General features: G+C 39.8%; 2 protein-coding genes and 1 pseudogene across 6 annotated transcripts; 1 reads left to right on the top strand and 2 right to left on the bottom strand.

Annotated features, from left to right (window-relative positions):
- Positions 1-19506: 19506 nt before the first annotated feature.
- On the bottom strand, positions 19507-21170 carry LOC119514071 (annotated as a pseudogene).
- A 40143-nt stretch (positions 21171-61313) lies between these two features.
- Positions 61314-200382, top strand: ELAVL4 (ELAV like RNA binding protein 4). 5 transcript variants are annotated; one of them, XM_037827263.1, is made up of 7 exons: positions 61314-61363; positions 152456-152696; positions 177399-177502; positions 192228-192381; positions 194035-194260; positions 195896-195934; positions 198989-200382. In XM_037827263.1, exons 1-7 carry the CDS (start codon positions 61346-61348, stop codon positions 199314-199316), a joined length of 1110 nt encoding a protein of 369 aa, XP_037683191.1. In that variant the 5' UTR covers positions 61314-61345; the 3' UTR covers positions 199317-200382. The 5 variants fall into 5 exon arrangements, with proteins under 5 accessions (XP_037683191.1, XP_037683193.1, XP_037683192.1 ...); XM_037827265.1 differs by lacking the exon at positions 61314-61363 and adding an exon at positions 115682-115763; XM_037827264.1 differs by lacking the exon at positions 61314-61363 and adding an exon at positions 118753-118805.
- On the bottom strand, positions 154016-155191 carry LOC119527353 (renin receptor-like). Its single transcript, XM_037827267.1, has one exon. The coding sequence runs from the start codon at positions 155090-155092 to the stop codon at positions 154040-154042; it is 1053 nt and encodes a 350-aa protein (XP_037683195.1). The 5' UTR covers positions 155093-155191; the 3' UTR covers positions 154016-154039.
- Positions 200383-202187: the final 1805 nt, after the last annotated feature.

Below are 202187 nucleotides of genomic sequence, written 5' to 3'. Positions count from 1 at the left end.
ACAGTACCAGCCCCCAATTCTAGAAGAGGTTTCTCTTTTTCTTGGTATAGCTAAAATGCCCTTTTCCACCCTCCGGTGGTGAACCGTCATTATCCTCTAAGACCAAGCTCGAACTTTTCCTTTTCTGACCAGCTCTGTTTTCCCACAGTCCCCTGTGCATCCCTCTGTCCCAGAGCTTACAATGCTTCATGCATTATGCTCTCTTCCTCACAAAGTAGGTCCTCAGTAAATGTTTGCTTTATGAAAAATGACTCCTTAAATTCACTGCGGCACACTCCTACCGGTTTTATTGAACACCTAACTTTGCTACAAGAACCTTGCTAGGTAGGCCCCTTCTCAAGGAGCTCACAATGGAAAAGAGATAATGGCTCTGATGGAGGTTAACTACTTTCCAAAGTGTTACGGGATCATAGAGATGGAACTCGAAACTGAAGAAGGTCAGGGAAAGGAGAGGAGTTGTCAGTGAAGACTTCACAGAGAAGTGAATAGTCGGGTTGAGTCTTAAAGAATGAATTGGTGTCAGCCAGGCAAAGGGGAAAGGATGTGCCAGGCAAAGGGAGCGACATGACCCAAGACGCAGGAGGCGTGCAAGTGTGTGGATCATCCGCAGCGAAACTGCAAAAAGTTCAATGTGGTTATAGCACAGAATGCTGGGTAAAGTGTTGTCTATAAAGAATTTGCCTTATAGTTAAGGAGTGTCTTCATTTGGGTTCCTCCAAGAAAAGAGCCTGAGTCAAGGACTGGGGTTCTGGTAATTTATTTTAAAGGTAACCCCAGGAAACAAAAGTGAAGTGGGGAGAGTGTAACAGGGAAAGGCTAAAAGCCAAGAAAAATCTGTGTTTTTAAGCTTATTAAGTAACTTTTCTTAATTTCACGGGAGACCCTTTGACAAACCATGTAGAACGTGCCTCAGCATTGTCCCATTGAAGATCAAGGAGGCTGAGGCATTCATCTCTCAACTGTCCATCCCCCATCTTGAATTCTCTCACATTTCCTGGTTATGCTTGCCCAGCGTTAAGCAGGGTTCTAGGGCTTGGGAGAAAATCCTGAAGCAGGAAAGCAGAGAGGGACCAGAAAGTTCTTGAGGTGGGATGCTGACAACATGCATGGGGGAACAGTCCATACACCTGCCATGAAATCAGGGGAATAGAGTGGACAAACGAACATCATCTATAGGGAATTACACTAAAATATCCATAATAAATATTCCCCACATTTGAACAGTTCAAAATTCATAAGCCATGCCTTGCAAACTTCAAGATGAAAATATACAAGCTGTCACAAATCAATATGGATACCTTCTAATGATGGGGTAAAGACTATGGGCACTGTCAGAATTTCAGTGTGGGAGGGGTCACTAAGGGATGAGGAGAACAAGAGAGTTTCATTAGTAGAGGGAAATAGAAAAAAAAGGTGTTTGAAGATCTGAGATCCATTCAGACTCTGACACTTAGCTTTATAATCTTGGGCGAATCGCTTAAACTCATTCTTTTTCCAACAAACTGAGACAGAGTCCCTGCTGTATCAAAGAGTTGCTGTAGATCACAGATGGGGCTATGGATGAAAATGCATTTGACAAGTATAAATCCAGTAAATAAAAGAACCTAGTCAAAGTTACAATAATACACTTTAATGAACATCCCCATCCCTCTTCTGAGCAAATGTCTGTGCAGCTGCAGAGGATAAAGTGGAGAATATTATACTGTCCATGGTTTCAAGGAGCTCACAGCCCAGAAGGGAAAGAAAATTTAATCAGTAATTACAATCAAGCATGATCAATGTTCTGATAGACGAAAGCATATGCAGGAGGCTGTGGGAGCCCAGAGGAAGGGCATACAAGCCAGTCTGAGGCAGAGGAGACACGGGAACGTTCAGAGAAAGTTTCTGAAAGAAAGAGTGTCTGATCTGACTCTCCAAGGGAAAGTAGAAGAAGCTGAGCAAAGAAAAATGTGGTACACGGACGAAAGGTGGTTGAGGCAATGGGGACAGCTTGCACAAGGATTGTGTATCTAAAGTGAAGAGCAATGCAGGGGTGGGTGTACCAATAGGTAGGGACAGATCCTGGAGGACCTCATATATGCAAGACTTGATCATAGAGATGATAGAAAACCCACTGAACAATTTGAAACATGTCAGTTACCAGGTCAGCTTCTCTGGTTGCTATGCAGAGAGTAGATTGGATCCAAGATAATCAGGAGTCTGTGTCAGTAATTAATCTAGGCAAGTGTATATAGCTATAGTAGGTTATAATCAAATGGTAATTTGAAATCTCAACAAACACACTTATATAGAACTGAACTATTCAATACTGCACTGTTCAATTTAAATTTTAAATAAAATTTTAAAATAAATTATTTAGTCATACCACATTTCAAGTGCTCAATCACCACATGTAGTTAACGGTTACCATATTAGCATGATACACAGCATTTCTGTCACTGCAAAAAGTTCTGTTGTTCAGTGTTGGTAGATGAATACCAGCTGAGCAGAGGAGACTGAATGCTTGGGAAACAGCTCACTGGCAGAACCAGATTGAGTTCTCCTATGTGTCAACTCCTCCTCAGGAAGCAGGGCAGGAGGGAGGGTGGGCTTCCTCACTCCTGCTGGAGTCCTCAGAGACTTCCCTTTTGTTGTGTGAAATAGCATAGCACAAAAAATGGGATAGAAATGCCCCCCACATGGACTCCTGGGAGTCGGTTTCCCCATGTTACCACTTACTCAGTGTCCCTGGGAGATCTTCCTTCTCCAGAGACCTCTTGTAGTATCAGTCTCCACAGACATTCACACACCCCTCACGTGCCATAGAGCCAGGGTTTCTTCCTTTGAACAAAATACACCCTGTAGTGCGGGGACTGAGCTTGTGCCTCGACTTACCAGGCCTGGGCCAGGGGACTTGATATCACCCCCTGGGGAGGGTAGTAGGTACGGGCGTGAGTGCCCTCTGCAGCCCCCCCGAGCCTGAGGAGCGAGGTCAAGGCAGCTCCCTTTTCCTCACCCAAAATGCCACTGGCAGGGGAGGCTTGCCGGAGGAAACCGCCTTTCTCCCAACTGCCCTTTCCCCACTTCCTTATCTTACCCACTCGCTCCCTGGTGCCAAGGCCACTCCTGCCACCGCCAGTGCGCATGCACCGTGGCCAGAACAACCCCCCGCCCGCTGCAACGGCTCCTGAATCCTCTCAGAACCAATCCTAGCCCCTCTCCCTTCAATATTGCCATTTTAGGCTACTTCACCTCCTTTCCAGCCCTGCCCCTCTTACCAGCCTATATAACCTGTAATCACCCCTGAATAAATCTCTTTGGCGCATACCCCTACTGGATGAAGAGTGTTTTTGTCCTTATCGCCGCCCTCCTTGCACGCCTCTCGCCGAGGACTCTGGCCAACGTCCTCCGCCTCGCCCTCGCCTCCGGGAAAGAGCCCCCGCCGCCGGTACCCTTTAAGCAGCCCCGAGAGCTGAGGGCTCGGCTACCGGCCGCCACTCCCCCTAGAAGCAGTAACCCCGACCCGCAACTGGTGCCCCGTGTGAGGAACGTCTCCACACGACAGTTTGGCAGGTCACCCGCTCGCCCGGACGCCCCTCCAGCTTCCCATTTCCTCGCCTGCAAGGTAAAGGGCCGCCTCTCCCTCGCCGCTTCCGGAGCCGTGTGAGGTTCCTTGCTCCGAAGCCGCTCCTCCCTTCCCCCACGCTCTCTTCATCCAGTAGGAACTCCTCCCTTCCCCCACGCTCTCTTCGTCCTCTTGTATGCGCACTTCTATGACCCCCGTTCCTCCTAACACTCTCCCTCTTCCCCTCCATTACTTTGCTGTAGTTCTTTGTATCTTTCTTTCCTCATTTGGCACCGTGTGCCTCTTTGCAACTGCCCCCCCTGACTGCTCTCGTTGCCAAAGGGCACTGCTTTCTGTTCTCGCCGTCTCCTTCGGCCTTGCAGCCACAGTTTATCTCATTCTCTCTGCTCGATAAACAACTCCTCCTTCTCCTCCCTGCCAGCCGGCCGGCCCGGCCCGGGAACAACTCCCCCTCCTCTCCCCTCAGCTATGGGTAATCGTATATCTACATGTCAGGCACCTCAAGTTCGTGCTCTAGCGGGTCTCCTAGACACGCATAGCTGTAAAGTGTCTGTCCGGCAGCTGCAAATATACTGGGATCTCCTGCTGCCCTTTAACCCATGGCTCACCACTTGCCATCTTTGGGACCCTGTTACTTATGATCGCCTTATTGATCGAGTCACTAATGCCATGGAACATGAGAGCAAGCGTTTCCCTCCCGGCTTGCTCCCCACCTTGATAACCATCCGCTCCTGCCTTCAAGGCTCCCTCCCCCCTGATAGAGGCCCCGTTAAATCCAAAGAGGCCCTATCAACCCAGCCAACAGATTCAGATAGCGATACTAATTCAAATCATGACTCGGACACGGAGTCCTTAGTCGAGCAGATTAACAACGCGCTCGAGGTGACTCCCAAAAAGCAAAATAACACTGCGCCACGCCAAGATGGCGAACTTCCTCCTTCTTCTTCCATCGAGGGGAGGAAATGCTCTGGTGATGACATCAGCCCTAAGTTGGGCCGGAAACCGCATGCGCTTTACCCCGCCCTTTCACAGGGCGGAGTTAGTCCACCATCTTGTGCCTTGAACCCCACCCTTTCACAGGGCGGGGCTGATCCACCATCTTGTATCTTAGCCACGCCTACCGCGCCGCCATCTTGCGACGCTTGGGGCCTCCCACTCCCACCTCTCCCTCCGGCGAGATCCCCTTCGGAGCCGCTACCGGCAGCTGCCGCCGCTCCTTCCACCCTGCCGACTAACAACCCCTGGCTGCCTTCTGCACCTCAAGGCAATCCTTGGGGCAACGCTCCCCCTACCCCCACTCCCGCGCCAAGTCCTCTGCAAGCGTGTCCTCCTTTCTCTCGTGCTTTTCGCTGTTTTCCTCTTAACCTTGCCCCCACCCCACAGAGGCCGCATGACTGGTATCCCATTGACTTAGATACTATCAAGCAGCTTCGCAAGGCCGTCAAGGAGGACGGGTTAGGTAGCCCATATGCTTCCCAAATACTACAGGATCTCGCCATGAACTATTGCATCCCCCAAGACTGGGCCTCGCTTGCCCGTTCAATTTTTAACCCCGGTCAGTTTGTTGACTGGCGTGCTCACTTCCAGGCAGAAGCAGCTAAGCAAAGTGAGCAAGATGCAGCCATTGGAGTCTATCATCCCCCCGAAGCCTATATGGGCACTGGAGCGTTTCTAAATGCGTCTGCTTATATTAATGTCCCTGCCACCTTCTGGACTATCCTCAGAGGCATCGCCTTACGCGCGTTTGCCAATTACTCTGCCTGTCGGCCTAATAAATTCACCAAGCTCTTCCAGGAACCGAGTAAGCCTTTCGCCACCTTTGTCTCCAGAGTCGAAGAAACCTGCGCTCAAAAGGTAAGTGATCCCCAGGCCCAATATTACATGTGCCCATCCTCAAATCCTGGAAAATCGTACTGTAATTCCCCCAACGAGTACTACTGTGCATACTGGGGGTGTGAAACATTAGCCACTAATTGGAAGCCTCCTGTTCCTGATCATTACCTTACCCTAAAGTGGGCCCCTACAGGGTGCAAACTCCCTACAGTTAACTGGCTCGGCCAAGAAAGTAAAGAATCCTGCACACATCTTAATCTTACAGTGCAGCTCCCCACTGATCCCTCCTGGTTACTCGGTCAAACTTGAGGCTTCAGAATCTATGAGAAAGGAGCCGACCGAGGATCACTTATTCTCATAAAAAAGGAGGCTGTAAACCAACCAGGCCAAAATACTGCTTTAAAAACACCCTCTGACATTGGTCCCAATAAAGTCATTAACCCCCTTTTTCCACAGCTCTCCAGCCGCACCTTAGTTCCAACTAAACGTACTTCAACTACATCTCAAACTCCACCACCCCAGCCTCCTCTGCCCCCTTCTCGTTATTCCTCTCCCCTCCTCAGCCTCATCCAAGCCGCCTTTGCCTCAGTGAACTCCTCCAACCCCAATTTTACCTCCTCCTGCTGGCTCTGCCTCTCCACCTCTTCCTCACTGTACGAGCCCGTTGCCTCCAACCTCTCCTTTTCAGAAAGCACAGAAGACAGCCCCTTGGAATGCAATTGGAATACCTCTGCCGTCCCCCTAACCTTTCATTCAGTCTCCTATACAGGAAAGTGCGTCCGCCCTCGCTCCAGTAACTCTCCCGACCTCACTGTCTGTGCCAGCTACTCATCTCCCAGCAGCTCGGCAAAGTTTCTCATTCCTCATAACTCCTCCCAATGGCTCTGCTCCTCTACAGGACTTACCCCCTGTCTCAGCACGAATATCATCAGCGAATATAAAGAAACTTGCCTCCTAATTGTCCTTATCCCTAGGGTCTTATATCATAGCGAAGAAGACTTCTTCCTCCGTCTGGAAAGAACTGCAGCTCCTACCCCACTGCAAAAGCGAGAGCCCATCACCGTCCTTACAATTGCCTCCCTCCTAGGTCTTGCCGGCGCTGGCACCGGAATCGCTGCACTAGCCAGTCAAGGCTCCGCCCTAACTCACCTCAGGGCGGCTGTTGACGAGGACATTCGTCACCTACAAAACGCTATTTACCATCTAAAAAATTCTGTCAATTCCCTCTCTGAAGTCGTGCTCCAAAACCGCCGAGGTCTGGACCTTCTCCTCCTCAAAGAAGGAGGCCTCTGCGCCGCCCTAGGAGAAGAGTGCTGTGTATATGCCAATTCCACAGGTCTCGTCGAGGACAGCCTGAAAAGGGTCCGAGAAGGACTGGAAAAGCGTAAAAGAGATCGTGAAGCCACCAATTATTGGTCCAGTTTTTTCACTCCCATCCTCCCATACATCCTTCCTTTTCTTGGCCCCCTATTAATAATTATTCTAGCTCTCATCTTAGGACCCTGCATCATCCGCAAAATTGTCCAGCTTGTAAGAAAACAAACAGATGCCATTTTTTCCTCGTTCGTGCAAATCCAGTATCAGCGACTCGCCACCTCTGACGCCCCCCACTCCAAGATGACAGCCAACCCTCCGCGACCTCAACGCCACCGGTCAACCCGCCGACCGCGAGGCCCTTCTCAATCACCTGAACATCGCTCTCACCTCGAGTTCCAGCTTCTCTGAACCCCTGAACTTTAAACCCCTGAACTTTAAACCCCTGAACTTTAAACCCCTGAACTTTAAACCCCTCACCTTCGCCCAGCCCGCTGCAGCGAAGCCCTTGTCGAGCGCCCAGGCACCACACCAACACTGAGCTCCAGCCTCGCTGAGCCACCGTCAACCCCTTTTTCCCTTCCCTGACCTCCCCCTTCCCTCACCCTTAGCGGGCCTCTCCGGTAAAGCCTCTTCCTCTAATTAGAAAAGAAAGGGGAATTGCGGGGACTGAGCTTGTGCCTCGACTTACCAGGCCTGGGCCAGGGGACTTGATATCACCCCCTGGGGAGGGTAGTAGGTACGGGCGTGAGTGCCCTCTGCAGCCCCCCCGAGCCTGAGGAGCGAGGTCAAGGCAGCTCCCTTTTCCTCACCCAAAATGCCACTGGCAGGGGAGGCTTGCCGGAGGAAACCGCCTTTCTCCCAACTGCCCTTTCCCCACTTCCTTATCTTACCCACTCGCTCCCTGGTGCCAAGGCCACTCCTGCCACCGCCAGTGCGCATGCACCGTGGCCAGAACAACCCCCGCCCGCTGCAACGGCTCCTGAATCCTCTCAGAACCAATCCTAGCCCCTCTCCCTTCAATATTGCCATTTTAGGCTACTTCACCTCCTTTCCAGCCCTGCCCCTCTTACCAGCCTATATAACCTGTAATCACCCCTGAATAAATCTCTTTGGCGCATACCCCTACTGGATGAAGAGTGTTTTTGTCCTTATCGCCGCCCTCCTTGCACGCCTCTCGCCGAGGACTCTGGCCAACGTCCTCCGCCTCGCCCTCGCCTCCGGGAAAGAGCCCCCGCCGCCGGTACCCTTTAAGCAGCCCCGAGAGCTGAGGGCTCGGCTACCGGCCGCCACTCCCCCTAGAAGCAGTAACCCCGACCCGCACTGTAGGATCCAACTACTTTATCCATAAACATTTATTGAAGTTATGCCCCCCATGTAATTGGTACTAAGCTATATACGTGGAATGAGAGAAGTATTCAAGTTATAAGCACATTTTTTACATAGGCAATCTCATTTAGTTCTCAAAACAACCTTGTAAAATTGATACTAATATCATCTTCTTGTACAGAAGATGAAATTGAGGCCCACAGAGGTTAAGTAACTTACACCAAGTCACAAAGTATGAATGTAACAGAGCCAGGAAAGACTGTAATGGTGCTAAGAAATTAAGAAATTCACATGTTATCTTATGTAATTTTCACATCAATTCTATTTGTTACCCTGTGTTCTACTAGGCTGAATTATGTACCTCAGCAAACACATATTCTTAATCTTAATTCACGTCTCTGTGGGTATAAACTCATTGTAAATAGGATTTCATGAAGATGTTATTTTTAGTTAAGTTATGGCAAATTGAACCAGGGTGGGGCTTAATCCAGGTTACTGCAGGCCTTATAAAAAGAACCCAAAAGTCATAGAAACCGGAAAGGAAAGGACATCACCATTTGAAGGGAGGCAGAGATACAATCTAAGGAACCCCAAGGATTCCAGGAAGCTAGCACCAGAACGCTACTGACCCCAGGAAGAACAAGCCCTCTAGCCTCTGAAACCGTGGGAGAATAAACTCGCATTTTTAAAGCCAACCCATTGTGTGGTATTTGTCATAGATGTATTGCAAACTAAGATATCCTGAGGAGAGACTAAACCTGCTTATAATTGTGCCTAAGAGTCTCCCCCTGAGTACCGATTTGTTGCTCAGATGTGGCTGTCTCTCCAGCTAAGCCACCTCGGCAGGTGATCTCGCTGCCCTCCCCCCTATATGGGACCTGACTCCCAGGCGTGTAAATCTCCCTGGCAATGCAGATATGACTCCTGGGGATGAATCTGGACCCAACATCGTGGGATTAAGAACACCTTGATAAAAAAGGGATGTGAAATGAAACCAAATGAAGTTTCAGTGGCTGAGAGATTTCAAATGGAGTTGAGAGGTCACTCTGGTGGGTATTCTTACGCACTATATAGATAACCCTTTTTAGGTTTTAATGTACTGGAATAGCTAGAAGTAAATACCTACTGGAATAGCTAGAAGTAAATACCTGAAACTATCAAACTGCAACCTAGTTGCCTTGACTCTTGAAGACGATTGTATAACAATGTAGCTTACAAGCAGTGACAGTGTGATTGTGAAAACCTTGTGGATCACACTCCCTTTATCAAGTGTATGGATGGATGAGTAGAAAAAAGGGGACAAAAATGAAATGAAAAATAGGGTGGGATAGGGGGATGGGATATTTTTGATGTTCTTTTTTGCTTTCATTTTTTATTCTTATTCTTTCTGGTGTAAGGAAAATGTTCAAAATCAGATTGGGGTGATGAATGCATAACTAAATGATGGCACTAGGAACAGTTGATTGTACACCATGGATGATTGTATGGTATGTGAATATATCTCAATAAAGCTGAATTTAATTAAAACAAAACAAAACAAAACCATTTAAAAAAAAAAAGATATCCTGGTTTACAGATGAGTAAAAATGATGGACCAATAGTCGCAAGGCTAATACGAAGCAGAGCCAAGATTCTAACATCAGTGGGATTAAAACATACTTCTTTCAATTCAAGTTCCATAGTTTTCCCATTACACGTTAAGACTGTCTCCGAATTTAATTGCAGAGTCCTTGATCAAAATACCATGCCTTTGAAATTTACAAACTAATTGGGAAGAAAAGATTAATACATAAATTCAGTTTATAATTAATTTCCAAATAATGTGGTAAAAGTAGTAATACACACATGCTCAGAAAACTGCAGGAGTACTAAGAGGGATGCCTTTGGCAAGTGTTCTAGTTTGCTAATGCTGCCAGAATGCAAAACACCAGAGATGGATTGGCTTTTATAAAAGGGGGTTTATTTGGTTATACAGCTACAGTCTTAAGGCCATAAAGTGTCCAAGGTAACACATCAGCAATCGGGTACCTTCACTGGAGGATGGCCAATGGCGTCCAGAAAACCTCTGTTAGCTGGGAAGGCATGCAGCTGGCGTCTGCTCCAAAGTTCTGGTTCCAAAATGGCTTTCTCCCAGGATGTTCCACTCTAGGCTGCAGTTCCTGAAAAACGTCACTGTTAGTTGCACTTGGGGTACTTGTCCTCTCTTAGCTTCTCCAGAGCAAGAATCTGCTTTCAACAACCATCTTCAAAATGTCTCTTATCTGCTGCTTCTGTGCTTTCTTCAAAGTGTCCCTCTTGGCTGTGGCTCCTCTTCAAAATGTCACTCTCAGCCGCACTGAGTTCCTTCTGTTTGTCAGCACATTTATATGGCTCCAGTAATTTAATTCAGACCCACCCTGAATGGGCGGGCCAACACCTCCACGGAAATTATCCAATCAGAGTCATCACCCAGAGTTGGGTGGGGCACATCTCCATAGAAACACTCAAAGAATTACAATCTAATTAACACTGATAGGTCTGCCCCCACAAGATTACATCAAAGATAATGGCATTTGGGGGACATAATACATTCAAAGTGGCACAGCAAGTATCAGGAAAATATTTCTGGAGGAAGTGACCCTTAGCTGAGTATTAAAGATGAAGTGGGTCAGCCAGATAAATGAGTGGGATTGAGAAAGAGGAGACCCAGTACTTTTTAACCCAATTTGTATTCCTATTTTGCTTATGTTATTTTGGCCATCTCAAAATGTTATCAGACTATTTTTATGACTTCTAAGATTTTTTGTTTTTTGTTTTTTTTAAAAAAAGGCCTCCCTATTCCAAGGCTATAAAAGAATTATTTGAGTATTTCTTCTTAAAATCACAGGGTATCATATTTTACATTTAAATTTTTAATTCTTAAGGAATTTATACTGGTGTAAGGTGGGAGATATGGATCCAACTTTATTTTTTCCATATGGTTATCCTATTGTCCAAGTAGCTATTATTGAGTAATCAATCCACTTTTATTCCATTGATTTGAGGTGCCACCTTTAAAATGTACTAAATTCTGGTATGGTTTGTGTTGATTTCTGCCTGCACTTTCTATTCTATTCTATTAATATATTTATAAATTAATGTACTAGTATCAATCTATCTTAATTATTAAAGTGTTATAATGTGATATAATATTTGGTAGGACCAGTTCCACTTATTATTCTACACTTTCATAACTTTCGTGGTTATTCTTGTTTACTTTTCCAATATAAAATTTAAATTAGATTGTCCAGTTCCAAAAAAAATCCTGCCATTATTTTTATTAGAAACATGATAAATACATAAACTTGGGGAGAAGTTACATATCATATTTATCATATTGCATCCTCCTATTGAAGGACATGGTAGATTTTGCCCTTGTTTAAGTTATCTATTATGTCCTTCAGAAATATTTAACAAATAGAAAACAATAAGAATGTAATTGATTTAAACCTAATCATATTGATAACTACATTAAACGTAAATGGGATAAATAAGTCCTGTCCAATGGAAATATAATGTGAGCTACAAATGCAAGCCACATGTGTAATTTTAAATTTTCTGGTAGCCAAATTTTTCTTTAATTCAGTTTTATTAAAATATATTCACATACCATACAATCATCCATGGTATACAATCAACTTTTCACAGTATGATCATATAGCTATGCATTCATCACCACAATCTATTTCTGAACATTTTCCTTACATCAGAAAGAATCAGAATAAGAATAAAAAATAAAAGTAAAAAAAAGAACACCCAAACCATCCCCCCCATCCCACCCTATTTGTCATTTAGTTTTTGTCCCCACTTTTCTACCCATCCATCCACACTAGACAAAGGGAGTGTGATCCACAAGGTCTTCACTATCACACTGTCACCCCTTGTAATCTACATTATTATACAATCATCTTCAGGAGTCCAGACTACTGGGTTGGAGTTTGGTAGTTTCAGATATTTACTTCTAGCTATTCCAATACATTAAAACCTAAGACATGTTATCTATATAGTGCATAAGAATGTCCACCAGAGTGACCTCTCGACTCCACTTGAAATCTCTCAGTGCCACTGAAAGTATTTTGTCTCATTTTGCATCCCCCTTTTGGTCAAGAAGATATTCTCAATCCCATGATGCCAGGTCCAGACTCATCCCCAAGAGTCATATCCTGCGTTACCAGGGAGATTTATGCCCCTGGGAGTTGTGTCCCACATAGCAGGGAGGGCAGTGAGTTCACCTGCTGAGGTGGCTCAGTTAGAGAGAGGAGAGGACCACATCTGAGCAACAAAGAGGTATTCAGGGGGAGACTCTTAGGCACAATTATATGCAAGTTTAGCCTCTTCTTTGCAGTAATGAGCCCCACAAGGGCAAGCCCCATGATAGAGGGCATGGCACATCAAACCGCCAGTCCCAATGTTTGTGACATCAACATCTGGTAGCCAAATTTTACAAAATGAAATGAAATAAGTGAAATTGATTTAATAATATGTTTTATCTAACACAATTTATCTGAAATGCTATCATTTAAGGTGTAATCAACATGAAAATTATTAATGAGATGTTTTATATTCTTTTTCATGCTAAGTCTTTAAAGTCTAACATGTATTTTACACTTACAGCACATTTCAGTTTAAACTAGCCACATTTCAAGTGCTCAGTAGACACATGACTAATGACCACCATACTGGACAGCATAAGTCTGTACAATCTAATTAAAAGGCAGAGACAAATAGATCAGAATTTAAAAAAAAAAAAACAAAAAAGCAAGGCCCAACTCTATGCAATGTACAGGAAATCCACTATAAATATAAAGACAGGGATGGTTATAAGTAAAAGGATGGAAAAAGAGGTTTAACATGGAAATACTAATACATAGAAGGTCAGGGTGGCTAAAATCAATATCAAAATAAACTCCAGAAAAACAAATACTGTCAACATTAAAGAGTGACATTAAATAATGATAGAAGTCTCTTAGTTACAAAGGCATAATAATCCTAAACATGCATGCACCAAGTAACAGCTTTAAAAATACAAAGTGCACACCTTATAGAATTGAAAAAAGGAATAAGAAAATTCACAATTACAGTTGGAAATTTCAATACTCTTGTTTTAGTAATTGAAAAACCAAGTAAACAGAAAATAAGTAAGGATGTGGAAGATTTAAATAACACTATTCACCAATTTTACATAGTAATATTTACAGAACACTTCACTCAACAAGCGAAAACTGCACATCCTTTTTAAGCACATGTGGAACATTCACCAAGATAGACCATATTTGGGGCCAGAAACCAAACCTTAATAAACATAAAAGCATTAGAAGTATGTTCTCTGACTGAAATGGACTTTAAACCAGAAATAAATAAAAGAAAGATACTTGGAAAATCTCCAAATATTTCAAAATTAAATAATACACTTCTAAATAACATATGAGTCAAAAATTAATTAGAAAGGAAACTAGAAAATATTTTAAATTGAATAACAATGAAAACACAAATAACACAATTTATAAGATGTAACTAAAGCAAGGCTTAAAGGGAAATTTATACGCTTAAATTAGAAAAGAAGATATGAAATCAATAATCTAAGCTTCCACCTTAAGAAACTAGAAAAAGAAGAGCAAACTAAACCCAACATAAACAGAAGGAATAAAAAAATTAAGAACAGAAATCAATGATGTGGAAAAACAAAGAGAGAATATTATAGTTTCCTAGGCCACTTAAGCAAATACTGTGAAATGGTTTGGCTTAAACAATGAGACTTTATGAGCTTACAGTTTTGAGGCTAAAAGAAAGTCCAAATCAAGGCATCATCAAGGTGATGCTTTCTCCTCAAGACTGTGGCATTCTGGGGTTGGCTGCCAGCAATCCTTGGCTCCTCTGTCACATGGCTAGACACATGGCAGCGTCTTCTGGTCTCTTTCTTCTCTTCCAGGTTTAGTTTCTTTCTTCCTGTAGCTTTCTCTCTGTCTGAATTTCATTCCATTTATAAGGACTCCAGTAATAGGATGAAGACCCATCCTGATTGAGGTGGGTCACACTTCAACTGAAGTAGCCTCATCAAAAGTTCCTACTGACAAGGGGTTCACACCCACAGGAATGGGTTAAATTTAAGAACATGTTTTTCTAGGGTACATACAGCTTCAAGTCACCGCAGAGAGAGTATTAATGAAATCAAAAGGTTAATTTATCCAAAATGATCAAGAAAAAGGAAATCAGAAGCAAATTACCAATTTCAAGAATGAAGGTGAGGATATCACCACAGATCCTACAGACAATTAGAGAATAGTAAGGAACTATTATGAAAAACCTTCCAAAAATAAATTAAACAATTTAGATGTAAAGGGGAAATTCCTTGAAAAACCACACACTAGTGAATCTTGCTTAAGGAAATTTGAATAACCTGGAAAGCCCTACATCTTTTAAAGAAATCAGAATTTTAATCGTAAACCTGACATAAAAAAACTCTAGACCCAGATGGTTCCAGTGGTGTATACTACCAAACATTTAAGGTAGAAATAATGTAGATTCTAAACAAATCCTTTCAAAATATGGAAAGGAAGAAAATATTTCCTGACTTACTTTAAGAAACCAACATTATGATGACACAAAACAAAGACATTACAAGAAAACTAAAGAATAATATCCCTTATAAACATGGACTTAAAATTTTTTGACAAAATATCAACAAATCAAATTAAGCAATATAAAAGGAAAATACATCATACCCAAGAATGATTTATCCCAGGAATGAAAGTTGATTCAACATTTGAAAAACAATAAATGGAATTCACCATATCAGCAAACTAACAAAAAGAAAAGAAAGAAAAACCATACGGTCATCTCAATATATGCATAAAAATCATTTTACTAAATTCAACATTCACTCATGATAAAAACTCTCAGAAAACTAGGAAATGAAGGTAATTTCCTCAACTTAATGAAGGACACCTATTCTAAAACCCTACAAGTAACATTATACTTAATAGTAAAAGACTGAATACTTGCCCTCTAAGATGAGGAACAAGGAAAGGCTGTCCACTTTCATGAATTTTATTTAATATTATATCAGAGGCTGTAGCCAGTGGAATAAAGTAATGAAAAAATAAAAAAAATATATTCATGTAAATTTAAAAGAAAGAAATTATACTGCCTTTATTTATAGAAAACATGATTGACTACACAGAAAATCCTAAGAAATAACCAAAAGTCTACTAGAACTAATTAGTAAGTTTAGAAAGGTTAAAAAGTACAAAGTCCATATATACAAATTAATTGCATTCTTATATACTAGCAACAAAAAATTGGAAATTGTAATTAAGGAAACAATGCCACTATAATAGCATAAAAACAAAAATATGAATAAGTTTAACAAAATATGTGCAAGACCTTTACACTAAAAACTATAAACCGTTTCTGAGAGAAATTAAAGTCAACCTGAATAAATGAGGATATATAACATGTTCATGGATTGGAAAACAATATGGTTGAGATGTCAATTCTCCCCAAATTTGCCTATAGCTGCACTGTCCAATTTCATAGCCACTAGCTATTTAAAATTAAATTAATTAAAATTAAATAAAATTGAAAATTCTGTTCCTTGATCACACTAGTGAAATTCCAAGTTCTCAATACCACAGGTAGCAGGTGTCTACTCTATTGGATAATGTAGATATAGAATAATTACCTTGTTGCAGAAAGTTTTATTAGAACACACTGATCTATAAATTCAATGCAAACCCAATAAAAATCCAAGGCTTTATTTTTAATTATAAATGACAAACTGATTCTAAAATTTATATGGAAATGCAAAGGAACTGGAAGGGCTAAAATAGTTTGATGAGCGTTCTAGTTTGCTAATGCTGCCAGAATACAAAACACCAGAGACGGATTGGATTTTATAAAAGGGGGTTTATTTGGTTACACAGTTACAGTCTTAAAGCCATAAAGTGTCCTTCAACAATCAGGTACCTTCACTAGAGAAAGGCCAATGGTGTCCGGAAAACCTCTGTTAGCTGGGAAGGCATGTGGTTGGCATCTGCTTGCTCCTAGGTTGTGTTTCAAAATGGCTTTCTCCCAGGATGTTCCTCTCTAGGCTGCAGTTCCTCAAAAATGTCACTCTTAGTTGCTCTTGGGGTGTTTGTCCTCTCTTAGCTTCTCCAGAGCGAGAGTCTGCTTTCAACAGCCATCTTCAAACTGTCTCTCATCTGCAGCTACTCTCTTAGCCTCTGTGCATTCTTCAAAGTGTCCCTTTTGGCTGTAGCAAGCTTGCTCCTTCTGTCTGAGCTTATATAGTGCTACAGTAAACTAATTCAGACCCATCCTGAATGGGTGGGGTCACACCTCCTTGGAAACTATCCAATAAGAGTCATCACCCACAGTTGGGTGGGTCACATCTCCATGGAAACACTCAAAGAATTACAATCTAATCAACACCGATATGTCTGTCCACACAAGATTACATCAAAGATAATGGCATTTTCAGGGACATAATACATTCAAACCTGCACAACGAAGAAGAACAAACTTGGAGGATTTTCATTAGCTGACTTCAGGAATTACTATAATGCTAAAGTAATCAAGGCAGCATGGTACTGGCATAAGGATAGATATATAAATCAAAAGAACAGAATATCATCCAGAAGGAGACCCATACACATTTGGTCAATTGAGTTTCGACAAAAATGCTAAGGTAATTCAATAGGAAAGGGATAGTCTTTTCAATAAATAATATTAGAACAATTGGTCACCCATAAACAAAATAATGAGCTTGGACCAATACTTCACACCATATACAAATATTAACTCAAAATGGATTATAGACATAAATATAAGAACTAAAACTATAAAACTTCTAGGAAAATAACATCAACAAAATCTTAGGACCCTGATTAGGAAAAAATTTCTTAAGATACAAAAAGCATGAATCATAAAAAAAATTGATAAATCATTCATCACCAAAATAAAAACTTCTACTCTTTAAAAGCCATTGTTAAGACAAGCTATAGACTGGGAAAAAAACATTTCTAAAACACATATCTATTTTAAGACTAGCACTCAGAATATATAAAGAATTCTTACGTCTCAATATTGATAAGAAAAATGACCCAATTAAAAATGGGCAAATAGTTGAACAGACACTTCACCAAAGGAGATAGCAAATGGTCACTACATACATGAAAATGTGGTCAACATCAGTCAAGGAAGCACAAGTTAAAACCACAGTGAGCTACCAATACACACACACACACTACAAATGGATAAAATTTAAAAGACCAAAAATACCAAATGTTAGTGAAGATGCAGAACAACTGGAACTCTCATACATTGCTGATGGAAATGCAAAATTGCAGTTATTTTGGAAAACAGTTCTGCAGTTTCTTATAAAGTTTACCATATATTTATAATATGACCACTCCTATTTATCTAAGAAATGAAAACATATGTCCACACATAATAGTAAAAAACCTGGAAAACCCATATATAAAGAAATCATGGAATGTTTGTACAAAGGAATGCTCCTCCAAAATAAAAAAGGATTGAACTACTGATGTATACAACATAGATAAATCTCAAAAACTTTTTTTTTCAAGGAGAACACCAAACATACTTTATTAGCACAGAAAAGCAGCCATAACAAGGCACAGCAAGCAGAAACATACATTAGCAGTCAAAGGGTTAGTGTTGCATACAAATATGGCTTTTCTTTTTTGAAGCTGTTGTTAAGAGCCATAAAAGAAATAAAATAACATTCCATAGCAGCAGGTAAGGAAACTAAGGAGCACTCACCAGTGATGGAGAGCACATTAACAAAAAGACACAAGAATTGAGTTGACTACTTTAGTGCAAAATGTCTAGGTCAGAACTGTAAATTCAGTTCAATATTTAGAAGCAAACACTAGAATTCGGTATTTCTTCCAAAAAGAGCTTGCTCAAGTAGAATTGCATACTATTATAAGTGACAAAAAGGTGCTAAGTAAAGTTATTTACAGATACAATGGTTGTACAGTACCTTTAAATCTGTAGTTTTATTTCAGATTTTCCATTAAAATAACTGCACTGGAATTCTACAAATTATACTTCAGCATTTCAGCTCCTGGAGTTTACAACAGTGATAAATACCACCATCCAAATTATTAATTACACTTTAACAATCTTGACATCAGCAACCACTGTAATTGTTATTATCTGACTCATTTGGACATCATCTATCCTCATTTTCTTTGTGGTTCACAAACTCATCATGGGCATAGGAAAAGATCCAACTTTAATCAATCAACTACTAGACTTCACATGTCAAGTCAAGAAAAAAAAGTCACATGCAGGACTTTCTTGCAGAAGCTATTCCAAATGCCTGTTTTAAGTTAAAAGCATTCATTAAAGAAAATAGTACTTAGGGCCTTTAAATACATTTCTACTAATAGCTTTATAAGTCTGAAATGTTAAGAGAACCTGGTTTACTTAACAGTACGTTTTGCAGAAGAGAAAAGGACATTGGCTATAAACTATATCAACATTTATGTGAACTGCACTATGTCTTTGTGGCCAGAAAATTGCATTTCTTCTAAAAGGAAGTCAGTCTTTATTTTTTGGACTTCCAAAGCTGAGTTATAGTAACTACAAATCTCACTAGGGAAGATTATAGAAAAATTCTTAGAAAAAATAATTTCAAACATTAGTCACACTATTGCAATATTCATCCAATATTAATAATTTGTTCTTCAGTAAGAAATAGAATTCTTCATGGCAAATGCCCCAGAATTGCTTCATTCAGTTACCTTAGCCTTTAAAAACCAAACTTTTAGCTAAATTGGCAAAATGTTTTTGTAGGCCTTACTGAACACCTGTAGCTCTATCCTCTGTTGTTTCAATAGACACCAGGTTTATTTGAGTAAGTTAACGGCAGATCCCACCTGACAGATACTAATACTAAGCTTTATATACTGTACTGAAAAAACCTAACACTGATATGTGTGCTTGCTTACATATCAATACTGTCTTACACACATAAAGCTGATCTAGTTTACACACTTTGGGGACAGGAGAGTTTACTTTGCTTTTCTTAGAAATAGAATTGTACCTGGAAGGAAACAAAGGCTTACTTGATTGTGGAGGAGAAAAGAAATTTATTTTGTTCTTGCAAGAGCGGGCCCAGGACCAAAAGAAACTGGAATGGTCAGTGTGGCAAACAAAGGAAAAGCAGCACAATTTATTTTCTAAGCCTAACCCACAGTTCCCTGCCCTGCTTCCCGTTGGCTGGGTACTCCAGAGGTTACAGTTTGTCCGAGAGAACTGACTAACCTGCCTTTGATTACACCTTATTTTCCTCTGCATTTCAGTGACCTTGGTTGTTAATTGTTTTTACCTAGGTAAGGAGCTGACATTAACTTTAGGTTTACGTTAGAGGCCCTTTCTTTCCCTCTAATCGCAGAGTCAGTTTGTGCTAGTTGTGTTTAGTTTCTATTTCCCCTATTCCACATCACCTTTATGTGAAAGCTAAACTTAACCCTTTTCTTACATTTGACTGGTTCTCTTTCTACCCAGCAAACCCTAACTTTTTGTTTATAGCGATACTCTTTTAAAAAATGCTGTAATAACATTGATGGTAAAGGGAGCCCATCAATTCCATCATATATAGTGCATCTGCAGATTACTGCATGGCAGATATATTGCAGACTAAAAGGAAAAGTCCTATTTAGTGATATAGTAAAAAATGGTTCAAAAAACATGCAAGAAGTGGGATCTATGTAATGTTCCAAAAGTCCTGTTACAGTGGAGGAGTGAAATACACATGGGTCATTGGCATCAAAACTAAAGTTTTGATTCCATGATTCAATTCATCACACAGAGGGGGATCTGTTGTAGTGACGGAAGCTCACAGAGAAGTAGTCCTCTTGCGCAGAGTTCCTGAGCAAAGACATACTTTCAGGTTTCTCTTCAAGAAGGGCTTCTGCTTCATAATGGTACATCACTCCCCAGTAACAGGAAATACCTGTAATCTGAAGTAAATCAGACACGAGGCAGTGTATGTAATTGATCTGTGTATGGACTTTCCAAGCTCCCTGTGTGCTAACCTGGGCATGGCTATCTCCAGATACATGGCATTGCTTCTGCAAACATAGGGTGGTTGTGTCCTCTTCTGCAGAATTGTCCCCACTTATTTCAGTCATTCCAGGAGCTAACTTTGGTCCAAGTTTATTTAATGGATTAACCTGTGCAGTAGCTTCAAATGTATGTATTTGTGCATTGGGAGGGGGATCAACCCCTTCTTCAATACTAAGCTGTCTTGTCTCTCTAAGTCTATGTTCTTGATCTCCTGTAGAAACCAAAGATGGATCAAATGTACGAAAAAAATGTTGAATGTGGGCTCACAGGAGCTTTAAGCTGTTTAATCAAATGCCATTTGGGGGCTAAATTCAAACCAGCAGGAAAAGGCCATTTATCAAGCAATAATTCAGAAAGATGTATTTTTCTTTTATTAGAAAAGAGGGGCTTTGACTGCTTGTTGTAAGTTCTCATGGGAAAACACAACCCAACAGTATCCTGCAACTTTTATCTCTGAGAGTAACTTCCTACGGTTCTGCTAGAAACTCTATCCATGTCGTGTACAGAGCTTACACTGTATATCACCTTTCTCTCCTTTGAAGTCCTCTTGGAGTTCTACCAAATTTTTATCAGTATCCAATGAACTTTGTGTCTTTATAGAACAGGAATGTTTTTTCTTCCCACCCCAGGGAGCATGTCGAGAGTAGGAGTCTCTTCCTGCAAGTCTTGATCCTGGGGTGACACACGAATCATCCTTTTCAAGGCTTCTTTTGACAATCTGAGGGATTTCTGTGGCACAGTTTTGGTTTTCCCTTGAAGAATTCTTTGAAGGGCTTAATCCCAGTCGGGAGGACTTGAGTCTTCTATACAAATGTTCTTCTAGATAAGGAAAAACTACATGAACAGTAAACAGATCATAGTTTCCAGGGCCTGGAATACCTCACTACTCCTTGACAGACCATCATCTGTTGGAGTTCATGTCCACATTTTCACTATGGCTTCATCCCTCATAACTGAAGAGATTCTGACACCTGTATTTGAAGTTATTTCACATATTCCCCACTTTATCCATTGATTTTAATAGTGGTCATGGCACGTGGCGTGGCCTCATCCAGGGCACCTGTGGCCAGGCAGGACCGGCCCCAGACAGCACAGTCACGGAGAGAGTGAATTCGCCCGCCTGCCTGCCAGCCCCATCCAGTCCCCTCTGACCACCCAAGTGACAGCGGCACCTTTTTCTCCTGATGGAGCCCAGGGACCCCAGCTCTCTGTCTGATGCCCCTACCAGGCCCCCACCCCCTTCCCCAGATACCTCCCTCTCTTCACCCCTCCCCCAATCCCACCCCCTCAAAAACATTTTGCTAAGTAAAAAGAATCCAGGCACAAAGATTACATGCTGTATGCTTCCATTTATATGACACCCTAGAAAAGGAAAAACTACACAAACAGTAAACAGATCAGCAGTTTCCAGGGCCTGGAGGTGGAGATACCTAGGATTGATTGCAAAGGGTATGAGAAATATTTTCCAGCAGACAGAAATATTCTACATCTTCATTATGGTGGCTATGGTGGTGACTGTGGTGAGAGAAATACTCTACATCTTATTACATTACTGTATACACTTGTCAAAATACATGGAACTGTACACTTTTAAAGTGTGAATTTTATTGTATGTAAATTGCTCCTGAATTTAAATTTTAAAAAAGAAGAAACATAACACTTGACTACATCCCTCAACTATAGAGCCATTGCCATTTTATGTGATATAATCCATCTAAAAACTTCTCTGTAGTAAGACATGAATTTCCCTTTTGTTTAAGTCCAACACGGTAGCTCCAACCTTAATGTATATGACACTGCTTGGGAACTGGAGGGGAAAATGCTGAGGTCTCTGTTAGAGTGCAGTTTGGGCTTGGAATAGACATGAGATGTAAAACCAGTGCAGGAGACACTATGGAAAGTAGCAGAGGACTTCTAGGCAAGGTGGTGAAGTAGGGAGCTCCAGGACTGAGTCCTTCCACTAAAATAGCTATTAAACAGGCAGGAACTGTTTGAAACAACTATTTTGAAACCTCAGAGGACATACAAACACTGTACAGCATCCTGGGAACAGTGGGAGGAAGAGGCAGATAAATTACAGAAAAGAATTATAAATTGCTCTCTCTGTGTGATGACTAGCAGTGCCATCCTCCACCCTCAAGGCTAGCTCACTGGTGATGCAAAGGAACTTAAAAATCCTCTTCCCAGAGGCCAGGGGTAGGCACAGCCCATAGCTGATCACGACTTTTGATTAGTAAATTCAGATCACTGGGTCCTGGCCTTAGGACAGTTATTGTTTCTACTTGCCCAGGACAAAGGCAGTAACAGCCATTGTTTCAAATCTCCCAAACAGGGGCCGAGGCTGCAGAGAATTAAAGATGCGGTACTTTCTCAAAACAAAACCAAAAGTTGGTTCTATGAAAAGATCAATAAAATTGAGAAACTTTAAGCTAGACTGACAAAGAAAAAAGAGAGAGGAAACAAACAATGAAAATCAAAAATGAAAAAAGGGACATTACTACAGACCTGTTGAAATAAAAAGGACTCATCGAAGATATATGAACAACTGTATGCCAATAAATTATGTAACCTAGATTAAATGGTCAAATTCTTATAAATACCAAAATTACCTATGTTGGCTCAAGAAGAAATAGAAGATCTCAACAAACCAAATACTAGGAAAGAGATTGAATCAGTAATCAAAACAAAACAAATCAAAACAAAGAAAAGCCCAGGACCCCATGGCTTTACAGGGGAATTCTACCAAACATTCCAAGAATACTTAACTCTAACTCTGCTGTAACTCTGCTAAAAGTTGAAGAGCAGGGAACACTCCCTAACACATTCTACAAGCCAACATCACCCTCATACTAAAGTCAGATAAAGATACTACAAGAAAAGAAAAGTGCAGACCAGTATCGCTTATAAATACAGATTCAAAAATCCTCAACAAAATACTAGCAAACTGAATCCAACAGCATACTAAAAGAATTATACACCATGGTTAAGTGGGATTTATCCCTGATATGCACAGTTGGTTCAACATAAGAAAATTAACTATTGTAATACAACACATTGACAGAATGAAGGAAAGAAAGAAGGTGATCACCTCAATTGATGCAGAAAAGGCATTTGACAAAATACAGCACCTTTCTTGATGAAGAGACTTAGAACACTAAGAATAGAAGGAAATTTCCTCAACATAATAAAGGGCACCATGAAAAGTCCACAACAAACATCCTACTTCATGGTGAAAGACTGAAAGCTTTCCCTCTAACACCAGGAACAAGAAAAGAATCCCCACTGTCACTACTGTTATTCAACATTGTACTGGAAGTTCTTACCAGAGCAATTAGACAGTTTCCTTTCCAAATTGGAAAGTAAGAAGTACAACTTACCCTATTTTCAGATGATATGAACCTATATACAGAACCTCCTGAAATATCCACAACAAAGCTCCTAGAGCTAATGAATGAATTCAGCAAAGGGGCAGGTTACAAGATCAACACCCAAAGATCAATACTGTTTCTATACGCAAGCAATTAACAATTAGAAGCAGAAATCAAGAAAAAAATTCCATTCACATTAGCATCTAAAATAATCAAATATCCAGGAATAAATCGAGCCAATGTAAAGGATTTGTACACAGAAAAATACAAAGCATTGCTAAAAGAAATCAAAGAACACCTAAACAAAAGAAAAGCCATTCCATGTTCATAGATTGGAAGACTAAATATTATTAAGATGTCAATACTATCCAAAGTAATTTATAGATGCGATGCAATCCCAATAAAGAATCTAACAACCTTCTTTGCAGAAATGGAAAAGTCAATAATCAAATTTATATGGATGAACAAGTGGTCCCAGATAGCCAAAGCCACTTTGTCAGCTAGACTGACAAAGAAAAAAAGAGAGGAAACAAATAATGAAAATCAAAAATGAAAAAAGGGACATTACTACAGACCTGTTGAAATAAAAAGGACTCAAAGAGGATACTATGAAAAACTGTATGCCAGTTAGAGAACTCACACTTCCCAATCTTAAAACTTATTGTAAAGCCACAGAATCAAAACATCATAGTACTGGCACAAGGACAGACATATAGACTAATGGAATCGAATTGAGAGCTCAGAAACCCAACACTCACGTTTATGGCAACAGATTTTTGGCAAGGTGGCAAAGAACATACAATTGAGAAAAGTGTCTTCAACAAATGGTGCTGGGAAAACTGGATCTCCATTCACAAAAAAAAAAAAAAAAAAAAAAAAGGAGGACCCCTACCTAACACTATATACAAAAAGCAGCTCAAAATGGATCAAAGACTTCAATATAAGAGCTGGAACTATCAAACTCCTAGAAGAAAACATAGGGAGGCATCTTCAGTATCTTATGTTAAGAAATGGTATCTTAGACTTTACACCCAAGCACAAGCAACAAAAGAAAAAATAGATAAATAGGACTTCATCAAAATAAAAAACATTTGCATTTCAAATGACTTTATCATGAAAGTAAAACAACAACCTATACAATGGGAGAAAATATTTGGAAACCACATATTTGATAAAGAATTAATATCCAGAATATATATAAAGAAATCCTTCAACATAACAGCAAAAAGGTAAACAACCCAATTTAATAATGGGCAAAATGCTTGAACAGGCATCTCTCCAAAGAAGATATGCAAATGAACATAAAGCACATGAAAATCTACTCAGCATCACTAGCCGTATAGGAAATGCATATCAAAACCACGAGATACCATTCCATATGCATTAGAGTGGTTGCTATTTTAAAAAAGGGGGCAGGCAGAAATAACAAGTGTTGGAGAGGATGCTGAGAAATAAGAATACTTATTCATTGCTGGTGGCAATGTAAAATGGTGCAGCCATTGTGGAAAACAGTTTAGTTGTTCCTCAGAAAGCTAAATATAGCTCTACCATATGATCCATCAATCCCAGTACTAGGTACATACCCAAAAGAACTGAAAGCACAGACTTGAACAGATATTTGCATACCAATGTTCATAGCAGCATTATTCACAATTACCAAAAGATGGAAGCAATCAAGTGTCCATTAAGCAATGAAAGAATAAATAAAAGGTGGTATATACATATAACACAATATTATTCAGCTGTAAAAAGGAATGCAGACCTGATATATGTGACAACGTGGATGAACCTTGAAGACATCATGTTAAGTGAAATAAGCCAGACACAAAAGGACAAATATTGAATGATCTCACTGATTTTAGACAATTACAATAAACAAATTCATAGAGTCAGACTCTAGAATATATGTTACTAGGAGAAAGGCTAGGGATAGAGAACGGGAAATTAAGGTTTATCATGTACAGAGTTCCTGTTTGGAATGATGAAACTGTTTTGGTAATGGATGGTGGTGATGGTAGCACAACATTGTGAATGCAGTTAACAGCAATGAACTATATATCTGAATATGATTAAAAGGTGAAATGTTAGAATGTATATATGGAGCAGAATAAATTTTTTTTAAAAATCCAAGGAACTAGATAGAGTACACGAAGAGTGAACCCTAAGTAAATCATGGAATTTAATTAAGAGTACAGTTGTAAAAATGTGCTACCATCATTTGTAACAAATGATCCACACAAATGGTGGTGGTGGTGAGGTGGGGTGTGGAAATCCTGTATTTTATGCATGATTGTTCTGTAAACCCATAATTTCTCTAATTAAAAAAAAAAAGTTAAATAAACCATTTTTTAAAAAAATGAAAGTAACAGTTTAGGGAACTATCCAGAACTGAGCCTGGAAACTCTAAAACCAAGTTGTCAGTACAAAAATTAGGTAAATAAAAGTGGAAAATTCAGCTACAAAACAGATATAGCTGAGGTTGATAGCCCTTTTTTATTTATTTATTTTTTTAACATTTTATTTTGGAATAAATTCAAAGTTATAGGAACAGTTGCAAAAACCATACAAACCCCATATACAGAACTCCAGCACTCCCTGACCCCCCCGATACCCCCGATACACAAACTTTAACATGTTGTCCCACTACTATTTCTTTCCCTCACTCCCTCCCTCCCTCCCTACCTATCATCCATCATCTATTGCTCTGTCTTCTGAACATATGAGAGCAAGCTGCACACCTCCTTGAACAAACACTGTAATTCTCATATACAATTCCCATGAACAAGAACATTCTTTTATGCAATCCCATTAAGTGCAGCTAAGAAGTACAAGAGATTCAACAATGATACAAAGCTTACATTCTATATTTCCTTTTCCCTATGTCTCAACTATGTCCCTTTGAGCCTCCTGTCCTCCATCATCCGATCCTATCTAGGGTCATCTTTGGCATTCAATTGTTGTCTATTTAGACTGTTGTTTTTTTTTTTCTCAACTGTGGAAACATATATACAGCCTAAATCTTCCCATTCCACCCCCTCCTGAACATTCCATTAGTGGGATTAATCACATTTAGAATGTTGTAATGCTATCACCTTCCCACCCTCCATTGCTAGAAATTTCCCTTCACCTCAAACAGCAACCTTACACTCATTTCTTAACTCCCCATTGCCCCTTCCCCCATTTCTCTGTGATACCAGCTTAATTTCTATAGGACACATAGACTATGTTCCTATACTCCTCTATTCCCCCACCTTTATATAGTTCTTGTCAAAAATTACATATTTTACATTGAGTTCAAAACCACTGATTTGTCCTTAGAGTTTGTGTATTTTATATCATGTAGGAAGTAAATAGTGGAGTTACAATTCAAAAAATTATTGACTTCTATTTGTATTCCATTGTGGTTGGAGTATGTGCTTTGAATATATTCAATTTTCTTTTTTCTTCTTAAATTTATTGAGGCTTGTTTTATGTCCCAGCCTATGGTCCCTTCTGGGGAAAGATCTGTGATCCCTAGAGAAAAATGAGTGTCCTGGTGATTTGGGGTGTAAGGTTCTATATATGTCTGTTAAAATTCTCTATATGTCTTTCTACTTTCTTTGTTTCTCTGTCAGTAGGGCCCTCTTTAGTATCTGGAGTAGGGCAGGTCTTTTATTGGCAAACTCTCTCAGCATTTGTTTGTCTGTGAAAAATTTAAGCTCTCCCTCAAATTTGAAGGAGAGTCTTGCTGGATAAAGTATTCTTGGCTGGAAATTTTTCTCTCTCAGAATTTTAAATATGTCATGCCACTGCCTTCTCGTCTCCATAGTGGCCACTGAGTAGTCACTACTTAGTCTTATGCTGTTTCCTTTGTATGTGGTGAATTGCTTTTCTCTTGCTGCTTTCAGAACTTGCTCCTTCTCTTCAGTATTTGAGAGTCTGATCAGAATATGTCTCGGAGTGGGTTTATTTGGATTTATTCTATTTGGAGTTCGCTGGGCATTTATGCTTTGTGTATTTATATTGTGTAGAAGGTTTGGGAAGTTTTCCCCAACAATTTCTTTGAATACTCTTTCTAGACCTTTACCCTTCTCTTCCCCTTCTGGGACACCAATGAGTCTTCAGTTTAGATGTTTTATTTTATCTATCATATCCCTGAGATCCATTTTGATTTTTTCGAATTTTTTCTCCATTCTTTCTTTCGTTGTTTCATTTTCTGTTCTGTGGACTTCTAGGACTTTAAATCTTTGTTCAGCGTCCTCTAGTCTTGTATTGTGAATATCCCGAGTCTTTTTAATTTGGCCAACAGTTTGTTTTATTTCCATAAGATCTTCTATTTTTTTATTTACTCTTGCAATGTCTTCGTTATGCTCTTCTAGGGTCTTCTTTATGTTGCTTATATCCTGGGCCATGGTCTTCTTGATGTCCTTTAAATCCTTTGCCACATTTTCATTCCTCGATTGTAGTTCTTTGATTAATTGAGCCAAGTACTGGGTGTCTTCTGATATTTTGATATGGATGTTTGGACTTGGGTTCTCCATATAGTCTGGTTTTATCATATGCATTGAGATTTTCTGTTGGTTTTGGCCTCTTGGCATTTGCTTTGCTTGATAGGGTTCTTTCGAGTTGTTAAAAAAAAAAAAAGCCAATCTAATTTTTCAGAAACACAGGTTGGTGGCGTACACTTTCTCTAGCTAATCAGCAGGTGGTGTCTGTGAGTCACCTATACCTCTCAAGTCAGCTCTCCCCAACCTTGTCCCTGCGGTGTGTGGGGAAATGATTCTTGTGGGGGTTCAGTTGGTGAACTCAGTTTGGGTGTGTTTCTAGAGCCGTCTGCCCTGAATGTGGGGCATGTGTCCGGGTAGCCAGGGAGGCAGGGCAGTTTTAATATTCAATCCCCCCAGGTGTTCCTGGAGATTCAAGGCCATCACAGGAGTCTAAGCCTTCATTTCGGATCCGTCCCAGACCCTCTCCCTCGCTGACCCACAAACCACCAGACTTGGCGCAGCGTCCCTGGGTTTTCCAAGCGGGCTCTCTTTCTCAGCTGTGATCTTCCAGGACCTCTGCCAAGGGAGGGCTATGCTACATCACAACTGTGCACTGTCCCTCAAGGGAAGCCCCTGGCCACCCTGCTGTGCTGGGGTGCTCTCAGCCCCACGCAAAAATGATTCAACGGGGCGTCTCCACAACCCCCTCTCTTCGCACAGTTCCTCCTTCCCAGCTCCGGGACAACTGGCGGGGCTCTGGGCTGTGGGCTCGGCTCCGGGCAGGAGTTTATCCAGCCCTCCGGGGATCCAGCTACAGCCGCGGGGCTTCTCCTTCCCTCCGGCTCTGCCCTGCACTCCCCTGGTCCTGAGGGTGTCTGCCGCGAGCTATCCTCCACGGCCGACACCGAGAGGCCGGCTCAGCTCGCTTCTGTCGTGTTTCGCTGCGCGGTTTCCACCATAGGCAACTGCGGCAGCTCCTGGGTTTTTCCCCTTTTTTTTTTTTTTTTTTTTTTTAAAGAACCAGTCTGTCTCCAGCCGCCAGCCCCCAGCTTCCCGACACCACAGCACGGCTGCGGGTCTTCCAGCCGCTTACTTACTCATTCCGGAACGGAGACTCTTGGTTACACAAAGTATACGGCCTGTGTGGTGCTAGGAGGCCTCATCCAACTGGCGCATCGCTGAAACTGGTACTCTGGGTCACCTTCTGGTTTTTTTTTCTAGTATTTTTCACAGAGATTTTTTTTTGTCCTGTCTCACCTAGCCGCTATCTTAGGTTCTGTGATAGCCTTATAAGGCAATGGAAAAAACTTGAAGCAGGTGGAGGGAATCGTCACATGGGGAAATACTGCACTAAAGAGCAGGTAGCTTTACTCTTTTTACCCCCAGTCCCTATGAGTGTCTGCAGGAGGATCCTGGCAATGTTTAAAGGCATAGGAAATGATCAATCTTCACATAGAGAGAACATCCAGGAGGTGCAAGTCAAATATTAAAAATAAAGATTCAAAGAAGAGCTTGGGTAAACATGACTAAGTTGATGAGGAGGGTCCCCTTTCTAATATGAACACATAGAAATACTGGAAAAAAATGTTAAAATTTCTAAAACCTGATGGCTGGGTTATTTCCTGCAATCAGCTACCACATTGCTTTGGGCCCTAAAAATACAAACTAAAACCAGTAAACTCGGGGAAGGGATAGGTTTAGGACCTGGTCTCCTCCCTCCCCTGAAAGTAATAAGACCCACAAAGCATTAAATCAACATGAAATGAAGACTCTCAACTCACTGTAACAAATATTTATTGTCCTTCTACCCTGTGCCAAGCAAGGTGCTATCACGTCAAAAGTACCAAAGCCAACAGTTCCAAAACAGATTTTAAAAAGGAGAGAGAGACAATTAAACTGTATTTAAAAAAAGTAAATGAACAATTGGGGGAGGAGGGGAATGGGATGTTTGGGGTGTTCTTTTTTTATTTTAATTTTTATTTTATCTTTTGGAGTAATGAAAGTGTTCAAAGTTTGTGTGATGAAAGCACAGCTATATGATGATACTGTGAACAACTGATTGTACGCTTTGAATGATGGTATGTTATGTGATTATATCTCAATAAAATTGCATTTTAAAAAAAAGGAAAGAGAGGAATTAAAGGTGCAAAGACATTTGTCCCTGCAGTTTCCTCTGACCAGGATGTCCTTCTTTTAGTTATCTGTCTGATTCACTCTCTCACATTATCAGGTTCATTTCAAACATTATATTACCTGAGAAGTCTTTCCTGTGAATGCTATTTAAAATATAATCCCTAGATATTTCAGAGTTTTTATTGATGTTATGAAAGGTGCTTGCTTTGTAACATTGTTTCTGCTTGCTTTGTTAACGTAAAAAATATTGTTGATTTTTGTAAGTTGATATTATAATTAGAAAGTCCAGTGAGTTCTTATATTATGTGAAATAGTTTGATTCCTTCAGCTTTTTTTTTAACCTACAAGAAAAACCAATGACAAAATGGCAGTTGTCTCTTCCCTTCCTATTCTTTGATTTATTTCTTTTCCAGCATTATTGCTTTGACCAGGGCCCTTAGTATTGTGTTAAAAAGTAGTTCATATAGGAAGTGAGATATGGTAGGTTAGTATAGGCTGGAGTGAAATAGTGACACATCCCAGAGTAATTTGGGCAGATAATAAAAAATATATTTACAGCCTCCCCCTCCCCAGCCCCGAGGATCTGGGGGAAGGTGCGGATGTGTTGGACATCCTCACCTGGACTGGTGTTGATGTTGTCATAAACATTGGGACTGGCAGTTTGATGTGCTGAGCCCTCGATCATGGGACTTGCCCTTATGAAGCTCCTTACTGCAAAGGAGAGTCTAAACTTGCATACAATTGTGCCTAAGTGTCTCCCCATGAGTACCTCTTTGTTGCTCAGATGTGGCCCTCTCTCTCTCTAACTGAGCTATCTCGACAGGTGAACTCACTGCCCTCCCCCCTACATGGGACCCGACTCCCAGGGTTGTAAATCTCCCTGGCAATGCAGAATATGACTCCCGGGGATGAATGTGGACCCAGCATTGTGGGACTGAGAGTATCTTTCTGACCAAAAGGGGGATGCAAAATGAGACGAAATAGTTTCAGTGGCTGAGAGATTTCAAATGGAGCTGCGAGGTCACTCTGGTGGACATTCTTATGCACTATATAGGTAACACCTCTCAGGTTTTAATGTATTGGAATAGCTAGAAGTAAATACCTGAAACTACCAAACTCCAACCCAGCAGTCTGGACTCCTGAAGACAATTATATAATAATGTAGATTACAAGGGGTGACAGTGTGATTGTGAAGACCTTGTGGATCACACCCCCTTTATCTAGTATATAAATGAGTAGAAAAATGGGGATAAAAACTAAAGGACAAATGGGGTGGGATGGGGGCATGATTTGGGTGTTCTTTTTTCACTTTTATTTTTTATTCTTGTTCTGGTTCTTTCTGATGTAAGGAAAATGTTCAGAGATAGATTGTGGTGATGAACACATAACTATGTTATCATACTGTGGACAGTTGATTGTATACCATGGATGATTGTATGGTGTGTGAATGTATTTCAATAAAACTGAATTTAATTAAAAAAAAAAAAAACTAGTTCATAGCTGGGATTCTTGCCTTTTCCTGATCTTAAGGAACTGTAAATAAAGTTTCTCCATTAAATATAGCTTTTGATATGTAGTCTATATCAAATTGAGGAAGTTTTCTTTTTTTCCTCATTTTCAAAGAGTTTTAAAAATTACAAAAAGTATTAAATTTTAATCAAAAGCTTTGTTTGCATCTACTAAGATAATATGTGGTTTTTCTCCTTTAGTGTGATAAGTCACAGTGACAGATTTTCTGATGTTAAACATCTTTGCATTTTGATTACAATGTACTTTTTAATGTTTCTTGGATTTAGTTAGGTAACATATTAAAATTTTTATATCTATGTTAGAAAATAAAATAAGCTATCTGAGCCTAGAACATTTTGAGGGAATATTTTTTATTTCATTGCAAATTCATTAATGGTTATTATTTTGTATTTTTCTAAAGCCAACTTTGTATTTTTTTCAAAAATATATCAGTTACATTTAGATTTTAAGTTTTTCATAGTATTGTTATTTTTTTTAAATCTCTCATGTGTCTGTATATATTTCCTCTTTTTCATTACAAATTTTGTTTATTTGAATTTTCTCTTTCTTAATTGATTTTATCAGAGCTATATCTATCTCAATGACTGTTTTAGTTTCCTAGGCTGCTTAAAGCAGATACCATGAAATGGTTTGGCTTGAACAATGAGAATGTATTCGCTTACAGTTGTGAGACTGAGAAAATGTCCAAATCAAGGCATCATCAAGGTGATGCTCTCTTCCCGAAGACAAGCTGCCCTTGGCTCCTCTGTCACATGGCAACATACATGGTGGTGTCTGCTAGTCTCTCCCTTCTCCTCCAGGTTTCATTGCTTTCAGCATCTTGTTTCCATGGCTTGTTCATTCTCCCTCTCTCTCTTTCCTCTTTCTCTCCCTCTCTCTCTCTCTTTCTCTCTACCCTCCCCCCCTCCCCGCCAGGAAGAGGATTAAGTCCCAACTGAAGTAGTCTCAGAAGTACCTTCTTACAATGGGTCAACACACAGGAATGGATTAACTTTAAGAACATGCCTTTCTGGGGCTTCAAACCATTACAATTATCTTTTCAACATTTAAGTTTTGTGAATTCTTTCTCTCTTTGACTCAATTACTTAGGGTTAAATTCAGTTACAATTTACAGGGAAAAAAGATGCCGGTGACTTAAACGAGATAGAAATATTTTTCTCTCTTAAATTGAGGAAGTCTGGAAATGGATCAGTGCTGTTATGGTGCTCTAAGTGTTGAGATCAAGCTATGTGTATCTAGTTGCTCCACCTTATATGGCTTCCACCTTTATGTTCACCTCATAGTCCAAGATGATTACTGTAGTTCCAGCCATTAAAACCTTATTTCAGCCAGTCAGGAGAAATGCCTTTTAAGAACACATTCCACAAATTGTGCATACAATTCTACTTATATCCCATTGAGTAGAATTTGCCCACAGAAGCACTTGTAACTGAAAACAAGATGAGAAATACATCTTTATTATGGGCAGCCATGTCCATAGATCAAGACCGGCTACATATTTGCAGGGTCCAGTGCAAAATGAAAACACAGGACCTCTTGTTCAAAATTTATTAAGAATTTCAAGATGGCCACAGTATCTCATGAAACCAAACTCAGGATACTCTGAACGCTGCATCCTGTGAGACGGCACAAGTCATCTGTCAATGAAGCTGGCCCTGGCCAGATAAAAATATGACAAATTTTGAAGGGCTGCTAGAAGTCTATGCCTCATTATTTAATAATTTCTGCCTTTATAATCTTTTTCTTTCTTTTTTCTTAGACTATTCCCAGTTCATTTTCTTATTTTCTGAAAAATGTTTTGTGTTTCTTTCCATGTGCTTATGAAGTATGTATTTTTCCATTTTATAAATGAAAACATGGAGCACGGAGAGGTTGAATATAAAACTCAAATAGCAAGTAATTGGCAGATATGGGATACTGTTACTGTTGATGAAAGAATGTTAAAATACTACTAACTGTAGTATATAGTTTGCAATAGGTATATATTTTTCCTATATGCTTCTCTATTATTAACTTCTAGTTATAGTGTGTTACATTTGTTCTAGTTCATGAGAGAGATCTCTAATATTTGTACAGTTAATCACAGACATTGTCAACCACAAGATTCACTGTTATATACATTCCCATCCATGCCAGTTTGTATATATTATGTCCCCCAGAAAAAAGCCATATTCTTTAATGCATTCTTGTGGGGGCAGACATATTAGCGTGGAATGGGTTGGAACCTATTGGCTCGGTGTCCATGGAAATGTGACCACCCAACTGTAGGTGATAATTCTGATTGGATAATTTCCATGGAGGCGTGGCCCCGCCCATTCAGTGTGGGCCTTGGTTAGTCTACTGGAGCACTATATAAGCTCAGACAGAAGGAGCTCGAGCAAGCTGGAGCTGAGACAGACATTTTGAAAATGACCGTTGGAAGCTGAGGTAGACATTTTGGAGAATGCCACTTTGAAACACAACCTGGAAGCAAGCAGACACCAGCTACATGCCTTCTCAGCTAACAGAGGTTTTCCAGATGCTAATGGTCTTTCTCCAGTGAACGTAACTTTTTTTGATGGACACTTTATGGCCTTAAGACTATAACTGTGTAACCAAAGAAATCCCCTTTTATAAAAGCCAATTCATTTCTGGTGTTTTGCATTCTGGCAGCGTTAGCAAACTAGAACACTATGTTTTAACCTCCAACTTTCCTTCTGGTGACATACATGACTCTGAGCTTACCCTTTCCATCATCTTCACACACTATTTAGCACTGTTAGTTATTCTCACAACATGCTACCATCACCTCTGTCCATTTCCAAATGTTTAAGTTCACCCTAGCTGGACATTCTGCTCATAATAAGGAATCGCTCCCCATTCTTTAGCCTCATTCTATATCCTGGTAACTTATATTTCATGTCTATGAATTTACATATTACAAATAGTTCGTATCAGTGAGACTCTGCAATAGTTGTCTTTATGTTTCTGTCTTATTTCACTCAATAGAGTGCCCTCAAGATTTCTTCATCAACCCATTTTTTTAAGACACTTTTATTCACCCACCACACATTCCATCCTGAGTAAACAATCACTGGTTCTCTGTATAGTCACGTATTTATGTATTCAGCACCATTGCCACTATCTGTATAAGGACATCTCCATTTCTTCCACAAAGAAGGAGGAAGAGTCAAAGAAGGCAGAGAGACAAAGGAAAAAGAAAAGAGAAAGAAAGTGAGAAGAAAGAAAGAAAGAAAGGAAAAACCATGACAGCTAGACAGCAACCAAAGGAAAGATAGCATTAACCTAAAGTAGAATAAAGAGTCAGACAACATCAACAATGCCAGGAGTCCCATACCCTTCCCTATCCACCCCCACCCCCCACCCTGCCATATGCATTTAGCTTTGGTGTATTGCCTTTGTTATATTACAATAAACATAATACAATATTTCTGTTAGTTACAGTCTCTAGTTTGCATTGACTGTATTTCCCCCCCAATCCCACCCTATTTTTAACACCTTGCAATGTTGACATTCATTTGTTCTACCTCATGTAAAAACATATTTGTACCTTTTGTTACAATTATTGATCACCTGAGGTTTCCCTGAGTTATATAGTCCCCGTCTTTATCTTTCATCGTTTGTTCCGGTGTCGCATGTGGTCCTAACCTTCCTCTTTCAGCCATACTCACAGTCATCTTTGTTCAGTGTACTTACATTGCTGTGATACCATCACCCAAAATTGTTTGCCAAACCTCTCACTCCTGTCTTTTCCTTTCTGTCTGCAGTGCTTCCTTTAGTGTTTCCTGTAGAGAGCAGGTAGCTTGTTCTCAAACTCTGTCATTGTCTGTCTGTCAGAAAATATTTTAAGCTCTCCTTCATACTTGAAGAACAGTTTTGCCAGATATAGGATTCTTGGCTGGTGGTTTTTCTCTTTCAGTACCTTAAATATATCACCCCACTTCCTTCTTGCCTTCATGGTTTTTATGAGAAATCTGCACGTAGTCTTATCAAGCTTCCTTTGTATGTGATGGATTGCTTTTCTCTTGCTGCTTTCAGGATTCTCTCTTTATCTTTGACTTTTGATAATCTGATTATTAAGTGTCTTGGAATAGGCTTATTCAGATCTATTCTGTTTGGGGTATGCTGCGCTTCTTGGATCCGTAATTTTATGTCTTTCATAAGAGATGGGAAATTTTCATTGATTATTTCCTCTATTATTCCTTCTTCCCCTTTTCCCTTCTCTTTTTCTTCTGGGACACCAACGAGACATACATTCCTGCTTTTTGTTTTGTCCTTAAGTTCCCACAGACATTGCTCATATTTTTCCATTCTTTTCTCTATCTGTTCTTTTGTGTATAGGCTTTCAGGTGCCTTGTTCTCCAGTTCCTGAGTGTTTTCTTCTGCCTCTTGAGATCTGCTGTTGTATTTTTCCATTGTGTCTTTCATCTCTTGTGTTGTGCCTTCCATTTCTGTAGATTCTGCCAGTTGGTTTTTCAAACTTTCAATTTCTACCTTATGTATGCCCAGTGTTTTCATTGTATGGTTCATCTCTTTTGCCATTTCTTCCCTAAACTTTTTGAATTGATTTAGCATTAGTTGTTTCAATTCCTGTATCTCAGTTGAAGTGTTAGTTTGTTCCTTTGACTGGGTCATAACTTAATTTTTCTTAGTGTAGGCTGTAGTTTTCTATTGTCTAGGCATGGTTTCCTTGGTTACCCCGATCAGGTTTTCCCAGACCAAAATGGGTTTCAGTCCCAGAAGGAAGAAATATTCAGTATCCGGTTTCCCTCAGGGTGTGTCTTAGAAATTGGTATACTCTGTGAGGCCTCAGGTCACTGTGCTTTACTGCCCGGCAGGTGGTGCCTGTCAGCCTGTAATTCCAGACTGGTGTAAGGAGGTGTGGCCCATGGCTGTTTCCCCATGGGCTCTGGGGTCTGGTTCTGAATAGAGGGCGGGTAGTAGAGTTGGGCCCCACCTCTTTCCTCTTAGGGAAGATAGACCCCCTAGGGAGAGGTCATTAGCATTTCAGTGGTTTCTCTCTGCCTGTGCTATGTCTACCCCTGTCTGGGTGAGAGCACTGGGAACTGAAAATGGCTGAGGCTTTCTTCACTGAGCCAAAACAAGGACAGAAAGCCCCTTTCAGGGCCGGTCCATGGCCACCCTCCAGCTCTCCAAGGTCAGTCATCACCCAAAGCCTCTGTCCACTTGTTGGGGATTTGTAGCTTGCACGGCTCAGTCCATGTTTGTTAATTAAAACCACAGTTGGAGCTCAGCTGAGCTGTATTCACTTGCTCAGAAAGAGCTGCTCTCTAGCACCACAAGGCTTGCAGCTCGGGCAGTGGGGGGAGGGGGCTCCTGGCTTGGATCCACAGTTTTTGCTTAAAGATTTTATGCTGTGATCTTGGGCATTCCTTCCAATTCAGGCTGGTTTATGATGAGTGGACAGTCACGTTTATTGTCCTGCAGTTATTCCAGATTATTTACTAGTTGTTCCTGGTTGTTTATTAGTTGTTCCAGGGGGACTAACTAGCTTCCACTCCTCTCTATGCCACCATCTTAGAAGGTGTCCAGGGCAAATTTTATTTCTTAGGCCTATGATATCCTAGAGAGTTGCCATAAAATGAAGGTATTAAGAGAAGGTGTAAGAATTTGTCAATTTTTAGGCCCAGAATATGATAATGCTTTGGATTGGGGTAATAGCATGGGAAGATTGGAAAGATTTAGAGTTTTGCATATTGGAAAGTTGTATTTTTTAATGTTTTAATAAAAGTTTCACATGTGAGTTTATAAGTTTTACATAAAGTAAGGAGGGAGTTCTGACTAGGACAGAGCACATGAAGAGGCCTTTAAGGATGGCCAGAAAGTTCTATTTATTGCTCTGGTTGCTATACATTTTTGCATATGATTTTCTGTATTTGTGTATATTTTACAATAAAAATTTTTAAAGAAACATGTTCTTTCAGCTTGGGAGCACACTCCCATCCATAACTCTTTTTCTTCATGTTAATATTCCAGGTTTAAGACTGCCTATAGTTTACTATAATTGCTATCACTTAATGGATATTTAGTATGTGTCAAGCACCTTAAACACATTCTCTTATTTGATTCTCACAACAGGACCATGATACAGATTTTATCCCCCATTTTACTGACCAGGAAACAGATCATAAGAAGAAACATAAAGAAAGGTTAAATAAATTACCTGATGTAACACAGCTTGTGAGTGGTGGAGTTAGGATTTGAAACCAGGCTTGATACCAAAGACCGTGTTCTTCATTAATCCATTACATTACCTCCCAGTCTCTTCTATATCTAAGTCTCAGATCATAACAATAACGTTAAGGCAGACTGATTTAATGGGCAGAGAAATGTATCAATGATGGTGGGGGTGGGAAGGCATCTGGATCAGACCTGGTCTTGGTTTGAGGTAATTTAGCCTAGTGGAAAAAATATTGTAGCAATTTAAAGTGAAAATTATGTCCTCTTACTAGCTTCTACCTCTAAATCAAGTCTTGCCATCAAAAAGTATATTATTGGCACTGACACTACTCTTTGTGGGTAGCAGAGACAGAGAGACATTGACAGCTAGTTTTGTGGATTTGAAATGCAAAACCATGCTCAGGAGAGCACCAATGGCTTCTTAGTACAATAAATCAGTGGTTACTGTCCTTAGAGATGCATAATTGTATTATATATATATGTTTATACACACACACACACATATATGATATATAAATGCACGCTAATGGAAGGGAAAGACTTTCCTTGGTAAATCTTGATTGTCTTCAAGAAATATCAATGCCCCCTTGGTGAGAAGTGCTTACCTTTTAAGTGAACTAATGAGGAAATCAACAGCCATATCTTTATTTTAGAACTGGGCAATGGCTTAACCAAGAGGGAGCTGATGGACAACTGGGGCAGATTGTCCTCCATCAGAGGAGAGGAGTAGAGTTCCCAAAAGAGGGAATAGGGGATTTGGAAGGGGATAGTGTTAAACAGGAAAAGTCAGGGAAATTGAGAAGGGAAAGAGGTCATGAGGATGGAAATTCTCACAGAGTCTACTCTCCTTTTAAAACCCCAAGTCTGAAAATTGTCCCTTTTTCTATAAAAGAAATGCTAAAGATCAATGGGTTCCGGTCTGTCTTTCTCTCATACTGTCCAGCTCTTGCTAAGGGCTACCTCCATAAAGAATTTTGTACACTTCTCTTGCACTCCTTTATTTGGGTGAGATTAGCAGGACAAAATAGCCCAGGGAAGGATCAGACCTCACTGACTCACTAGCATCCAGGAACTCCAGTAGAGACGGTATTAGAGAGTACATTATATTTATACATAAATTTATGTTTTAAAAATTGAGTTCTTACATTATGTTTTGTTTATGCATTAATTTTACCCATTAATGTTATTTCATTAGAATTTTCTCATGTTATAAAATATTCTTTAAAAATTTTATTCTTGTTGCTGCAAAACATCCATCTTGGGACGCTCCATAGCTAATTTAGCCATTCCCTTCTTCCTGGATATTAAGTCAAGTCCTACTTTTTTTCTTGTTATAAATAATGCTAAAATGAACATCCTTGTGACTTTGTCTTTGATCATCACCTCTCATCATTTCTTTGGTTTGGATATTTGGACATGCATTCACTTGATCAAAGGGGATGAACTTTTCAAGGCTCTCAAAACATACTGACAAATTATTCCCCCAAAAGGCAGCATCCCTTTATGCTCCCACTGGCAGAGTATGTGAGTACCTGTCACATGATATCCTTGCTAACATTCTGTCTAAGATAATTAGGGGGAAAATGTTTTACCCAATTAGCCAGGTCACATGAACTGATAGCTTAACCATCTGCTGAGAGGAAATTTGAGAAGTTTGGACTAAATGTGGAAAAGCTGATTGCACTTGTCACAGATGGAGCACCTGGAGCAAAAGAGAAAAAGGCTGTGCACCCCAAGGCTTCACACTTCTTTCAGAAAGCATGTGGCATCAACTAGATATGCTGGGTTCTTTATGATGTGATGGAGAACCCAATCAAGAACTCCCATTTTCTTCAAGCTCATGTCCCTAACTGACACTTGTTTATGGGATTCTTGGAAGAAGACAATGTAGAGTATGGAAACTTGGTTTACTTTAATGCATATGATGACTTGATTGTTTAAAGTTACTGAAGAACTAAAATAAAACTTTTGGAGTTAAGGGGCTCTGAGCTACCCATTTTGCTAGATCCCTCAGGGTCATTAAGATTAGACTTTCTTACTGATGTTACAAAATAGCTGAACACACTGAACTTGAAACTGTAGGGAAAAAAACAAGGCTGTTGCTGACTTGTTCAAAGAACTGAAGACATTTAAATTGAATAAAAGGCCATAGAATCTCATTTCAAGTGCTCAAAAGAGTAACAAATTTTAGAGTTATAAAGTCACATGGTAGAAATGATGTTCTAGTTTGCTAATGCTGCCGGAATACAAAACATCGGAGATGGATTGGCTTTTATAAAAGGGGGTTTATTTGGTTACATAGTTACAGTCTTAAGGCCATAAAGTGTCCAAGGTAACACATCAGCAATTGGATACCTTCACTGGAGGATGGCCAATGGTGTCTGGAAAACCTATGTTAGCTGGAAAGGCACGTGGCTGGCATCTGCTTCAAGTTCTGGTTTCAGAATGGCTTTCTCCCAGGATGTTCCTCTGTAGGCTGCAGTTCCTCAAAAATGTCACTCTTAGTTGCTCTTGGGGTGTTTTTCCCCTCACAGCTTCTCCGGAGCAAAAGTCTGCTTTCAACAGCCGTCTTCAAACTGTCCCTCATCTGCAGCTCCTCTCTCAGTTCCTGTACATTCTTCACAGTGTCCCTCTTGGCTGTAGCAGTGTGCTCCTTCTGTCTGATCTTATATAGTGCTCCAGTAATTTAATTCAGATCCACCCTGAATGGGCGGGCCCACACCTCCATGGAAATTATCCAATCAGTCATCACCCACATTTGGGTGGGGCGCATCTCCATGGAAACTCTCAAAGAATTACAATCTAATTAACACTGATACATCTGCCCACACAAAATCACATCAAAGATAATGATGTTTGGGGGACATAATACATTCAAACCAGCACAAATGGAGTGACAGTTTCAGAAGAGTTTCACAGATTGTGATGCTGATGAATCTAAATTTCCAGAATTGCTGTTGGAGTGCAAATCTTAGGATATGTCCAGATTAATAAGCAACTTCCCTATTAGTTTTAAGAGGAATTGACTGATATGAAGGTTAACTATGTCCACTAAAATCACGACTATCCCTAAAATACAAAATTACATACTTGTGTATAAGTATGTAAATCCCAGAACTATCTGGAAATTTCCAGCTATGAAACATGAGTCTATTTTTTTTCATAAAATATAAAAAAAAGAAAGCTGAATATCACCATCAGTTTTATAAACCTGAAATTAGAGATATTCTCTGATTTAATATATGCAACCATTTTTGAGAATAGTTGAAGTCTGATAAAAAAATCATATCCTCACTGAATTGGCCAAAATAGATCAATGACTAATACTATCACTAAAACTATGTACTTTTGTTCTGATTAATAAATGTGATTAATTTTTTCCAAAACATTTTTACTACATTTTAAATACTCGTATTTTTGTACAGCCTTGTGCTAAGTTGAATTATGTAAACCAAGAAACACATATTCTTAATCTTAAAGCACATTCCTGTGGGAATCCTGTGGGTTCCTGTGGATGAATGAGACCTTTGGAAGATATTGTTAGTTAAGTGTGGCCAATTGAATCAGGATGGCTATTAATCCACATTACTGGAGGCCTTATAGAGAGAACCCAGAAGTCACAAAAGTGAGAAAGGAAGGTACATCACCATGTTACAGGGGACAGAGATACAAGCCAAGGGACCCCAAGGATTCCCAGCAACCGGCACCAGAATGCTACAGACTCCAGAAGAAACAAGTCTTGCCAATATCTTGATTTTGAACTTCTTCTAGCTTCAAAACTGTGAGCCAATAAGTTCCTGTTGTTAAGCCAAAACCAGATTGTAGTGTTTGTGATAGCAGCTCTAGCAAACTGAGATAAGCCTAAAGATTTCACTTTCCATCATTGCATAGTAGAGTGTGATAGGTAAAGGTAATATTCTATTCTATTGGCTTTAGAGTCCAATAAGTCTAGATAAAGATACTGGCTCCATCACCCCATAAGCTCCAAGACTTTGGCCATAACACTTAAATATTTTAAGCTTAGTTTCCTCAGCCATATCTCACAGGGCTCAAGGGGATAATATAAGAAAAGTGCTTGCAAATAGAAAGCACACAATAAATGCCAGCTATTGTTATTTCAACAAAAAGTTATATGGCCCATATGCATATATAATTGTGATCACTGACCTATTCAAATGACTCTGATCTACTCCAACCCTCCTCTTAGTACCTATTCTCCCAAAGGTAAAGCAACTAGCCCAAGATCACACAACCAGATGTGAAAACATTGGTCCTAGAACGCAGGTCTCCTGACATGAGATTCATTGTTCTTTCGACTACGTAACATGGCTTTAAACCTGATTGTCTCCAATTGATTTATCTCACTCATTGAGATTCTCAGTGTACATTATGAAATATGGAGCTTTTAAAATCATCTAGAATTGCCAGCTAGTTCAGAATATAAGGCACCAAGTTCAATAAACTTGCAAGGAGTACACTCACTCAATTCACGGAGCATTTATTGAATGCCTACTTTGTGACAAAATTTATGCTAGTCACTGGGGAAACAGAGATAAACGAAACAAAATCTTTTCTTTTAGGAGCTAACACACTCTACGGAGAGAGATAGAAAAGTGCACAATTACTACAGCACATGTATCTTGGATCCTACCTCTCCTTACCACTTCTGAGTCTACTATTCTTCTGCCTGGCTGACTGAGAGAGCCATCCTAACTGACCCCTCTGCTTCCATTCTTGCCCATCCATAGTAAATTCTTACGTCTTAAGCAGCCATGATGATCTTTTAAAAATGTAAATCAGCTCATGACATGCCACTCCTTCAAATGTTTTACTACACCTAGAATTAAATGCAAATTTCTCTCCTTGGCCTTAACATGCGACATAATGTGGTTAGCGCTGCCTTTTGGGCCTCACTTCCTACTGTATCGCTCCTCACTCGCCATGCTCCAGCCACGGAGACCTCCTCGCTGTTCCTCAAACACCTCAAGCCTGTTTCCCCTTCACAGCCTTTGTTGATCCCTCTGCTTGGAATGCCCTACCTTCATATCCTCACATCACTTATTCTCTCACTTCATTCAGGTCTCTTTTCAAATGTCATCTCCTCAGAGAAACCTTCTCTGCCCACTCAATCAAAATAGCTCCCACCTTCAGTCAATTACTATCACATTGCTCCGCTTTATTTTCTTCACTTTCTAAAATCATAAATTTTATTTAATTAATTGTCTGCTAATTTTTTACTCTCTTCACCGTTGTGAACTCCATGGGAGCAAGAACTTTATATTTTGTACCCTGCTATATCCTCAGCAGCTAGAAGAGCTTCTGATACATAGTGGGTACTTAAATAAATATTTTTGTATGAATGATTGTATAAATCAATAAACAAATGCTTATGAGAGCTCTTTGTATTCATAGTGGGTTTGGGGAGTACAAAGAAGGAGCACCTAATCCAAACCTGCAGTTGAAGTGCGATGTGTTTAAAAGAGATTTCCTAGAGAAAGGTAATGTGTGAGCTGAGTTTTGAAGGACATATAGGGGAAGAATTGAAGAACCCTTAGTCAAGGAAACAGTAAAAGCTGTGAGGAGCAGAAGTTTAGAGAGAATACAGCTTGAATCCTCAGGAAACTGCAGATGATCTGGGATGTCTCAACAAAAGGGCAACTAGAGAAAACAGCTTCTCTGTTGTCATCAGAGTCGAGTGAAGTCACTGAAGTCCTGCAAATGATTTGAGCCCCAAAGTTGCCAACAACATCCTCTTTCTAAATGCCACCAGAGGTGTTTGATCTTTTTTTCCTTCCAGTAGAATTTCCAGTGTTACCAAAAGTTAAAAACATTTACTGGGGGAGTCCTCTTCTTTAAAATTCCCTGTATATTCCTTACTCACCCCCTCCCACTCCCATCCAATAACTAAGATCTGTCAGAGACACAGGCAGCTACCCTTCAAAACACCCAACAAAATACATAATTATAGATTAGAGACAGAGTCTGCATAATAAATTCATCTCACAGTAGCTATATTTAATAATATCCAATAATTGCTATTGTTGCTGTATGTGTCTTCGGGGATGTTTTAAGTTTTGGTTCCCCACCACTCCCCCACCTCACACTGTATAATAAACTTATTTCAAAAGATGCTATTTCATATATGTACAGTTTTAATGCTCCTACAATTGCCAATTTAAGAGCCACATGTCCTCCATATTTGGAGAGAAAAAGAGTATGTGTTACTTTGCGGCAGGTGAAATGGTCCAAACAGAAAACCACATCCATGCCCCAAGGAGTCTGTAATCCAAAAGCAAGAGTGAGATGCTATGGAACACAACAGAACAATAGCCACACAATACAGGCAGATGGAGTGGCATATGGACACCACAACTGGAATGCTTTGTAAACAATCCCCAAACCATCGCTGGTCTTTGAACACTTCCTTAGTTCAAAGTACAGAACACTATCTATTACCAGCAAACACTGAAAAGCCAAATGAGATGCTTAAAGTAGCCTTGAGTAAAGGTCATATTCCTAAAGTATGTAGGCCAAAAAATAATAATAAAGCTTTTTTATAAGAAGTAAATTACTATCTATGCACATTACCATCTACCCTCAACTCCATACCCTTGTTGTCAGAGGCAAATATAATTCATTGACTTTTTCTAAGATGCTACTAACCAATGCTTAAATGAAGATCTTAGACTAATGTCTCTTAAGGGAAAATTGTGGGAAAGGGCTTAGGTATTATGTATTTGACTTATGTTCATAAGCCATTAAGACCTGGTACTGTTATTGCTGACTTTATTACTAATATTTGGGAATGGCAAATACAGAGCAACTGGGATGTGGTGGAAAGAACATTGGAACTAGAGTCAGATCAGCCATTAATTCCCAGCGAGTCACTTCCACTTCTCCTAATTGTAAAATGAGCCTAATTAATTGTAACTATTACACTAGACTATATTTTAAATTAAATAAGATAGTATATTTGCCAGTGTGAAACTGTTATGTTCCCCAGGAAAGACTGTTTTTTAATGCAGTTGTGTGGGGGCAGACTTATTATTGGTGAGATCTTTTGATTAGGTTGTTTCCATGGAGATATGACCCACCCAACTGTGGGTGAGAACTTTTGATTAGATTATTTCCATGGAAGTGTGGCCCCGTCCATTCAAGGTGGGTCTTGATTAGTTTACTGGAATACTTAAGAGAGCTCAGAGGCTGACACAGGCCAGACACTTGGAGATGTAGATAGAAAGACATTTGGAGATGCTAAGCTAAGAGATGAAGCCCAGACTTTGCCCTGGAGAAGCTAAGAGAGGACCCCCAGACACTTCGAGAGAAATGTCCTGGGAGATCAAGCAAGCATGCACGGGAGCTGAGAGAGAGAAGCTAAGAGACAGAAGACCAGATACATTTTGGAGAAAGCCATTTTGAAACCAGAAACTGAGAACAAAGGATGAGCAGATGCCAGCCACATGCCTTCCCAGCTGACAGAGGTGCTCCAGATGCCATCAGTCTTTCTTCAGTGAAGGTATCCTCTTGTTGATGCCTTAGTTTAGACACTTTTATGGCCTTAGAACTGTAAATTTGTAACCTAATAAATCCCCTTTATAAAAGCCAATCCATTTCTGGTATTTTGCATAAAGGCAGTTTTAGCAAACTGGAACAGTGTATGTTAAGGCATTTCCTACACTGGAAGTTAGAGCTTATTATGTAGCATTTATCATTTCTGTATTATTCTAAGTTCCTGTGGAAGTTCTTCAAATGACTCTACAAGCACTTTTATTTCGGGGGGCTTATAAAACTGATTTTACTTTTTAGAACAGTTTTAGACTTACAGAAATACTGAGAAGATAGTATAGAAAGTAACTATATACCCCAAACCCAGTGTCCCCTACCATTAACATCTTATATTAGTATGGCACATTTTTACAATTAATGAACTGATATTGAGATATTATTATTATTAACTAAAGCCCATAGTTTATTCAGATTTCCTATGTTTTCATCCATTTTCTGTTCCAGGATCCCATCCAGGATACCACATTAGATTTACATGACATTTCACTTTAGGCTCCTCTTGGCAGTGATGGTTTCTTGGACTTTTCTTGTTTGAGACTTTTCTTGTCTTGTTTGTTTGTGATGACCTTACAGTTTTGAGAAGTACTGCTCAATTATTTTGCAGGATGCCTCTCTTTTGGAATTTTCTGATTTTTCCCCTCATGATTTGACTGGAGGTATGGGTTTTTAGGAAAAAGATCATAGAGGTAAAGTGCCATTTTCATCACATCATATCATATCAAGATATATATACTATCAGTATGATTTATAACTGTTGATATTGACCTTGATCAACTGGCTGAGATAGTGTCTGTCAGATTTCTCCATTGTAAAGTTATTCTTGTGCTCTCCACCCCCACACTGTATTCTTTGGAAGGAAGTCTCTAAACAGCCCATACTTAAGGAGTGGAGAGTAATGCTCCCCCTCATGAGCTTTGTTTTTATCAAATAAAAGTTGTATTTCCATGGGGCAGAGTTTGGCCTCTTGCAATAATGCATGGTGGAGCTAAAAGATATTTCCAAAGAGCTGGTATGAACACAGTTATTTTTAGAAGAAAAACTACAGTAACAATAGTTTTCTATCCCATGCCTTGAAAATCATGGCTCCCATTTTTCCTTCAAGATAATTTTTACCCCAAAAAAACCAAACCAAACCAAACCTGATTACCTTGTTTGTTTTGCCATTTTAATGCTTGAGGAAGTGGGTCATCTCTGTGTAGTCCTGTTCTTTCCTTTCTTCTTCTACTTTCTTGTTTTAATTTCATTGGCTGCTATAAGAAAATACCATGAAATGAGTTGGCTTAAACAATGGGAATTTATTAACTCATGGTCTTGAGGCTAAGAAAGGTCCAAATCAAGGCATCATCAAGGGCAATACTTTCTTCCTGAAGACTGGTGCTCTGAGGCTGGCTGCTGGTGATCCTTGGTCCCAGGCTCTCTGAGCATGGTGGCCTCTCCTGACCTCTCCCTTCTCTTCCAGGTTTTGTTATCCTTCAACTCTTGCTTCCAGTAGCTTTCTCTCTAGCTGTCTGAATTTCATTCTGCTTATAAAGAACTCCAGTAATAGGATTAAGACCCAACCAAACCTGACGGGGTTGGGCCACACCTTAACTGAAGTACCTTCATCAAAAGTTCCTTCTTACAACGGGTTCACATCCACAGGAATGGACTAAGTTGTTTTTCTGGGGTTTCCAAATCACGATATTTCTTATCATAGAATCCTCTTTTAAAAAGAGAGCTCATGCATTCATTTCTTCTTCTAGATTTTTCCATGATGCTTCTTCAAGTATGTTGCTTGTATACTTTTCTGAGATAAGAAATTAGAATCTAAAGCTTCTCTCTGAAAGAATATTACCTTTGAATTTCGGGGAAGCATCAAAATCAAAGTGAAATCTACAACAAATTCTTTACAACAACTTAATAATAGTAGCCTACAACAAATTCAGGTGATAATAAAGATGCTGTAATGAGTAGAAACAAAGAAAACATGAGCAAATCATGAATAAAAATTACTTGGATTGCAATAGCATTTCCCTAAACCTCAGCAATTTGGGGCAGCCAAATCATCTAAATCTTTGAACCACCAAACTTCTGATTCAGCCTTTCCTAAGCAAACTTCAATTCCCAGAGTACTTGTCTCTGTGGCGGAAGAAAAACATGTAAACATTCAAATGCACGCGGTAAAACTGAAACAGAAACTTACATGGATTAAAACAAGTCATTAATATTTTGTTTTAAAAGAAAGCTGCATGAAGGTAGGTAATAATTTCCTAAGATAGTTATGTGAACACACATTTCCTGCCATCTTCTCTATCAAAAAGAAATGTATATCCAAGAAAGAAGTATAGCACTCTGCTATCATACTATTAAGAGAATTTCTTTTTTAATGAAAAAGTGGCAAAGACTAAAAGCTTCCTTAGTAACAAGCAATACAGTGTAAAGGAATGAATACTAGGCTGGGAACTGGAAAGATCTGGATTCAAATTCTAACCTTACCACAAACTAACTATATGACCTTAGGTAAAGTTATTTACCCTCCCTGAGTCTCAGTTTCTCATCTGGAAAATGGACACACTAGTGCCTACCTTGTGAGTCATTATGTCAATTAAAGACAATGTAGGTTAAATGCATAGCAAAGAGCCTAATTAATGCATAGCAGTCTATGAATTTTAAAAAGAGAGAAAAGATACTAGCCCTGTCCTCACAGAGTTTATAATCATTTGGGGGGAAATACAGATTATTATAAGAATAGCTGAAATAGTATGATTACCAACATAATAAATTCTGCAAAGTGACTTAGAAAAAATTAGGTTTCCCCTGAGAAAGTGATAATTAAGCTGAAATCTGAAAGAAAAAATTAACTAAACAAAGCCATGAGGAAGAGCATTTCAGATAAAGAAAACAGCTTGTGCAAAGTTCCTATTGTGGAGGAGATGATGGCACTTTCAAGGAACTTTCTGAGAGTGTAGACAGAGAGAGGCAGTGAGGTGACAGAGGCGAGCAGCAGCCAGAGCATGCAGGGCCTTGTGGGCGGTCTTAAGAAGCAGAGCAATGAGTTGATCAAACTTTTTAAAAGTATCACCCAGGCTGCTGTGGGAATAGATGTAAGGACAGGAGGAGATGCAGGAAGGCCTGAGGAAGATTTGGCAGCAGGCTAAGCAGAAAATGAGGGAGGTACCAGAAGAGTAGATGCAGGCACAGAAAGATTAGTAAGCGATAGAGCCATAAATGGCAAATTTTGTGTTTTCTAACCCTTATATGTTGCAACAATATACTAAATACCTGCAATGCATAAACACAGAAAGCAGGATGTTTGTATTATAACCTGCTGAGTAAAAGAATTTCCCCACGGTCCAGCACTTTGGTTTCTTCCCAGCAGCACAACTGCATAGAGAAACCGGAGTGCACGGTACAGCAGCATTCACAGGAAACTGAGGGTCTGTTCTAGTTTGCTAATGCTGCTAGAATGCAAAACACCAGAGATGGACTGACTTTTATAAAAGGGGGTTTATTTGGTTACACAGTTACAGTCTTAAGGCCATAAAGCGTCCAAGGTAACACATCAGCAATCGGGTACCTTCACTGGAGGATGGCCAATGGTGTCCGGAAAACCTCCGTTAGCTGGGAAGGCATGTGGCTGGCGTCTGCTCCAAAGTTCTGGTTTCAAAATGGCTTTCTCCCAGGACGTTCCTCTCTAGGCTGCAGTTCCTCAAAAATGTCACTCTTAGTTGCTCTTGGGGCGTTTTTCCCCTCACAGTTTCTCCGGAGCAAAAGTCTGCTTTCAACAGCTGTCTTCAAACTGTCCCATCATCTGCAGCTCCTCTGTCAGCTTATTTATATGGCTCCACTGATCAAGGCCCACCCAATGGGCAGGCCAACACTCCATGGAAATTATCCAATCAGAGTCATCACCCACAGCTGGGTGGGGCGCAGTCCAAAGAAACACTCAAAGTAATCTAATCAACACTGATAACGTCTGCCCACACAAGATTACATCAAAGATAATGGCATTTGGGGGACACAATATATTCAAACTGGCACAGGGTCTAAATACAGGAGAGAGGAAAAGGCAGATTGGTGGAAAGTGCACTAGATGGGGAAACTGGATACTTAAGTTCTAGTCCCGACTTTGCCCTGCGGACAAGACCCTTCTCATCTTCAGACCACCCCCATCTGTGAAATGACGAAGTGGAACTACCTGATCTCTAGGGTCCCTTTCAGCTTAAACGTTTCTCTAACTCCCTGTGGAAAACACTTCTATGCCCTATAAAGGCAATATTGTAACAGTAATTTAGAGTGCAGGCACTGAAACCATAGTAAGAGCAAACACATATAAAGTGCTTACCATGCACTGGACATTGTTCTTATTACTATATATAAACTTCCTGAATCTTCCCAACAAATATTTTAGATAGGAATTATTATTGTAAATATTAGCATGGAGGCATGCTGATGTTAAGTTGGCATGGGGACGTTAAGTAACTTGCGTGGAGATTTTAAGTAACTTGCTCAAGATCTCATAACGATTAAGAAGCAGAGACAAGATTTGACTGTAGCAGGGTAGCTCTGAAGTACATGCCCTCTCATGGTGGCTGGGTTCAAATACTGGCTCTGCTATTTTCTGGTAGTGAGACCTTCTCTGTACCTCAGTTTTCTTACCTATAAAAGAGGAATAATAATAGTTCTTACATAAAGGTGTTTTTGTAAGGATTAACTGAGGCTATACATACAAAGTGATTAGAACAATTATCTGGCATTTAGTAAATGTTAGCTATTATTCTTACTTGGTGGCTCAGGGAAGACTGGACACACATTTTCTGAGAAACCCTGAATAGCAAGTATGACTCACTTTTACTCCAAGATTTCATGGTGTTTCCAAGGCAAAGAGGCAAAGTTTAAAAAGGATGAGATCCTGCAGAGGAGAGCTATTGCCTGTGGAAATAATTTCTCCCCATATATTTATTTTTAATTTATGACCTAACTTAACACATGATAACAGTAAAAGTATGGTCATGGTGAATGAAATAATCTAGGTACAAAATAAAGTATAGCTCCTATATACTTTGTCCAATATGATTCAAATTAAGTTTGGGATGCCTTAATGTTATCAAACAGAAGCTGTGAATCAATTTATTGGGTCACAACTAGCATTTAAAAGAAATGAAAAAACACGGTAGTGTAGGTTAGATAGAAAACATCAGAATGCATTGCATCTAGTACGGGTAAGTATTGTTTCCTGAAATTTTTGTTTCAATTACATGTATGAGAGAGAGAGAGAGAGGATGTAAATTATATTTTTTACCTTGGGCCACAGTTAAAAAAATTTTGAATAACACTAACTTAGACTATGTATTCATTCAACAAACATTCACTATGTCTAATTTGTGCTAAGTACTCTGATAAGAGCTGGGTTCACAAGAAAAAATTAATGGAGTTCCAGTTCAAGAAGTTCAAAGTAAAATGGGGAAAACAAATACTAAAAAAAGGCAAACTGAACCTTACAGAGCCTAGACCTCCTTTTCTGGGAAAGGAGTGGTGTTTAGAAGGGAGGGGATGTTGGAATTACTGAGGTGTCATGGGCACTACATGGCTGGGAAAGGGGTATCTATTCTGTCACAGTCAATGGTAGCTTGGTAAGTTTTCTTTGTTTTTTAGATTTACTTAATGTAAAAAGTTGTAAGGTTTATATGGCAAAGGAGAAGATAAACCATGAGGCACAAATCACAATTTATATAGCTGATTTAATGTATTTTCTTGCTTTCTGACAGGCATTTTCCTTTCCTCTGGAACACTAGGAGGGAACATAGGGTGACAAGGGAGAACACTAGATCTCTGTCTACTCCTTCTCTAGATCCACCATTATGGGTTAAAAACAGAAGCTGTTGAATTGTGGGGACTAGATTTAGTTAATACTCCACTGTAATTAATGCAGGAGCCCCACAGATTGTTAATGAGGCTGTTTGAATTAGCACCTGCTCCTGGAAGGGTTGGGTGTGAGCTGGTTGACAGCCAGGTCCCTTGAGTCAAGTGGGAGGGAAATAGGAGTGGAGGGAGGGGGTCCATGTACTGTCTTGTAGGAGTTCTCTGAGAGTACCTAAATCAGTATTTCATTTTCTGTGTATTTTCTTACATTAACTATGTGCAAGAGGCTGGGCTAGATGTTACAGGAGACATAAAGGTGAGAACACAGCCCTTGTCCACAGGGAACTCACAAAGAAAGACGAGATGTTTACATGGGAGAACAACAGTCCAAAGCATATGTGGGGCAACACATTTAAGCGTGAGGACTCTGACCTTGGAGTGAATCATGGTCCTGCCATTTTCTAGCTGTGTGACTCTGGACAAAGTCACCTAACCTTTCAGAGGCTCAGTTTCCTTCTCTGCAAAATCAGGACGATTGGATAGTCATGAGAAGTGTCTATGGATAGCTTTGAGCAAAGCAGCCAGCAAAACACCAGATGCATGGTCAAAGCACAGTAATTGAGTTAACTCTAAAATGAAAGTGCCTCCAAAGAAACACCAATGAAATATCTGGAGCTTCCAAGGCGAAAGTTGTCATATAAGGACAAACATTTTGGATGTGGCATCTGAGATGAGCCTGAAATAATTTGTCTGATTTTAAAAGGAGGAAGCATACCAGGGAGGAATGGCATAAGCAAAAGCATGGAGACAGGAAAAACTGTGACACCCTGACTAGGAGACATGTTCTTTGCTGGGAAATGTAGTTGCAAAGATGAATGTTAACCTCCCATCTCAAAAAGCTAATAGTCTTAGTGGTACCAGCTATCATAGAGGGCTGTACAGAGGCTGGGGGAGGCCCTCTTGGACCAGCCTGGGCAAGGGCTGAATAGGTGGGAATGTCAGAAGATCAAGAGCAAGGAGCAAAATTCTAGTGTGGCAGGGAAAGTGCAGGACCACATGACCCATATTCAGGAGAAATGTCCATCAGAATATCATGCAAGGAACACAAAGGAGGACTTGGGAGTTGGAAACCATCGTGAGAATGAAAGCTGGTTTGGTGGCAATAACAGAGTTAAAAAGGTGGCCAGAGAGAAGGCAGGAATCAGAGAGAAAACTGACAGAATTCTAGAACTTACAGGTGGAACCATTTAGTTCCACGATAGAGGCTTAGGTCAGCTGTGAATCTGGGTCACTGAAATGAAGGGAAAGGAGACATTGGAGATGAGGAGTTCAAGGATTAGTTGGAGCAAGATGCTGAAAGCAAGGAAACCTTGAAGAAAAGGGAGAGACCAGCAGATGCTACCATGTGCCTTGCCACATGGCAGAGGAGCCAGGATAGCCAGCAGCTAGTCTTCAGGAAGAAATTATTACTTTGATGATGCCTTGATTTACACATTTTCCTGGACTCTAACAGTAAACTAATAAATTCCCATTGTTTAAAGTTAACCCATTTCATGGTATCTGCTTTGAACAGCCTAGGAAACTAAAACAGTTGGGTTAAGTGATTTAAAAGATTACTGTTAATGAGACGAAATAGTTTCAGTGGCTGAGAGATTTCAAATGGAGTCGAGAGGTCACTCTGGTGGACATTCTTATGCACTATATAGATAACACCTCTTAGGTTTTAATGTATTGGAATAGCTAGAAGTAAATACCTGAAACTACCAAACTCCAATCCAGCAGTCTGGACTCCTGAAGACAATTATATAATAATGTAGATTACAAGGGGTGACTGTGATTGTGAAGACCTTGTGGATCACACCCCCTTTATCTAGTGTATGGGAGAGTAGAAAAATGGGGATAAAAACTAAAGGACAAATGGGGTGGGATGGGGGCATGATTTGGGTGTTCTTTTTTCACTTTTATTTTTTATTCTTGTTCTGGTTCTTTCTGATGTAAGGAAAATGTTCAGAGATAGATTGTGGTGATGAACACATAACTATGTTATCATACTGTGGACAGTGGATTGTATACCATGGATGATTGTATGGTGTGTGAATGTATTTCAATAAAACTGAATTTAATAAAAAAAACAAAAACAAAAAAAACTAAAAAAAAAAAAAAAAGATTACTGTTGCCTGTTGATGACTGAGAAGGCAGAGACAGAAAGAAGGCCATGTGGTTGAGAAGGTCGATGAGCCAGGTATAACAAGAGCCAGGTATAACAATCACCCAGGAAGATGGGAGTATGTCCGTGAGGACAGTAAACAATTGGGGGGTTAATATGTGCTAGCTCACTATTGAGCACCTGCTTTGTGCCAGGCACTTTAGATTCATTACACTATTTCTAATTGTGTTGGTTAGGACATTGATCAGGTTGCTGTGATAGGAAGGCCCAAAATAACAGTGGTCTAAATAAGATAGAAGTTGATTCCTCTGTCATGTAAAAGTCTGAGTATGCAGTCCATGGCTGCTATGGCAACACACATTATCATCAAGGTTTCAGGGTCTTTCTGTTTTGTTGTTTTGCCTACTTGTATCTTATTGTCCAACACCCACAATGATATCTGCATTCCTGTCAGCAGGAAGAAGAAAGGGGAGTGGATAGCACAAATCAGAAGATGCACACATTTTCTTCTGCTCACCTCCCATTGGCTAGAACTTGGCCATATAGAGATGCAAGTGAAACAGGGAGATGTAATTTTTATTCTGGTGGCCTTACACTCGTCTAAAATTTAAGGGTTCTATTACTAAATGAAGAAGAGGAGATTATGATCTAGAAGACAAGTAACAATCTCTGCTGTTCTAACATAACAATAATAGGTAACACTGACTGAGCCCTTACTCTATTCCAATCACCATATATTAACTCAGTTAATCCTTATGATAATCCATGAGGTAGGTTTTATTGGCTCTGTTTTCTAAAAGAAAAACAAGTTTCATCCAAGTTAAAAAAAAATACACGTTGGCTATTTTAGTAAGGGCAGGGCTGAGATTTGCAACCTTATCTGCCTGACTTCAAAACTGTCATATTTAGTTTGTTTGTTTGTTGCCCAGTTATACCACACTGCCTCTTCCTTGGGATGAGAACAAGGGCTGCAGACACGGGAGTTGGCAGGTGGCTGGAGGAAGAAATTAGCAATAAGCAGAGGGAGAGAATGCTGAGCTAGCATATGTAATGAATGATTCACATCTTCTATTGCGGACAGCCTAGTGTCCTGTGACTGCTTGTATTTTAGCAAACACTCAAGCATGTATTAAATTATACCAAGCTTTAGGGATACATTTGCTTAGTTTTGGCTTATTACCCCATGACCCCACTTAACAGACAGACAGATGATTTTTCCTTCGTTGTTTTACTCCATTTATGAATATACAAAATTTTTTTTTCCAAGTATACAATTATCCAAAAAAAATAGCTTTTGGGTGTATGGATGAAAACAACTGCATAATACCTCAAGGTTTAGGAACTTTTTTCTTAAACATCTCAGCTGATGTTTAGATGCACAAAGATAGGCAAAGTTGGGAGGTAATATTGTCTCCACTTTGCAGTTAAGGAAACTGAAGCTCAAATGATTAAGTTGTAAGCTAGCTGGGTGGCTCTTTGGACTCCGAGAACATTATGATTTCTGTTATGTCCCAGTGCTACATAACAAACCACCTCAAAACAGTCGCTTAAAACACAATCGTTTCAATATATCTCAAGAATACTTTGGGACAGGAATTCAATTAGGGCTCAGTTTAGATGATTATTTTGCTCCTTATGCCATTAACTGAGGTCACTTAATGGTATTCCAGCTGGTGAACGGGCAGGTCTCTTCCAAGAGAGCTTCACACAGATATCTGATGCTCTGACCAGAATGACTGGAAGGCTGGGCTCAGCCAGGACTGCTGATGGAAGTGCCTACACGTGACCTCTCCGGCGTGGTGGTCTCAGGGTAATCTGATATCTTACATGATTGCTGTCTTCCCCCAGAGGCAGCATCTCAGAGAAACTGGGAGGAAGCTGCTGGCCTATTCTGACCTAGCCTCAAAAGTCACAAAGCGTCATTTCTTCTGCATTCTGCTGGTGATAAATGAGTCAACCAAGATGAGGGAGTAGCAAGGTCACATTGCAAGGAAGCAGCTGGGTTGGGAAATATTGTTGTAGCCACATTTTGAAAATACAATCTGCCACACACTGAAATAAATGACCTTTAAAGAACGCTGCTTGGCTTAATGTATATGAGTAATCCATAGAATGAATGGCCATGAATAAAATGGCTTCCATTTACTTATTCATTCAATTTAATCCTTACAACAACCCTTTAGGATAGGTTTCATTCATACTCCCATTTTACAGATAAGGGAACTAACTAGGTAATTTACCCCAGATACCTGAGCTGGTTAATTGTGGAGCTGGGATTTGAACCTAAGCCTATCTGACTTACAAGCTAGTGCCCTTTCTTGGCATGCCACTGCCTCTCATGAAGTCTGATGTTCAGGGACATCGCAAGAGAAAAGAAAGATTTCCCTTGCCCATCACAAGGACTCAGTAAATATTTGTTGAATCGAACTGAATTGAATCTTACTCATTGAGGAGAATCTTAGGAACAAAATCGGAAAGATTTAAATAAAAGTAAAGTTAGCTTTGAAAGAAATACATTAACCTACTAATGAAAGAAACTCTGTGAAGATCATTTCCTCGTTTGCTGGTATCCATACAACAAATATTTACTTCTAAAACTATTTATTCCCTGTTCCATTCTAAAAGGATTCAAGCCTTAGGTATTAGATTGCGAATGCCAATAACATTAAATAATACACAGAGATTTTAGTTATTGTGTCAACACTTTGCAGAATTGCCCAGTAAATGGTAGCCATTGCCTTTGGTTAAGAGTGATGGGTAAAGAGCCCGGAGAGTTGAGTTCTAATCCTGGCTCTACTTCTCAACAACTGTGTGAACTTGGTCAGATTACTGAGTTTCTCTGGACCTTACTTTTCTGGCCAGTAAAATAAAGAGGCTGATATCAATGATCTCTAAGGTCTTTTCCAGCACTAAAACTTACGTGACAACTGAGTTCTCTTTTTCTTATAATTTAGTGCATATCATTATTAGCAAATAATTATCTACTCTATTAAGTGCAAACTGTAACTGTTAAGGAGCAACCAAGAATAGTTAAAATTGTTAAACCATAGGCTCTAATCAAATGTTTTTGAACATATGTTCATGGGCTTATTGGAGAACAACTCTTATTCATTGTTCCCATTAAAATCTCATGTGATGAAACATTAAAGAATGTATAAATTCTGTTGTATACATAATAATCAATAAAATTACAGCATAGTCTCATTCTGACAATAATAGAATATACATTTACTTCACCGCTACATAGAATAGGTCTTTTAAAAAAAAAAAGACACCCTATCAAACTTTGATGTTCATTGTCTCACCTTCTAACTTCTGTTTGTTCATCAAAACTCAATTCTGGAATCATTTTTTTTCCCCAGGAATATTCCAGAATCATCCCCTCCCTGCCCTCCCACTACTTTGGATGTCCCTAACCTGTGCTCACACAGTCCCTGATGCTTCCCTCTATCTTAATACTTCTTATCCTGTGTTACAATGTATCATAACTGTCATTTTCTCGTCTGTTGTGCACCTCAGGCTGTGATCTTTTCGCAGAAGACAACGGTATTGCCAGTTGTTAGTAGAAAGCCTCAACCCAGTAGGTGCTCAATGAATAACTGCTGAGTGATTAGAGGTAGGGAGATTCCATCATTCCCTTTAGGAGTTGTTGATGATGAAGACAACAGATGCATGTTCTATCTTACATCAAATTCCCAAATCCCTCAAATAACCAAAACTTCACATGTGCCTATGCTTCACATGTATATAGTTATAGCCTTTGTTGAAAGTGCCTAATGCAGAAAGGAAAGGAGAAAGAGAAACATTGGGTATTTAAGTGTTACTTTACATACTTTTTTCCATTTACATTTAAAATTGTCTTCATAAAAATCTGAGGTAAGTAACATTATGGTCTCTAACATTCAGAAACTGAGGCTAGGGAGCTTAAGGAACTTGCCAAAGATCACTTGGCTCCTGAGTGGCAGAGGTGGGATTCAAGCAGCTGTTGTCTGTCTTTATCCAGTATCACAATGCTTACCCAGGAGGAACAGTGAGAGTGGGTGGGGTCTCCTTTCACAATTTGAAACCCTTTAATGTCTTATAAATCGACCTATCTCCCAAGTCTTTGCTTATAAAACTGAATTTTAGCCCTTTACATGAAGGTCCAGCAACAAGTACTCACCCACCATAACTAATACCTCTGTTCGTCCATTCATTATTTGAGTTTTGTAGGTTGCACGGAAGCTATTGTTAAGTTTTTCTCATTAAGAGAGAAATAGGGCGGGACAGGGGAGGAGTGTGAGAAATCAAATCCTCAGGCTAGACCAACCAGATAAACAAAGAAACACAGGTGCCCTTATAATTAAGGTGAGCGATGAGTAGGTAGTGCCTTTGTGTGGAGATTCGAGACTTTTAAAGAAAAATAACATTGCCCTTAACACAGGAATTGCCTTTCTAAGGAAGAAAGTAAGTTGCCATGCTCTTATAAATTGTTTTGTTGCATGAAGTTGACTATCCTGGAGCCACAATATAACTAACAACTTTTAAATATTTGACCATGAGTTATAGCATGAAATTGTAAAATTAGCACAGATTGTATTTATGGTTTGTGTTGAGAATTAATATAAATTAATATAATACTTCAGAGAACTTAATTTCAAAACACTTGTTTTAAGAAAGGTTAATACATCTGATAAAATTAATACTTTAACTATATATATATGTGTAAGTCATATATATGTGTGTGCTTTAGCCTAAGAGAGTTCTTCAACTGATGAGAAATAGTTGTGTTTTTTTTACCCTGTAGCATGGTTCTTAATCCTATCATGATTTGGTCTTTTTGATGAGATTTTTCATGTGATATTACCTTAACATATTTGATTTCTAGACCTTTATTAGATAACATTTGAAATACAATAATATAGACACAAATTATAAAATTGGAGATGTGTTATTTTTCATCTCTGTGTGGAAATTTTCAATTGTTTTCAAAATACCTTCTAAATTGAAAGAAAAAATTGCATCACTGAACACAATAAACTTAATATACAGCAAAGTCAACTCCTAAATATGCCAAATTCTTTACTTTGAAGAATTCATGGCTGAACTGATTTTGGAAAAGTTAAGACTGAAAGAAGTAGTATTCTTTGTATGCCTTCTATCTGGATTTAACTTCTGTTTTAATAATAGGAGCACATATAAATACATGAGTTTCTTTTAAATGGAGACAGCTTCTGCTGAATTCCAACAGGTCTTACCTTTATATAACCATTTGGTATTAATAACAATGTGTTTAGATATCAATAAAAGGGACATGTATTAAAATATTTACATTACAGTGTGACAAAGAACTTTGAATTAGTAAAATGTGTAATCATTTTTAAAAAATCTAAGTATACCAGGCACTGTCCTTATAGCTTTCTGTGTGTCAATTCATTTAATCCTCAGAAAAAAACTCAGAAAAAAACCCATGAAGTCAGTTCTAATATTATCCCATCTTACAGATGAGATAACTGAGGCACTAAGAGGTTAAGTAATTTACGGAAGATCAGACAGCTAGTACAGCAGGGATCAAACCAAGAAAGGCAGGCTATAGAGCCCATGTTGTCACCCACCATACTAAATAGCCAAATTAGATTTCCTGAAGAAGTTATTTGAGCAATAAGATGGTTGTATAGAGCAGAATTTGCTATAAGATTATGTATAAATCATTGGAAACAATAACATATATCAAGTTTATACATTTATTTGCTTCCTTGCATTTACTCTTCACAACTGTTCTATGATATGAGTCTTTTTCTACCTGTGTAAATGAAGGCAAGTTATTTAACTTCTTTGTATAAGCCTTCATTTCCTCATCAGCTGATGTGGGGATGAGATTGTATATACAATGCTTAGCACAGTGCTTCTCAATAAATGTTAGCTATTATAATCATTATTGTTTTTAGGCTTAGAAAGACCAAGAAACTTGTTCAGGATGACATACCTGAAAGAGCAGAGCTAAGATTTGAACCTAAGTCTGATTAATACTCTAACCACAGTGGTGAAGACTATGTTCTTCACCACTGTGTACAGGAAACTACACTGAATTCTTGCCTGCTGCCCCCTGGCACAGTGTTTTGCTCATTGTAGGTACCTTGATAACAATCAGATTTGGTAATAAATTGAAACAAATTTTATTTTGTTTTAATTCCAAAATAATAAATATTTACTGATGAAAAAACTAAAAATACAGATAAGCAAAAAGAGGGAGAGATTAAAATCACTCATAATCCCACTATCCAAAATAACCAGTTACCCTTTACCAAAACAGGCTCATTCTGAACATACAAATTTGTGACCTGCTTTGCTCACTTTGAAATATATTGTGAACATGTTTCCAAGTTGATAAATATTCATCAACTGTATCATTCTTAATGTCTGAAGAATATTCCACTCTATGGATGATCACTCTCCTTTGTTGACCACTAAAGACTATTTCCAATTTTTCCCTATTTCACACAATGCTACAGTAAACAATCATAGAGCCAAATCTTTGAACATGTTAATGATTATTTCCTTAAGAGAAATATATGAAAGTGGAACTGCTCTGTCAAAGGATCTGAGTTAGCAGAATTTTGAATTGATATATCCCCATCTGCTTAGGAACAAAACTCTTTTGTATTACATAGTCAAAGGAAACTGTGGGAAAACAGCCCTTATAGCCATCAGGGATTGTTTGATTTTTCAGGCCATGCTAAGAATGGAATCATCTGGCACTTGGATTAACTGAGATAATCCATGGAAAGTGCATAGCGCTTGGGACTTAAGTGCTCAATAACTAATAGCTATTATTATAAGGAAACCAAAATCAAATTTGTTGCATTTGTCATTTGAACTGCTTTTACTCCTTAGGCCTCCTTTTCAGTTTATTTGGGTCTACTTGGAGGTCTGAATTGATTACATTCTTAAAACAGGGAGAGCCTGAGAATGCTGAGAATTGTGAAGGGAAGCAGTAGGCTAGGGGTCAGAAAGATTTTTACAATTTTTCCCACTGATTCCCTTGTGACCTTGGTCAGGATTTCTCTGGAGCTCAGAGCCTTCACCTACAGAGAGGGATTGGATAAGATGATCTTTTTAAAATGTTCATCACCTTCCCCAGCACTTGGACTGATAACCTATTTTTCCAACATCTAGTGTGGTTTAGGAGGCTACAGAATAACTAAAGTTCTCTCCCAAGTCATGCAGGCCAACAAACATTTTTGCCTGAAATCACAGCGCACAAATGTCTCCGTCATTTATTTGGGGCTTACCGCTGTCAATCATTAGCTCTATTTCTCACTTCCCTTTGGATATACCTTAAACGCTAGACAAACTGGCCAAATATGGCTTGTAAAATCTACTTAGGCTTCTACATTCTCTGCCGCAGACAAAGCCACTTCCCTAAATGCCCCTTGCCCCAAAGGGTAAGGTTTATTCTAAGGGCCTCAAATCGGGCACGTTTGCAGACACCCAAGGCTTTAGTACAAAGTTTTGCCAGTAACGGTGGTCCAAATGATGCTGGTGAACTTGAACCGTGAAGAAGCTACTTCATTTAAATTTTAAGCAGTATATGGCTAGCGGTATTGGAGCAAAGGATAGATATGTATTCATTCAACTATCTTTTTGTGCACCCACTCGAAGCCAAGCTGGGAGGTAGGCGCCAAGGCCACCACAGGAATTTGACTTGCGAAGTCCGGCCTCCGCACCCATGCCTGGCGCGCCCTCCCCGCCTGCGCTACGCGCCCCCTAGAGGCCGCGGCGGCGAAGGTGGCGGAGCAGCCGCGCGGCGCTGGGCGGGCGAGGGAGCGAGCGAGCCAGCCAGAGAGCGAACGCGCTGCGACTTCGTGGGCGTCCTCCCGGCCGCCGCGCCCCGCCCGGTCTCCACCACCTCGGGCTGGACGGCGCAGCCGAGAAGATGCGCCTCAAGAACCAGGTAGCCGCGCCTCGATCCGGCCCAGCGCCCCGGATGCCCCGCCCACCCGCTGTTAGTTACGCGGGGGCTGGCCGGGCCACGTGGCCTTACCGGGCTTCTCCCGGCGCCCAGCCGGTCTCGGCCGCCGCGACTCCTAGGGAGGGGGAGGGGACTCTTGCTGCCGAGAATCGCCCCCGCCAGCCCCTAGCCCTAGGCTTCTGGTGACCCCCTCCACCGCTCATCTAGCCGCTCTGGCCGGGCGGAGTTCCTAGTCACTCCTCCGTCAGTCTTCAGAGACTTCTCGGGCCCCGGGGGAGACAACTGAAACTTGGGTCCGCTCGGCTCCCCTTGCCCCGCGATAGACGACCCCGCAGGACCAAGAAGCCGCCGCCCCCCGCCACTCCCCTCTTCTTTGCGGAGCCATCCTCCGGGTGGCTTTGCCGAATGAACTGGTGGCGCCAAAAAGTCCGGGCGGCTTCGGGCGAGCAGGACCCCAGGGTGCTGGGCCGGGAAAACGCAGATCCTTGGGGATGGTGCCTCTGTCTGTGTGTCTCTTCTTAATTAATCGAAAAGCAGCACCCTTCGCCGCCGTGCCCGGTTAATAGCCTGCTGTGGACCTGGGATTTAGGATATTTCTAGATTAGGTTGAGAGGGAGCTTCTGTTGCACTAAACCGTGTTCTTGTTTAGCACAGGAAAAAGAAGTCTCACGTGTTGGGTAGGATATACTTATGTGTTGTAATTGTTGTCTTTTTTGGGGTTGGGGATTGTCCTACGTTTAGGATTTAGTAAACACGCGTCCTGAGGTCTTGAACCTGCCAGAGACAATTTGTTTCTACAGGGAGAGAACCTTCCCACCCCCAACATATGTTAAGGGATTTAGGGAGAACGCAGGGAAGCGGAAGGGAAGGACTTCTAGAAAACAACTACAGGTTTGGGGGAAAATGAGTCATATTGATTCCCAAGCTGTTAGCCGGTGCCGCTCAAGGGTGATAATTCTCATAAAATCTTCCCTCTGGTGAATTAAATGCCCGCTTCCACAACACAATTTGGCTTAAGCTATATGGGTTCCTAATGCCTACCCGTGCCCCTTACCTAGCTGCCTTATTTTAGTAGAATCTTTTGAAGAGGTTGCCTCACATTACCTTCCTGCATTTGTGTGCCTGGTTTTATCTATTTTATAATACTTGCAAATTGACACTGAACAAGCTTTAACCTCAGTTGTTTCAGAATTAGTTTGATGTTTTAAGTGAGATGTGAATGAAGGAAGTAGTCTGTGTGAAGTGTTTTGTAAATGTGAGTGGGTTGAGTTTTAAACACTGAATAAAATTAATGTAATGAGGAATCAAAAGGTTCAATCCAGATGTTTGCCACTGTGTCCCCCTAATAATGTGACAGTGCAGCACCGTGCCTCTCTTTGTGGTTCTGAGGCCTTGGATAGCAGGGACTTTTGCCCTGTAGTTGACCAAGAGCAAAAGGTGATTGGATTCCTTCCATTTTTTAAAGCGCTGACAAATCCTTGGGGCTGATGGAGCTGTAACCTACCCACCAATAGAGAGGACTTTATCCCCTCCCTAACTATCCAGAAATATATGAGGGGTTTACATGCATGTTTTCAGTTGAAGACCTTGTAAGTAATCCTCTTTAGTTATCATTAGTACTAGCCTCTGAAACCTTGCTTGCTTCTTAAGATAAGGTACGTGGTATGGATTGTAATAGAGATGGGGTTGTGAGTTAGAGCTACTGGCTTCACTAATTCCATTACTTAGTGTGTTTTGGGTTAACAGATAACTCCTTGGTTTTGTCTAGAGGCAATATAGTTTAGCATGAAGGCTTATAATTCAGATATTCTTGATTGAGGTCTGACCCACCACTCTGTAGTTGTGTGACCTGGCATAATTTAATGTCTTGGTCCTCCTCTTGCTCCCCCCTCCCCCATAGAACAGTGGGGATAATACCAACTTTACAGAGTTGACATTGGAATTAAATGGAATGCCATGTATGAACAGCCCCTGGCATGTGGGCACTTAGTAAATACTACTGTTAACCATCCATAAACAGTAGCTATTACCATCACTGCTGCAACACCTGCTTAGTTGGAGAGAGAGACTGACTGAAAGGAGCACAAGGGAACTCTCTAGGTTGATTAAATATTCTCTACCTTGACTGGAGTGCTAGCTGCAAGGGTGTATTTATTTGTCAAACTGTGGAACTGAACCCTGAAGATCTATGCATTTAATTGTATGTGCATTATGTCTCAATAAGGTTAATTTTTAAAATTAACCTCCAAATGTGCTGCGTTTTGGGAGGTGGGAGCTGAGATACCAGCCCAATTCTGCTTAATCTGGTGATTCACTTCAGAAAGCCCTCTGCATAAGGGCATATCTTCTTCATAAATTCATGTTGAGTCATAGGAAAGGTAGGGAGAAGGTGCTGTGATTTTTCAGGTTGTTTTCGGTAGAGATGGTCCATAGAGAAGCAGGATCATTTGGCTTGTACCTAGATTATATTTAATTTGGAACTTGCATATGGCATTAGTTTTTATTAGGAGATTTTAAAACCATATTAAAATGTTTTATATGATTCAGTAGAGCTCATTTGCATAATATATCCAACCAGTTAGCACAATTCTGGAAAGTCATGGTGAATTTGCATCCCCATCTTTGCTTTCAATAAATTCTTTACGTGGTTGAACATGGTTGATAGCTAAGTGAGAGAAAATATCTAAAGTGGTTTTAGCCCAGTACTGGGCACATGGTAAATGGTGATATATGCTAGCTATTTCTAAAATTGTTGTATTCATATTCATCTTTTTTGGAGGTCATAAATCAAGCCTATACAGATTTTGCTATTGATTCACCATAATGATGCTATGAAATGTTTTGTTTTTTATTTTTTTGTGTGTGAAACATTTTTGAAGTAAAGACAAGCAATAATTATTAATAAAATGCTGTAAAATAATCTCACTTATCCAGAGAAATTACAGACTTTTCTCCGTAAACTCTTGAGAATATAGGCAAAACCTACGATGGAAGCAAATGTTTCTGAGAAGCTAAATGTACGCCACAATGAATATGTTAACTTGTTTATTTGCAGGCATCTCTTCAGACTCTCCCTCAAGCCTTTTGATTCTTACTTGGACATAGATCTAACAATCTTAGTTCTCTAATTTCTTAGCCTGCAGCACATTGGAAAACTTGCTAAATAGAAGGAGACACAGTAAAAGCTTTAAGAAATATTAGCTAGAAGTAGGAGGCAAATAAATTATTAAAATAAAACAGGAGAAATAAGTCTTAATCTTAGGTAGATGTGATTGTTGAATTAGAGAACTGAATAATAACTAATGGTTTTCTTGGAAATTTTAATTTTATTTCTTTAAAGGATTACATTTTGGCCAGTATACTTTATTTAAAAAGGAGAATAATGTGTAGTAATGTATTTTAGGAAGATTTTCATCCAATATGATTAGACATAAACTTTGGTCTGTTAGGGGACAAGGTTCAGTTATCTGGAAATTTTACTTGATGTAGATGGACTCTGATATACAGCATAAACAAGGCAATCCATTTCCATTGATACTTGTATTTATGATTGGGAAATGGAGTTTATAAATGCTTTCATCTTTTGATGCAATATCATGACAAGACATCGTACAAGGTATCTATTGAAAAACTTTATTGGTTCTTTGAAAATAGTTCACTTTGTAGTATATGAAATGGGTCAGAGATTGTAATTCTTATTTTGGCACAGTTCAACTTGGATCTAAATGAAGTGCTTCCCTGTTGCAGTGCAAAACCCAAACACATTCATCAGGTACCAACACACACACATACACGCATACACACAATCTTTTACATGTGAAGCTAATTATAAATGAAGTCAAGTTATGATCATTGTCCAGGCTGAGTTTAATTTGTGACTTGGTCCACTGAAAATCATGCTCTTCATTGATCAAAAAAGGCAACTGTGCAGTGGCTTTCTAATAGGCCTGGCTCCATAGAGCGTTGGGTGATGGAGGTGGAAGTTTTGGCCTTCTGGAAAGAAAGCATTTGCCCTTTGATGTATTCATACCTAGTTATGTCATTTGAGTTCTTTGACCTTTCAGGTATCTCTGCAACAAAATAATTATTCTACTCCCTTGGTGCATATTTTCTGCATATTCAAGCCATGAATTTATGGATTCAAATTTCCTGCACAAGCAACCTTGCCTTTGTTCAGTCAAACCAGGCTGCTTGGAAGTACCAAAACTGCCCACTTCATGGTTTATTTTCATCAATTTGGAATTCATGTCTGCTCCACATGTTAATGCATTGGGATATGATATGTTATCTAAAGAAAAGGAAAAAAAAAAATCTCTAAACTTATGTTTTGCAAAAATGGCTCCCAAATGTATTATGTGTGTTACTACCAGTTTGTGCACAGTCTCTGAACAGCTGGCTAAGTGGCTAGTGTTGACTTTACATCTGCTACAGAGTTCGTAGTTGCTTTAGGAATTTTTTCACTTTATTAGTATACTGACAGAGTTTACAGTTATACACAGTATGTTAATTACAAACACTTATTACCTATAGTACCAGCTTGATGCTTGATCTTGTGTTTCCAATAATAGAAATGTTGAAGCTTTTAAATTTAATTGTAATGGGAATTAATCATCACATATATGAGTTTTCACCTATGAGCAAAAATTTTGGAACAAATTATAGTTGGAATGAGGATATTAGATTTTAAATGCATTGCCAAAATATCTTTCCTTTTTGGACTTTTAAAGTTTCCACTAACAAAAAGCTGTTAATGTGAATGAGTATCCTGAAACCACTTTTTGTGACTAATTGGATGATAGATTGATTGATCAATTCATTCATTCAATGAATATTTATTTATTTATTTATTTAGTGCCCGGTATGGGCCAGGCCCAGTTGTAGCTGCTTAGGTTGTATCAGTGAACAAAACTCAAAATCCCTGATATTGTGTCACTTTAGCAAAGAGAATAGACAATAAAAAATAAATAATTACATTATATAGCATGTTAGAAGTTGTAAGCACTGTGGGAAAAAAAATAGAGTTAGATAAGAGAGATCAAGAGCTTGGGTAGAGGTTTATAATCTTGAATAGGCTTCATTGAGAGGTGACATTTGACCAAAACTTGATGGAGGTGAGGAAGTTAGCCATGTAGCTACCTGGGGAATAAGTAGAGGGAACAGCCAGAGCAAAGGCCCTAAAGCAGGAGTGTATTGAAGGGTACAAGGAACAGCAAGGAGGTCAGTGTGGCTAGAGAGGAGTGAACAAGGAGGAAAAAGATTATAAATAAGATTATAAGGTTTGTATCTGAAATAAATATTGCCGTGGTTCATCACCCACCAATAAGAAGATGCTTAGCTTGTATGCTAAGTACATAGTGCTAGGCAAATTTTGTTGACTGTGTCTTCAGGAAATGATTTGGTGCTTGTAAGAAGTGGTCCTGAACCACAAAGAAAATTGGACTAGATTTCTCAAGCTGTTGCTAATTCTGCTGCTGACAAAAGTTAGAAGTGGAGTTGGGAAAGGGAGAGCAGCAAACTCACATGGTAGATGCTGATGTGTAACTATCCTGTCTGACCACTTCACACCCAACTTGCTGTGGGAATTAATTATTCCACTTAACACCCAAACCATTTGGAACCAAAAAATTCCTTTTCAGTTTTGATTTTTGTCCTAATTATTTGAACTTTTAACCAGAAAGAAAACATTCCAATGTAGGGAACACTCTTGATTTGAAAGTTTGAGCTCTGTCAATCCTATGAGACCTATCCGATAGATTGGCATTATTCTTTCTTATAGGGTAGATCTCATGATTATTATATTTGTGGAATTTTTTTACAGTTTACGAAGTATTTATATATATATTATCTCATGTGACCCTTACAAGCAAATCTATTTGGGAGGTGAACAGTTATTATCACATTTTGGGCTGGTTATCTTCCATTTGGCCTCTAGATCTACTCTCTACACTTTCTTCCATCCTTTCTGTGGCCTGAGAGGTTGACCTTCACATGCATCAGTGGGCTTCCTTACCCTCTGGGTTCTGGAGGGAATCTGCCAATGGGAAGTACTGGCATGACATCCCAGGGCAGAAGGAAAGTGAATTCAGGGTATTTATTCTCCCAGCTCCCTCCCTCCCTACTAGTCATCGGTGGCAATGTAGACCACAACCCATGTCTGTCAGCCCTCTTCTGTAGCTACAGCATGCTCTCTTTCTGTTTCTGTTTCTGTTTCTCTTTCTTTCTCTCTCTCTCTCTCTCTCTCTCTCTCTCTCTCTCTCTCTTTCTCTCTCTCAGTTCTCTTAAGGTTTAAGGATGGTAATGGGTCTCCACTGTTGCTAGCTCCAGAGTATTTCATCATCCCTTGATGACTTCCATTCATTAAACCTTCCTCAAATTCCCTTTTTGAGTGTGCCTTCTGTTTCCCTTTGAGACCCTCACCAAGATACAGTTTTAAAGGTTACAACCTAGAGAAAAATAGTTGAGTGGCTTGCCCAGTGATAGACAGCTGGTGAGTGACAGAGGACTTGAACTCTGGTTTTGTGACTCAGAGGCATAATAAGTTTTGAATATATCACAAATGAACCTATCCCAACTGTTGAAAAATCTTTCTTCTTTGGTCTCCAATTAAAGATATATTATGTGGCATATTGTTTATTGATATTCCCTTAAATACGGAAGGCCCTTTGTAAAAAATAGGTATCTTTAAGATGAAATACCACCCCTCTGTTGGGGTTGAATCAGGTTCCCCACAAAAGGCATGCTCAAATCCTAACCCTGTTCCTGTGGGTGTAAACCTATTTTGTCAATAGGATCACTGAATATTTTAAATAGTTAAGGTGAGGCCAAACTGAATGAGGGTAGACCTTAATCCATTATGACTGGAGTCCTTTTAAGGAGATGGCTGAATGGGAAGAGTAGAAACCAGAGGAGGAGACAGAAAGAAACAGATTGCCATGTGACAGAGGCCATGACTGAGCTACAACCAGAACGCTACAGACTTCTGAGAAAACATAGACTGCTGATACCTTGGTGTTGGACTTCTACCCTCCAAAACTATGAGACAATTATTGTTTAAGCCAACCATTCTGTATATGTCAAACTAAGATATCTTCCCTCCCCCAAAAAACACCAAATATGTTAACTCTTTGCTGGAGAGTTCTGGAGACAAAATCAAGAAGCAGTTAGACTTGTTGATTATTCATAATGATGAACAGTAGGGACAGTGTGAATAGTCAATAACTTGTAATTTCCCTGTTTCATATCTTTGCTGGTCTACCATAAAACCCTCTTTACTCTTTGCCTTACTTTCCAGTCTCTTGCCCTCGAATTGGTCACCAACACCAAATATTGTCTCTTAAAACATAGACCTGCTATTTTCCTGTGCCCTGCATCTACAGAGCAAAGTCCAAGCTTATTAGTTTGCTGTTTTCCATCTATCCTGTCTCATATCTAGCCTCATGGCCCTCCATTTTCTCCTAATCAAATCCTACTGCACTTGCAACAATATTAATTTTTTTGCCACTCACCAAACCTGCTTTGCATTTGCTTTCAGGGTTTTGAATCATGTCTGCCACGAAAGACATGTTCAAATGCTGTTCTGTCTATAGTATCACCTTCTTTGCCCCCAGCCCCATCATCTGTCCACAGAACTACGTATCTACCAGTGTTCTGTTGAATGCATCATGTGAAGGCTTTTTGGACCCCAAAGGCGGAACTGACAGACTTAGAAACCTGACTGCTTGGGGATAGAAACTAGGTCTCATTTGCTGTTTGTATTCCTTGAGTCCTGGGGCTTAGTCTAGGGCCTTGCACTTCGTGTACAATCAACAAATACTTGCAGAGCAAATGACTCAGTGTGAGAGTCCTTCAACCAACACATTTATAAGAAAAGTTTAGTAATTGATTTTACTAATTTGAATTAAAATGTCAGAAAGTGAGATGGAGATGGGGGCAAAGAGAAGTTGCAAAACAAAAATTCTGAGTCATCTTCAGCTGGACAGTTCCCAAATAGGGAGTTGATGCCATGGAGTCATGTTTTTGCTGCTGGTGGACTGGGTAGAACTCTTTACAACTTCCTAGTGATCTCTTATCCAATATATGGACACCCATGGTTGACTTGCGTTAGCTTGCTCTGCTGCTATTATAGATGAGATTTTCTTTTTTCTTCCCAAAGATTATTTGGTCATCTTTTCCCCCAGTCTCTGATATTAAAGGTCTTTTGGTGTTCACAGTTTGAGTTTCTGAACCAAGGGTCACCTGGGAAGCAGCAGTTTAAAGGATCTTCCTCAGGGCATTGGAACTAGTGTTCCTGGAAGTACCTGGTGCATGACTGTAGTAATAGAAGGAAGACCCCAAGTTTGTATTACAAGTATGAGTTCTGTACTACAAACTCTTACTGTCCCCTCAGACTGAGGGGAAAATGATACCAACAGTAATGCTATACTGTAGTTTGAAGACATATTACTCTGTTTGGGGACATATAGCAGAAGAACAAAGCTCGAGAGTCTTTTGTATACATGGGAAGATCTCATTGTTTAATGAGATAGCATTTCTCTTACCTTCAAGGGCATGATTTATTCTTTTGGGTGTCAAGAAGTAGGCAAGGCTAGAATTTTTTATAATAAAATAATTTCAAAAGACAAGTGGTAGCAAGACAAATTTACCAAATTAAAATAAGCTTGAATTCTCTTTTTTGACTTTTGATATGGAAGAATCACAGCCTATAAAGGAAAGTGATCATAGTAAACTGACAGTTAGTGACCTATCCACTAGTCCCAAAGTGGTATTATTTAGAAGTCCCAGGGGACCATCGTCTGTTTTTATAGATAAGCTCTGTTCAATGAGAGACAAATTCATAAATCAGAGAACAAACTCAATAAATTTGCCAAGCCAAACTTATAGACCAGTACTGCAAAGACCATCATAATGACAGTTATGAGACAGATTGACATTCAGCAGAGATGAAGACAGGATAGCACATTTAGGAAGAAAAACAAAAAATGCTGAAAATTAAGGTGGGAAATGTTTGTAAGTAATAGCATTATTACCTTATGTTTGTAGAGCACCCTTTCACTTTTCTCTTACTCTTTCCTACATAGAAGGATGGTATAAAAGGAGCATGAAAATCAAAGAATAAAAAGTAAAAATGGAATTCTGCATTAATGATAAGAATTCTGAGATAATTATTTATCATATGCCGCACTGGACAGTTTTCTGTTTCCTGCGTTCTTTTTCCTGGTTAATGGCACCACCACTTACACAGTGGCCCTAGTCAAGAACCTTGGGGAATTATCCTAGATCCATTCCTCTGCCTTACTGTCTGCATTCATTTACAGCCTGTGGGTCTTTGGTATTCAACCTGATTCCTTTAGTTAACCGATATTTATTGAGTGTCAGTATGTGCTTCATTCAGACATGTATAACAATATAGACAAGAATTGCTCTCCTCGTAGAACTTACATATTCTTAAATACCATATTTCTCTGATTCTAAGATAAGGTTTCTAAAATGAAAACATATTTTACAGTTAACATAAAAAAGTAACTAAAATTTAGTAGTGAGTTGTGATGTGGTTGTCATTGCCTGTACATGTGTGAACTTAGAAAAGCTCATAGGAACTATCTGTTCAGCTCACTGTCACGTCAGTTGAGTTATTTGCATTTGGAAGCCTCATATGCAATTGAATTTTAACTTAAATTTGGATCCCTGGTTGTTATTTCAAATGTATTTAAAAATAGTACCTGTGATGCAATATTGAAGTGAAAAGTTATTGTGAATCCTTAGGTTTGCCTGTCACATGCCATGCAATGTAATTAAAAACAATAAATTTGCAAATCTCATATTGTATATAGATCCTAGAATTTTCAGAGTTTAGAGAGATTAGTATGACCTTTTCAGGTGTCATCAAGGTCTGTCACTTAGGAATCTGACACCTCTATGTCAAAAGCTCAACTTGAAATAGAAGCTGTTTGACTTTTTTATGATACATAATTATGACAGGAGTGCCCATATTCCTTTTAGACCAATATGCCCCATACAAGAATCATGAGTGGTGTCATTCTTTGCAATGGAGTACTGGTGGCAGAGTTACAACTGGGGTGGGTGGACCCATGACCAAAAGCCAGAGTAGTGACTAAAGACCTTGTGAAGCAGGGTATCTTGCTGTAACTGTGTAGAGAAAGGCCCGGGAAGGCTATAGCTGAGAATATGCTAGACTGGGTCCTCATGCCACCAGCATGATTCCATTTGCAGACTTCTCCCACTGTCATTTTCCAGGTCTCAAACAGGTCTCAGAACTCAGTGACACCATAAGCTCATATTTCCACACCCTTGGGACCTAGAATTCTGGGCACCTCCTCCTTTCTAAGCCCCATACTTCATTTCTTCTGGAAGTCTGGCTAGGCATAGCTGTCTGCTCAATTCCTGTGAGCAGATACCCTGGGTGCCTTCTAGCACTCAGGGGTGATTTACACTCCTCATTCAAGGTAATTTTTCTTCTATTTCTCTTGTTGAGAGGAAAAAAAAGAAACAAATTCAAATTACAGTGTCTTGGTGTCTGCTTTTGGGAGGATCCAGCAGAGCATCTCCATACATAAAAAAGTAAATGAAAACTTTGAATAACCAAATGCAGAAGAAACCTCTCTATTCCTTGATATCTCTTGAGATTTTAATGTCAGTCCTAAAGTGTAGAAGAGGCTAAGTTCACCAGCATGGGTTATGAAAAGCAGGGTCCCTGTGATGCTGAACTGTCAATGACCAAAAGTAATGGGGAAGATCTTTGCATAATAGAGTCTGTTTATTTCATAGAATTGTATACAGCTTTAGTTTTCAAAGTTTGACTCTTAACTGACTCTGAAAAGTGGCTGTTTTCTTTGGTATTGTTTTTTTAAATCTGAATATCTTTAGGTAGAGTATGTACTCTGTAGCTAGGCTACTGAGACCATGGGCTTCCCTACTCCCTCTTATCTTACTTGTTTACACATTTAGGTTCTCTTCTCAGCCTCTGTAGTTGTTTGAGTTTGCAATTTCCAACAAAGACTCAAACTTTGAAGAAAAATATTATATGTAAGTTTATGGCTTTATGAAAGTAATATCAAATACTTTAGTAGCACTGTTTTGTCTGTATTGGGTGTTTTATTTGTATTAAGTGTTTTGTATGTATTAACTAATGGAATCCTCACAACAACTCTATTAGGTAGTATGGTTGCCAGGCAAGTGCCCCATTAAGATCTCCCTTCAAGAGAGAACTTGTGTTTATCTGCAGGAAGTGCAGTTAAATGACAACCTGCAGCTGCAGTGCCTTTAGGCCATGCTTTTCCTGGTAAGCCCCAGCTAATGACGGAGCATGATAGGGGTGGTAGGACCCTGCCCAATCGGGGAACTCCTCTAATGGGAAATCTTTGCTCCAGAGCTTCCCATTGGGTTGGTTGAGACTTTGTCTGATCTACATCATGGTCTGAGGTTCTTTCTCTCCAATTCTTCCTTTCCCTCCATCTTATTTTCATAATAAACCAATAAATCTCTTGCACTCTTTATCATGACGTCTGCTTCTGGGAGGATCCAACTGATACAGGTAGGTAGTGTTCTTATCTTCATTTTACAGATGAGGAAACTGAGGCACAGAGAAGTGGTGCAAAGGCTCACAGCTGACTGAGTTTCAACTGTCTTGATGTTCTTAACCATTGTGGTATGTTGTCTCCTCATTCTAGAATTCTTGTTCATCAATTTAAATACCCTTTGTGCTCCCAGTCTTTGACCTCAAAGAGCCCATAACGTAGTGGAGAAAATGAGGAAAATAAGCAGACAGTTTCAATCTTTGCTTTAGGGTCCATGATGAGATGTGCTCAGGGTGCTCTAAGAGTTCAGAAGAGAGGAACTGAATCTGTGTCATTTCTCCTTCCACCCCCTGCCCCCCAGCTTGGAACACCTTTCCTCCTCTTCTCTCCCTGCCCCATGACATCTTGCACATTCAGGATGAGTGAGTCTAGCTGAGCTCAGAACTGTCTAGCTGACCCACAGGCTCATGAGATAATAATCACTCACTGTGAGAAAGAAACCAGTCTACCTGGAGCCTTACTATGTGCCTGGCACTGTGGTAATATGCACTTTACAGGGATTGTTTCATTCATTCTTGCAATAACTTTATGCAGTAAATATTATCCTCATTTTATAGATTAAAGTGATGTACAGAGGTTAAGTTAACTTGCCTAATGTTTTACAGCTAGCAAATAATGGGGCCAAACTTCAACTCAGGCATTTCAAATCCAGAGTGGCACAATCTAAGGCAGAGGACCTTTTACTTAATTGAAACTTTAAGGAACTTTTTCCAGGATTCTCTAGGAGAAATAATCTATCCCTAACCTTTCCCTGCACTTCTGATTGTTTCCACTGAAAGGGCCATTTCTATGAAAAATAATGGCAATAACAACAGTGACTTCATTTGTTGAAACACTCTGTATACAGTATCTCAGTTGATGCTTACAACCTATGTTTGTACTATCACCTTTGTTTAACAGAAGAGACAAAAGGCTTGGAGAGACTATACCATTTCCCTAAGTCACACAGCCTGTGAGCAGCCCAGTTGGGCTCTAAATACTGATCTGATAACTCCAGAGCCTATGTCCATGCTGCCCAGCTGCTCCCCTAAACCAACTCCAAACCTATGGAATAGCTAGAAGTAAATACCTGAAACTATCAAACTGCAACCCAGTAGCCTTGACTCTTGAAGACAATTGTATAACAATGTAGCTGTAGCTTACAAAGGGTGGCAGTGTGATTTTGAAAGCCTTGTGAATCACACTCCCTTTATCCAGTGTATGGATGGATGAGTAGAAAAATGGGGACAAAAACTAAATGAAAAATAGGGTGGGGGGGATGATTTGGGTGTTTTTTTTTACTTTTATTTTTTATTCTTATTTTTACTTTTTCTGTTATAAGGAAAATGTTCAAAAAATAGATTGGGGTGGTGAATGCACAACTATATGATGTCACTGTTAACGATTGTACACCACATATAATTGTATGATATATGACTATATCTCAATAAAACTGAATTTAAAAAAAACAAACAAACCAAGAGCCCTCCAAGATGTGAGTAGACAAGAGACTGTGAAGAGAATGTGCAGAAGGGGAATGATAGGAGTGAGGTGAATTTTACCTTTCTCTTGGGAGTATCTCACTTTATTTTTCGCTCTCATCAAGGATGTTTTTCCGCCCCTACACAATTTTGGTCCAAACATGGACAAATGTTTTTTACCTTGTTTTCCAATGATCACATATGTTAAACAGATATTTTTATCCATCTTCCATCCATCCGTTTATTTGGTCAACCAACAATATGTATGGAGTACCCTCAGTGTGTTGGGCTCAGTGCTAGGAACCATTCATACAGTGGTGAACAGGAAGCACAGTTTCTGACCTCAAGGAGCTTTCATTCCAGCAGGGGAATTGGATTCTAAACAAATACAACTTGAATGCCCTCTACGCACCTCACCTACGTGAGGTCACTTTAAATGTTTGTCACTGGTTCTAGGAGATCTGTATTATCCCATGTCCTAAATGACATACCATCAATACTGCCCCTTTCCTAAGTCTCTCTAGGTTGTCCTCAAGGTACATTTTTTGCTTACAAATGAAATAATCATATTATTAGCTCATGCTTCGTAGTTGAGTAAATCCTCTATAAATAGTGAATATTATCACTGTTATTAATATAATCATATAATATGTCCTGCTACTTACACTTTTGCTTTTCCTCTCCTCTGTGTCTCCCTCACCATTTCTTGGCCATTGTCTAGTGTTGTTCTACTTGTTGCTTTAAAGTTACCTGTCCCTTTCCACTGTGCTACTGACACTGTTGGAAGCACTGACATGATCTTACTGAGCTGCTATGACTGCTGGTTTATCAGCTTTCTCTGTTGCCACTGTCTCTGGATCTCTGTTCCTTTATCAGCATCTGCCCTGATCTACTTCCATACCCTGCCTCTTGGAGCATCTGCTCTTTCTCCTTCTGCTGCTTGGAATGTATTGCCATCTTTCCTACCTCCTGATCTTAGGTGTTGCCCTCTCCCAAATCATTAGTATTTTCTTTTTCTTATGCACGCCTGCTTTCTTTGGGATCCCATAGTGCTGTGGCTTGAGTTCTGATGACAGTTATTTCATTCTTTATTGCCCAGCCTGCCTTTTCTCCGTATGCATGATACACCTAAAGCACTATTAAATGTGGCTTTCAGTTAGAACTTCTCGCTTTACTTGGAACCCACACAAGATCACATCCCACATTCAGGCCCTCTGTACCAGCCTCTTTACTCATTTATGGTGCTTCTTTTCTCAGGGCTCCTGTTTTCTCTCTTTGTGATATGCAAGTTAAATTTAATCTAAGGGATGAAGGAAAAATAGGAATTAGCTAGAGGAAGAAGTGAAGAAGTGTTGAGTGGGGTACATAGAGTAGATGAGAGATCCAGAGAAGGACTAGCCTATGCAAAGCCACACAGGTGAGGAGCAGCATTGGGGGTGATAGAGAAAGGTGTGCTGAAAAATTGCAGGCATTTCAGTATGGCCAGTTCATGGCAGTGTGCAAGGGCTTAGATTGCAAGAGGTAACGCTGGGAAGTTAGGTTGTGCCAGATCCAAAGAGGATATTGAGAACAGAAAGGATATTGAGAACAGAAAGAAAATAACCTGGAAATGAAACTGGTTGAGTTTTCCCAAGTGCATGTGTTTTATTCTTAGCTAAATTTTCCCTGGCCCCTAAGGGCTGGAACACCAGCTGCAGACATTCTGTGTACATTACAGGTGGCTTGCGTTTCTTCTTGGTCTTTTTCTCCACCTTTTTTCCTACCTCATAGAAGTGGTCTAGGTTTATTGTCTGTGCCTGGGTTTGTTGATTGGCATGACCTTGTCATTCCTTCAAGCTTTCAAGCTCCAGTGATCAGCCCTGCCAACCTCTGGATATGTTGGGATTCTCAGATGAGTCTTTTTTGTCCATATCCAAGGAGTTGGCCTTGTCCAAACACACCAGATTTGAACAGTCACCACATGGATATCTTAAAGAAACAATCACCATGACAACCGTAAAACAAGGATCACACACCTACAGCAGTGGAAGGCTGTGCTCCCGCAGGAAATTTCCCATCCTCTGCATCCTTCATGGTCTCTCCCATGTGAAGCCTTGCAGACAGATCCAGCCCATGTTTCTCTCACTCTCCTTTGAACTCTGGAAGCCAACTGTTTATTCCATTCATTTGACAATAGTAATTCCCTCTTAAATTACCTCTCTTATTATATCATTTAGCTTTTTGTGTATATTTCAGTCTTACATCCCCAACCAGGTTGTGAGTTCCTTGAGAGTAGAGAACATGGATTTAGTTGCTTTGGAGCCCCCCTAAGGGTCAGGAGACACAGGAGACATTTGGTATATATTTACTAAGTATATATATTTGATGATTGAACCCCAGGAACACCTTTGAACTCCAGGAACTCCTTGGAGAACCTGGAGGTAGTTCAGAGGAGTAGCTGGGCAGCATGGGCATAGGCTCTGGAGTTACCAGATCAGAACTTAAAGCCCAACTGAGCTGCTCACAGGCTGTGTGACTTAGGGAAATGGCTTAGTCTCTCTGAGCCTTTTGTATCCTCTGTTGAACAAAGGTGATAGTACAAATACAGGTTGTAAGAATCAACTGAGATAATGTATGCAGAGTGTTTCAACAAATGAAGTCACTGTTGTTATTGCCATTATTTTTCATAGAAATGGCCCTTTGAATGGAAACAATCAGAAGTGCAGGGAGTGGTCAGGGACAGATTATTTCTTGTACAGAATCCTGGAAAAAGTTCCTTAAAGTTTCAATTAAGTAAAAGATCCTCTTTCTTAGATTGTGCCGCTCTGGAATTAGACTGTCTGATTTGAAGTTTGGTCCATATATTTGCTAGCTGTAATACATTAGGCAAGTTAACTTAACCTCTGTATGTCACTTTAGTAATCTATAAAATGAGGATAATATTTACTGCATAAAGTTATTGCAAGAATGAATGAAACAATCCCTGTGAAGTGCATATTACCACAGTGCCAGGTACATAGTAAGGCTCCAGGTAGACTGGTTTCTTTCTCACAGTGAGTGTTTATTATCTCATGAGCCTGTGGGTCAGCTAGACAGTTCTGGGCTCAGCTAGACTCACTCATGCTTTTGCAGTCAACTTTAGGGCACGTAGACAGCTCTGCAGATACTGCTCTCACATATTTGGGGGTCAGTGGGCTATATAATGCTTCAGGACAGCCTTGGTTGGGCTAACTGTGCTATTCTCCATGTAGACTCTCAAGCTCTACAGGATAACGGGGCTCATTCACATGACAACTAAGCAGGAGTCCAAGAAAGAAAGTAAAAGCAAATAAGGCATCTTGAGGTCCAGGCTAAGAACTGACACAGTGAGATTTCTACAGCATCCTTTTGGCCAAAGCAAATCACAAGGCCAGCCCAGATACAAGGACTCGGGAAATATATTCCATCTCTTAATGGGAAGATCTGCAAAGTCACAATGCAAAGGGTATGAAAACCACCCTTTACATTCCTTCTAGAAGTAATAGAAACAAATATTTATATCATGCTTTACAGATTACAAAAACCTTTTGCTTGTAACCACTGAATCTTATGAGTCTGTGAGATAAGTATTTTTGAGCCTTTCTTATGTGTTAAATACTATCTTAGACACATGCTTGTATTTTGAAACTTTTTCTTAACCATTCTGGCACCCATTGATTGCTCAAATTTGGGCCATAAGGTTTCCTCTTCAGGCCACTGCCCTCCTTCCTCTTCAAGGGCCCTACCATTCACTTCCATGGTTGCATGTTCCACTTGTATGCTGGAACACTGATGCTCCAGCCTAAACCTTCTCCCTAAGCTTTATTCTATATCTGACTGCCTGTTGGCCAGCTCCTCATAGTTGTCACATGGTCACCTCAAACTCAGCATGCCCACGTATGTAACCAGATGTGTTATTATTTTTAAATATAACTAGGCTGATAATTCCCAGGGTAAAAATTCTATGAAAATACAAAATATATTCAGCAATTGTTTGGCCTTTCTAAGACCTTTATGTAGTATTCCACCTTTGACCCCTTACAGTTTGAGAGATGCTGCAAATGGCTTTCTGCAATTAACATTCTTAGGAAAATATACTCTGGACAAAAGCATTTCCTATGTGGACTTAATCTTAAATTGGTAGGTAGGGGTCCTGGATGTAGATTGGGTAGCCAAGAAGCTTAGGCAATTTCAGTTTTTATTTAGGGTTTTAGTGGTGCTACTAAATATAGCATGCCCCATTTTTCCTTTTCCCTCAGACTGTCTCATTGATGTAACATGAAACCAAATAGAACAGTGCCGAACAGCTTGAAAGAGTGAATATCATGTGTTGAAAAGGAATATCACAGTATCACTTGATAAAAATAGCTTGTACCCACAACAAGCGGAGATTGGTGCGCTCTGGAAGAGTACATGTTATTTTTAAAGGTTTTATTCACTTTTTTCCCCCCAAGAAATTGATATGTGTTTGCAAAAGCCCCAGCAAATAAGAGGTTGAGGGAAAAAACAAGCTTTAAGCTTGGTGGCCTATTAATTAGCTCTGAAAAGGAAGCAGTAGAAATGTGGTTCAAGTGGTCCTTTACTTTTCCATGTTATAGACCAAATATTTAAGTATTCCTGAGGATTGAAGTAGAGTTCTAACAAAGTCAAGATTAAGAAGCCTGAATGGGAGCAAGTAAGGAAGAAACCATATCATTTATTCATTCAGGCATTAACCAAGGAAACATTTTATCTTGGGTATCTGGAGAATGCAAAGGTAAAATCAGACATAGATTCTCAAGGAGTTCTTTACCATGTAGGGAAGACATATTACCATTTTGAAACGGTTACCTATAGTAAGAAAGGTGTGTATAAAGTGATACGGCATTTTTATGCTCTGTCATTTATTTATTCTGACAAAAAGTGATTGTGCACCTACTGCATCCATTGTGGTAAGTACTGGAGACACAACTCACATGGTGTAGGGCACACCAGTAACAAGTAAGTAAACCGTTAGATAAAATAATGCAGTTTCAGATGATCATTAAGTGCTATGAAGAAAATAAAGTATGTTAATGGGCGTAGACCTGGGAAGTTTGTTTTAGGTTTATGTAGAGATGGAGGTGGGGAAATTAAGATTTTCCTGAAAAAAGGGACTAGACATAAGAGAACAAGGAGTGTTGGGGGAGCAAGAGTGATCTAGTTTGACTGGTTTGGGAGTGGGTAAAATGTGGTAACAAGGCTCAGGAGAGTTGGTGAACTTCCTCTTCTGGTATTTGAAAGGCTCTCAAGAAGGAGAAGGCAAAGCCAAGTTTGGACCAAGCTGTAGGTTTTAGAGGTGAAAGTCAATGCTGTCTAAGAGTAGAGTGTGGAAGGGCTTTTGGCACTGTTTTGAAATACCACAATTAACTAACTGCCCATGAACTCTGTAGGAGTGCAGGAATGATGTCTTTCTCAACTTCATATCCCTGTTGTCTATCTTGGTGTCTGGCAAATAGTAGGCAATCAAGAGTTGATTTTTGAGTTGCATTCCTGAACATCATATATATGTGGTTGTTTGAAGTCCATGGATCTTCTTGCAAGAATTCATTGAGATGGTTGTGGAATTAAATGGAACTCTATAGATGATAACTTTTTCCAAAAAGGATGGCCTATGTTGTTTTGACATCCTTCGATGAAATTAATTAATAGTGACCCCTTTTTCATTTCATGGGTATTGTTTCTTACTAGGAACACAGAGTGGTTTTGTTGTCCATAAGAGTTGTACCTGATTTAAACAGGGTATGGTAATTTAATTTGTATTTATTCAACAAACATTTATTTATTTTGGAGAGGGTAAATAATTTACCCAGGATTTCATCGACAGTAATCACTGGTGCCTTGTGGCTCTAAGTCCATGCTTTTTTTGCTAGTTCCTGCTGTCTTATATGAAATATTTCATTTCATGCATGCTCTGTTTGTGGATCGCTGTCATATTTCAGTTTCTTTAGCAGCAACATCATTTTACCAGCTATGATGACTTCCTGCTCTGAATGGAGACCTAGTCACCCTGATGCTGAGGACACCTCATTCTGTCCCCTGGTTAATGAAGCCCTCCTAGACCTCTCTGGCCCCATTATTCTCTCCTGTCTCACACCTTCTCACGCTTAGCTTGTTTTCTTATCATTTCTTCTGATTTAGTCTGTCTCTCTAGACAATGTGTATGTTCTCTAACCCAAGGGCTATATGTTAAACCAGGAACTCCTTTATTGTTTTGTGCAACACCAGCCATGGGTGCTTGTGAGCTACTTGTTTGATTTAGAACCACTTATGGGTGAAAGGCAAGTTACAGTGAACTCCTCCAGGGCAGGGACCATATCCTTAACCTTGTCTGTATTGCTAGCCTCTAGTGTCTGGCCGAGAAGAGGTACTCAATAATTTTTTTTTTTTATACATGGCCTTAGTTCCCTTATAGCCTTGCAGTTTGTCCTTGGCATCTCTGTTTTCAGTCTTCCTCTTGGTTAGTGATGTTGTTTACCTCATCATCCTTGAGGCCATGTGTGAGGCTTATTTATCTCTGTAATAATAGTAATACTAATAGCAGGTTGTTTTTTACAGTCATTACTATGTACCAGCCTTTACACTAAGTACTTTAGATGACTTATCTTAGTAAACCCTTTCACCCACCCTCTGAACCCAGGCAGTCTGACTCCCCAGAGCTGGCAGTGCTAACCTCTGTACTCTAAGGCTTCTGTAGTCCCTGTAACTCGCAGGGAGTCAGTCCTTGTGAATTTCTGGTGAGGATGAATTAAAGGTATTACCTAAGTATTATTCGTTTCTCAGTCCTTTCTATTTTAGTGCCAGGGCTGTTATTAATATCCTCTATGAAACTTTGTGATTTCTTTTCTCTTAGGTGGATTTGCTAAGTACAGAATTATTATAGGGAATAGCTAGACTAGGCTGGAATGGACGTATTTGCTGCCCCTGGCTTGGCCAGGCGACAGAATTCCTTGTTTTCCCAAGCTTTCTTGGCACTGTTAATGTGCTTGGACGTAGAGGGATCTGTGTGATGTAAATAATGGTCACTGGGATGGAGGGGAGAGCAGTTCATAGGACAGTGTTTCCAGCCAGAGAGGTCTGAACACTGCATTTATTTTCCTGAGCCCTTCTTTGGACTTCTACCCATTTTATACTATTTGAGAGTGGCTTCTGGAAAAAAAGCATGGGCTTCTCGGTGGGCTTCCTTCCCTATAATTTTCACTTTCCTCTTAACTGGCCCCTGCTTTCATTTGATAGCAAAAATATAAAATATGAAAACCCTACCACTAAATGATGAGGTTTCATCAGGGCAGAGAAAATTACATAATCTTTTTAGGCCTCAGTTTCCTACTTTGTGAATATCACCTACTCCGCAGGGTTATTGTGGAATAAACAAGATCCAAATTGCTCACCAAGGGCGGCACCATCTGGTATTAACTGACCCCTACCTGTCTTACTGACTTAATCCTGGATTACCTTCGACCCTTGCCCACCACACTCCAGCCTTACTGACCTTTTTGCATTTCTTCCTGGATGCTCAGCTGGCTCCTTCCCACTCTACTTGTGCCTTCAGACCATCATGGGCGTCCTCCTTTGTTTTGCTCCGGCCTCTGCTCAGATGATACCTCCTTAGAATGACTGTCCTGACCACCAGTCCGGAAGAGTTCTCCCTCCCTTCCCTCTACTGTTTATTCCCCTTATCTTGCTTTATTTTTTATACCATTTATTCCCATCTGAAACTGCATTATTTTATTTTTTGGATGCTCAACTCCCACCCCCCACCCCACCCCACTTGACTGTAAGCTCCATAAAAGCAGGGACTTTGTCTATCTTCTTTCCATGTTTCCTCAGCCCTACTAATGGTGCCTGGCACACAGAAAGCACTCAAATAATATTTCTTGTCATGGATGTAAATGTACTTGGCACTATCCATTCCACAAGGAATGGATAGGTTTCTTAATTTCAGCTTTGTACTAATATTTTTCTTGGGTTGTGCATCTCTTATTATTACTAATTTAACCAACAGATGTTTATTTGACAGTTTAATTACAGAGATTAAGTCAAAAGTTCCTTTGGAAATTGAGGTAGGTACACTGTGAATAAAGCTTCTTACTGGACTAGGTGATTGCCTTTTATGGTTGGGACAGTTAGATGCAGACTTACCCCTGACAGGTGATGTTGAGAGAGGCAGCTAAGGTAGGCTGGATGGGAAGAGCACTGACCTAGGAGTCAGACAGAACTGGATTTGAGTAGGTGGGGGGAATGCCAAGAGCTTTCTCTGAACATGAAGGTGGCTGTCAGCAAAATGGACTGGCAAGGAGTACCGAAGGCCTTATTGACTAGTGGTGTGACCTTGGTCAAGTCCTTTTACCTCCTCTGCATTTCAGTTTCCTTGTCGTAAGATGAGGCTCATAACTGGGAGAGGAGAGAGGAGAGAGGGACTGCCTACTGCATAAGTGTTGTAAAACTGTTAAGAGAATGTATGTGATAACAGTTTATAACTATTGAGTGGCACTCGACATAAATTGACTTAAATGCATATAAAATGCTTGCCACTTGGTAGTAAAGTACTCAACAAATAGCATCTATTATTTTTTATATTGTTAATATTATTAAATCACTTGGAAATTGTTTGAAATGCTTGTAAAGATTTGGATGTCTTACTGGTGTTAATGATTAGCTTTTGTTGAATTTAAAAAACTTTTGGACTGTCTTCTGCTCCTTTTTTGCATTTAATAAGCATGGGAGGGCCCTTGAATGAAGTTAATACACTGGAGTCAGATAAAAATGAGTTCAAGGCATGGCTTAAGTAAATAAATGAATAAGCAAATGGACAAATGCCCAGACCTAATCTTAATCCATGCAAGTTTCAATTTCCCTTCTCTCTCAAATTCCTGTCCATCATTTGAAGGAGACACTGTAGCCAGAATGCCAGGAGCAAGAGACAAAAACTGTAGACTGGATAATTCACAGGTGCCTATTTTACCCCTGCATGAATGTAAGCTTCCCTGTCTTCAACCCAGCAGAGGCGTGACCCCATTGGACCAAGACCTGTCAGAGTGGCAGCCCTTCGCCACCACTATCACTGGTGAATGACAAGAGACCTGGAAAAGAAAGGGCTATGATAAAGTTATCTCTCCCTGCTATCTCACCAAGGGAGATCACAGAACCTCCTTGTAGGTAGACCTCAGTGTACTTTGAAGGTCCCTCAAATCTGTGGTCTTGACAACTGCCAGGAATGACATAAACAACAACCCTGATATGAAGATTGGTTGAGTGCTTACTAAATGCCAGGCTTTGTGTTCATTCCTTTACCTGAATCCTTCCACAGCACTAGGAGTTGTAGGGTAGGTACTGTTATTATCCCAATTTTACAAAGGAGGAAACCGAGGTTTTGCAAGATGAAGAATCTTGCCCCAGGTACCCTAGCTAGAAAGTGAAGGAGTTGGAATGTGATCTAAAGGCATCTCACTTCAGCCTGTCCTGATTTGTCACTCTCTGAGGTTGTCTATGACTCTGACAGACTGACCTCATTCCCCATTAGTCCTCATTCATTCCCCAGTGCCAAGCTCAGTCAATGGTTGTTAAAATGAAATTGAGGAATACCTTTGGTGTGGATGATGCCCTAGTATGTATGTATCTCAGGCTGCCAGTAAGAAGGTGCCTACTGATGTATGTTGGTCCTCACCTGTGCAGTCTGCTGTATCCTTTGCTGAGACATGTAGTCTACTTCAGGCCTCACAGAAGCTGGAGATGGAAGCATTTACTCCTTTACAGAAGAGGAAACATTCTCCCAGTCCTTCTTAGTAGGCATTGGAGTTGAGATATAAACTCAGGGTCCCTAACTTTATATTTTATCATTTTCCCTCCTCTGCATCCTTAAACTTTTAAAAAAACTGTAATTTCATGGATGAGGGTAAGGATACTTAACAAATTCTCTTTTATTATTAAAAAAAAAATCTCAATTTTGAGTCAAAAGCTATTTCAGTCTCTAATACAAGCACAAATGCTCTATCGAGTTTTTAAAGCAAAATAACAACCCATGTCCCCTTTTTTGTGAGTAATCATTATTATGAGGCGGTGTGGTCTGCAAAATGCTAAATAAGATTTCTAGCTAAAAAACTTTGAAAAACAATTTCAATGCAAAGTCAGTAATATACATGAAAATTTTATGAAAGATGAATTATGGGCAAAGCAACTCCTTACCTTTTAGTGAACACACACACACACTCAAATGTATGAAACATTAACTTTTGGTCATAATTTAGAAAAGTGCTTTAGAAAAATAGAGTTTTAGAAAAAGTAGAGCTCTAACCCAGAGCCAATTCTTGGACTTCCAGGTAGGACTTCTATTCGTCTGGTTGCCTTCTGAACATCTTCAGTGGACCGTACGAACAAGACTGTGAGCTGGTATTTGACTGGTTATGGCTGGAAGTCATGCTGGGTCTCCACTATAGTTGGTAGGGCAGCCCTTGAGAGACAACTTCTTCAGCCAGTCCAATTCCGAAGAGGGCTGACAGCTGAGGGCTATCTGGGGACTAAGTCTGTCAGTCCTGAAGGAGGATCTAGGGACACGTCACAGCCTCCACTACAGAAACTACTTCACAGGGTTATTTGAAAGCTGATGCATGTGAAAGCATACTGTAAAGTGCTAAATAAATGTAATGTTTTTGTTGTTTTTGTTACTACTGATATTATTTTTATTGGGGCTCAGTAAATATTTCCTCACCTGAGCTGAATCTGTTTTCCTTAAGCAGCTTCTCAGTAAGAATCATGAAATCTGTATATACTCGTTTTTATTCCTCTCACTTCCCAAAGAAACCCTTTCCCCTCTCTCTTGTTATTAATCTCATCTTAAAAGTGCTTATGCCATCCTATTTTCGAACCTTTAGGGTTGGTTTGATTTGATTTCCTTTCCACTGAAATGACTGTTCTGAACTCTGACCTTAATCTGGGATGGTTAGAGCAGCTGGAAGCACATTCTCGACTATCTTCACACTTTATATTTTTTATAGGCTCAGAGAAATTCTAAGTCCATATGCAGCTTTTAAACATTGCAAATGTTAACTATTCCTATCAGTTAGGATAACTGAACGCCAGCCCTAACACCTCCAGCTTTGTACTGACCCTGGAGTCAGTTATGTCGGTTTGTAGGGCTCACACATCAGAATATCTGGGCAAAAGCCGTCAATGTGAAAGATGAATGAGTTCGTGTTCCAGAGATCAACAATACTGAGCAACTCTGAGTCAATTCCAGGGACCAGCTGCTTACAGAAAAGAACTGTGTATGGGAGTTCAAAGGTGTAATATGTTGTTGATTACACACACGCACGCACACACACAGTGATGTACTCAGGTGATGATTCTGTGAATTTCATCATCACATGATTTCTTTCAAATATATATGTATGTGTATATTTTTCTAACTTACAAATCTCATTGTGTCACTGCTGAAATATCTTCTATGGCTACAACTCCAAGATAAAATCTAAAGTTTTAAGCAAAGCTGTACATGACATTTCCTTTTCCCAGAATGCCTTCTCCCTTTCTATGCATCCTGCAGGTTTTGGTTCAAATGTCATTTCCACTGGGCAGCCTTCGCTGGCTTCCCCACAGTGACACTGACCACTCTATACTGCCTTTCCTTCCAGAAAGTGAGTCTCAGAATGGGAGGGAAATGAATGTTTGAACCTATTGTGGAGGAGGGTGGGGGAAGGATGGGAGAGAATGGGAGAAGTGATATGCAAAGCCCCTGTACTTCAAGCTTTTATCCTGTAGAGTCAATATTCGATTATATGTATCTCTAAAGTATGACTTAATGTATCTTATATTTTATTTTATTTTAAGTTTTAAGGTCTCCTCTGATCCAAGGATTAGAAGAGCTTTTAAGGGGAGGCTTCTGTGACTGAAGTAAAACTTCTTTCCTCTGACTGCCCTCTTGTGGAGGTGCTAAAAGAGCCCAAAGATGATAAATATATAAAAACTGCATAAACCTTGTTTCCTAGGTTGAGCGAGCAGTGTCCTGGGTTGTCCATTGTTCTGGGTAGTGTAACTACTATATGTATAATCACAGATTTTTGAAGAATTTGAGTATAAGACATGCCCCAAACTGAATTCAGTCTGTTTCTGTTGAATCAGATGGTTCTTCAAGAACACAGACTATTCGGAGTCAGAATTATGAGCAGGATGTAAGAGAAAGGCCATATGTGATGAAGAGAGGTCTCTGTATTTTATGCATGATTTTTCTATAAACTCACAACTTCTCTAATTAAAATAAGAGAGAGAGAGGGTCTCTGGTGGATGAAGCGCTGGATGTACCAGCTTTCAGTACACGTTTTCACAAACTAAAGAAAGCACCCTTAAGCCAATGGCAGGAGCACTTTAAGTTCTATTTCCCCTAGGCAAGTAGCTCTTTCCATGCCCAAGAATCACCTGCTGAGCCAGTTTAAAATGCTGATTTCTGAGTCCTGCATCCAGATTGTGATTCAGTAGGTGTGGGCTGATGCTCAGCAATCTGCATTTTAATAAGCACTATAGATGATTCTAAGGGATATGGCCCTCACTCAACTCGCAGTACAGATAGTTTTTATAGAGCCGTTCACACACTTTTCCACGACTAGGGTAACGCTATGGAAGTCATGATTTCAGATATTCTAATCCATTGTCCCACAAGAGCACTCTTTTTAGACCTCAAAATTGTATTTTGGCTTGAAAGACATGGTCATCTTTCCCATATAGGGGATTGGTGGTTAGAATTAATCCTATCCTTCCTCTATCCCTTTCTTCATAGTTACCTTCCTGTTTGACTATTTACCTATGTACCTTTATGTACAAATCACCTTCTATGCTCTGGGCCTTTGCCCACTAAATCAAAGTGAACTACAGGAAAAGCCAGCCTTTCAGAATGGTGGCCTGCTTGGTGGGGAAAGATGAAAGGCCCAGGCCAAGAAGTAACTTCCCTTAGAGAATAATAAATCAACTACCACTTGTTGACCACCTACTAGGTGCAGGCACTCTACCAAACTACTTAGGTACATTATTACTAATCCCATAAAGCAGTTCATAGGTAAAGAAACCTGAAGCTCGAAGAGGTTATGTAACTACCTAAGTCATCCAGAGTCATTGAGGTTGAACTGTAATTTGAACCCAGGTATGTCTGAGTCCAAAGCTCATTCTCCTCTTGTACTGGATGAACATATCTCTGGTTACTTGCAGCTGGGCACCAAAGCTTACCAGCCTTCTCTAGGTCCAATAGTAAGTTTTGTTGTCATTAAATGTAGAATTTTAGGAGAAAAACCCATATTCAAGAAATTACATTAGTAAATCAATAATTTCTCCAAGCTACTGCCACTAACATTTTCCCAGTTTCCATCATAGTGAAGTAGAAAGCAGAAGAATGCTTACTGTGCGTCCTTAGAGGTTTGTGAGGATTGCTTTAAGACCAAACTGGACAGCCATGTATCTTAATTTTATATTTTGTGGAGAGCCCATGGCATTGTTGACATTCCTAAAAGGTCAGTAACAACTTGTTTGATATTTCAAGTTAATTGTGAATCTCTGCATGTTTGCCTAGTGGAACCTTTCTTGTTAACGGTCCCTTATAAATATTGTATTGCCTTCAGTGTTCATTGCTGTCTTGAATGCCTTGTATGCCAATGGAAATGCATTTGTTGCAGTGGAAAGGCAGTTTCCTTTAGCCATTAGAACATGTTATAAAATAAAGTCTGTATTTTTTATGATTGTGTAGGAAAACATGTTCAATGCTAAAAAATTAGGAAAACATACAACAGCATAAAAAGATAAACCACCCATAATCCTCTTAGCCAAGAGTAATAGTAGTAAATAATAAAAGATGCTCTTTAAGTAAGGCTTGTTTGCCATGTGTCAGCCACTGCTGTAAGGTAGGTGACATAATTCTCATTTTATAGATTTGGAAACTAAGGTTTAGAAAGGTTAAATTCTTTGTCAGAGGCCCTTGTAAGTAGTGGATAATGAAGCCTGGATATAATATTCTGGTTTTTCCTAGTTCCAAAGTCTGTACTCTTTTTTTTGTGCCTCTCCCACATAACCCACTGTTAACATTCTAGTAAGTTCTTCCAAGTCTTTTTTTATGCATATATTTTCATGGCTGAGATCGTACTGTGAACACAATTTTCAACCATCCCTGTATTCACTTAACATGATGGCAAAGCATTTTCCTTATATGATCTGGGTCTTCTCTCTTGACTTCATCTCACACCTCTTTCCGTCTTGCGTGTCACACTCCAGCTGCACTGGTCTTCTGACTGTTTTTGGAACAAGCCAAGGATGTTTTTGCTTGGGGACCTTTGCACTGGCCATTCCCTCTGTCTCAATCACTCTTGTCTCACCTCTTAAATGGTGAATTCCTTCTCATCCTTTAGGCTCCAGCTTAAATGTACAGACTTGAAAATCTTACCTAAAGCAGGTCCTGTTCTTTTTCTTAGCCCCTTGTGGCTTCCTTCATAGCACTTGTTAAAACTTACCATTAGTTTAGTTTATTTTGAGTTTTTACTGTGTCCTTGTGTCACCTTCATCTTTGTAGGTCTAGGCCTAGCATGGACATCTACAAGGTGTTGTGCTGAATGTTTTTGTATATAAAACACTTTATTGTTATGGTAATTTCATGAAGGTTCAAATACGAGGTCAAAGTATAGGAACATTTTTCAGGCACTTGCTTCGTATTGCAAAAATTTCATTCCAGCATCCCAAAATGTAAACGACTGTTAGCAGTGTGTGAGGGTGCTGGCCTCACTGCACTCTTGCCAGCAGCCAGCATGATCAGTTTTAAAGTCTTAGTTATTTTGATAGTTGACTAGAAGGATTTCTGCACATAGTATGCACTCAGTACATTTTTGTTGACTATCAAATAAATGGATCTCATTTGATAAAGGGATTATATAAAATTAATATTTAACCAGAGTTCCAAGAACGCCTGAGTCCTTTTCATGACCATTTTTCCTTAGAGATCCCCAGAGAGAAATGTAAACGCAGAGACAATGGCAAGCAAAGGTGCATGAATACCTGCAGGCTCGTTGGTCCCTTTTCAGCCCTCAAAATCTAGGCTGGTCCTTGGGAAACACAACTTTTTCTGGACCTAGAGGTGGCCAGACCCTAAAAATACGGTCTACCTTCACCCATTTTCCCCTGCATCTGCATCTGAATGATGAGAAAAGAAGTGTTCGGAGCAAAAAAAGGATACTTAACTTCTTGTTGCTGGTGTAGACCTGTCCAAAGGCCATTTCAATATCATCTCATTTTTTTTTTCCTCACCTATCAAATTAGCAAAGACTTTAAAAATTGGTAATATTTTATATATGACATCATAAAAACTTTACCCTCTGAGACCATGATAGAATAAAAAGCTTTTGAACCTGACTTGATTTACAGCTATAAGCCTCCTCCTTAAGTGGAAGTAAAGAGAGAGACAGATACTGAGACCTCTTCTTAGTATTATTTTAATGTACATGTTTTTTAACTACTTGTTAGGTTAGATGTTTTTCCACGTGTTTGTTAACCAGTTGTTACATTCTCTTTTGGGTAACTCTTCATGTGTTTTGTCTGAGCGTAAATTGGTGTCTTTGTGTTTTTGTGAGATTTATGTGAGTGCTTTAAATAGTATAAGTAAAAATCCTTTTTTTTAATCTGTGGTAAATATTTTCCCAGTTTTATTATTTTTACTGTTTTAGACTTACTGAGGGTTTGAATTTACATGTAGTCAATTCTATCACTATTTTTCCTTGTTAATTCTTTCTTTGCTTTTAAGCTTAGAAAAGTCCAAGATTGGATAAATGGTTACTTACATTTTTCTTAGTTATTTTGTGGCTTGATAAGCGTATCTCTTTTAGAAAGCATTTTTAACTGTATGATGAGCCCTTGAAACAGTCTGAGTTGTCTACTTGGTTTTGTAACATCTTCCCTAAAATTGGTGTGAACTTTTTACCATTTGGCATTGAAAAAATAGATTTCAAAATGACATATAACTAGACAAGCTTTAAAGGTATCTCTTTGTTTAGTTCCTTGGAATCCATTCAGCATTTTTTTTTTCTTTCTATGCTCTCCGTGCTCTCCTGGAATAGTATGTAGAGGAACCCTTTAGCATACTAATATAATAAGAATGCTTTTTATGGCTTAAGAGATCTTGGGAATCCTGGGGAAACTGTTCAGTGACTCTGCAACAGAATTAATGTTTTTAAGCCAGAAGCCTGCATTCTATGTAAGAGATATATTTTCAGAGCAGGTTTTGCTTTGTGCACTCACGACCCCTCCCTCCTGCCATCTAGAGAGTAGTGCACACCTCCAACTCACCCCCAGATAATTGGATTGTGGCCCATCGGTCCTTTGTTGTTTGCTTTACAGAGAGGGGAGGTTGTGTATTATATTCTGGAAGGGATGGGGCTGTTGTAGTTTGCATGTATTGTCTTACGGGCTTTGCAGATCCAAGGCTAGTCCTTCACTTCTGGGCCCCTCACGTCACTCCTTCACTTTGACTGTTCTTCAGCTAAAGGGAGAGATTCCCAATTGCTACTGATTGTTCTCACTATTGTTTCAAAGGAAGGATACTAGTACCAAGGAAAAGGATGGGCATAGCAGATCAAACAATTATTCTGTAGGTTTAAAACTAAAAAATAATGAACCCATGGTGTGAGAATATTCTATCTTCCACTCTTTTTCTTATACAGACCCCTTTGGGGTAAGAGATTATTTTCCAGATCACTGTAATGACATGGAGCCCCAAAACAGCCAAACAAAAGTGGAATTATGAAATATGGTTTATTTTAAATTAATGTTTTTTTTTCTTGTTTAAACCAGCTTGGTATAATGAGGGAGCTGGCAACTAGTTAGTGACAGAGCAAAGATGCATGGTGTTCATGACTTCTACTCCAGTATTTTCCACTATCTCTTTTTTTCACAGTCTCCAGAGGAGCAGATTCTACAACTCTGGCTATGAAAAACAGAATAAATCTCCTAGATTGTGTTTAAAAAAAAGAACAACAACAACAACAAAACTCTTGGCTAAAATAAACCATTGAGCCTATGTGTACTTTGATTTTTGTGAATTTCACCTGAGTGATGTCACTTAAAATATAACCACCAGCCGTAGACACTGAACTTTCTACATGAAATTTTGGTTGTCTAATTAAATTCTGCTTCTGGACCTACAAATTGAAGACCATTGAGGAACATTTTAGAAAAACATTTCTGATGGTTCCTTTGATGCTCTTGTTACCCTTTGTATGTTTGAGTCATGAGAGCTTTAGAGTACTTGTTTTAATTGTAAGAGATAGCTTACTGTTTCCTGGAAACAACCCGGCATATAAATGGAACTAGTGGATGGAAGGCTGGTCTGAGAGAAGGGTGCATTGACGTCACTCTGTCACTGTGGTCAGAGGTCCTTGCTGGGCTGGGAACTAGATTCTGGTTTCCTGAAATCACTTAATTATAGGCAAGTGCACATAATACCTAAATAGCATTACTGCACTTGTGTTGTTTTTCCTGCAATGCTGAGTTATTCATTAACATTTGTGTAAAACATCTGAATCATAGTACCCTTTTAAAAGGTCATCCATCTCATCCCTTCTCTCTGTTGACCAACTCACCCACAAGCATCCCTAACAAAATTCTGAGCCTTTCATCTCCCTCACCATAGAGTTGGTGCTCTTGCACTGATGGATTTAGCAGAAGTAGAAATTGGAAACAAATATTTAGCAATGCAGGCTTGAACAGGGTATTAGATCTAAAAATGTACAGCCTCATCTTTATAAAGTTCCTGAAATAAAAGAAAGCCAACTACTCGTCTGCACTGCAGGTCTTAGCAGAGTGGTACAGCCACTTACATAGCATTAACCACCAAATGTCCTCCACCCTCAAGGTTGGACAGGCTCCTTAGATCACTCAGGGCACTAGGAACAAGGACACAAGAAAGGGCATCCACCCACCTAGCCAGCCGTGAGTACCCCTCACATCCTTCCACAAATCCTATTCTCTAAATGCTCACCAGCAGAATAATCAGTTAAACCTTGGTGAGTGGCAGCAATACTTCAGATCCGTTCAAATGACTGACTGTATCTGGTTCCTTCTCAGGGTTAGCAGTTACTCAAGCAGGCTGCCCGCAGCCATAGCCCCATTTCACAGCTGATGAGGCTGAACCAAAGCAAGGCTTGAGGCCTCTGCAGCAAGGGAATTGAGCTTCTTTGGACTAAGCCATCCTGAAAATGAACTAATTCCTCAAGGATTATCTGGCACACTCTCAGGCACTGGGATGAAGAGGAGAACCAGACATAGCCCCTGACCTTGCAGAACTCTCAGTGTAGTGGGAAAGAGACTTGTAAATTGATCATTACAGGGTGAAAAAGGCTTAATAGGGGAAAGGAAGCAGAAGAGGCTATAGGATGACAGGAGAGCATCTAATGCAGATTCTTAACAACTGGTCAAGTTAAAGAGATAAGGCATTAATTTGGAAGATTTTCCTTTTAGATTACAAGATGATCTCCACAGTTTCTAATTTAGTTTAAAATTTTTTTTTTGATATATGTTTTTTTTTTTTTTTTTTTTTTTTTTTTTTTTTTCATTCCTTTTTTTTTTTTTTTTTTTTTTTTTTTAATCATCATTTTATTGAGATATATTCACATACCACGCAGTCATACAAAACAAATTGTACTTTCGATTGTTTACAGTACCATTACATAGTTGTACATTCATCACCTAAATCAATCCCTGACACCTTCATTAGCATACACACAAAAATAACAAGAATAATAATTAGAGTGAAAAAGAGCAATTGAAGTAAAAAAGAACACTGGGTACCTTTGTCTGTTTGTTTCCTTCCCCTACTTTTCTACACATCCATCCATAAACTAGACAAAGTGGTGTTTGGTCCTTATGGCTTTCCCAATCCCATTGTCACCCCTCATAAGCTACATTTTTATACAACTGTCTTCGAGATTCATGGGTTCTGGGTTGTAGTTTGATAGTTTCAGGTATCCACCACCAGCTACCCCAATTCTTTAGAACCTAAAAAGGGTTGTCTAAAGTGTGCATAAGAGTGCCCACCAGAGTGACCTCTCGGCTCCTTTTGGAATCTCTCTGCCACTGAAGCTTATTTCATTTCCTTTCACATCCCCCTTTTGGTCAAGAAGATGTTCTCCGTCCCACGGTGCCAGGTCTACATTCCTCCCTGGGAGTCATATTCCACGTTGCCAGGGAGATTCACTTCCCTGGGTGTCTGATCCCACGTAGGGGGGAGGGCAGTGATTTCACCTTTCAAGTTGGCTTAGCCAGAGAGAGAGGGCCACATCTGAGCAACAAAGAGGCATTCAGGAGGAGACTCTTAGGCACAAATACAGGGAGGCCTAGCCTCTCCTTTGCAGCAACCGTCTTCCCAAGGGTAAAACTTATGGTAGAGGGCTCAACCCATCAAACCACCAGTCCCCTATGTCTGTGGTCATGTTAGCAACCATGGAGGTGGGGTAGGCGAATACCCCTGCATTCTCCACAGGCTCCTCAAGGGGGCACTACATCTTTTTTTTTTTTTTTTTCCCTTGTTTGTCTTTTTTCTTTTTCTTTTTTTTTTTTTTTTTTTAACTTTCCCTTCTTTTTTCAAATCACCTGTATGAAAAAAAAAGTTAAAAAGAAAACAAACATACAATAAAAGAGCATTTCAAAGAGACCATAGCAAGGGAGTAAGAAAAAGACAACTAACCTAAGATAACTGCTTAACTTCCAACATGTTCCTACTTTACCCCAAGAAAGTTACATAATATAGCAACATTTCAGTGAACTTGTTCCTACTACAACCATCAGAAATTAACAGACCATAGTCATTTCTGGGCATCCCCAGAACGTTAAATAGCTTATCTGTTCTTCCTGGATTATTGTTCCCCCTTCCTTAATTGCTCTCTACTGCTAGTTCCCCTACATTCTACATTATAAACCATTTGTTTTACATTTTTCAAAGTTCACATTAGTGGTAGCATATAATATTTCTCTTTTTGTGCCTGGCTTATTTCGCTCAGCATTATGTCTTCAAGGTTCATCCATGTTGTCATATGTTTCACCAGATCGTTCCTTCTTACTGCCGCGTAGTATTCCATCGTGTGTATATACCACATTTTATTTATCCACTCATCTGTTGAAGGACATTTGGGTTGTTTCCATCTCTTGGCAATTGTGAATAATGCTGCTATGAACATTGGCGTGCAGATATCTGTTCGTGTCACTGCTTTCCGATCTTCCGGGTATATACCGAGGAGTGCAATCGCTGGATCGAATGGTAGCTCTATATCTAGTTTTCTAAGGAACTGCCAGACTGACTTCCAGAGTGGCTGAACCATTATACAGTCCCACCAACAATGAATAAGAGTTCCAATTTCTCCACATCCCCTCCAGCATTTGTAGTTTCCTGTTTGTTTAATGGCAGCCATTCTAACCGGTGTTAGATGGTATCTCATTGTGGTCTTAATTTGCATCTCTCTAATAGCTAGTGAAGCTGAACATTTTTTCATGTGTTTCTTGGCCATTTGTATTTCCTCTTCAGAGAACTGTCTTTTCATATCTTTTGCCCATTTTATAATTGGGCTGTCTGTACTATTGTCATTGAGTTGTAGGATTTCTTTGTATATGCAAGATATCAGTCTTTTGTCAGATACATGGTTTCCAAAAATTTTTTCCCATTGAGTTGGCTGCCTCTTTACCTTTTTGAGAAATTCCTTTGAGGTGCAGAAACTTCTAAGCTTGAGGAGTTCCCATTTATCTATTTTCTCTTTTGTTGCTTGTGCTTTGGGTGTAAAGTCTAGGAAGTGGCCTCCTAATACAAGGTCTTGAAGATGTTTTCCTACATTATCTTCTAGGAGTTTTATGGTACTTTCTTTTATATTGAGATCTTTGGTCCATTTTGAGTTAATTTTTGTGTAGGGGGGTGAGGTAGGGGTCCTCTTTCATTCTTTTGGATATGGATATCCAACTCTCCCAGCCCCATTTGTTGAAAAGACCATTATGGCTCAGTTCGGTGACTTTGGGGGCCTTATCAAAGATCAGTCGGCCATAGATCTGAGGGTCTATCTCTGAATTCTCAATTCGATTCCATTGATCTATATGTCTATCTTTGTGCCAGTACCATGCTGTCTTGGCAACTGTGGCTTTATAATAAGCTTCAAAGTCAGGGAGTGTAAGTCCTCCCACTTCGTTTTTCTTTTTTAGAGTGTCTTTAGCAATTCGAGGCATCTTCCCTTTCCAAATAAATTTGATAACTAGCTTTTCCAAGTCTGCAAAGTAGGTTGTTGGAATTTTGATTGGGATTGCATTGAATCTGTAGATGAGTTTGGGTAGAATTGACATCTTAATGACATTTAGCCTTCCTATCCATGAACATGGAATATTTTTCCATCTTTTAAGGTCCCCTTCTATTTCTTTTAGTAGAGTTATGTAGTTTTCTTTGTATAGGTCTTTTACATCTTTGGTTAAGTTGATTCCTAGGTACTTGATTTTTTTAGTTGCTATTGAAAATGGTATCTTTTTCTTGAGTGTCTCTTCAGTTTGTTCATTTCTAGCATATAGAAACATTACTGACTTATGTGCATTAATCTTGTATCCCGCTACTTTGCTAAATTTGTTTATTAGCTCTAGTAGGTGTATCGTTGATTTCTCAGGGTTTTCTAGATATAAGATCATATCATCTGCAAACAATGACAGTTTTACTTCTTCTTTTCCAATTTGGATGCCTTTTATTTCTTTGTCTTGCCGGATTGCCCTGGCTAGCACTTCCAGCACAATGTTGAATAACAGTGGTGACAGCGGGCATCCTTGTCTTGTTCCTGATCTTAGAGGGAAGGCTTTCAGTCTCTCACCATTGAGTACTATGCTGGCTGTGGGTTTTTCATATATGCTCTTTATCATGTTGAGGAAGTTTCCTTCAATTCCTACCTTTTGAAGTGTTTTTATCAAAAACGGATGTTGGATTTTGTCAAATGCTTTTTCAGCATCTATTGAGATGATCAATTGATTTTTCCCTTTCGAGTTTTTAATGTGTTGTAATACATTGATTGTTTTTCTGATGTTGAACCATCCTTGCATGCCTGGAATGAACCCCACTTGGTCATGGTGTATGATTTTTTTGATGTGTCTTTGGATTCGATTTGCAAGTATTTTGTTGAGGATTTTTGCATCTATATTCATTAGGGAGATTGGCCGGTAGTTTTCCTTTTTTGTAGCATCTTTGCCTGGTTTTGGTATTAGATTGATGTTAGCTTCATAAAATGAGTTAGGTAGTGTTCCATTTTTTTCAATGTTTTGAAAGAGTTTGAGTAAGATTGGTGTCAGTTCTTTCTGGAAAGTTTGGTAGAATTCCCCTGTGAAGCCATCTGGCCCTGGGCATTTATTTGTGGGAAGATTTTTGATGACTGATTGGATCTCTTTGCTTGTGATGGGTTGGTTGAGGTCTTCTATTTCTTCTCTGGTCAGTCTAGGTTGTTCATATGTTTCCAGGAAATTGTCCATTTCTTCTACATTATCCAGTTTGTTGCCATACAGTTGTTCATAATATCCTCTTATAATTTTTTTAATTTCTTCAGGATCTGCAGTTATGTCACCTTTTTCATTCATTATTTTGTTGATATGGGTCTTCTCTCTTTTTGATTTTGTCAGTCTAGCTAGGGGCTTGTCAATCTTGTTGATCTTCTCAAAGAACCAACTTTTGGTGATATTTATCCTTTCTATTGTTTTTTTGTTCTCTATGTCATTTATTTCTGCTTTAATCCTTGTTATTTCTTTTCTTCTACTTGGTTTAGGATTGGTTTGCTGTTCATTTTCTAGCTTCTTCAGTTGATCCATTAGTTCTTTGATTTTGGCTCTTTCTTCCTTTTTAATATATGCGTTTAGTGCTATAAATTTCCCCCTTAGCACTGCTTTTGCTGCATCCCATAGGTTTTGGTATGTTGTGTTCTCATTTTCATTCGTCTCTATATATTTAGCAATTTCTCTTGCTATTTCTTCTTTAACCCACTGATTGTTTAGGAGTGTGTTGTTTAACCTCCAGGTATTTGTGAATTTTCTAAGTCTCTGATGGTTATTGACTTCTAATTGTATTCCATTGTGGTCAGAGAATGTGCTTTGAATAATTTCAATCTTTTTAAATTTATTGAGGCTTGTTTTATGTCCCAGCATATGATCTATTCTGGAGAAAGTTCCGTGAGCACTAGAAAAGTATGTGTATCCTGGTGATTTGGGATGTAATGTCCTGTAGATGTCTGTTAAATCTAATTCATTTATCAGATTGTTTAGGTTTTCAATTTCCTTATTGGTCTTCTGTCTGGTTGATCTATCTATAGGAGAGAGTGATGTGTTGAAGTCTCCCACAATTATTGTGGAAACATCAATTGCTTCCTTTAGTTTTGCCAATGTTTCTCTCATGTATTTTGTGGCACCTTGATTGGGTGCATAGACATTTACGATTGTTATTTCTTCTTGCTGAATTGCCCCTTTTATTAGTATGTAGTGGCCTTCTTTGTCTCTCAAAACATCCCTGCATTTGAAGTCTATTTTATCTGAGATTAATATTGCTACACCTGCTTTCTTTTGGTTGTAGCTTGCATGAAATATTTTTTTCCATCCTTTCACTTTCAGTTTCTTTGTGTCCCTGTGTCTAAGATGAGTCTCTTGTATGCAACATATTGATGGTTCATTTTTTTTGATCCATTCTGCGAATCTATATCTTTTAATTGGGGAGTTTAATCCATTTACATTCAACGTTAAAACCGTGAAGGCATTTCTTGAATCGGCCATCTTATCCTTTGGATTATGTTTGCCATATTTTTCCCTCTCTCTATTAATATCCTTTATTGTACCCATACCGAATCTCTTTAGTACTGAACCTTTCTCCAAGTCTCTCTGTCCTGTCTTTGTTTCTCTGTCTGTAGGGCTCCCTTTAGTATCTCCAGTAGGGCAGGTCTCTTGTTAGCAAATTCTCTCAGCATTTCTTTGTCTGTGAAAAATTTAAGCTCTCCCTCAAATTTGAAGGAGAGCTTTGCTGGATAAAGTATTCTTGGCTGGAAATTCCTATCTCTCAGAATTTTAAATATATCGTGCCATTGCCTTCTCGCCTCCATGGTGGCTGCTGAGTAGTCACTACTTAGTCTTATGCTGTTTCCTTTGTATGTGGTGAATTGCTTTTCTCTTGCTGCTTTCAGAACTTGCTCCTTCTCTTCTATGTTTGACAGTGTGATCAGTATATGTCTCGGAGTGGGTTTTTTTGGATTTATTCTATTTGGAGTTCGCTGAGCATTTATGATTTGTGTATTTATGTTGTTTAGAAGATTTGGGAAGTTTTCCCCAACAATTTCTTTGAATACTCTTCCTAGACCTTTACCCTTTTCTTCCCCTTCTGGGACACCAATGAGTCTTATATTCGGACGTTTCATATTATCTATCATATCCCTGAGGTCCATTTCGAGTTTTTCAATTTTTTTCCCCATTCTTTCTTTTATGCTTTCATTTTCCATTCTGTCATCTTCCAGGTCACTGATTCGTTGTTCAACTTCCTCTAGTCTTGTACTATGAGTGTCCAGAATCTTTTTAATTTGGTCAACAGTTTCTTTAATTTCCATAAGATCATCCATTTTTTTATTTAGTCTTGCAATGTCTTCTTTATGCTCTTCTAGGGTCTTCTTGATTTCCTTCATATCCCGTACTAGGGTCTCATTGTTCATCTTTAGTTCTTTGAGTAGCTGCTCTAGGTGTGTCTCTTCTGGTCTTTTGATTTGGGTGCTTGGGCTTGGGTTATCCATATCGTCTGGTTTTTTCATATGCTTTATAATTTTCTGTTGTTTTTGGCCTCGTGGCATTTGCTGTCCTTGATAGGGTTCTTTTAGGGTTTGTAGACCAGTTGAAGTCCTTATCTCTAATTTATCAGATCTACAGCTTCGTGGAGTACACTTTCTCTAACTAACCAGCAGGTGGCGTCCACGAGCCACCTGTTCTCCACAAGCCAGATCTCCCCTGCTTAGCCTTTTTGGTGAGTGGGGGAGTGAGTCTTGTGGGGCCCAATTGGTGTCCCAAGCTTGCGTGTGTAGTTGGTGTTGCCTGCCCTGTATGTGGGGCGTGTTTCTGGGCAGTCGGGGAGGGGGGGTGGCCCTAACAATCAAATCTCCCTGATGATCCTAGAGTTTTAAAGCTACTGCAATAGTCTAATCCTTCAGTTCAGTCCTGCCACAGTTTGTCTCTGCCACTGACCCACAAGTCTTTGGTATTGGCGTATGGCTCCTGAGACTTGCAAGTGGGCCCCTCTTCCAGGCTGTGCACCCCGGGTCCTCTGTTGAGGGATGACTGTGCTATGTCACAGGTGAGTGCCGTCCCCCCAGGGCAGTTCTGGGCTGCTGGGCTGTGTTGGGAGGCTCCCAGTCTGCTCAAATGATGGCTGAATGGGGCTCTGTTAATTCACACTGCTCCCCCTTCCCAGCTCTGGGACATTCAGCTGAGGTTGCAGGGAAGGCTAATGTCCACGCCCAGTTTTGTGGTGTGTGCCTGTTATTTGAAGCACTTCCGTCACACTGGGTTGTCTGGGGCAGCTCTGGGCTATGGGGCTGGCGATGGGCAGGAGTGTTTCCTGTCCACCAGGATGGTGGCTGTGAGCGGACACCCCCCTTTTCTTGGGAAGTTGTGTTGTTTAGTGAATTTTCTCAGCCACTGGATTATTGCCTTTTGTCTCAGAGCTCTCTTAGTTCTGCTCTTGACTTGACGTGCCCAAATTTCAATTCTTTGAAGCTTTCTGTATTGAGCTTCTTAGAGTAATTGTTTTAGAAAAAGCAAAAAGGATTTAAAAAAAAAAAACAAAAAAAAAAAAAAAACGGCCCTCCTCAGAGATCTAATGGGTTATTGAAATGCTAATAGACAAAGCAACCAGGGCCATTAAGGAAAGGTGCCCTGGGCAGAGAGATCAGCCTTGCTTCGGGATTTGCATATGCGCCTCAAGGCCTGATCTCCGCCCTTCCCCTTTCTGTGTTCACCAGAACTCCAAAAATCCTCTGCTTTTACTTTGGAGCTTCTCGTGTTGTTTTCCTTCTATGCCCGTCTCCTCTCTGCTGGGCTGGCTGCTCTCAGAGTCTCTGGTGTCTGGCCTCAGTCTATCTATGGTTGGAGTTTGAATCAGTAGAATGAGTTTCCGACGAAAGCAGCCACTGCAATTCTCCCTTCTCCTTCCTGGAGCTGACAGCCCCTCCTCCCCCGGGACTGAGCCTGGCAGGGAGGGGCGCGGGTCCCCTGGCCGCAAAAACTTACAGATTTCGCTGATCTCAGCAGTTCCACGTTTTCATGAGTGTTGTATGAAGTATGCCCAAAGACAGATTGCTCTGTGGTGTCCAGTCCACGCAGTTCCTGGCTTTTTACCTACTTTCCTGGAGGAGTAACTAAAACATACAGCTCACCAGTCTGCCATCTTGCCCCGCCTCTGATATATGTTTTTTAAACTTCGATTTAATTTTAACATTCTCTCAAGTGTTGGCTTTTTAAAAGCATCTCTTTCTCATCTTTTCTGTAGTTAGAATGAGCTAGAGGGTGGCATTTTTAAGCAGATGGGCCACCTGGGTCACCTGGGAGGGAAGAGGATGAGGCCAGGTGCAGGGAGAACATAGCTGGTCACTAAGGCCACCTACAGAAGAACAGCCAGATGGGGAAACCCATTATCCAAGGGACTCAGTTGTTTGTTTTGAGTCACATAAAAGTTTGGCATGTAAAGCATAGCAACAAGGATTCTGAGGTTGGTGCTTGCGCATCAGAGAGGCAGGTGGAGGTTTTAAGAAAGTCTATCCATATGGGACAGTTGTTGAGATCAGGGGAAAACGGCAAAGACCAAGCAGGTTCAGTCAGATGTGTACCAACCGGAGACTGTTTTCTCCAGTGTAAATTGGTGATAACTGTCTATTTCATAGGGTTGTTATAAGGCATAAATGAAACTCAGATATAGGAGACGGGCACATACTAGGTCCTTGAAAAAAACAATGTGACCTTTTCCATCTCTTCTTCCCTCCCACATCTCTACCTTCAACCCCTCCTTTTCACTTTTCAGGAGCCAATACATAGGGCTATACCAAAATGTTCTATTCAAATGTATGCTACTAAGGCTTCCAAAAGAGATAGCAATACATTAACTTCTTCGACACCTAGTCTAGTATCACTATTTGAAAAAAATTGAATGAACAGTCTGTGTCAGTCAAAATAGGCCAATTGCTGTAACAAACAACCCTCAAATCTCAGTGGCTTAGCATAGTCAAGATTATGTTTTGCTCGTATCACGGCTCAACATGTGTCCTCAGAAGGCTGTGACCCACAGTCATTCAGGGACCCAGGCCTCCACCATCTAGTGGCTCTGCTCTCTTTTAGGGCCTTGGAGTCCTCCATTATACCGTCTGCAAGGGAAGAGAGAATGAAGATGGGAGATCATGTAGAAGTTGTTTAAGGGACCAGGCTTGGAAGTGATGTGCATCCCATTGGCCAGAACTCAGACTCTGCCTCACTGTAGTCTAGCTATGGAAGGCCAGGCAGAAAAAGAAACAGGATTTGGTGAACACATGGCAGTCCCTGCCCTATAGGCAATTAACCCAAAATTGGACAGATTATTCAAAAAAGCAGTGAATAAGCTCTCCCTCTCACTGAAGATAAGTAAGAAGAGGCCAGATGATCGTGTGTTTGGAATGTCCTGATTGGAGAGGGAGGCATTCAAGCTAGAAGAATGCAGAGGACCTTTCTATCTCTGAGATTCTCTAATTCAGTAAAACAGCAGAGAAATGGAGCTGAGTTTCCCAGCCGAATTTCCGGTGCCTTAAACTGAGTTCTTGGAGTAGAAATAGAACGTTGATTTTCATTTCGTAAATTGTTCTTCCAGCTTGATGTATTGGAGATTTTTAGCACGCACACTCACACCTGGCTGCCCGCCACCTTCTGCCATTGCAGATACGCTTACAGGAAACTGTAAGTGGATCTGCTTTTGATGCTGGCAGCATCTTACTAAAATGCTTTTGCTGGCATCATGGAACAGGAGCAGAATTCAGCTGGGGCCAATAATGAGGCTATTTAGAAAGTTCTCTCCTCCACCCTCTGACAAGGCAGATGTGATGGGGATTTTTCCACTCCCATTCTGTCCATGGTGGCCGAAATTAGTTCAAGACTATCAAAAATGTTTAGGCCTGGAGAGCTGAAACCCCAAACCCTTAAAGAGGACAAATCCTATCTAGCAAAAATAAAAGAAACTCACTCCATAGACTCCATACACAGAAGTCTGTCACCTATTTGTTCTGTTAGTAGACTCAAATAAACCATGGCCTTTTGTCAGTTTGGAAGGAAAAAAGTATCAGTCTCCATTAATAATATCTTCAGGTCACATTACTCTAGCAGATGCTTTTTTTTTTTTTTTTCCTGAAATTATGTTATATGGAAACATTTTCTTCTAAGTACTTTCGCTTCTGGCATCTCATTTAAAACTTATAGCCATCGTGTGAAATGGGGATTTTATGCTTTATCCCCATTTAACAGATGAGACTACTTAAGAGAGAGATTCAACATTAGCACCCAGTTCTCCACACTTCCAGATTCTTTTCACTAGACCACATGAGGTTGCATAAGCTGATGCTTTTTATTTTTTGTTTTTTTGCTACTCCAGCTCATTGTAACTGACTCCATCCATCTGTTGGTCCATTCATCCATCTGTCCATCCAGAAACTCTGTACCAGCCATTACACTTGAGATACAGAGATGAATCAGGGTCTTTGCTTTCAACAAGTTAGCAGCTAAGTATATATATATATAAAATGATATTTAATATAAATAAATGATGTATATACTTAAGTGTATATATAGATTGGGAATAACAGGTGGGAAAGGGTAGGATTGAACATACAATAAAGACATGGTCATTTCTACCTGGGGGAGGTCAGAGATGATATCACGTTACAAGGTGTAAGACCCATCAGACATGTATGGGGGAAAAGAAGCATCTCAGACAAGGCTCCAGCTTGTGCAAAGGCTTAGAAGCTTGAGTGAATATGACCTATATAGGGATATCCCAGCATATTTGGGGTTGGTGTTGGAGAATGGTGAACCTCAGCCCCCCTTCACCCCATAACAGTATTGCTAGGGTAAAAATTAAGAATGATGTTGTGTAGTACTCTTGTGTACCTTTGCACTTGGGCCCAGATGATATCTCAATTCTCTGAACTTTGGGTGTGTTTAGAGTCTAACCACACAATCCAGTCTTTGATTATGCACTCTCCTGTCTTGTTCTGTCCTTGTCCCATCCATCTGCCTGGGCTCCCTAGTCTTACTGTAAATGTGCAAAGAGCCCGAACCATGTGGTATCCTTGCTGTGTCCCCCAGGACCCAGCCCAAGACAGCTAAGAACATTACATTGTAGGTGCCAGAGACTTCATAGTACTTCTAAAATATTCAGAAGTCAAGCAAGGGAACAGTAGCAGGGTGTGTCATTGTGAGAGGGAAAGCACATAGCTTTTGGTTCAATTAGGTAGACCCAGCCTTATGTCAGGCATGGGAGACACAGATGAAGATAGATTTTTGCCCCCAAAGAGCTTACAGATTCAAATGGAAAGTAGACACAGAAAGTAGTAACTGCAATTCCATGAAGATTGGGGTAACCAAAGGCATAAGTTCTGTGGGAGCTAAACAAGGGAACTGCCAATTCTATCTGGGAAAAATTGAGAAGTTTTATTGTCTACTCCCACTCTGATGAAAGCTTCTAGGGCAGGGGATTTTGTGTGCCTAGTTATTGTTGAATCCCCAGCATCTGGCACTTAGTAGGTGCTCAATAAATATATGCTTAATGAATGCATCTATGGTAATTAATTCTTGAACTTCATTTTGAAGAATGAATAGGTGTTCACCAAGCAGAAGAAGTAGGGAAATTGTGTTATTGAGAGAATAGCTTGTGAAATGACATATACATGGGTGTACATTTTCATTTGCCTATGTGTTGCTCCCCTAATTCCAGAGGAGAACCTTATAGAGTATAAATACCAATGGGATTTCTGGATAATGACCTTTCTTTTTTCAATTTTTGACTGAATGCACCTCACATGTTGCTGTGCTAGTGTCTTAGCAAGGTTAAAAACACCAGTATATATTTAGTCAACTTGTGTCCTTTTGAAACCACCTACATTAGGGTGTGCATTGTTGCACCTGCATCCTCTGCCCCCATTCCTTTGTTAAAACCCATAAATATGTATCAGGTGAGGTTGGTCATACGTAACGTGACCATGTGATCTCGTTTACCTTAGACAGTCCTCTGTAATTATTAATAGAGCCTCCTAGAACTCTGAAAAGTTTCTAGGTTTGACCAAAAGAAGGAGAGGTGTCTTCTCAAGCATCAGTCAAGGGAAGTGTTTGATGCAGAAATCTCCACTACCAGATATCAAGAGCAATAATTCAATACTTAAGTCAGCAGGTATTTACTGAATGTGATTCTGTTCTCAATATGCCAGGGACCCTTAGAGATGAGAAAGACACAGTCTTTCCTTGGCACTTATTTCAAAATGATGATTGTACCTATGCTATATCTCTCATGGTTAGCTGTGAGAATAACACAGTAGGCACTCTGTAAATGTTTGTTCAATAGTTATAATTGAGTCAAATAATGTTTACTTAACTTCTCTCTGCCTCAGTTTTCTTCATTTAATACAGTTATAATATTAGTACCTACCTTATAGGGTTATTATGATATTGAGTTAAGCATGTACAGAGCTAAGAGTACTGCATGGCACAATAAATACTCAATATGTTAACAGTAATTATTATGTGAAAGCACTTTTCAAATGAAACAGAGCTAACTATAGCTTTATGCAGCTTAAAAATTAGGAAAGAAACTGTTTGAAAGCTTTGTTTAGGGAAGGTTTATCTGTTAATTTATTCAATCATCATTTAATATAAATAAGAAATGAGCCCCACCCTCAAGGAGCTCAGGCCTACTAAGAGAGACAGGATATGCAAAAGAAGATTATGAACTTACATACATTTATGTCATGAAACAATGTCCTAATAATTTATGGGATCTGAGAAGCCTGCTAAGTACCTCTTCGCTGACCACTTGAAAATATCAGAAGCAAGAGGTGGACATTGAAGACCCTCTGCTTACAACATTTTCATCACCCAAATGATGTTTAACCAGGTTTATGTTTAAACAGGTGTTTCTGTTTAAAGACACACACATATATTTATATATAGTTGATTCATAAACATTGAACTCACAGCCCACAGCACTATAACTCATTCCCGAATGAAGTTTATCTACCACATGTATTTTCTCCATAAAGTGCATCACAGTCTTCTTGCCCTTAGACAACTAGACAGCACTTCAGCATTGCATTTGGGGACAACAAATCACTAACAAAAAGTACAAAAATGCCAAACACATGGCACTAAATATACCATAAAAAGGACACTTGTTTACAGTACCAGAGCTTAAACAAGAAGGCAGAGCATTGCTTTGTTCATCCTCAGCTGGGATTGTGTGCATTGGGTGACTCAAGTTTTTCGCTTCACCGAGCGTATCCGTGAAAGCATCCCAAAGTATTGATTTGAGGGTTGCAAATTAATTCTAGCAAGTAGGCAAATTCGTGAATATGTAATCCACAAATAATGAGGATCAACTATATATATACTCACATATATACATGTATATATGTATACAATATATAGACTACTAAATATATACACATGTGTGCATATATATGTTTGTGTGTGTATATACAGTAATTACTTAAATAATATTTAGAGTACACTATTAACTGCCTTAAGTGCTTTCTGTTTTTCCAGAGTCTTGGTTCCATACAGCATTGGGATATGAGCAGGTGACAAACCCGTACTCCAGGCTGCTATGTCAGCAGTACCCTCCTCTTTTCCATACCTTCTACTTCATTCAGAACTATTGGAGTCCTTTGTGATTGAGGACCTCTTCAACTATAAAAGTAAAAATTCCTTGTGCAAACCTTCACATTATATTCATGAAATAAGGTTGCAGCAAGAGCATTCCTATCTAGGCAATAAAATAATGTGTTGAAAGCTCATGGCTTCAGCTCAGTGGATTTGTCTTGAAGAGGTACTTCCATTTTAGAGTTTCTGGTTTTAGTCACTTGAAAATTTCTATGTAGGAAAAAAGACCTTCCTTTGGCAGAAATTTCTCACATCAGGAAAATGATTTTTTGGAAGGGAAGATTCTAAAATTTAATTTTTTTCTTGGGTCATCCTTGGGATTCATCTGTTTTTCATGCATGTCTAAGAAAGGCCATATCTTAGCTCTCAGCCTGCTGTATGAGTATATTCGTTTTACTTTAGCAAATATTTACCACATGCCAACTTTGAGAGATCCTCTGTGTTCAGCTGGAGGGAAACAAAGACAAAATACAACAGTGCTTGCCGTTAAATACCTTGAAAACAGGTGGGGGAGACAGACCTGTAAACAACTTGTGGTATTACTGTGGACTGAGTTCAATAGAGGCAGGAAGAACAAACTGCTGTAAAAGCTCAGATAACCAAGAAGCTAATTCTATTTAGTGGGTTTGAGGCCCTGAAGAATAAGTAATATTTCCCAGCGAAAGAAGCCATTCCAGATGGAAGGAACAACGGGAACAAAGACATGGGGTAGAAGGGCCAAGTGTTATCAGGGAGTAGACTGGCATGTCTAGAGCTGTGTATATGGAAGGGAATGCCCCAGAGGATTTAGGAAAGTTAAATGAAAGCTGTACTGTAAAGAGCCTTGAATGACCTACTGAGTAATTCGACTTACTATAAGCAATGAGGATCATGGAAGATTTTTTAAGCAGGAGTGACACAACATAAGTTGAACCATATGAAACTGGCAATATTTGACTGCTTTTGACCTATGAAAACAATTTCTTGTAGCTCAACCTAATATTAAAAATGTTTGACGTGTTTGAGTACTTAATAACATGCCATTCCCTGTAATAAGGACCTTGCATGCAATATCTCATATAATCCTCATAGCCTTAGGCATTATTGTAATGTAATAATAATGATGAAGATGAAGATGCTGAGTATCTCTGGACTTGCTCAACATCCTGGATCCCAACTTTTCAAAGCTGTGCTTTTAATGATTTTAACCAACCATCTCCAGTTCTGTGATTTATTAAAATAAGTCCAGTGACCGGGGGAATATTGCAGGCGCGTGATACTAACCTGGCTTTTCATCTGAGACAGATTTTAAAATCTCTGTTCTCTTTCAAAAGCTTGGTTTCCATTTGGCCAGCCCTCTTATACTGTAACGTCAGTTGAGAATCTGGGTTACCTGCCTGCAGTTTTTGTTTGCTAATTAAAAACTACTTATATATAGACTCAGACATATTAGAGCTGGCAGAGACCTCAAGAATCATCTGATTTCATTTCTTATTTACCCAAGAATATTCTGTCCAGAGAGAAGTGATTTTCCCAAGATCACAGAATTGTTAGTGGCAGAGATGAAACTAGCCTTGGGGTCTCCTGGCTCTCCTTGTATACTGCCTAGTGATTGAAAATGGATCTTACTTTCACAAACACACATTCAGCACCCACTGTGTGTAAAAGCCATTGCTATAGGCACATTCTTCAGTAATACTTTTACACATGAAAATGTGTAAAACTTCATCTTAGGAAGATGGCTTGTTTTAGCTATGTACTGAAAATAAATACAGGATATAGGGGGACAAATATGTCTTTTCCTATGTCTTGGAATTGGCGCTCATAGATCGTGAAGTCTTACTTGATATTAAATGTTTATCAGTGAAGAAGTCCACTGAGAGTACTGTTCTAAGCTCTTAGGTGTTTTGTTTCCTTGTGGTCCAAGATACCATGTGCTAAGAAACAATAAATAAAAAGTTTCAAGCAGGAGTTTGCACATTATTTGAGTTGTGGAACTTTTAAGATGACATAAGAGTTTTGGAATTCTTGATCATGAGGCACTTTTAATGATTATGCATGACATAAATGGCATACACACTTTACCTTTGTAGGGTTTTTGAAACCTAGCAAAACCTTTTGCAGGCAACCTTGGTTTCACTGAAAATGTAAAAACAATCAAATGTGATGATTGTTTGATTATCCCATGATCCATTTTATGGATAATAGAGTGAGCAAGGTAGGTATCAAATAATAAATCAGTAAATACCAGGTTGGGGTAGAGTCGGAATCCTTTTTTATATTTTTCTTTTCAACTGTTCGTAGAACCTTAGGTTATATATAATACAATTTATAAACCCCTGACATAGGTTTTAAAAACTGTGATTTTAGTTATTCGTTCTTCCCAGTAGGGGAGCAAACTGAATAGTGAGGTCAATATCAATAACCTTTTTAAAAGACTTGAGTTATAAGTTCTATAATAACCTAGGATTAATGGTGACTCTATAAAAAAAAAGTTAATTATTTGTGAATAATTTCAGAGTAGGACCAAGACTTTTCCAGGGACTGAAATTTCACAGGACCCAGCATCTTTATGGTTACAACATAATATCATAAAGAAGGCTAGCATGAAATATGTATTTGTAGCCTACACAGCTTTGGGGGTTGTAATGTTAAAACTTCTGTTCGAACACCTTACATTAAAAAATACTCATCCTTGTTAAGGATGTGATCTTTTTCAAGGAAGTATTTTGAACTTGAAGCTGCCGTTGCTAAGGAGTTGCTAAGGGAAATGAGTTACTCAGCAGTAATGTGTAACTTTACTCTTCTGCTTAGAAGTAGTTAAATCATTCCCCCCAGCTTCAGAGTCAGAGAGGGGAAGAACTAAAAAGGATCAGGTTAAGAATTGCCTTTTTCTGACATTAATATAGCATACCTCTCTTGTTTTTCACATTTTTTCTTCACCTCCCATAGAGGAAAGAAATAACATTTCTGGACACAGAAGATTAAAAAGGTAAACTGGGCAATTGAGCAGAGCAGGGCTAAGGCAGAAGGCAGTGCCTGACCACTGAGAGAAAAGCAGTGGTGCACTGCTAATCTTAACCTTTTGCTGGTGACCAACCTCAGGAAAGGGCTTTTTATAATAACCTAGCATGCAGGGTGACTCGATAAACAAAATTATATATTAGTGAATAAAGTACAAAATAATTGTGCCCTAAGCATTTGGTTCAAAAGTTTTTCTAAAACATTCAGAATCAATAATTTATGTGCCTTTTTTTTTTTTCAAGCGCCCACCATGTTCCAGATACCTGTACTAATAGTCTACGTGTTGGGGTATAAGGAAAATAATATACAATTTCTACCCTCCAAGCTCATAGAACAGTGTGAAAATGACAATGAATTCTTAATTCATTGAATACAATCTGTAATAGAATTGTTTGAAAAATTGTTGAAATTTAGAATTATGCTCAATTGAACCTTTGATAAATAAAATTTGGAAAATATAAGATGAAAGATGAATGTCTTTTGGCTTTAGTAGAAGTTGCCACCTGTGGATCAGGCACCCTCTCCTCCACTTCTGGGGATGGGGGAGGGAATTCCATAGACACAAAATAATAGCGGGCGAAATGTGACCCTTGTAATTCCCATAGGACCAGGATTCTATCATCACCTGGTGGCAGAATACTGAAATTGCAGACATCGGTCAGTGTTTTTTATTATTATTGTTATTGTTTTAAATGTCAGTAGATGTCAAAGACATTATTCTGAATACTAGTTTCTATGTTTGAAATAAAAAAGAGAATAAGACAAATTTTTTAGATCTCCACTTTTCTATCTAAGGCAGCATGTCATATGAAGATTGTGGACTGAGGTTAAGTAAATACAGGTTTAAAACCTAAATTTACCTCTTATTAGCTGTCCAATCTTGAGAAAGTCACATGAATTCTCTAAACCTTAGTTTCCTTATTGAATATCTCAGAGTTGTGAAATTAAATGAAATTCTATAGACAAAACACCTAGTGCAGTGTTGACACATAGTAGATGCTCAATGAATAATAATTCCCTTTCCTTTTATAAAAGGCACCCCAGAAGTGGAGGAGAGGATGGCTGATCCACAGAAATAAGAGGTCTGTTCTCCCATAGTCATCATATCATAATATTCCACTGTTTATAGTTTTTAAAAATGGGAGAGTTAGTAATAGCTTCAAAGAAGACCTCACATAGGACCTGTGGACATATGCTTGAGTCCAGCTAGGCACTCAATATTCCCTTCCCGTTCTACCCACCATCCTGCTTTTGAATGAAATATCCTGCATTTTCTTAGCCAAATCCTATCATTCTTTAAGCCTAGCCTCAATTCTGGCTTCTCCCATAAAGCCTTCCCCCTCACTCCAGAGGGGGTCTTCCCTATTGACTATCCTTTAGTACTTAATTTTGATACTATTCTTTTTTCCTTTCTTCCCTACAATGTTAGGATTCTTGTATAAAAAGGGAAGCTTCTTTTCAATCATATTGTAAGCTTCTTGAAGGTAAGGGCTATGACTTGTATTTCCTTTTATTCTTCACACTAAGAATTTAGCACTTAGCTTTGCTCTCAGCACTAAGTAAATGTTTATTGGCAGCAGGCATTTGTAATTGGAACTAGAAAACCACTTAGCTTTCATTAGTTATTATTGTCTTATTCTCTAATTATTTTGAGAGTCTTTGTTTCTTATTTTCCTCAACGAAATCGAATTATCTTGAAGCTAGGTACTTAGACATGCATTTTTTTGTTTTCCATATTGTTACTATTAATTGTTATCATTTAGAGTGCTGCCTCCACCAAGCATGTACCTCTTTCTAATCCTGGCAGTGAAACTCAAGGAAAGTATCATTGTGCCCATTTTACAGATGAGGAAACTGAAGCTTGGGGGCGCCTAGCATATCTTTTCCCCTGAGAAGGTGTTCAGTGACCCTTGGCTGAATTGAATAAAATGGGTCTTGGGATAGTATTTAAGGTGCTGATGAGTGGGACTGTTGCTCTTCATTAATAGCCCAATGAATTAGTACTGCCCTGAGCCAGATGCTGTGCTATAGGGGCTGAGGACATAAAAATTTATTCAACCAGTGATGCTGAGTTGCTATTCTATATGAGAACTTGCTAGGTTTAGGAGAGGGAGTGGGGGTAGGGGTGGGGAGCACATAAAAACTCAAATCATATATTCATTTTGCTTCAAGGATTTTTTGCTTTCTAGCTTTAATCCTTTGTATGTCACCCAACCTTGAATTTACAACCTCATCATAGGGATAGATTAAACGAGACACATCTTGAGAACATACCTAGCTAAAAGCATATAATAAAAAAGAATCTCCTGGTCATTTTTAGTTGAGACAAAATAGACCACGCCTTCTACTTCCCCTTTTCTTTCTCTTCTGGACTATGCCCATCTTTCTCATTCATACAGTACAAATTTACTAAGCATATTCTATGAAATGATAGAGAGATTAAGATCCTACTTGTAGATGAGGAAAATTTTCTAGAAGTATGCTTAGATATAACATTTGTCATTACTGTGACATTGAATGAGATTGTGCACGTCAAATGCATAGTGCAGTGTTTGGTATACAGTAGGCTCTCCATTAAAGATAGCATTTTTTATTTGCACATTGTAAGTCCTATTTTTTTCTCTATTTCTTCTCTTCCCCATCCACCAGTTCTCCCCTTTCTCCCCCCTTCCCTTTTCCCCCCTCTTCCTCCTTCTTCTTCTCCTTCCACAGAGCAAACTTCCTTGCCTTTTACAATATATCTGTTCTTTCATTGGTAGTTATGGAATTATAGTCCAGAAATTTTTAAAATCCCATATTGAATTATTTTCAAAACTGTATTAAACTGGTTAAATACTCTATCCTTTAATGATAATGAGTAGTTACTCCATACTCCATATGTTCAGTGGTCTTAGATTTGTAAAAATTCATATTTATGCTAGGGCTTGTTGTTTGTTTCCTTGTTTTTTATTTACTTTAAATTTTTTAGTAAAGTTCATCTGAACTAAAATGAAAAGGCATCAAATCCCTTAATGCAGGGATCTTCAGAAATCCCTCTATGTTTGCACATTGACCCTGTTGAGTTTTCTTGGGCTATGATGAAAAACATATCATTGAAAAGTTCAACTAGTGACTACACCTACGTTAGAATGCTTAGATGTATGCACACTTACCTTTTTCAGAATTTTGTAAGTAAGGCAGTTTTCCTGTCCTTTAAATTTTATTTCCCAGAAGTATACCCTAGTGCTTTAAGAGTGCAGTCAAAGGCACATTTGAAAAAGTGTACATTGATTCTGGAAGAACCCTGCTTTCAGCTGCTGTTCTAGCATTAGGCTTAGGAGTATGAAAAGAAAACGAGAAGACCAAGCGTGAACCTACCCTTAGGTCAGTTTACCTGCACAGGTGAACTCATAGCGATTTAAGAGGACTAGACATCCATTTATCACATTTCATCCCTCACTAGCATTCTCCTAGCTCTTTCCCACAATCCATTCTAGATGAAACTATTTAGGAAGGAGAAAGGCATCACACTGTCAGGTCATATAACTCTAAGAGAATATCAACAGTGAATTTCTTATCCTTCTGGTAGACCCTGTCTTGCCAGTCTGGTGCATCTTTCTTGCCTCTGTGGTATATTTGCATTTTCCTATAAAAATTTGATTTACTTTTCTACAGAAGAAAAAAGACAAAAATCAACACAACAACCCAACAAAAGAAAATTAAGCTTTAAATTGTATATAAAGCCTTTAAATATAGTATACCATTGTCTGGATGGGCTGATTGTATTTTCCCTAAACGAGGAAATGCCAGGAGTTTAGGTTTATTTTTCAAGGGAAGAGGGAGAAGATAAAAAGAAATTGAACCACAGGAAAATGTCAGGTCACAGTCACTGGTGATGCTATTTAAATAGTGTGCCATAATCATATTAGGGCAAAGCACGTGGAATTCCCGATTTCTGCGTGACAGTGAAGAAGGGCCAGCAATTATCTAAATGTGTGTGTGGATATGTGAGTGTCTGTTCATTCTACCTTTCCACCCTATTTTGCTAATTCAATTGAGGAGCAAGAAGAGGTAATCCAGACACCGGAACAGAAGAAAAAGGTCTGCAGCTGTGCTCGGAGGAACTGGTGTGAAGAGAGGTTCAGTCTGACTTGGAGTTTTGTGCTGTTGCACGTGAATGCTCTGGAACTGCCCTAATCGACTGAAAATGAGCCGACTACAGTCGTATGGAACAGGTCTGTTTAGCCACATCGCTGGGTAGCATGGCAGATGGTAGACTGTCAATGGGTGGTATTGATTGGCTAGATTTGCCCTAGGGTAACAAGACTATCAGGTCCTTAAAAACACGCTTTATCTTATATTCCTTTGTGCAGCTACATACAGTAATGGTTTCCTCTTCTCACTCCCCCCAACCCCCAATATCTTTTTTTTTCCCTTTTCAAATCAAAAGTCTTCATTGGTAATCAAAATAGAGAGGTTACCTTGAGATAAACACTCTTTAAATTATCACCGAGGCAAGAAAACTCAAGAATATTTTATTTACTAGGCTGATTACATTTTAATGTTTGAAGAAAGTGACATTTTTTAATTAGTGTTTAAGACATATGGTGAGTGTACAAATTAGCTTATTTCATACAACCAGAATTTGATGAGAGCAACTCCTCCTTCTCACTCCACAGTTAAAAATTGTCACTTGAAACTTAATATATGCAAGGAGGTTAAATGGTATTAAGTGATGCAGCCTTGACTTAAAAGATGAAGGAGACAGTCCATGTTGTGTGTGGCTGAATGTTGCCTGGATGGGCTGGAAAAATACTAGTGTCGACATCTGTGTTTGCAAGAGGATGTGGAAGTTCCAGGGCTTTAATTTTGTCCAGCCAAGAAAACAAAATCTTAGTTATCTGTCTGTGTTGGTTTCTGTTTTAGACACATGGGAACATAGAATGTGTGCATGCATGCTTTGTAAGTAATAAGACCCTCCTTAAAATCAGGCCGTAAAACAATATAAGTGATATAATATCTTCTTGTCCAGGTGGTTCTATATCCTTTTAACACCCTTCTCCCCCCATCACTTGGAACTTTCAACTTGGGACATTCTATTTATTTCTGGCAGAGGAGCAGATTAATTGGAATAGAGTGGTACAAAGGAGATGCCAAGTTAGCTATACATCCAAAATAGTATATGCCAGAAATGTTCCGCTTTGAGGCAGATCTTAGGGGAAAAGAACAGCACTGGATGGAGATATATGATTGTTTTGCTCTTGTAATTGTTTATAACTATTCACATAATTGTCTTTTTAAAAGGGATACTTAAGATTTTGGTTTTTTCAGTGTCTTTTCTTCTAGCTTTCGTTATTTCCTTCCCAGGAAATACCTAATGTTTTATTCAGAAGAAAAAGTTGCACCCTTAAACTCTTGCCTCCATCTTATATGTGGTACATCCATATGCACACTTTTGAATTGGGTTTTCATCACATATGTGTGAATATTTTTATCTTTTTGCCAGAGGAAAATATTTCCATGGGTCTTTGGTTTTTCCCTTGCTCTGTGTTGATTGGATTTTCCTGTTCATTGTTTGCTGAATGAAACAAAGCTTGTGTGTGTCTCATTCTTCACAGTTCTTATTAGAATTGGTGGTGGTGTTCTGTTTTTTGTTTCCTCGCAATAAGGCAGGAGAAGGAATTTTATTTATTTTGACAAGATACAGTGAGAGACAATCTTGCCTGTTAGGATGCTGGCGTTTCTCATGTCACATCCTACACCCAAAAGCTATTCCAAGGGGGGGAAAAAGCAGTCTTTTAAGATGGTTCATTTGAATCTGTGCACTCTACCCACCTGGTGGTTATGTAGAGAACTGTTACTTTAAAGAGTAGTTTAAACACCAGCCATGTTTGGGGCAGGCTGCTCTTGCAAAGAGAGCAGTACATATAACAGGAGTCTACTGTGTGTGAGATAAGGGGAAAATTCAGCTCACTGACTAGAGGTTTTAATGTGTGAACTCTAGGGAAATAATATATTGACTGTTCCGTGGTACGCAAGAAAATTGAAGAACCCTTTGCAGACGGAGTGCTTTGCAAAGGATTCTTTCTGTTTCTCTTAAAACAAAATCTGTGGCAAGATGTTTGAAATCAGCAGGACGCTTAATGCTGCTTTGTTAAATAATGAGGTAATATTTTGTCACTTTTTTCTGGGCAGCATCTGTTTTGTTTTTGTTTTTGTTTTTGTTCTCCTCCTCTCTCCATTTTTTTTCTATGTTTATGAAAGACTCTTTCTTTCTTTCTTCATGGAAGTCAAGGAAATACAATTTACGCTTCCAGTTCTGTTCCTTCCTTTTGGTGCTTTTGGAGGATTTGGTTGTCTTTTTTTATTTGCAGTTTCAGCTGGCTGCTGTTTCCTAGCCCATTGTGCCACGTAAGGCTTCTCCACTGCGCGGAGTAGGTAGTTATTAACGCTGAATTGGCTTCTGGTACAGTCCATCTGGACTCTGTATGGGAAAGCTGGCTGCCGGCGACTGATGCTGAGATATCTGCAACCTTTGGGATGTGTGCATGGTGGCGAGGGGCTGACTGATATGAGATTACTTCTTTTAAGGGAAATTGTTATTAATGAGTCAAGAAACTGCTCATTTATGGTAAGAAGGATACAGTGGTTCTGGCAGCTCCACAGCTCTGGAATATCATTTTTAGGTTGCCTTAGCTGCTTGAGTGAGACAAGTTTCTTTCTGTGGTGGTGGAGGATTGTTGTGGAAAAAAAAAATCATGCATGACTGGGAGACTCGCCTGCCTGATTCTTGAGATAATATATTGAGAATCTGTTGCTTTACAAATGTCATACCACTAATGTAACGGTCAGCCCCTCACTCTGAAAGATGAATGGTACTATTGGAAATGCAATAATAAGGTTGACTTTTCCCAACAATAGGATTCTGCCTTTGTCTTCAGAGAAAAGGCCTCTGAGGACTTGTGTGTTTGTTTGAGGATTGGGTTGAAAGACTTTAGAGTGGAGGTTTTTGAAGAAGTGATCAATATACAAAGTGCATGGATTTTTTTTTTTTTTAGCCTAACAAACACTGCTAATTATTTATACTGTAAAATACAGTTACTATTTCAGAAAAGTGGCCAGAAGATCTTTTGATATACCTAATGCTAATTTATAGCTCTCTGAGTGTGCTGAGGTTAGTGTGGATGGGAGAAAAACATAAAAAAATTCTTTTATTTTTATCAATCTTCAGAGAAATACTAAGTAAACATTTTGTTCCAAGCGAGCTGTTTTTATGTGTGTGTTTGTCACCATTGTGTTCACTCTTACTTTTCACAATATTTTGATATTGCTGAGATCGCACTCAGAGTTTCTGTTGTTGATTTGGGGCCCATGCACTTGCTTTGTATACATATGTTGAGCCATTTAGAACATTTAACCTGTGAATTCATCCTTAATATACAGAACAAGTGATACTGTAGAGCTAGTGTGACTCATAGGACTCTATACATTTGTTAAAGAAAATATTTTAAAAGTTTACTTAATTCAGTGTTGCTCCACTTGATGGGCTAATTTTAACATTTCCACTTTTCTATTTCATGTCTTTTCATTTCTAATAGCTGAATTTATTTTTATTCAGGTCTGACAGTTCATGCAGTGTACGCAGCACATGTTTTATGGTGTATCTGTATTTTTAAAACTGTATGTATATATGTGTGTGTGTGTGTGTGTGTGTGTTTCATGAAATAGTAGCTTGGAGAAACAATAGTTTTAATTTTTAAAAATTTAAAGATTATTTTCTTTTGTAATAATTTTTCACCAAACAATTTTTATTGGACTTTGAAGCCCAGAAGTGTAGCATATTTTTCGGCCTTTATTTCCACACTGCCTAGTCCCATCTCATTGTCAGCTCCAGCCAAAGGTGAAAGAATACGTTGAATTATGTCTTTGATAATATCTGTTACCTCTGTATATTTATTGGATACAAATTGATTAAATTATGAATAAAATAAATAGTGATGCATTGTAGCATTTGGGTAGATATAAAGAATAAACTCCTCAGGTAAGTCACTTAAAAAACCCAAACCCAAACAAAAAATATACAAAACAAAAAATTGGTATCATAGAGGTCTGAAATGTGTAACATAGGCAGACAATCTGTTTATATCACTACACACTTGCTTAATGTCTCTTTGAAAGTCTAAGAGACGAAAGGAGAAAAAGGGCAGCCTTTGAAGGAAAGAAGCAAAATCACTTGTTCAGTTAAGCAAAAATGGCATTCTGTACAAATTAGAAAATGAGACTCATGTCAAATCATGCTTTACCTCTATAGCTGTAAGTAAGCAAAGGGAGAATGTGTTTCAGTGGATTTTGAAAAATTCAGATCATGCCCCTAATCCAAATTGAGAAATAATTTCATTTAAATAAATCATTCATCATTTTCTGTTTTGAAAAGCTAAGACAGAAGGCAGAAAGGTAGAGGCTGACAGCTGCCCTCCTCCTGGGCCCCTCCCCCCAAATGTTTTCTTTTTTGTTTATTAGGAAATAGTTTTACGAGACAAACTTGTGTGAACCTACTTCACCGCGCAAGAGCAATCTCAAACTTGATTCCTTTTGAAATGCTGGCTATGGTAGCTGCATAAGGAGCATTACTTACTAAAAATCAGCAATATAGAGAAATAATAAAGTTAAAATGTAGATGTATTTGCACATTAAAGTGCTTTTGTTGTATCTTTATGCCTAGAGGCAGATCATTAAATATGCATTTCTCTAGAAAGCAACTGTCGAGAAAGATAAGGTGGTTGGAAATATTCTGTATCAGAAAAGCCCTCATCAGAGATGGGATGGTGCAGCCCTCGGGACATGGGAAAGGGAGGACCCTCCCACTGTTAAGGTTTGCAAGCCGCCAGTGACCTGCAGTTGTTACAGTACTTTTGAGCTGGGAGGAGAGAAAAGGTAAAAATACAAGTGTGGCTGTTGTTGCTTCAGCCGGGCCTTAATTACCAGACACAAGAAGCAGTTCAGAAATCTGGTCTCTGTTGTTGTAGAGGTCACCAAATCATTAACATCGTCAATCTGGCAGTAGCTAATTTAAATAGCACCTGATGTTGCAACGCCTCCCTTCGTTTCCCCAGCCAATCAGATCCTGCCTTCGTCTGACAGATGGTCCCATAAATGGATGTAAAAAGGGGAAGCTTCGAGCCAATTTCAGCAAGGCTCTGTTCAGTTGTTCTTATCTACATCCTAGAATCGGGGGTTTCAGCTCACTGCTCCTTTTCTTTTTTTTTTTTTTTTCCTTTCTCCCCCCCCCCAAATAATTGATTTACTTTACAGTCATCCACATTGTGTTTTGTGGATCTTTAAAAATATATAACAATAGTAGTCACTTAAAAATATATTCTGAAACCTTTGCAAATTTTAAGAGAAGAGTCGAAGCCCTGCGAGACCCAATATTTGCCAATAAGAATGGTTATGGTAGGTATGACTAGATTTATAATCTGTTGTTTGTGTTGCTGGAGGGAAGAAAAGCATCTACACCTTGACCAGTCTTATGCTTGCACAAGAGTTTAGTTCTCTGCTGCTGTTTGGTTCCTACATTTACTATCTCTTTTGTGTAGAGAGTGCGGGTAGGTACTTTTATTGAAAAGCATTGGGGAGATAGATTGTCATTTTTTAAAGGTTGTTGTCAATTTTCCCTTCAAAATAAAGACAGAGGGGAATGGGCTGAAATAATTGCTGGTTTGTTGAAAGGTTATATTACACAAAACCAAATGGAAAAAGATGGATTTTATTTTTCGGAAGGGGGGGGATTTTTCTACATGCCTGGGTTTTGTGGGGCTGGGGGTAGATGCAGCAGGGTTAGGATTCTCTCCATTTACGTGCTGGAAATTTAAACCTCGAGAGGCAGCTCCTGGATACTAAGCGTTAAGATGGGCAGTTGTGTTTCGGGGGACTGCGCAGTCAAAACGGCAGAGAGTGATTTATTTGGGCTTCAGTAAATGCTGCATCTTGTATTTCAAAGAGTTTCCTGTCATGACCTCATAAAAAAGAGGAGGCGGCTTGTATGTGTAGCGGTGCCTGGTGTTGAGTTGGTGCTTCCTTCTCTGGGCAGCAGCTCTGTAAGAAGGAATGTCAGCTTTTACATAACGTTCCTTTCTGCTTTTGACACACTGTGTGAGGGTCCATCTTCTTCTGATCACAGATGGAGTGGAATGGCTTGAAGATGGTAAGTGGAAAAAAAAAAGGAAGGCAGCTAGGGGTTCCAGCCGTGGGTGTGTGTGTGTGTCTGTAAGGATGGTGGACTTTGCCTCGTAAATCACTGTGCAGATTGTTTGTGTGTGTGTATGTGACTGTGTGTTTATTAGTATTTCTCTTTTCTGAAAACCAGAATGCATCTCCAAATGTAATGGCACTGCATGCACGCACGGCAACACTGCCTCTTGCATCTAACACACATTTTAGCCAAGCAAGGCTCATGTCTTTTTTGACAATCACAATGTCACCGTCACTGTTGGCTGCCGTGTCCACCGCCTCTGTGAGCCTTCAACTCAATTACACGACTGTTAAAGTTAAAGGCACATTTCTTTTCAGTCTCATGCTTGGAGTGATGAGGAAGGCAGGGAATGAGGGGTGGAGGAGGTGAGATTCAGTACCAACAGATGCAATTGTGGAACAGGACTTTTGAATGTGGAAGGGGAAGTGGAAAACCTTTCTGCCAAAGTAGTAAATCTATTTTTAGCATCATCTTTTTCTGAAAAAAGAAGCAGGGGAACTCCTTGAGTGCCGCTCCTGTCGCGGGATGTTGACCCTGAAGATACGGCACAAAATGGCATGATCAGATGCCACGAGTGCCCACTTTGACTTTGAATTTTCACCAGGCGATAGCGTTCACAGGGTGTTCAGAGCTGGGTATGGGGGGAGGCTGTAAATTCATATCCATCTCGCTCATTTTTCACTAGAAAAGCCTGGGGAGGACTTTTCGCTCTGCATAGATGTTATAACAAAGCTGTGGTCTTTTCTCCCATTCTTAGAGGATTGCCTTTGTCTGGCTGCTTGTTTTGATGGGTGTAAAACAAATAAGATTAGACCCAGCAGCCCAACTGAAAGCGATAGCTGGGAGGAAAACCCAATGAAAGGTTGCCGGGGAAACGAACAGAGGAGAAGCCGAGTAGGGAGCAGGTGGCTATCATGAGAACACACTGCAAACAGTGTAAAAAAAAAGGAGGGGGGGGGGCAGGACCTCGATTATCTTTGCGGTTCTTTGTGGCTGGCCCAACTTTAATTATTCTTTATAAATAGGTGTTAATTACATTTCTGACTCTGGCTTACAGTGATTTTTAGAAATCTATTTTTAAGCATCTGTTCTGTCTCCCCCGGTTTTTTTTGTTTTGTTTTGTTTTGAGGGGGGGGTTGGTTAGCAAACACACAGAGAGAAGGATAGGGGGAAGGGAGGGTAGAGAATCTTGCTTTTTTTCCTCTTTCCCCCCTTTCCCTGCTGTGAAATTGTACGTGCAAAAAATTGCAAGGAATCCTGTGAGGCCATTTGAAAAAAATGTAAATTATGTTGAATGAAGTTGACAGAAGCATAATAGTGAACTCCCACAGCTGATGGGTTCTGCAGATGATTTCTTAGAAATTTCCAGCAACTATCCATAGGAGAAATATAGGTAGAATAGATTTACCCTAAGCAATGATTTTGTGTTAGGTGATATTGGTATTTTTACTATATCAGATGTTGATACTACAGTTCTGGGGAGTTTTATTGTATCTCTCATTTTATATGCTTAGTAGAAATTACTTTAAAAAATAATAAATGAAGGCTGTATTCTTGCCTATTGCTTTGCTTCTCTCCTCTCCATGTCTCCAGCCACAGAATCCATCAGGCTGTACCCTCACAACCACTGCCTTCCACTACATATTTGGTCCTGGCTCTGATCTTGGCATAAATTGAGTTAAAAGCTGAATTTTTTAGTATCTAAATGTCTGGGACCCACGCGTGCGTGCCTTGGGTGACAGGCATCTCTCCCTTTTTCTCTAAGTGTGGTTTGCTAGTAGTTTCTTTTCCTTATGATGGTAGTTACCAGAAGGACAGAAAGGTATAGTACTTGGGTAAATAGGAGATAGCATAAAAACAACTGAAACAGTGAATCTGTTATGGTTCCTTCTGGAGAGACAAAATAGGTACATGATTAGGTAGCTAATTTTAAGTCCCAAAATGAGTGATTAAAAATTACTGAAATATGTTATATATGTTAAAAGGTTAGGAAATCTAATAGGTTTAATGAAATTACTCTTAATTTTTACTCTCCACATTGCATATCTCCACCCACCCACCTCCCCATTCCTTTTTCCTTGCAGATGCTTCTTTTTGCTTTGTCTTCTTATAGTGAAGAATTTTGTGTTTGTTTTGGACTCAAGGTAAAAATAAACTTATCTTTTTGTCACACATTTGAACCTTGTTCTCATATTGTAAATGCTTAAAAATATGCTGCCTTTAAAAATAGAACAGTTTCTTTGATTGTCTCTAAAACAGTTTCTTTTTTTATTTTCCCAAAATTTTTCAGTTAGGGGAAAATAATTTCCTTAAGAACTGTCATCTTAGTTTGGGTTGTAAAAAGAGACACGTGGTTCTGCTGCTGACCTTTCTCTCTTCTTTGTCTTAAAAATATTAATGCCTACTACCTGCATGTGGAGGTGTGCCTTTGTGGAAACACAGGGCTGAGTGTGTATTTATTAGGAAATGAAGATCTGATAGGAAATATTTTCTCATAAAACACCTAACTACAGCTTGATTTTAATGTGCAGAATGTCTGATTTCTTAGAGTAATATAATGGCTAAATCATTTAACATTTAAATTTTTAAAAGGGTAAAATAAACAAGAGAGAGAAATTGCTGAAAAATTGGTTTGAGAATTAGTGATTTATAAAAGCTATTTTAATACCTCATTTTAAAAAGAAGAAAAAAAAAACACCTAACAAACATCTTAACCATTCATTTGTGATCTCAGTCCCATTCATTCTTTACTGCCATTCATTCAAGTCATCCTCCTGACCAGATACAGATGGTCTTGCTTCTGTTTGATAGTTTGTGCAAAGCCTTAAAACTTTTTTCTCTCCTTCTGGCCCTTCCTTGGTCTTTTGAATATTAAAGGATTTTGTTAGGAGAGTAAGGCCAGATTGTTGTGAGGTAACAACAATGGAATATTTTTTAAAAAGAAAGAGAGAGAAAATAAGCTACATTTTTGCATTGTGTTTCTAAACTCAGTCTTGAAATGGGATTTGGGGCACATTAGACTTCAGATATTTTAAACTTAGCATTTCTATTAGGGATGGTCTATTTGAAATTTTAAATCTAGAAGTCATTGCATGAATGGTGCTGTGTGTGTGTGTTTCATATCTCTAAGATAATTTGTGGATGAAGTGAGGTGTTTTCCTTCAAGTTAGAGTTACTATGAACAATGAAAGGGATTCCGCCGGGTAAGTTCTTTTCTTTGGTTTGATTTCTTCCCTTTGCACTTATCTCATTATTGTGGGTAGAATTTCCAAAATTTCTTCCTGTATGTGGACCAAATACTATTGCTTCCATGACTAGTTGTGATGCTTCAATTAGTCCTTAGCATCTTAATGCCTTATTTAAATTAAAAAATAAAAAATTGTGTGTGCTGAAAGTAAGGAATGGCGATTTTGTTAGAGGTCGTTGAACATGGACAGAGGTGCTTTGGCTTTGATAAATTTCTTCATCAGTTCCAATGATCTGTGGCCACCAGGCGCTTAATTTATTTGACTGAACACTTGATATGTACATTGTTGCTGAGCTGGCCAGCGGATGCTACACCAGTATGCACTGGCAAATGCTGCAATGCAGTACTTTTCCCCCAGTGTCCTTGGAGTTTTGGGGGGTAGAAAGGAGCAAGAACTTATATTCTCAAGCTTACATCTTACTATTTTCCTGTTGATGGACCATGTTTTATAGAATTGGCCAATTCCCCTTTTGAAAGTGAAGTCAACCTTTTATTGCTCACTATCTATCCGTCCATCCATTCGATAGATTTGTAGAAAATATGTGTGTGTGTGAGAGAGAGAGAGAGGGAGAGAGACTGTGTGTGAGAATGAGTGTAAGTGTATGTGTTTCTGGATTCCTGCACCTGTCCTTATTTGGTATTACCAAATGTGTGTACATACTTACTTGCATGTATATGTGCATGTATAAATGGAAAGAAAACCAAAATGGGCTCACTTCCCATAAAAGTGGCTGCTTCCACCACAAGCTCAAAGATTGATTCTCTTATTAGAAAAAAATACAGAACTTCAAACATTAGGTTTGCAAAAAAAAATCTAAACCCTGAAGACTTCCATTAATAACTAGACACCTTTCCCTTGAGAAACTATAAATGTTGTGCAAAACCATAACAATGTTAGTGAGCTGGAAACTGTCCTTTCAATCAAAGGATTGGGTTCAAATTAAATTGTTTGTGCATGTGTATGTGGCGGACAGGTTGTTTTTTCTTTGAGGACATTTGAACTAGTCTTAAACCATTGGTAAAAAGGAGGAGGTAGGATGGCTGTGTTAGTATCTTGTGCTTTGTTTTGTGAGTGTGTGTGTATTAGGAATATTTTTGAAATCTCAGTATATTTTAGGGTTTAGAGGACTTTTCTAGGTCAGCAGTTTTCTAAGGGTAAGAAGAAGGGTTATCTGTGGGTGGGTGGGAGTTGTCACAAGCAGTAATTGTCTTAAATTAACTATCTAGAAATGGGAAGGAAAAAAAGCTGGAGGACAAGTGTAGAGAGGGTTACGAACATACGGATCTGCACCTCACTGGTACAGGAGATAATGAGTGATAAATATGAACTGGGGTGGTGTGGGAGGTCCGGTAATAGCTCAGAACCTTAACTGTATAGGTTCATGACTTCCTTGCTCACTCGTTCACATCTTTAATTATATCCAGCTTGGGATGCTAGCTGGGGGTACCAAAGATGAGCCGTTTTGTTTGTTGTTTACTTCATTACGTATTCAGACAGTGTTTTCATAATAGCTTTGGAGCATCAGTGTTAGGAATCAAGCACTTGGGAAATGGAATTGGTACAAAGAACAAAAAATAAGAAAGCAGTGAGCCAGCAACTTGCTTTGGATGGTCACATCCACCCTGCTTAATGTAATATTTATGCTATTCCTTGTACATTCGTTAAGAAATAACTTCTGCAGCGTCAGTGCTCCTTACAAGGCTGACTGATAGTTGTTCTATCTCTATCTCTAGCTCTGTCTCTATCTCTTTCTCTTTCTTTCTCAAACTGCACCCCCTACTGTGAGATTCTACCTTTCTCCAGACCATTTTAGGACTGACCGTTTTTGCTTTAAGAGGCTTATTAATCAGATCCTCATTTTATTTAATACTACAGATATTTTCCCCTTCAATAAAAAAGGTAATCAAGAAATGCTGAGAGCCATAAAGGAATACTTTAAATAAATTTTGGTTAAGAAAGCAGTGAAAAATGATGAAGAAATAAGGTCACTGTAATTGTTGTGCTTGCATTTTTTTTTTTTTTTTTTTGAAAGCTTTATTTTTAACCACACAGTAAAATGCAACACTGGCATATGTGACTTTAAAAAAAAAAGGGAAAAAATTACAAGTCATAGGGCGCTCCTGAAATAACTTCCCCTGGACTCTTGGTTTGGAAAATAGCTTCTGAATGCAAGTTTAATTTCTAAATTATGCATTTTAAACTACAGAAATACTCATAAATATTTTTTTTCTATAAGAAGTTTAGTTCTTCTTTCCGGATATGGAGAAGCAGAGCAACAATTCCAGCCAAGATGGCAAATTCTGAAAAAAAAAACACCACTGAATGGTGAGAAGGTTTCACTTCTCTTTACAGTTTACGACATTGAATCCTCTCCTCTTCTTTCTATACATTATTATCTGCCATTGTTGTCTACTGTTTTGTAACAACTAGGCCTTGAAGTTGTTTTGCCAACAGTTTTCATCATAGAGACTAACCCATCATTTGTTACTGGATGAAGATGTATTTGTTGAGGACTTACTATGTGTGTTTCTTTGGAATGTGTACTCAAGGTCACCTTTTCTTTTTCTTTTGATGCTGATCAAAAGATGTAATTAGAGGATAAGTCCCCTGTGATTGGGGATAAAACAGGGGTGAGGAATTTTCAGGTCAGACATTATACAATGAGATTTATGTAAAATTATAAGAAAAGGTCTGTTGGAACATTCAAGTACAAAGTTTTTCTTTTTGTATTTGTAAGAGTCTAGGCATGATGCCAACTGATAGAAATAAAAGATCTTCTGGATATTCTTGTCTATAAGGTTTTGCATATCCAGTGTTTGCTCTCAGAAAGAAGTAAAATTTGGTCAGCTGGAAGGAACTTGTCTTTCTGTCAGCTGCTTGTGGAGCTTTGCTGGAACCTGCTAATTTTACAGAAATATGAATACCTTGCTTCTAACCAAGCTGGCTCCTTGAATACCTTTTTCTGAGTTATTCTCCAGGGAGCACCTGAGATGACCCTCTTGGTGTGCCTCTGTGCAAACTGGAAGTTTGCTAGTTGAGCAAAAATCACAGACTTACTTTGTCAAACCCACCTAGAAAGTGTGTGTGTGTAATGTCTGTGTGTTTATGCCATAAATAGACAGCTGTGGTTCCCTATGTGCCCTGGGATGTGCCAATAATGGCTTTTCAAGTAGCTTGCCTTTTCCTAATCTGACAGTCTAAACCCTTTAGAGTTTTGTTTTCTAATTTGAAAAATTACAGGCTGAGTTGAAATTTTTTTCAAGTGCCCCCTTTGAAATCGCATCAGTAGTAAATATAGCTCTAATGATAAACGTAAGCTCTAAGTGCTAACTAAAAGTCTGTAGTGGAAAGGCCGAGAACTTGCAATCTTTACTAATTAAACTTTCATTAAGAGAGTGCTCACTTAAAATGGAGTAAATTATTATGTCCCTGCAATTTGTGATTTTGTCCAGCTTTGACTCATCCTTTCTTATGCTACGTTTTGTAATGCAGCCAACCACATCTAAATTCTGGATATTGTACATGTCTTCAATATTAATTATCTCTGCTGATGCACTAGGTACAGACAGTACAGTCCCCACAAGTCCAGATTCTTACTGTAACACCAAAACAAAAATGATATTTGTGAAAAATATTGGGAAAGTGTCCTCATAGTAACGGTTCCCCAAAGGAAACTTTACATAAATGTGCACTTTTTATTCTGGATATTAAAAGGGAATCCTTAGCTTTTACTTTTTAATTTGGGCTAAAATATGTAAATTGGCTTTATTTTGGAGTTGCTCTGTTTTAGGTGGCTTTGGGGGAGGATAACTTTCTAGCTTGATTATATTTTAATCGCCTCTGTAGTAGAAAAGGTTCCAATCCTGAAATCGACCTGGTGATTAAGACCCAGAGGGCCAGTGTGCAGATGGGGCTAAAATCATATTATATCCACTTATATACTTGTAGGACAATTAGATTTGTTTCTGCTTAGATACCACTATTATCACATCTTTGTTGAGGAAGCCAGCTCAGATGCCACAAAACTACAAGTCAGCTAAGGGCTTTGGCAAACCCTCATGGTACGCCTGTACAGGCAAGGCTCTGGAAAGATTGATCTCTGTCTTAAGAAACCAGGAAGTGCAAAGGACTTTCGGAGTCAGATAGACCTGGGTTAGAACCCTGACTTACAGTTAATAGCTGGGTGATTTTGGCTGAGATACTTCGACTTTGAATCTCAGTTTTCTCATCTTAAAGATGGTAATGATGATAATGCCTGAGTCATAGGGTTTTGGGGAAAATAAGATGAAAAAATATTTGAAGGCACCAGACATGCACAGGACCTGAAAACTGAAGATTATTAGGGGATGTTAGGTCTCTTTCTGTCTGTCATTCTTTCTGTCCCTCGGCAAAGGCCCCTCCATAGGAAGAGGCCCATCTGCTGCCTGTGCCAGATGTCCTAGGAGAGGTGGCAATGCATGCTTCCCTCACAGTCTCCACCCTCAGCACTCAAGGGGGTAACACATGGTGGTTTTTTAACATATACGGGTCCTCAGTTCTCCCCTGGAATTTTGTGGCTTTGTTAAGTTTTCTGCATTGTCCTGAGGTTTTGTAAGCATACCCAGGAATTCCATACCTTTGGAATTTATAATTAGCTTGGGATTTAGTAGTCAAAAAGGGAAAAAAAAGGTGAACGTAAGATTAATTTTTATTGGTGTTGGTTTTTTATTTTGTGAAAGAGACTGTTAGGAAATTTAGAAGTCTATCAGAAAGAAAATAAAAATGGCTTGAGGTTAACTGATTGGTCCCATCTTTGCTGTTGAAATATATATTGAAATCTGAATGTTATTTGATTTGGGCCCCAAACCAACTTCTTTTGGAGCTTTTTACCCCTTTACCGTCTCAGCTTTTTTTCTCTAAACCCCTTGTTTTCCCAACAGATCGAATTTTGAAGTTCTGCTTTTCAAGGAGTGGTGAAGGAGTTGAGGCAAAAAGTGTCTTCATGAGATTTTTCTAACTTGCCATCAGTTTTCCTTCTCCTGTTTGGTGAGGCGGGGTGATGGATGGCTTTGGCAGTGCAAACAGCTCTGGAAGTGATCAGATTGACCGAAGAAGGGTGCAAGATGTGAGCAGAATTCTGGCCCTCAATTTATTACCCTCCCATTTTGAAGTCAGTGATGACCACAGGGGGAAAAAAGGAAAGAGGAAGAAAATCACCACCTAAACCTTGATGTAGTTGTTGGGAAAGAATAGTGGGTGGTATCGGGACTGATGATAGGTCAAGCCTAATTTTGTGCCTTTTTTCCAAGACTCTGAAAGAGGGAATGAATAGGCACGTTAAATAAATTGGCAAATTGTTCTAAATTGGAACCTGTTGCTGTCACTAGTGAGGACAGAGAAATAGAACAAGTAGTTCCTGAAAGCATTCAAGACTTGAACTGAAAACAATTTTAGAGCATAGTTTTAATGTCATGGGTTTTGAATTCCACTTCATGTGATCATGGGAAGCATGTGCAGGGGAGTCATTTTCTTTTCTTCAATTTAATCCTTAAAACTAGGGGCAGAGGTTATAAGTTGACCTGATCCCCCAAGTACTGTTTTGAAGACCTTAGGATTTTTGAAAATAAGACCCTTTACTGTGAAACAGAGTCAGTAGAACTTTTCTCTTTCTGCTTGAATCTCTTTCAATCCTTTACCAAGGTTCTAAGGATTTTGTACACAGCCTTGTATATGGTATGTAAGCTCTCTGGAAAAAATTAGTTGATTTTAGAATATGTTTTTATGGGCTTAACTTACATCTGTGAAAAAAAGGGGGTTGAATCTTTGTAAAGGATGACACAAAACATTTCTCCATATTTTAGCCTAGAAAAGTCTCACCTATTAACGAAGGACCCAAAAGAAATGACTGGACGAGTGATTTAAAGTGGAGTAAATGGGCAGGATAAGGGACAGGTGGGATAGTCTTAGGACCTTCTTGCTAGATAGATGTTTGTATTGTTTAATAATTGAAAATTTATCCATATTTAAGCCAATACTTAAATCCCAAATCCTTTACCTCTTTGGCTTAAGTTTTTTCACAAGAAGAAAAAAGACTTCAAGGTTAGAAGAGCTTTAGTAAAAACTCTTAAACAGGTCTCCAGTTAGTGAATTTTTGTGACATGGACTCACGTTTGGTATAATCTTAACAGTACTCTCCCAGAACTATCAGTGTGTGTCTGTTTTCTAAGAACAGAGAAGGAATTTGCATTCTGAATCTTCCGCTGTTCCCAGCACAGTTCTGCTATAACAGATCTTTGTCGTGGAGATCATCTCTCATATTCACTTAACCTTAGATAATTTTTGGCCTATGGGGTCAGTTTGATCCCTTTAGTGTAGTTAGGGCAGGTACTGTGAACCCCTTCTTATAGAAAATAAAACTCAATTGCTTGCCTAAGTATACCTAAGCAATGCTAACTCCCAAGTCTTTGGGAATATGTTCAGCTTGGCCAAAGTTTACTTCTCTAGGGAAAAAAATATAAAAATTCCTTTTCAAAATTTAGTTTTTCATTGTGGAATCAGCAAATATATATTACATGACTATTGCATATAAATCACATTCTAAGTGCCTTCTGGAATGTCACAGTATTTAAAATATATTCTAATGTAGTGGGTAAGGACAATGACAGGCAGAACGTGAAAAGTGTCTCAGCAGGGTAGGTACAAAGCACAGAAGAGGGAGAGATTCATTTCTGTTGGGAGAATGAGACAAGGCTTCCTGGAGAAAATGCCACTTTAGTGGAGCCAGGAAAGATGGCTAGGCAGAAAAATTAGGAGAAAAGGGAATTCTACATGGAGAGAATAGTTATGAGTAAAGGCGTTGGGATGGGAAGTTGCAGGGCTTGCTTAAGGAATGATAAGTAGTCTTGGTGTGAATGCAGCATGGGATGTGTAAAGATAAAGCTGTAGAGAGAGCTGAAATCTGTGGTTTAGGAAGGTTTTTAACTGTTTGGATAAGGTGTTTTGACTTGGTTTTGACTTTGAGTTGGTAGCTATGGAATGTCTTAGATCAGGGAACTAGTTTCCTGATTGTCTCACAGGGTCAAGGACCTGTCTTTACTGAATCATGATTTCTCAGAAGTTGAAATCACCCTAAAGATGCTTCTAAATTAGATATTGATTATTTAGAGGGACTCGACATTAGAGCACTCTTCTGGTCATAATATGATGTTATGATGATGCTGTTCACTGGTGAAGTCACACTGAGGACTGTCTTTAGGGTTACAGTGCCAGAAAGTAGGAGGAGGAGAAATACCAATTTTATTTCAGGTGGTAAAGAAATGTGGCATTAGAGGAGTATGCTGGATTCTCTCATCAACAGGTACCAGTGCTCATTTTGTGGGATAATGTGTGGCAGAGAGAGGATGAGGGTGGGTGGGGACTAAGTTTATTTCCTCTCATACAGAAAAGTACATGTTTCAAATTTAACCAAGGTATGTTTGTCTCGCCTGGTAGTCTGTGTGTGTCTGTGTCTGGAGGGCAGTGATCATGGCAAATGCTCTGGTATCTCAATGTCTGGCATAGTAGGTACTCAATAAATGTTTATTGAATTGAATTGGGTTATCATAATGTGGTTTCTTAAAAGAGCCTGAATTACAGAGTTAGAAGACTTGTGAATTTTGGGTCTGTCAGGAACTTGCGGGAGCTTATTTAACTCCAAGCACCTAACCTTTCTGAGCCTCAAGTTTCTTACATATATACATCAAGTTAATTCAACTTCATGGCTGGGTGAGAGGATCAGTTGAACTATATCTACAATACACTAACAGACAGGATAACAGTATTAGTAAATTACTAGATTTTAGTTTTGCCTATAAATATTTTACTGGGTCTTGACCAGCGTTAAAGGTAAATAAATAAAACAATGGAATGAGGAAATGGAATGAAATAGAAAAGAAAATATCAGTGGATGGTGTTTAGTAGGGGTCAGTATTATTTCATGAAGCTTTTGTTTCAGTTACATATGTTCTGAGTTTGATGTGAAGTTGCAGAGTAAAATTTATTTTTTACTGTGGGTGGTGGTCAGAAAAGTATGAGAAACATTGTTCTAGATGATAGTGAACTCTGGATTATCCAAAGGAAGAATAACAATTTTTTTCAAAGCTATGCCATGCAAAATCCTTAGTATCTTCCAAATTATTAAAGGATGGCTTCTGATTATTTTAGATTTAATGTGGAGCACCGTATCCTAAATCTTTGAAAATTAATGATGCCTGCATGTTATGTGTTAGGGCCCTCTATTGATCAAAATATTTACTAATGAGCAAACCTCATTCTTTGGCTGTACTAGCTAGCTGAACCTGCAGAATAATAAGTGATATAATAGGTAATGGAGGTGGCTAGATGTAAAACCAGAAGTAATGAGAATAGTTTACGTTTCTTGAATTCTTATCCATGAGCTAGTTTATGGATGAGCTAACCAAAGTATGGAGAGGTAAATTAAGGTTAAACAGCCCGCAATTGGTTGGGCCAGGATACAATTGCTCTGATTCCAAAGCAAAATTTTAAAGATTTATTTGGTTACATGAAAATTTATTAAAATGCCTACTATGTTAGCACTGTACTCATGCTACAAAGATAAGTGGTTTAGTTGGTCTCTGCCCTGAGGGTTTACTAACTGCCTCTATGTATGTATGAAGGTGGGTAAGATATTACTCAATCACAACAGAAGATAGGACAGATGCAGAGAGTTTCAAACTCTGCATTTTATTTTGGAAGTACTGAGAAAAGTGCCTGGAACATAGTAGGCCTTCAATAAAGATTTGTTGAATTGTATTGAATTTGGGTTAATTCTTATCTGGGAGTTGGGGAGAGAGTAGGGAGAGTATTGGGGAACATTTGTGCTAAAGAATCACTGTACCTAGCTGCGTAGGTGTCCTTACTTGTCAAGTGGGTAGATCCAACTGTCCTAATGCCTTTCAATCCCTTTTGGAGCTCCTAAAACAGGCAGCAGGGAAAAGCCAACCAGAGCTCAATAACTCAGATTGTAAACTTCAAGTTTCATTCAGTCAGAGAGAGCCTTTTTCATCCTAGAATTAAAAGAGCATCCCATGGCAGAGACATTTGGAGAATGATAAATGGAGAGCAGGCTTCCTTACAATGGAAAATATCATTATTGTTGTTGTTGTTATTTTTGCTTTGCCACTTACTAGCCTTGTAACCTCAAGCAAGTTATTCTACTTCTCTGAGCCTTAGTTTCCACATTTATAAAATGATCAATACCTCTCAGGGCTGTTGTAAGGATTAAAGAGCTTCATTTGATAAGTACTTACTGAGTACTTACTGTTTGTTCTTCTCTGAAGATTTGGTGGTAACAGAGATACAGCCCCATGCCAAGGAGCTGAGCATCTGGTACAGGTGCTGTCAGCAGTGGGAGTCAAACTCCCAGTGACCTGCAAAGGCCACTACCTAAGAGACTGCAGCACTCTACAAATCTGTCTTGGGGTATGTGTATTATTGTCATGTACATGTGTCATTTCCATCATCACAACTTCAAGTCTATTGAGGGTGAGGTTGCTGCAATATTCATCTTTTTATCTCCTCTTACCCTGGGGCCCCAAGCTGTTGGCAGAATGTTATATTCTATAGTAGTTGCTCAATGCATCCAGCTCAGTTCAACAAATTTTATCAAGTTGTTCAGAGTATTGTGCTGGAGAAGGGAAAGTAACATTAGCTGAACAGGGTTGAATTTAAAACGACTTTAGTGCACAAAAGGGGAGCAGTATCATAAGGTGATGACAAACTCTACCAGTACATTTTTAACCTGTGATCCATTTAGGAAGAATATAGGGCCTCAAAGAAAATTTGGCACCAAGACTAAAGAAATAACGTATTCTTTCCCTCTCAGTAGTGCTATTTGTTTGTATTTTATGGGGAACCAGCATATTTGCCACAGGCATACAGTTGAGACAAGAGCTCAGAGATGCCTACTTAATTGAATTTGTGACTCAGAACCAGAATCAAGCCCAGCTGTCTTCCCAAGGCTCAGGAAATCCTCTGTGGCCTGGTCTCTGTCCATCTCTGCAGCTTCCCATCCTGCAGCTGTCTGCCTTCTATTCATGCTCCATTATGAACTGCACCATGCTGTTCCATAGCTTTGCTCAGGTGGATCTCTCCATCATAAACACCCTTCTGCTTTTCTTCACCTGGCTTCATGAGACAAAAAGGAGGCCCATCTCACCCAGGAAGTCTTCCCTGACTCCTCAGGCTGGGTTAGAGCCTCCTCTGTTAGTGCTGCCAGCCTCCTTCCATCATTGATCTTCTACACCATGTAATCAATTGTTGATTTGTCTGTGTTTCGCCGCCATCTCCACAATCAGAATCTGGGTTTATCTCTGTGTCTAGCACCTAGTTTGTGCTCAGTAACTAATTGTTAACTCAGTGTAGTTGGGTGTTGGTTAGGTTGTCCATAAATGGGTTCCCATCAGGTGCTCCATTAACCTCTAGCCTGGGAGAAGGGTGTTGGACCAAAAGAACCCTGGTCATGAAGCCGGGTTTTGGTACTGCTGTTGCTCACCAAACACAGTTCTGTAATTTTGAGCTGAAGAATTTGAGAATATCTGTTTACATGAAACCCTTCCTGATCACCATGACTCACCTGTAATTCTTCAGAAATTCTTCTTTCTTCTAGACTTCTTTATGGCACTTGCTTTCTGAACCATGCAGTTAACAGTGATACATCATAATAATAGCAACCCTTTATGGTGTATGTATCAGGCTTTGCAAAAAGAACTTTACTTGGGCTATCTCATTAATCCTCATAACAACCCTAGGAAGCAATATTTTTATTCTTATTTTGAATAAAGAGCATCATGTAACTTAAGTAACTTGCATAAGGTCACATGGCTAGTAAGTGTCAGACCTGGGATTCAAAGACCAGTCTATTTGATTCCAAAGCCCATATTTTGTCTCCCATTTTATATTACCCACCTCTTAAGGGGTAGGGACTAACAACAGGCATTTAACCTAGTAGTTATTATTAGGAACTCTGGATCCAGATCGCCTGGATTCAAATTCTGGCTTTACCAATTGTGGCCTTGGGCAAATCTTACTTTCCCTATGTCTCAGTTTCTTCATCTGTAAAATAGGATTGTTGTGAGGATTTGATGGACTAATGTATATAAAGCACTTAAACAGCATTTGGCCTATAAAGTGATAGCAATCAGCATCATTATTATCATTTGATATTAATCTGTGTCCCATTCTTCAAATATTTGTTGAGTGCCTGCTATGTGCCAGGCACTGTTCTAGGTCCTGGGGATACAGCGGTGACTAAGACAAGTCCTGCCCTCATGGAGCTTTCGTTCTAGAGGGGGAAGACAGAAAATAGCGTAAGTAAATAAGTAGATATTATGTATTGTGTGATATTTTATAATTTCACATAGTGAAAAGTGTTATTTTAAAAGTAGTATGAGATAATGGGTTGTTGAGTGGCACTTGTACTTGTTTGTGGATACCAGTGAGGCCACTATGGTTCAGCCAATGTTTGCTGCTACTTGGTGAGCTGGAGCAGTTAATGCCCCATTCTGAAAAGCGGGGATTCATGTGTTCAGCTGCTGACTCCGAGTAACAGGCTTGCCTGACCTGTGCTCCATGTGGGGATGTCACCCCTGGAGTAGCAGAAAATTGACCAATTGGGTTGTGATGTCTGAGTCTCAGAAAAACCCAACATGTAGACTCAAAATAGGCCAAGTTCCCCAGCCTATGAGGGAGAGGTGCCACTCTTTATTTCCTTGTAGTTGAGGCTGTGAAATAGGATAAATGTCTCAATAGGTCAGGAGGAGGGTTTGGCCAGTCATTCAGCTAAGGACAAGGTCAACCAGGAAGTCCTGTCAAATGAGACATCAAGATCTGATGGTTCCCTGCAGGAGGCTGGACCTAGGAGATGGGGGTAGTCATCGACATTATTATCTTCACATTCTTCATTTCCTAAGAATAGTATAATGCTTGAGACCATAGTCTTTAAAATCAGAGAAATTGGGGGGTTTTCTTCTCCACTTGCTGTGGTGGGATCTTAGTAAAGTCACTAACGTGTCTGACCCTCCGTTTCCTTATCTGTAAAATGGGACTAATAACACCTACCTCATAGGCTTGTTTAGAGGATTAATTAAGATAGCATATGTAAAGAGCCTGGTTCAGGGCCTGGCACATAGTAGGCATTTGATAAAGGAGAATTTTAAAAAATATTTTGATCCCTTTATGGCGTACATTTTAGATACTGGTCATTTATTGCAGGAAAAGAAGTTTTAGATGGAAATCAGAGAGCTACTTCTCATTGTATAACCTTCAAAAAAGAAAGAGAGACTCTCAAACCCAAGGATATATCATCCCAGTAAAGACTGTGGATGCCAAAGGAAAACAAGATTTGATTTGCCGCAAATCGGTATGATAAGAGACTGGCATAGCCAGTCTGTACCACAAATCTGGGTTGCCTCCATCCTCCTGGGGTCTCAGGCCCTTAGAGACCTGAAATTCTATGAAGAGTGTTTGGTAAAATGGATTTGGAGTCTGACATCCTGAGTTCAATTCCTGAGTCTGCTACTTTCTAGTTACAAATTAGAGTATTTACTTTTCCTTCTTCCTTCCTCCCTCCCTCCCTTCCTTCCTTCCTTTCTTCCAACTTTTTTTTGTTTTGTTATTAGAGCAGTCGTAGGTTTACAGAAAAAGCATGCAGAAAGTACAGTTTCCATGTAATTCCTACCCCCACCCCCCAACACACACAGTTTTCCCTATTATTAACATTTTGCATTAGTGTAGTACCTTTACTCTTGAGATGGGGTGGGTGGATATGATTTGATTATTTTCAGAGTTCAAAAATATTCAGAAAAGGGCTCATATTCTAACTGGAATTGTAAATAAACCTTACTTGATACTCTACTGTGAGCAACTGGAAAGCACTAGTTTTAGAATATAGAAATAAACCTTTATGTATTTTTTTCTCCTCTTTCCATTGTATATACTATTCCATTAAAATAGACTAAAACCTTAAGGCAAAAAGAGAGAGAGAGAGAAAGGTACAGCTTATTCTCATCCCAAAGTTCTTTTGTTTTCATTAGCAATGTGTTGTCTTAAAATTACTTAAAAACAAAACAGAACAAAAATCTCCATCAAATGCATTTGAAAGCAGAGTAATAACTGTCTGGGCATTTGCCAGTGCACCTTTTGTGCAGAGTACTGGATGAGGCCTTAAATATTTTCTTCCTCTTGTGGCTAGTGGCATGTTAGTATTACAATTCTCCAAGAATTTATTTGACTGCCTTGGCCTTAGTTCGCATTTGTTTTGGTCTTGATACCTACAGTCAAAATAAACAGAGCAGGAAGAGTGAAGAAAAGGATTTTAAAATATAGAGCCACGTGTGCCTCCTGTGATTTTCTCTGTACACTGCAGGGCCTGGTGGGTTAGGAAAAAGGAAGCCTTCTCCAGTGTTCCCTTGTGCCCTCCATCCAAAGACTCCTAGCACCCGCACCTGCCCCGATCACTGTTTCATTCGTTCTCCATTGATTGTATTCCTTCTGTGTATGGCAACCTGAGTACAAGAAGTCAACCAAGATTCAGGCCAAGGAGCTCTCAAGGAGTTCCCAGTCATAGGGAAGACAGGCAGGTCAATGGTGACAGAATGCAGAGTAGTGAGTTCTGCAATAAGAGGAGAGAGGGAGGCACCCAATGCTGTGAGAAGCAGGGAGGTGGGCTCCAGTCAAGTTTTTTGCAAGATGGCAGGGTTATTTAGATGGTGATGGGAGAAACGTTGCAGAGAGGGAGTGGCATATGCAAAGATACAGAAGCCACACATTGCATGAGATTATTTAGATTATGGTGTCTGCCTCACTGCATTTTGAGAGCTTGTCTGTCTACCCATCTGTCTATTAACACCCCCAAGACTCAATTCCTAAAAGACAGGGATCTAGTGCCATGGAACTCTTTAATTTAACAGTAATAATACCTGTAATCTCTGCCACCTTCTTTTGAACCCTATCAACATTACCTTACTGCTATACTCCATGCTACACTTGAGAAAACTGACACACAGAGTACTTAACTTGCACAAGATCACCCAGCTGAAAAAAGCCAGAGGTGGGATTTCAACCTGGGCAGTCAGGCTCTCCTGCGTTTTTTTTTTTTTTGTTTGTTTGTTTTTTAAATATTAGAGAAGTTGTAAGTTTACAGAAAAATCGTGCATAAAATACAAATTATTCCAGTATACAACAGATACTAACAAATGTTTTGAATTGAGATGACTTGAATGGATGTGGAAGTAATTATATGATTATTAATTCATTATTTGTTTGAAAAAAATAATATGCCAGGCATGCCCAGGTCTAACAGTTGTTGCAGCCAATTGTAGTAATGCTCGTAGGTAGAAATGTTCTGAGGGACTCTTAACCTCAAGATGGTACTACAGACTTCAGCCAGATTCAGAACCAAAACGAAAATGAAATACGAGTTTAGGGCTGAAACAGAAGAGTTCAGAGGTGAAAGGAATGTGGAGATGAAGAAACAGAGGCTGTTAAGACAGCCTTACCCAGAAAACACAAAGCTGCCGGCCTTGAAAATAGTGTCTTTGGGGACAGTTTGAAAGAAGGTAAGGGGGATGATGAGGGCAATATAGCTCTAAAAGATGAACATACTCCTATTTTTAAATTGATTTTGAAGAGGGAAGATGTGAGAAAGGTTTATGGTGAGAGCAGAATGGTAGGGAACAAAGCAAGGAAAGTAGATTTGACTGTGGAAAGGAGGTGAGGATCTGGAGAGTCATCTGTCCATTCATTTATTCCGCCAACAAAACCTGCTGCCCTGAACTGGTCCCTGGGATTTCAACTGAATCTAATACAGTCCCTGGCCTCAAAGAGCTCACGGTACAGTGATAGAGACAGACAGGAAGATGGAGAGTTTCAGTGCTGTCTGGTAAACGATCCTAATGGAAGTATGTACAAGGGGCAGAAGTGGGAGCCAAGGCATGGTGTTACACCTGATGGCAGAAAAGGGAAGGCTTTCCAGACCAAGGGGAGAGCTAGTGCAGGGTGTGGTACCGAGGGACAGCCAGTGTCCTGGTTTGTCCCTGCCAGCTGTGGATGGTAGTTGCCCAGAATGTGCATGCCAGGCTTAAGGAGGTTCGCAGTGGGTAAAGGAGGAAGATGGGAGTCAGTGACAGGAAGCTGTGTGAGCAGGGGCTGGTCACTTCACCCCTCTGTTTCCTCCTTACCCCTTAGTTTGCTCATCTGTAAAATTCAAGGTATTGGGGGGGGAGGGCGGGAGGAACCCCACTCATTTCTCAGGGTCTTCATGAAGATTAAAGGGGGTGATGAGTGTGAATGTGCTTACAAAATCCTCCAAGTCCAGCATGTGCTTTAATGAATTTTTAACAGTGGCTTTGAAAGGGTTAGTCCCGTTTCTGCAGGGGGATCACATTGGGTGTGTTATCTCCACACTCCTCACCACACCTTTCTGATTGTGCCCTGGAAACTTCTCTGGAAGCGCATTAGGTCAAAATAGCTTGCAGTCTACAGGAAGGAAAAAGCCGTTGAACTCAAGGGTGGACCAAGAATGACCCCTGCTCTTTCACCCTGAGCAAGGGCCATATGGAAAGCCAGAAATGCCTTTTGCTATCAATGTAGAGAGCACTGTGAAAATTTTCTCCTATTTTCTTTGAAAACATGGGGCTAATGAATATGCTTACTACATTTGAAGTGTCTAACTTTAACCCATTCACATTTCGAAAAGGCAAGGGATTCCAGAAATTGTGTTTGTGGCAAAAGGGGTACTTTCATTATTCGTTTTTAGAGTTAACCTCACTCCTCCCCCTTTGCCATGTATTTTCCTGATTGGCATTGTTGTGAGAACTTATTAGTTAATGTTTCTGAAGCATTTTGAAGATGAAGGAAATAGCTATTGGCATAGGTAATGAGTAGTAGCGTTTTTAAGTGTTCTTTTATATTTCAGAAATTAAATTCCAAGGATAAATTTTGTCAGCTCCTACCATAATCAACTTTGCCACCTGCAGCACATTTTAAGGAACACATATTTTTAGGATGTTACATTTTAGACAAAGGGAAAGCCCATGCATTGAGTGCTGATTGTGTGCTGAGTACTTAAATTTCTTATTTTTAACCCTCCAAAGGACCTTGCAATGGAGATAGAATTACTCACATTTTTCAGAAGAGTACGTTTAAATTGCACCTCAGAGATTCTAAGTAGCTAAACCGAGGTCAAGGCTGGATTTTCAGACCCAGGTCAGGTCAATTCCAACCCTCATGCTCTTTCCATTACATCATGTAGAATTTTGAATTAAGGTCTTTTCCTGTAACAGACTAATAGACAACAGATACACAGCCCAGAATAGTTTTAATTGGATTTGATAATTTTCTTTCTCTAGGACTACTGGGTTCCATTTTATGATGGTAGGAACTTTGGCTTCAGACTTGGAGGTTTAGGAAAGGGCACAGAATTTGGTTTCAGACTTGTATTCAAGTTGCAGTTCTGACTAAGTGACATTGGATGCTGTCCAGAGCCTCAATTCACCACCGTGTGTAGAGTGACTTCACTTCTTTGAGCCTCAGATTCCTCATCTGTAATTGGGGGGTGGCAGGGGAGAATGACAATACCCACTTTACGAAGTTATGGGAAAATTAGGGAAGTGATGTATGGGGAAGGCACTCATCACTGTTTATTATGTGCTTACTGTTGCTAGTGTTGGAAGGAATTAATGGTAATTGCTTGAACTAAACATTTTCCTGCATAAATCAAAGCACAATTTTAAATGAACATTATAACAGAATCTCCATTTATGAAGCTTCTCCCATTTTCTGGACAGGTATTTTGCTAGGCATTTTGTATACACTTCTCCATCACTATATTTAGAATATCATATAGTAATTATTTATTTGCTTATTTATTTACTTCCTTGCAGACAGGAACCCCTTTTCTCTCCTTTATATTCCCCGCATCTAACGTAATGTTTTCTGGCCCATCGTAGGAACTCATTAATGTTACAGAACTTAGCTTAGCTTTTGTTCCTTTGCACTTGCTTTTCAGCTTTTAAGAGCATGCTTCCATTGTGGGGAAGGGGATGTTCAAATGAAGCACTAAATATCTTCATTGAATTTTGGCTCATAACTTGCTTAAAAATATGTCTGTAACTAAAGAAATTTCAGGTTGTACTAGTTTGACAACTGATTCTGAATATTTGTGTTAGCCTTTCACTTTTTTAAAAGGTAAATTTCTGGTATGAAAAGAATATATCAAGAGCTAGAAGAGTTTGCCAAGCAAATATACTTTGTATCTGTGATTTCAAAGGGAATCTATGGTTACCTTACTCAAAGAAAGTAAACTCTTTGAAGACCTTAGTATAAGTGCAGGTATCATATTCAATTTATTCTTAGGGACATATTAAACTAGCAATAATTATATATATTATATATTATACAGTTCAAATTATAGTATATAAATATAGTAGTTTTGAAACTTCATCAGGTCTTTTTAAGTCTTATTATTTCCGAATTTTAAAAATGCCAAGTTGACTTTTGCTCAAACAGTAGGAATTAGGTTTCAAAACAGGTTTTGAAAAGGGTGAAGGTTATTTCTGAAAACAGAAATATTGATTTATTTGTTCCCTATTTTAATCCAAAGTTCTCTGTTTTTATGAAGCAACTCATATATGAGTTTAAAACAGAACAGTGAGGAAATTGAAATAAAGGAAAATTACAAGAATAAAAAAATAAGTTAAATTCAGAGGAAAGGTTCACATTAAAACAAAAATTTTTAAAAAAAAGTTGCAGTGAGGTCCCATGCTCTTTATACACAGGGGCTGGCAGATTTGGCACTCGTTTTCCTAGCGACATTATGGAGAAGGGACCCAGTGAATATAAGATTCAGTGTCCATAAAACAAAAGCAAACCCATCACACAGAGAATAGAGAATATTAGGTACTGGTTCATTGTCATAATAAAGCATTTGCCTCAAAGCAGACAGAAATATTCTGATACTTGGTATCTGTAATTCTTCCCCTTCATTTTGCTTCTCGTTCATGAAATTTTTAATAAATATGTATTAGGAGGTTTTCCGTATACAGAAAAAAGAGAGAAGCTTTAAAAACATGATGTGGAATGCTGCTTGACAGTGTCATACATTCACAAGATGTCCTTGAAGATGGAGCACAGAACAGAGATTGGGGAAATTTGGGCAGCTGCAGTTGGGGAAATAAATGGCTGTTGTGTGATTGGGCAGATCCTGAAAGCAGGCTCCTGCTCAAACCATGTAATTAAGAAAAGTGGGAGCTTTTGTCCAAGTGCACAATGTTCATAATATCAGAGTTTGTCAGCAGGAGCTTTTAGAATGGATCAGTATTTTTCACTCCCTGATCCAGGAATGGTTTTCTTATAAATCATCTTCTCTCCTTGCTGTCCTCGTGAAGGTTGCTGCCAGCCTTGATGAGGCAAACGTAGACTGTAACCTTCCTAATTCACAGTGATTTAGGTGGAGGGGAGACTGCACCAGATACTGTTTCAAAATATGTGATTTTTTATTCATTTGGACTCCCATGTGTCCTCTAACGTAGGAACAAACAGAGTGTGGCCAAGGAGAGAGACTACAGGACGGCTCTGGGGAGAAGATGGAATCATTTTTAAAACTGTGACTCCAAACTGGTTTGAAGTATTTGATGTTTTCTTTCTTTTTAAAAAATAACTTCTTTTCAGATTGTAAAAGTACTGTATTCTCATAGTATAAAAAAAACTTGGAAATAAAAACATGGACAATTATTACAATTACCTGTAATCCTATCATGTATTCTTAGCATTTTTGTTTTTTCTTAGGCATGTTGATATAATTGAGATAATCCATTTTTTATTTCACCCTTTTTCAATGTGTTGCTCATACACATTTTCTTGTGTTATAAAAACCCATTCTAAACATAATTTTAACTGCATAATATATATCATAAAACCATGCAATAATTTACTTAACCATTCCCTTGGTCGGGTCAGACCCTTAGGTTCTGTTTTTTCACTCCTTTAGATATACTCGGCTTCAGATACTTCATTGTGCATATTTTTGGTCTGCAGATTTTTGAATTGTTTTCTGAGCTTCAGAATGGATCGTTAGGGAGAAGTATATGAACATAAGGAACAGAAAGGTTGTACCAATTAATATTTCCACCAATAATGATGAGAGAGACCATTTCACTGTATTTTAAAGCTTGAGAGCTGCAAACCTTGAATTCCTATTTTTCTGTGCACACGTTTCTTAAAAATAATCCAAAGACAAACTTCTCCTAGCCCATGTCTGAATTTTCACCAACACTAATTTGGTGGAGTACAGTTTTACTCCTGACCCTTCTGCTATTCCAAAGAGTGTCCAGGAGAAATAGTGTCCAACTTTTTCCTAATGTTTCTCTTTTATAAAAAACAAAAAAGAGAAGATAGCAATGGGGGGAATTACCAATAAAATTTTAAGTGTGATATAGTAATTTTCAAATTTAAAACTACCCTATCAGAACGATGTTCACAATCTTTTCATTAATGAACACATAGATATAGCATGAGGCTTTGTGAAATGTCCCTGCGTATAATTTACTATGGCCACTTACACAAATATTGAGGTGCTGGGAATTGTTCTGTTTCACTCAGTGTTTTTAGCTTCAGAATGCCCCCAAGTAATACCTCTCCTCTGAATCACACAATTAATTAGAAGCACTGTTGGCTTTATACCCTTCCTTACAACCAAGAGAAGGTTGCTCTATCCAGATTTTTCTACATACTAGCCTCCTCCTCCACTCTCCTTCCCATCCCTACCCCAGCTGTATTTAAAAAAAACAAGTATTTTATTTTTATTTTCAAAATAAAATATATTTCTATGAAGAATTTAATCTGTATGTACATAAAACGTAAATCCAGAGACGTGACGTAGTGCTTTAGATTGTGATATACTTGCAGAACAGCACATCACTTTTTCTAGCTAAATCTCAATGCGCTTGTTCACACTCTGAACCACGAGCCAGGCATTCTATAAATATACAATACTTTTGTTTACATGACTTGTGCCATTGGCTGTTGTTTATGCATTTAATCAGAAGGCAAGTCCGACTTAATCATGTCCGTGGGCAGGTTTTCAAATGATTCATTAACTGTTCTTTGTATGAAGATAACATATTTAGATGAAGATAACATATTTACCATCACAACTGATTTCCATCCCAACAGGTACCCGAAGTTTATTAGACATTTTGGTTACTTGTCCACATAAAACATTCAGAGTTTGGCGGCGCTTACGGGTATAGGATGGGAAAGGAATTGTTTCCAGTTGATTTTTTTTTATTTGAGCTAGTATTGTTGCGGTAAGCCTGAGCTTGTGCATGAAATTGTAAGTCTTTATATTAAAATGAAAACATTTGTCTTTTTCAAATATAACTTTAACAATGAAGGCATATTTAAAGTTTGAAGTTGTGTTTATTTGCCACTATGAAAAAAGAGGACCAAATAGGGGAATGAAGGAAAGGTTCCATCGTCTTTATAAAGGACTTGATGATCAAGTTGTTCCTCCGCTCTGGAGAGTTTTCTGTAAAAGCCTGTTCAACCCAAATACCCAGGGGTTTTACCAGGTCTGCCCGGAATGGGCACACCAGGAAATAATTTTATATCCAAACTGAAGCCCTAGAGAAACACTGTAGGATGTAAAGGAGGCCAGTATTTATTTAGGAGGGGAAATGTGTGTGATATGTCTGAGGAAAAAGATTAAAAACTTGGATTTCTGTGAATTTGATAATAATGCCTAGGAGAAATTGAATTTCAGTTATGCTTTTCATATCCACATTGGCCTGGTATTTTAAGTATTAATGCCTGTTGTTCTCTCATCAGTGGCTGCCAATTTTTTAAAAGCCCTGACTACCACCACTGAGAATACTTCTGACATGCCTGATGTTCATCTCCAGTGAAGAAGATGCTGTTTCAAAGGAGGGATGCCTCCAGCCCTTCCTCATTATGACAAATAGTTATTTGCGTAGGGCATTAGCCTTGGACCGGAAAGAGAACTGTCAGTTCAGTATCAGAACGGGATAGGGTTAGTCTGTATGTATTTAATTTATGAGCTTTTGTGAGGAGTAGGAGTTATTAAGGAATCTCTAGAGGAGATTATTTAAAAGAAAGGGGTGTATACAATTGACTTTAATTAATTGTTTGTCTACCCATCCTCCTCTCCCATCCTCCCAACTTGAACACACTAAGGACAGGGACAAAATTATCTTTGTTTCCCCAACTCCTAAAACAGCACCTTGGCTATAAGAGCACTCATCAAACTTGTGTTGAATTGAATATACCCGTTCTAAGGATATGCTGAGAATTTATTTACATATAACTTCCTAGAGTAAATAGGTCTTTCACGTTACTTGTGCATCTGCCCAAAGGTATTATTAAACTGTCAGCATGTTTTCCCCAGTTGGAGTTAAATTTCTTTTCTAGAGTTTTCTAGTTTCCTTTCAGCAGATTCTGATGAAACTTTATACAAATGAGTGCAGTCTTCAGCCAGAATCCCCTAGTCCAGTGATCTTTGTGAGTCATCACAAATTTCAAAGTCCCCTTTTCCTAGAGTGGTCAGATCAAAGATCTCAGAGGCCCCTTCTTGGGTCCCAATAATAACATGTGTCTCCTTTGTAGTTGAATCATAACCAGGATAATTTCCTTTAGAAAAAATATTAACTGAAGGCACTTGAGTGAATTAAAAAGCTTCTTGATAAGAAGGAAGGGAGGATATGGATTTCATGACCTGATGGAAGAAATGTAAAAGAAATATTAAATTTGGGGGTTGTAAGGACATTTTTGGTATCTTTCAAGGAGCAAGAAGGGAAGTGAGGAATTATTCCTAAAAATAATGTCTGTCTTCAGGAACAGAGAGCTTGCTGTGTAATTTTCTAACTTTGTGGATTTGTTTTTTGGGTTTTTGAAAGGTGAATGAGATGCAGTAGTCTGGGCTGTTTCACCAGAGTCTAACATACCATGTGTCAGAATTTTATAAGGGTTAAGTGGGAAATGCCTACAAAGAGAATTAGGACTTTTATTTTTATTCTCATGAATAATTTAAATCTATTTCTTTAATGGTTTGATTCAGAGACTGTCCTTGGTAAACATTATTCTTCATGCTCTTGGGAGTGCTTGTTCTATTACATAAGGATTAGCCTTTATACAAAATTTTCAAAAGTCCCTCCAACATAGTAAAAGAAAACATTTTTAGGTACTCACTGAAATGCTTAATAAAATACAGGTGTGTGTCTCATCGCACATATCCACACCTGAGATACATTTGCAATCAGCACTTTCATTCAGCATCTTTCTAATTTGTTGGCCTGCTGACGTTAGAGGGCTGAAAGTAGAGGGGTGGGTATTTGTAAAAGAAACATCGTATTCCTGTGATCTTTGGCTTCTTCCTCTTGACCGTTTTGCATGAATTGAGCAGTGAGGCCACTCCTCTGCTGGAAAGCCAGAAGTTGAGGACCACCACTGCCAAGTTCAGAGCGTGGTGATGGGGGTTACAGGGGCCCTACAGTGGGCTCTTGGATGATGAATGTCAATAGTGAGAAGTTCTGCAGCAGGGCAGGTTCCTGTAAAAAAAGCTATAAACTTTTATTTGCCTCTTGAAGTATGTCCTGAAAATGAAAACTAGGTTAAGATACATAAATGCAAGGCAGTTTATTGTAAGACTGCCATTTTTGTGTAGAATATTGGAGCAAGAACGTAATACGATGTGGCTGAGAGGACTGGTGAGAGGGACGTGGGGCCCATCTGATGTGGCTCTCTGGGTCCTGGGACAGTGATTCTGTCCTTAGTGTGATGTGGGGGTTCAGTCCTGTGACTCTAGGCTGTCCCCTCCCCAAACTTGAGCAGATTAAAGCCTTGTGAAGAGTGGGGGATGGAGGGGGTGGTGAAGGCCTTCATGAAGTGACCTAAGAAATATTAAAGGGGGTTTTAGTACATTTTTAGAATTTTAGAGTGGTCTTTCTTAATACACTTCAAGGACTTCACTAGCCACAGGACATCTTCTCTCTTCTGACATGTGGGCCTTTGGTAATGAGTATCTGTTTGATGAATGAATAAATGAATTCTGAAAGCTAGAAATTTTGTGGAAGGAAGGAAGAAGAAAAGTTTTTGATCATGTATATTGCTTGTCTTAAGCTTTTTTTCATTCTGACCCCCAACCTAGTTTCTTAGGGGTTGAGGTTTATCTTCCTGTTCTCTTCTCTCTGTTATAATAATATTAACATCAATAGTAACTTATATTTGTGGAGGGATTACCATGCCAATCATAGTGCTGAATTCTTCACCCCCATTACTTCCTTCCATCTTCAGAGTAATTCTGTGAGAGCAGGTACTCTTTTTATTCCCTTTTTATACAAGTAAGACCCTAGGCTGCTCTGAACCACAAGACTCTACTCCCTCCCTCTTGAGTGACCGATTAAATGGGGCTGAGATGAGGATGTACACAGCCGGCATACTCGACTAACCGTTCTCAACAACCTTGGTAGGGTTGTGGTTTGGTGGGTGGGTTAGGGTTCTAAAGTTTTCTATCAAGTAGCAAAAAAGAGTATCAGTCTACACAGAGGTGCTCCAAAAATGTGTCAGGCTTGACCGTATAAAATGCATGTACATTTTTCTAGGGAAATGGGGTGAAGGCATTCAACAGATTCTCCATAAGGGCCATGCCAGCCAAATGTTCAACCCTCCTGCTTGAATGACTTCTTCTTTAAATCTGCATTTAAAATAACATTTAAATACATGCCTGTTTTATAATAGATGCTCAGTAAATGACTGGAATGAATAAATGCTGTGGGACTTAGACTCTAGATTGCTTATCTTCTCCCTCCTCTTTTGTTATCTGTAAAATGGAAGTGATGTTAATATCCAATTGGCTTGTACTTCACAGGATTGTTGGGGGACCGAGTGAGCAGCTGAACATGCCAGGGCTTTCATTCATTCAACAGTCCTTTATGCAGAACCTACCATGTGCCAGACCCTGTTCTACATGCAGAAGATACTATAATAAAACAGATTTGGTTCTGTGCCATGGAGCTCAGAGTTGGGGTTGCAATTCTTTGTGAACTATAAAGTGCTATATACAGAAAGGTGGGGCAGTAGACACTTCTCCACACCTCTATTCACATGAATTCCTATGGTATGGCCACCCCCTCCCCTACAAAAGAGAAGTAAACCCTCTACCAAGTGGTTATGTCTGCTTTGTCACAAGAGTTGTTAAGAATAGTAGTCTCCGGATTTGGACTGCAGTCCCATCTCTGCCAATAACAAGCAATGTGATCTTAGGCAAGTCATTTTCCCTTTCTGGTCCCCGTTTCTTACCATTAAAATTATGGGATTGGGTTCTGTCGCCCCCAATGTTCTCTCATATCTGCAATGTATCCCCAGAGTATGGAACACAGGGGCTCCATCTCTGTCACACTAATATACCCAGATCTAACCGTAGTGGAAATAAACCCTTTTTTATGTGCATATGACATGGCATGTCCAGGAAATAGTCAAGATAACAGGTATCTTGGGTAAGCAGTAGCAAGAGATGTGATTGCACAGGTCATTAGGACCAAGGCCTTAGGATTGTGGCAAGGAAGGTGCCATGAGGGGCAGAGAGGGTGACTTTTTGTTTCAGAAGCATCCTGTGAAAGAGGCTGGTCCTAGCCTCAGCTCCTTACCTCCCCTCCCCAGAGATAAACGACCCTGAGTGATGATCTGGCAGCTGCATGTCTGAGACCTTCCCTCTTGCTTTTGTTGTATATTTTGCAGAAGAGAGTGGTGGGAGGGGTGAGGTTAATGCATTGAGTGTGAGTAATTAGTCATTCAAACCATCGACATTTACAATGACAGGATTTGAGTGCCTACAGTATTGTGCGTTGCTCTAATAGTTTATCCCTGAAAATTTCTGCCTGTATAATGTTTCTTAAAATATATCACGGGAACATAAAAGATTTAATGCAGTGCTTTGTACAACCATTAGAGTTTGAAGTCAACTGAACCCCCTCAATGCTCTATCCTGGAAGCTGACTGTAATTCTGTTCTTAATTGCCATTCAGATGAGAAGGGAGGGCAAGTCAGGGGTTTGGAACGTGGTCAGCTGCAAAGTTGGCTGTGAGACCCACACAGAATGCTTCATTAAAGTACATACACACACTTAAGTAACTGATATATTTATTTTCAGTGAAAATTGTGCTGTTAGAATATCAAAGGCCTTAGCCTGAGGAAACAGGTGTTCTGATTTTGCCCAGCCAGCCTCTGAGCTTGTTGGAGGATGTGATTCCTACCAACACGCATCTCCTCTACCTCTGGTCACTACAAGTAGAGAGTACTGGTGTCCTGTCTTTAAGATTTATCCCATACCCTCAAAATGCTATAGTTTTATATTCATGCATTCAATATCTTTACATCTTGGCCACTTCTCTTCTTTTACAGGTAATGTTTTAAAATCCTCTTGGTTCACCATGTGTCAGATTTGATTCTGCCGTTTTAAATTCTGATTTTTTTAAGCCTGTGTTGCATACTGAGATGCATCATTAAAGCCAGTGAGGGGGTCTTATTACATGATGTTTCTCAGCTTTCAGTCTGTATATTTTTTATTGAGATAACTGTGTGTGTGTGTATTTGTATTTTCATTAATTCTTTCTGTATACCACAAAGGATAACTGTAGATGTGTGTGCAGAGCAAAGAAAACTCCATTTCATCAAATGAGAATGACATGACCTAATTTATAGGGGTTTTGGGCTTGAAGGAGCTAAGTGGCAAGCATTGCATACTATGGCTCCTTTTTGAAGGTGTGAACCCAGTTAGGGTTGTCTGATTTACAGATAGGGCTTAACTTCAGAAGTCCACACAAATTAGGAAATCCACGTAGGATGTAAAGAAATTCAGAAGGCTGATTGGGGAACTGAAATTAACCTCGCTAAAGCCTCGAGCTACTTCCTAGCTTTTTCTGGAGGAGGGGACCTCTGAGATGTTCATGTGGGCAAATGCTGGCTTTTACCACATGTGTCTGTGGGGTTAGCATTCAGTGAACAAAAGACGAACCCGGCTGTCAGGGTCCTCCTTGGGAGGTGACCTTTCACAGTGTTGGTCCCACAGAATCTCAGCATGCTTAGGTATGACTTACATTCCTGCTTAGTGCAAGATATCTTCCTAGGTGTTTTGTGGGGGAGCCATAAGAAGGGTAACCTAGACAACCTGAGAAAAGTAGAGAACAGGGAAGGTATTCTGTAGATTGTGGGCTGTTTTTTGTGGGGCTTTTTTTGGTTTGGGGCTTTGTGCGGTTTTTTGCCATTAAATAGAAATGTAGTAGTTAAACAGCTCCGTGGTCCTGCCAGCCGGGCCTCCTGAATTGGATAAATTCTCTTTTTTAAGTTCCTTGTTGAGTTGGCAGAGTTTCCTGTGTTTGTTGCCTGGACACCTGACTCAGTGAAGCAGTGAGACGACACAGCAAATGGAGGCACTGCACAGACCCAGAAGGCCTGCTGGCTTGGCAGAGCGGAAACCTGCTTCCCAACTAGCAGTTGGGCTGATGTTTCACAACATCATCTCCATTAGCATAGCCCACCTTCCCCTGGGTCTTTCTCCCTGATTCTTTTTCTGGACCCTTGCCTCAAGGGCTGAGCAGCTGAATTGGCTTTTCTGGGTACAGTTCCTATCAGTCCTGAGGAAAGCTTGGTTTAAGATTCCTCTTGATTTAAGAGCTTGATTAAGAAAGTTTTTGCTTTCTCCTTGCTGTCTGGACCAGTCTTCCAGAATCCCACCGTTGACCTGGACCCTGGAGGGAAGAACAGATGATGTGAGAGTTAGAGCCACTTGTTAAATACAGGGTGGTAAAGAATGTTAGAAACTCTCCACCTCCCTCAACCTGCCTTATTTCCCTGGCTCATTTGAGACTTCCTTTTCTTTTTTTGGTTTCATTTTCCATTTAGGGACAATCAGAAGAGAAAACAATTAGAGTAACAATTCACCTGTATTGAGACATGAAAAGGAATAATAATTATGATGCCTCTTGGCATTTTATGTTCTAGGCACCTAATATATGATCTCTAATCCAGAAGATAACCCTGCACAGTAGGTTTTACTCCAGTTTTATAAAAAATGAAACTGAGGCTCAGAGAATTGAAGTAACCTGCTTGAGATCACAGAGCTAACAAGTGGTAGAACTAGAATTTTAAGTCAGCTTTTGTCTTGACTCAAAAACTGATTGTTTTTTACTATACCGCTCTGCTTCTGGTAAGCCATAAACAACAATCTCTGAACGTTGACGAGGATGTGGAGCACCTGGAACTCTCATACTCTGCTGATGGGAGTGTAAATTGGTACAACAACTTTGGAAAATTGTTGGCAGTACCTGTTAAAGCTGAACAGACATATATCATATGACTCAGCAACCTTGTACTCCTAGGAATATACCCAACAGAAATGTATGCATATGTGCACCAAAAGGCATATACATAATATTCATAGCAGCATTATCCATAATAGTTCAAAGCTAGAAACAACCCAAATGTTTATCAACAGTATAATGGGTAAATAAAATGTGATATTTTCATTCAAAAGAATTCTCTACAGCAGTGGAAAAGAACCTCCACTGTATATGTAATAACATGGATAACTGTCCAAATTAATGAGTGAAAGCAACACAAAAGAGTATGTTTTGTATGATTCCATGTACTTAAAGTTCAAAAACAGATAAATCTATGGATTAAAAGTCAGAATAGTGGTTACCTTTGGTGAAGGGAGGTAGTAATGATGGAGAAGACCTCTGAGATACTAGCCATGTTCTATGTTTTGATTAGTAAGGTACCAGGTGTAGGTTCTGTTCACCTTGTAAAAATTCACTGAGTTGTATCCTTAGGGTTTGTACACTTTGCTACAGGTATGTTATAGTCAATAAAAATGCTTACCCCCAAAATAAAAATTCTCTGAGCAGCCAAATGATAAAAACGGAAGCTGCTAGTTATCACATGCCTGCTAAGCCTTGGTTTTCTCATCCATAAAATGTAGAGAATACTAGAATCTACCTCATTGCTTTCTTGTGAGGAATCAGTGAGGGAAATCATGTGGATGATTGGCAGAGTGACTTTAATAAACCCAATAAACATGAATGATTGTGATTATGATCTCCCCACTGTTCAGGTGCTTTACATAAATTCTCTCTCTGGATCTTTCTTACTACCTTGCAAGCCAGGTGGCATTGTTCCCAGTTTTCAGTTGAGGAAAACTGAGACCTCTACAGTTTAAGTCCCTTGCCCAAGGTCACAACTAGAGAATGACAGAGCATGATTCCATTTCCAAGGAGCTGATATTCCAGCACAGCAACACAGACCAATTTCAGAGGAGATGGAATTCATGTCATGTTGGATGGGTAATAGCATAGAATGGGAAAGTGGGACTGATGGGCTGTATTTGGGTCAGAAAACCTGGGTACAGGCCCAGACTCGGCCCCACTCTCCTGAGATGACAAAGAATTCATCTCAAACATGAGAGTATTGAACTAGATTTTATTCTCTTAGATACCTTCTGGCTCTGCAATTTTATGATTCTCTTTTTGGTATCCTGTACAGTGCATCTTCATGGCCTGGCTCTTGAGCTTAAATCCGTTTTATATATAAAACCCTATTCTAGCATCATCTTCTCAATACTTTCCCTAAGTCTATGTCCCTGTAAGCAGGGGTAGTTGCTCTTCTACTACATGCCAGTTGTCCTACTTGTACTGTTTACCTGTCTATGTCCTCTACTAGACTATAAACTCCTTGAGGGTAAGGACTAAGCCTTATTCATCTCTTTAGTATGCTGCCTGGTCATTTCACCCATCTGGAAAAATCATTGTTTAATTAAATATTTAAATCCAGAGAAAGTCCTTTTTGAGTGATGCATGAGAGGACAGCCTTGGGCTATGCTAGACCTAAGGTGGAAACCTAGAGAGAACTTTTCCTTTCCTTTTTATTTTATTAGATGTCCAAGAGAAACAGTGACTGGGTAAGAAAATTACTAGATGACTTTGCCACTCCCCAAAATGTGCTTATGAAATCTGAAGTTTGATCAGTGATTAGGCATCAGTGAAAATCTAAACTCTTCCCATATGAAACAGCCTCACTTAATTTAATGTCATTTTACTTTATGAGATAGTTAATAAACAGGTACTGTATTTGATCTTGTGAGTGTAGCCCTCTATATTTAGCTTTTTCAGCTTTAATGGAACCATAATTTTAATCATGATTATTACTTTACATTTTAATTATAATTTGGTGTGGCTTAAGTATACATTTCTGAGAGTGATTGTGTAATGAAAACAGGAATTAGCTTTTCATTAACAAAATAATGGGAGAGTTCCCACTGCATTCTAGTCTGTGTTCAAAATCTATGGGCTGGTCTAAAAATAGCAAGGGGAGTTTAACATTTTGGTTAAAAACATGTTTCTAAATTGGCTGTGTTCACAACCCAGTCTCTTTTGCTCCATCCTGCTTTATCTTATTCTCTTTCCTTTCAAACATAAAACAAAATGAAATCTTAAAAGAGAATTTAATTGTGTCTTTGAGATTTCAGAAAGCTTAGTTTTATTATGTTTATTTTTATTTAGATAATTAGCACCATGGAGCCTCAGGTGTCAAATGGCCCGACATCCAATACAAGCAATGGACCTTCCAGCAACAGTAGAAACTGTCCTTCTCCCATGCAGACAGGGGCGGCCACAGATGACAGCAAAACCAACCTCATAGTCAACTATTTACCCCAGAATATGACTCAAGAAGAATTCAGGAGTCTCTTTGGGAGCATTGGTGAAATAGAATCCTGCAAACTCGTGAGAGACAAAATTACAGGTATGCTCATCTTCAGTATTCCAGGCTTGGGGTTTGCAGATACATTGTTCCCTATGATGTACAGACCTTAGCAGAAATGCAGATGCACGATGATGCATCCAAGTGTTTGCATCATGTATCCTGCATGCAATGATGGCATGTATATACAGTCATTAAACCCACGCTCCAATGTACACAGGCATAAAATCATATTGTGGATTGGTAGCACTGGGAAGCAGATGATAATTCGGAGCTTCCTAAACTTTATGTTAAATGCTTGTTTGGTTTTATCCCCTTTTATTCTTAATCAGCCACTCCTTGCCTTTGCTCTTTAGCTCTCAGATCTGATTGAGGTCCTCCCTGTACTCCACCCTAGTTTTTTTTGTTTGTTTGTTTGTTTGTTTTTAAGCATGAAATCATTTATATAACAGACAATTCTGATTAAATAAAACCCTGTTTAAGGTTTTTTTATCATATAAAATAGATTAAGTAGTACTGAAATGACATGAATACAGAATCATTAACTTTATTTGTCATTCTTTATAGACATTGGTCCACTTCCACTTAATATTCTATAGAATGAAGCTGTACCACAAACCATGGAAACGTACACAGGGGGAAAAGTTAATGAAATAAAAATATTTTATAGTCATGCCCCAAAATGTCCCCCCAAGATTTGTTTTTGTATGTATAATTACAAGCATCAGTACCTTCACAATGCTAGTTTCTTTTTAGATCAATGTAGCATTTTTAAAATCCACATCAGACCATATGGATCACCAAACTTGCAGCAGAGTTAATCGCCATCCTCTGTCAATCAGAATACAGTTCCAAAACTAAGCGATTGTGTAAGCACATCCATATTTTAGGGCTGCTCTAGGTTAAAAACCTTTCCTCTCATTTCAAGACATATTTACATCAAATTAAGACACTTACAAATGCTTCATAGTATACAGCAGTCCAAATAGGATTTTCACCAATCCCTTGTTAAGGAAGTTAAGCAGTCACTAAGTTTCTCTAGTAAATTCAGTGCATTTTTCCAACATAAATAACATGAGCCATTCTAAATGGTTTACATTTATTTCAGTGCATATTTCCAAATATTAAATGGAATGAAATTATATTATTAATGGTTATATTATATTTGAGCATATTTGGACTCTATATCACATAATTTGATTCACATTAATACTATAATTCACTCTAAAAAAAGCCACAGGCACACACAAAATAGAGAACAAAATTTGTTTGTTCTTGTAAATTTATAGTACACTACACTAACTACTTTAAACCACACTAAAAGATTTATTTTAACAAAACAGTTAATTTCCAAACCCATTTTCTAAGTCTAGCATAAGGAAAGTTCAATCCATTCGAATCTTCTGGTTTGTCATCCTATAAATGATACTATCATATCCAGGATCCATGTTCCAAATATTGTAAGAGGTAATAATCACAGCCAAGGCCAAGGCGATCATTATCCAAAGTACCATGTTGAAAACCACTGAATATTCAAAATTATACTTATATGCAAGGTTATAGGGATTTGCTGGGTTGCTCGTTGGTTTTGCCTCAAGGATAGTCGTCATCTTCCTCACAAGGGCCGTGTCAAATGACTTGATAGTCACTAATTCTATCACTGCATTCCCACCATAAAGATTGTACATGTCATCTGCAAACTTTTGCAGTGCATCAACAAGAATCTTAGAAGCATCTCTGAACTGTTCAGAGTCTTCCCCGTAACGTTTCCCAATTTCATCCAATCCTGCCAGCTCCAGTGAATATAAATCAGGAGAATGATCCTTGGCTAGATGCTTATGTCGAGACAACAAACTTGAAATATCGTGCAGCACTTGCAGTTCAGAAAGAAAGAGTAGGTCAACTTCATTGTTCCTGCTCAGAGAATTGAGGGGAAGTGAATTGAGAACAGAGTTTTCTTGAAACAGGCGATTATGGAGCTGTCGTAACGTTACTGAAAGTTCTTCGAAAACAGAGTTTGCCTTCCCCACCATATACACTCTTTCCTCACTGGGAGCCAACTGCAAAACTACAGGAGTTTCTTCCGAAAATAGGGAATGAATGGAATTTGCAACGCTGTCAAGATTAAAAGGAACTGCGTTCTCCAAAGGGTATGAGATGACACTACCTGGGGGTAGAGCCAGCTTGTCCACTCCCTTCACCATCACCATAACAGTAGCTCGAGGACGATGGAATAGGTTACCCACTGCAAGTCCAGGCCAAGAAAGATCTTCTTTCACAGAGAAGCCCATGGACAATGCAGCCACATCCGGGATTCGCTCTCCAGGTATCGGCCAATTTCCATCTCGGAAAACAACAGACCCTGGTGATCTTAATATACTAAACTCATCCCCCAAAACACCCGTCACCACCAGGGACAGGAGCACGAGCACAACCATGGTTCCGCGGCAGCCTCGGTACTGCAGGGCGAAACGGACACGCCGGCAACGCACTAGCGGCCACTGGAGCGTGAGGGTGGACGCGCGCGGGCTAGTCCCGACCCCCTAAGCCCGCCCTGTCGTCTCCGCCGTGGAGACGGCTGCCATTTTCTCCACCAATCGCCAGTCCACCCTAGTTTTTATCTCAGATTTTTGGCTTGTGCGTGCCCAGTGCTCTTCCAGGTGTCTGAGATAAGTGATTTAAAGGAGCTGTGGAAGGATGACACAACTGCCCATCGTCCCTGGGGAGAAACAGACCCTAAGCATAGCAGATTATTCTGAAATACAACTGCTCTGCAGTAGGAGGGAGATGCTTAATGAAGATCTGCATTTGAGGTGTTGTTTTTATTTATTTGTTTTGAAGATACTCTTTGAGAAGTCAGGGACTTTTTACTTCAAAGTGAAACAGCACCCTATGTAATTTCAGTAATTGAGATTTTTAGGTACTGATTCTTTTCCTAATTGACAACTGTTCATTGAGGACCTGATATTTGCCAGACACTGATGCTGTAATTCTTTGGGGATAAGTTTCCCTGTAAGCTTATTAAAAGTGAGAAAATTTCCTTAGAAATATATTGATTAAAAAAAGAAAGAAAGAAATATATTGAGCTACATAATGATGGCATTGAAGAAGCTGCTGTCCTATAATCCATTCTGGAAATTATCCATGCTCAACTTTTAGTATTTGTCAGTTTTGAGTGTTGACTTTTGTTTTCATTCTCTGATGAGTAAATTGGTCTATATAAGGAAAAGGAAACTCTATGATTAAAATAGGGGGACAGATCATCTTGATCTTAAATCAGATAATACAGTGTGTGTGTGTGCACATAGATATATGTATTCTCCAGCCTCCTAATTCACATGTACATTTGCCCCCTTATAAATTAAGTACTTTGCAATATCGTAAAACTAAAATAACTATGTTACTTTCTAAAATATAAGTCACATAACCTTCCAAACAGAATTTCCTCATCTGTACAATTGGAAAATAATTACTTACCTCGAAGAGCTTATTGTGAGGATTAAATACGAGACTGGATGTATAGCATCTAGCACAATGCCTATTGCATAACAGTCTTTCAGTAAATTGGGCTTTTATAGATACAGTTAGTATGTTTCAGGGAGAGTGGCCATAACAGAAAATGATGTCAAGGTCTCCATAATAGGGCAGGGCTTTAATGATCTTACCCCAGAACACTGGATCATTCATCCTTTTACAGAATTGCCCGTATATTCAGAAAGCCAATGTTTAGATTCCTGAACAATCTTTATATAATGGGATGATAATTCAAACCAAATTCAAACCAGTTAACCATATGATTCTTCCTCCCACTCCTGCATAGAAAATGTATTTTTGGTGTAGCCTTACCGTATAAATAGAGACTCTGCCAGCTATATTAGTGAATATTATTAATCACCTTTTCATAAGAGTCCCTTTAGAACTGTAGTGAGATTTTTGAGAAGTACTGATTCATGGTGTTGTTCCTTGTTTTCTAAAGACACATGTTTAAACAAGCAGATTCCTTTACTGAAAGAATGCTAATTTGGTAGTTCACCGAGTGGATTTGAATAGGAGTGACAGCTTCGAAGACAGCCTTTAATTTGGTATACAAAACCAAAATTGTCAACTTTGGTTTGTTTAGCACCCTCTCCAGCACAAGCAGAGACATACAGTAGCATCTGAGCTTAAAGAAGAAGCTTAAGGTTTGAAAGCAAAAATACAGTTCAGGCATAAATTTATAGTTATGTAGGGTGGTTTTAATTCAGGCACAAAAAAAAATAAGAATTTTATTTGTAGAGAACTTATGGGAATGAGGCAGGGAAATATAGAGAGACCAGAGATATTTGCCCTCATTTAGTAGCAGTGTTTAATAAAAGTAGAACTTGTGGTTGTAAAGAGTGCTTATTAAATTCTTCATTTACACTACCTAATTAATTCTAGCATTTTAAATTAACAGTGAAACTGGTCCCTGCTGTACCATTCCATAGATGCAGCATATTTCCTCCATCTACCCGTTGTTCAGGTTTAATTGGCTCAGCTCAAAAGTCAGAGAAAGAGGGAAAGATAGGGCTGTGGGGAGGTGGGAAAGGGGTGGGAATCGCTCTAATGAAAGACCCTCTGAGACCTACATTTGGGGTCAAGTCACAACACAGGCTGGGAAAGGTGAGGTATCACACCAGGCAAGTTGAAAGGCTGGTGGTTTAGAAGTCATGGTAAATGACATCATAGGTATTTTTGTTGCCCTGATTTTTAACATTCCAGTCCCCCCTTTTCCTCCAACACCTCCTACAGATCTCAATGCATCTCAATCCTGTGAAGTTTACAAGGAGTTCTAAATATCAGTGGGAGGATGGGGGGCAGGGTGTGAAGTGACAAAGAGATAAGAATTCTTCAAGATTAAGATTTTCTAGCTGTAAACTAGACCTTAAGAGATCATAATGGCTCTCCATAGAAGGTTCTGGCTTATAAAGTTAAGATCCCTTGAAAGAGAGTAAGTAACTCTGTCGGTGGCATTGCTGGCAGGCTGGATTCAGCCCTGGCTATGGGTTGTCAGTAATTTCTCAACAAGGTCACATAGAGAAAATTTGGGCACGGACTTCAGTTTTATCATACTGTGGGCGTGATCGCCACCATTTATCAATCACTTACTCTGTGCCAGATACTTGCTAGCTCTGTGCCAGGTACTTGCTAAGCACTGGGCATACCTTATTTCACTTAACACTCAACGATTTCCATTTTCTTAGATGAGAAAATGAAGCATAGTAAGGTTAAGTAACTTCCCCAGGACAGGACAGTTATAGGTACGTGATGGAACTAAGATTCATCCACAGTCTCCAAAACATGGTCTTATGCAGAAGCAGGTATAGGATTCCTCTGCCTGTGTTAAATTCAGACCCCTGTTTACCCACCGCATTACCCAATACAACATTGTGTTCCTCTGAGTAGAGGTTGGTGGCCGTTCTCTGGAGAGTTTACATAATGCACCATGGCTTTAAACGAGACTCCTGTGTATAAAGGGAGGCAGAGATAACAATATTTATCATCCTTTAGGGAAACAACTCAACCTGTCTTCTTACAGAGAAGACCCAAATTTACTGAAAAAGTGCCAGGTTTTAGATTACTTTACAGTGCTTTTGGACATCTTTGTTACTTATCTTCTCAGAGATATTAGATTTTCTTTTTCCCATTGAGCAAGGACACTTATCAGAATAATCTAGGTGTCAGGGAGAGAAAACATGTCCTGAGTTGCTTTTGTGTGTCTCTGTGAGTACATGATGGCAATGGAAGCCAAGTCTTTTGCTTTTCTCCTTCATCCACATACAGTCTCTGCTGCTGGAGAAAAGGGAAAGTGGTGTGTATGATTTGTGCAACCTAGAAACTCAAGCAAAGAACACCAAACACTTGGTAGAAATTATGTTAGTCCCATGGGCTTTAGAAAATTAATTTAGTTACTTATTTTTGTTTTGTTGCCTTTTTGGTTTTTGTTTTTGCTTTGCAAGCATTGGGATTGCCTTATGGCATCCAAGTTCCTGGATGATCATTATTTTAGGAGAGGAAATACATGGCTTAGCCAGAACAGGGTTAGGTGGCTCAGGGTATGTCTTGAAGCCAGCAGAGCTAGAATGCTTAATTTCATTTTTATAAATGTCTATTTTCTTATCACCCCATCCCAAAAGAAATAAAGAAAGGAGAAAAAGGTAACAAAGAAAAATCCCTAGGAAGAAATCAGTGTAAGACAATAAACAGTTTTGATATGCCTATCTGGATTGTATGATTATTTGCATCACAGTGACAGAAAAGAATTATATTTTTATATGATGTCACTCTCTATATGTCCTGCAGCATAGTTTTTAAGGGTAGTTTTCTATCCATCCCAGGCAAGAGAAGTGTCTACAGGGAAGTTTTTGAGGGCGAAACAGTCCAAACTGAACACTATCAATCAGAAAATCGAATGTATCAAGTGACTGGTGTATGGGGCAGACCATAAGTGCTACGGATGGTAGAGAAAGGGTAAGGTCTGTGTTAGCTGGAGCTGTTGGGACAGGTTTGAAAGGTAGGGTTAGGATTTGGGTAGAGGAAAGAAAGGCAAAGAAATAGGGCTAAAATTCCAGTCTAAGAACAAAAGCATTTTTTTTTTCCTCTGTGCTTTATACAAAGGAAGTAGAGTTGGAACATGTTTCTCTGGAAGCAGTGGTCTAATATGAAGCAACATTGACAAATGCAGTTAGGCACACCAAAAAATTAAGTTAGTTAGAGTTGGGCTCCGACAGACAAAAAACATTTCTTAAACATCATCTCTAATCCATTTCTTCATTTCTTCCTTTGTAACACATTGCATTAAATAATGTCATCATTGTTGGAAAAACAAAACAAAACAAAACAAAAAGAAATCCCCAGCACTGTGAACATTAAGGTGAATACTCTGCCACTGCCTTTGTTTCTGGAATCACATCCCTAATTAAAGGAACCATCTCAGTTTTGATGCAGTGACGTTGGTAACTTCTATTCGTTCTCAGATTTGTGAAAGTGTCCTGTGTGTCCGTCTCTGTGGGTGAGATGTGGGACGTGAACCACTGCAGTGGTGGGAGTGTCTATTAGAGCATCAAGGCCAGGAGGCATTACACGGGATACAGTCTCTTGGATTGAAGAGAGAGGAGGGTGAGGGTTGCAGATTTTTTTATATCACCTCATATACTTTTAAGGAATTTAGGCTTAGAGGGACTTAGGGAATTTGGTTGAGTTTTACTTCTGGGACAACCTTATGAACAATAGAAGACTGATAAAATCCTAAAGTATGAAAGTGTTGTGAATTCACTCCTGAAATGTGAATTCAGTCGTAAAACGAATTTATTGGTATACTTTCTTACAATACCAAGTAAAGACAAATAAGAATAATAGCAGCAGCTTGTTTATGTGTGTGCATTCTGGGCACCGTATTTTATGCATTAAATATATTAGCTCATTTAAATAATAAATTGAGATTTCTTGAAGAGTCATAATAATAGCCAGTGTTTATTGAGCACTTACTATGTGCTGGGCATCATGCTGAAATCAGTATTTGGATTCTGTGAAATCTTCACGACAGCCGTTCTGCAGAAAAAGAAACTTGGACGACTTGGGAGCTATTGAGTAACTTGCCCAAGGTGACTGCTTCCAAGTGGGAACACTGGGATGTAAACCCAGGGCTCTCTTGCTGGTTATGAGTTGTCCAATTCATAGTTTATCTCTAATAGTCTCAAGTACTAAACTGACATCTCGCCTTACAAAACAACTCAGCTTATAAACCTAGGGAATGAAAAACTTTTAGTACAGAGAAAACGTAATTAGAGCTCCTAATCTTTTGTTTTGGGAAATAGCAAACTATGCATTTTTTAAAATGTAAGTACCAGAGTTTTTTTAATTAGACAGATCACTGCCTACCTGAACAAGGAAGAATAGAGTTGAAGGAGTTTTTAACTTAAGATTTTCTCTCTTCACAAAGCACTCTTCACATATTTCCCTTTATTTTATTTTGCAAGCACTTAATGGAGATGGATGCTGCCTTAAATTTAAGCATAGTTAAAACCCAGCCTCAATTATGCATATCCAAGAAAATCCCAAGATATTGATTAACTAAATGAACTTCTCTGCATGCACATCAGAGGGATATGTTCGTTAGTGATGGGAAAGGTAGAGGAAATAGTAGTAGCCTTATCAGCATATTTTGCTGCTGATTTGAAAAATGTGTTTCGTACAGTTTGATGTGTCTCTTGAATTAAGAGAAAAATGAGGCAGATTTGCATCTGTCATTTTATTTATCACCTCCCTGCAGTCATCTTATGCATATTTCACAAAAAAAGAATGAAGTAATTTTGATTTGTTGTCTTGAGGTGGGAGTTTGGTTATTGTTGGGGATAAATGGAAAATTTTTAGGTCCGGGGGAGATTTGACAGCCCAAAGGGGTTAGAAAACAGGAAAATAGGAGTCTGCCTTATTAACAGGGGAACTTGGAGAACGTTAGAATGTTAAGTGCAAACAGTAAACCATGTATTCATTGTGCCTCTTACACCCCCCATCAAGGGCAATCAGAGACTTTCCATCCTTTCTAATTAGGACAGGTTGGCAATTGAGTGGAGCTGTGAGATTCAGGGTTTGTGAAAGTACTTTATGGGTCTTTTGACATGGTTTTTTCACAGCAATAGACAGGATTACAGACCAGGTATGATTTCCTTTTGCCCCCTGGCTCCCTTCCCCTTCATATTCCCTTCCAAATGGGATGGCTCTGCCCTCCTTCGGAACTCAGGTAAGAGTAGGAAAGTACTCTCACATCCCAGGAGACGTGCCAAAGGATTTTTACCTAGGATGTGAATCAGGCCTGGGTGTTTTAAGGATTTTCTATTTTCGTGCTTTAGCTGACTGTTTGGTTCATAAGACCCTGTTCACCCAGTCTCCCCCCCTTCCCCCAACATGCATACATGCACACACACCACATGCACACGCACAGACACACACACCTGGTTGATTGAGACTAGGAACAGAGCAGGAAGGTAATGTCAAACAAATTTCCCACATTATCTAAAAATGTAATTCATCAGTTTCAGGGTGGGAGGAAAGTGCTTTCTAAAATGTGTTAATGGGAAATTCATTTTTTCTTGTCTTCTGTGAGGGTATGGCAGGAGTGATTTCTTTTTTCCATCTGCCACTCCCCTTGCACCCATTTCACATCTCTCTTCCTGCTCTTACTTGATGAACTCTGTATCTATCTTTATTCCTTGTAAGAACTGAAGATTTTTTAGTTGCTTTTTCATTTTTTTCTACAGTCTTAAAATTGGGCTTTGATGGGAGAAGATATTTCTAGTTTGGAGAGAAGATAAAATTCAGATAAAAACCATATATTTTTATAAGACTTTTGCATTTGTAAAACGTTTTCAATCAGCCAATTGTATTTATTTAGTGTCCACTCTCTCAGACCAAATAAATGTTATTCCCTTTCTTTCTCATCTCTTAAATTCTGTATTAGGGTCTGTGAGGAAGCCAAAGAAGAGAAGACATAGTTTGTGGCCATGTGTTGCTGCTAGCAGGGCCAATGAATGGGAGAAGCCAGTAGAAATTATGGGACCCTACAAGGGCTCACAGATATGGAAAGGGCTTGGAGCCTGGATATGATGCATATCACCACAAATCTTCCCTTGCTATTTTGTGAGTTTTTTGGTTTTCTTTTGTTCTTCATCAAGGCCCAGACTTACCTTTGGTGGCGCTGGCTCTTAATTTCACTGGAAAGATAGGACAAAAGGATTCATAGCAAGACAATGCAGTTGGAGGTTTGATGGAATGTCTTCTAGGTGTCAGCTACAGTGCTAGGCATATTATATATGTCATCTCATTAAAGCTTTATACCAGTTATGAATGATAAGTGGCATTGTCCTCATTTTGCAGATGAGGAAGACAAGGCTCAGGGTCAGTTTACCAGTGAGTGGGGTTAGGTCTGTCTGACTGTAAAGCCTATGGCCTTTCTGTCACCTTACTGCTCCGTCTCTGTCGAATGAGGGCAATATCAACTATGGTTGTGTTTAGTTTCCTGGCTGCTAAAACAAATATCATGCAATGGGTTGGCTTAACAACAGGAATTTATTGGCTCATGGTTTCAGAGACTGGAAGGTTTGCTTCCTCCCGGAGTCAGTATCTTCTGGCTGTCCAGCAGTCTTTAGAGTTCTTGGCTTCTGCAACCCATGGCAATGCACTTGGAAATTTCTTGTCCTTTCTCCTCTGGGTTCCGTTGACTCCCTGCTTCTGGCTACCCTCCGTGGCTTCTCTCTCTGTATGATTTTCACTCTGCTTAATAGGGATTGTGAATTAAAACCTGGAATTAAAATCCAGACTGATTCAGTTGGGCCACATCTTAACTGAAGTAACATCTTCAAGAGATCTTATTTACAATGGGTCCCCACCCACCATAATGAAGACCAAGAACATGTCCAAACTGGGATATACAATTCAGTCCACCACAGGGTGTTCAAAGGAGAGAAAGATGACAGTGGGCTGGGATTCTCAGAGCACATGTCAAAGAGTGAGTGTCAAACTCAGCCTTGAACTTAATAGAGATTAGATTGTAGGAAACCAGTACATGCAGAGGAGCAGCTAAAGCCAAGCTTCAGAGATATCTTCAAGGGATAGTGAATACAACAATCAGGACTACTCAGTAGGATTAGTGTTGGTTCTCTCTTTGTATTGATGAAATAACTGAAGTTCAGAGAGGTTAAGTAATTTATCCAAGGTCACAGCTAATAAGTGGTGGAGCTGGGAGTTAAATCCAAGTCTGCAAGGCTTCTAAGCCCATGTTGCTTCTACTTTGCTAAAAAACAACTCAGCCTAACACAGAAGGGGGGTGACAATTTGCCGACTTCCTATGGCATTGATGACTTGAGAATTGTTGTTCATCTTGCTGAGGTCAGGTATGTGTTCACTCAGTGACTCTCCTTCCCCCTACTTCAATTTCTTGCTGATTTATAAGTTTGTTTTTCTGCTTGGCCCTTGTTTTGTAGTTGGATGTCCTGGTGAGATTATAAGGCCCCTTCAACACAAAGTAGACATCGCTAGTTAGGGTAATTATTCTAATTTCTATGGCTGCTAATAGAATTTCTCCTCACAAACATCTTGAATCAGAGTAAATCATTTTATGGGTGGTATGAGCAGAAGAGTGTACTTAATAATCCCTGTATTTGCCCTTTGTGTTGGTTTTCAAACGCTTTTACCTTCAGTACTTCCTTTGTCTCTGTTGATATAGGTAGTGCTTATGTTACTTTACAGATGATGCCAGTGCAATCCAAGAAGACTTCAATCAAAAGCACTTGGCTTCTTATTTTCCTTGCTCTTTCTTCCTCTCTTTTTTCTTTTCTTTGCTTATTTCCCTTCCTTCTACCTCTTTCTGCTGTCTTATTCGTTGATATACCGCTTTGATCCAAAAAGGATTTGAATTGGCTTACAAGATTATATGGAAAAGAACTAAAGTTAAAATAGCCATAGATTTTAAGAAAATAGAATAAAGAGAATATGGGCAGAGAATGGTAAAAGGAGACCAGAAGGATCAATAATAACTTGAAATATGGCCAAGTACCTTGTTTGAGAAGTAGCAGACCAATGACCAACTGACCTACCCTGAGTTTTCTTTACATCAAGGAAAAATGGATGGTGACGCCTTGGTCACTTTCTCAAGTGAGAACCAGGATCCAAGGGCCTCCCTCCCCTTCTCACCCTACCCACTATCCCTTTACTCTACATACACACGCCTCTGATTGTGGAGACAGTTTCCAGCTGTCTCACAGGTTGGAATATGAAATCTGAAATCACATACATAGAATTTACCTTTTCTCCTATAAGCTTATCTTTCTTACCTGAACCAAGGTTGGATTCATTGTCTTGCTTCTTATGGCCACAGCCGAAGTGATACAGAGAAGCTGCCTGAGTGAAGTCTCCTCTTTTCATTAAGATAGAATGAAAAGTAGGCAGTGTGCCAAAAATGTGTTCTGAAGTGGGCCCTCCTTGCCTGCTGCCCTGATCTGAGGAATTGCTGGCTTCTGAGTCCGTTCTGTCTGCCTGTTCCCCTTAGACCCCAAGGTTGGGCATGCAGGAACTTCAGTCCTCTGCTTCCATCTTCCTGGTGTGTCCCCAATAATATCTGCTGGTTCCCCTTCGTTCACAACCCTGAGCTGGACAGCAAACAGGGAACTTGAATGTCAGTCTCGTTTCCTGGTCTTGGCCCTGGAAACTGGAACTAGTCTTCAACCACCGTTTCTTTTCCTAGTGTCCCTCACCAGTCAGTGGAGCATTCCCAGTGAGACAGACCACCCCCTAAGTCTAAGAGAGAGGACTCCCCAAAAGCTTCCCTGCCCCCCCACCCTCCACCAACACACACAAACACATGCACACACACACACACACACCCTAAATACTTCCTGGGCACAAATGAAAAGAACACAGTCATTGAACTCACCAGAAGTGAGACAGACTTCAAAATGCTGCCCACCCACTTAGTAACTGCACTTGGGGCCTTGCATAAGTCACTTAATCCCCTTGGGCTGCCATTTCCTCAATATACAGTAGAGTAGACAAATCCTTACCCTACCTTCTTTGGTTGGTGCTTATAAGTTCAAACCTGACAACACAACTTGAAAGCACTTTGTAGGGGTTCCTCCTATCTCATAACTCCTTCACTCTTCTCACCGAGGGTCCTACCCCTGAGGCCAAGAGATGGGTGAAGGGAGAGAAGAGGAAAAGCAGAAGTCTGTTCCTGATTCAGTACTGGATTATGTAATTCCAAGCAGGGAGTAGGAGGCAGAGAATGGGAAGTCAGGAGAATGGCATGAGAACTTACATTTATTAAGCACTTGCTAGATGCCAGTCAGGACAGATATATATTTAGCTCATTAATTCTGACCAAAACTCCAAAAGGTAAAGATTAGTAGCCCTGTCCTTTAGATGAGGAAACCAAGGCTCATGACATTTAAAGTGGCCGACCAGAGGTTACACAGCTGGCAAGCAGCCAGGCGGCTTGCATACCCATGTCTGTCTGACCACATGCCGCTGCCTGTCGGAATAGGAGACCTTCACAGAGAGGGTTCCCTGCGTTCTTGTTTCATCCTGGGCTGTGCATGTGGCCGTGTAGGATGTATTCCAGTAAGCCTCAGAAATAGCTGCAGTAATAATGAATACCAGTTTTAGTGGTTCTGGAAGACTGTAAATGAATCTTTAGTCCAATATTTGAAAATGTCAGGTTGGATCATTTCTGAGATTGTTCTAAAAATCAGGCCACTTTTTATGAGTGGCAACATGATGAAATGGAAGGATCCATCAAATTCTTATTTTAGCTCTAGCTGTGGGACTACGGGCAGATCAAGCCATTCTGTGCCTCAGTTTGTTGTGTTGGGTTTTAAAGTACTGGCTCTTCCCACCTTACTAGATGTTGTGAGATCAGATGAGCTGTTAATGTGTCAGTAAGTTGCTGAGGTGTGCTACACCAATTTAGGATATTACTATGATCACCTAGAAGATAGGCCATTATAAGCGGTGGATTTATGAGGGTAAAGCAAATACTAAACCCCCTGTGATAAGCTGGCTTTGCTTTTTAGTCTGCCTTCCAGATGTTTTGTTCAGTTATCTACGTACATCTCAACAAAAGCTGATTAACTCTCTCAGACATCAGTGTCTAACTCTTATTAATGCTCAAGCTGATCAAATTACGATGCTACAGATCCTACTTGTGCTGTTAATATTAGATTTTGGATTCCGGTCTATAATGAATGATTTTTCCTCCATGCATTGGAAAAATTGGTTAGCAGAGTTCATAAGAAAGTTTAATTAGCAGGCTGTTTGTGAAAATAGCGGTTGTGAGTCATCATTCAGAATGAACTAACATTTCTCAGGGTTGAATTTGTTCTTCTGTTCCTTGAGCAGCCACGTAAGATTCTTGTGTTTGGGAAGCTGGTGTCTGCATGCTGCCCACTTTAACTGCACCATATAATAAACTAATGACAAAACAAGCGGATTTTAAAAACCAGAGAAGAAGAGGTGGTATAGGGTGTTTGTATATTTGTATATGTGTGTCTGTGTCTCCAAGGGGAATATTATGGATCTGCTATAAGCCAGCACTGTGCTAGGCAGTATAGCCTAGTGATTAAAAGGTAGTCTGCCTGGATTTGTATCTCAGCTTCACCACTTACTAGCTGTGTAACCTTAGGCAAGTTCTTACCCTCTCTGGGTCTCAGTTTTCTCATTTGTAAAATAGGGATATTGATAGAGTTATTGTGAACATTAATAGATGTAAAACACTTAAAACAGTAACTGTTATATAATAATATAATTCTTACAGCTGTCATTTAAGGTGTAGGTATTATTAGCCCTATTCTACAGCTGAGGAAATAGACTCTGAAAGGTTAAGTAACTTTAGTCCAAGGTCACACAGCTTCTGTGGCAGAGCAAAGTAGAACCCATGTTTGATTTCATAGCCTGTATTGCTATCTGCTATACTAAATCATGTCCCAGAGTTATACACCTGGTTAGTTAAGCATAGATAACTGTGGGTGTGTGTGCCTTTATGTATGTACCTAAAAATGTGTGCTCTTGTTTGGGTGCCCTTAAAGCCACACACAATTATGTTTCCTTGGATCTTTGCTTTTCCTTGTGAAAATCTTTGAGCTCATTGCACTCTACTACTGATACATGGTAAAGTTAGAACTCAACTTGTACGACTTGTGCCGAAAACAGGTCTTCAGATATCTGACCCCTCCTACTTCACATCTTTGTCCTGTGTCTACAAAAGCAAGCCTATGTGCTGTCTTCTGAGAAACAGAATTGTAGACTGTCACAGTGAAAAAAGACCTTAGAAGTATTCTCAGTTTGGTCCCCTTGTTTTTGGGTAGGCCCTCTGGTATCTCAGAAACTATAGCTCAGAGTTGGGAACCAAAGATGTTTTAATAAGTAATGCATTTTTAAGGGGGTTCAGTGACCAAATGAGTTTGGGAAACTGAAATGAACCAAATTAAAAAGGGGTTTCTTTTTATTAATTCTTCTGTTAGTCTGTGTTAACACACATTTTAAATCTTAATCCCTTTTAAGATTACCCAAGTAACTTTTTTCTCCTTGACATTTTGTGGTCTATACTTCCTGAGCTCTGGAGGATGCATGGAGCTCCATTAGGACTCAGTTTGGGGGTGGAAGGGAAGGAGACAATTTGGAAAAGTTCCTACCTGATGATCTCTTTGCTTTTGTTAAGAGTTGGGGTCCTTTCTTGCACGTGGCTGGACACAGGAAGGCTCTGGTGTCCTGGGAAAGTTTCACCTGCTCCCCAGAGGAGGAGAAAATGGTGCCATGTGAATCCATCTCTTTAGCACCAGCTCAGTCTCATCGTAGAGTAGACATTTTTGTCAAAAAGTTTGAGTACTGAATATGTTCTGGGCATGATTCAAATCATGGGTTCATTTGGTTTCCTGATTGTCGGGGGTGGCATCCATTTCCCTTTACCTAGAAGAGCTGTGCCATTAGAAACTGTTCATATATTTTTTTTCTCACACATATTCCCTGACAAATTTGCTAGAAAACCAAAGAAAATGGCTTTCCTTCTCAATTTGTACCCTACAGGCCCTTTTCTGCATGAGTTATTTTGTTATTTTGTTCTTGGACTATTTTTTGCAGGAGGATGGGGGGTTGGGGGGGTTAAGCATTTCCTTATTTCTTGTCCCGCAAGCTGAATGGTGTTGAAAAGAGAAAACATGTTTTTGCTTCTTGTTTCTTTTCTTCTTCATGGATGTGAAGAATTTCTTTCTTTTTTAACATTTGTTGGAACCAAACTGAGCTGCCAGACCACTGACATGAGCGTCATGTTCTGCTACTTTACTCTCAGTGAACTCCCAGACGGTAGGGACTGGGCTATTCCCCTCTAGATCCCACACAGCTATTGGTGGTGGGTCCAAGGCTAAAGAAGCTCAAGCCGCTATTTCAGAAGTGATGCACTGACAAAGGCTTTCAAAGCCCCCAAGCTAACATTTGACATCCTAAAATCTGTACAGATGAGTGATTTATCTCATTTCCTTCATCAAGAGCCATAGATTTTCTTTTACTTCAAATAAAGGTAGTTTTTGTAGCTTTATATTCAGTTAATATTTATGAGGCATCTACTTTGTGCCTAGCCTTCTCACATAACTTATCTCATATAATCTAAATCCCAACATGGTATCTGTAGCCCCCACATGCCCTTTGTAAGAAGGAGTCTCGTGGGAGTTTTGGAAGTCATTGTTTTAGTGTTAAATACAGCAGTTCCTTTTACCCGCAGACATTTCACTTACAGTCTCCTTTTGCCCCAAGACTAATTACAGTGTATGTAATTAGTATTAACCTGATAATTTTTTTGAACTCTTCTTCCTTTGTTGCTAAACCCTCATCTTTAACATCTTGTATATTTCTGGAAATCACCTGTTGGTTTGCATCCACTCTCGGTAGAAAGTCTTGTCTACCTGACATCCAAGCCTTTGTTTCATGGGAGAGTAATCTAACCCAAAACGAAAAATTCTGCTTCATTTTGCTGTCTAGCTGGGAGTTTGCCAAAATCCTCCTCTTTTTGTTTCAACCCTTGTTAAAAATATTTTTAAATGTGTGACTATTCTTTCCTGTCTTGTAAGAATATTCTGAACATAATTTAATTTAATGTTGTTTCGATTAAGAATTTTTCATTCCCCCAGGGTTATCAGTCTGAACATTCCTTCTTTTTGTATGATAAATTTGGAAGGTGAGATGGTTGTCACTGAGGCTTCTGTTGTCCCCAGCACGTTACCTAGAATATTTTTTTCTCCCTTTCAGTTTATTTTTTTTTTTTAATTGAATTACTTGGTACTAGCTTTTTATCTTACGAATTGCCTTTCTTTCCTGAACAGACTTAAGAAAAATAGGGTTCAGCTTAGTTTGGTTTTTCATTTATTGAGGTTTATTATTGAAATGTATATTTGAAGACCTGTCATTTTGAGCAATTTATATTATAGGGCAAACCAAAAGGGAGGGGGGGGAACAAAACTCCTTTGAGAATTGGTTGGCTTTCTCTATCAAATAGTGTAGCTTTTCAACTGGTCTTTCCTGCCTTGGGGACTGCCAGAAATCATTGTATATAGTCTGTGAATTTCAAAGTGCCTCACCTCAGTAGCGGAGGCATCGTTTTACATCTGTTTGAGCAAGTTGACTGTTATCCTCTCTGAAAACAGGAAACTATTAAAAGTCTGTGTGAGCTTGGGGTCCAGGTCAACTTGCCTTGGGATCTGAGACCTCAGTGCATCGGTTTCCTTGATTGTAAATGGGAGTGATAACGCTTACCTTGTAGGATTGTTTTAGGAAGTAGATGAGATGATAGATGTAAAATGCCCAGGGCAGTAAGCACATAGTAGGCCCTCAAAAAATAACTTCTTTTGCGACTATTCACTTATGTATTGAATTCACTCATTCATTCAATATAGATTTATTGAAAGACTACTTACTATATACCACGATTAGTAAGACCTGCATCCCTGCCTAAGAAATTATTGAGAAATATGCTCAATTCAGCATGCTTATTTCGAATGCCTGCTCTAGGACATACACTTAGCTTGTTGCCATCTTGATGCCACATGAGTCCTCTCAACTTCTGTGAAACTTCATCTACCTAGGAAGTCAGAATGTAGCCTCTGGAAATAACCAAGGATTGGCTCAAGGTCGTTTAAAATACTTTGGGAATTCAGAATAAGGAAGGCAGAATAGTGTTGTTGGCAGAAAGCAGACACAGTCCAAAATTTCAGGTGCCTGAAGAGCATTAAGGTGGATAAAAACAGCTCATCTGCGAACGATTCCTGAATTTCTGCCAGAGGTGTGGGGAGAGCTCATATAAGCATCTGAGGACAGATTCAACTTAGAAATGGTATTTTTAGTCCAAGTTGATGTCAACAACTAGTGTCCTACTGGAAGTGATGGCTATAAACTTAATGAAGTCCTCTCTCCTCAAGAAATGCTCGTGCTCTCCCTAGCTCCTGGAATGCCCTCTGTCTATTGCTGGCTATCTCCTATCAGTCTTTTCAAATTAGTCACAGCTCAGGTATCATGTCTTCCAGAAAGCTCTCTGTTCTTCCCTCTGTCACAACGCTTACCACACTCTACTATCATTGTAGATTCATATATCTGACTTTCCTTCTACAGCAAGAACTCTTTCCTTCTTTCCTGATCCTCAGTTTCTACATGGAAGGGGTTGAAGACTATAGTAAATCCTTTCCAAGGTTTCATTCTGTCATGCACCAGTTTGACAAGCACAGCCAAATTGGGAAATTATATACTTTGGAGTATATATTGGAATTAAACAGAAAGAACAAAGACTTGGGAAACAGTTCTAGAAAACCCAGGCTCAGCCTCATGCATGTTGTGTTTAGCATGCAAATGAGCACATACTCAAGAAAGCAGGGTACAGCAGAAAATGCATGGGCTCTGGAGTAAGATGGGCCAAACTACTGAGATTCAGATGCACCTCTAACTCCAATGTCCATTCTTTCCATTGTTTCTTATCATACCTAAAACAAATGCATCCCAAACATCAATGTGCATTGGAATCATCTGAGAATCTCACTGAAATATAGATTCTGATTCACTAGGTCTGAGATGGAGCCTGCGGATCTGCAGCTCTGACAAGTTCCCAGGTGATGCCAATGTTGCTGGTCCAGGGCCCACCCTTTGAGTAGCAAAGCTGTAAACCATAAGTAATTTGAGACAATATGTGAACTACCAAAAAGAAAATAAATTCTCTGACTAGTTGGTTTTAGTAACATTGAGTTTGCCAGATTGACCAACAGTGTATAAATCCCCACAGAGGTGGGTTGGAAGTAAGTAAAGCCAAGAGCTTCAGAACATCAAGGCATCCCCAGTCAGTCTTCAGAAGTGGAAAATACCCCAGTGCAGTGTGAGTACATACTCTTGAGTACTTGCCCTATGCCAGACAGTCTGCTTGGGCACTTGAAGAGAGGCTGTGTGGAGAGAGAGCATGAGGTGGGAAGTCACACACAAATGGGTTCATGCAAATCCTAGCCCCAGGGGCCTACTAGCTGGTTGACTTTGGGCAAGTTATTTAATAACATTTCTTGGTCTCAGTTTCCTCATCTGCAAAATGGGCCTGATGATGCCCATTTCACATAGATTAAATGAGGTAACATTAATAGGCCCCTGGAACAGAGTAGACCCTAAAAAATCATAGCAGCTATTATTCCACATGTTACTAGAGTTAATCCTCACAGTGATCCCTTGATTGTGAGGATTAAGGGATCATCCCTATTTTTCACAATAAAGGAACAAGTTCGTGAAGCTTAAATGACTTAACCAAGGTTATACAGCAAGTAGTGTTTTGAGCCACACTCATGTGTATTTGCAGTTATAGCCACAGATCTTTCTGACTCTGTGTTGGGTTTGTTTGTTTAGGCAACTGACAGCAGAAAAGGGCATCTCAGGACTGGCAGGGAGCGAATCCTGGGATTCAGAGTTGGCTGTAGTTAACCCAGTGTATGGATTACAGCCATGCAGGTGATCTTGAGGTAACTGGAGATTTTATCATGTGCTGTAAGAACAGGATTTCAGCCTGAGCTAGAGGTTCTAACATCCACAAAAATTCCTTACTCAACTCGAATGTTTCCATCAACAGAAGCTACCCATCTGGCCAGCCTCCGGGGCTTTGCAGATGTGGGGAGTAGCTGTTAGATTTCTAGAGAATGATGGTTTCTGAAGAGAAAAAGAGCAAGGTGTGCAGGTTGGCAGTGCAGACTGGTAAGGTTCCTTCTGGCTAGCCCAGGCAGGGGACAGCTTCTCTGCTGCTCCGATTGGCCATGAGGATGTCACGAGCAGAAATAATCCCCAAGGTCCCCAAAGGCAAGGAAAAAAAAACACTTCTATCCAGAATGACTGGGAAATGAATGTTTATAATTAGCTATGCTCTCAACATGTTCTGAGTTTGAATACAGTAACTACTGAAAATAATTTACTTTTTCCTAAGATGATTCCAAAAAGCCTCTTTGAGGTGTTTCAGGGCCTTAAAATAGTTGTCGAGAGCATATTAATTCAAATGGGGTAACTGGTTATGGAAAAGGGAGTTGGATTTGGAGTGAAAAGATCTAGACCAAGGGTCAGCAAACTATGGCCCAAGGGCCAAAGACAGCCCACTCCCTGTTTTCCTGAATAGTTTTATTGGAACACAGCCACACTCACTTGTTTGCGTATGTCTGCTTTCACACCACAGTGACAAAATTAAGTCGTTGTGAACAGAGACCATTGGACCCACCATGCCTAAACTATTTACTGTTTTGCTCTTTATAGGAAAAAGTTTGCAGACCCCTGATCTAGGCTAAGATCCAACTTTGTGAGCTTGGGCAAGTTACCCATTCTCTCTGAGCTTCAGTTTTCACATCTGTAAAATGGTGATTATCTCTCACACATGGTTGTTTTAAGAAAACAAACAGGATAAAATGGGTAGGAGAGCACTTTGTAAACTCAGAATCTCTGTAGAAAGGTGGGAAAGGGTGATTTTTATTGTTCACCATCTGTGCTAGGGGAGAACCCACCCAAGACATTCTTTGTGTTTTGTTTTCTAATCCCTGTCATCCAGCTGTTGTCCTGTCTCCCTTGCTCACAAATGCAGAATGAATTTCCCAGGTACCCCCTCCTCACATCTTCTTCCCCAAAACATTCAAAACATTCTGGTTCTATGCTTCCAGAAATGAAGGATTCGTACAAATGTGCACATCCATTCTTTCTTTTATCAAACATTTGTTGAGTATCTAGTCTATGTGCAAGGATGCAAACGTTTGTAAGCCAGTTCTTATGAGGAGAAATTTTTGGCTTCTAAGGGGAGGAGTCAGGTATAGAAATTATTATAACAGAGTAGAGATATTGCCATGTCATAGTAGGAGGACACATTGTGTGTTTGTGTATATGTGTTTTGTAGAGACCGAAATACTCAGGTTCAGATTGAAGAACAGCTTGTTAAAAACAAGAACCAGTTTAATCCAAAAAACCCTGAAGTACTTTAAAATGTAGCCATTATGCATAACAGTTTTCCCTTGGAAAATACATTCTGAATTACAAGTTTCCATCCCAAACTGCCAAGAATGTATTTCCTGCACATTTATGGTTACTGGGGACCCCTCATCAGTGCCTGCTATACAGGACTATTAGGGGGTGATCAGAAGTAAGGGTTTTAGGTCTCCTGGGCCTCAAAGAGCCAGGTACTCATTGTAGTTTCAGAATCTTAGAGACAGCCCTCATTTCATAACAACTTATTTTTTCAATAAAGATGATTCAATAAGCATAAATTCAGTGATTTAATTTTTTATTTGTTATTGTTTTATTAAATTCATAAATGAGGAACAAAAATAAAGTTTGTTTTAATTTTCTGTTCTGAAAATATTATTACCATATCTATATGGTCAAATCTTTGCTGCTGATGATGGGGGGAGAAGATGTAGTTGTTTGGGGGAGAAAATGAAGAAGAAGAAATGGACCTTATTTATTTCTGGAATGCAGCACACACTTAACTCAGGCTACAGAGTGGGTCCCCCAGGCCCTTCCATCATGGCAGCTCTCTTGGTCCCCATGGAAATAGTGTTGGTATTCTTTGTGAATATGTTTCATCTGTATTTTCTTTATAACATTTAAATACATACTGCAAATCTAAAACCCATCACCAATACACAGCCACCAGAATTTAAAAATAAAATTCTTCTCATTTTATTCTTCCCCCACGACTGAAAAAATAGTTCTAAAAAAAAATGAGAGTTAGGTTTTTATATTTTCTACCAGGGATTTAATCCTCTCTAGAGTGTTTTTAAAGGGAATGTTTAGATTCACACAGCATTTTTTGTTCGACTTGGCTGGACTTCTACAATGGCAAGAAGCACTTGAAGAATGCCTGTTTGTGAACTAGGCTAACCACAAGTAGTTTTCATTGTGCTGCCAGTTTATCTCATATCTTTGAATTCACAGGCAAGGTTTTCCACCTCTGTCCTCCTCTTGTTCAATGCAGTATTCTGTTTTAGACTTTGCAATTCATTATTTTATATCAAGGAGACTTTCCAATCTTTGATTCCCCCCTTCTCTCTGAAATGATGTTCATCTGGTTTTTAGTTTTCCCAAAAGTACTTTCATTCTTGATGTTAAATGCAGTCACTCTGTAAACCTTGAGCAGGTGGCAACAACACAATTGTGCTAATTACAGCCAGGTACTAAGGTGATGGTAGGTTTGGGACTGAGAACAGGCAGGGGGGTTGATATGACATCTTGCTGGGCAGGAGTCCTTTCCCTCACTTGACCTTCAGAGCCTTCCTAGGACTTAAATCATTTCGCTGGGCCCAGATGTGTGTGTTTTCCTTGCTCCTAAAGCAAAGGTCTGAAACAAAAATAAAATATAGAATGTAAAAATTATAACTACTATATTTATTTTAGAGTTCCATAAATATATGAATAATTTTAGAAAGAAGCATAGCATATTAGGGAACATGTACCTCTGGGTAAGCATGATAAATTTCTCCAAATATATTCCATCAGTATGATGAATCAGGAACTACTGCAATACAAGTTAGGTCTAATGTTTATTGTTAAGTGGTGAGTGTTTTGTTTATATTTTTTCCTATTTTTCATTTTAATTTTACACAAACTAAATTGGGCTGAATAGATTGACCATCTGACCACCTACCTAGCACTCATATACAAGATTCATTAGTGAGATAATTTCTTTTAAAATGCCCTTTAAAGCAGCTAAACTTGGTGCATGACTATTTAAAAGAAGTGACTGCAAAAATATTTTAGTACAGCAATTTTTAAGGTGTCTCTTATATACAAGGTAACTCTGAGAAATTTGCATGATGAAAATGGATTTAATTAAATGAATTTAGTTGAACTTGATGAGATGGAGCCAAATTAAAGATAAATGATATTTGTAAACCAATAAAATTGGTCTCTTATATTTTTGTATTTGCAAAATGAAGTTTCTCAGAACATGTGGCAGGGTCTTGTAATTCACACGCACCTCACACACTCTTTCTCACACATACACACACCACTCACACAGCACCCATACGCAGTGAAATGGAAAGAGAAGGTTCCCAGCAGCTGGAGTGTGCTGAACATTCTCTCCTTCTTCATTTGCTAATTCTGGCTGGTGAAGGGCATATCCAGGAAAGTTTGCCCCTGCCTTTCCTATTCTGACCCTGTTCTTCCAAAACACAAAGAAAGATCCTAATGGAAGGCATTGTCATTTTTAGTTTTCCATTTGGGGAACAAACAAGATCATGCTTCCTCCTGCTTCTCTTTGCTTCTATCCTATAAAAGATAATAAAGTCACCCATTTTCTGATCCAGAACCCAACTTGTTTTCCCAGGTTCCCTCCTACAACCAACACAAACACAGACATTTACCAGCAAAACAGAAGCTGTTGGAAAGATTTTTTGGCTGCAGAAATGGGCTCCTGTCACCAGGACATGGCAGGCTTTTTGCTGTATTGTCTCCCAGCCCTGGCCCCAGTACTCCAAAGAGAGCTTTATGTAATCAGTCTTTTCTGACATGTGACGTCCTGTCATTTTCCTCTCCTTCGGCTCTGCTGCCGCCCACAAATCAATAACATTGCCTGGGAAGTTCAAGCTGGTTTTTGCAGCCACCCCAAACTCTGTGTTTCTTAAAGCGTATGTCAGAAAATGTAAAGTTTCCTAATGATATTTCTGGGCTGATGACACATGGCAGAGCTGATGGACTATTTATAATCAGTGGCACGATCGCAAGCACATTATTTTTATTTCACTTGGGGGGGAGCCCTGTCACTTGCAACCTCTCTTTGCAGACAAGTTGATGCTGTTTCCACCTAAAGTAGCTAAACCCTCTTTGCAGAATGCATTTGCACTCTCTCCTTTGTGTTAGGAAGCTCCCCAGTTCTTTCCAATAGAAACCCTTGTTTTGGATTGTTCTTAGGTGGGGGGTGAGGGAGGTGTATGATGAGGGCAAAGAATGACTTGTAGCAACTGCTTAAAATTCTGGCCATGCCTGTATCCTTCACTATAAATGTCTCCAGTGCTTGCTGCTCAGATCCTGCTACAGCCCTCTGAATGTGGGCATGGCTGGCATGACTGAGGCAACAGACACAACTATTGTGTCCAGCGCTTGCCGAAAATAAGTCCTTAGCATATATAGCATAGCTGTCTTTTGTCAAGCACCTGCGGTGTTCTAAGGACTATACTAGGTCTGTTTACAATATCTCATTTAACCCTCTCAAACCTGTCTGAAGTAATTGTCATTTTCTCAGAATAGAGATGTTTGGGGGAAGAAAAGCAGGAAATTAAGTAACTTCTCTCCAAAGTCACACATCTCATAAGGAAAGCATCAGGACTCCAGTTCAAGTCTGTCCTAACAAATTGCACCTGATCTCTTTCCACTACCCTGTCCTACCTCTTCCTGATGATTTGGACACTTGTGTATATCTGGCATGGAAGCAGAGGCATTTACCTGTTCCCAGCTGGGGCAGCTCCTGTGAATTAGGAGGCCATCCAGAGTAAGAGGTGGAAGAATTGGAAACCTGGGGTGGGAAGTGTTAACCTCTGTAAAGATACTGAGTTTCTCTCTCTCCTCTCCCTCTCTCTTTCCCTCTCCCTCCCTCCCTCCTTCTCTCTCTCTCTCTCTCTCTCTCTCTCTCTCTCTCTCTCTCTCTCTCTCTCTCTCTCTCTCTTTCTCTCTCTCTCTCTTTTTCTTCTTATGTTTCCACAGGACAGAGTTTAGGGTATGGATTTGTTAACTATATTGATCCAAAGGATGCAGAAAAAGCCATCAACACTTTAAATGGACTCCGACTTCAGACGAAAACCATAAAGGTAAGAGGTGATGTGCCAGCTCTTGATTTAGGAGGCGCCGATTAAATTTCATCCCTTTGATCTAATAAATACAGGCTCTGCCGGAAGTGGTGTTCTTTATTGATTCAAAGAACATTTACCATCCACCTGTCGGAAGTAAGAGACACAGACCAGTACAAGATAGTGAGAGAAGGGGCCGTAAGCTGTGAGACCAATGGGGTGCCAGGAGTGACTACCCCACCAAGAAGGCCTGTGAGCCTGAGTCTGCAAAGATGGCCAGAACCCAGCCCAGGGAAGAAAGCAAGGCAGGGAAGCTATTCCAGGCAGGCGTGAAAGAACATGCAAATCAGTGAAACTGTAAGAAAATATTGTGAGTGGGGATCAGCATATAGAATAGTGTGACCTCAGTTTGCAGGGGGAGGCGGGCAGGAGCCAAGTGAGGAAGGGCTTGGGCTTCACCAAAAGGTGGGAAGAGCCCTCCTAACCAAGATTCCAGAAGGAAAAACTAGTTGCGGATAACCACACTTGTGTCATAGGGTACAGGTACTACAAAATCGGTGGGAACATAGTAAAGGAACAATAGAAAAAGTAACATTCCAGCAATCTGAAAATAGCCAGACCAATAGAGAATATCTCAGGAGGGGCTGTTTTAAGTCAAAAAAAAGAAAAACTGTTACCCAGAGACTTCTCTTCCAGATGGAGGTTTCTTTGGCTGGATTGTCGTGCACTGAGTTCAGTCGTCCCCTCCCGGGACTCCTTCAGGAGGTGGTGCTGTTTGCTCGGAGGCCCCCTTGGGCGGCCTGTGTGTTCTCGCAGATGAAGCCTGCCTCCTCCTCAGCCTCCCTTCACCTTCTCCTACCTCCAGGCAGCGTCCTGTTTGGGGGCAGCTGCCAGCCGATTAATGAGTCCCATCCTTCATAGCCTATTAAACCGTGGGGAAGTGTCTCCTGGGCGCTCTTATCCGCACGACAGCAGGTCTGACGCAAAGTAGGACAAAAGAGAAACCTCTCCCAGAATGGAAATCTATAGATGGCACCAGCTCTCAGTGTCTGAAAACACAAAGCCAGAACTTTTTAGTTCAACAGGGCTACTTTTCCAACATCCAGACTGACGGGAGACCAGGATATGCAATAATCCTAGCTGGGGATAATCAAAACAAAAACAAACCAAAACAAAGCCTTCTCTTTGGGGAATATATTATGTGATTATCTTTCTTTTTTTTAAAAAAAAAAAAAAGAAAAGAAAAAGCAGCTTTTCTTCTGCCACTGAGCTTAGCTTATTTCTAAAGATGTTTGCTTTCCCTGATCTCATACCTGTCCATGGTACACAAAGACCCCAAAATGTGCCTGATGCAGGCTGCCTCTGCCTCAGCTTAGAATCAGTTCCTGTGAGTTCTCTAAGGGGGAAATGATCAAGAGTTGTTTAATTATGGGGTAGTCCTCTGAGAGGCAGGAGGATTAATTTCTTTCAAAGGAAAAACATAGCTATTTTCATGCTTTAAGTAAAGGTGGGATGATCAGTCATCTGACTCTTTGATGAGGCCACCAGGTTGAGAGCTGTATTTGTGGGTTTGATTGATTTTCTGTGCGATCCAGTTCAGCATTAGAATGTCAGACGTTTCATTTTCTCTTGATGGACACCCTGACCTTGAAGTAAGAAAGGTTTTTTCTTTTCTCTTACAGTTTCTTTGAAACCAAACTCTTCCCCAAAGGGCTGAAGATCAAATCTGCAACCATCCATTCTGGTTTATTTTTATTTTATTTTATTTTATTTTATTTTATTTATTTATTTTAAGGATTCCATGAGGCCCTTGGGGTTTCCCCATAGACCGAGTGGACCCTGCTTCTCTGGTCTCATAATGCACACCCTGGCCCATCATTCTATCAGAAGCAATGCTTTGTCTAAGGGGATCTTAAAGACAAGGAACATTGATTATGCTTTCTTTGTGAAGAGCCAATCCACTTCCTTCCTTTATCTATATCCCTTTCCCCACCCCCTCACCCACCCTGCACTTAGCCTGCATCAAAATGTTGCCAACACATTTGCACCCAGCAGTAACGTGGGCTTCTGAGACACTGTAGGATTCAAAATGCATGATGCTACGGCTGAATCAATAATTTCCATTCTCTACTACAAATGAAAATTTAATGTGCAAATGTGGGGATTTCAGGCCTTTCATTAAAGCAGTTTATTTGCCATACTAAAAATTAAGTTTGAGTGATAGGTTCCTTTATTAACTTTTCTTCCCTTTCCTGAAGAGACACAGTGTTTAAGGTAAAAATCGTATTAAAGGAGGGGAAAAAAGCAAACCCTTTTCATGTGCTGTTAATAGTCTCATCATTTATTAATTTTTTTTAAATTGCTTTTTTGCCTTTCAGGCCACTGTTTACTTTTTCTGCTTCAGTTTGCTTTGATAAGTGACATGAGATTTATCTCTTTGCTGTGACTCCCATGAAGGAATAGATAACTTGCCTGTCTGGAAAAAAACAAGTGTCTTTTTTGGAAGCATGCTTTACAGAGATTTCCTTAGAACCCTGTTCGCAAACTTTGGTTAAGTTTATCCCTCCTTCCAGCATTTCTGAAATATTTCTGGAATGCTATGTACAAAACACACTACTTTAAATGTGAAATATTTAAACAAAATAGGTGCAGACCAACCAAGAATTAATTCCTTAGTTGCGAAGGTTAATGGCCAACAGTTAGATTCATAGATGGTTATGGAAAGTCCTGAGGAAGTGGTAGAGAATGGGGTGAGCTGGAGAGAACAGTAAAGAGGGCAGCTCTTCTTCAGCTGCCCCTAATTGTTGAAGCCCAGATTGTTGCCAGATCTTCCAGTTTTTCAAGAGAAACAGAAATTGAGATTCTTTTATGCCTAATCTCCTAGTTTTAAAGATTGGCAGCCAGTTCAAAAAAAATTTAAGGCATTATGTAGGCAGGTCAAACAAAACATAATAGGTGACCTGTCAGCGGGCAGTTTGCAGCCTCTGAACTCTAATTTAAGTATCCAAACACTTTGTTTTGCTGGTTGCCAGTGACTGGCTAAAGGAAAATGGAGGATCCAGAGCTTGGGACCCAGTTCTGCTTATAGAAGGTGCCCATAAATGATGGTGCCATATAAACAAGTGTTCATATTAAGGGAGATGTAATGTGACTGTAAAGACAAGGGCATGCAGAGGGCAAAGCCAGGTCTCTGTCCTCAAGGAGCATACAATCTAAGCATAGACACAGTGAGAGACAGCATGATGTGGAATTAAGCCCCAGATGTGTGGTGTGAATGGTGACTGCAGAGGAATTGTTTTTTGGGTTATAACTTCTTTAGTGGGAGAAGATGGCACACTTCCCAATCCTCATCTTGGAGAGCAGGCTTAGAGAGATGAAGTGACTAGTCCAAAGCCACACAACTGGCCTCCAGTTGAGCTGGACTTAGCATCCCCAGGTCCTGCGAAGGATTCTGCCACAAGACGAGATGCTGAGTGTGTGACCATGAGTGTGAAAGGAAATAATAATTGTATCAGTAATGCTAATACTACCTTTTATTGAGTGTCTACTCTGTGTCCAACACTATTCTAAACCCTTTACATGCTTGATATTTAATCCTTGAAACATTGCTGGGGCTAAGTTCTTTAGACGTATTAGCTCTAATTCTTAAAATAGCCCTGTAAGGAGGTGCTCTTGTCTCCTTTATACAAATGAGGAAACCAGGGCCCAAAGAGGTTAAGCGACTTACCCAGGATCACACATTTGGTGAGTGAGATTTGGAGTAAGGATAAAACATTTTAAAAATAAATCTCTGGCAGTAGGTCGCAAGTGTTGGAATGTCACACTGCCTGTTTGCTCAGCAGCACGTGCATTCTGGGAGGATGTGTGGGTGTGTATTTGGCTCTGTGCACACGCACGGGTTATACTCCCTGGCATGGGGAGGAGATATAAAAAGCAAACAAACGTGTTGTGTGGTTCCTCCAGGTTCTTCTGTAAACAGTCATGTGGTTCAGGGCTCCTGCCATCAATGAGGGGACAGACCTCATGTCAGATTGTTTCTTCCCAGCAACAAGTGTTTCTCCAGCCCCTGCTTTCCAGCCTCTGGGCTAGGTCCTAGGATTTAGATGAATCAGAGATGGCAGTGTCCTGAAGACTCTCCGACATGGGTGTCAGAGACGGATGGGCTCTGGATTAGGGGCTTACATTCTCTGGCCTGCCGGAGCAGCCTGACTTGGGAAACTGGGTCGTTTCTCAGCATTTTAACCCTGAGCCCAATGGAGATGATTTGTCCTGTTTAGAGCTTCCAGGGTGCTGCTTGTTTAGTTTTTTGTTTTGTTTTTTCCCAATTGTCTCTAACAGAGAGCACTTTAGACTCTAGGAAGCATTGGGTGAAATGGCTGTGGATTCTGGAAAATGATTCCTGCTACTCCTTATCCCCCACCTGATGCCTGTCCCAGTCCTGAGCTTCTCCTTGGGCCCTAATGGAGTAGCATCTGAATCTACACTATCATTTCAGCCTCTTACTAAAAGGCACTCAAGTGAATCAAGTTGCATTTAGTCTAGCTCTTTGTTGCATTAATTAGGAACAAAGAAAAGTAGATGGTACTTTCAAAGGAGGAATAAGTTTACCAAAGGTTTGAATTGATATTCAAGTTACACTGAGAACCTTAATAAAAAGTGATCCAAACTAGAATTTGAGGGTGTGGTATCACGCTCACTAGTGATGGTATTTGAAGGTGTGGTATTACTCACTAGTGATGGGATGCCTGTTTGTGTTTTAACCTAAATTCAAAGAGTAGGATTAGAGAAGTGTTCACTGCTTGTGTCCAGAAGCTCCCATCTTACGGGGGACACAGACATGCAAAGGACCAGCTCTAGAGCAGTGGGATGGGGGTGCTTATGGGGCTGGAGAAGTTCTCATTTGATGTTGGGGGAAAATAGGTTGCTATGCAAGGTTTCAGAGGGAGTGGGAGCTGGTCAAAGTGAAGTCCCAAGAAGGTTCATCTGGCACTGGTGTGCCACTTCGGGGCTTTGGTGAATGAAACTAACCGCTTGCAGGCTGCTGTAGTAGGTTTTTATCACTCTTAGACACTGGTTTTCAGTCAGCCCTGTTAGTATTTTTACTTATTTTAAAAGTAGGATATGATTATTAGTAGATAATTTGAGAAACACAGAATCATATCATGAAAACAATATCAGCCGTTCCCAATCCAATTCTGTCAACATTTTAGTATTTGTCCTTCCTCTCTCTTATTGCATATTTTACATATTTAGAAATGATTTTGTTTCTTGTCTTTTTCTAATAATTGCAGTAAGCTATGACTCAAATTGTAAAAATATGACTTTAAATAAAATATTTCCCGAGCACTGCTCTTGTGCATACTGGGGGTGTGAGCGATTTCAGAACTAGGTCTGGGATGAAGGAGAAAAAGAGCTGCTTCTGCCACTCTGAAGGAACCCAGGAGGATTGGCACTCAGTCACAAGACTGGGTGAGAGAGTAAGAAAGCAGCTTTATCTAGAGGCAGCAGCCTGCTCTCGGGGGGAAGGGGGCAGGACTAGAGAGGGGAAGATGTGTGAGTGAAGACTTTTCAGAGGAAGAAAACTCCCTTCTCCAGGAAGGAGGAGAGCTCCTTTATTCAAGCCTTTCTGTGTTGTGATGCTGCTTAGCCATCTCTCCATTTTCGCTTTATTCTTCTAATAGTGTTAATGGTGCCTCCAGAGGATCTTTCCACACTTGAGTTTTGCTGGTTCCAGTTTACACCTCCCACTTCTTCCTCTTGCCCGGGGTCATCAGGGAGCCGCACCTCCCTCCCTCCTTCCCTCCTGCAATCCACCTGCCTTGCTAAAGGTTTCCATTCTGCTGAGGCATCTTTTCTTTGCCTTGGCATAAGCAGTTACTTCTCCTATCACTGCTCTTAATGCTTTCCGGAGAATTAGCAGATCATTTTTTGCTGACAGATATCACCCCACCCAGCAATGATGGACTGCCTCCTTCAGGCTTATTAATAATAAAAGCATTTTCTCTCCTCCCCCATTATAGCTATAGTCAGAGCCGATGCGGGAGTGTTTCCCTGCCAAGGTCAGGAGGGGCGCTGGATCACTGAGTCCCCAAGGATCCACGAGAGGGCACATGGCAATGCCAGCGGAAACTGGAGCCCTGTTTACCCCAGTTGTACCAGCCTCCCTACTCTTACAGGAGATTTTATTTGACTGCGCTGCACTGTTAACTTCCTTTGAATGAATAATTCAAAGGACAGAGCTTCTCTGTCTAGTTTAAGAGCCACCAGCCACATATGGCTATTTACATTTAAATTTAAATTAATGAAAATTTAAAGTTCAGTTTTTCGGTGGCCCTAGTCATATTTCAAGTGCCCAATAGCCACATGTACCTAGTGTTTACCATGTTAGATGGTGCAGATACAGTACATTTTCATAATCCCAGAAAGTCCTGTTGGGCATTGCTGTTCTAGAACATCACTAACCCTGAGGATTAAAGACTCATTTCTCAGTGGTGTTCTGCAGCCCCAGGGCAGACGACTGGTCTGTCAAGAATCACAGAGCAGCACTTCCCCATTCCCTTCCCTATCGTTGTCCATTCGAAAGAGCTCTGAGAAAAGATGGAGAGCCAAGTCCCACCTCTGTCAAAAACTGCTAGGGAGGGTGATCTTGGGCAACTCACTTTACTTCTCTGGACTTATGTCCTCATCTGCAGAATGGTTCCTTCCAGCTCTAAAAGTCTAACCAATAAAATATTATAGCACGATCTTTCCAGCTTGGTAACTTTCCAGGGCAAGTAGCAGTTCGTGCCAAGAACATGACTTTTATTTCACTGTCTAGGTTAGCGGGGCTTAGTGGAAAGATCCCAGAACTTTGGAGTCATATTCAAATTTGTCTCTTAGTTCAGTTAACTGTGTGACTTTGAATGAGTTCTTGACCCCACTAAGCCTGAGTTTGTCTTCTGGAAAATGGAACTAACTATATGTCCCTTGCAGGTGGTCGTGGCTTATAGTGGGTGCTCAGGGGAAATGTTCCCCTTGATGAAAGTGGTGGTGATAGTGTCATCTCCAACGTGAAAATTACATGAGGAAAGGGAAGACTGACCACTTTTTTCCACCTACATGTTTTAGAGATGGATGAGAGTGAAAAATGAGCCTGAGTCTTACTAGGACTCAGCTAACAAAAGTAAAGGACTTTGTGTGGTGGAAACATTACACAGCCTCCAGGTGGCTCCAGTAATGCTAGCAGTTTTTCGTAAGGCAGGAATTAGGGAGCGTGGTTTAGTGAGGAGACTGAGACTCTGGACCCCTGAGTCTGGGACCAGCTCTTCCACTAACCTAGGCCATAGAAACATTAACACACCTCTTACTCTACAGGCCACTTTTCAGACAGCAAAATCCTTATACTAAGCCCATTTGATAATTTGACAACTTTTTAAAAGAAGTTGTAAGGAAGGCACATGAATCCATCACTGCACCATTAAAAAAAAATTTAATAAATAGTTATCTAGTCTACTATGTGCCAGATACTCTCATTTTACTCTCTCAGTTACTCTTCAATTCCATGATTCTCTCTAGCTCCTTCACATCAGAGTCAGCACCTGGGAAAGAGCTAAAATCCATTGCATATTCTATATTTTTAATTTTATTTTAACTCAGAGGGCAGTTATGTAGCTTCTGCCCTACATAAGGCTTTGGGACTAGATGCCACAGTGAGTGTGAGAATAGAGGAGGGATCTGCAGAGACCACCATAAAGCTCAGGCTAATAGGGCAAGTGAGGTGTCTCCCAGAAGGCTGTGATGGGAAACAGGATGTGATAGCTGCTGCCATTGAAGTGCATGTCATCTCTAGAGTCCAAGGAGAGCACAGTCATTTGTGCCTGGGCCTCATGGAGGAGGGGCATTCAGCCTGGGCCTGGAAGGATGGGCAGGAGTTCACTTTGCAGTGATGGAGAGCAAACAGCAAAAACAAGGAGAGGGAAATAGAAACCTTCAGTACATATTCATAAAACTGTGACCATGTTTTGTTTGAACTGAAGCATGGAGTATATGAAGAGGTTAGCAGGAGACAAGAGATTGGGCCTGATCCCAGAGGGCCTTGAATGCTCAGGTAAGGAGTTTGAACATCCATGACAAGGCATTGAGGAACAACTGGAGTTTTTTGAGTACGCAAGTGACATGAATCAGAGCTCATTAGAAACATTATCATCAGGCTTTGCCCCTGCTAGAAGAATATCACATATCAGGTGGCAGGTGAGGAAAGCATGAACAGCAGGGCGGCATAAGCAGACACCTGTCCTACCTGTGGGTGGAGCTGCAGCCCAGGCAAGGGGGAAAGCTGATCCTCACAATCAAAGGTGTTATTTCCAGGAGCCAGCTGGCTCCTTTCTTCTCTCCCTGCTCCTGAAGGTAGGATCAGAGGTCTCTGGGAGCGTTTGCTCCTGGAGGGCCTTGGCAGCACCACGGTCTCTTCTCTGCTGCCACTCCCCTAGTCCTTTTAGAATGAGTGTCCCCTAGGGACCTCTGCCTACTCTGGGGAGTTTGTGCCCACTGAGAAAGCAGTGTGTTACAACAGATTAGGGAAAATATGCAGCCTGATCCTCTGAAATCATCTGCTAGACTAATCTACATGTCTGGAACTGTGTTGTAGTCATCTCTGCACCCCTAGTGTCTAGTGTAAGTCCTGACTATATAGCAGTCATATCAATGCCACTGTTTATTGAGCACTTACTATGTGTCAGGCATTGTGCCTGAGCACCTTACATACAATAGCTTGTTTAATCCTCAAAACAACTCTTTTAGAAACCTTCTAAACTATAGCTTTACTCAACTGATGACGCTCAAAAGGTTAAGTGACTTATCCGAAGGTTAAGTGACTTATCCCCAAGCTAATAAGTGGTCAGGTTTTGAATTCACATCTCTCTAGCCCCAAAGCCTTTGTTCTTAACCTCTGTCTCCTTTCCATTCCAGAGTAGGTGCTCAATACTAGATAAAGTAGCATAGATGAGAACTTCCTTAGAGTGGAAGGAACAGTCTCAGAACAATTATCTAACACTAACTCATAGCTATCAGTGAGACCCATAGGATAAGGGATGGTGACAACAGGAACGATGCACCTGGTGTGTGAAGCTGGAGTAGAAATAGGAGGGAGAAGGATGGAAGGTACAAGGGGGACAGATTTGAACTCAGAAGGAAGTACTTCCCAATAGTCAGTGGTGCCCAGCAATAGTGCAAGAAGCCTTGGGAGGTAGTGAGCTTCTTGTCCTTGGAAGTGTATAAGGTAGATGGCCAACTGTCTTGGATCCTGCCCTGAATTTCTGAGGCCACCATTGAGTTTCTGTGAAGCAGATTTCAAGGAATAGTACTTTCTGCTAGGATCACCAGTGTCACCTTCTGTCACCTTTGTCTCTACTTACCATGAACCAAGACTGTATAGATTAGCCATTTTGTGGGTAGAATGCCCAGCTCATGAAAATACCAAGTCAGTGATAGGGGTCATTTTTGGAATTCAAAGGGGACCAAGAAATGGCACCCCTGTTTTCCACTTCCAAGTTCTATACCAATTGAGAGAGAAGACAAACGAGAAAAGCAGATGGAATCCAAAGGTCACCTTTATTGCCAGTTAAGGCCTATATGGATTCCATGGCCGTGGTGGGCTTCCTAACACTGAACCCCACAGTTACACAGACTGACACACCCTATAGCAGGTGATCTGGACCCTGCAGGCCTCCCCAGGTGAAAGCAGAGCCTGCCCCATAAACTTAGAACCTTCTGGCTCTCAGAAGGGAGGAGGCAGCATCTGAGCCTCACACGCCCATTCGTGTATGGAACTCTCCATTCAGAGTGGTCATTCCACCTCCCCTACGGGAGAGTGGGTGAGGGAGTGGATGAGGCCCGAAGTGTTAACCCGGGGGCTCCCTCCACATGGAAGGAAACACCAGGCATGGGAAATTAGTATCCACCTATCAGGAGCAGCCCTCTGTATTGTACATCTTCATTTGTTTGTTCACTCCCTCACCAGACTGTGAAGCAGAGACACCCCCAGCACCCAGCACAGGGCCTGGCATGAGTAGTATAGGGAGGGAAGGAATGGATGAACTCTCGTATTCTAATGCCAGTGTTTTCCTAAAGGCTCATCTTTCCATGGGTGAGAACAATGTTGTCTCCCATTTTATTCTTGACAGCACCCAAGATCATGTCTTTAGCATGTGTTCCAAGCCGTCGCCCTTTTCCATGTCATGGCAGGTCAGAGAGACAAGCAGCGAGGTGTTGCTAGATGATTCAGGAAACATTTTCCCCCGGCTGCACAGTTCCTTCCACCCTGCCCAGGTCAAGCCCTGGCAGGGAGCAGGTGAAGAAACCTGTGGATGTTGTGCAGGAAGAGCATGTTGGTTCAGGGGGGCGGGCCCAGCCCTGGTCCTACTGCCCCATCTGTGATAAATGACACTGCCTGATTTACCCACCTTGTGAAGTCACTTTGAAAAACAGAGAGTGTGTGATGTGAAGCAGCAGGATATGTGGGAATCTGTTAGAGGAAATTTCATGGCAGTGAAGTGGTAAAGGATGAACCTACCCCCAGGGTGGCAGAGGAGGACAGTACCTCTACAGACAGTCACTGGTAGTGTTCAGGTGTTTATATGCTTGCTTGGTAAAATTGTAAAGTGTGTCCCAGTGGGGGCTAGATTCCCAGGCTGGCCCACCAAAGCATGTATGACTCATCATAAAATAATATTTACTAATATCTACTAAATACCAAATATGTGCTAGGTACGTGAAATATATTCTCTCAGTTTTCACAACAACTCACCGAAGGAGGTTTGCCCCCTCCCCCCTTTTATTTACCAGTAGAGAAACTGAGACCCATCAGGATCAAATCACTTGTCCAGTCACACAGCTCGTGAGTACTGGAGTTGGCCCAAGTCAGGGCCTGCCGGGTTGATGTACTGTCGCTCTTGGTGTGTGTGTGGGCGGGGGTTGGGGGGCGGAAGAGCTGCAAGCCGGAAAGGATGGGGAGAGCTGGGGAATTTGGAGGGACTGCGAATCTTCTGCCAAGGTCACCTGTAAAGTCATCCATTGGCAGTCACCTGCCGTTGAGCCACCCTTACCCAGAGGGAAAGGAGTGGCCTCCCCAGTCTCCACTCTTTCTGAGCTCCAGAGGGAGAACAGTACTGGCCTAGAAATGCCAGTCTGGTTCTCAGAGATTCTGGATGAATGAAGCGAGCAGAATCCTGACTGTCTGAGGCAAAGGGGCAGTTCTTCCAGCCCAGGAAGCCCCAGGCTCTGGGCCACTGGCTCAGTGGGGTTAACACACTGGCAGTGCCTGACCCTCTGCAGGGGAAGAAAGCCAGTGATTTTTTTAGAAATGTTTCAGCCTAACAAAGACCCTAAGCCTGTAATCACTCAGTTAGGATTTATTAAATGCATGAGGAAACTTGAAATTTTTAGGTACTGGGAAGAGTGTTTGGAAATTGAATGTGGGAAGATCCTTGGTCTGTCATCTTTGCCTACTCCTACTCCTACAGTTTTCCTGGACAGGGGACTAGGAGAACAATAGACTTCGGGTTCCAAATAGAAGAAGAGAAAAACCAAGCAGGAATTAGGGTTAAGATGCTGTTCACCCTTGGAGTTCATTGCTGCTCTGTGCCTGGCAGACATCAATCTCTGGGGGTCTGTTGCAGTAATTTTCACTGATTGAGATTCTGTCTCTGTCAGAATCTTCTTTTGGGAAAAATAGTTTTGGCTGTGTCATTGACTTTCCAGTGTCAGCTCCTTTTCTCTAGCAGGGTCTTTTCCTAGCCTGTTCCCCCCTGTACCCCAGCTCTGGCTGCCCAGAACTAATGGGAATCAAGGTCCTCACCACCATCGTGCATTTATTGGGTGCCAGGCACTGTGCTAAGCCCTTGACCTTCATCACCTTGTCTGTTCTTACAACATCTATTATCAGGCCACTATTCCCTGACTCTGCCACACACCCTCATACCACCTGTCTCACCAGCAGTCTCACCTCAGCTCTGTCTCCTTCCTGGTCCTTTTAAACTCTGATCAATCCCCTTCTCTGTGTTCCAGCTGCACTTGGACACAGCCTCAGTATAGCCCTCGTCTCATGGCCATGTGCTTACTTATCCATTCTTCCATTCAACTCATGTTGATTGAGTACCTCCTGTGTTGTTTATCCCCCACTGGACTTAAAGGTCTTTTAGGGCAAGACAGCATGCCTTGTTCTTGCTATATACCCAGTACCAGCACTGTGCCTGGCTTGTGGTGTGTACTTAGGAAATGTTTGCTGAGCGAGGGCCTCTAAATGATGTCTAGTCCTAGAAAAATTTCCTTTTGGTCCTCTTGACCCCAGGGAAACCTGATCCTTAGCTTTTAGCTTACCTGGAAGCACAGCTGTTATTCCGGGTGCTTGACTCTCAGGAATCCCCTAAGTGGAGGAATCCAAGTTGCAGGTAACCCCAAAGAGCTGTAAAGGTTGTAAATCATTCATCATGAGCTGTGGATGTTCATTCATTCTTTTAGTAGGTATTCAGCACCAGCTTTGTTCTAGGAGCTAGAGCCACAGACATAAATAAGGCACACAGATAAAAACCACGACCTGAAGAATATCAACAGACTAGATGGGGAGATGGGGAATAAAGGACAGAAGGGGTTAAGTACCATGGGTGCGGTTCATGGAGAGCACCCCAAAGAGGATTTTTAGGAGGAGGTGAAAGATGGGAAGGCTGTCTAGAGGAGGCAGCATTTGAGCTAAGCCCTAAACAGGAGGTAGAATTTGGACCTGATGAAGTGGGTAGGAAAATTTTCTCAATGAGCCAAGGCTCAGAGGTGCGAGTGTGTTTGAGGGGAGCACAAAGTTCATTCAGATAATAAATTTGTCATTAATTGGAAGGGGTGAAATAAGAGTGACCCTCATTACCATGGACATGTCACTCTGGTGTTTTTATTTCCTTCTCCCTACCACTCCCTCCTCCTACCCCAAAATAATTCTGCTAGGTTGTAATCTGAAAGACTGTTTCCCTTGAAGGACAGGCTTGAGAAGCTTCTGTGGAGTGAAGGGTTCTTGCTCCTTCAGACTGCTCCCTTTGTTTTTGCCTCAACTCAGCTCCAGTATTGTCCTGCAGTGTCCATGTCTCCACCCCCATCCCCCAAATGCACACACAGGACCCTCCATATAAAGCCATGTGCCGAGAGGGAGTCTAAGATGCCTCCCAGGCTGCCCATGAGTTTCTAGAGGATGTTGTAGACACTGCAGGCTGACTTCCTTGCTCCATCAGCAGGAGGAGGGCAGTAAGGCAGATTAGTCACTCACATCATTTTATCTGTTGAGTCAACATCTATTTTTAGGTGTTACACCCCTAAAGGGACCTGGCATCTCTGTCATAGGAAGAGAGAGAGTGCCATGGGTGAGGAGATCTGCTGATCCTTCAGTCCTCTTTCCTAGACCCACCCTCTCCCCTGAAGGCCTCAGAAGTAAGGTCCACTTTGCTGCTGGAGGTTTAGTTCTGAATACCAAAGATCCAGTTTAAGATGTGTAATTTCCTTTGCACACATGCTTTTGTGTGTGCACACAACGCTCACTGCTACAGTCTTAGCAGGTCTTATGAATCAGTTATATAGATTAAATAAAACTCCCAACTGAAAAATGCTAAGGCATATAGGTCCCTTCCTGTCCAACATTGTCAGATGTACTCTGAAATGACTGTTTTCATCATCTATTCTGAGCCATAACCACCCCAGAAATAGCTTTAGCAGGAAAGTGCTTTTGTTAGACTAGCTGTAAATTATATTTCAAATGTCTGATGTTGTTTTCTAAAAAATAAATAAATAAGTAAATGAAAGTCTAAAATTAATGACTGCTGGGGTTTGCTTTGCTTATGTGTACTGCTACAGATTTGGCTTCTTGCAGATGGAATTTCAGATCTGTTTACACTTCTGTGTTAGCTTTTTGGGGGAAAAAAAACAGTTGAGAGATCTGGGAGGACAAATTTACAAAGTCAAACTTATTATAACCATCAGTGAGGATCTCTTCTCTCTCCTACTGCCCTCTCTCCCTCCCTCCTTTCCCCTCTGCCTCTGTTTTGTTTACTGTGGTTTTATCTGTTCTGCCTCAAAGTTAGAAGGCAACTGGTTCTTGCAGATGTAATGGCAAGGTCACATATCCAGTTTCACAAGCAGATGTTCATTCAGCCCCATTTCACCAGCACTTTGTCATTCAGCGAGAGCAGACCTTGTGGGAACAGATTGGAACAACAAAAAGGATGGGACATAAAAAATCTTGCAGAGAACCTGATCGATTTTATGTGTTCCAAATGAAGATGGGGGTGGGGAGGGTGGCAAGGAGAGAGAAATGTGCAGAGCAGAATTTCATGGGTTTTTTTTTTTTTTTTTGGTTTATTCGAAGATTATTATGTGTTGAATACAGTAAATCATCTATACACCCACATCCAGGAGGTAAATCTTCAGAACTCTATGTGTGGGTAGTTCTGCATTTAATAGCTGCCATACAGTAGCTATTTTGTTCTGCACTTAGAGACCCTTATCTGTGCATTTGTTTTAAGTTATCGTCAACTTGTCTTTTGTTCCTCTATTGCTGTTCGCCTGGTTCTCATTACTATTACAAGAGTAGCTAAAAATCTGAACTACTGAGTTATTTGAACTGACACCATGGGTTGTAACGATAGACAAGGGGCTGTCATCTTGGTTGTTGACTCAGTCTTTACTCTGAGGGTGATTGCCTATAATGGATTTAGCTCCTCTTGCCTTTTTCTAGGTCTCATATGCCCGTCCAAGCTCTGCCTCAATCAGGGATGCTAACCTCTATGTTAGCGGCCTTCCCAAAACCATGACCCAGAAGGAACTGGAGCAGCTTTTCTCACAATATGGCCGTATCATCACCTCACGAATCCTGGTTGATCAAGTCACAGGTTAAGTATTTCTTTATAATTTCTTTCCCTTTTGTCACAATGTCACCAACCAGTGACATTTGACCCATAGGAGCAGAGGAGTAATGCTTAAGGTAGAGGGTATGGATCATGAGTAGACAGATTTTTGACTTGGGAGAAAGAGCTGTTCTCAGTCAACTGCCCAAATTTAAAATGGGCCACGTTGGGAGGTAGTGAGTTCTCCATCATGGAATCGTTCCAGCAGCAGCTGAACCACTTGGCAAGGTTGTAAAGAGGATTGAAGCATCAGGTTGGGAGAGAGAATGGATGACCTTCAAAGTCTCTTTTAACCTTCAACCAAGTAACATTACTTTTGTATATGACAAGAACCTATATATGTAGGTCTATCTCCAATTCATAGGATAATAGAGTTAGAGGGGACCTCAAACTGCCTCATTTCACAAATAAGGAAACAGAGGTCCAAAGTGGGGGACCTGACTTCCCACCAGCTTGTTAGTAGCAGGTCAGGGATATGAACCAAGGATCTGGTACTATGGTGCTTTGTTCATAATAAAGAAACGTAACCACCACCTCTCAGTAAGAAATATAAGGCACCTAGGGTTGCTTTTTTAATGACAAGGCGTTTTTACCCACCCATTTTGATCCCAATTTAAAAGTCACCCCCTGAGAGTAGTTTAGCACTTGTTTATCATTTGATCCATGCAACAAGCATTCAGTGATCCATGCAACAAGCCAGATCTTCCCCAGACATTGTGCAGAGGGGAACCAGGATCAGGGATGAATGAGGTACAAACCCTGGCCTCACAGGACTCCGGTGTGGCAAATACCTTCTAGGGCCTGGTCCAAAGCTCAGAAGAATGCATGCTATGCCTTGGGTGGGGGCGGATTGCTGGGAAACCTCCACTGGGGAAGTAATGTTTGAATGGGGTTTGGGAGGATGAATCGCAGTTATCTGGCAAGAAAGAGGGATGGAGCATTCTGGGTAGAGGGGACAGCATATGCCAAGCATGGAGCTGAGGAAGAGCACAACCAGTTTAAGGAAAGGCAGGCAGTTCAGGGTGGCTGGCATGAGACTCAACAGGGGATTTGGGGCCAGATATTGGGGAGCTTTGATGCCATACCAAGAAGTCTGGACTTTATCAGTATGCGGTGTGGAGCCATGGAAGGTTTTTGTGGGTTTCATTTGTTATTCTGTTTGGAGTAGGGGACAGTGAGGAATAGGTGCCATGCACAAGGTACAAAATACAAAGTGTACGAAAAGGTATAGAAATGTTTTTAAGAATGTAGTGTGGTCAGAGTTTGCTTTCAAATAGATGACTTAGTTACTAGGCACAGAGGATACTTTGGAGAACTAGAACCTGGACAGTGGGTGACTAGTTACGGCAACTCAAGGGAGTTGAGGACAGGGTAGGGCAGTGGCAGAGGGCTGGAAGGGACAGATGCGAGGGACCCCTCAGTTCCATGGTGGGAGTCATGTGTCCAGAGCCATGAGACCAGAAATGTAGGCAGCTGTGGTTTGATGGGTGAGAGTGATTCAGGGAGCTGAATACACTCTGGCCCCATAGGTAGACTCCATGCCCACAGAATATCCATGGGGCCCAGTCCATCTCTTCCCAGAGAGGTTTGCAGATTTGGTTTGTTCACTCTTTATGGAGGCTCTTTCTGTTTCCCCAGGGGTGTCCAGAGGGGTGGGATTCATCCGCTTTGATAAGAGGATTGAGGCAGAGGAAGCTATCAAAGGGTTGAATGGCCAGAAGCCCAGCGGTGCTACAGAACCGATTACTGTGAAGTTTGCCAACAACCCCAGCCAGAAGTCCAGCCAGGCTCTGCTCTCCCAGCTCTACCAGTCCCCTAACCGGCGCTACCCCGGCCCACTTCACCACCAGGCTCAGAGGTTCAGGTAGGCATGCCCCCAGGGGAAGGAGCCCTGGTACATGGGTACAGGGCTGGGCAAGGGACGGGGAAGGCCACCACCCTGAAGGATGGGGAAAGTGTAAGAACCTCTGTCCCCAGGAATCACTGTGTGATTCATGCCTCAGTTTCCACTCCTATAAAAGGAGCTGATTTGTTCAGATGCTCTTCCCAGCCCCCGCCTAACTCACCACCGTGACCATGTGATTAAACTTTAGATTCCTTAATAGAAACAATATTACTGCTTTTATCCAAAAAAGTAAGTTCAGTTTCAACAAGAGTTAATCACAGATAAGTGACCACATTCAGCAGCTTAGATTTAAGGCTAGACAGTGGCTTTTAATAAAGTCAAAGAGAAGAGTAGACTGGGAGGCAAGTCTTTGCCAGAGGGAGTGGTTTTGCCTGTCCTCTTTTTTCATCAGCAGGTAACTTCTGGGTGGGGAAAGGAAGGTACTCTGAGTGTTACCTTTACTCTAACTGTTAAGTCAGCAGACTCTGGGAAGGCAAGGAGGAAGGTACTGTCCAGGCCTTATTAGTGTTTCCTGCATCAGATACACAGACCCCCAGGGTGCCGCTGATGCAATGGGGTGTTTCCCTTCTGGGACACTTCTTAAAGGCAGGTTTCTCTCCATGCAGGCAGTACCCCCTTGACTGGTCTCATTGGGCAGGCAACTAGGGACGAGAGATAAGGACATCTTTGGCCTACCCATAACACATTGTCAATAATTACTTCATTCCACACATGTCCCCAACCTCCCTTTAATGAAGGGGTTTTTCTGCTTGTCAGATGGGAAGACAGGAGGCCTTTCATCTGTCCATGGTGAGGAGAAAAGACCAGCCTCTCTAGCGTCTTCCCATTCCCTGTTAATTTGAAATGGTTAATGATTTCATGAAGAGTCCAAGTCATCTAATTTTTATTTTGTGTGAGAGCACATGCAGTATTTATGTAAAAAGCCTCTCCAGCAGGCTTCTAATGGTGGGAACTATGGCTACTACTGCCCCATGGTGTGAGTAGCTTGTCCCAAAGTAAGGTACTGAACATGAGGAAGATTAAAATATAATGGCAGTTTGCCAGGAGATGCTTTTGGGTTGTAAATAGTAAGCTAATTTTTAAAGATCTTAAACCTCCCCCCCAAAACCAAATATATGAATATATATTTATATGGTAAAAAGATTTAATTAACGTAGCTAGGCTAAGAGAAAAGATAGGTTCTGATGTGCTTTGTGTGTGCCTGTATCGTGACTCTGGAATGAGACCTTTATTCACAAGTTTAATTACAGTAAAAGGTGAACATTTTAAGAAGCCCTCCTTTTCTAACAATTTCACATACAATATAAAATAAAATCCCCACAAATGTTCTGAGAGGTGGGGGGAGTGGGATTAATTCAGATGTTGAAAGAAAGTGTCATTAGACACTTTCTTTAACTCTAGCACTGACCTGAGCATGAATTACTTAAAGTTGGAGGCAGGAAAGGGGGAAACTACTGGTGGATGAACTCCTAAGCATTGGGGAAAGTTGTTGAGCTTTTCTTCCTTGAAAATGGAGCATTCTTATTAATAGTTCCATTGAGCGATCTTGCCATCTGTGAGGCATTAACCCAGAGACCCTCCTTCTCTTTGCAGGCTGGACAATTTGCTTAATATGGCCTATGGCGTAAAGAGGTAATTAAAACTCCACAGATTGCCAGATGTCCGTGTTGGCACAGACTGGGGCTAGAATTTTTTATTTTAATTCACTAACTTTACTTTTTTTTTTTTTAATTCTTCCTTTTTCTTCCACCAGCATGTCAAATTCTTAATTTTAATTTCAGCCCCCAGTTGGTTTTGTTTCTTTTAGGGCACACAAAGTGTGTTTGTGTGTTTCACTTTTTCTTTTATTTGCAGGTGGGCTTCTCCTATGGTTCAGGTGCCACAGCTACCAAACCTTTAATAATCTGGTCCTGTAAATGGCTCCCTAAGGGGGATGTCTCGGACTCTTTGCTGGCTGATTTTGCAAACTTGAAGAGCAACTGTTTTGCATTAGCAGTGCCAAGATTCAGTTAAGAGGGCAGATTCCAGCAAATCAAAATTAGAACATTTTGCTAATCATGGTTGACAATCTTATGATTGTCAGTTGAAAAATTAGATTTTGGACTACCAACTCTGGCCAAAGCATGAATAAAAGCTTGGATGACTTTCTGACTCCTGCCCCCACCTTAATGTGCATTTCACAGCAAATCCTATGAATAAATCGTATCTGTGTGCACCTCAACCAGGCATTTCTTTTGTTACAGGTTTTAACAGTTATTATAAATCCTCCCTTGATTATATATATATGTGTGTTTTAAACTTGCTGTTTCTTTCATTTAAAGCCTTTTTGTTGGGTGTGGGGGCTCAAATACAATCACAGCTTTTAGGGCTCTCTGAATGCAGTCACAGGGGTGTTCCAGGCCCAGTCTGAAAGCTGAGTCTTGGGAAATTGGGTGTGTTATGTCACTGTGTCCATGAGATTCCCATATGTGCTTTCGATAAGCTCCGCTGAACTGCTAGGGACATAGCGTCTTCATCATCTTGCTCAGTAGAGCTGCACGCTTTAATTCCCCTTCCTACAGTCAAGGGAAAGAGACGTGGCCTTTAATAGTCTGCGTCACACTCCCAATACTAGGCAGTTCTTTCACCACTCGACCATGCATGGTAAGTACCCCTGACTCTGGAAACTGGCACACAGTGGAGGAAGTAACTTGACTGCAGACTTCACTATCAGAGCACCAGTTTTTTCCAGCCTCTCAAATCTCAATCCAAGCACCAGGGAGAATCATGGTGAATTATCTCCGTATGTCTAGCATACTCTTTGCCTGTTCCCAGGCATTTTGCATCTTTCCTAGATCTACCCCATACTTCTGCTCCTCTCTGACATCAGTGAGGTAGCACCAAATGTTATGAAAACAGTGATGCTTACAACATAGTTGAGACCAGGGAAGACAGCTGTGCATGCATGCTGCCACCTCCTCCAAATCCCCACCCATAAGAGACATCATTAGTTGATAGCAGCATTCTTTTTTTCCTATTGAACTCGAATTTGGATCCAGAATCCTTTCTACCAAAGTGCTCCAGATAGCCATTACCAACTAGAGTTGATACTGTAGTTGAAACCTCTTGGCTGGCTCTGACTTTGACCTTATAATAAATTCTTGGCTGTTCTCTACCTATAAGCTGAAAGGGGTCATTTCACAAGTTGGAGGAGAGAAAAACTGAGAAGACAGGATTCAGAAATACTGTGATAGTAATTAGGAATGGATTTGCCCTTCTAAGAATCTTTACCAGGGTATTTGATGGGAGAGATTTTGTTCTCTTTTGTTGTTTTTAAGTGAGAGGAAAGATTATCTTAGTAAAGAATAGAAAAAAGAGTATCAATTGAGATGTTATGTTTAGTGTACCTTCAGCAATGATCTGATTATTTAAATTCTGGTTAGATGCAGAATTATTCTTTAAAATAGGGCTTTTCAAACACCCAAGAATATTTATTATTTTTAAAAACAATCCTAGATCACACTTTACCTCTGCTTTTCCTCAGTTTCCTCTTCCTATCCGTCTCACACCCACCTCCCCCCAGACACACAACAGAATAAAAAGCAAACCACTGGTCAGTGTATAGAGTCAAAAGGTTCAATATGAAATAAATATGTTAACAAATTTTTTTTTTTTTTGCTTTAGGCACTGGAAATGTAATTGTTTTGTCTGATGCATTCATCACAAGTTACACATAAACTTATTTTACCAGACAGTGAATAGAATTTGAAAGGTTGTATTTTTTTCAAAATAACATGGAAACTGAAAGATTTTGAATCCTAATACAAAAGTAGTTGTAATAGGCCAAATAACAGTTCTTTTTTTCTAATATTTAGTGATTCAAGATATAAAAATGCACAAACCACTTGAACTCTTGCTCCTGTAACATTTAGAAATAATCCAGACAATATAGCATCAAGGAGTGATACTTATTATTATCATTGGGGTTTTTATTGGAACCCTTTTGAATGAATGCTAGGTGAAACATGAGCCACCCATCTGATTAATAACAAGACATGTCTATTCATTCTCACGTATCTCTGTCCTCAGTGATACCAAGAGATCTTTAACAACCAGCAGTCAATGAACTGCAAAGATGGTAACTTGAGCACTTTCTAGGGCTATCCCCTAATCTGCCTAAAAAATATATATAAAATTTTCCAAGCATTGAGGTCAACCAAAGTTATTCACTTATCCAATCAATAAATATTTATAGAGTGTTTTCTATGCATCACTGTGTCTGTGAGATTCCTATATGTTTTCCACTGAATAAATAAATGGAGCAAAAGAATGGATAAAATAAAGGCCCATCCCCCAAGAGCTCACTATCTGTTGGCAGAGAGTTGGGGAGTGGAAAGTTGGCTACCCCACAAGCATATCTGTGACAGAACCATGTTAGAGCCTTGCTCTGGGAGTTCCAGAAATCCCTCAGGGCTTTCAGGAATTGACCTTGCCTTTCTCTTGCCGTGTAGGTGCCTAACCAGTCTAGCATTCCCATCAGAAGAAATGCCACAGACATTAGTTTTTGCATTTTGTTTTATAAACCCTGAAGACTCTCCTGCAAACACTCACTCAGCCCTCTGCCCCATGTCTGTGTCTGTGCATCTGTTTGTTATCCGTGGTCAGACTGATGTCTGGACCAGTCCCCCCTTCTGCTTGTTCCCCCAGGTTCTCTCCAATCACCATCGACGGGATGACAAGCCTTGTGGGAATGAACATCCCTGGTCACACGGGAACAGGCTGGTGCATCTTTGTCTACAACCTATCCCCTGACTCCGACGAGAGCGTCCTCTGGCAGCTCTTCGGCCCCTTTGGTGCAGTGAACAACGTCAAGGTCATCCGTGACTTCAACACCAACAAGTGCAAGGGATTTGGCTTCGTCACCATGACCAACTACGACGAGGCAGCCATGGCCATCGCCAGCCTCAACGGGTACCGCCTGGGAGACAGAGTGTTGCAAGTTTCCTTTAAAACCAACAAAGCCCACAAGTCCTGAATATCCCATCCTTACTTATTAAAATATATATATAAATATATACGAACAAAACATACGTGCACACACACACACACACACATATACACAAAAGAGAGAGAAACAAACCTTTCAAGGCTTATATTTAACCATGGACTTTATAAGCCAGTGTTGCCTAAGTATTAAAAGATTGGATTATCCTGAGGTGTACCAGGAAAGGATTTTATAATGCTTAGAAGAAAAGTAAAAAAAACAAAAAAAAAAAACAAAAAAAAAAAACAAAAAAATACCTTTGATGCATTGAATGTTCTTTCATAGCTGTCGTTGTTGAATATAATATACATAGATAGCGATGTGCAGGGATTTTTACCCAGCCAGCTAACTTTACTACCTTCCTTGAAGGTGGGTCTTTTAAGATGACCATTCACTCATTTGAAGAAGAAAAACAAAAAACAAAAAAAAAAAAATAATAAAAATAAAACAATTTTTACAAAGTAATGGGATTCAAAGAAAGAAAAAAAAAGATTTTTCTTTTTTGTCAAAATGTTGATCCAATCAGATTGGTTAAAAACCCCCACACAAATTAAAGAGGAATAATAAAAATTGCAAAAATGAAAAAAAAAAAAAACTTTTGCAAATTTTTTTATTTTTCCTTTTTTCTTTTATATCATGTGAACTAAAACAGTCTTCTGTTAGGGGATGGGGGCCAGGGGGATACCTGATGACATTAACAATTTAATAACATAAACATTGTTGCCAAAGAGGTGGTCTCTTTGCTGAAAATGGGTTTCAAGAAAAATCTATTTTTATAAAATATAAAGAATTTTTACAAGAGAATCTGGATTTGAGAAAAAAATATTTTGACTGGCTAATTTAGGGGAAATTGACAACTTTGTCGCGTTCATACTGCACTGGTAACTTTTTAGAGATCAAGATGTGTGTTTTAAACTGGATTCGTAGACTGTTTTTTGAAGGATGGGCTATAAACAGATGATCTTCATATCTTTTCATAGCATGTAATTAAAAAAAAAAACACAATTGTTAACTATTAGGGGAAAGGAGTGTTCGTTCTACCCAGGGTACCACAGTTCCCCACAGTCAAAACCCAAAAGCAAGGAGATGAGTTGAAAGACAGTTTTTCTTTAAGTCATCAGTATGGGATGTCAGCAGAACAAAAGTTAAAAAGATTAATTTTCCTTTTGATCTAAAACTTCCTTAGTTTGAGCAGTAGGTGCTACAAAATTATTTACATATCTTAGTATCATAGTTAAATGTAATGTGTTTAGGAGAGGAAAACAAAAGATACATTTGCTTTAAATTCATTAAGGAATTTTCAAATTCACTTTGTAGCCCATGCTGATAGAATTGGGCTGTGTTGGTATACATTTGAAAACACTGTTTATGTTGCTTGAAACACTTATTTATTTAATCGCCAATGTGATGATGCCTATGGCCGAGATCAAATATAGCTAGATTGGCTAGACTACTTATTTGTTTACTTAAACTATGGGAAGAAGCATATTATCGTGTCATTCTGTTGTGTGTGTATGTGTATATACAATATAAATATATATATATAAAGTTATTTTTTCTTTTGGTTAATTTATTATAAGTTGTAACACTTGGCTAGTTTTGTTTGTATATGTCTTAAAATGTTTTCTTATGATATTTAAGTGACAGTTAAAGAGGTATCAAGGTAACTTGTGTAGAACTATTGTTTGATATATTGTCATGTTTGTTGTGAATATTTTTTCTTACTGCACAGTAGAAAAATAAAAACAACTGGGTCTTTATTTTAATGTAATTCAGATTGGGGAAAACAAAACAGAGCTAAGGGAACAAAATGACTGAGGGAGCACTCTCCCATGTCCAGTGCACTGATCATTTTAGTATGTTTGTGCTTTGTACGGTTATATATTTAAAACAAAAACAAAACAAAAAAAATACAAGGGTTCATGCTCTTCCCTGGGTAATAGAAACAGTTACTCGCTATGCATAATCTAGTTGATAGTTAAATTTGCTATTGCTTTTCTTGTCTTGTTATATAAAATCTTTTCAATACAAGTTTAGTCTTAATGGTAATAAAACGTTATGGTTATTTATAACTTGTGCTTATTTTGTGCATTTTTTCCCATGCTGAACCCACTAAGTGCATGTAGACAGGACTGTTGTTTTCACACTGAAGAGGCAAACTTTGTAGTAGTCATTGTAGTGGTAGACAGATAACTAAAACCAAGGCTGCATCAAAGACTCCTCCTTTAAATTTTTTTTCTGTTTTTTTTTCCTCTTTTCGGTTTTGGAAAAAAAAAAAAATGCTAGATTTCAGTTAAGAGAACACTCGTTCAACATTCAGGGAAACCTTTTTTACATCACCTGCTACGAATGAACGCAGTTTGCTGGCAAAGTTTTGTTGCATTTGCTAAGCATTAATGGGAAAGGCATGCCAAAATCTCTTCTCTATAATGTGTCACTCTTGGGGGAAAAAAAAAGGAAAAAAAATCTTAGGACCAGGCAGTTGTATACTTTAGTTATAATGAATGACTTCATGTTAATCTTGCTAGTTTAGATGATTTCTGAGGGAAAGTATTGTAAATGTTTTTTTTTCATAATCTTGTTGTGTTTGAATTATTTGTACTTTATCTGTCCAGACAATAAATGAAAGTGTGTAGAATGGATTTGAGCTTCCCAGATTTTTAAATGTGTTCATTCAAATTTTTTTCTGTAGCATCTTCAGATTTCCCCCAATATTTTTATCATTAACCACGAAAGGTAGAGTAAAAATTGGTTTTGTAACTTAGTCCAGTTTCTTAAAGTCAACTCAGTATTCAAAAGTCATTGCCCTAGACCCATGCTCCTAAAAATGTGGTCCCCAACCAGCACTATCAGCATCACCTG

The sequence above is a fragment of the Choloepus didactylus genome, chromosome 2 (assembly GCF_015220235.1).
Source record: "Choloepus didactylus isolate mChoDid1 chromosome 2, mChoDid1.pri, whole genome shotgun sequence".
Classification (NCBI taxonomy): domain Eukaryota; kingdom Metazoa; phylum Chordata; class Mammalia; order Pilosa; family Megalonychidae; genus Choloepus; species Choloepus didactylus.
Note: the sequence above shows the minus strand (reverse complement) of the source record. Positions and strands in the feature narration are given on the sequence as shown.

Coding starts and splice junctions, on each gene's coding strand:
- ELAVL4 (XM_037827262.1), top strand. CDS start 119,533: ATGGAGTGGAATGGCTTGAAGATG. Junction 119,557..152,455: donor AGTGGAATGGCTTGAAGATG/GTAAGTGGAAAA, acceptor ATTTTTATTTAG/ATAATTAGCACCATGGAGCC. Junction 195,935..198,988: donor ATGGCCTATGGCGTAAAGAG/GTAATTAAAACT, acceptor TTGTTCCCCCAG/GTTCTCTCCAATCACCATCG.
- LOC119527353 (XM_037827267.1), bottom strand. CDS start 155,092: ATGGTTGTGCTCGTGCTCCTGTCCCTGGTGGTGACGGGTGTTTTGGGG.